This window comes from Aedes aegypti, chromosome 1, assembly GCF_002204515.2.
Source record: "Aedes aegypti strain LVP_AGWG chromosome 1, AaegL5.0 Primary Assembly, whole genome shotgun sequence".
Classification (NCBI taxonomy): Eukaryota; Metazoa; Arthropoda; class Insecta; order Diptera; family Culicidae; genus Aedes; species Aedes aegypti.
The window spans coordinates 83,384,972-83,614,517 of NC_035107.1; the positions used below are offsets into that span (position 1 = coordinate 83,384,972).

Here is a 229,546-nt window from a genome sequence, read left to right on the forward strand (position 1 = left end):
CAAGAACTCTTCAAGGTAGTAATCCTGGAATTCCCTAAGGGATTTCTCCAGGAATTAGTCAAGGGATACTTCACGAAATTCCTCAAGGAATCAATCCTCAAGGAACTTCTTCAGCAAAATCTCCAACGATTCTCAAAGATTATCAGGATTTCCTCCAGGGATTTTATCAGAAATTTCTTATAAATATTCCATTATCGGCATTACTCAAGAGATTCCTTCCGGAATTTCTCAAATTTCTCCTCCCGGATATTCTTAAGGAATCAATCCCGGAAATCCTCAAGGGATTTCTCCGGATTTTTCAAGGAATTTCTCGTGGAATAACTCCAGGCATTCTTGGGGGTTTCAGGAACCCTCCAGCAATTTATTTTAATAGTTTTACCTGTAATATGGGAATCTACCAGTATATCATCCAGTGACTCCATCAGGAATTCCTCCTGGGATGCAAAACATGAATTCCTTCAGGGATTCCTCTGGAAGGTTCTTTCGTGGATGCCACTAAGATGAACTCCAATTATCCAATAACAAATTTCCTATGCGATTTGACCACAATTTCCTATAAAGATTCCTCTAGTAATTCCTCCAGATACTTCAACAGTATTTCCCTAATTATATCACCTGTAATTTTTCGCGAGAGAAGTTTTTTAAGGCATTTCACAAGGAGTTCTTCTAGCGTTAACACTAGGAATATCACCAGAGTTTCGCTAGAAATACCACCAAAAAATCTACCAGAGTTTTGCCAGAAGTTCAACCATAAAATAATTCAAAGGTGTTACTAGGATTGTGCTTCAGGATTATCATAAATTTCTCCAGGGAGTTAACTGATATCTACTCAGACTTTCAAACAACACATTTCTCTAAATGCCTCAGGATGAATCCCTAAAGTAGACCTTAAAGATTTTTTTTTCATTTCTGAAAAAAAAATCCATGGAGATATATCTTTAGAAATTCTTGTAGGTACCGTAATCCGGGGTATCATTGATCAGCGGGTTAACATTGATCGGAATGACTCATTTCGTAAAAAGTTGGTATCATCATTTATTGATGAAACATTTCCAAAGCATGAATATTGCTTCTCTTTCTTATATTAATGAGCTATTGAAAATTGAGATTTTTGCAAAAATTGCGTTAACTTTATGCGTAAATTTGTCAAGTTTGCGAAACAATAATTTCAATGGTTAAGGATGACACTACCGAAGATTCATGTCTCACATAGGTTCTGCAAGCGATATAAGCAAGGAAAATGCGGTTCTCACTAAAAATGGCATCGCACAAAACGATTCCGCTGTCAAAACTTTTATAAGTATGTTCAATTAGGCAACATTAACGAATTACTGTTAAGAATGTAAAATTCCCTTAGGAAATTGCCTACCTTTAGGCGTATTTTGCAGTTTGAGGTGTTTTCAATTTTAAATTAACTCAAAAAGTAAATGAGATGTAAGCGTTTGGACATCATATTCGGCTTCAGGGGCCATGATTTAAGTAAGTAACGACATTTTCAATATTACCGAACGTTGTTTACATGGATGATCAATGTTACCCCATATCAGCTAAATGAAAAAATCACATAAAACATTTTTTTAAACATGCTTAAATCTTTCAAAAAACAAAATACAGTATGTAGTCACGAGCTATGGGTGGCAGTACTTGTTTTAAAAATATAAAACTCAGAACATTTGCATTTTTGAATTAATTATTTAAGAAATATCCTAAAAACTGATCAATGTTACCCCGGATTACGGTATCACCAAAGAAATCAATAGATTAATTCCTAGAGAGTTTCCTGGAGAGATTCCTTACTATATTTCTGGAAGAACTTTTAAAGCAATCCCTGAAGAAGCTTCTGAAAGATTCTCTAAGGTAATTCCTGGTAGATTCCTTGGAAAAAATCCTTCAAGAAATACTGGATGGAATTGATGGATAAATTCCTATAGGAATTTTTGAAGTAATTCCTGCAGAAATTCCAGAACGAATGCCTCGTAGGGTCCCTTCAGAGAAAGGAAGAATCTTTGGAGGAAACACTGGTGGAGTTTATAAAAGAATTTATTGACGATTCTCTCTAGAGGAATACCGAAGGATAACCTGGGGGATCCTCTCAAAAAATAACAAGTGGAATCTCTAAAGAAATTCCTGCTGATCAAGTTTTGATGAATTTTTTTGCAGTGTTTCTCTTGAAATCTTAGAAGGATTTCTGATGGAATTCTTGGAGGAATTCTTGGAGGAATCCCTGGAGGAACTTGATGAATCCTTGGATAAATTGTGGGTAGTATCTTTATAGAAATGCTTTAAGTTTTGCTGGAGGACTTCTAGAATGAATATTTGGAGAATTTTTTGATGGAATTCTTGAAGAAAGCATTGGATGAACCACTGGAGAAATCCCTTAGGAAGTATTTGTATAGATCCCTGGAGAAATCTGTTGAAAATTGCTAGAATGAATCGCTGAAGAAATTTCTGATGGTTTTTCTGATGTAACTCCTTGAGGAATTTGAGGAGGAGTCCTAGGAGCAAGCCCTTATAAAAGTCCTGGTGAAATCCTTTGGGGAATTTCTGGTGATGATTTTTTTTTTTTGAGAAATCTCTTGAGAAGTATCTGAAATAATTCGTGATGCGATTCCTGGGTAACGCGTGATGTAATCCTTGAAGCAAACTTCTAAAGAAATTTCTGAAGAAATCTTTAAAAAAATGTTATAACAGTCTGGAGGAATTCTAGGAGGCAGCCTTGGACTTAGCCCTGAAGAAATTCCTTGGGATTTTTTGGACAGATCTTTGAAGGAATCAGTGGTTGAAATCCACAATAATTTGTAGAGAAACCTCTAAAGGAATCCTAGGAAAAATTCCACCAGAAGTTATGCCTGAAGAATGTTCCCCGGAGAAATTTCTGGTTGAATCTGTTGATAAATTTCTAAAGAAATTATTGATAAAATTCGTGGTAGAATCCCAGGAAGAGCTTTTGGTAGAATCCTTAGTATAGCTTATGGATTCCTGGAAAAACTTCAAAGCAGAATAACTAGAGGTAACGATTAAAAATTCTGGATAGAATGTTTGAAAAAAAAAATCCCTTGTCCATTCCCATATCAATGACTGCTCAGAATATTTCCCGAAAGAGACCCGTCATGATTTCTGAGTTTTGCCGGAATATTTCGTACGAATTATAACTGGAATTCCTCTTAAAAAAATATTTCTTCCGGTACTTAAATGTTGAAAGTTCATCTCTTCCTTACTGCGATTCTCCTTCACAGCCACAGCATTCGAAAAAATAATAATCGTATATTCACTAGACTCTCGGCAAGTCCAAAAACATGCGAAGGAATATCGTGTTGCTGCAACCAACCTTGACAGTCGGTCAAACGGTTGTATCAACATAAGTCGGTTTGACTAACTTGGGGGCGGAGTCAATGTTGGTCAAACCGTCTGAGCGTCTGTGGGCTGCATAAGGCACGGGATCCTACGAGAATTGAAGAGGGATCCATGAGTATGGAAAGTGGCAGTGAAAATCACTGTTTTTATAACACTAAGAAGAACTATTGCTTAAGGAAGACTTAAAAACTCAAACCTACGAAGAGCAATAAGCTCAGTATGTTCAAAACAAGTAAATCATTGAAAATTTCCCGTATTTCCATCTGAAGATCAATTCATTCAAGTGTGTTATATCATTTTCATAGGACAAGCGCTCAGATCGGTAGCTGAAGCAATTTTCAACGCGCCTAGGCACGATTGATGATGCGAGAATCCCCGCTGTGAACTGAGCTCCACTGATGTACCGTCTATATGGGTAGATGGGTTTGTTTAACCAAAGATGTAATATGAACAGTTTCCCATACAGTAAGTAAGTTCGGTTGTATTAAACTTGGACATTGTATGGTGTTTTTATTATAATCCAATGATTTCTTTACGAAGGCCAATATGCCCTGCTCTCCCCTACAGTCGGAACGTATGATCAATATATCTCGTAGCTAGCACCTACATGTCTACTCCTACGGACGCATGACACTCATTGAATCACCTTGCTGTCGTCTACAGTTGAACACCATGGTTAAACTGGTCCAGCAAAGAAGAATCTATCGATCATGGAAACAGGCTACTCTGCGTCTAACCAGGTGGATGGTCGGTGGTGGCTTGTTTGGGTACCCCTCGTTACCGGCTCTTTATGCAAGTATCAATAACGATCGTAAATTTATGGCTTTTGGCCAGATTAAAGTAATATTCGCGGTAATGATTTCGAAGAACTTCAAAACACACTGCCCATCGTTTTCCACGATTTGTTTTACCTCTTTATTTGTTGATGGCCGCCATTTCTGCATACAGCTGCATACTTCTTGCTTGCTTTTTTGTACAATCAAATTGAGACATATCATTGATTTTTTCTTGTTTTTGTATTTCAGAATAAGTTTAGTACAAATAGTTTTTTTTTAATGCATTTCATGTTGTCGTTACGAATTATTCGAATGTTTTCTTCTACCTTTTCCGGTTTCTTCGCTCGTTCGGTTTGTCTAATACTAGACTAAATCCAGCTGCTACCGCTTCTTTCCGTTCTGTTTCCTGCTTTGGATATATGTGGACTGTGGGTGTGTAGGTGTGCGAAATGTGGTGTAAGTGTTCTCTCCGGTTTCCCAATTCAAAACAGAACAATCGAATACAACTTTGACTGATGATGGTAAGTCGAATAACTAACGCTTTTGTGTAACGTTTTTGGTTCGGTGTATTGTAAGGACGATTGGGTAATGGTTTCAAATACGCAAACAACTTTAAAGCTAAATCTCACACTGTTCGTTTCTAAAATAATGATTTCTGCAATCAACCTTTTCGTATTCGTACTTCTTGCGTAAGTGTGTGTTGTACCATTGATTTGCACGTGTGAGTTACACCGAAAACAACATATCGACTACCCAAAAATTCAACACCGTTTGTTCTACCAAGTAGTTTTAAGTCCCACCTCTCCAAACGTCCGGTTCGGAGTGAATACAAAAATAGAATTTTATTGTTTCCGATCAAAACGAGTAGAAAAACTTATTCCCGTTTTGAATTGTTTCGCTTCCAATGGTCGTTTTTCGTTCCTATCGTTTCTTATCGTTTATCCGTCAGTTCCAGACAATCCTTTTTGTAGATATAGACATCTCACGTTTAAACACTGGTTCCGATTAGTTTTCTTCCATTCATTGGTTGTTTTTCGAGGAACAGGACAATGAATTTTGATTATTCGTTTGCCGTTGCTCGGCTAAGAAGTTTCTTCTTCTTTCTGGCGTTACGTCCCCACTGGGACAGAGCCTGCTTCTCAGCTTAGTGTTCTTATGAGCACTTCCACAGTTATTAACTGAGAGCTTACTATGCCGATGACCATTTTTGCATGTGTATATCGTGTGGCAGGTACGAAGATACTCTATGCCCTGGGAAGTCGAGAAAATTTTCAACACGAAAAGATCCTCGACCGGTGGGATTCGAACCCACGACCCTCAGCTTGGTCATGCTGAATAGCTGCGCGTTTACCGCTACGGCTATTTGGGCCCCATAAGCTAAGAAGTGTGAGATTCAAAACGTCCATCTTGTAGCGCTTGCAACCGAATCATTTTGGGTCGTGTGTGTTTGTGTGAGTGTTGGATGGTGGTTGGCCTTCGGTTGTGTGAGTGAGAGAGTTGTTCTTAAAATTCGGCAGTGTTGTGTGAACGTTCTCCGGTTTCTTTTCGGTTCGAGCAGATTCGGTCCGGTCATTATTCTTTTTTTCTAATTGTTATTTATATAAGATTATTACTGAGCATGGAATTTTGATGCAGATTTTTTTTCTACAAACACACGCACGCCTGACTGTTTGTGGGCCTCTGTGTCGTTTTTCTAAACATTTAATTTTGAGTTGCGTTCGATTTTCTACTTGTTTTGAGCTGATGGAATGGTTTTTCGTCTAGGTTTACCTTCGACAGGTTAAGTTTGGCCGTTCGATTTCAGTTCTAAATGTTAGTTTTAAAAGTGGTATTTTCTGTTTTTTTTTTAATTCACTTATATCAGATTTCCTCAAATACAAAAATTTCACTGATCACTAAGACTAGCATCGAAAAATCAACGAGTTTCCAATAAAGAAAAAGTATCCCAAAAACTAGACACTGGTCCTCGATAAGTAAATGTGTTAGTATGTGTGAGAGTTCTATATAGGTCGAATAAATGTTTTCTCTTCGTGTTAATAAAAAATCGTGAGTCACGTTTGTAGTCGGATGGTATTGACAACTGTCAAAAATTTACTTACAGATTAAATGCTAACTTACACAAATAAAACACAATTGCACTGCGATCTGGATTGAAAACGAAAGGAAGTATTTACAAATGAGCAAACTGAAATGCATGACATGTTACATTGATGTTACATTGTCAACAATTTAATTGATCGTATTTCGTCTGTGTCAATACTTCGTTTTGTAAATATGGTGGGCAAAATTTCCATACGATTCTCACTGACTTAAACAAATGATTTCCGCTACGCCGAACTTTGTCGTTGCTTTAATATCTGGCTTGTGTTCCTGTCCCATTCGTCAAACTTTTCGAGGAAATATCTCCACTTGATTACTCGGTCTTCATCTGACACTGGATTTGCTTTCTTTCGGCATAAATATGTGACATGTTACTAATCTAACAACTACACATAGATTTGAACAAGATCCCGACCAGAGAGCTCTCTGATGAGTGCCCATCCAACTCCGGGATCTGAACTGCTAAGTTTTTTTTTACGGTTTTATTTTCCTTTCGCTTTTATAATAATTCTTACTCTTCTGTAATGAGTGAAAATGTGTGTATGCTGTTTATATTCTGAGTAAAATTTTCAAATTTTATAACTACCAATATACGATTCTTCTAAAGGGATTTACGTGTTTGTGTTTTGTTTAAATTGGTATGTTTACGATTCACTCTATTACAACTTGATGAAAGTATGGCTCAAACTTGTATCTATTTTCTCTTGCGAGCAGCTGAAGGGATCTCACTTCTTTACTAGTTTTCGTTATCGTATAAGAACTCATGGGAAAAACTTACATCCTTTGTTTGGCTTACAGATTATGCGATAAATAAATACTTGACTCATATACAGTTGCAAATAACGCACATATGTTTTCACTAGCTTATCGAACTAAACGAACTCAATAAGTTAATCAAACCCCTTTCAAATTGCTGTGACCAAATAAAACTCTACGAAAAAAACTTTGCTTTTCTGTCACAAAACCTAACCCTATAAAACACAAAACAGCACTCACTCCGGAACACATTTCCATCTCCTACTGTCAACGCTTTCGGGTGCTTTCGCTATCGGGTGATCTCGTTCGCTTACTGCTATGTGTTATGAGAGAGTGTGTGTGTACGTGTGAGAGTGAGCGCCATCGATCTCTCTTTCGGGTTGCTACGATGGAGCTGTGCGTTTTCGCCTTCGCCGTCGCCTACTCCGTTCCTGTAGTAGTAGTGGTAGTAGGCGCTTACTCCAGTCGGGCCTTGTACGTCGTCTTCCAGACTTCGGCTAGCGTGACTGCGCTGTGGAACCGATGGAAGATGCACAGCGGCAGAGTGACGCGCTGGATCAACGACCAAGCGATAAAGCCGTAGAAGTCCAATTGAACCTGTAGACGAGTCAAAACCAACCTCTTATTACCTCATACTCCATCAATCCAAATCTCAACCAACTCACCGGATTGGCGAAGACTTTTTGCGCCTCGAACGTGTAGATGGCGAACATGGAAACGTTGCAAATCAGCAGGAATGTGACAATCTGGCGGCCCGGTTTGACGCGATCGTGCTCCGGCAGGTGGACCCGACGGCGCGACACGTCCGCAATGAACAGCAGCTGGAGGACGACCTGCAGGATGGCAACGATGCCGGTGACCATGACGAGCAGGTTCGGTTCACTGTCCAGGAAATTTAGCGAGCCGGCAATGACGCTGAAGGTGGCGTAGATGAACAGTCCGAAGGCGGAGATACGTAGCAGGATGTCGTTCAGGTTGCTCTGCTCCTCGCAGCGGAACTTCAGATTTTGGACGCTGTGGGTTATTGCAGAAGGTTTGGATGAGTGAAAAAGTTTTCATGAAAATTAAGGAGATCACAATGGAAGTTTGTAGTAGAGAGACAAAAAACGAAGAATCCGAAGGAATTTCTGGAGGAATCTCCGAAGGGAATCCCTGGAGGGATCTCCGAAAAGAATCCCTGGAGGGATTTCCGAAGAGAATCCCTGGAGGGATGTCCGAAGGGAATCCCGGGAGGGATCTCCGAAGGGAATCCCGGGAGGGATCTCCGAAGGGAATCCCGGGAGGGATCTCCGAAGGGAATCCCGGGAGGGATCTCCGAAGGGAATCCCGGGAGGGATCTCCGAAGGGAATCCCGGGAGGGATCTCCGAAGGGAATCCCGGGAGGGATCTCCGAAGGGAATCCCGGGAGGGATCTCCGAAGGGAATCCCGGGAGGGATCTCCGAAGGGAATCCCGGGAGGGATCTCCGAAGGGAATCCCGGGAGGGATCTCCGAAAGGAATCCCGGGAGGGATCTCCGAAGGGAATCCCGGGAGGGATCTCCGAAGGGAATCCCAGGGAGGGATCTCCGAAGGGAATCCCAGGGAGGGATCTCCGAAGGGAATCCCAGGGAGGGATCTCCGAAGGGAATCCCAGGGAGGGATCTCCGAAGGGAATCCCAGGGAGAGATCTCCGAAGGGAATCCCAGGGAGGGATTTCCGAAGGGAATCCCGGGAGGGATCTCCGAAGGGAATCCCGGGAGGGATCTCCGAAGGGAATGCCGGGAGGGATCTCCGAAGGGAATCCCGGGAGGGATCTCCGAAGGGAATCCCGGGAGGGATCTCCGAAGGGAATCCCGGGAGGGATCTCCGAAGGGAATCCCGGGAGGGATCTCCGAAGGGAATCCCGGGAGGGATCTCCGAAGGGAATCCCGGGAGGGATCTCCGAAGGGAATCCCGGGAGGGATCTCCGAAGGGAATCCCGGGAGGGATCTCCGAAGGGAATCCCGGGAGGGATCTCCGAAGGGAATCCCGGGAGGGATCTCCGAAGGGAATCCCGGGAGGGATATCCGAAGGGAATCCCGGGAGGGATCTCCGAAGGGAATCCCGGGAGGGATCTCCGAAGGGAATCCCGGGAGGGATCTCCGAAGGGAATCCCGGGAGGGATCTCCGAAGGGAATCCCGGAAGGGATCTCCGAAGGGAATCCCGGGAGGGATCTCCAAAAGGAATCACTGGAGAGATTCTTCAGGAAATCTCTGGAATGTTTTCTCAGGAAATCTCTGGAGGGATTCCTCAGGAAATCTCTAAAGAGATCCCTCAGGAAATCTCTAGATTCCACAGAAAATCTCTGGAGTGATTCCTCAAAAAATCTCTGGAGAGATTCCTCAGGAAGTCTCTGGAGAGATGCCTCAGGAAATCTCTGGAGAGATTTCTCAGGGATGCTCTGGAGAGATTGCTCAGAAAATTTCTGGAGAGATTCCTCAGGACATCTCTGGAGAGATTTCTCAGGAAATCTCTGGAGAGATCCCTCAGAAAATATCAGAAGAGATCCATCACGAGATCTCTGAAGAGATCCCTCAATAAATCTTTGGAAGGATTCCTTAGGAAATCACTTGAGAGATTCCTCAGGAAATCTCTTGAGAGATTCCTCAGGAAATTTCTTTAGAAATTCCTCAGAATATCTCTTCAGAGATTCCTCAGGAAATCTCTTGGGAGATTCCTCAATAAATCTCTTGGGAGATTCCTCAGGAAATCTCTTGAGAGATTTCTAAGGAAATCTCTTGAGAGATTCCTCAGGAAATCTCTTGAGAGATTTCTCAAAAAAATCTCTTGAGAGATTCCTCAGGAAATCTCTTAAGAGATTCCTCAGGAAATCTCTTAAGAGATTCCTCAGGAAATCTCTTAAGAGATTCCTCAGGAAATCTCTGGAAAGTTCCCTCACGAATTCTCTGCAGAGATTCCTTAGCAATTCCATAGAGATTCCTCAGAAAATCTCTGGAGAGATTCCTCAGGAAATCTCTGCAGGGATTCCTCAGCAAATCTCAGGAAAGATTCCTCAGGAAATCTCTAGAAAGATTACTCAGGAAATCTTTGGCGAGATTGCTTAGGAATTTTATAGAGATTCGTCAGGAAATCTCTGGTGAGATTCCTCAGCAAATCTTAGGAAAGAGAGATTACTCAGGAAATCTCTGGAGAGATTCCTCATGAAATCTCCTGAGAGGTTCCTCAGGAAATCTCTGGAGAGATTCCTAAGAAAATCTCCTTAGAGATTCCTCAGGAAATCTGTGGTGAGATTCCTCAGGAAATCTCTTGAGAGTTTCCTCACGAATTCTCTGGAGAGTTTCCCTACGAATTCTGTGGCGAGATTCCTCAGGAAATCTCTGGAGAGATTTCTCAGGAAATCTCTGGAGAGATCCCTCAGGAAATCTCTGGAGCGATCCCTCAGGAAATCTCTGGAGAGATTCCTCAGGAAATCTCTGGAGAGATCCCTCAGGAAATCTCTGGAGAGTTCCCTCAGGAAATCTCAGGAGAAAGTCCTCATGAAATCTCTGGAGAGATCCTTTAGGAAATCTCTGGAGAGTTCCCTCAGGAAATCTCTTGATAGATTCTTCAAGAAATCTCTGGAAAGATCCCTCAGGAAATCTCCGGGAAAAGTCTGGAGAGATCCTTCAGGAAATCTCTACGAGAAGTCCTCAGGAAATCTCTGGAGAGATCTCTCAGGAAATTCAATGAGAGATCCCTCAGGAAGTCGCTGGAGGAATTCCTCAGGAATTCTCTGGAGAACTCCCTCAGTAGTTCTCTGGGAAGATCCCTCTGGAAATGTTTTGAGAAATTTCTTAGAAAATCTCTGGATCGATTCTTCAGGAAATCTCAGGAGAGATCCTTCAGGAAATCTCTGGAGATATTCATCAAGAAATCTCTAGAGAGATTCCTCAGGAAATCTCTGGAGAGATTCCTAAGCAAATCTCTGGAGAGATTCCTCAAGAAATCTCTGGAGAGATTCTCCAAGAAATATCTGGAGAGATTCCTCAGGAAATCTCTTGATAGATTCTTCAAGAAATCTCTTGAAAGATTCCTCAGGAAATCTCTGGAAATGTCTGGAGAGATTCCTCAGGAAATCTCTGGAGAGATTCCTCAGGAAATCCCTGGAGAAATTCCTCAGGAAATCTCTGGAGAGATTCTTCAAAATATCTTCGGAGAGATTCCTCAAGAAATCTCTGAAGAGATTCCCCAAAAAATCTCTGCAGAGATTCCTCAGGAAATCTCTGGAGAGATTCCTTAAGAAATCTTTGGAGAGATTCCTCAGGAAATTCCTGGAGAGATTCCCCAAGAAATTTCTGGAGAGATTCTTCAAAAAATCTTCGGAGAGGTTCCTCAGGAAATCTCTGGAGAGATTCCTCAGGAAATCTCTGGAGATGTTCCTCAAGAAATCTTTTTAGAGATTCCTCAGAAAATCCCTGGAGAGATTCCCCAAGAAATCTCTGGAGAGATTCCTCAAGAAATATCTGGAGAGATTCCTCAGGAAATCTCTGGAGAGATTCCTCAGGAAATCTCTGGAGAGATTCCTCAGGAAATCTCTGGAGAGATTCCTTAGGAAATCTCTGGAGAGATCCCTCAAGAAATCTCTGGAGAGATCCCTCAAGAAATCTCTGGAGAGATCCCTCAAGAAATCTCTGGAGAGATCCCTCAGGAAACCTCTGGAGAGATCCCTTAAGAAATCTCTTGAGAGATCTCTCAGGAAATCCCTGGAAAGATTGATCAGAAAATCTCTGGAGAAATCCCTCAAAAAATCTTATTAGAGATCTCTCAGGAAATCCCTTGAGAGATCCCTCATGGAATCTCTGAAGAAACCTCTCAGGGAATCTCTGGAGAGATCTCTCAAGGAATCTCTGGGAAAATCCCTCAGGGAATCTACAGTGAGATCCCTCAGGAAATCTCTTGAGAAATCGTTCAGGAAATGTTAGAGAGAGATGTCTTAGGGAATCAGTGGAAAGATTCCTCAAGGAATATCTGGGGAAACCCCTCAGGGAATTTCTGGAGAGATCCCTAAGGGAATCTCTTCAGAGATCCCTCGGCAAATCTGCGGAGTGAACCTAAGGGGAATCTGTGATGAGATCCTTCAGAAAATATCTGAGAAAGTCTTACATAGAATGCCTGGTTTGGTCTTACTAATGGCTCATCAATCTTTAAAAAGTCAGAAACTTGATGGAAGTCAGCGACTAACTCACTAAAATTATACTCACCGAATGAATCCAATGATGATAGCGAAAACAGCGAGAACCATCAGAATGCAGTGCGAAGCATCGCCCAAGTAGATCGCCAGCAGCGAAAGCTGCGGATGTCTAACCAGCACGAAGAACAAAATCAGACAGATCAACGATCCAACCAGCAGCAGCAGTCCAAAGAACAGCCCCTTCGATGCCCCAACGCAATCCACACGTCCGGTGCGAGCCTGTTGAGCCATCACCACGGCACGGCGCGACAACATAACCTCCAAGCGGTGCTCCAGATCTTCTTCGTTGGTGAACCTGTTGAATCAGAGAAAACGGTCAGATCGTCCAGTTACCTTAGATAACAGCCCTCCACTCACTTCGGATAGCGTCCAATGTGCTTCCACATGACGTAGATCACGGCAGCACCGATCAGCGAGTACTCGATGATGAATGGATACAGGTACGGAGCGGAGTCCTGCACGATGGTTCCCATGATATTGACGCGGCCGCAGCTCACTGCCGTACCGTTGGCCGATACGGCCGTCGATGCGGCTACGAAAGGTTCCGGGAACAAGCTCTCCAGCGATTCGTAGGCCCGCTCCAGGCTGTTGTTCCGCTGGAGATAGTCAACGTGATCGATGAAGCGATCGAGGAAAGCCGGGCCCTCGGTGGAGGTCGTTGTCGATTGGGTGGTGGTGAAGGATTCGAAATCGGCCGTTTCCGCTGTTGATGAACTGGTTGAACTTTCCGTGGCCACAATGTCGCGAAGTCGTTCGTACAAATTGGCTGCGGTTGTTGATATGGTGGATGTGATTGGTTCCGCAGTGGTTGTAGTTGTGGTAGATGTGCTGGTGGAGGTTGTCGACGAGGAAGAAGAGGTCATTGCACGAGCGGTGGTGACTGCATCCACCAGAGTCTTGGCAGTGTTCTGTACCATTTTGGAGAGAACACTGGTTTCTTGGGACAGGTCCTCGTGAGCGTTGAGGTTCACGCTGATGGGTTCCCATTCAGTGTCTTCCCGTGGTCCCAGTTCTGTTCCCATGACCATTCCGGCGTTCTTGAGGGTGTGCTGGCGGATATTCTCCAGGATTGCGTTGTCTTCCGGCTCAGGACCACGGCGTTGGTGGTAGGCAGTAATCTCTTTCAGCGATTCCAGCACCAAGGTACGAATCCAGACGCACACGTTCGTGGCTACAATGTGCATCAAGCCAAAGCGGGCCAACACTTTGAAACGGTGGATGTTGAGCTGTTTAGAAAAACATGTTTTAAACAAGCTGACTCAGGTGAGTTTCTAGCGGTTAGAGCTTACCCGAGCATTCATGAAGATGAAGTACATCTGCATGAAGGTGAAGATCATCTGCAGTAAGGGATTCACTCCACGAAGAATCTGATGACACGGGGAAGTGAAAGGAATCTCAAAGAACGATCCAAACTCCAGTCCAGTGTAGATCATGGTGCCCAATCCGAATGCTGTAGGAATCATAGAATCATTGGTAACACATGTATATTCAAAGCTGATTAGAAATACATACCAATAGCTCCAACACGAAGGAAGAAACTTCCGTGGGCAGGGTCTTGAGTGGTTTTCCGTTTGCATCGTGGTGAGAGGGCAACTTCCGGGTCCGGTGTAGGTTCCTGAATACAGCGAAAATCGATTTTTCATAGAATGAATCAAAAGTAAATTAATTCCATTCATGAAATTAGCCATAGCCACACACACGGCAGATTGAAATTTATAAAACCAAATCGAAATAGACAAAAAACCGTAACCAAACAGAATTAATAATAAGACAAAAATTTGTCAAGCCAATTAGATTCGATCGAATAGGAAGAAGAGAAAGAGCAAAACAGAAATCCGAAACTGGAACAGATCAGTGCATTCAACGCAAATTAAAGTAGAAAAGAACACCAAATCGTTGACTTGGTTTGAGTGTTATTGAATTAATTTCGCGGTTTGTTCTCGAAGGGTGGTGGATTAGTTGATTTTAAACAGATTGGAAACCGGATCTAAAACATTCTGGTCATTGGTTAAAGTTAATTGAACATGGCACATTTGAAGCACAAAACTAACGTTCCATTACAAGCCCACATGGAGAGGGATGGTACTATATATGTGTCATTTGAACCATTTATAGTCACAGTACAACTTTTAACAACATCGTGACAAGGGAGGAAATTGATAGCGAGCTGGAACTTTGCAGACGCACAAATCATTATGACATGAACAGTTATAGCGGTTGATATCAGTTTGGTGAGTAGGTAGGTATAATGGTCCTGACATTCATCGTATTCAATAGTGACCATGGCAATACGAGAAGTGCATAGATAGTTTTGTTCTGCGAGCTTGGCAGAGCAAATCACGATTTATTTTGTCATTTACGTGTTCGACGATAATTTTGATTGAAATAATAATTAATTGTTCCTCTTTAACAAAGCTTGCGACGTATTATGATTCTGTTGAACTAAGTCTATAGGCAGATAATTCAGAAGTTTCTGGATGATTCGGCAACAAGCCGGTTTCCTAGGTTAATCGGTTTTCCGGACGATCTGCATATCGTCAAGAAATCTTTTTGCATCTGTGTAGTAACAGACTGCAACAGAAATATCTCCGGTGAAGAAAAACCACTGGAAATAATATATGAGAAATTTTTACAAAAAAATTCTGAAAAACAGGGATTTTTTTAAGAATTCTTGGAGGAATTTCTGTTGAAAATCTATAACAATTTCTTGAAAAATACTAGGAAGAATCCTAAAAGGTTGTCTGAAAAAAACCTCACATAAATATCGGCAAGGACTTGAAAGAATCTGGGGTGAATTTTGGAGGACTCCGTAGAGAATTTTATAAATTTTCTGTTTTGGGAGTTCTTGGAGTAATATCTGTGAGAATTCCTGCAGAACTTCTGTGGAAATACTTGAACAAATGTACCGTTTTGTCTCAAATTCCAAACAGACTCATATTCCAAACACTCGGTTTTTGTATGGCGGTTCGGTTGAAATGTTTCGCTGAAATATGCCATCAAAGTCAAGGGAAATGGTAGTCAATTGCAATTGAATTTTAACGTCTTCCAATCTATATTATACCCCGGGAGTAGTGATGAATCCCAAGTTAGAGGTCAATAAAACTAGCTCAGCTAAATTTATTCGGGAAATTATTCATTTGAATTGATTGACAGAATGAACACAGTGTTCGGCATTTGAATCAAATTGTTGTTCCGTACTTTTACGTAAAAACAATACCTACTGATCAAGTTTAAATAAACGTTTTTATCAGCTCACCTAACAGCTAATCGTTGAGCTTTACGTAGAAACTAAAATTTACACAATTATCAGCTAATTTATGCCCATCATAAGCATTTGAAGTCACAGTTGGCCTTAAGTGTTCGGAATATGAGTCAAAACGGCATGTATGTATCATAAGATAAATAAAACCGATGCTATATTCAGTAATGGCTCTCAATGATTCTCTTAGTGAAGTTGTACACAAATTTATGCGAAAAATCGCTGGAGATGTTCTTGATGGGTCTTTAGAAAAACAAAATCTTGGAGAAGTCGCTGGAAACATGTAGAAACACTTTAGGGAATCTATAAAAGAAATTCTTCATCGTAACCTGATACCGTTTTGTCTCAAATTCCGAACACTGCGTTTTTGTATGGCGGTTTGGTTGAAATGTTTCGCTGAAATATGTCATCAAATAATCAGGACATGGCGTCAATTGCAATTCAATTTTAACGTCTACCAATCTATTTTATACCTTGGGAGTAGTGCCGGTTCTCTAGTTCGAGACCAGTAGAAGTAGCTCAAATGAAATCATTTGCGAAATTATTCATTTGAAAATGATTTATTTGTGCTGTTCGGAATTTCAATCAAAGTGTTAGGAATATGAGACAGAATGAACACAGTGTTCGGCATTTGAAACAAAATGTTGTTCCACACTCAAACGTAAAAACAATACTGAACAAGTCTAAACAAACAATTTTATCAGTAAATCCAAAAGCTAACAGTTAGACTTTGTGCAGAAATTTCAAATATTCACAAATATTAACTATTTTATGCCTATTAGATGCATTTGAAGTCACGGTTGGCCTTAAGTGTTCGAAATATGAGTTAAAACGGTAAATTTGGCGTTTCGTTTGAAAAGAAATCCAGAAAAAAGTTTGTTATAAATTTGAAATGCAAACTTCAGATAAATTCCTGGAGTCCTGGTTCAAAACCATTGGTGCTTAAAAAATAAAAATCAGGGGGGGGTTGTGTACAAGACACGACCGCATGACGTAAACTACGCCAAGTGATTTTCTGCATTTGAATTTTAGTCAATTGTCATAGTTGCAGCCTTTCTTTAGTTCAAACTCTAACATAATATCGTAACGGTCTCAACATTATAGGTTTTCAATTGACACCCAGTATATTGCCGTAAGACGTAGTTAACGTCAAAAAAAGCTAGATAAATTGTTAATTGTGAAGGGAAATGACAGTAGAATGTGCCTTTTTTTTTTGTTTTTTTACAAGGGGGAAATCTGCAAACAGATCCCCTGAGAAGATAACTCAGGGAATGCGGGGATGACGCACCAACGACGACCCGCTAAAACCAGCCTATGCACTGTGCATGAGCAATTCATTTAGAATTGCTCAAGTGGTGAACAGTGCATCGACATGACCCTTGGACTCAGACCCTCATCTCCCCGGAACCACCTTACGGTATTTCTTCGGGAAGGGACCAGTGCATATAGCACAACACGTGTAGCAGAAGTAGCCTAGGCAAACTGCTTCTCCTAGCCGACTTAAACAATGTTACAAGGGACCAGCCTCGGCAGGGCTAATCCTCTGCAGCCAACTCTTGGTCGGCGCGCCATAGACGCTGCAATTCTAACATAATGTGAGTGACAGCCGTAGTTACTGCATTCCAGCACTCGGCATCCGCACACATTCTCTCTATAATATTGTCGGGGGACGTGTCCTCTCCGCATGTAGTGAGCATGCGACCTCTCACAATAATGAAACGGGGGCAATCGAACACGACATGCTCCGCTGTTTCCTCTACACCAGCACAATTGGGGCACGCAGGAGATTCTGAGTGCCCGAACCTATGCAGGTACTGTCTATAGCAACCATGTCCTGACAGAAACTGCGTCAGGTGGAAGTTCACTTCCCCATGGCTTCTACCATACCAATCTGACACATTTGGTATTAGTCGATGGGTCCATCTACCCTTAGTGGAGTTATCCCATTCCTGCTGCCAGCTTCTGAGCGTTTCCTCTTTACACGTGTCGCGGACTCCTCTGGTACCCCTTTGGTTGAAACATTGAACATCTTCCTTGATGATGAGCCCGATGGGCGTCATCCCGGCTATGATGCACACGGCCTCTTTAGATACCGTCCGGTATGCACTTGCTACTCTTAAGCACATTATCTTGTACGTGCTTTCCAACCGCTTTAGGTTTCTGCTCGTTCTAAGCGCTTTTGACCAGATTGGTCCTCCATACCTTAGTATGGATAGCGCCACGCTTGCCAGCAGCTTGCGTTTGCTGGCAATTACAGCAGAGCTGTTAGACATCATCCTCGAAAGCGCCGCTATAGCCGTAGATGCCCTTTTACAGGCATATTCAACGTGGCTAGCGAAGCTCAGCTTGTCATCGATCATTACCCCAAGATGCCTAAGGGATCGCTTGGACTCTATGGTGCAGTAGAATGTGCCTGTTAAACAGTATTTGACGAAATGGTTCATTCGCTGGAATTGCAGGGATAGATCTACCTGCCTTCTCCTGTTAACGTCAAAAGAAGAATGAGCGAAGAAGCAGAAATTGGTCCGCTTTTATAGTGTGCTTCCCAACCCACGTGTTTGAACGTGTTTGGTTGCGTAAGAAAGGGGTCGACATTTTCACAATTTTCGACAGTCTATCGTCAAAAATCAAAAGTTTTCTTAATTTGAGTAAAATGTTGTTTACATTTCCGACCGATTGGTGGAAAAATATTGAAAATCAACCGATAAATGGCTGAATTATTAGTATTCAAAATCTTACATAATTTCGTGACGGTCACAACATTTTAGATTTTCAATTGACATACTGCCGTAAGACGTAGTAAACGTCAAAAAAAAGCTAGATAAATTGTTAACTGTGAAGGGAAATGACAGTAGAATGTGCCTGTTAAACAGTATTTGACGAAATGGTTCATTCGCTGGAATTGCAGGGATAGATCTACCAGCCTTCTCCTAGAGCCACGTTTTTTCGCCATTACCAAGATTGAGAAACAGTGTCCTAGAGACAGGCTTCCGAATTCTCACTCACTCTCACGATAATGGATTTATCCCTCACAGCAATTTTCAGCGATAAGCTGCCTTGCGATTTTATCCGTCCACAAAACAAAGCGAAAATAGAAAATTGCACATTTCCGCAGCTGTGAGAAGTTTGTTTTCTCTTTCTCCGATCCATGGAGAACTTTTCCTGTATCCATCGCCACAAGCAGCAATTGCTTTTATGCACCAATTTAACCACTCTTTTCGTCAAGGTGGCGTGGTAGCATGATTAGCGTGCACGCATCGCGGTTGTTTTTAGCAATGTTCTAGGTTCGAGTCCCGTCGCCGGCAGTAGTTTTTGTTTATCCACATTGTGATTATTCTCGGGAGCAGTTGGTGAGCGAAAATATGATGGAGTGAAAAATAAATTATCCCCAGAGTGGAGTGATTTTCGGAGATCCACCATCGTAGCTCCAGGGAAAATTAGTGTGAGCGATAAAAGATGTTCACGTGAGGAAGCGAAAGAAGCATTCTCCTTACGTGTGAAAAATCGTAGATTTCGCATCATTGATACGAAAATTCAAAACCCTGTTATCTGGTGATGATGAAGCTGCGCCTAAAACTCAACGTCGTTAACAGCGTACGGTTCCGACGACTGCCTTGGTATGATCTAGAGCGGCTTAAGCAACCGGATGTCACAATTGCATACGCGTGCTGCGAATTCGAGGCTGCATTAACGGAAGAGTGTGAGCTGGATGAAGTCTTTCTTGAGGACTGCTGGAGTAAGGTGAAAGTAGCCATCAATTATGCAGCTGAGAGCAATGTCGGGAACGTGAGACGGAATTTATGGAACAATTGGTTCAACGAGGAATGTAGGCAGATTCTGGAGGAGAAGAACGCAGCGCGGGCGGTCATGCTGCAGCAAGGGACCCGGCAGAACGTTATAGACGGAAACAGCAACAGCAGACCGTCTCTTTCGGGAGAAAAAACGCCGCCTGGAGGAGACGGAGTGCGAGGAGATGGAACAACTGTGCTGGTCTCAAGAAACACGTAAGTTCTATCAGAAGCTCAACGTACCCACAACGGCTTCGTGCCGCGAGCCGAGATGTGCAGGGATAAGGATGGGAGCATTTTGACGGACGAGCGTGAGGTGATCGAAAGATGGAAGCATCTGATTGGTGCTGAGAGCACAGGCAATGAAGGTCGAGACAACGGAGGAAATGCCTTCGTCAGCACTGCAGATGACGGAAACCAACCAGCCCCCATTTTGAGGGAGGTTAAGGATGCCTTTCACCAGCTCAAGATCAATAAAGCTGCTCGCAAGGATGGTATCGGAGCTGAACTCATAAAGATGGGTCTGGAGAGGCTGGCCATTTGTCTGCACCGACTGATAGGCATAATCTGTGAAACAAAACAGCTACTGGAGGAGTGGAAGGAAGGGGTAATATGTTCCATCTACAAGAAAGGCGACAAGCTAGATTGTGAACTTTCGATCACCATTCTAAATGCGGCCTACAAAGGATTATTCCAGATCATCTTCTGTCGTCTGTCACCTGTAGTAAACGAGGTGGCATACGATAGAATCGACCGTGTAGAGCTATGGAAAATTGTGGACGAGAACAGCTTTCTCGTGGAGCTCACGAGGCTGATAAGAGCGACGAAGGAAGGTGTGCAAAATTGTGTGAAGGTTTCAGGTGAACTCTTCAGTTCGTTTGGATCCCGTCGGGAACTACGACAAGGTGATGGACTTTCGTGCCTGTTGTTCAATATTGCGCTAGAAGGGTTGAACAGCCGGGGTATGGTTTTTGCGAGATCCAGTCAATTAATTTGCTTCACGGATGATATGGACATTGTCGACCAAACAATTGAAAAGGTGGCAGACCTGTAACATCCACCTGAAACGCGAGGCAGCAAAAGTTGGACTGGTGGTGAATGCAGCCAAAACAAATTACATGCTAGCTGGTGGAACCGAGCGCGACAGGGCTCCCCTAACAGTGTTACGATAGACGGGGATACGTTCAAGGTGGTCGACGACTTCGTCTACCTTGAATCCTTGGGCAGCGTCCATTTATTACGTAACGCTAAAATTGAAAATTTTCGATCCTCTCCCCTCCGTAACGCTTTTTGTATGAAAATTTTTAAATTTGTGTATGAGTCGTAACGCTTGAGCCTACTCCCCCCTCCCCATAGAGCGTTACGTAATTTGTGAATGCCGCTTTGCTTATGGCTGATTATAACGTAAGCCGTGATATACAGATGCGCATCATCAGTGGAAATCGGGCCTACTGTGGCCTCCACAAGAAGCTGCGGTCAAAAAAGATTCACACCCACACCAATGCACAGTGAGAAAATCGGGCTCCAAAACGCGACTAAATGCAATATTTCAGCTGGGTAACGGTTCCAGGAAATGATTTCGGCCATTCTAGATCGGAAAAAGTCTGCTGAATCGATTGGTGGCGGTCCCATTGACCGGAGACTTCGCCCTGGCCACCTAGAGCCCTGGAACTATCATGAGTTCCTTACAGCAAGTAGAATTAATGGAACTGAAAGAAACTGCCATAATTACGTTTTGCTGCGAAGCTGCACACGAAAATATTCTTACATGGGGGATTTAGTTAAATGAATGATTGACCGTTATGGCCATTTTATGGTTCCGGAGCAAACCCGGAACATCCGTAAAATTGGCAATATTAAAAAAATATATTCTGATAGTTCCTTTGTCTCTTGTTTGTTAGAAATAAGTATTCTTACAATTCGTATTTAATAATCTGAATGTTTGCCCATAACGGCCATTTAAGGTTCCGGAATTAACCCGAAACATCCGAAAAAATGGAAATACTGAAAAAAAAAATTCTGATAGTTCCTTGTCTCTTGTTTGTTAAAGAGAAGTACTCTCACAATTCGTATTTAGTAATCTGAATGTTTGACTATTACGGCCATTTTATGGTTTCGGAACTAACCCGGAACATCTGTAAAATTTTCCATATTGAAAAAAAAAAGATTATTCATATGTTCCTTGTTGATTGAAATTAAGTATTCTAACATATTGGATTTAGTTATATGAATGTTTGATCACTTTGACCATCTTATGGTTCCGTAATTAACCCGGAACATTGAAAATTGAAAAAAAAAAATCTGAGAGTTCAGGAAGAATGCTAAGAGAAATCTTTGGAAGAACTTCTGGAAGTATTCTTGGAATAATTCCTGAAGAAACTTCAGGAGAATCTCTGAAGGAACTCCTAGAAAAACAACTGGAGAAATCCATAAAGTAAAATCTCTGGAGGAACTTGAAGAAATCCTTTGAGGGATTCAAGGAAGAATTCCTGGAAAAACTCCTAAGGGATCTCTAGCGGAACTCCTTTAAGAATCTGCAGGAATTTCTTAAGGGACTCCTGGAGTAAATCCCGAAGTGAATCCTGAAGGAAAATAACTCTGAAGGAGTTCCCGAAGGAACTCCTGGAGGAATATTTGGAATTAAATTCAAAAGAATACTTGGAGGAACTCCTGGAGGAATTTCCGAAGAACCTCCTGGAGGAATTCCTGAACGAACTCCAGAAGGAATTCCTAGAGAAATTCTTGAAAGCATTTCTGGAGGTATTACTGAAGGAATTTCTGGACAAAATCATGGAGATACTTCTGGAGGAAACTCCAGAAGGAACTCTAGAAAAAAACCTGAAGGTACTTCTGAGGGAATTTCTTGAGGAACTGAATGAATTCCTGAAAGAACTCTTGGAATAATTCCTGAAGTATATATATATATTTTTTTGATTTGAACTCCTGGAGGAATTCCTAAAGGAACTCTTAGACGTATTACCGGAGGAACACCTGGAGGAATTCCTGAAAGAACTCTTGGAATAATTCCTGAAGGAGCTCCTGAAACCCTGTAGAAATCTCGTGGAAAAATTTCTGATTGTACTCTTAAAGAAATTCTTCTGCAGAAATACCTGAAGAAACTCCAGTAGAAATTCCTGAAGCTACTACGGGAGGAATTCCTGAAAATAACCCTGAAGGAATTACCGAAGGAACTCCAGCAGGAATATTTGGAGTAAAATTTGAAGGAATATCTGGAGGAACTCCTGGAGGAATTTCCGAACAACCTCCAGACGGAATTCCTGAAAGAACTCCGGGAAAAAATCCTGAAGAATTCCTGGAGGAATCCCTAGGAAACTTCCGGAGGAATTCCCGAAGGGTTTCCTACAGGAAGTCTTGGAGGAATTCCTGAAGGAACTCCATGATGGAATACGTGCAGGATGTCCTGAAGTAAATCATCGAAGATTTCCTGAAAGATTTCCTGGAGTAAATCCTGAAGGAACTGCTGGAAAAATTCTTGAAGGAAATCATGGATGAATTCCTGGAGTAACTCCTGGACTAATCTCAGAAGAAACTCTTTAAGGAATTCTTGGATGAATTCCCGAAGGAACTTCTGGAAGTATATTTGGAGGAATTCCTGGATGAATACCTGGAGGAACTTCTGGACTAACATCAGAAGAAACTCTTTTAGGAATTTTTGGAGGAACTCCTGAAGGTATAACTGAAGGAACTCCGTGATGAATTCCTGGTGATACTCCTGGAAAGGTTCCTGAAGGTACTCTTGGAGTAAATACCTGGAGAAATTCCTGAAGATTCTCTTTGAGTAATTCTTGAACGAACTCTTGGTAAAATTCCTGAAGGAACTCCTGGGGCAATTCTGGAAGCGAACCCTGGAAGAAATGTTTATAGATCTCCAAAAGTAATTTATGAAGAAATTGTTAGAGGGATTCCTGAAGATATACCAGGAGTATTTTCCCGAAAGAACTCCTCAAAAGACTCCTGGAGGAATTTTTGTAGAATTTCCTGGAGGAATTCCTGCAAGCACTTCCTGCAGAATTCCTGGAGAAATCCCTGAAGAATTCCTTGAGATATCCCTAAGATACTCCTGCAGCAATTCTTAAAGGGTTTCCTAGAGAAACTCTTGGAGTAATTCCTGAAGGAACTCCTGAAAGAATTTCTGGGGGAATTCCGGAAGAAAATCCTGGAGTAACTCTTGAAGGAATTCCTTAAATAAATCCTTGAAGATTTTCTGAAAGATTTCCTGGAGTAATTCCTGAAGGAACTCCTGGAAGAATTATCGAAGAGGAATTCTTGAAGATACTCCTGGAAGATTTTCTTGAAGGAACTATTGGAGGAATTCTTTAAAAAAAATCTGTCAGAATTCCTGATTTATATGAATTATCAATTTTTTTTTTCAATGTGGAAAATATTTTTTTTTAGGAACATGATTCCTAAAAATGATCCAAAATGTTTTGTCTCTTGTTTGTTAGAAGGAAGTACTCTTACAGGAATTCCTCCAGAAAATTCTACAGAAATTCCTCCAGGAGTCTTTTGAGTAATTCTTTCGGGCAAAATACTCCAGGTATATCTTCAGGAATTCCTCTAACAATTTCTTCATAAATTACTTTTGGAGAGCTATTAACATTTCCTCCAGGGTTCGCTTCAAGAATTGCCCCAGGAGTTCTTTCAGGAATTTTACCAAGAGTTCGTTCAAGAATTACTCCAAGAGAATCTTCAGGAATTTCTCCAGGTGTTCCTTCTGTAATACCTCACGAGTTCCTTCAGAAGTTTCTACAGGAATTCCTTAAAAGTTCCTTCAGGAATTACTCCAAGAGTACCTTCAGGAACCTTTCCAGGAATATCTCCAGTAATTCATCACGGAGTTCCTTCAGTTATACCTTCAGGAGTTCCTCCAAGAATTCCTTAAAGAGTTTCTTCTGAGATAAGTCCAGGAGTTCCTCCATGATTTCCTTCAAGAATTTTTCCAGGAGTTCCTTCAGGATTTACTCCAGGAAATCTTCGATGATTTACTTCAGGACATCCTACACGTATTCCATCAGGGAGTTCCTTCAGGAATTCATCCAAGACTTCCTGTAGGAAACCCTTCGGGAATTCCTCCGGAAGTCTCCTAGGGATTCCTCCAGGAATTCTTCAGGATTTTTTCCCGGAGTTCTTTCAGGAATTCCGTCTGGAGGTTGTTCGGAAATTCCTCCAGGAGTTCCTCCAGATATTCCTTCAAATTTTACTCCAAATATTCCTGCAGGAGTTCCTTCGGGAATTCCTTCAGGGTTATTTTCAGGAATTCCTCCCGTAGTAGCTTCAGGAATTTCTACTGGAGTTTCTTCAGGTATTTCTCAGGAATTTTTGCAGGGGTTCTTTCAGGATTTTTTCCAGGAGCTGCTCTAGGAATTGTTCTAGAAGTTCCTTCAGGAATTCCTACAAGAGTTCCACTAGGAAACCCTTATGGGATTCCTCCAGGAGTTTCTTCAGGAATTACTTCAGGAGCTCCTTCAGGACAATCCTTCAGGAATTTCTTTAAGAGTGCATTCAGAAATTCCTCCACGAGATTTCTACAGGGTTTAAGGAGTTCCTTCAGGAATTATTCCAAGAGTTCTTTCAGGAATTCATTCAGTTCCTCAAGAAATTCCCTCAGAAGTTCCTTCAGGTTTTTTTTTCTAGAGTTCCTTCTGGAGTTTCCTCCAGGAGTATCTCCATGATTTTGTCCAGGAATTCCCTCAGTAATACCTCCAGAAATTCTTTCAAGAATTTCTCTAGGAGTTCCTTCAGGAATTCCTCCTGGAGTTCATTCAGGAATTCCTCCAGGAGGTTCTTCGGAAATTCCTCCAGGAGTTCCTTCAAGTATTCTTTTGAATATTATTCCAAATATTCCCCCAGGAGTTCCTTCGGGAACTCCTTCAGAGTTATTTTCCTTCAGGATTTACTTCGGGAATTACTCCAGGAGTCCCTTAAGAAATTCCTCCAGGAGCTTCTCCAGCGATTCCTCCAAGCGTTTCACGAGAGATTCTTAAAGGAGTTCCGCTAGAGATCCCTTAGGAGTTCTTCCAGGAATTCTTCCTTGAATCCAATATGTTAGAATACTTAATTTTAATCAATAAGGAACATATGAATAATCTTTTTTTTTAATATGGAAAATTTTACAGATGTTCCGGGTTAGTTCCGGAACCATAAAATGGTCGTAATGGTCAAACATTCAGATTACTAAATACGAATTGTAAGAGAACTTCTTTTAAACAAACAAGAGACAAGGAACTATCAGAATTTTTTTTTTCAGTACTTCCATTTTTTCGGATGTTTCGGGTTAGTTCCTGAACCATAAAATGGCCGTTATAGGGTGCATTCAGATTATTAAAAACGAATTGTAAGAATACTTATTTCTAACAAACAAGAGACAAAGGAACTATCAGAATATATTTTTTTAATATTGCCCATTTTACGGATGTTCCGGGTTTGCTCCGGAACCATAAAATGGCCATAACGGTCAATCATTCATTTCACTAAATCCCCCATGTAAGAATATTTTCGTGTGCAGCTTCGCAGCAAAACGTAATCATGACAGTTAATTTCAATTCCATTAATTCTACTTGCTGTAAGGAACTCAGGATGATTCCAGGGCTCTATGTGGCCAGGGCGAAGTCTCCGGTCAATGGGACCGCCACTAATCGATTCAGCAGCCTTTTTCCGATCTAGAATGGCCAAAATCATTTCCTGGAACCGTTACCCAGCTGAGATATTGCATTTAGTCGCGTTTTGGAGCCCGATTTTCTCACTGTGCAATGATACATTTTTTAAAAACGCACATAAGGCAGGTAGTCCTCTACGGGCATGAAACGTGGACGATGTTCGAGGAGGACATGCAAGCACTTGGAGTCTACAAACGTCGGGTGCTTAGGACGATCTTCGGCGGTGTGCAGGAGAACGGTGTGTGGCGGCGAAGGATGAACCACAAGCTCGCCCAACTCTACGGCGAACCCAGTATCCAGAAGGTGGCCAAAGCTGGAAGGATACGATGGACAGGGCATGTTGCAAGAATGTCGGACAGCAACCCTGCAAAGATGGTGTTCGCTTCGGATCTGGTTGGTACAAGAAGCCGAGGAGCGCAGCGAGCTAGGTGGGCGGATCAAGTGCATATCGATTTGGCGAGCGTGGGGCAGAACCGAGGATGGAGAGATGCGGCCACGAACCGAGTATTGTGGCGTGATATTGTTGATTCAGTGTTATCTGTTTAGATGTTAACTAAATAAATAAATAGTCTATAAATATTTCGAATCACATTTTCTAAGAATTATTGGAAATTTATAAATTGTTTTCATGAAAAAAGCAAGAGAAGATATATTTCGAGAATTACTGGAAGAATGTATTCGTGACCTGTTTGAGAACTACGGAAGATTTCTTAGACGCTAAGGATTTTTTTTCTCTTATATATTACTCAAGAGCATAAACCTGAATAACCTCTGCCATGGGAATTTGATCTTGATTATGTTACTGTATAAGTCTAACTAGATTTCATGGAGAAAGTTAAGATAATTGAAACCTTTCGTTGATATTTTGAAGTTCAGTGAAACCTCCATGAGTCGATGTTCCGTAACTCGATTTAAACTCATGGAACCATACTTAAAACAACATTTCATAGTAACTATCATGATCTCCTCAAACAGCTTCCCAAAGCATTTCCGAAGTAACCAAATAGTACTTGTACCCTACTCGCGTTTGCAAAGGCACTAAACTGGAAAAATAGTTGGCACACGTTTCTGATCTTCTTATTTTAAGCTTTCTGCTAGTGCACTGTTGTTGGATACTTTCTTCACGAGATTTGTGCCTTTGAAGATTAAGTGCAATCTTAGAAGTTGAATCCAAACTGTTTCACCTTAACCAATTTTCAAAGCGAAACAGTATATAATTTAAAATTTCTCAAACGGTATAACATCTCGGAATCCAAAGATGGCCGACTTGGGCCCCAAAATGAGAAGTTCACTGTAGGTAGATGATTCGCGAAATTAGTGCCTTTGAAGATTTAGTACAATCTTAGAAGCTGGATTCAAAACTGTTTCACCTTATGGCAAGGTTAAGTACCGAAGGGTTGAAGGAATTTTTACAAGAATTGCTCCAAAAAATCTTTTTCGGATTCTCCAGGGGTCGAAATTTTCGGATCATAGGGGAGAAAGTTCTTTTTTAGCGATCTACAGAATTCTGTGTAAATTTTCGGGTTTTCAAAGTAGACCAACATCGTATAAAAGGTCGAAAACTAGTGCTGGGTCGAATATAAGTGTTTTTCCTCTAGAAGCTCTCGGAGGAAATGCTCTGATGAGCTTGTGGAAAAATCTTTGACGGAATTTCAAGAAAGTACCTGGAGGCATTGCTGAGGACTCAAAAGAGGAATTCGGAGTACTTACCAATTTCAGTTCAAACCTTAAGATCAATACCAAAAGAAGAATTTGTAGGAATTCCTGAGGAAATGTGTGAAGCTATCCCTAAATCAATTCATGGGAAAATTGTGAGGTAACAATAAGTTTCAGCTGGCTATGTTGCTGAGGTAGCTGGTTTTGTCAAATCGCCTGAATAATGTTTGGTTGGTTTGCGATCGACTCGCTTAACTCCTTATTGCCATATTGTAAATTCACGATAATGTACCGGAGTATCAATCCTAAGCTCTAAACACACTGCACCTTACAGTAGGAAGACAATAGGCAGGAAATGACTGATGAGATTATGAGAAACACTGAGATCGAAACATGGAACATTTGAAAAGAATTCTCCTACACCGATGACCATGGACATAAGCCAATCCCTAAATTAGTTGTTAGTTGAAACGCACACACCAAATATGTTAAACACTGTCACCACAAACACGATGTTAGGTTAGGATTCCAGACCATAAGTCAGAACACACGCATGGCATCAGCTCGCAATCACCGAACAAACTCTGAACACTGGAGTGGTTTGTACCTGGTGCGGTCGACCGGCAGTCCGTTGCTGCTGCTGGCCACTTCTACTAGGACTAGCGCTACTACTACCAGCCAATCGCCGCTGAGATTCCCGCACCAGATCCCGTTTCTTCTTCGGGTACACTTCCTTTTCGGACACGGGCACGATTCATGTGTTAACGACAGTCAGTTTGGTTTTGAGATACAATTTGGCGTTATGCGATTGTGTTTGGATGCGTTGTGTAATGTTGTTGTGGGTATGTCATTCGAAAAGTCGGAATTTTGAAAAAGAATAAGACATAATTTAGCCAAACCGATAAGAAGAGGAACCTATATATATCAGAAGGTGCATTAGAAACGACCGAACTAAGAACATTAACGGTTTTCAGTTTGCGAAAATTTTCCGAACAAATCACCTGATAGGGACTGGGTTTCCCCGTTTGCGATCCCTTGCCGGACTTTTCCTCCTTTCCTCCTTTGCCGCCGCTGTCCTTGCCGGAATCCTTTCCGGCATCTTTGGCCCCATCCTTGCCGGAAGCTTCCTTCCCGCCGGCTTCCGGGTCGCCCTTCTTTGGCTTTTTCTCCTTCTTTGGTTTCTTTTCTTTCGGTGGTTTTGGTTTCGAGTTGCAGCAAGAACTCTCTGTTGATTTAAAAATTAGAATAGTTTAAATGTTCGATTGCCTATTAATCCGTAAATACTCAGGACGATCTTGTTTTGCTAAAATTGTTGGTGTAAAAATACTATACATACACTTGTTAACATAAACTATCCCTTTGATTTTAGAGAAAAATTTACCTAACAATAGTAGAAAGCCACCAAGTTATAGCATTTTTACCAAGATAAGATCGTCCTGGTAATTTACGGAGTAAGCAACAATAGTCGGATATGGCTCACCTTGCAGCAGGAAACAGAACACATACAACAGGAACAGGATACTCGCCCCGTACAGGTAGGTGAAGAATCCTTCGTAGTAGATGACGGGTAGTCGGTGGGTCGTGACGTCGCTGATTACGTACGCGACGCAGACCACTATCAGTAGCATGGCGTAGACTAGACTAGTTACGATGAAGAGGGACGTCCTGGGGGAGAGAGAGGGAAGAAGGTGGGAAATTAGTAATGATTCTAATTAGATGTACAGAATAAACTGGATAAAACTTGCAATGCAATAGGTTCAGAGATTAGTCAGATGATAGAAATTGGCGCGCTTGAACGATGTGCGATGAGAGGATTAGCCCGCCTTCAAGTGAAAGCGCCTGAATGTAGGCTCTACAAGTGAATGACTTGCATGCTATTTGAGTGCTATGTTGTTGATCGAGCGATGTTTTCGATTGGTGTCGCGTAGGTGTCGGCCGTAATATTATATGTACTAGTGGTGTTTTTATGCTGGTTCTGATGAATTTTCTGCATAGGTATTGAACTTTAATTTAGGCCATATAGGGTGCAGAGCTACTTGGGCACTTCCATGATTCAATTTGACATGAGCGGTTTTTCTTGACCAAATTGATCTGGCTCCTTAGAAAGTCTATGGGCTTCATCTAATTTTCGTATTCTAATATGAGTCATTTGAAGATATTCAGCAACCTGAGTAACCGACAAGAATATATTAAGCTATGGGCAGAAAAAAATATAAGCAAGTATGAAGATAGAAGATCTGACAGTACTAGGGTGCACAGTGACCAAGTACTTCCATGATTCACTTTGGCATGAGGGTTTTTTCACGGCGAATGGTCTAAAATTTGCAATAAGATTCGTTTCAATAAGATGCATATTGTGACCACATTTCGCTTTTAAAAAAAAAAAAAAACCACTGCCGAAGTACATCAAAAGTGCCAAGAACAGAGTCCGACTGCCTATATGGAGTGTTTTCCACGTAGAATTTGCCCTACAAAATGAGTAATTGCTTCAAAAGTAAACAAAAATCTTTCAAAGTTTCTCTTAATCAGAAAGTCGAAGAAACCACCAGCACTATCAGAAAATGTGTTTTATTTTTCTTCCCAACTAAACAATTTCAATCAAATATTCTGTGCATTTGCTAAAGAATTAAATTCAAAAGATAATTTGAGAAGTTTTTTTGTGTCATGCTAAACTATTGTCAACTAAAATTTTATCCGAAGAAACACTGTGTTTGATGAACGATAATATGATTGAATTGACGTAAACACCTGGTCACTGTCATAGCAACCTGCTTTATGGGACTCTGTACAAAAATCATGCTATCTCTTTTAATTCTCCATGAAATTAGTAAACAACAAGGGTAGTAACCGTCAAAATCTCATTCAAAATTAAAACAACACAGAGCCCCATACGCTAAATGGACCGATGCACAAGTTCACTAATTTGACGTTAGAAGGGTGCCGAATTCAGTGGTTTCCATGAAATTCGCATGAAAACCAGCCGGCAGCTTTTTAACATACGTTTTTCATTACATCGAGTTTTTTACATTCAATTTGCATTACAAGTTATTATTTCAATACAAAATTATTAGGTTGGTGGGAGGTGATATTGCATAACAATTGAGACGTGGATGATGTCCATCTAATTCAATATGACATTACAATTTTTTTTTTTACTAATGGACACATTCGAGCTTACGCTAGACAAGCCATATGTTTATTCGGATAAGTTGGTGTAAGCGCTCGTGTCAATCCGTTTTCCTCTTATAGGTCAAATATGTTTGAACGAATGTGTCCTGTTCGCATGTCCAACGAATGAATTATTAGTAAAAACTGAATATCAATGAAATAATGCATTTTGATTACATTGGCACTTAAGTCAACTATGAGAACATGGGCAGTACAGTTGGTTTAACTTAGGTCAGAGCTACCGGGACTACATCCAATGGCAAATTTCATTCTGAAAATAATCTTATTTGTAAACTTGTTTTTCATAGCTGCTCCAATAAAACCTCTCAAGAAATTATTTTTGAAATGTTTTCCAGGCAGTAGAATTTCTAGAGGAATCATCGGAAAAAATCTTGAATAAAACCTCAAAGACATTACTATCGGTATTCATGGAGGGTTTTAAGAAACAATACAAGTCATTTTTCATGGTAAAATTTCAGTAAAATAACGCTTAAGAAATGTCATAAAAAATTGTATCTTAAATGATCTCAGACGTATATTTACAAATTTCAAGCAAACCGACCATTTTTGGCAATTGCAATAGCTTAATATGGTTTGTTTTGCTGAAATTTAACATCAAACATAATGTTACAAACAAACGATCGAATTCACATATTTTGTACAATGAGCGAATTATAGTCCAAAACGGCTAAGTTTTTTTTTTTTTTTTTTTGATAGTGTGATCAAACAAATTATTAATTTGGACTGAATCTAAAGGTGGGGACTTGTTAATAGAATTTTTAGCCTGTGGTCTGCATTTAATGTGACTCTATAGTTCACTATCCAGGGTTTTATCCAAAAAATCTTCCAGAGATTCTTTCTTAGCTATCAGCAAGATCGTTTCCAAAGATTCCATTCATTGTTGTCGGCCGTCATTACTCTTACGGTTTCTTCAACCTACTAGAACACTTGAAGATGCTCTGGCATGAGCTCTATAAAAAAAATTCAGCGTTTTCCCAAGTTTTGTTTAAGAAAGTACTTATGAATTAACCTTAAAGTTTCTCAACAGTTTATTTCATAAGTCACTTCAAGAGTTCATTCAGAAACTTCACAAAAGCTCACCAATAAGTTTTCCAGAAATGCCAGCATTCATACAGTAACTCTTTCCACAAAACATTCCGGATTTTACTTTACGTTAGTTTTTTTTATTATGTTGTCGGTTATGATATTTGTTGATCAATCGGAAGAAAACTGTATTTCAATTTATAAAGATGATCAATTCATATTAGAGTCTTCAATTCCTTCAGTGATTCTATCATAAATGCTTCTAGATATTCTGAAGTAGATTTCGTCAGTATTTCTTGAAGAAATTTCTTTATGCATTATTTCTCCGATCACTCCAGAAATACCTTCAGAAATTGCTCATAGGATGCCTACAAGAAATTATATGCAGAAGTCCTTTCCAAGAATGTTATTGGAATTTTCTAAGGAAGATATTTTTACAAGGATACCGGCATTGTGTTATCCACGGATTTCTTCATATTTTTTACCAATAATTTCGATGATATCTTAATTAAATCCTCCATGCTTTCCAACACTGCAAGTGTTCCTTCCGAGATACTTGAAGAACGAGATTTTCCAGATATTTCTTCTCAAATAATTATAATATACGTATCTGGACATATGATTAAAGAAACATTTCAATATTTTTGGATACTTGGAAGAATGTACAAATCCTAGACAATAGAGTATATATATCTATCAAATATTCATGAAAAAAAACTATGAACTTTTATTTTGTGAAATTGGACTAGCGCGAAATACTATTGAAATGAATCTAGTATAATCTTCTACAAAATCATTGAAAGAAACTTCTTTTCATCTAGCGGTTCAGTGACTTTCTTCCAAAATCCCCCAGGGATTTATCCAGGAATTTTATTAGCATTTTCACAAGAACCGTTACAGCATACTCTATGAATCACTAAAGACACCTCTATACATTCCTTTGAAGATTCACTATAAAAAAATTGACATTGATACTGAAATTTTACAATTTTCTGTCAGGACTTACGCCCGTTTTTTTTTAAAAGCAGACCCTAATTTTTCACTAACTTTTTCAAGAATTACTCCAAAATTCTTCCAGGACGTCTCAAGTATTGCAGATATGTTATCGTTATTTGGAGTTTTTTTTTTTCATTTTGCTGCAAGAGTTTTTTAAGTGTCTCAAAAAAAAAAACGGATGGAAAATTTTATCAAAACTAATACAGTCACCCCACAGTTATGGATAGCACAGAGATATAGATCAAAGTACATGCGGCCCTTTCTTCGGTTTTGTGCGGCCCGCGAGACTTCGTTGAATATAAATGAGTTGCGGCCCGCTTGTTATGATCTCATTAAAAAACGGATTATATTTCTTAAGTCCTTACAATCACATACTAATAAATTGTACATTATGCATTACATCGTTCTGAACAGGAACGGAATGTTATCTTGTTTATTTTATATTTCATGAACGGCTCTGACTTTTGTCTGACAATCCTGACTGTTATCAAACCTTGAATTTTTCATAAATCTAAAAAAAAGCTTTGCCAATTAGCTAGAATGTTCTAAACCTTTTAAGAGCTTTGAGAGCGTAACTTTTATGCAAAGAAAGTTGGTAAAGCTTCCTACGGCTGGATAAACTTCCTTCCAGAAGCTGGAAAACATTTCTAACAGAAGCTGAAAAAGCTTTCTTCCAGAAGCTGGAGAAACTTCCTTTCAGTAGCTGGGGAAGCTTTTATCCAGAAGCTGGAAAATCTTTCTTCCAGAAGCTGGAAAATCTTCCTTTCAGAAGCTAGAAAAGCTTCCTTTCAGAAGCTGGAAAAACTTTTTTTACAGAAGCTGAAAAATCTTTCTTCAATAGGCTGGAAAGCTTCCTTCCAGAACCTGGAAAAACTTCCCTCCAGAAGCTGGAAAAACTTTCTCCCAGAATCTGGAAAAGCTTCCATCCAGAAACTTCCTTCCAAAAGCTGGAAAAACTTCCTTCCAGGTGCTGGAAAAACTTTCTCCCGGAATCTTGAAATGCTTCCTTCCAGAAGCTGGAAAAGTTGTCTTCCAGAAGCTGGGAAAGCTTCCTTCCCATTTCTAAGATTTCTAAGATGAACGAATACCTCACAAAACTTGTGTGGATTGAACCGGCTTAAAAGACAGATATGAGGGATATTTTAACATTGAAGAGGAATCGTCATTCTTTCTGTTAAAATCATATATTTGATCTCTGAAATGAGAACCGGATTTTTTTATTACAAACCTAGAAACATTCTAATTATAAAAAAGTTATTGCGCAGTTTCTACCTTACTGGACCCCGTACTTCATAAGTGCGGAAACGTCAAACGTATTGTTTTCGACGTTGGCGGACAAGGAAAGGCAGTGAATCGGTTTCGCGCTAATAAGTATTGTTTACGTTTTAACAAAACCATACGCTTTCAACAGGGTTGCTAGTCTGTTTGTTTCACTTGTTTGTAAATCATTTGTGAAAGTATTTCTGCCACTTATAATAAGCTTGATCGACTATAATCAATTGTTGCAATTATGCAGTCAACTAATACCTAATCTGCATTTGGATAGAAAAGCTCCGTAATTAGTCGCGTAAATTTACACGACTTTGGTTATGGATCCATTTGCATGGAAAAGTATTTGGAGCCACTGCTTGGTGACCTTCGAAGTGCGATACACAACATTCCCAATAATCCATCTATCAAAGCAAATCACAATATATGCAGGTGGAAAATCATAAAAGACTCGTTGTTTGAGTTATTAATGAAGGTTTTTATTTTATTATATTTCAAATCCGTCAAAATAGAGTCTTCATAGTCTTGCGGCCCGCTCCATGTTCAGAAAGTACCAAAGTGGCCCGCATAGACAGTATGGCTGACGACCACTGCGTTAGATAGAATTTGAATTCAAACGGCTGTTTTGGTGTTATGAAATAGTGGTGGGCGTTTTGCCCCACGAGCTGATTAATGTTTAGGTCCTTCAATAAGCTTTTTAAGGACAAATTCAACATATTTTTTGCATGTTAGACAAACTATGACAGTGCTCATGTTGGCTCTCGGCGATAGTTTCCGAAATTTAGTTATTTATCGACCTTAAATATGACCTTGAAGATCGCACAAAATTGCAACGAAAATAGCGAAAAACGTTTTTATACGTTTTTTGCGATTTACTTGAGAAAAACACGTAAAAATATATTAAGAGAAGCATTTTTATTCATTTTCTATAACATAGGGTGAAAAAAAAGTATTCTATACCACACCGTTCGTCCAAATCGAGCGAGAGTGGCGCGTTTTGCCCTCTATGGGCATATTGCCCCCAGTTCCCCTATGCTTTCAAAAACACACCATTCGTTTACTTCACAGATAAATTGCTTTCATAGTGTTCTGATCCATAATAGGGTAACTGGGGGTAAAACGCGCCCTCTAAGGAAGGAAGCTTTTTTAGCTATGAAGAACATTATTATAAGCCTTTTTTTATTCACTATCTCATAGACAAACATGTTTTCTATCAAATAGTAGAAACAGCTATCCATTTTCTTTTTTCTGGAGTTAATAAGTCAATTTTTATAAAATGCTTGCTTATCTGCATTTTTATTTTTTGCGGGGTAAAACGAGCCACCTGATCTCGGCGTTAGTCGTTCGCGCGCACGCATGCGCAATCATGCTTGCATTAAGTTGCATACATAAGGGCGTTTGATTAGATGTTATTGTTCGAATATAGTATACATGCTGTTTCGAAAAATGTGCATTTGTAAGGTTCAAATTGGCACGTAACTACAGCTTGACATTACGTTTGCTGGAATTTGAATTCAAACGGCTGTTTTGGTGTTATGAAATAGGAGTGGCCGTTTTGCCCCACGAGTTGATTAAAGTTTAAGTCCTTCAATACGCTTTTTAAGGATAAATTCAACACTTTTTTCGCATGGAATACAAACTATGGGAGTTCACAAGTCGATTCTCGGTGATAGTTTCAAAAGTTTTGTTGTTTATCAGCCTGAAAAATGGCCTAGAAGATAACACAAAATTACAACAAAAACAGCGAAAAACGTTTTTTCGAGTTTTTCACGATTTTTGCCAGGAAAACACTTGAAAATATATATAGAGAAGCATTCTAATACATTTTCCATTATCTCTGATGAAAAACATCGTCCCAAAGCACGTCGTTCGTTCAAAACAAGGGTGGCGCGTACACCCAGTACCCCTATGAGTCGATTTGATTCATAATAAGGACCCTCCTGTTCCACTGATCCACATCTGTGGGATGGACAACGTTTGAATTTTCTATCAAAATCGACGCTTTTTCGTGAATAATTGCGATTTTTCACGTGTATTCTGGAAAACAACCATATTCGGGGATGGGATGGACAACGTTTGAATTTTCTATCAAAATCGACGCTTTTTCGTGAATAATTGCGATTTTTCACGTGTATTCTGGAAAACAACCATATTCGGCATTACCAGGCGGGTAATTTTGTTTTGTACAAGGTCACCCACGGTGCCCCAACAGACCGTTATTATGTAAAAAAATTGTCCATCAAATCTGAGTAAGGGCTCGATTCCTGAGGTCATTCTGCATCTCTGGACCAATTTTTAAAAAAATTCCTAGGCGGAATCTCGAGAAATCCGGGTTTGATGTTTTTGACTTAAAATTTCAATATAATTTATATACAAATTACACTATAGCGCCGGGAAATCCTAAAAAAACGCTCAAAAAGACGACCAAACTGTTCTCAACTAGTATATAATTGTTATAGATGTTATATTTATAAATACTTTTTACTGACTTAACTAACCAGAGTGGTTTGAGTATGTTTTTTTACGGCTTAAACCAGTAAGCTTAGTTCAATGGAATGAAATCTAAAAAAACTAAAATCAATTTACTGTTGATGCTCTGTTCGAAAGAAGTAAAGCTTTCAATGGTTAATATTATTTATTTACAGCTTGTTTTACGACTTTCACACTATGTGACCAGCCCACTGAAGTCTGCCGTATATATTTTTCTTAATATTATTTGCTTCTTTGTTCGTCTTGTACTACTTTTGATGTACCGGGTAACCCCGTTGGTTTTTTCACATTTAATCTGAACACTTTTTAATTTGTACCCCGCTAATTTGCACATCGTTCAGATTAAAAATGGTTCAAACGTCATTTAGCTCATGGAACGGAGTAAAGTAAAATGGAACGCTGTGGAACGGAACACAGAATCAAAACAAAACAGGGAAAGAGGTAACCAGAAACACGTTTCTAGGGTGATTAGAAGTTCAAATTTAAAATGAACCCCGATGGTTTGCATGAGGTATCGTTCAAATTAGCGGGGGTGCACGGTATACGTCTAGTTTTCCGCTGAGTATTGTCCTTGAACTTTACGTTAAAATTAACGTATTCTGTACTCTCGTCCACAACATGATTTTGACTACTCGGGGAACATCATTGTCACATGTCGGAAGTATTCTAAGATTTACAACGTCTACAACAATTTCAATGCCTAGTTCTATCCGAGTTTCAACATCACTTGAACTCCCACTCTCTAGCTCTGCTATCATGTACTTTTATTATTATTATTATTATTATTATTTTCGAAAAACTTTTCAGTTCACTTTCTACAATAAAGCATCGTTATATCGTAAGAAAGAAGCATTGCATTGGTGTTTATTATGGCGAAATTATTTACGAAAGAGAGAACGGATGAAGTTAGATAAGCTTTTATTAAGCAACAGTATAGAAATTTAGTTTGCCATTGCAAGTAACGGGTTCCAAAGCTAATTACCCGAGCAAAGGTGAATAGCAAAATTATAACAAATCTTGTTACCTGGTTATCATCATTTGATAACAAATTTTGTTATCACCTTGGCTGAATTAACAGCCAACATAACAAAAATGAGAACTCAAATTTGTTTGTCGAATAACAAAGTAATAGTAAATTATGTTATCATTGAGTTCAAGTTGATAACTAAATTTAATTCATCATATAATTTTGAATTTTATGGTCATAAATCAGGAAAAAATTTTGAGAGATGAGTGTTTTGGATGAAACTTACGCTCCAAATAATTTAACAGAATTTTGTTTGACGAAAAATCAACTTTGTTTAATAACACACGCTTTATGAAAATGTTATAGAAAATATGTATGATAACATATTTTGTTATCAACCTGTTATCAAAAAAGTCTGTCACGGATTTTATGATAACAAATTTTGTTATCATTCGATTATCATTGATAACACAATATCAAAATGATAACAGCGATAATGAAAGTTGTTATCAATTTCATATCATCCAGTTATCCGCCTTTGCTCGGGTACGTAATCCGTAAAAGTTGATAATCGTAGCCAGAACAAGTGTTTTTACTGCAAGACATAATTGTCCCACGTTCAAGGCTCTTCCCACGTCCAAGGCTCTTCGACAATTTCAACTACATCCCCATCAAGCATTTTCTCAGGCACAACACAACTGATCCTGCTTCTTTCTCTTCATGCAACCATGTACGTTTGGGTAGATTAAATGGCATCACGAGGTTATCTTAGTTGTCTGTCTTCAAGATAGTGAAAGCCCGCTCAACTGCACTGCGTTCGATTCCAATAAAGTCATCGCCTACAAAGCCAGCAAATGTATATACAACAGAATGTAATGGTGACTAGTAAATTTCGAAATGCAATTTTTATAATTTATGTAATATCACAAACGAACTTTACACCTCGTATGCTATCTATACACTTGATTGTATATATCAGCTTAATCAGCTTTCCCAGTTATTGTTAAAATATTTGCTGCCACAGATAGATTTGCGTCACTGAGTCGAACGCGACCTTGAAATCAATAAACAGATGACAAATAAAAACAAAGCACATGGTAGCAAGTAACGTAAGACAAGAACTAGGACTCCCAGTGAGGTTGAAACTTTGGAGTACTTATTGGGGATTTGTGTGAAGTTGTTGAAAACTATGTTAATCTGTGTTAAAAAGTGTTCCATTTTGACATGTGGGAATGATGCTCTACGTGTAGTCAAAACCCTGTTGTGGTTAAGAATATAGAATACGTTAATTGTAACGTAAAAAACTGAGGACAATACTCGGTGGAAAACTAGACGTATACATCTAGAGTAGTACCATACGTATAAAGAAGCTAATATCATTAAGCAAAATAAATATGGCAGACTTCAGTGGGTTGGTCACATAGTGTGAAAGTCGTAAAACAAGCTGTAAATAAATAATATTAACCATTGAAAGCTTAACTTCTTTCGAACAGAGCATCAACAATAAATTGAAATTTAGTTTTTTTTAGATTTCATTCCATTGAACTAAGCTTACTGGTTTAAGCCATATAAAAACATACTCAAACCACTCTGGTTATTTAAGTCAGTGAAAAATATTTATAAATATAACATCTATAACAATTATATACTAGTTTAGAACAGTTGAGTCGTCTTTTTGAGCGATTTTTTTAGGTTTTCCCGGCGCTATAGTGTAATTTGTATTATGTAGATGTAAATATAGATTAGTTGAAAATAGATCTGTATCGATAAAGAAGCTACAGATAAACTATGATTCCGGCACAGTGGTGGCCACGAACACAGAGTGCCTTTCAAATAAGCATAAGGAAAAAAAAAGGTTTTTTGGCATTAAAGCTTTAAACATTTTAAACAACAAAATCTACTTGCATATGAAGACTATTTTTTGATACAGCTGCAATAATAACTCATTAGATCAAAGCTTTCAATACTTTGTATATAAAATCCACACTTGAAGACCAGGATCTATATTGTAACACGAGAATCCACACTGGAATCCAAGAATCCACATTGGCTTCCTAGAATACAAACTGAAATTCTAGGATCCACACTGAAATCCCAGTATCCACATTAAAATGCCTGGATTTACACTAAACTCTTAGGACCCACATCGAAATACCAGAACCCACATTGTAACCCATGATCCACACTGCATCCTATGAATAACACTAGAATCCACACTGAAATACAGGTATCCCAGGATCCACACTGGAGTCCCAGATAAACAATCGATTCCCAGGATCTACACTGAAATCCAAGCATCCATACTAGAATCCCAGGGTCTAAACTGGAGTTGCAGAATCTACGCTACAATCTTAAAATCCGCACTGGAATCCCAGAATCCACATTGGCTTCCTAGGATCCATACTGAAATTCTAGGATCCACACTAAAACATTAGAATCCACTTTGGTATTCAGGTTTCAAACTGGAATCCCAACATTCACTATACTAGTTTTACACTGGAGCACGTGGATTTACATTGGAATCCCTGAATCCATACTGAAATTCCATGATCTACACGAAAATCTAAGAATCCAGACTATAAACCAAATATTCCTGCCAAAATCCACTTGAATACTGCGATTCACATTACTATCCCAGGATCCACGTCGAATTTCTGCGATTCACGCTAGAATCCTTGAATCTATACAGAATTCTCAGGATCTGCACTGCTAATGCAGCCCCCAAAATGAAATTCCAGAATCTGCTCTTGAATTATAGAATCCACAATTAAGTCCCAAGATACACACTGTTATCAAAGGATCGACACTGAAATGCCAGAATCAAGAATCCACACTGGAATCCCAATATCTACACTGGAATTCAAGGATCAACACTGAAATATCAAGATCAACACTGTCACCCTGCGATCCACATCACAGTCCCAGGATCCACCCTGAAGTTCTTCGATCTACACAATAATCCCAGGATTCAAATTGGGATAAAGGGATCCACACTGAAATATCAGAGTCAACACTGAAGCTCTGGGATTCACACTGATAGCTCAAGATTCAAAATGAAATCTTGCGATCCACAATACAATTCCGGGATCTTCACTGAAATTCTACGATCCCAGGATCCACACTAAAATACCAGGATGTACACTAGAGTCCCATGATACACACTGAAGTTCCAGGATACACCGTGGAAATCTAGGAAATTGAAATCCCAAATTATAATATGCTTAAAACGAAAAAGGTCGAAAGTCTCTCTTGGGTCTGCTTGGAGCAGGTCTGGACTTCGATTAAACTCGGTGATCGAAGCTTGTTTCTCTGCGCATTGTACATTGTTCCTGATCGTATACGTGATCGCGAACTCATCGAAACGCATTGTTAGTCGCTCTACTCCGTATTGGAATCCACCAAAGCAAAGGACGAAGTTATCGTGTTAGGTGACTTCAATATGCCGGGGATCTCGTGGGAAAAATCAAGCAATGGTTTCGTCTATCCAGATATCGGTCATTCCTTCATTCATTCCAACGCTTCCTTCCTTTTGGACAACTATAGTTCTGCCACACTCTCTCAAATCAATCACGTCACTACTCAGAATAATCGCCTCCTAGATCTTTGTTTCGTGAGCACACAGGACAAAGGAGCCGTGTGCGAGGCTCCTGTTCCGTTGGTGAAACTTACCCTCCATCATCCACCATTATTACTAGCCATCGGCTCTAAGCTGCCTCACGATTATGTCATTTCACCTAATGTCGTCTATTACGATTTTCGTAAAGCCGATCATCGCGGTATTTCTCAATTGCTCTCGGTTTTTGATTGGAGCATAATCTTGGATTCAGATGATATAGAAGAGGCAGCACAAACTTTCTCCAACGTTCTTTCATACGTATTAGACAGACATGTTCCCAAAAAGGTTCAACATCATTCTTTCCGTCCGCCGTGGCAAACCAGCGAACTCCGCCGATTGAAATCAAAAAAGAGAGCTGCACTCAAGAAATTCACCACACACCGCACGCCACTACGCGAGGATCAACAACGAGTACAAACAAGCCGCGAAAGATTGCTTTCTTCGATATCAGCGAGGTATTCAAACGAAGCTCAAGTACCGCCCCAAACAATTTTGGAAGCATGTTGACGAACAGCGACGTAAAGCTGGACTGCCTACAGGACGGCTGTGTGGAAACGTGGCCTCCTCACCACAGGACATATGCAATCTATTCGCCAGTGTTTTCAATGATGAAATATTGAGCGACAAACATATCACACTCGCCGCTATTAATGTTCCACAATTCGGCCAAACCCTGAGTAGCGTAGACATTAACGAAGATATGATCATCAGAGCCTCCTCGAAACTGAAAACGTCTTATAATCCGGGACCCGATGATGTTCCGTAGTCATTTCTCAAAACGCACATACGTGACTTAATTTCACCACTGCTTCATGTTTTCGTCTTTCGTTGTCCCTTGGATTATTTCCATCTACATGGAAGCTCGCACATATGTTCCCTGTCCACAAGAGCGGTATTACCTCGCTCTGCGCTGTTGCAAAACTGTTCGAACTCGTTATGATGGAACCGTTACTTTCTCACTGTAAACCTTACATTAGCGTCGATCAGCATGGATTCGTGACAGGTCGCTTAACAGCTACCAATCTACTCTGTTTAACTTCATACATAACCGAGATTATGTCAAAACGCTTTCAAACCGATGTAATTTATACAGACTTGACTGCAGCCTTCGACAAGCTGAATCATAACGTTGCTGTCGCTAAACTTGATCGGCTTGGGATACACGTCTGTTTTCTCCAATGGCTTCAGTCGTATCTCACTGGTCGACACCTAGCCGTCCACATAGGTGACTGTTATTCTTCTTCGTTTGCTGCTACATCGGGAATCCCACAAGGTAGTCACTTGGGACCATTGATCTTCCTGATCTACTTCAATGATGTGAACCTGGTAATTGAAGGATCACGATTATCGTACGCGGATGACCTCAAACTGTACCTCCGTATTCGTTCCATCGACGACTGTTACTTTCTCCAACAACAGCTGCATGCTTTTGCGGATTGGTGTAATCTGAATCGGATGGAAGTGAACCCGTCAAAGTGCTCCGCACATTTTCAGGAGAAGAAACCAAGTCAAGGATTTAGGAGTGATACTGGATGCACAGCTATCGTTCAAACAACATGTGGACTACGACGTTGGTAAAGCCTCCAGAGTACTTGGATTCATCTTCAGAACAGCTAAGGAGTTTACGGACATTTACTGTCTGAAATCTTTGTACTGTTCTCTATCTCGCTCCATCCTGGAATACTGTTCGATTGTTTGGACTCCCCATTACAACAACGACGTCTTAAGGATCGAGTCTGTTCAACGACGGTTCTTGAGATATGCGCTGCGACGATAACCTTGGTCGGATCCTTTTCGCCTGCCTAGCTACCAAAGTCGTTGCCAATTGATCGATCTGGAGTTACTATCGGTTCGTCGAGATACGGCAAGAGCGTTACTGTTATCGGACGTACTTCAGGGGCGTATTGATTATTTTGAACAACATGAATGTCCTACCTCGTGCTCTCAAGAACAGGTCTATGCTGCGACTGCTGCTTCAGCGGATAAACTACAGCACTCACGGTGCTATCAATGGCATGCAGCGAGTATTCAACAGAGTTGCCACTTTGTTTGACTTCAATTTGTCCCGTTATGCGCTCCGCACGAGATTTAGCTCGTTTTTTTTTTCAAGTGCTTCCTAATTTGGCCTTTCTTGTATGTTATTGTTTGTGAAAGCTATTAGTGTTGAAATGTTCATTTGTTGAATGCTTTAAAACGTGTACTATTAGATTTTGAGTATTATCATTAGGGCTACACTTAGCCCGTTGACTAATAAATGACTAAAAAACCTAAAAAATCTGCGATCCACGTTACATTCCTTTCGATCCTCAACAAAATCGTACGAACTATACTACAATTCCATCATCTATACTGGGATTGGAATATTTCTCACTGAAATACCAGGCTCCATACTTAAATGCTACAATCCACACCATAATCCAAGGATCCACACTGAAAAATTGGGATCCACACTGGAATCTTAAGATCCATACTGGAATCCCAGAATTCATTCATGGGATTCCACAGAGTTCATTCGGAAGTCTCAGAATTCATGATGGTATCCCGGAATCCACACTAGAATCCATTCCCGGAATCCACACTACTTACAATTATTGAACAACTCAAAAAATTGAAATAGGGAGACTTACGGCTTCGGCACCTTGCGACTATTATCGGCAACCAAATTTCAAACGCCAAATACACAGTTTTTTACTATCAAAACCCACCAACGAAAACATTCAGATGATTTTTCGTTCTGTCAGCTACCCGCTAACGAGATTTCCGAGACGATACAAACAATTTCGACAAAATGCGGCTGATTTGGAGCTGCCGAAGTGATTCGTTTGCAGCTCTTATGGGAAAGCTGCCGAATAGAATGAGGCTGCCGAAAATAGTCACACTGACAAGAGATGTTCGCAGCGTTGTAAAAACGTTTCCAAAAAGCTTTTAACAAGTCTGTCGGTGTGAATCGATAAAAGATTGATCACCGCATAAATGTAAACAAACAAACACGTAATTTGTCTGCTGACCTTCTGTGAGTGAAGGACTTCGTATATGAGCGGTTCCACGTCGTTTCGCAAACCCGATTATTTTTGTATTTTTTGAATCGCCTGAAAATTTTCATACAGTTTCTTTATGACCAAAAATGCCATTATGCACTTTCAGACCGCCATTTTGAACCTCGCCTTATTTTTGAGAAGGGCGTATCGGAAAATGCATGGCAAATCTTTAAAAAACTGTAACTCGAAAACGGTTTGTCCGATCGATTTGAAATCTTCTACAAAGTTGTAGGTATTGCTTAGGACTATATGGAGAAAAATATGCACGGTAAAAAAAGTTACAGATTATTTTTTATTTCAAAAACAAAATTTTAAAATCGATTTTCTCCAGAAACGCAATTTTGATTTTTTTTTTATTTTTGGATATGTTTTAGGGGACAACTTATGTGATTTATTGCACAATGTTTCAAAATGGAAGAATTATGGACAAAAAAGTTATGATTTTTTTTTTAAATTACAGATTTTGAAAAAATGTCGAAATAGAGGAAAACAATAATTTTTTATGTGATTACTTGAAAGTACAGAAAAATTGCAATCGAAAAGTACTTAAGTAATTTTTTTCTAGGTTGCATCAATTTAGGGATATACTCATATTTATATAAAATTTTCAAATAAAAATAGAAAAATAGGCCCTTTTCAAGCATATTTCGTGTTTCTCCATTCCAGAAAAAAATTATTTTGATTGAGCGAATCGTAGCTAAATCGCTTATCATTTGATCAAAACTTTTATGCTTAAGTATTGAAAAAAGAGTGCACGGTAAAATATATTAACGATATTTTCAAATGAAAATTTGAAGCTAATAGTGCTTTAAAATCGCAACATTGATGTTTTTAATTTTTGGATATATTTTGCGGTTTTTGTAGGTATTGTTTAAGACTATTTGGAAAAAATATGCACGGTAAAAAATAATGACAGATTTTTTTAATAAAAAAAATAAAATCGATTTTCAATGAAAATGCATCTGTGATTTTCATTATTTTTGGACATGTTTTAGGGGACAACTTATGTGATTTATTGCACAATGTTTCATAATGGAAGAATTATGGACAAAAAAGTTACAATTTTATAAAATATTACTACGGAAAACAACACATTTATTCTTTAAGATGAAGTTCAAAGCCATCATTGGAATGCTCAGCAAGCTACTTTGCATCCGTTTGTAATATATTATCGTCAAGATGGCAAAGTCAATCATTTAAGTTTTGTTGTAATTTCAGAAGATTTGCGCCACGATTCTGTATCTGTCAACTTATTCATATCTAAAATGATAGATTTTTTGCGATTGGATCACAAATTAACTGCCAACAAGATATATTTTATGTCTGACGGAGCTGCATCACGGTATAAAAATAGGAAGAACTTTTCAACTCTTCGGCAATTTAAAATCAAATATGATATAGAAGATGAATGGCATTTTTTTTGCAACATCACATGGAAAAGAGCCATGCGATGCCATAGGAGGGACACTAAAAGATATGGCTACCAGAGCCAGTCTTGACAAAGAACGTGAACATCCGATAAAAAATAATAAGGAACTATATGATTGGGCTCAAAATCGGAAAGAAGAGCAGCTTACACAAATCTTCTTTTGTTATTCAACTACTGAGGAATCTGATATCATTGCACAAGAACTTAACCAACTATTTCCAAGTGCGAAAACAGTTCAAGGCACTCAGAAATATCACTCGTTTATCCCTATCTCTGAAACACAAATTGAAGTTAGACAATTTTCGAGCTGTGATGATAACAAGAAAGTAGTTGATATAATTAAGAAATAAAATTGCAGTATATATATATATACAGATAACTCTCCCTTACTCGATATTCCGTATCTCGTTATCGAATTAAAGAACCATAGTAAAAGTTGGATTTCATGGCTAACTCGATGGTCCCTTGGAACGCAGTTGCACTGCTTTTGTGTTCTTTAACTCGATAACTCCCTAACTCGATGGTCCCTTCAATATCGAGTAAGGGAGAGATGACTGAATAAAAAAAAAACAAAAAAACAAACTCCTTCTCCATGGTTGTACGAATAGAATCACATTTTTAATGCCACGTTTAGATTTACCGTGTATACCTCGGAAGTGATGCATCTCAGCTAAATTTTACTTGAGTATTTTTCGATAGAAATTTTTCATATTTAAAAATATATAGTTATTTTTCTGTACTCAAAAAAACGCACCAAAAATATCGTTTAACATAAATTTGTTTTATTTTATTTTTTAAATAATTTATTTTTTATCCAAAAATTTTCCGTTTTGAGGCATTGTGCAAGAAATTACAAACAATATGCTGCAAAACATATCCAAAAATTAAAAACATCAATTTTGCGGTTTTTAAGAACAATGAACTTCAAATTTTCATTTGAAAATTTCGTTTATATTTTTTACCGTGCATACTTTTTTAAATACTTTAGTATATAGGTTTTGATCAAACAATAAACAATTCAGCTACGATTCACTCAATCAAAATAAAATATTTCTGGAATGGAGAAACACGAAATAAGTTTGAAAAGGGCCTATTTTTCTTTTTTTATTTGAAAATTTTATATAAATATGAGTATATCTCGAAATTGATGCAACCTAGAAATGAATTACTTAAGTACTTTTCGATTGAAATTTTTCTGTACTTTCAAATAATCACATAAAAAAATATTGTTTTCCTCTATTTCGATTTTTTTTCAAAATCTGTAATTTTTAAAAATATCATAACTTTTTTGTCCATAATTCTTCCATTTTGAAACATTGTGCAATAAATCACATAAGTTGTCCCCTAAAACATATCCAAAAATAAAAAAAATCGAAACTGCGTTTCTTGAGAAAATTGATTTTAAAATTTTGTTTTTGAAATAAAAAATAATCTGCAACTTTTTTTTACCGTGCATATTTTTCTCCATATAGTCCTAAGCAATACCTACAACTTTTTAGAAGATCTCAAATTGATCGGACAAACCGTTTTCGAGTTACAGTTTTTTAAAGATTTGCTATGCATTTTCCGATACGCCCTTCTCAAAAATAAGGCGAGGTTCAAAATGGCGGTCTGAGGGTGTAAAATGGCATTTTTGGTCATAAAGAATCTGTATGCAAATTTTCAGGCGATTCAAAAAATACAAAAATTAAATTTAAAAAAAAATCGTCGTGTTCGGTGGAACTGCTTATATACAGACGTATCCAGAGATCTTTCAAAGGTTTATGAATAAGGTTTATACCTAGGCAGACTCTATCAAGTTAAGAGTCTTATTGCTTTCTACGCTTATCAAAAAACTCCGTTAAGCTTAGGTATTCAGATCAACATACGTAAACAGTAATCTCTTGACGATAAATTAGCAATGTTTGGGCTCATACAATTATGATAAACCAAGTTTAACATTTTCTGGTAATCATTGAATAACTTAGGGTAAAGGGCTTCAGGTCTTGAAGCGGAACTGGTAACGTTTCTAAAATTAATGAATAAGCTCACACCTCTACAAGCTCTATAATATATGGCCAACGGTTGTTTACGGTTATGCAAAAACTTTTTTGAGTGAAGACCTTCGTCTATACAGACGTAACCAGAGATCTTTCGGAGGTTTGTGTATAAGGTTCATACTCAAGCAGACTCAAACAAACATGTAACATCAAGTTTGGAGTCTAACGTCTTTGTAGGGTTTTACAACTTCAGATCTACAAGCGTAGCTTATTACGCTTCTACGAAAGATTCCTGGTTAGAAAGAAGTTCTTGTACAATCGTTGAACTCAAAAATTGACGGAACAGTGAGCCTAGTTGTATAGAAATGTTGTTCATAAACCTTCGAGAAATTACTAGCTACGCTTGTATATCTGAAGACCTGAAGGCAAAGGAGTTTTAGGATAATCCTGAATAGTCGCTGTGCTCAAAACTTGATACACCTATCTATATGTACCTGTGTGGATATTGTCCTAAATTGCAAGGTTTTGAAAGGTCACACGTTGCGCTTGTAGATCAGATGATCTGTTCTCAAGAAGTTGTTGGATACTTTTAAACAGTCGTTGAACTTAAATCTTCGTAAAGATTATTCATTTTTCAAGTTGTCATCCACGTTCTTAATCGTCCGAAAAATCACTAGTTACACTTGTATATGTATATAGTTCTTTACTTAAAGAAGTTCTAAAAGAACCTTCAAAAGGTTGCTGTACACAATTCTTGACGTGACATATTTTTATTAGTATATATGAGTATAGATGTTGTTCACAAACCTTCGAAAGATCACTAGTTACACTTGAAGATATGAAGTCCTAAGATTAAAGAAGATTTTGGATACCTTGAATAGTCGTTGAACTCAAAACACGGTACAGACCAACTAAATGAGAAAGTATGGATCCTAATTGGTAAGATTCTGAAAGGTTATTTGTTACGCTTGTAGATCTGATGACCAATACTCCAAGCAGTTCTTGGGTAATCTTACATAGTCTTTGATCTCAAATTCTTGTAGCGTGTAATTATATAAACCCGTATAGGTATCAACCTTATTCAAAATCTGCCGAAACGTCACTGGTTACGCTTTTAGATCTGAAGACCTGTACTCAAACAATTTCTTGTGTAACGTTGAATGGTAATTGAACTCAAAACTTGAGTTTTCATGAGCCTATGTATAAATGCTGTCCATAAATCTTCTAAATATCACTAGTTACACTTGTAGATCTAGTGCCCTGGTTCCCATGGAATTTTTGGCAGACCACCAAGGCAAAATAGCATATAGCTTACATAACTTAAGCTTTGCCAAACAAGTCTTGTTTTTTTGGTCTTTATTATATGTATTTAAGAAATATCATACAAAATGAATTTAAACAAACAAAAGTTCAGTTTACGTTATGATCAAATTTACGTCAAAATCTTTTACGTGCTTCGAGGTACGTTAAGAGATTTAGGTGTACCATGAAAAAACAGATTTTTCTGGAAATATTTTATGAACTGTAAAAGAGTTTTTTTTTCCTAATAATCGACTATTGCCAAGGCCATATAAAATCACCTAGAGGGGTTTTGTCGACGAAAGGAACGCTAAAGTTAATCATGAGTGTCAAAGTTGAATTATAAGTTAACTGTTATTTGTGCAACAAAAAATGCTAAAGTAGTTGCAAAACAATGCTCTGTCGTGTCATTAAACAAAAAAAAAATATTAAAATAATTATGATCCTATTGGCGAAGAAAGCTTTAAGTTTTAATAAATTTCGAAGTTGCTGTAGGAAGTCTTTAGCGTATAGGAGCAGGCCCTGTTTCATTTAGAATTGAATTCCACAAAGAAGAATACTGAGAAACAAACAAACCATTAGCAATGAGCCCACAAGTGTTAATTCAATTCCACATCGTTCTTTACAGACCCACTCAAAATCCTATTCTCAGCTCCACGCTCGTATTCCATCATGCGTTTAAATGACTGGTTGTAGGTCAAGTCCCAGCTCAGTGCTGTATTCCTCCTAATGATCCCGTTCCAATCCTTAAACCCTTTAGCGTATTTTTTCTCGGCCTCTATTTGCAACGTTGCATCACGACCACTAGCATCTGGTTCTCGTTTTTGGGGCCACGCGAACTGCACTGACCCAATTTAGTCCCGAAAGCCGAAGCCCTCCGAGGGACACGTGAAGAAGGGAGTACCCCTAAGATCCACTTTGGGAGCAGTCCCCTTTGCATTGGAGCCTCGCAGTCTGGAGACGAAAAAACAATTTCCATCGGAATGGCCGGGCACTCTTCGGTGAGCGACTCTATTTGGCAACGAGAGAATGAGTGCGGGAGGAGCGTCTCTCGAGGGAGTTTTATGAGAAGACGATAGATGAGTGTGAGGTCCTTGAGTGGATTCATTGTCTCTCAAAGCTTGAAAATTGTTTTGTAATTCGATTTAGCCAATCCATTATTCGAATTCTGATACATGAAAATGATGAATTGCTGAGAAATAGTAACTATACTAACTTTTGCAACGGCTTAGGCATCACATTTTTGAGTTCCATCTCCTTATTGGCGGCGTTATCCTTTCCGGCAGTATCACTATGGCTTCCTGGACCAGGTGGCCCTGTGCCTCCGAGGGTTCTTCCCACCGGAAGCGTAGCCATATTATCACTGCTTTCCACGTCCACGGTGGCCACCTTCATCTCACCGGTAACCATTTTGGCCAGCGAGCTTCGGGCCGGTTTGTCACCTGTTTAAACCTGTGCACTATATCCTGTTTTAGATTTTCACTTGGTTCACTCTCTTCAAAAGGCTTAGCCTTTTTTCTTCACCAGGACGACATCTTGGTCGAACCAAATTCACTGCTGGAGAAAAAATTTTCACATCAGACACAAATCACTTCAAATTCAATCCCCTTTGGTTGATTAACATGATTAAGATATCCAATCCTTTTCGCCCTAATTAAGTATCCAATTGAGACGCAAGTTTTCGACCATAAAGGGATCAATCACCACAAACTGGTCCGCCAAATCAGGATCTCATTTCACATAAAGCGGGCAAACACACCGAACCAGACGAACCAGGCTTCGACTCAAACCCCAAAACAAATTCCCTAAAAGGAAGCGAAATTCGTCCGCTCGTTGATGTCGCCCGTATCAGCGAGATTGAGATCCCCGAGTGGCGTCACTCGCGCTGCCACTTCTCTCCTTCTTCGGATTTGGATGCTGCGCGTCCGGATGCTGTGAGTGAACGGGTCCTTGCCTCAACCGTTCGGGATTCTTTTTCACATATTTTTTTCCGCTCACTGCTGCCTTGTTTCGTTTGATCGGACAAATTTTTCTTCCCTGGGGTGGGGTCAAAAGATCAACGATTTTCTTCGAATTCAGCAAACAAAGGCCTGTTAATTGATGCTTTTGTACGAATTATTTATAATCACTTCAATGGAAAATCACTCAGAGTAATTGATCTCATCCTGAGATCTTTGTTCCACAAAAACGCCTAAATGGCTGCTTCTGTATGCCTAAAACTCCCTTCAAACTAAAACCATCTTAAATCAGCTCAAAATGTCCCCGAAAAATTCCTTTGTTCAAATCGCACTCTTCACTTTTCATCCACCATCAGCCCCAAATCCAATCAAGGGCAGAAGAGATAGATACATTACACACAATCCTCGCAATGCGATACGGCGATGTTCCTGAAAACGGGTGTGAATCGCGATTCGCCCGAATGTAGACTGAAAATAGCCTCGCAGTGGTGGCCTCCTCAGATAGATCTGCGTGCGAGCGATGTTGTTTGAGATGAATCTCTCCGCTCGCTCTCTCTCCGCATCTCTGCTTTGGGTGGCGCTTCCGTTCCGCTGCTCACTGCCATCGCGTCGGTGAGTTGTCCTCCCCTCGGAACGTGATTCGATTCGAAAGATGTTTGCTTCGCGTAGTTTTGCATTAGTTGTGCGGAGGCATACGGTAGGTAATGCCTTCGGAGTATTCTTTATACATAGCTGCAAGCCATCGAGCAGGAGTTTGATTTGCACCACTTCTGGTGTGCTTTTTTGTCTTTCGTCAAGAAGGGTGCGCTATTAGGGTGGGGCTTATTTCCAAAAATCTTCCGTAGTCAGGATTTACAAAGTGGAAAATGATCATCGGTCCCAAAATAACATCCTGTGAAAAAATGAGAATTTTCGGTGAAGGTTTAGAGGTGGCGCAAAGGGCGCAAGTGCAATTTTACCATTTTAGTGAACTCTGAAAAAATTTGGTATGCTTGTCAGCTTGTTTTGATGATTTTAGGACCCTTAAGGGCAAAAAATCACCTCAAAATTGCGATATCTCTACTCCTTTAGATGATATTTGACGAAATATATTTATGCATGCGATTTTTGGCCCTTGTATAGGTTACGCTGACTGATTACTATGAACCCGAATAAGCATATGATTAGCTGGGGAGAATTCCCATGCTAGTAAAATGGAGCAAAGAGCAAAGAAGAATGAGAGAAAGAACAAAGAACACATAAGAATGTAAGGTGAGGTGGGTTAAACAGTTGGGAGGGTGAAACTAGTGATGTGTTGAGTGTAACTGAGGAATCTTGTAAAATTTCGATTTTACGCAATGGAGAAAAGTTCCAGTAGAAAACGATGATTATATTGACTTCTATTTAATATCACCTACTTCAAACATATTTCGAGCAATGTTTCTTCAAGTAGGGGAAGAGCACCAATTTTTGACCCATCTCTAGTTTTCGACCCATGCATACGATTTTAGATTACTCTTAATAGAAAAATTGCAGTGACGGCTAAAATGTCCTCACCTCCATGCGAAGTTTCATCATTATTCTCTTGGTAGGTATAGATAAATGCATGTCCACTTCATTGCTTTAGTTCAATAATCATTCGGTTTTTTTTCCTGGATGTTGATAGCAATTTATCGAAATGGACCGTTGCAGAATATACATCCTGGAAATTCAGCCTCACACAGTAGTAATTACATTCATAACAAATTTATATAAGCATTTATATATACATAGGACATCCTGTGAAAATTCCTTCATGTAGCTCTGTCGCAATTCCTAAAAAAATATGTTTCAGAACTGTGAAGCTTTAATTTTGTTTTAATTAGAGAGGTTTTCAACCTGAAGTGCTTTATCTCTTGCACCCTATAGAAGCTATGGAAATTCTAAGAGGAAGTGTTACTGCTAGAAAGCAGAAATCGTTTATAAATTTAACTAATAAGGATATATCGTGCGGGATCAAAATCCGACCACCTATGAAATGAATATAAACCCTTCCACTTCATACAAAACTCCTTCTATTTGTATGAAGTGAACGGATTTTGAGCCTGTGTGGGTTTAGGCCCCTCTGTACTTTTTTCAGATTATAAAAGCAATTGCTAGAGTTATATCAAACGGACATTCTAAAATACAAATTTAGTGTTAAACTTGCATATAATCACATCTCATACATACAACCGAGATATTTTCACGGTTCCGTAGTTCATTCTAATATAATATCATCAGTTACACCTTCCCTTGTTTAACTCACCCCACCTTACATTCTTCTGTGTCCTTTGTTCTTTCTCTCGTTCTTCTTTGCTCTTTGTTCCATTCTACTTGCATAGGAATCCTCCCCAGCTAATCATATGCTTATTCGGGTTCATAGTAATCAGTCAGCGTAACCTATACAAGGGCCAAAAATCGCATGTATAAAATATATTTCGTCAAATATCATCTAAAGGAGTGGAGATATCGCAATTTTGAGGTGATTTTTTGCCCTTAAGGGTCCTAAGATCACCAAAACAAGCTGAAAAGCATACCAATTTTTTTTTAGAGTTCACTAAAATGGGAAAATTGCACTTACGCCCTTTGCGCCACCTCTAAACCTTCACCAAAAAATCTCACTTTTTCACAGGATGTTATTTTGGGACCGGTGATCATTTTCCACTTTGTAAATCCTGACTACGGAAGATTTTTGGAAATAAGCTCCACCCTAGTGCGCTATTTGCTGATGTCGATGTCTTGACACCGTCAAATGCGAGGGGTTGCACTTTCGTCCTGTTTTTTCCAGTCCTGCGGTGATATTGTTGTGTCCCTACAGGGAACAATCGGTTCAAACGGATAGCGTTGTTTTGCGACAATGCACCAAGGGAATTGCGATACAACATCTATACGCTTATTCTACATTATCATAATTACGAGCTTCTTGAATATTAAAATACACACTTATAATTACGAAGTCGTACAGTAACTCAAACTCATTTTCCTACGGGGCACTGGTATAAAATTATTAAATGATCTAAATAGTTCGATATTCTTCATAAATAATGGAGGTCATAGGTGTCATCCATTGTTCGGCAATCATAAACTGTATACATTTGCTTAAATCTTTGGAATAATGGAAAAGTATTGAATTTGTGGCTAAAATTTGTTGGGATTTACCGTGGAAGCAGAGTAAAATTAAACAACTTTCAGACCATTTCCTTGCACAGATGAAAATCTCAAACATCATCAACATTAAAACATAAACACAGATGATTCTAACAGATTCTTTCGAAGACATATTCTGTCAAATACCCGTTACGGAGCAAACATCGCTTACACTCTCCTCGATGTTTACAGTTTCAAACATATATACTATTACAAACGGTATACTCCATTGACAACTTTTGCAACAAAAACAATCTTGTCATTTTTATGAATTCAGCACTTATCTGCATCGAATTCCACTCGTGTTCCAGACTCAACAATTCATTTCACAGAAATCAGATTGTGGCGAAGATCTGGTACAAACAAAACATTCACCAGCTCCACAACAACTATATTTCCTTCCTTGTCGAATCCCGTGAAATGTCCTTCTCCAAAACCAACAATATTCGTCTCCTTTCCATCAGCTAAGTAAAGTTTACATTGTTTGTTTTCGAATTGATCGAAAAAAGACCGATCAGGTGACATGTGGTGCGACGCCCCAGAATCGATAATCCATCCATCACTACCATCCAACTCCTTCATAGCAGAAAAACAAACAGACCGATTATCCTCTTTTTGAACAGCAACCTTTGCATTACTGCAATTTGGTGTTCTATCGATTGGGCTACTATAAGTAGAACACGAAAATCAATGTCCGATGCCATTTTTAAATCCAAGATGGTGGACCTGAATTCAAAATGGCGGCCATGTGATGATGAATTAAGGCCTGAAATCATGTACAATGGATACCTTTCTGTCCGGATTGGTTTGAGTAACACTTATTGAATATTCGATTATATTCAAAAATCCAAGATGGCAGACTATAAAAGTCTATAAAAGTCATGGTCTGTTCCAACATGAGTCCGGATTGCCTTAACCGATTTTCACTAAACTTTGCACATGCATTCCTCAGACTGTGGAGATGGTCATAGCAATTTTGGAATTCTAGATGGCGGCTCAAAATTTATATACCGTCAAGCTACCATTCACCGTGCATTTAAAAAAAAAATTGCACTTCAAAAAAATCTATAACTTTTCCAAATAATTTGAAGCATACTAGAATACCACTACGTAGCGTGCAATTATATCATAATTCAGGGAAAAATCTAAAACTAGTGATACACAACAAAAAATTAGAGTAAAGTGGGGCAAAAGTACGACCTTAGTGATATAATCAAAGTTTCCAAGAAAACAATAGCAGTTGAAACAAAACAAATACCATACAGTGAACCTTCAACATATTGGCTATAATTTTGCTGAACAAACTTGTGTCAAAATATTTACCCATTTTTAGTTATAACAGTTTCAAAATTGATTGTCTTATTCGAACTTTTACGAAGTTTGGCCAAAACTAGTATTATCGCCTTAATCGATGAAATATGTAATCCGAATATGTCATTTGGCGTTTTTATTGTTCCAGAAGGGGTTATTCACATATTACGTAACATTTAAAAAAAAAAAATATTAGAAATGCAATCAAATTTGGCTGAAAGCACAAATTTTGTTTGTATTTTAACGAGTTTGATCAAAATATGTATGAAGAATGGTAAATCATATTTTATATCAACTTTGTATGAAAAATATTGTCAAAATATATGAAAATATTGAATAATTCAAATAGCTCTAACTTGCAAATCAGCAAATTTCTGCAAAAAATTTAAACGTTTTTAGTAAGATCTAAGGATACATTTTGATGGGCAATATTCGAAATGACGGCGACATGACGCGACAAGAGTTGTTTTCCATGTTCAAAATCATAAAAATTACTAAAGTGTAATATTGAACAGTATTATAGCTTCAACCAAATATTTTTTTCCATCCTTATGCTCGATGAAAGTGTTGAACCATAAGCTTTCAGATAGTGCGTAACTTTGGGAAAATATTGCGTTCCTTAAATATGAATTTTGTACTTTATTTTATTGATACATTTTTCAATTTTTCGACTTCAGTCAGTTTGACGTCATAAAAGTCAAATAAATTTAAATTTTAGTTCAATTCCAAATACGAATCATAAAAATATAATACATGAGGTATATTTTGAAATGATAAAACCATAGAAATCTCAAAAAAGTGTTTTGGTAGTTTTGGCCGCTCCTTTATATGGAGCCCGACCATTGTGCACCGGTGGGGGGCAAGAGATCGAATCTAGTGTGGGGCAAAAGTTCGCTGGCTAAAACACAAAATATCAACACTTTAATGACAGGCATACTTTACACCAGCCGTAAACTAAAGTTTGACGAAAAATACACACCAAATTTTCTTCAAAAATTGCCAAAAACAGGGTTAATTGTAATATACTCAAAAATAGCAGTTTTTCGCAAAACTAAGTGGATATGTAAAAATTTGGTGACATTTTTCGCACAATCAGGCAAATTTAGCTAAATTTGAAGGTAATATGTGGATTTTAGGCAATTTGCATTTTTTCCGTGAGTTTATACATGGGTCGAACTTTTGCCCCGCTGATTCGAACTTTTGCCCCACTATGGGCCAAAAATTGTTTCCAAGCATTTATGCAAAAACTAATACACCTCAAATCATCCTTATGAAAGGCCTAGAAACGCCCTTACATAATATATTGAAAATGATTTTATCTTCATTTGGTTCCATGCAACGAAAATTTGACCTAAAATTACAATATTTACGTCGAAAAAAGACAAAAAGCCATAACTTTTCTAAATCACAACCAATTTTCATGATATTTGGAGTGAAAGTCTCTTACTTGAATAGAATTCGAACCACCATGACATTTATAAGTTTTGTTTTGAATTGAGCTAGAAATCTTAAAAAGAAACTCTTGCCCCACTCGAACTTTTGTCCCACTTTACTCTACTCAAAAATTATGTTTGCAACTGTCGCGTGAATTTGCATTCTTGCAACCGATCGCGACGGACGCCGTTATACTTTTGAAAAAAGCTCTACCGCGCGCATTGGGCGCGCTAACTCCTCTCTTCTCCAGCTCGACTTTGAAGCGTTGCCAAATCAATCGCAGCAATCGGGTACACTGAAAATTTTCGAGCTGTCAGTATGCAGCGCGAACATCCTCCCCCCGGCAGTAACTCAATCAAGCAGAAGAATTATCCAAGATTGGAAGCGGGGCCAGCTTGTGTATTGGACGCCTTTGTATCCCAGATCGAGTCCGAAGATCGACGACGCGGGTGAATCCATCTGCCCCGGGGAAAACCTTATCGACGACTCCAAACTTCCAAACTTGCGGTGGTAAGTTATCCTCCTTTATCATCACCACCATTCCAGGGTGTATGTTGGCAGTCTTCTTGGTCCACTTACTACGTACCTGAAGCTCCACCAGGTACTCTCGATACCAACGATTCCAAAAATTACCTCGAAGAAGCTGGACATATTGCCACCGGGACAACCTGTTGACTGGTATCTCCTCATACGTTGGTTCCGGTATGGCTGTCAACGGTCGATCCACCATAAAATGCCCCGGAGTTAGCGGTTCTGGATCCAACGCATCTTCCGAGTGAGCATAAAGCGGCCGCGAATTCAGGAGGGCCTCAATTTGACACAGAAGCGTCGAAAACTCCATCGTTGTCAATGAAGCGGTATTGCAGGTTTTCTTCAGTACAGATTTTGTGCTTTTTACACCGGCCTCCCATAACCCACCCATGTGGGGGGAGCCTGGCGGAATCATTTTCCAACGAATCTCTCGTGGTTGGCAGAACTCAAAATTTTTTCTTTCTGTTGCTTGCTCCTTAAACAGGTTGAACACCTCGTGCAACTCCTTTTTGGCGCCCACAAAATTGGTCCCGTTGTCAGAGAACAGCTCTTCCGGGACACCACGACGGGACACGAATCTTTGCAAGGCACCGATGAAAGCGTCCGACGTCAAATTTTCAACCGCCTCAAGGTGGATCCCCTTCGTCACCATGCAGATGAAAATACAAACGTATCCCTTCACTGGCGCTGCCTTCCTACCAGTTTGCTTGATAAGGAAAGGACCGGCGAAATCCAATCCTACCCTTTGGAATGCTGGAGCTCGATCACAGCGACTTGATGGAAGATCCCCCATGAACTGATCAGCTGTCCTGGGATTTACCTTGAAGCAGCGAACACAACTTCGTGTAATCTTGCGCACCGCTGAGCGACCGTGCAGGATCCAAAATTGTCTTCGCAAGGTGGCTAGCAATGCTGCTGGGCCGATGTGCAGATTTTCGCCGTGGACACACCTGATAAGACTATCCACCACCACATTTCGGTTGGGGAGAATCCATTGATGTTTGCTCGTGTACGATAGATTTGAGTGGCGCAGGCGGCCACCCACACGCAGGACGTCGTCATCGAAATATGGATTCAAATTTTTAAGCTTCTTAGGGGACTCACCTGACTTCAACTTGAAGATTTCTTCAGCAAATTCGTGACGCTGCACGACACGTACTATTACCTTCAAAGCTGCTTGCATCTCGGGTATAGTGGGGAAAGTTGATACTTCACGATTCTCCTTCTTCTTCTTGCAGTTCCCGTAGAAGCGCAGCACACAGGCCACTACTCGCTGCAGCTTCCGAAAACTCTCGTACTTCTCGAAGACAGGCGGCATTTCAAGCTCCACCATCGTGCTTGTGACGACGGTAGCCTTGAGCTCAGGTACTTCGTCATCCAGCAACGGTGCCGGATTGTCCATTTGGTAGTTTTCGGCTCGTAAAAACGTAGGACCGTTCCACCAAAGATCACTAACAGTCAATTCTTCAGCGGAACATCCGCGGGACACTATATCGGCCGGATTGTCTGCGGTGTTCACATATCGCCACTCAAAGTTTTTATCGTTAGAGGTAATCTCACACACTCTATTTCTTACAAAAACGTCCAACTGTTCCGGTTTCTTCTTTAGCCACGCAAGCACGATTTGGTTGTCTGACCATAGGACCACTTGCCGGAATGACATCCTTAATGTGGCTATCACTTTTATCACTAGTCGATGGAGCAGTAACGCTGCCAGAAGCTCCTTACGCGGAATTGTTAGCACTGATTTCGGCACTATCTTCGACTTTGCAGTCAAAATCTTTACCACTGGTAGGCTTCCCGGAACGATGGATCTAATATATACGCAGGCTCCATACGCTTCCAGAGAAGCATCTCCGAACCCATGTATTTCGAAAGCGGTAGCTCCAGGTGCCACCACTTGACGAGGAATCTTGATCTTCTTCACATCACTTAAGCACTTTAGGAAGTAGTTCCAACACTTTTTTAATTCTTCAGTTAATTGTTCATCCCAGTCAATTTTCCCACTCCATATATTCTTCATCAGCATCTTCCCGACGACAATCACTGGCGCAGCCAACCCCAGCGGATCGAACATACTTGCCACCAACGACAGCACTTGACGCTTCGTCGGGTTATCGCCGACAGGAGACGGCTTCGCAACGAAGACTAATTCATCGGTAGACGGATTCCACAGAAGACCAAGGGTTTTGATCACGTCGTTCACTCCCATATCTGCTATGCTGACCAACTCATCACGTTGTGCCTCCGGTATGGAAGCCAACAGCTCCGAACAGTTTGAGGCCCATTTGTGCAAATAGAATCCCCCTCCTTCCAAGAGTTGAATCAGTTGTGACTGGGCTTCAAGCGCTTTACCAATATCATCGAATCCAAAAAGTGCATTATCCACATAGAAGCAGGTTTTGACGATTTCTGCTGCCAGTGGAAACTTATGCCCATCTTCATTTGCCAACTGCAATAACGCCCTCGTTGCCAAGAAAGGCGCCGGAGCCGTACCGTATGTCACAGTCTTCAATTCTAATACTCTGAGTGGACTCGACGGATCCAACCGGAAGAATATTCTTTGCAGGCGGCGATGGTTCTTGTCAACTAGTACCTGACGGTACATTTTTGCCACGTCCGTCGTCAGGACATAGCAAGGAATTCTGAAACGAAGGGCAATCTCGTCCAGAGCACACTGATTTAACGATCCGATCATCATCACATCGTTTAATGATAGTCCCTTCACCTTCGCCGATACATCAAATACCACTCGGCATTTTGTGGTAGTATTCGACGGACGCAAGACGGCGTGGTGTGGTAGGTACCACTTAACACCTTCAGGATCTTCACTTTCCTTAACTTCTTCGCAGTGCCCAAGACGCTCGTACTCAGTCAAAAACTCCAAATACTGTTGTTTCAAATCTGGATCTTGAGCGAACCTTTTTTCCAGTGTATAGAACCGCTTGAAGGCCATCGTCCTTGAATCACTCAATTCGGAAAAGTTCTCCTTCAAGGGTAGCTGAACAACATATCGTCCCGTTTCATCACGGCGATGGGTCGCTTGGAAATGCAGCTCGCATTCATCAGCCTCCGTGGGCACATTAACGCTTGAAACATCCTCAACTTCCCAAAACTTTTGTACAGTGCGATTCAACTCCTCCAGTGTGAGTGAATGCGAATGAATCACGGGGCCATACATTGCGTCGCCGCAAACACCACCTACGACTCAGCCCAGTTGGGTCTCGCGCAGACACGGAAGGTCATCATCTAATTGCACCTCTCCTGGCATCAGTAGCTTCAAGAATAACTGGTTGCCCAATAACAAATCCACCTTTCCAGATTGGTAGAACTTCGGGTCGGCAAGATGGACACCAGCTGGAATATCCCATTCCCGTACACTAACCGTTGAAGAAGGCAAATCCGACGTGACTTTATCAGCCACCAAGCACTTCACGTTGGCTCTGAATCCTGAATATCTTGACCGGATGTGAACCATACTGCTGCTTGATGCGTGGCTCTTGGTGTCATTAACTCCAGCCACGACGACGTTAGACGGGCTCGTGTTCAATCCAAGGGAGTCAACCATTTGCTTAGAGATAAGATTGACTTGCGAGGCACTGTCTAATAAAACTCGACAGGGGTGTGTTTTTTGGTTTTTGTCGATAATATCCACCACCGCTGTGAGCAGAAACACTTGGTGAGATGGCACCCTTTCATTGCAGCAGCTAGTGGACGTCGCTTCTTCTGTCGGAGTTGCTGGTGGTTCTTCATTCTTCAGCGTTTGGAGGGCAGTCGACTTCGATTGCGGATCTTCAACGACACTTGGCTTCGGTTTTTCCTCTGCGTGCAGCAAACTATGGTGACGGCGCTTGCATCGGCCACAAGTCTTTTCAGACGGGCAACTGCTACCACGATGTCCGCGCTTTAAACAATTGAAGCACGCATTGCACTCCTTGACCTTGACCAATCGCTGCTGAACGGAAAGCGCCTTGAACTCAGGACACGCGAAGTTGAGGTGACCCTTTCCACAAAAATCACATTTTGGATCCGAAGCTGTCGTGACTGCTGCAAAGGACTTCTGGCTAAACTTGGTGGCAGCAGCGGAAGGTTTTGCTTGACTTGATGCAGACTTCGTCCCAGGACCATCACACCTCTCCATAGTGAAGCACTCCTCCTTCAAGAACTCCAGCATTTCATTGTACGTGGGCAGCTCACCGTGCTTAACTGTATGTTCCCATCGTCGACGAACCTCCTTATCCAATGCCCCTGCCAGGACATGCACCAAAATCAGCTCCGAAACTCCTAGGAACTCCTGTTCCAAGAACTTCAAACTTTCGACGTGCTTCGAGCATTCATCCAACAAATTCCTCAACTCGTCGTAGGTTCCCTTGGACATCTTTTTGAGATGCAACAAACCATGGATGTGCTTATCGATGGAATGGCGTTTGTTCTCATACCTTTCCTCAAGAATTTCCCAAGCATGAATGTAGTTTCCCTCACTTATGGTCTTGGCATCGATTATACCAGATGCGCTCCCCGTTAGGGCTTTATCAAGATGGTATAGCTTTACAGCTGGGGGATCGGGAGTATTATCCACAAGGTCCTTGAACATTACTTTAAATTTAGGCCAGCTTTCATAGCGGCCGTCAAAAGTGGAGATTGGGATCTTGAGAGGCTGATGAACAAGAATGGGGGCTTGAGCTTGGGTATTGGCAAAAGTAGCTCTTGACGTGGCAGTGTTCAATGAAACTTTAGCCAACTGCTCTTCGAGGTTCACGGATATTACATCCTGGAGATCATCAAACTGCACATAGTGCGAATCATGGTCCTCTCTGTTATCTTCAGGGACCAACGCGAGGATTCGCTCATGGACCTCGGTGTACTCCCTTTGCACTGCCTCCACTTTCTTAACATAGTGGCGAACCTGTGCCTCACTTAACTGGGGCGCTTCTTCTTCATCAGGGAATAAGAAGTTGAATAATCTTGTGAGCTTACCTTTTGCCAAACCACGACGATGAACGAGAACGCTAAGCTGCTCTGCCTAGGCCATCGTTTCCTCCAAGTTGGTTTGCTTCTTATTTTTCTTCACGCTAGGAGTTTGCTGGTTAGCTGCTGTAGTTTGCAAAACTTTCTTCTTCGGCATGGCCAGAGAATCACCGGAACATTTCGAGCCTTATGCCCGAACCAAGCACGGAAAACAGCCAAGTCTATAATCACGGTGCTTGGGGCGGAAAGGTGTTCTCCTGGTCCAAATTCACTTCACAACCACCTCACTTTTTCGCTTTTCAAGATGGCGTCTTTTACGCTCATCCAACTCTTGTTTGCAATGGCGACTTGTTCGCTCCTGCACACTTGCCAAGATGGCGTCCTTTTTTCACTTTTTAGTTTTCGGTGGCCGATCACCAATTTTCGCATTCGGCCGGATCACATTTTCACATTCGGCCGGACCACATTTTTTCCACTTTATCGGCCGTTTGTATTCAGGGTTCAATTCTTCCGAAATTCCACTCCACTTAACATCCATCAAACATCCGGTTCGGTAGGACCATTTCATGTACGATTAGCGGACTGTAATGCAATACCACGACGGAAACTTCACGGGAATTTCGGAGGAATTCCGTAGCACCAAAAATTGGGGTGGGTAATGTCTATTACATTACCGCGGGGTTGACGTAGAACTACGATGATTAATAATTTGATTTGTCAAGTGTATGAATTTGTAAGTGTACTAGTTTTGTGTTGTTATTGATCGGATGAAGTTTTCAGAAGTATACTCTTTTTGGACTCATTTTGGTAGTCCTGAAAAGAACCATTTGTCGTTCTGTGGTTCCGAGAACCACTGTTTGGTGTTCCAGGAATAATGCCAGATGATTGAATTTGTTTTTTGGTCGTTGCTTTCTTGTGTTGCTTGGTTGGGTGATCGGTTTCTGGCTCCAGCTGTAGTTCGCCAAACTCCTCCAGTAGATTAGATGTTTGATAGCTCGGGTGCTTCGATCGTTAGAATCGATAGGATCGGTCCAGTGCTTTGGTCTGTAGCAATATCCATTGCATGAGCATTTAGGCTCTGTACATTGATACTCATCAATATGCAGGTTTGGCCGCTATGATCCAGTATTTCACGCAGTTCGTCTCAAAGCGTCACTAATCGATGATTGCCTAAGCGCTGCAGCTCATTCCTCAAGTCAACCCTCTTGGGAGAATTGCTGCCTTTGGCGTGATGGAACTTAAAAAGTAAGAGGTTGTTTCCGAGATACGACCGCCAAAGTGACGTTGGATAACATTAGCATCTTCTATTTCCTGGCTTGAGACCCTCACGAACTTATGAAAGATTTCTGAGGGAACAGCACCAATTTTCGACCCAACACCTTTCGACCGATTTTCGATACGGTTTTGGCCTACTTTGTATGAAAATCCGAAAATTGGCACAGAATTCTTGTAGGAGGAAAATAAGTGCTCTTCTAATCAATTTTCACACTATTTGTTGCATGCCATTGTTGACCTATTATGAACATTTTGTGTTATTATTTGGTTGGTTCGATAAACTCTTCAACCGGTAGATGGAAGAAGAAGCACGAGCGATAATTTTTGCTCAACAAACAAATATTCCGCTTGAAGGTCCACGCATGATCCACTAAGATTGATTGCTTAAGTGGGTTCCGAAGCCTTTCGATACTCGTCGTATCCGTGGCGAACGTGCTGAAATTGCATTGAAGCACAATTTCAAACAACTGCCCTTTTCAGGGCCACAATTGATTAAATAATTTATTTAGTTATCAATTATAGTTTCGGATGATTAGTTTTCAACGGAGATAAATGGCAAACAAAGTTTAACATAGGTTCCCGTCGTTGGGGTCGGGCGGCGGTAGCATTTTAGCAGTCTTTTCTGTGTGCGTATTTCCATTCGATCGACAATGTCTTACCAAATCGAAACGTCAACAAAGCTGTTTTAGCTCTGTGTTCGACGAGTTGATACTGATCGCTCTAGTATCATTTAGGTAGCGACGGCGACAACGGCATTATGCGATCATCTCTAAATGCGAAACAAACCGGGAGGGATTCTTCATTCAAGTGCCGTTCGCAATTTATCCGACTCATGCACACACTGTCGAGGATCGCCTCGCGCCCGCACAATGGGAAATTTATTTCCCATTTATGGTTGCGTGCAAATGACTGACCAAAATCTGAATCAATCACATCCAATCATCAAAATGTCGCTCTTCACGGTGGAAAATTCTCACAACTCTTTCAAAATGAAATTGTCGTCCTGAAAAGGACGGTTGGTGGTAGTCTTCTTCTTTCTGGCGTAACGTCCCAACTGGGACAAAGCCTGCTTCTCAGATTAGTGTTCTTATGAGCACTTCCACAGTTATTAACTGAGAGCTTTCTATGCCGATTGACCATTTTTGCATGTGTATATCGTGTGGCAGGTACGAAGATACTCTATGCCCTGGGAATCGAGAAAATTTACCTCACGAAAAGATCCTCGACTAGCGGGATTCGAACCCACGACCCTCAGCATGGTCATGCTGAATAGCTGCGCGTTTACCGCTACGGCCATCTGGGCCCCTGGTTGGTGGTAGTCACCGTCGGTCAAACTGGGTTTTCATTCCATTGTTAGACAGAAACACACCAAAAGATCACCGAAAACGATTAAATTAAAATGCGGTCGGTAATTTTGTGCTTTCTTGTCCGTCCTTGTATTCGATGGTTTGCTCACTCCTCCGACGGTAATTATCAAGGTTTCTGGACGCATCCTCCACGAATTCGATGGGCTAGTTGGATGCCAAGGGCCATGATGAGCGATTACACGGAACCCGCAGCTTTTAGCTTGGGAATAAACAGCAGCAGCAGCGACGAACGTGTAAATTTTATTCCGATATGAGTCCTTCTCCGGTTGCTGGTCAACGATTGACTGATGCGCGCGTGAAGTCGAGTTTAGTTGGCTTCGACTGAACACGAGATAATAATGAGAAGTAAGAAGAAGACCGAAAGGGGCGTTTCCTTTTGAATGACGAAAGTGGCTAAGATATCGCGCAATGATGTCTGTGTCAGGAATACACAAGAAAAATGTGCTTTTCTATGAAACATGCTTCGATATTTCCCAATTTTTCAAAAGTTTAGTCATGATAATCAATAGTTTTCATTGTTGGAGTAGATTCGAAAGATTTCCAATCGATTGGTGATCTGTCCCAGTGAGGACGTTAATGCCAAGAAGAAGAAGAATAAGAAGATGTGAATAAGTTCTCAGTTTATTCGACAAACCAGCTAAATATTTCATGGGTGCACAACAGCAACAGGGTAGCGGATCACAGGGATTAAGTTGAAATCTGGAAACGTAGCTCAATCTTGAAATCATGAGCGATTTCACAAACCAGATTCTGGATTAACGGCTCAGCAGGCTTCTAGCTGCGAGGTACTTCTCGCTAAGCAAGTTCGGAGGAGCTCTTACCAGCTCGAAAGCGGAAATGAAATGAAACTGAATCCAACGAAGGCAGCATGTTTTATAACCTTAGAATAGCAAATGATGCTCCTCCCTTTTGTGCTCTTCGCTTTCTGATCGACCAATCTGCGAAATGGGTATGTGCTAATAATGTGTTGGGCTTGGAATTACTTAAAAATTGTGGAGAATACTAATACGTGAGAAACTGGTCGAACATGAATTGTTGGAATGATTGGCATTCCCGGCATTTGCCGGCTGCTTGGGTACGTCAGGAGTTAATCATCAATATTAACCTCCTTTTCCCGAGCAGCCTAGATAGCCGCGTAGTGTCGGTAGCGGTTGTTTCAATTGGTTAAGAATTAACACTACGGATTACCTGTTCCGGTGGTAAAAGTCCACCTAACAGGTGACCCCTAATTCATGGTGTGATGCCGTTGGGTAGTGGACGCTTGCTGTATGAGGTACCAGTTTAATTAATATTATTTTGGTGTCATCCTTCAATTGCCCTTCAGGCAATGAGTTCTAAAAAATGTATTACCACCGTGTTAACGGGTGAAGAAAATTGAAGTGTCTCTGACCCGTCTAAATAGAAATATAGTGAAAGCAATATTTCTAGTTTGTGAAGCGCAACTTCGTCATTTAGTGCAATAGCTAATTTCTACCTCACACGTAGAAAGTGCGGCACCTTACTTGTATATGAGAACATCTCATCTTCCATATAGTGTTCTCACTTATAAGGGTAGTTAGCTTGACCTGAGTTATCTTCAATGTGCTAGTGTAACTCATTTCTTTCGGGCTCTGTTATAGCCGTGTGTAAAAACTACAGCCCGATAGCGCAATATAGTTCTGTACGCAGCTGGCTGTGATGGGACAACTGAAGTACAAAACTATGCGCTCAACAATGTATCTCCTATTGACACTACCTACCTACAGGGTAGCGTGCATCTGAGGGGGTATATGGTATATCAATATAACCGTGCGAACGAAAGTATTGTTGATTGATTAGCCTCTTTTTGAGAGTGGAAGAGTGGAATTATTTGTATGATCACTTGTTTGAATGGGGTATCTTTCGGGTGCATGACATTATGTGCGTCGGTAAAATATCCCTGAATTACAAATTGTTCACTATTTGGTATTTCCACTAAAATAACATAAAGCTGTATATGTTCATGGGTAACGTATGACAGTAAATGTTCGTCGTTTGGTTGGAATACAGCGTTATGATTTATTGCATGTATTACAAACTAATTTTTTCTCTACATGAGAGTATAAGAGTGCATTATAATTTTTGAGCTTCTTGTACTACGTGGGGTATTTAAAGGTGTATGGCAAAATGTGCGCCTTGACTTTATCCCTGTAGTGCAATTCGTTTATGATTTTGTATAGACTCTTTTCTATAGCTTTTGGCGTTCAATTTTTCGCCAACAGTTTGTTTGTTGGTTCAACAACAATTATAATTAGACGATCAGAAGTAGGCATTTTTTTTCTGACTCTGGACGTTTGATTATTTTGACTTTGCGATTATATTAGTTTTGGTATAATAGCTGAGCTTTTAGCTAAATCCTTTAGTAGTTCCGTGCAGCATTCAGTGAGTTCTTCTAAAGCTTTTACTGGACGTGCTAAAGGAGAAATACTGCATGTTGGAAAAGAACTACAATGTGTGAAGCCCCTGGCCATGAATAGTGGTGATCTTAGTTTAGCCGCCAAAGGCAAAAACTATGCGAAAACCCAGAGAGATAAATACCGCAAAGCTGCTTTGACCGGTATAATCTCTCTTTGGGAAAACTAGCAGTTCAAGAACTTCATTGCGTTTGCAAATAAGGCTTAAAAGGCATATTTTATGAATGCGATGAATGATGAACTGATGAAGGATTTAAACGTCCTGCAATATCATACGGCATCTTCTGCTGTGGTAGATTATGTAACGTCATCATAGAGTGTGAGAATTTGTTTAGAAATCATTTTCAGTATCCCTCCGGGGGTGCAGAAGTGAAATTTGATGCTCATCAATTCTTACAAGCATCCTTCCAGGGTGTTTGTATGAATCTTATCATCCCTTACAAGTTTCCTTTTCTTTCTCCTTGTTTTCCTAGTCCTTTTCCCATCGGGTAAGTGATGAATGGCTATGACGTGCGAGGCACAAATCTCCCATTTGTAGGGGAACGTGCCGCCTGAGCCCAAATTCTGATACCTGAATACGTGAGAAACTGGTCGAACATGAATTGTTGGAATGATTGGCATTCCCTAAATATTCAATACGAGCTATTGATAATCAATAGTTTTCTTTATTATGAAGGTAAATTTCTGATCCATGGGTGCCAAAATTATTACAATTGTTCAATGAGAATGTCTTTTCAAAAGCATTCTTAATATGTCGCAATTTTGTTACATGGGATAATTTTCCTAATTAAAGTGTTCCCATAAAATATGGAACAAAAAAGGCGCTGTTCGAAAAGCCACTCTATTTTACAATCGTTGTGAAATGTTGAGCACTCACCCCGACGGCACTGCAGCAGCGTCCGCGAGTACAATCTTAAATGGTTGAGTCATAAATTATTCATGACAAATGAAATTTTGTATGAAGCCGTGAAATTGATTTAGGAATGTTATAAGTTATAAATAAAGTCGCAAATATTTCTCTTTTAACTCTTTTCCACAAATTTGAAAAGAACCGATGGCTTTGTTAGCTTCGATGTTGTTACGGATAAATAACACTTCTCATAACTCAGGGGGCTTCTGGTATTTGCTTCTACGGGATTGCTTCTTGACCACCAATGATGATTTCATCACGAGTCGAAATTTTGAAGCGCGGGTCAACAGCTCCTCGGCCGATGAAATTATCGGCGGCGATGACGATGGCTGGGTGAACGCAAACAAGCGGTGAAGCACAAAGCGAGAATGACTCGCCCGACCGTGTTCACAGTTCGACCGCAAATTCACCTGTGGACTGCTTCCTCTTCTACTTCTAGGCGGCGGCAGCGGTGATGGCTTTGGCTTCGGACGGCATCTTCTCTCGCTCGCTCGACAGTTTGATTTGAGCGAAGCAAGACAAACGGGGGCGTCCTTCGCTATCGATGTCTGTGCCTGAGAAGCACGCCCGGTCAGAGCAAGCCGATCTGTCGCCTGCTGAGATGCGAGCCAATCGGAGAGTGAAAAGCAAATGACGTCAAATTTTCTCTAACCACCCCTATTTATAGATTTGCTTGAAATCAACGTTCTATTTTAAAACAGTTTTTGGAAACACTATTTGGACAGGTATGTGGGATTCAGTAAGTAAACGACATGAAGCTTTGTATTTGTATTTGTATTTGTATTTGGACTATAGGCTGTAAGCCCGTTACCCTTACTTAAAATTAACAAACAAATTTCTTAGTAGTCTTTTAAAAATATCCTTAATCTACTACGAATTTCATCACTAGTCATATTAATAGAAATTACATCCTGTAGTCTGTTGAAGTCATTCATAAATCTAGCTGTAGGCTCATGCCGGGTGTAGTTTCTCGACCTCAATGGGGGATCAAACACCCTTCTGCGGCGAAGTGAAACTGGACTGGTGTTAAAACAAAGCCGATCGTACAAAAGTGTACTCCTTATGCGTCCACTCAAAATATTGCAGAAAAATACAATGTCTGCGATCTGATGTCTGTTGCTTATGCTGTCGATATCTACAAGGCGGCAAAGTTCATCGTAATCAGGCATTTGCTCTCTAGTCCATCCTAGGTTTCTCAGCGCAAATTTCACGAACTTCCTCTGGATTGCCTCAAGTCTTTGCACATGTATATCATATTGGGGACGCCATACAACGCTCGCAAAATCAAGCTTAGTCCTAACTAGGTTGGTGTAGATTGTTAAAATAGCATGAGGATCATCGAAATCTCGGCCAAAACGTCGGGTCAGCGCGAATAGTTGAAGTGATTCCTTAACAACTGTGTTGATGTGGTCGTTAAACGTTAAGCACTGATCCATCGTCACACCTAGATCTCGAACAGTTTCTACGCGCCGCAAGATCGTGTGTCCCAAGCTGTAGTCAAATATAATTGGTTGAACTCTTCTTGCGTATGTTATTACAGAACATTTGCTTGGATTAATACTCAGCCTATTCACGTCGACGAATCTTTCAAAGTTGCGTAGGTCATGTTGAAGCAGAAGACAATCATCGATGATCTTCACTGGCAGGAATATTTTTACATCATCAGCATAGATCAGCACAATTGCCTTTGTCATGAGCGAGGGTAGATCATTCATAACCATAACGAAAAGCAGTGGACCAAGATGGCTACCTTGTGGAACTCCCGAATGCACACTAAACGATTCAGACGTGTTATTGAACACTCTAACGAACTGTATTCTGCCTCGTAAGTATGTCCTTATCCATTCGAACAGCATGCCGCTGATCCCGAAGTTGGTCACAGCGCGCATAATACTGTCTATTCCCACGACGTCAAAAGCCTTGCTCATATCTGTATATACACAGTCAACTTGGTATCCCTTGGAGACAAAGTCGGTGACTATGGAACTGAACTCACACAGGTTCGTCACAACTGACTTACCTTTGAGAAAGCCATGCTGTGCAGCAGAAACACGTTCACTGACACGTTCGTAGATATGGCAGTACACTAATCGTTCGAACAATTTTGGTGTCGCGGACTGAATTGCTATTCCTCGGTAGTTCTCAGTGTCTGAACGTGAGCCCTTTTTAAGCTTTGATGTCTTATCTTTCGATTGAGGTGCTAATCAAGAAATTTCGTTAGGCCAGCGAAAAGTTATGAACGTTTGAAATATTTCATGCCAGCGTAACGCTCTTGGTTTTGAAATTCCAATTTCACTCCTGTATAGAGAAGAAAGACGTACTTCTACGTCAAAAAAAGCAAGCACTTCCCGTTTTGTACAACGTATATTTGCTCCTTTCTCTCACGGAATTAAAACATTAAAAAATGAAATGAAGAATTTGCATTCTTGCAACCGATCGCGACGGACGCCGTTATACTTTTGAAAAAAGCTCTACCGAGCGCATTGGGCGCGCTAACTCCTCTCTTCTCCAGCTCGACTTTGAAGCGTTGCCAAATCAATCGCAGCAATCGGGTACACTGAAAATTTTCGAGCTGTCAGTATGCAGCGCGAACACCGTGCGTATAGTTTTCGTCATGATTTTATTTCGTATTTTGAAGAAACGTTGTTGATTTTAAGTGTATTCAAATCTTCATTTACAATAGAAACGTAAAAAGTTTAAAAATCGGCAAAATATTTATTTTTTCACTAAAATCGTTATAGGAGGTTTGACTGTATTGTCCAAATCATTCCATATTCACTCAAAAACTAAATATGAAGAAGTTAAACCATGACATAACAATAAATCTAACATTATCGAATAATTTCATGCCTTGTACACTAATGCACGGTAATAGGAACCATATATACTGAAATGGGTCCATTTACCGTGCATTTGGGTTTCCATTGAGACACAATAAAAATTCTAATTTGCATAAAATCTCATTGCTCATACGATGAAATAAATCTTACTTTTAGTATCCACAGTGAAAACTTGTTGAAATTTTGAAAAATTTCATAATCTAACGTTAAAACGAAAAATGTGAATTTTTGGTGTTTCTACTAAGAGTATTGGAAAATCTCATTATCAAACAGAATTCACATGATTTTATTGCATAAACTAGGTTTTTCAAAATGCTTTGTAACAAAAACAACTTCATTTCATCAGTTTTATCTTATTTTGCTGACAAAAGAATAATTTGTGAAAATTGTATGAACATTCTGTAAGAATTTGTATATGTGCACGGTGAATGGAGGCCGCACGGTGACTGGTGACATAACGGTGTGTCCATAGTGTAGCGGCAATGTCCTTCCGGATACTTTGCAATATGGGTGCCGTAATCCAGGGTAACTTTGATCACCGGGGTTACATTGATCGGTATGACCCTTCTCGTGATAAGTTCGAATCATCATTTATTTATGGAACATTTTCAAAGCATGAATAGTGCTTGTTTTTCTTAAATTCATGAGCTAATAAAATTTAAGATTTCTGAGAAAATTTTGGTTAGTTCTTGCGTAAATTTGTCAACTTTTTGAATCAGTGATTTTTATCATTATGAATGACACTACCGAAGATTCATGTCTTACAGTTCATTCAATTAAGCAACATCAACGAACTACTATTAAGAATGCAGAATTTCCTTAGGACGTTGCCTACATTTAGGCGTTTTCCGCGATTCAAAGTGTTTTTATTTTTTAAATAACTCGAAACGTAAATGACTTGTAAGAGTTTGGTCTTCATATTCGGCATCAGAAGCCATGATTTAAGTAAGTAACGACATTTTCAAAATTACCGAACGTTGTTTACATGGGTGATCAATGTTACCCCATATCAGCAAAATGAAAAAAATCACTTAAAACAATTATTTAAATATACTCAAATCTTTGGGAAACCAAAATGCAGTATATAGTCAAGAGCGGTGGGTGCCAGTACTTGTTTTAAAAATATAAAACTTGCGACATTTAAGAATTTTAAGAGATATCCCAAAAAATGATCAATGTTACCCCGGATTACGGTATCTATCGGTTGGGCTTGATAAGTAAAACAGGAAAATCGATATCCTACGCCTTTTTTTCCAAACCAAGATGGTTAAGTCGGTCTCGAGATAATGAAATAAGGAATGAAACCATACAAAATGAATATTTTTTGGTCAGGCTTGAAGTGTACATCACAGAAATTAACTGTAATTCATAATGATGGCAGTGAGAATTAAGTCCTGAAGATTAACATCTTTTCATGGGCATTGGTGAATAATTCCGAAAATTATTATTTGGTGCCATTTTGAAACCGAAGTTGGTAAGATGGCCGCAAGAGACAATGGATTAAACACGAAAACCTGTCGTCAAATTGTGAATTATGACCAAAAATCGAGCAAAATTTGAATGTTTCTGCAAAATTGTAACTTTTGATTACCCAACTAACATTCACTCATTTAACAAACGCCATTATGGCAGTTTTATCCAGCATCATGTTTTATAACATTTCAATAATTTCCATGGCCAACCTTTGTTATAGCATTGTTCACACAAATTTGGAGAAACTTTAAAGCATGTCGTTGAATATCAACTTTATTTTTCAGCTTTAAAAACGTTTTACAAGCATTTAGTTCAGCTTTTATACGGCTGGTCTAAAAATAATTAAAGACTAATAAAAACAAAAAAAAAATTCTAGGCACTTTATAAATGTAGTGTGCACTATTATTATGATAGTAAATCAATCTTATTTAAAAATCGCCTGTATACTGGATTCGAACTCGAGACCTTCCAATCGTCAGCGGTATGCCTTGCCATCTGCGCCATCCTAGAATTGATGATCATACCGTCCAGTGCAAAATATGAACTTCTCATAGCTGAATATTGACCATGTTCGAGCTTCTATTCGACAACGTCTAATCAACACATGGTATGCTAATCTACAACTGAACAAGCATATTATGCAGCTGCTGTTTAGTGCTGATCCAAGCTGAGTTCAGTCGACTATTTTTAGCGCACAGTGAGAAAATTTATATCGGTGTTGGTCAAAATAATGTTTATTTACACAAAGTAAAAACAGTCGGAAATGATTAATGTAATTTCATAATAAGTTTTAGTTTGTTCAAAACTGATTAATTAATTTAAATAATTTTATAAATTATAGTTTGATTATTTTTTTATTTGTATTTTTCATAAACCTATTACATATGCATTGAGTAAAAGTTCTCTGTATGAATATATTTGAATCATTTGAAGGGTTAGACCTCAGAACCCACTTGAATAGAAAAATATTCGAATATTTTGATGCGATTTTTATTTTCGGAAATGGCCAAGTAAATCATTTTTCTTAGAGCGCAGTATTTATTCAGTTGTGAAGAAATGTCATTTCTAATGTAGCTGGCTATAGAAATTTATTTAATCAATTCTGTCAAAGAAATTTCCATTTTTCTTGTACGAAACATCCCGAGCAGGCGAAAAAAGCTTAGCAATAGAAAATATAATATGGATAGCTAAAAGTGATATTAACTTGATAGATATATGATATAAAATATCTGGAAATGATATCTAAAATAAACTGCTAGAACAAAATTGGCATGTTATATTTAGATTCTGCAAGATTTTACCAATAGCTGCGAGCTATTCATTAGGTCTGCGTACATCAAATTTTTCATAGGTTTAGAAGTTCCAGGAACAAAATTTTGATATTTTCTTCAGATATTTTATCTCTTATGTCATTCAAGTCAATATCACGCTTTGTTTGTCTGTACTTTGCTCCTACTCGGAGTACTTAGCTTAAATGTTTATTATTGTTTTTCACAATAATTCTGCATTTCTGGAAACTGACCATGTTTATTTTCTGAACAGCTATTTCAAAAGTTTTAAGAAAGCATAATTTATGAGCTTTGAAATGCATTCGGAACTCAACACGAATTTCGGATATTTTGTCCATTTTATGAAATTTAGCTATAGTGTGATCGCTTTTACAAGGCTTATTTATTGCTGAACAATGTGTTTGTTAATCGTCATTTTGGCCTCTATTGGATCAACTGTTCTTATAATATACTGAAGCTGAATTAGGATTTTATAAGATACTTATTCAGCTTTTATTCATGCTTATGTTAAACATGTGGGAATAGCTGAAGTGCGACGCAAGTAAAACGTTAGTTCGTCTTCTGAATATCCTTTTATACATATACATTTGTTTAGTGAAATATTGGCTTTTTAATTGGGGGAAACATGTCTTGTTCAGCTCATTTGTAGATCAATCTTGACTAGTCGAATGAGAATCTTTGGAAACGTTTAAAAAGTGGCGATTCAACTTTTGTTCATTCTAATGCATAACGTTGAACATTGATCTTAGTTTGTGTTAAAAAAGCATCTTCTCAGCTCTTTATAGAGCAAATTTTTTATTCAGCTGCCATTACCATTATTGAACAATAATTAAACATGCATGCTTGTTTGTGGCTCTGAATTGTTAGTTGGGTATAGTTTGTAGGCAATTTGCCATAAATGTGTTTTTAATTTAAAAATATTCGTACAAAAAGTGTAACGAGAGGGTGGGTGGGTATTCAAAATGGCTATTTAAAGTAAAGAGTATTAATGTAACACTTCATGCCAAAGCTATTTTCGTTGGAATCAAGTGCATTTGAGGATTTATACGCAAATATTAAAAAATTATAAGATTTTAGCATTTTTGAAACGCTCACAAACAATCTATTCTACGATCACTAATTGATGGAATCATAATGAGTTCGTCGCTTATCCTTGACAGCCTTGTTGTAGTAGAACATGAATTTGGTCTCAAATCCTGTGATTCCAAAGTATAAGTTGTCGATATCCACTCGTAGCTACTCTACTTTCATTCCAACTTGATATGAAAACAGCGCCCCGTACGAAAATGAAATTGAGTCACTGTACATGACACTGAAGACGGCCTTACAGTTGAGGTCTAAATACGCGTATCTGTCAAAGGATACAAACTCTAGTGGAATTAAATGGTATAGTACTAAATTCGATTTTTCATCTACATATAGGTATTCCACTAAACAGCTCGAAGATTTATTATCATCTTGGTATTGTTTATTGAATCCCATATTGGATTATGTAAAATCGTATTTCCCACAGTGCACCACACTGCAATTAATCCCGGTTCCGCATCACAGCCAGCAGAGCATATCCCGAAATGCGTGACTAAAACGCCCCCTCTCCTGGCCGTCTACTGCGTGTTCAATGCACCCAATCGAGACGTAACCTCACGCAGAAAGGGGGCTGGCCCGTCAAAACGAAATCACCGCAAAAAAAAAATACAGACGCGTGACTCTTGTGTGACGGCCTAATGCAGTGATTCCCAACCTTTTTGAAGTTGCGATCCCTTTTCTGAAAGGGGGCCGATAGTTGCAGTGGCTGCTACTCCAGTATCGCCAGATAATTTGCACATACACAAGGAAACAACCAGATGACTGCTTAGGACTAACAGACTCCATCAATGTATAAGTGCTGGTGATCTTCTATTTTTAGTCAACAAGGCGACTGCCACGTCAAAATGCTGGTCAATGAGGGGAATATGGAGGAATTCATATTGCATTTAGAACTAGCCCGCAGTACACCGGATAACCGCTGCATCTACGCCAGTTCATGCGGGAAGGTATAGGGGTAAGGTAATTTTAAGGCAGAGAGGCTTGCTTTTTTGGTTAGCAGGCTGCCTATGTATCAGACGTAAGGAAAGCACTATGGGCGATCAGGTGGCAAAAAATCGAAATCTGATAGGTTTTTCTTGTACATCATTCCATAGTAAACACTTCTATTAAGATATTCCTGGAATATAAGGGCAGGATCTTGTATAGTTTAATTGATACAGTATGGCAAAGCTAGAGTTTTTAAGAAAAATAAAAAGATAAGTGAAAACACAAGGTACACATTGAATACAATTTACTGCATAATCGTAATATTTCATACAGATCTTTATACACTGTCCGAAAGCTTATTCAAGAAGCTATCTTAGAAAAATAAAATGAAATAAAAATTCGTACCTTAGGTCGGAAAAATGCGGGAGTGCACTGAAAAAAATATATTTGATTTTTTATTTAAACTTTACACATCTCATACTTTTTTGTCCCAAGTTGTCCCAGGCTAAAATTTATTTCCAAGAATACTTTGAGATGTAAGGATAGTAAAGAATTTAGCTGCACAAATTTGTACTTTTTTGATTTAGGGCTTTTTGAAGTTTTGCAATATTTTAAACCATTTTCTATTAAAAACAGCTAAAAAATAATTCAGAGGATGACTGAATATAGCTAAATCATTTTTTTTTTTTTTTTTTTTTTTTTTTTTTTTTTTTTTTTTTTTTTTTTTTTTTTTTTTTTTTAATTTCTTTATTAGTATCATTCCAAACATTACATTCATTTCTTATATCTAGGTGTTCTGTGTTATTTGACAACACTATCATCCTAATTTGGTAAAACAAATTTAAGATTTAATTAACATTTTGGTAACAACATATTACATTTCATTTGCCGTAGCAGTTCAGTTTTTTTTTTACAGGTGATTTGATTTCACCTGCTTATAAGAGAAAAAAAAAATGTTTTTAATATACTTAACCTAACGTAACCTAAACATATAACGCATTAATCGTGGCTATAGAAGATTGTAACGATTTTTGCCTGAAATTATTAATGATTGTATTTGACATTTGTTCCAATGTTTCAACATTGGATATTCTATGTAACTCATTGGTACTATACCAGGGAGGAAGCCTCAGAATCATTTTCAAAATTTTATTTTGAATTCTCTGCAGAGCTTTCTTCCTGGTATTACAACAGCTAGTCCATATTGGTACAGCATACAACATGGCTGGCCTGAAAATTTGTTTGAATATCAACAGCTTGTTCTTAAGACAAAGTTTTGATTTTCTATTAATAAGGGGATAGAGACATTTTACATATTTATTACATTTGGCTTGAATGCCCTCAATGTGATTTTTGAAAGTTAAATTCTTATCTAGCATGAGCCCTAGATACTTAACTTCATCTGACCAGTTTATTGGAACCCCTCTCATCGTGACAACATGTCTACTTGAAGGTTTCAAATAAAGAGCTTTTGGTTTATGTGGGAATATTATTAGTTGAGTTTTGGAAGCATTAGGGGAAATCTTCCATTTTTGCAAGTATGAAGAAAAAATATCCAAACTTTTTTGCAATCGACTACAGATGACACGCAGGCTTCGTCCTTTGGCGGAGAGCCCTGTGTCATCCGCAAACAAAGATTTTTGACATCCCTGAGGTAGTTCAGGTAAGTCAGATGTGAAAATATTGTATAATATTGGTCCCAAAATGCTGCCTTGAGGAACACCAGCTCTTACAGGAAGTCTTTCAGATCTGGAGTTCTGATAATTAACCTGAAGTGTACGATTTGACAGATAACTTTGAATTATTCTAACAATGTATGTTGGAAAATTAAAGTTTTTCAATTTTACAATCAAACCTTCATGCCAAACACTGTCGAATGCTTTTTCTATGTCTAGAAGAGCAAGACCAGTAGAATAGCCTTCAGATTTGTTGGAACGGATCAAATTTGTTACACGTAAAAGTTGATGAGTGGTCGAATGTCCATGGCGGAATCCGAACTGTTCATTGGCAAAAATTGAATTTTCGTTGATGTGGGCCATCATTCTGTTCAAAATAACCTTTTCAAAAAGTTTACTGATGGAGGAAAGCAAACTGATTGGACGATAGCTAGAAGCTTCTGCAGGATTTTTGTCTGGTTTTAAAATTGGAACAACCTTAGCATTTTTCCATTTGTCAGGAAAATATGCTAATTGAAAACATTTGTTAAATATATCAACTAAATAAGCTACTTTCTGGAAGTTTCTTGATGAGGATGTAGAAAATTCCATCATCGCCAGGAGCTTTCATGTTTTTGAATTTTTTAATAATAGTTCTCACTTCTTCCAAATCAGTCTCCCAGGCATTTTCGAAAACGTTCTCTTGATTGAGAATATTTTCGAACTCCTGAGTAACTTGATTTTCAATTGGACTAGTAAGTCCTAAATTAAAATTGTGCGCACTTTCAAACTGCATAGCAAGTTTTTGAGCTTTTTCGCAATTAGTTAGTAATAATTTGTTTTCCTCTTTCAATGCCGGTATTGGCTTCTGAGGTTTTTTCAAGATTTTCGATAATTTCCAAAAGGGCTTAGAGCCAGGGTCCAATTGAGAAATTTTATTTTCAAAATTATTGTTTCTTAATTGAGCAAAACGTTTCTTGATTTCTTTCTGCAAATCCTGCCATATGATTTTCATAGCAGGATCGCGAGTGCGTTGAAATTGCCTTCTCCTCACATTTTTAAGACGGATCAAGAGTTTAAGATCATCGTCTATAATCACGGATTCAAATTTTACTTCACATTTTGGAATTGCAATGCTCCGGGCTTCAACAATGGAATTTGTTAAAGTTTCAAGAGCATTGTCAATATCAAGTTTAGTTTCCAAAGAAATGTTAACATCAAGATTGGAGTCAACATACGTTTTATATATATTCCAGTCGGCTCGTAAATAATTGAAAGTGGAGCTGATAGGATTGAGAATCGCTTCTTGGGATATTTGAAATGTAACAGGGACATGATCAGAATCAAAATCAGCATGAGTAATCAGTTGGCTACAAAGATGACTAGAGTCGGTTAAGACCAAATCAATCGTAGATGGATTTCTAGAAGAGGAAAAACATGTGGGGCTATCAGGGTATTGAATTGAGAAATATCCTGAAGAGCACTCATCAAATAAAATTCTGCCGTTGGAATTACTTTGAGAATTATTCCATGACCGATGTTTGGCATTAAAGTCACCAATGACAAAAAATTTTGACTTATTGCGAGTCAATTTACGCAAGTCAGTTTGGAGCAAATTAACTTGCTGCCCAGAGCATTGAAAAGGCAAATAGGCAGCTATGAAAGTATATTTACCAAACTGTGTTTCAACAGAAACACCTAAAGTTTCAAAAACTTTAGTTTCAAATGATGAAAACAGTTGATGTTTTATTCGCCTATGAATGATGATTGCAACTCCCCCACATGCCCCATCAAGTCGATCATTACGATAAACAAAAAAGTTAAGATCTCTTTTGAGTTTAGATCCAGGTTTTCAATACGTTTCGGTAATAACTGCTATATGCACGTTATTAACCGTAAGAAAATTAAACAGCTCGTCCTCTTTACCATTCAGAGAACGAGCATTCCAGTTTAAAATATTTAAATTATTATTTGGATCCATTAGAAAAACGTAATCCAATAACAATTTGATTTGTAAATTTTACACCTACTTGGACTGCTTCAGTCATAGTGGTGGCTTTGAACATTGCATCAATCATTAGATTCAATTGTTCAGTTAGAAAATTAAAATCAGAGGCAGACATGTCATGTGATTTCCCATTGGAATTTTCGGTAGACGAAGAAGCGGAGTTACCTGTGGAGGTAGGGTTTTTTCCATTTGATTTGAAACAAGTAGAATGGGTACCCATGGATCGAACAGGGGAGGAGTTCGAATTTCCTGCTACGATATCGGCAAAGGATTTACCGTGGGTGGATACATTCGAAATAGAAAGATTCGAACGGCTACCCGACGGATTAAAATTAGTTTGTGACTGAGCATGATTATGATCTTCCTGATGGGTATGATTCATGATCAAGCGATCGTTAACTGAAAAATGAGCATTGTTCGATACTCTACCAGGCAAATTCCGGAAACGACCGTTATCGTAACGGATATTATCTTTCATCTGCCTGGCACGAGCCTCAATGACCTTTTTGCGTGAAGGACAATTCCAAAAATTGGACTTATGGTTAGCCCCGCAATTACAACATATGAATTTGGTGGTATCTTCCTTCACTGGACAGACGTCTTTGGCGTGAGAATAACCTCCGCAAATCATGCATTTAGCATCCATGCGACAATTTTTTGTACCATGACCCCACTTTTGGCACCGACGGCACTGAGTGGGGTTCTGGTAATTTCCTCCAGGTTTCTGGAAATGTTCCCATGTCACACGGACATCAAACAAAAGTTTTGCTTTTTCTAAAGCTTTAATATTATTTAGTTCTTTTTTGTTAAAGTGAACTAAATAAAATTCTTGAGAAAGCCCTTTCCGAACAATGCCAGATTGGGTTCTCTTTTTCATAATGATTACTTGGACTGGGGAAAATCCAAGTAAATCATTTATTCCATTTTTGATCTCTTCAGGTGATTTATAGTCACTTGAGAGACCTTTCAAGACAACTTTGAACAAACGTTCAGTTTTGTCGTCATAAGTAAAAAATTTGTGCTTCTTCTCTTCAAGATGTTTGAGAAGAAGCTCACGATCTTTAAGAGTTTCCGGCAAAACGCGACAGTCTCCTTTCTTTGCGATTTGGAAGGAAACCTTGATTCCCCTAATGGAGTTCAAGATCTCTTGCCTAAATCCCCAAAATTCGGAACAACTGACCACGATAGGCGGCACTCTTTGCTTCCTCACTTGAATCAAAGAGCCTGGGCTAGAGGCTGCTTCGATTTGGTGTTCGGAAAATTTGTCTAGAGCATCGAACTGATTGCTCATTTCGATACAATTATTCATTTCACCCTTGGAAGAAACTTCGCATTCCGGGGAAGCGTCCTTTCTTCCATTCTTGCCACGTGTAGTGACAGTTTTAAAACCCACTTTTTTGGAAGGAAGTAGTGAATTCAGAGATTCACCCTTCCTTTTGTTTGTTGTTGATACCATGTTTAATTAATAAACGAAAGAAGACGTGACCTTCGAAAGGTTTTTTCCCAAGACGGTGTCCAAGAAGGATTACCACCGCTAGCTTTCGCCAACGGGTCCAACGAAAAATCGAAGGCACGGGTCCAAACAAGGATCGTAAAGGGATCAATAGTAGAAAAATAGTACTGAAAAGTACTGTTTTAGTAGCACTGAAAAGTACTGTTTTATTGCTTTAGGTAGTTTTTAAGAAAACTTCCAAGAGCAGAGAGAATTCGTGTACGCACAGCACGAAGGTACGATGCGCACTGATAGCTAAATCATTAATATCATCATTTCTTTGTAAGTTATAATATTCATCATGGTTTGCACAACGTTAATCGCATAAATGGCTTATATACATCATTAGTAACAAAACTTATTATTTCGCTATAGGTCCTATTCAAAAGTTAGTCTCGAAAACTTGTTTTTGAAAATAAAACATCAAATTTGTACCACAAAACTCATGAATACGACATGAGATGAAAAAAATATTTTTGGCCGCCAGTCTGTATGGAAACCGGCCGTAGTGGAAAGGCATGCTATAATGAAGGAAGAATGGAAGCGTAAGGAAACCATTTTTTTTATCCGTTTCTGGTTCTAGCAAATGTTATGAACGAATAGAATAGATCAAGATATTAAGAGTGGAAGATAGAAGCTAGTAAAAGATACAACTACAAAGTACGAGGAATGGGGGGGGGGGTCTTGGGATTGAACCCATGACCTTCTGCTTATGAAGCAGAAGCTATAGTCATTAGTCAATCGACCCCGTCAGCTCTGTACTGGCCTCGTTTGTTGATACATAGGAATGTATTCATTTTTTGACGTGATCTTTCGAATTCACAAATACTGTGACGTCTCACATACGTTACAATCGAGAAGTCCCCACAGTCCTTAGCGATCTGCGGACCACCGGTTGGGAAACCCTGGCCCTAAATGAAAGCCGCCGTATTTCATCCACCTTTGTTCACCAACCCCTGCCTGAGACAGGCAGACTAAGGCAAAGACACACAATGCACAGTGCGGAATTGGACTATTCTGTGCAACATCTAGGCAAGAACAATCGAACCATCTCCATCGTTGTTCGAGTGAAGATTCTTTGAAAGGCTTCTGCCGGTTTGGAGGGCCGTTAATGAAGTGTAGTGGCCACTTGAGGAGGCTGCCGTTTCGAACGTGAGCGGATTTTCTGATGACTTTGGCGAAAATTTTTACGCTATTGATTTTTCCCACTTCGCCGTGGTTTCCATTACTGTTTATTGTTGTTGTACAGTGAGGGGTCCTGGCGAGTCTTCCGGGGCTTCTTGTTGCAAAAAAGGTAACCCATTAGCCATTCGCAAGAGCAGAGTTAGTGGGAGCAAGAGAGTGAGCTTCCGAGTAACTCAGTGCGGTGGGTTCCTTTGAGCGACAAATCCGTTTCTCCATTTCAAGGAGAGCTGAAATGGGATTTTCTGGAGTGCGAATTTTTCGCAAATTCCCCATTCGCGATTGCGAAACACACTAACGGACTTTGAACAACAAATCAATGGTGGTTTCGTGTTGAGGAAGGTTTTCTCATCGTGTGTGAGAACGTGTGCAAAATGCGAGCAAACGTTCCATCCCTAGTGGTAGTAACGTGGGTCCAGGCCAATGGCATGAGAGATTGGAAAATCGATTTTCTTGTTGCACCCTCTATCGAATGTTTTGTTTTGAGTTCGGATCAAAGGGTTCACAATCTGATGATAATCGATCCAGTACGCCAATCTCTACTCTTGCGATAAGTCGTACAACCTTCAGTAGTGATCCGACCGTCATTCAAACCATATAATGAAAATGAAATTTCACCGTTTCTTTCTAACAATCTTGCTGACGCTCGCTTTGGGGACATTCTCAGCAGCCCAGCAGGGGTACAACGAACTGTGCAGTCCGTACTGCATGAAACGTTGCTTCGACAACTCGAACGAGTGTTTCGCAAAAATGTGCCCCCAGATTTGCTGTGACCGTGCCCCCAAGTGTTGACAAGCTTCGCAATAAATTTCAGAACACCATCTCATCATGATTTTTTCCTTTGATTCGAAATCGAAAGTCATCCACGTCGATAACGTGTCATCCAACCGAGCAAGATTTATGCACCTATGCTGCTGGGTGACCTTCAACTTGAACGGATGAGACACGTGCCGGAACGATGTCCAGCAGAGCACCATTCGATGACACCCCTGACATGTGCTGATTTCATTACGGGCTTTTGTGTTGTTGATATGCATCGGAAGGGACCAGAACGAAATGTTGAATGTGGGAATGAATGCAGCCCTTTCTGGTGACTGGCTTTCTGATGCATACAATTTCTGTATTCGAGTAGGGGATGCACTTTTGACCCTTCGCTGTTTCTGGTGAAAATTAAATGAAGTTGTCGGTACTGTACCTTTGAAGGAAAACATGTGGATTTAAAGAAAATTAAATTGATAAAAAATCAAAGTCGCCTATTTTCCCGGAAAACTCAATTGGATTTTTTTTGTTTTCCCATGACACTACTTACTTTGAAAAATCATAAACGATATAGTTTCGCATCGTATTGACTCGATGACACTTTTATCAAAATTAAATTTTTATGCTCCTTCAAGACAACTGCGAAGTCGTAGTATTTTTTATACAAACCATCACCGCACAAATTATGCCAAATTTGAGCCTTTAAATCAAATAATGTCTGTTTACAATAAACATTGCGAAACCATTGACTTTACTATAACGAAATCGGAACTAAAACAAAAATTTATGTCATATCAAGAACGAAGCATCATAGAAACAAAGTTTTTTTTTTATGAAAATGAAAGCAAATGTTCTCAGGAATAAAAAAAAAGTTAACTGGAAAAAGTTTTACTTAAAAATTTCCACCGTTGAGGAAATTCGTAAAGAAAAGCCGGAAAAACTATGCTCCAACTCGTGGAAAATTTTCAAAAAAATGTTTTTGAGAAGGTAATTTCATAAGCTTTAATCGCTGAAATTTTTGAAATGGTATTTTTTTTCGTTTTTGAGTTATGGCTAATTTTGTATAAAAATGTGCAAATGTGCCATTTTGAGCCTTTTATTTGAAAAATCATAGCTCAAGAAAGAAGCATCGTAGAAACAAAGTTTTTTTTTAATGAAAATGAAAGCAATTTTTCTAATGAATAGAAAAAAATGTTAACTGGAAAAAGTTTTCCTCAAACATTTCCACCGTTGAGAAAATTCGTGAAGAAAAGCCGGGAAAACTATGTTCCTACTCGTGTAAGATTTTCAAATAAATATTTTTGAGAACAGAATGTTATAAATTTATATTACTGAAATTTTTAAGATGTACTACTTTTCAATTCCTGCGTTTGGTCATAGTTTTGTGAAAAATGCCCAGATTTCTCATACAAGCCTTTTCGTTCGAAAATCATAACTGAAGATAAAAGCGTCACAGAAACATTTTTTTGTCAAATCGGAATCAAATTTTCCCAAAACTTTGAGATATTTTGAAATGGAATAAGTTTCCCAGGACATTTTTCACCGTTAAGGAAAATAAATAATGATAACCCGATTAGCTATTTCAGCTTACAAACAAAGTATATTTGAAAAGAGCGATCAATAAGATCCAATCCTAAACATTTTTTAAATACGCTCATTTTTCGTTCCTAAAACATGATTAAATATTGCCAAGATGAGCTGTTTACAAATTTATACATTTATAAGTTTAGGAAGCTTATTTTCAAATTTATAAGTTTATAAACAAAACTACTTAAGAACGAAACAGCATAGAAACGAAGATTTCTTCAATCATAATGTAGTCATTTTTCCAGCTACCTGTTAGGTTACTACAAATTTGACAGTTAAATCAATGGGTAGAGAATATGGCAATTAGGTATTTACCAATTCTGGTTTTAAGCGTTGAAATGACTTGAGAATCATAAGTTTACCAAAAAACTAACAAAGAGCAGTGAGAAAGTGCAAGTGTTGTCAGCTGTATATTACTCGTTATTACCGAAGCTGTTGAAATGGACAAAGTTCAATACTACGAAAACTATTCGCTATGCTGTAACCCCTTCGGACTGAACGGCCACAAATCAGTAAGAACAAATTTACGCTCGATTAGCCACGGTCTCATGACCAAGTTTCATTCGAATGGAGTTCGATGGATTACGGAAAAGATTAAAATCCGCATGAAGTGCATGATTATGATTAACCAGAAATGTAAGTTATATACTGAATAATTGAATAAATAAAATTAAAAAAAATATAATAATAATCTTATTTGTTCCATAGAAATGAAAGAATCCTTTTTCAGTGTAATGAAAAATTGAGGCAGAAACAGTTTTTCTTAGCGGTGTAATTTTTAATGAAAAATATCATTCATTCCGACTCATACTTCATTAAAACCAATCCCATATCTTTTTTCAGATGTTTTAGAAAATTTGCAATTGCTTTGATAAAAAATCTTTCTTTTTCCGATGCTTCGATTGAAATTTTTTCAAAGAAAAGGCTTATATGGTCATTTTCCACAAAATTGGCCATAACTCAAAAACGAAAAAAAGTAAATTCAGCGATTGAAGCTTATGAAATTACCTTCTCAAAAATATATTTTTGAAAGTTTTCCATTAATTGGAACATAGTTTTTCCGGCTTTTCTTTACGAATTTTCTCAACGGTGGAAAGTTTTGTAGAAAACTGGTTCCAGTTAATATTTTTTTTCATTTCTGAGAAAATTTGCTTTCATTTCCATAAAAAAAACTTTGTTTCTATGATGCTTCTTTCTTGAGTTATGATTTTTCAAAGAAAAGGCTCAAATGGCACATTTGCAAATTTTTTACAAAATTGGCCATAACTCAAAAACGAAATAAAAAAAAATCATTTCAAAAATTTCAGCGATTAAAGCTTACGAAATTATCTTTTCGAAAATATTTTTTTGAAAATTTTCCACGAGTTGGAGCATAGTTTTTCCGGCTTTTGTTTACGAATTTTCTGAACGGAGGAAAATTTTGTGGAAAACTGTTTCCAGATAATGTTTATTTTTATTTCTGAGAAAATTTGCTTTCATTTTCATAAAAAAACTATTTTTCTACGATGCTTCGTTCTTTAGTAATGATTTTTCAAAGTAAGTAGGGTGCGGCTTATATTTCAAGAGTTCTCAAAACCAAAAATTCGTGTGCTCTACTGGATTCAAATCACATCAGAGAACTCAAAATCTGAGCCAAAAATATTAACATTTAGAGGTGGCGCAAGCGTCTTAAAGGTGAATTTTCAGGTTATAAAAAATGACCTTTAATGAAGTACATATAACTTTGGTATTAATTAACCGATTTTCAAACTTTTAGCATCAATACCTTCAAAATTAAATTTTTGAAAACTTTGTTGAACACTAAATTTGTCTAAAATCAAAAAAAGTTTTAGGTAAAACTAACTTACTTCAAAATTTTCCTCATTTTACTAAAAATATCAACTTTGTTTGACCTTAACTTCATGATTACTCAACCGATTCCAAATCTTTTCACATGCTTTTGAAGCTAATTCAATCATTTTCAAACCTCTCATACATCATATTTCACTAAAAAATGTCTTGACCAAGTTATTCAGCAGAAATTGCACAAAAACATTAGTTTTTAACGAGAAATGCTAGTTTTTCAATTTTTTGCCAGTTAAATATTATCTCTAAAGCTGAAACTGGTTTTTCACATTTGTTAAACTTTAAGGAAGGACTTTGCAACAATTTTTAAATAATTTTGAAACAAAAATATGATTGCATATGTTGAAAAATATGTGCACCATTCAACTCGCAATTAAGGCAAGATGCTTTATAAATTTAAGTTTAATAGAATAAATGCAATTTCCGACAAAAAAAAAATTAAATAATCCAAAGAAATTTGATTTTTTCATTAAAAAATTACGTTTTTAGGTAGTTCTTGTTGAATAACTAAGTCAAAACCATTTTTTTTTTAAATATGTTGTATGAACAGTTTGAAAACAACTAAATTTGCTTCAAAAACATGTTAGAAGATTCAGAATCGTTTGAGTATTTATGAAGTTATGGTCAAACAAAAATTATTTTTTAGTAAAATGAGGAAAAATTTGGATAAAAGTATTTTTAACTTAGTCAAGTTTTGATTTTAGACACATTTGGTGTTCAACAAAGTATCCATAAATTTAATTTGGAAGATAATGGTGCTAAAAGATTCAAATCGGTAGAAAATTACAAAGTTATGTATACTTCACTGAAGGTCATTTATTATAACTTGAAAATTTACCTTCAAGACGCTTGCGCCACCTCTAAATGTTAATATTTTTGGCTCAAATTTTGGGGTTTCTCTTTTAATGTGATTTGAAATCAGTTGAGCACACGAATTTTTGGTTTTGAGAACTTTTGAAAAATAAGCCGCACCCTAGTAAGTAGTGTCAGAGGAAAACAAAAAAAAAATCCAAGTTTTCCGGGAAAATAAGCGACCCTGAATTTTTCTCAATTTTAAGGGCTTCAACATCCCGAACAACTTCTCTGAGGACACCATATCTCTGAAACCAACTTGTCTGGTGCAAAACATTTTCGATCACGAATTTAGGCCCTTGGAAGCACTGTGCATGTGTCACATTTTAAAGTTTATAAAAATATGTATAGTTGCTTCCAACGGGCATACATGGTAAGTGAATGACAATATAAAAAAAATCTAGGTTATGTCATTACAGATTTCTGGTGAAATTCTTCAACGAAGTCTATAGAATACTTCGGACAAACTGTTGGCGTATATTTTAGTTGTATCTTCCCACGTACCTGTCCCACAAGATTTTTCTTGAATTTTGGCAAGATCCTTTTTTTGAAGTACATCTTACCAGATGATATCCTTCAGGAGGACATATCCTCCTTTTTGATCATATGTTTTCCCGTAATCCGCTGGGCTCAAAATGTCCTCCATTTCCAGAGTAATCGAATATTAAATTTGATATCTACACATTCCTCAGAATTTTCTGGATGAAAATGGAGGAGTTTTTGCAACCCCAAAGTTAAGTTTAGCAAATTACCATTAAGTGTTTTGTTCACCAGGTTTGTTAATTTTTAATTTTTGAATTATTTTATTTCATATGTGCCATTTTCGAACCGATTATGAAACCGCATTATTGGTTTTCTTTCTAAATATTTGATTTGCCCTGCAAAGGATACCTTCGTTATCTTGGTTTGGTCATCTTACTGAGCATGTTCTGTCCACAGTGGCTTTTTACGCACTATTTTTCACCAAAATTAAGACAAATGTATCAACCAAACTCACACCCTTCATTTTATCTTAGAACAATAGAATTTAGAAAATGTTCAAACCATTTACTTTTTTAAGATAAAAAACGCTATAATGCACCATATTGAATGAATGTTCCGCAGATCAAAACACTTTGCATTTTAAGAGCAACAACTTTATTCCTAATATTGAATACGGAAATGCACTAAGGCGTCTAGTCTAAGGTTGCTCTTAACATAAAGCCAACGAAAGTAGAAATTCAGGTTTGTTCGGTTATTATCATATAATCCCTCGGCCGGCAGCATAAATTTTCACCACAAAAATATCGAAAACACGATAAATTTGTTGTTTTTCGCTATATTTGCACCATTTTTTCACAGAATCATGCTAAAAATCCGTGGATATATTTTGAGATCTTTGATACTTAAAATAAATAATTCCAATTTTCAGGGCTCCGCGGGATAGTTTTAGAACTAAAAAAGATTCGCAGCTTCAAGAAGGTTGGGAACCACTGTACTAGATTATAGAAAATGGATAAAAACGCTTCTATTTATATTTTCTTATGTGTTATGTGTTTTTCTCAAGAATAGTGTGACAAAGGGGGGGGGGGGAGTCTCGAAAAGTTTTAATTTATCGTGACATAATTTGTGTATCATCCCAAGCGATTTTTTTTGCATCAGCATGTATACTAATATTGAACAATAACATCTGAACAAACACCTCTAGGTATATATTATATATGTCAACGAAAATATTGAAATGAAGTTACGCACGTTTTTTTTAAATTGACTTACAAGCCCCAGAAAAACTAAAATGGATGGCTGTTTCTACCAGGAATGCCAAGTCAAATTTTTCGAAAATCTGGAAAGTTTAAGGCGAAGTAGGCCGTCATTGAAATTTGTACGCGTCGTTGATGATTGTTGCTAACGCATCTCATGATTTCGAATCAAAGAAAATCAGCTGGTTTTGCACTGATACAGCTGAAAAAGTATCAGCATATTTTCTGCATGTTGGCGCGTACAGTGATACATTTTCAAGTCAATTTGAACTATCAAGACTGAGTTTTATCATTTTGAAATGCAAGCTGAAAAGTCATCATTGCTGCCAAAACGAATGACGGGCTACTTAGCCTTAAACAAATTTCTGTAAAAGTCTGGATTTTCTATGTCGTACATGGAGAACCTTACAAATTAATTACAAAACCTTATAAATTCATTCAAAAATGTATCTGGATCTTCCAGATTTTTGTAAAAAGGGGCCAGAAAAATCTGGTTTCTACTCTTCAATAAAAAACATGTTTGTATATCCGATCAAAATTGTAAGAAGCATAACATTATGTTTTTGATATATAAAATCTCTGTTTTCCTCAACATGGACAAATTATCCCCAGTGATCCAAGAATGGAAAATGTTAAGTTCTGATAACACTCGCATATTTTGTTTACTCTTTCGTTTCAGTTGCATGCACACTTTTAGCTGTCAGTCATAACGTGGAAAATCCTCATAACGCTCTCTTAGCCATCTCTTTCCAGCAAAAAGATGAAATGGATTTTTTTTGTTTGTTGTTTTCATACGGAAACGGTTTCCGAATGTGTCATGCCTTATAGTTTTTTTGTATTCATCAGAAATCTGCAAATCTGTATCTACAGATTCTTGATTACAAAACTACTTAGAAAATCTTCAAAAAACATATACACTACCCACCAAAAGTATGGAATGTTGCAATACCGAGTATTGCAGCACTTCTATATTTAGCATCACTCAAAATCCAGTGGTAACAGTTTTTTTCAACAAAAATAACAAATTGCAAGGTCCCAAAAACGTATTTTCAGAGATGACTACAAAAATATATTGAGCTAGCACCTCAGAATCACAAAATAATATTCATTTTAGGTGATGCGAAACTTTTCAAGGTGCTGCTATATACAGTATGAAGTATGAGTTTGGCGATACGCGATTCCATAATTATGGTGGATAGTGTACATCTGCATATGTGGCAACCCTGGAGAGTGGCGTTGAAGTTTATCTTGATGAGAATATACTTGAAATTGTTGAAGCAATTATCTTAAAAAACTTGTTATATATTTCAAACATTGTATAGCCTTGTACAGATGCTGGGGCCTTCCTTAGCCGGTGGTGAGAGTCCGCGGCTACAAAGCAAAGCCATGCTGAAGGTGTCTGGGTTCGATACCCGGTTGGTCCAGGATCTTTCCGTAATGGAAATTTCCTTGACTTCCCTGGGCATAGAGTATCATCGTACCTGACACACGATATACGAATGCGAAAATGGCAACTCAGGCAAAGAAAGCTCTCAGTTAATAACTGTGGAAGTGCTCATAAGAACACTAAGCTGAGAAGCAGGCTCTGTCCCAGTGAGGACGTAATGCCAAGTAGAAAAAGAAGATTGTACAGATACTGTGTTTCTGAGCATACGCGTGCAAAAGATCGACAAAAATTGTGATCTGTGACAAGCTTGGCTCTGACGTAGAGCTATGCTGAATCCTACAAGTTATGAAATAAGTTCTGTCATAAACTTAAGCCAGAGCAAACTACTTGGTTCACAGTGTAAGTAGCATTGCACGCAATCGACATCGATTGGTTCTGCGAAATCCGTAAATAATCCATTTTCTCGAAAATTCAACATGCTTCAGTTGCGCTGCAAACTGTTTAGCCGAAGCCTTCTATAGTAAGTTGACCCAGATGAAACGAGTAATGCTTCTGTTGGCATTAGGGATGTTCTTTAACATCCCAACTGTGTGGCCTTCACCACTATCTATGGCCTATCCAGTGGAAGATCCAGAAGCCGGCCATCGCTGTGGACTCGCCTGCGAATCACAATGTTGGAACAGTTTGGACGATTGCAGGATCATCGAGGGATGTGACGAGTACTGCTGTGCCGATGTTACACTGTGTTGGTTGGATCCATGATTTCAATTAGGGTTAGGAATTTTTATGTACAGGTATTCCTAAATACAAAATAATAATCAAAAATACATTCCAAAATTACTATTTTCATGGATTGAATCTCAGTCAAGGCCTTGCGTTGGACCGAAATGGTTCTGGATTTTGCTTTCAAGTCTTAAAGTCATTATTCAACGGAAGAAATTTTGAATCAATTTACAAGTTTCATGTCGACAACCCTCTGCCAAATCCCCCTTCTGTGCATCAGTCCAGTGGTGATTCAGCGCTAATTACCAATCGACCGTGACAGTGCTCAGTAGTATTTCAACGGCGAGCGAGTGCATATGTGACTGAAGGTGATGCAGTTATTCAATTACATGACTTGTGAGGCTGAGATATTTATGGGCTCTTGAAGGCGATTACTACGTCGATGATAATGAGAAGTTTGCTGTGTATGAGAATGGAGACACAGCCAGCATAGCTGTGTCGTGCAATCTACATATGTATGATCAACTACCAACTTCGGGAACAAGGGGTACAAAGCTAACCTTCTGCGACGCTTCTTCTCCCGCTTGGCACTGATCGGCTGCCAATAGGGCATCCATAAAGAGCTTGCATTCGTAACAATAAAGATTCAAAGCTTTTGAAACTATTCTTCTACGGATATCTGTGAAACTACAGTAGCTAGACACTCACTTGGCATTCTTTGGCTTCCGTCCCTCGATGATTTTTCGAATGTGCCGCCGCAGGTAGATTCCGTCGTCGTCGGAATCTGTAACGCTGATCCCAACGGCGTCGTCTTCGTCGCAATGGTCATCGTCGTCGTCGTCGGTTCCATTGCAAGGCACTAGCGGTGATTTGTGATGTGTCGGGGTGGTGTGCGAACCGAATCCGTCGGGGTTTAGCTGGAAAAAGGGATTAGATGTGGAAATAATTCAGTGAAATTTTCAATTTTCAATTTTCAATTCTCAATTCTCAATTCTCAATTTTCAATTTTCAATTTTCAATTTTCAATTTTCAATTTTCAATTTTCAATTTTCAATTTTCAATTTTCAATTTTCAATTTTCAATTTTCAATTTTCAATTTTCAATTTTCAATTTTTCAATTTTCAATTTTCAATTTTCAATTTTCAATTTTCAATTTTCAATTTTCAATTTTCAATTTTCAATTTTCAATTTTCAATTTTCAATTTTCAATTTTCAATTTTCAATTTTCAATTTTCAATTTTCAATTTTCAATTTTCAATTTTCAATTTTCAATTCAATTTTCAATTTTCAATTTTCAATTTTCAATTTTCAATTTTCAATTTTCAATTTTCAATTTTCAATTTTCAATTTTCAATTTTCAATTTTCAATTTTCAATTTTTCAATTTTCAATTTTCAATTTTCAATTTTCAATTTTCAATTTTCAATTTCAATTTTCAATTTTCAATTTATAAATGATGATTTTATGATTTTATGATTTTATGATTTTCTCATCACAATTTCAGTATCAGTAACTCACCTTAACCATCGTTCCGATTTGTCGGCTCTCTGGCCTGCTCTCAAGCAGGCAGTCGCTCTCGCGGTCCATGATGTTCGTATTCTCCGGCTTGGCCAACGGTGGCAGATTGGCTATCTGGATTGGTCGGCGCGGTGTTGGTCCCAGTAAACGTTCATGCATCTCATGAAGGTATGGGCAACGTATCATACCGTGCTCAACGAGACTGAATGGGTAGGTCTTCCGAACCTATCAACGATGATTGGCAGTGCTGAAAGGAAAAAAATGTTAGTCTATTAAGATATTGTCTAAGAATGAACATATGAGGATTTCAGAACAGGACAATACTCCGGAAGACGAACCGCCCCAATCGACGTCTGAAATGACAAGGACACAATGCGAGTCAACGGCCGAAAGTTGCACAAACTTCTTTCTTCCTCCATGACCGAAAATAGAACCGGAAAAGCTATTTTGTCGAACAAAAAAGAGAAGAACAAAAATTGCAAGCACAAATGTCAGCAGCCGGAAATTTTTCCCCAAACAAAAAAAAAAACAAACTGAAAAGCAAACTCCAACCAATAAATGGGGGCAATGTAGCATTGGAATAGAGCCGAATCGTTTCTGTATCACGTTTCATTGCTCTTTAATTTATGTTGTTTTTGTATCACCATCGTCTTCGTTTTCATTTGCGAGTTTCCGCTGCCCTACGAGTTCAGAAAGTGGGAAAATGTGTTGAATGCAAGCGTTGTTCTCGCCTTTGGATGCCATTCGACTGCCGATATGGAAGACGGAAGACCGAAAGTAGGTCAATTTAGATCAAGTGTTGGTGTTCTTGGGAATAATTGGAAATGCGTTTTATTGCAGGGCAGAATGCATTATGGCGATGCTTGGGAATTCGATGGAATGATTTACGGAGTTCTTAGTTGCATCAATGTATAGTTATACAAGTAAATCACATTTCAATCCTCATTCGCGTTTCTTGGCTGCATTTTTTTAATTCCCATTCATATAGTACGTACCCATACAACCATTTGAATAATAACTTATGCGAAGAGTCGTTTATTGGTTCAAATTGCATCACACTTGTAATAAATGATGCATAAAATCGTTTGAGAAAGGAATTTCCTAGCTTTGAACGATATTTTCGAAGTTCAATTGTGCACTTTGTATTGTCTCGTATACAAGTACAAAGTAAGTCGAGCCAATGTCAAAAAAGCTGTTAAATTAATTGTGGTTTCATAAATTAAGTCGAATAAGGGTACAGACTAGTTTGCAATAAGGTCTACAGACTGGCAGTACATGCTAATTTTCATCATATACAATGTGCACATATATCGCCTCCACTTTTGTACGTAAAAGACCCTTTAGCGACATCTCACACGGAATCTTTGGACATATAAGCAATGCATAACTCAAAAGTTGATTTCCGTTTTACGTACATTTTGGTTGTCTGGGAAACTAGTGACATATTTTATTTCTTACAGTCGGCTACAAAAAACACCTTATCGAAGGAGTGCATGTATAAACTCCTTGCTTTTTTAGGAGAATGATATATCGTCGTTCGTCCGGTTTCAATTTTGACCGAGGAAATTATAAACAACCATTCCAATTCGGACTTAAAGATCTCAAAACAATCATCTCTGAAGACCGGTTTAGCATTTTATAACTTTTGATCTAGGTATTACAGTCAACTCCCTCATACTCGATATTCCGTACCTCGATATCGAATAAGAGAATCATAGCAAAAATTGGTTTTCATGGCTACCTTGATGGTCGGTTGGACCGCATCTGCACTGAATTTTCTGTTCTTTTACTCGATAACTCCTTAAGTCGATAGTCCCATCAATATCTAGTTATGGAGAGTTGACTTTAATATTTTTTTTGCAATTCAATTTAGAATTAAAGAATTTCCGTGGTACCATATTTTTTATAGTCAACTTCCCCTTACTTGATATTTCGTATCTCGATATAGAGTTATGAAGAGTTGACTTTTTTTATACTCCATCTTGAGATCAAGATATTTTAATTGGCATAGCTAGGATTTTTTCTGGAGGGGGCCTACGGGGGACCTAGCGAATTCTTGATTTGCCGAAGTAATGTCGGCCACAAGAATCACAATTTTCGTATATTTAGTAGTTTGCATACATTTGTATTGATTTTAATTGTTTATTGATACTAAAAATATTCATGCTCTGTCTAATCTAGTAACATGTTTTTTTTAAGAATTCTCCAAAAAAAAAGGAAAATCCCTTTGTAATTGTCCTATGGAATCACAATTCAGGGATTTCTTCATTAATTGCTTCCAAACTTTTCCAGTGCATTCTTCAAGAACTCCTTTCACCAGTTTCCACTGAGTTCTTCCAGAGATTTTCACGGAAAATGATTCTCGGGATTAGTAGTTATTATTCAGCAGATTTTTTCCTGGAGCTTCTTTAGGATTTCTGATTCATCAGAACTTTTTTTTCGAAAAATCTGTGTCAAATTGCTTTAAAGAATCTCTTGCGGAAATCCAAGTTTTAAACATTTCTCCATGAAGGCGCCCTACGTACTTATTACAAATAAAATCTAATTGTTAGTTTGGAAAAATGTTCTTAGCGGTTTCCCAGAAAAGTTCTCACAGATCTATCTGAATTATTTACAAAAAAAAATCTTTTAGTTTTTCTTCAGGTTTGTCTAAGAATCAATTTGATGTGACTCCCACATTCCTTCAAAATTATATCTCGAATATAATATTTTGAAAGTTCACCAAAAATTCCCACCAAAGAAAATTTTCAAAAGTTGAAACATTCTTATAAAGTTTCTAGCTGAAAACGTTCAACTATTCTTTCATAAATTCTTCAGCAAAAATATTTAAAAAATTCCCGAGTAGTTCTTCAGCGAATTATACTATTATTACCCCTGGGATGTCGTCCTACGATTCTTAAAAAAAAAAAAAACAATAGAGGTCCATCCAAGTATTTCCCAGAGATGCTTCATTTTAAACAGAATTAGCGATTCTGCTGGGGATCTTTTAAATTAGTTTTTCAACAGATTTACTAAAAATTTTTGCAATTCATTACTGAACTTCTGAAAAAAAAAATCCATAGAAATTCAATGAAATAAACTCTCAGGTTCTTAAAATTTCTCAATATTTTTTTTCTAAATGTTATAGGAATTTGTCCATAAATAATATCGAGAAATCTATCCATTCTCCATTTTTAGATAAAAAAAAACTACTTCAGAAATGCCTCAATATTTCTTTTAGGAATTTGTTCACAAATTACTCTATGAATCACTCCATACCCATGTCCAATTCATATCAAAATTGAGTTTTTTTTTAGTTTAGAAAATTTACTACTAGATTTTTGTTGAAAATTTAAAAAAAAATCACCGTAGAATTTCTTAAACTTTTTGGTGACATTCCTGACGATGTCCCTCACAGGAAAGGTTAGGTGTTTTTTTGTTGAATTTACTACAAACATTCTTGTTATTTTTTATACGTCTTTGGACAATGATTTACGTTTGATGGCTTATATAAATTAACTGGAAATATTTGCATCTAACAGATTAGAATATACTTGTTTTTAATTATGAATCGTGGTTTACGGCTAACCAGCCGAGTGGAAGTTTAACAACTACCGAAAAGCTAAACGTTACATATAATTTGCAATTGGATTAGATGGACAAATTGATGTGAAGATTTGCGAAAAAGTTACACGTCTTCTCAGTGAGAATCGAACTCACGAATCGAAATTCTTCCTACTTGCAGAAACTCAAAACAAACTTTTGTGGATAGACTGTTTTTAACTATTGTGGTAGAACTGCATGTAAAATCAACATAACTTCGGTATTGTAGAAACGGATTCAGTAGATTTAAATATAAGTATCTGATAATTATGGATGAAGAGACGTAAGATAAAAGACATGTTTATCGTTTAAGAATCAAACGTAAAAGCCGACGAGCTACAGCACGTCTCATTAATTTTTACTCCAGCTTAGTTGTAATATTCTTCTATACATATTGAGAGCTACAATATACAGTATTGTGTGCGAGGGTGGTATACACCACACTGCAGAATTTTAACGTGAAGATATTGGCGGTATTTTTTAAGGAACATTGCCAAAGTTGTCCTTTGGTTAAATTCGTATTGTGAGATTTTACTGAATTTGAATCCTAGAGGAATGTTTTACATTACTTACAAAAAATATTGAAGACTTTCAGAAATCATAAACCTAACGTAAAGGAAACCTGCAGTTCTTCAAATCATCTGTAATATTTTTTATTTTTATTTTTATTTTTCAAGATAAGTGATTGTTTATAATCTTTTGTCTAGGGGTGAATGACTACAGGATAATTGAAACCTCTCTTATGTATTAATAAAATCTCAAGAAGCTACATGAGATTTTTCTTTTGATATTATGCTTGAAATCTAGAAAAATTCCGTTTTACGATTTTGGGATTCCCCAGAATTCTAGCATCTAGAAATTTCTACTTGGAAGTGAACAAGAATTCAATTCAAGAAAATCGATTATTGGCAGGATTGATAAAACTATTTTTAAAGTAATGTTTGAAGGTAGATCCTTACGTATTTCTTTACGAATCTATATAAATAAAAATAGAATGGTGTTTGTATGTCACGAAACAACGGATTTACCTGATTCTTTCATAGTTATGCTTCATAGTGGGCTTCGTAGCCGTGCGGTTAGCGGCGTCAGAAGTTTAGGCGTATTGTGCTACGGAGTGTGGGTTCGATTCCCGCCACAGCCGGAGAAAACTTATCGTCAAACGAAAAATTCTTCACTGGTCCATTGGTCGTTCCGTGTGTCCGTTGTCTAATGTTAGTTATGTTCAGTCTGTGCAGCCTATGGCTGAAGACGGTGTAAATTGTCTCTCTCTCTTGAAGTGGTCCGACGTGCTAGTATGTAAAAAGTCGAAAAACTTCATGGGAAAAACAGGGGTAGGATAAATTAATGAATCCTTTCCCAGTTATTTACAAAATGTTTCACCAAAAATTTTTTTCGAAAGCAAAAGTTTGTCTGGGGTTTTTCCTCTGAAGATTCGAAGGCAAGAGTCATTCCAGAAATACTTTTCGTAGACAATTCCTTTATTATCCGGGGATTTGAAGTAGAATTACAGAAGAAAAACATAGGATTTGTGTGAAATTTGTGACTCAAATTTGTGATGTACAGTAGTGACCCGATTTTGTCTCCCCCGATTTTAGCACCCTTTTTGACCCGATTTTATCAGCCTAAAATTTATATTTATTTTAATTTGACTAAACACATCTATACTGGCAATATAAGATGCATAAAGATTATTATGACCTTGGCCACGTCTGTACAATCATCTTAAGATCGAATTTATGAAATTTGAAATTCTTAATAATTATCCAAGAAACTCATCAATGTAACCTTGGCTTACGGTACATAGAAAATGGAAGTAAAAAAATAATGTTTATATTAACCAAATCATAAAAGTAGGTCCTAAGTTAAAATAACACTTGGAACCAGTCGAAAAGTTTTATCCCGTTTTTAGCTCTTTCCCGGTTTTGTCAACCCTAAATGCAGCATGGGGCTGACAAAATCGGGACATTACTGTATTTTGAAAATATTTCTAAAGGACTTTTGATAAACTTTTTTTTTTGGAAATCTATAATAAAAACAATGACAGAATCACTGAACTTGGTTTTTTGTTGAATGCGGGAACATATTTGTGGATGAAAAGTGGACATAGGAGAAATAATTGTCCTCCATTAGGAATTCAGGTTGCAAGTATGAACAAATCTAACAATATTATTTGATGAATTTGTAGATTTGTATCAAAAGACATAAAGCTACTCTCCTTTGATATTTCTTGAGAAATTTGATCACACTAAAATTTTTGAACGTATAACACTCATGGAGTTACATTTGTGATTAATTTAAAATTTCTGTTTGAATTATAACATATATTGTATATTGTTTTTCTCCAAGATTCACATCCACATCAACACTAAGGCACCTATAGCATTGGGTGTAATAACCACTATTGCGTGGGTTTTCATCCATTTTCCCCGACCGGAGGTCGCCATTTTCGATTTAAAAATTGCATCGGACATCGGTTTTCGTCATCCAATTGTTGTGCCCGTTACGAAATAGTAGTTTACGGAACATGTTGCAGAATGACGATTTTTATAGCACGAGTCGTAAATTTATCCTACGAGGCTTGCCGAATAGAATAATTACGACGAGTGTTGTAAAAATTGAGTTCTGCAACGAGTTACGTACAGTCACCCCACAGTTATGGATCAACTAAAAGTCATTTTTCAGATCAAAATATGACTAAAAAACATGGTGACGCTGTACAAAACAAAACTATCTCCTTGGCACTGCAGGATATAGTTGTTTTTGAGAATACACGTCAAAATACCCGATTATTTACAAAAAAGTGTTGATTTCTATAGAAATTTCAAACGATGTCCACCCACACATGTGGATCAGTGGGAGAGGAGGGTCCTTAGGGTCTGTCTTAATTGCGTTATTAAAATTAGTCCGAACTTAAATTTGACAGTTCAGAAATTAGTTCCCCTCCAATTAATCAACGAACCGTCAAATTTAATTTTCGTCTGGCCCATTTCGCAATCGGACACCAAAACGGACAGCGAACAACTCACTTGCGACGCGCCTCAACTCGCCGCGCTTCGATATCATTGTTCAAAAGTGGCGCTGCATTCTTACGTATTTTATGACAACAGCGCACTTATCACATGTTAGTTGCGACGCTTTGTCCTTTTTTATACTTGATTCATAATATAAACAAACAAGTTATTTGAAGATGAGTTTCTCATTCTTCAATTTACTTAAACTTATTTTCTGCTTTACGAGTTTGTGGCTACTGCTCCACTGATTGATTATAATTAGAATGCGTAATAGACAAATACGTTATGAATGTCTCGTCAGAATAAAAGAAAATCTGCACGTATTCATAATGTAATTAGTGTGAAACCAGAAGAGAGACCGCGAAATGGAGTTCTCTAAGTTTTATGCTTTATTATTAGTGAGGGCGCAAAATTCTTGAGGGGGCAAATATTATTAATACTCTAAAGAAAAAAAATCAACGTTTTACAAATATTTTAAACCTGTTTTTTTTTATTCAAAATTGAAGCAAGGTTCATGAAAATTCATCACTGCATGACATTTGTTGGAATGCTACAATAGTTATTTATGCAACAAGTTGCAAAATTATGATTTTTTCAGCACGAGTCGTACACTTATCCGAAGAGGCTTGCCGAGTTGGATAAATACGACGAGTGCTGAAAAAATCGAGTTTTGCAACGAGTTGCATACAACATTTTTTGCAATTACGAAACATGTCGTTTCAGTTGGAGTATTTCTTGGAGCACAATCAAAATTTAAAAGAGAACCCACATGTCCGATTACCGATGTGGTCGGTCTGATCTTCCAGCTGCACCAAGGAACTCTTGTAAGTTAGTAAATGCAATTTGCCGGATTTTTTTCAGTATACATGCAAGATACCCTGCTTCGGAAGTAGGGCGCATTAGAGCGCATCCGGATGTGAATCGAATGCACCACTACCGAAGTTTGGTATCTAGTATAGATTCCGAGAAACATCCAACGTCGGAGAGGTGCCGTTTCTAGCTTTTTACCGAGCTGTAAAGCTTCCTTGGTGGAATAAGTTGTGCAATCCGGGAGGTCACCCAAACATTTTTTGGGTTGGATGAAACGAATAGTTGCAGGGCTGTTAGCGAGTCACTTTTTACCTTGTAATTAAAAAGTCACTATTTGCGTCAAAATTTACTTTTTCAGGTAAAGGGTAATTTAAGTCACTATGTCAAAGAAAGTATGAGCTGCGCTAGCTCCTCAAACTCAAACAGCAAGAAAATATTCTTAGCGATAATGTTTCACAGATTTTTGTTGTTTTAAAAGACATCAACTTTATTAATATGGGCCTAAAGGTAGGGATTTTTGGCTCTTTCTGGAATGTTTCAGGTGATTTTTTCTCAGAGATTTCTGTCGAAAAATTTGAACTCTTTTGAATAAAAACTTGTGGTTTTTTAATATCTACTTTGATCATTTAAGTCCATTTACGTAAAAACAGGGGGCTAGGAGGGTCTTAGCCCCACTACAAAATATACTCTCATGCTAAGTATGCACTTTGGATTTTTTTAGAGGATCTCGATGCGTGGGAAATATTTTGCAAGAGATGCTCAAGAGAGTGTAGGGAATACCTATAAATGGGTCAATTATAGTTTGATCGCAGTACGCAGTTGAAAAGAAATGTCAATTCAAATGCAGCTCGCTGTAGAAAATTTCTTGACCGTTTCCTCCGCAGAAATTTTTGCTTTTCTTGAGCAGAACAGCTGCATGGGAAATTCCCTTAAGGAACCGCCCAAGAGAACGCTATTTTCTGACGCAGTTTGAAAGAAATTTCAAGTCAAACGGAAATCGCTGTATAAAATTTCTGCAAGGGTTCGACGAGAACTTTCTTGAGCGATTCTTTTCAGTAGCAAATCAGCATTAAAATCACCCAGCTGATCGGTTTTCTTTGCATAACTCTTTCCACAAGATTTGGACTGCTTCGTGGCCTTGGGCAATGTTCTTCATCATGAAATTCACGATATGTAATTTCAAAATTCAGTCTGCGTTCAAATTTATGATAGAAGTCGATAAGCATCGTTTGACGATTTTTCTTTGCAAAAGTGAATTTGCCATATTAGCATTATAAATCCCATACTAAATTATAGTTTAACCGAGCGAAGTGAAATTTCACACAGTTGTTATATGACCTAAATTGGACCTGAAAAGTGGGCTATATCGAGAATCTGTGTTTTGCCCACCCACACTAATAATCCATTCAAAAAAAAAACGTAATTTAAGGGGGAGAGGGTGTATTAAAATTCAAAATATTTCTTACAAGGGAGAGAGTACTTGAAATCTCATGTATGACGCCCTACAGAATTAAAACAAAACAACAGTATTGTCACTCAAATTGATTTTTTTTTTTGCAATTCCGCATTATATGAGCCTACTTTTCATGAATAGTATGGATAGCATAACGGCCTACTTTTCCTTACAAAACAAACAGTGCTGAAAAGTGCTACTTTTCAGCACTCAAAACGGTGCTGAAAAGTAGCACTTTTCAGTACTATTTTGGTGGCAGTAAATTAGTTATCGGTGGCTCTTCATACGCAATTCATCGAATTACTCTGTGGTTCTCAATTACTTTGTCTACAATACTACGATTTTATATCCATTGGGTGATCCGTATCCGTTGGTGAGCCATACCGACACGGAATCGGTTCGTCCAGTGAACGTAGAGGCGGTTGGTGAGCCAGATCAAAACTGACCGGAACTTCGTGTTCCCACACGGTTTGGGTAGGTAGTTTGACGCATGGTAAATAACTGTACCTACAACACAAACGAAAACTGCAAGCGGCGTTTTACCTGGTCCGTTCACGAATTAACAATCAAGATCCATTTGAGTTTGAGTGAAGTGAAAAAAATGTGACATTCATGTTTATGATCATAGATACTACTGCATCACCGCCTACCTGATTGAAAATACCGAGTCGCTGCTACGCATGGCTGTCCATGCGGGTTCTTTTTTAAATTTTGATTGTGCTCCAAGAAATACTCCAACTGAAACGACATGTTTCGTAATTGCAAAAAATGTTGTATGCAACTCGTTGCAAAACTCGATTTTTTCAGCACTCGTCGTATTTATCCAACTCGGCAAGCCTCTTCGGATAAATGTACGACTCGTGCTGAAAAAATCATGATTTTGCAACTTGTTGCATAAATAACTATTGTAGCATTCTAACAAGTGTCGTGCAGTGATGAATTTTCATGAACCTTGCTTCAATTTTGAATAAAAAAAAACTGGTTTAAAATATTTGTAGAACGTTGATTTTTATTCTTTAGAGTATTAATAATATTTGCCCACTCAAGAATTTTGCGCCCTCACTAATAATAAAGCATAAAACGTAGAGAGCTCCATTTCGCGGTCTCTCTTCTGGTTTCACACTAATTATATTATGAATACGTGCAGATTTTCTTTTATTCTGACGAGACATTCATAACGTATTTGTCCATTACGCATTCTAATTATAATCAATCAGTGGAGCAGTAGCCACAAACTCGTAAAGCAGAAAATAAGTTTAAGTAAATTGAAGAATGAGAAACTCATCTTCAAATAACTTGTTTGTTTATATTATGAATCAAGTATGAAAAAGGACAAAGCGTCGCAACTAACATGTGATAAGTGCGCGGTTGTCATAAAATACGTAAGAATGCAGCGCCACTTTTGAACAATGATATCGAAGCACGGCGAGTTGAGGCGCGTCGCAAGCAGGCATTGCATTTTATCTCATCATTCGATCTTTTGAGCAAGATACGGATCAAATAATAAGATACTATCTTAGAGCTCTTTGATCAGTTTTTGAACTAAATATTTAACTCACTTGATTCAAGATGAAACCTTCTCATCTGAGCAATCTGTGCATTAGCTAGCAATGAAAGAAAGATTAATACAGTCTGGTTGTCACGTCCGGGTGCTCTCTGACCCAACAGAGTTGAAAATAATCTGTTAAATGTCAACCAACGGAAGTTAAAGGAAGTAAGTAGAGGATTCGGACCATAAGGAAATTCAATTTATTATTTCTTGTAGGTAGCCCATAATATATTTGTGATTCCACACACGTAACTCTCTAGTACAAGGTTGAAATAATGGAGAGCTTTGGACGAATCTATCAAGCATGAAGAAAATACAAATATGATAGAATGCATTTGTTTTTTTTTCTTGTAAATGAAATGAAAATATTCAAATAAAATGAAATAAAAGATTCCTTCTTTCTCATGAAGCTGTATACGCTTTTCTTGTTGAAGAGGAATTTATTTTGTCGGAATTACACATTACCCTTTTGGCCCAAACGAACCTGAACTTTACCATCAAATAATTGGAGAGAATCTAAGCTTTCATATGGTGGGTATTTCGGAGTTACATTTTTTGTTTGTGTGTAGAAACGATTCAGAATTGTAAAGTACCGGTGCCCACTGGAACTATTTTCAATAAAATAAAATAAACTACGTGTTGTATCTCGAGGAAGTAAAATAGCCGATTATGGTCAACAGGTTTTAAAACCATTCTTTAACATTTTTATTTTCAAACTCAGTGGTTCATCATTGTCTAACTTATTCAACATATCTATAGCAATGGAAACAAAGGAAAATACTCACCATGTAAGATTTACTAACATCAGATATCTCGCCGTGTGAAATGTATGGTACAATAGTAATGACAGTATACCAATAAAATCAAATTTGAATCAAAAATAAACCTTGTCACCAAACAAGTGTCAAGATCATCATCCGATAGAGATATTGAATGATATCAGAGCGCTCTTGGATTGCTGATAATATCTTTTTACCATCCCAAGATGATCTAAGTGATCAGATGATATTGTAATGCCTGGTCGCAAGTGGGTTGTTCGCTGTCCGTTTTGGTGTCCGATTGCGAAATGGGCCAGACGAAAATTAAATTTGACGGTTCGTTGATTAATTGGAGGGGAACTAATTTCTGAACTGTCAAATTTAAGTTCGGACCAATTTTAATAACGCAATTGAGACAGACCCTTATTATGGATCAAATCGACTCATATTATGGATCAAAACACTATAACAGCAATTCATCTGTGATGTAAACGAATGGTGTGCTAGTAAAAGCATACGTTTTGGCGTTTGTTGTGGAAACGTCTTATGTTTGATTCATAACTGTGGTACGGTTTTCAATGCCCCACAGTTATGAATCAACGCTTCTGGGAATACAGTTGATATTTTATTTCCATTATTTTACAATTTCTGAAAAATGGTTGTGTTATGATTCATTACGCATCTCAAAACAGTTGCGTAATGAGAAAGTGTCGCGTAACGATTCACTTCAGCACTGGTTTCAGTTGCGTAATGAATATTCCCGCACTGCATACTTCAGTGCAGGGAAGTAGGCCGTTTCATGACAGATTGGCGTGATGAAAAAATAGCCCATTATGATGAGAAATTGCGAAAATACATATATTGCATGGGTTTTGAATGATTTTCCTAAACCGCAGCTTGCCGTTTTGGATTGCTAAATTTGGAATTTAGTTAATTTTCTATGCCAATAGTCTAATATTTATATTCGGATAAATCTTCTTCTATCTTTTTCTTATCTATTGGCATTTTGAACAAGTATTGTTTTAAAATGCTTCCTAAAAATTAATATTTTACGTCGAACGAACAGTTTGTTTTTTTTTTGGAAAAATATTTGATTTGGCCATACAAAATGTTATATACTACTGTGTTACGTGACAAGTTTCTAATTAAACCATTTTAAATTCCTGTAACATGAGATTGAGCTTAAGTTGGCATTTTGAACCATCTTTCCCTACACAGCATTGTCGAGAACCATTCAAGAGGCGTTGTGTTGTGCTGGCACGATTTTCTAGAGCAGAATTTCGGCAAGTGGAAGATGGATATCCTGTACGACAATCAATCTGCGATCTGTATTGTCAAGAACAGATCGTAGGTATAGTCCTCGAACGAGGCATATCGGTATACGATGTCACTTCGTGTATGATTCACTAGAAAATGGTGTGATCGAACTGAACTACGTTAACCCGTAGGCTACGGGGGGGCTGACATACAAAATTCAAATTCCTCGTATTTGAGTATAATTCAATATTTTTCAATGGAATTTTGAGCATTGCTTCACTATTAGTTGTAGTTTTATGAGTAATGGAAAAGTATACATTCGGAATATTGATGATAAAGTTATTCCAGAACATCTCTGCGTCAGGTAGGGTAAAAAACACATAAACTCCCTTTCAGAACTCATTTATCATATGGAACTAAAGGTTTTCATTCAAAAAGTGTACAGACCAGTTATTTGTAATAAGTTACGATGCACCAGGGAATTTAGAAATGTATAATTAACGTAGTATAATGCTAAGGCCTTCAGAACATTATGAAGTTTTGACCATTATCTACACAGGTTCAAACATTATTTTATGCGATTAATGTCTTGCTTCAAAGAACTCATTAAGTCTTAACAGACGTATCCACAAACTTTGCAAAGATATTGGATATTGAAAGTCATCCAAATCGTCCTGGAGTTCAGGTCCTTATGATCTACAAAATCTACTACAGTCTATACTCACCCAAATTCTTGTGAAACATTCTCATTCCTACCCATAAAGCTTCATATGGCTCGGAAGGTGTACTACTATGAAGATTGTTACTCTTAAGGTCTTCAGAACACACTGAAGTAGTGGGCATAAAATTCGGTGTACAGCTTGACTTATTAATCAAACAAGATGTTTTTGATATATCCATATTTGATCATAATTTTTTTTGTAGGCAAAACAAATTGTTTATGAGCTTATTGATTGTAGTTTGATTTACTCTGATTACAAAATTTACAATGTCTACAATGTAGACTGAAAAGATACAAACTTGAAATAGTATATGAGTTTCTGTCATGCCTACAGCTGGAAATTCCGATAAAGCAATTAATCAACTTCACTAAATCTTATCAAGTCTCTAGCTTACTCATCTACTCTTTCTTTCACTAACCCATTCTTTTACTCACCATCTCACATACAGAACATTTTGCTTTCCATCTCTAAGTATAAAATCGGGTGCACGACGTTAGGCATAAATACGTTAGGCATAAGGACGTTAGGCAAAGTACGATAGGCATAAATACGATAGGCATAATGGACGTTTGGCATAATGGATGTTTGGCCTAATGAACATTAGGCATAATGGACGATTGGCATAATTTCCAAAATTAAAACAATGCAATTGTTTTTGTGAAAAGTGAGCTGACTTTTTTGGTAATTGTGGAGGGCTTCAAAGATCAAAAGTGTGTCCTTTAAAATACGATTGCCCTGCAGTCGTCCCATAGTTGTGAATCTTTTGAGGTCAATTTATAGGACAATACTTGATTAAATGATAAGCATAATAATGCTGTTAATTGCCTTCATTTGCTTCGTGGTAACTTCTGTGACCATAGAGTAAAGCCCTGCTGAAGGTATTTTAGTTCGGTTTCAAGTCGATCCTTGGCCATAAAGTATAAATGTACTCATGTATCGTGCACAAATAAAAATGCAAAATAGCCACATTGACAAAGCAAACATTTGGTTAATAACTGTGGAAGTGTTGGGTTGCGGCGTAATGCCAAGAATACGAACGACGCTGTAACTGCTGCTCATCTTTTGAGTTTGGTTGTACACATTTTATTGGCAAATTTTTTCATCACAGATTATCCCTTCTTTAAATTGAAGGCTGTTCTTTATAGTTATGAACAAAATTATAGGTGTTAGTGCTGCTAATTTTTAAACTGTTTTCACCACATTACATTTATGAGCAGACTCGGAGTGAAAATGTAACGCTTTTATGGACGTCACACTACCAGCATATTAGCATGTTTTAGAATAGCCAATTGGGAGCAAATTTGCTGAAGGACAAACATTTCTATCACTTATGGTCCGCGTTTTTTGATTTTTTAAACAAATACCAGGCCACACTTCCTGCCTCCCTGGAAAGTTTCTCGCAAAAACTTTGTTCCGAGCACTTTCAGAAATTTTGATAGCGCAACTTCTCCGAAAACTACTTTTTCTTATGGTTGCAAAGTTATCAGAGATTTCTTTCGAAAAAAAAAATGTTAATGAACGAATATAGTCCATAACTTGAAAAATAATCGAGATAGCTGGCCCTACAGCCACCAGAGGGTATTATAGAAGATATAAAATAAACAGAAGGGCATATAGTTCCAGTAACAATTAAAAAACTAAGCAAACGGGAAGAGACGAATGACTAGTCAGTCCTGTAAAGTGTTTCGGACGATGAAGTTGTGCTAGAAATGCTCCTGGTGCAATTCAGCTGATCCAGCCATTAGATTGGCTTGAGCCGGTTCTTCCCTCCGGATACTACAGTGGTCTCAGCAAAAAATATGCGCTTATATCCTTAAAATTAACGCAAGAGGAATCCTGGGCAAGCATGGGAAAATTCACTCACTCACCCGAACGCTACCGATAAAATATCTGCGAAGTATTTGCTGCCACCGAATGTTCAATGACTGCCGAACGCCACTAGGGTGAGCGCAAACCCGACAAATCGTAAACGATTGAGATAAACCGAAAATGAAAAGATATACGGAGCGGAGAGAGCACCTATCCTCTCTTAAATTGGAGACACGAAAGAACGCGTTCACCATTCGATCACTGAAAGCTTCCTGCAAAATGTACAGATTTTGCGTTCACTGAAACATTTCGCCTTGTGTATTACCAGTCAGTGAACGCTCTTCAGCTCTCAAATACGAATGCCACTCGTGCGGAATCGGAATGTAAAAAATCATTCGCTACAGCAATCGGATGCCTTCGGCACAAGGAGTCGGTAGTGAATCATTCTGTTGCCGTTTTTGTCTAACTTGTCGCTCGGCGAACAAGAAGAAAGCGCATTGGAAATTGAAACACTCAGCTTGGTCGGAGAAACGGCAATCTCGCTCTTGACCGCTTGTGGATGTGAGCGAGAAAAATGCAATATTCGAGTGAATGTTTCCTATGCTTGATCCTGGGTATAATTCCTAAATAAATTCAAGAGTATTTGTTTAGAATTTTCTGAAGCAGTCATTAGTGAGTTCTGTCTGATCTTTCGACCTTGACGCTTGCTCCTACGGGGGCCAGCGACGAGGGCAGAATCAAACATGTCGCGCGTCGGTCTAGTAAGTGAAAAAGTGGCGTGATCGGTTAGTTCTTTTTGATCCTTTGACCTTGACGCTTGCTGCTGGGCAGTGCGTCAAGAAAGCCAAGTTTTTTTTTTTCCTTTTCGGGTCGCGCGCCTATTTTTTTCTGAGTGCTATTAAATAGCCGAGCAAACGAATGAGGCTTAGAGTGGATTGTGGCTGCACAGTGAAGGATAAAGGATCAATTGGTGAGCTCGTTTCATGCTACTATTTCTAATCTATAAAATATGTATGACTGCACATTTAATCGTTACAATTGTGGGACGCAAATATGAATTTTCAACAAATTATGAATTGTTCGTCACTGTGAGTGTCGACATAAACTCTGATTCATGAATTATTTATGTTTCATTTTTTTTTTCAAAACACCCCTTTTTACCTTTATTTTTGAAATTAAAAAAAAAAAATTGAATGGTTCGACACTACAAGTGTAGACTTGCGAAAAGTTCACTTTATTCAACAAACTTTGGATGGTTCGCCACTGTAAGTGTCGGCATAAGAATAAGAGTGTTCTATGATGTTCCAACCAATCAAGTTTTTTGTTTCTTTTTAAATAAGTAAAATATAATAACACATGCTTTCGTCCTGACAGCTGTAGGAATGTTACATTTTGGTATTTGTTCAACAAACTTTAAATGGTTCGTCACCTCAAGTGTCGGCATAATTTTCCACTACATAGAAATTGTTCATATCAAATGAAAATATTATATTTACAAATAAGCATGTATAAATCTCACAAATCATTATTTATCATGGTCTAATCGCTTATTAAAGTGAATCCTGTGACCCAACGATCCTTCCCATTAACAAACATCCCTCCCAGTAACCTTTGTGGAGATGCAGAGGCAAACACGGTCTCCAAATAGCAAAGGTTACACACTAGCATTCCTTCCCCCAATCCCACCTAACTGCAAGGACGTGGCCGGCGACGTTATTGACCCTGTATAAATAGAGGCACTGAATTATGCACATTGAAGAAGATTATGGCCAATCCCAGCCAAACTTCTAGTTGATTCTTTGTGCATTTTCACTGACTTCGGTCAATCACGGAATAGCAACCATTGATATGTGTAGTCAGTCTAAGCTAAGCTAAGAATTTTCGGAAGCAGTCATTAGTGAAATTTTTGATGAATACTTTTTATAACCCTGGAACTATTCAGGCAGAAATACTTTATGTACTTGAATCAAAAATGCCTGGAAGAGTCTATAAAGTTCTGCCATCAATACTTTTGATGGAAAACGAAAATGGAAATTTTGGAGTTGCTATTGGACGAAACGCTGAATAAATTTATCCAGGACACTTTTAAGAGGATGATTTCTGCTACATACTCCATATTTCAATCGCTTAGCCCTTTCAAACATTTAGCATCCTTTTCCATTAAATTTAATAATTTTATGCGCAAACACACACACACACATCCCCACCCACATACAACACGACAGGAAAGGGTTCATCGCCGAACCTTCTTTTCACCCAAACGGAACCATCCACGCCATTAGAGTGCCACTGCTCATATTTGTGCCTGCTGCGTCTGTCGTGTCCTAGCCAACCTCGCCCAGACTGACTAGAAAGATAGATATTTATGGATCATAGTCCCCACTAATGGCCCACTTCCATCAACCACCCTTCAGTGACCCCACCACCCGGCGCAAATGGCCCCACCGGAACAAAAAATGTGACAAACCCTTCGGCTACAGGATGGCATTTCATTATTGCTTGCCTTTCCGTTCGGATACCACCAGAGCCGATGACGTATGAAAGAGCTGCACAAAGTCTACAACAGAGGGCAAGCCGAGCCCACCTGGAATGGTTCCCTAACAATATCCTTGCTTCGGGGTGTAGATGACGGCATAGACGTAGTCAGGGGGCAGAGGGAGCGTTTCGAATTCCTATCGGCTCGTAAATAATTGATAGCAGAGCTGAAGGGGTTGATAATAGCTTCATGAGATATTTGAAATGTAACAGGGACAAGATCAGAATCAAAATCAACGTGAGTAACCAGTTGGTTACAAACGTGACTATTACATCAAATAAAATTCTGCCGTTGGAAATTACCTGCGACAACATTGGCAAAGGAATTTTCTTGGTTATTTCAATTCAAAATTATAATATTCGAACGGTTACCCGACAGATGAAAATTAGCTTGTGAATGAGCATCATCATACTATACCTGGTGTATATGATTTTCAAGCGAGCGATCGTTAACTGAAAAAATGAGAAATGTTGGAGATTTTGCCTGGGGATTTACGGATACGAAAAACATTGCTGTTCATCTGCCTGGTACGAGCCTCGACGATTCGTTTGCGAGAAGGGCAATCTCAAAAATTAGACCTATGGGTGCCCCGCAATTTGCGTATCCAATCTTTTTGGTATCTTTTTTCACAGGAATTCGTGACGTTATGGAAATCCTGTCTACGCCCATTGATGACAACAACAATAAAGTTGGCGCTAGTAGTGGGAGGCTGAACTAGTGGGGTTCAGGAACGTAACTCGGCTTTGTGTAATGATTACAGGTGGAGGATAATATGGGCTTACTCTAGCGCACGGGTTCCGACTTGTGGAGGGAAATTAGTTGATGATGACTATCAGGATTTTGAACGTCGCTTGTCTGACTTGGGCCGTGGCTTCCCTGGAGCGCCATCACATGCAATAGAGGAAATTAGATGCATTTACGACACCAAGCCGGAAACGCCCCGGCTAGGACAGGACTACTATCCTGCCACGGAAAGAGGTCATTGACGGGAATCGTTTCAGGTGGCGAACCCAGCCGGAAGTTGTTATGGGGCAGTGCAATTACCGGAAGCGTTTTAAATAAATTAAATTGTGGTTAGTGCAACGCACCAGACGGGTAAAGTTACGGGTTCTTTGTTCAGCACTCACCAGAGGTAAACTTTTTGTAAAGTAATTCATCTTTCTTTAATACAGACATGTTACAAAATTAGTTTACATGGGTAATTCATTTAATTTTTATTGTTCAGAGCAGGGGTTGAATTTTGAGAAAATTGAGAGTATCATTTACTTATCACTCTCTGTAACAATCATGATCCGCTGCATATCATGAAAACTTGTTTATCATCTTCTGCCACTGTGACAGCTCTGATTAAATCGGGGGGATGATAGTGCATGATAAAACCCATCTAAACAAGCTCCAAATCCTTAACAGCATTTCAATCAAATGCTCGGGATTATTTATCATCCCAGTAAAATAAAACACTTGTCCCAATGGCAAATAAGCGAGAAAAATGGATTTTATTAACGCTCTTCTCATTGGCTCTCGTTCGTTGCCGTTATTTATCCAGCTTGTTACAACGAAAAATATCCTATTATAGACCGCTACAGATGGGATGCTTTTCGTCGCTTGTATTTGTCGTGCTTCGAAATCAAATGAGAAGGAATTCTGTATTACCTGGAACTCTCGTGTTGTGCATACACAAATTCCTTCCAAAAATTTTGTTAAGTTTATTCAATTCGTCAAACAATTGAACATTACATGTTTTTGATTAATTGTATGTTTTTAATATAAAATTTAAAGTACGATCTTCATAGCAAATCTTCATTGTCCAATCCCACAAGCAGTTTTATTGCACTTTCCCTCCACTAAATCACCACCGTCATCGTCGTCGGCTAAACGTTTACCCGTTTCCTCCAAACCAAAACCATAACACTGCAACAAATTAATTTCAGCACCATTCGGTCCAAAAATGGGCCAACTATCTTCCATGGTTCCATTAAAATCATCAACCAAAAATAGCAGCATTTGGGGAGCACAGTCTAATTATTTATTCATTGGGCAGTTCACGCGCGCATTTCCTGTCACAAAGTTGGCTCATTCATTCGGGGTAGCAAGCAACAGCAGAGACTGTGCTCACGTAAACACTCCATCAAACCCGTCATTCATTTGTGGTGATCGCGCGCTATCCAGTAGATACACTTCCGTGCAAAAGTTTGGGGTCATGCCAGGAAAAACTTACAAAAGTGCTCTGCCCATACTTCTGAGAGCGACATTTTGTAAAAGTTGCACTGAAGTTCTGAAGTTCAACTCTCAACATTGAATCAACCAAAATTTTTTAATTATTGCAGCATTATAACCGAAATCAAATATACCTTCAAAAGAACTTGTAAAATTTTGGAGGAAAAGTCTTCAAAATATTCAAAATCTATAAAGTTTGGGATCATCTTAGACGCATGCAAACCACGTGTTTGTCAATACTTTTGCCATGTTTCAACTGATTTCATGGCCTATTTGAACGTCATAATGAGGCGCACATATTTGTTCTAAGGTTTTACAGAATTTTTACTCTTATTACCTCAACTTTTGCACAATACAACATACTGAGGGGTGACGCCAATCTTTTGTTTTGACTGTTTTATTGATTTCGAGTAGTTTTCCGATTAAAAAAAATAGTAAACAAAATTCATATTTTTTTATAAACATACATGCGACAAGACATTTGCTTATGGCCATTTCAATGATCTATAAAGAGTTTCAATTAGATGTGTAATTCCAGAGATATGACCAAACTTTTGCACGGGAGTGCACATATATAGTGCAGTGTGGGCACTGCGGGACTTGAACGCCCGTGACTAGTCGAACCAAATTGAAAAAACCGAAGCCAAGACCTAATTGTCATGATAATGAACTTGATTTGCCCTCGAGCGTTCGAAATGTTGCTCCGGAGACAACGGGATCAGATTAGCATAAAAATGTCTTCACGGTTAGGTGCGCGTTTAGTACTGCACGGGTAAATGGGCCCTTTGCTTTCTTCCATTGTGTTGTTCTTGTTGTTTCCAGCATTTAAGTTTTGAATGGAATATTTTAACGTTTGGTTAGCCTGGCAGTGTGAAGAAGTGTGAAGATTAATGACTGCAGCTATTGAGCTGTTTACACAAAATTTCACTTGACCAGTCCATTTTGAGAAAAAAAAATGTTTGGAAAAGTTCACAAATTTATTCAATGTTTGAAGTTCATGTCGTTAAATGCGCTCTTAGTCACAGGTAAGTTGTTCTCGATCATGCTTTCCCATAGCGGTCAATTCGTATATCTCGTGGCTGATACGAAGATACTCTATGCCCTTGGAAATCGTAAAACAATCAACCCGAAAAGATCGTGGACCGGTAGGATTCGAACCCATGACCATCAGCTTACTTTACTTTACTTTTGATGGCGCTACGTCCTTCAAGACATGACCCGCGCCACAATGTTACGCCAACTAACTCGGTCCATGACTTTATCGATGGCCTCACACTTCCAAAATTTTTCTCCACTTGATCAAACCACCTAGCTCGTTGCGCTCCTCTTCGTCTATTGTACCGGCCGGATTCGAGATGAACACGATTTTTGCAGGATTGTTGTCCGACATTATCCCAACGTGTCCCGCCCATCTTACTCGTGGTTCATTCTTCTCCTCCTAACGTCGTTCTCACATACTCCGCCAAAGATCGTCCTATGCACACGGCCAGCCCTGTCGTCCTGCTTAGTCGCGCTTAGTCGACGACTAAGAAGCTTTTCTCAGATTTTTTTTTAATTCTCACTAGAAGTCATGAACAAATGTAAGTAATATGACAGAACTTTGCAAGGTCAACAACAATCTAACGCCTCATAAGATATCAATTAAAATTTCATAAAGAACTTTGTGAGATCAGGAGCATTTCACGGCCTTGTAGAAAATCAATCGATATTTACGAGCTGTATCAACGCCCAGGAGTAATTTGATCTTATCCTATTTAGATCAGGTGTATCTTAACGACCTGTAGAGCATCAATTTGAAATTACAGGCTTCACAACGCCTTGGAGTAATTTGACCTTTTTCCACGTAGTTCAGGTACACATAAACGCCCTATATGATGTTAATCGGTAATGTCAAGCTATATCATCGCCCTGGAGTAATTTGACTGCATCTTATGTAGACCAAGTGCGTCCTTACGCCGCCCTGTAAAACATCAATTTAATATATCCAGCTTTACCAACGCCCTGGAGTGATTTGACCCACTTCCATGTAAATAAATCAGCTGCAACTTAACGCCTTGTGGGACATCAGAATAGATTGGCATGATGTATAAACGCCCTAGACTAATTTGACCCTGTATAACGCAGATCAGATGTACTTTAATCGACTAAAAATTCCAAGTTATATCGATGCCATATAGTCATTTTAACTTGCCTCATATAGTTCAATTGCAGTAGAACATCATTTATGAATTTCAAGCCGTATAAATGGCCCGGATTAACTTGACCTCATTCTATGTAAATCCTATGCATCTTAACGCCCTGTATGGCATTAATAATAACTCTAAGCCATATCAACGCCCTGGAGTAATTTGACCAAATTCTGTGACAATCAGGTGCATGTTAACGCCCTATAAGACATTCATTGAAAATTCCAATCCCCTGGGGTAATTTTACGTTTTCCCATGTACATATATCTGTTGCATGTTAACGCCCGGTAGGACATCATTTAAAAATTCAAGCTTTTTACAGTCCTGGAGTAAACGCCTTAGACTAATACGACAGTGTCTTACGTACATCAGGTGCACCTTAATGCCCCGTATCGATTAAAAAATCCAAGCTGTATTGATGCCTTGGAGCAATTCGACCTCATCTCATATAGATCAGCTGCATCTTAACGCCCTGTTTGACATAAATTAAATAATTCAAGTAATATCAACGCCTGGAGTAATTTGACCTTTCTTTAAGTTGATCAGATGCATTTCAACACCCTGTACTATCTAAAATTATAAACTGTATCAGCGCCCTGGGAGTAAATTGATCTTATCCTATATAGATCTGATGCATTTTTATGCCATCTAAGTGCTTTGTATGCCATCAATAGATCAAATTTTATCAACTACCTGAAGTAATTTGACTTTTTTCCATATTGATCTTTGCGAGATATGGAGCGTATTTACGCTTTGCTGAAAATCAATCGAAATTTGCTAGCTGTATCAATGCCCTGCAGTAATTTGAATTTATATTATGTAATTCAGGTTTATCTAAACGCCCTGTATGACATTAACAGCAATTATCAAGATGTATCAATATCCTGGAGTAATTTGAACGTATACTATGTAGATCAAGTGCATCTTGATGCTCTGTATGGCATCAAACGAAATTGTCAAGATGTACCAATGCCCTGAAATAATTTGACCTTTTCTACGTAGAGCAGTTGTATCTTAGCGAAAGGTATCAATTGGTAATTCAATGCTTTTACAACGCCTTGGATTTATTTGGCCTTATCCTATGCCGATCAGGTGAAACTTAACGCCCTGTATGACATCAATCGTAAGTTTCAGCCCTGAAATAATTGATCTTGTCTCATGTGAGTCATCTTTACGCCTCGAAGGACATCAATTGCGCATTATTAGCAATATCAACGCCCTGTAGTAATTTGATCTAACCCTATGTAGATTAGGAACATCTCAACGCCCTGTAGGACATTAATTGAAAATTCCAAGCTTTATCAACACTCTGCAATAATTGAACCTTAGACCACAAGGATGAAGTAGATCTTAACGACTTGTAAAAAATCAATAAATATTTTGAATCTGTATCAACGCCGTTGCAATATAGATCAATTGTAGTTAGCGTATAGTGTATTTCAAATAATAGATTTATTATAAAAGTGAGTTCATTCCGGCTGAAGTATGCCAGTTGAAACCATAACAATCGTTAAGCATAACAGACTAAGAGAAATAACCTAGAACAATTATGGTGGACATTATTTTCGACCATTTTCCTATCAAAGTTTATCTTGAATCGCCAATTTTCGGCAGCCATACTTGGTAGGGAGCCGGATCCTATTCTTGGTTTTTTAGATTCATTTCGGCAGTGGGGTTTTTTTTTAAGCTACGGGGCTCATATTTGGCCACACTATGCGTCGTATTGAAGTGCTGCTTATTGCAAAGTTTTTAGCAATTCGACCGATAAAAAAAACCATGCCAAAGTGAATCATGGAAGTACCCAAGTAGCTCTGCATCATATACTCTGTTTTTAGGACATCAGCACGTCCAATGATTTGTCCTCTGAAGGAAGCAAGCCCAGTCGGAATACATTCCTGATGAAAAGTTTTCCGGACTCAAGCCGGAATCGAACACACACTTCTTGACGCGATGCGGCTAAATGCTTGGTAACACTAACCATATGGCCACGAAGCCCACAATTGTTTCATTATATCAGCCAAAGCTTCATGGCAATATAATAATCGGGTCTCACAGGGCACATTAATATAAACCATTTTTTGACAAGCTTCGTGTTTTGACCTTAACGTTCAACGCTCCGTCATCGTAATCATCATCATCGTCGAAACTTCAAAAGTAGTTTTTCTGAACCAAAATGAAAATTATTCGATGAAAATGTGTTCACTGTGTTTCGCTTGCAAAATAGAATACAGTGAACACATTTTCCGGTAAATTTTCTTGATCTTGGACGAAAAAACTGCTTTTGAAAATTCCGAAACCAATGACGGATCCTGCCCCCTTAAATAGCTTATTGACATTTTTTACTTATGCTCACAGTGCAATCAATAACTTTGGGATATTATAGTATTTCTTATATCCCTAATCTAAATAACTATGACGAAGAATTCCGTATTCCATCGAAAAATAGTGTTTGTTTTTTATTAAAACCACTTTTGAGGATTTACTAGGTAGTTTTCTCATGTATCAGTGATTTCAAAACAAATGTTCACTTTTGCAGGTACAAAAACTTAATGCTTGAAACGTGAGAGGAATTGTGTTTAACAAACGAAATAGTACGCAACTAGGGTTGTCATGCCTATTACGGTTTAAAACAGCCGACGGTGTTTTTATATAAATAAAAAACTGAAGTTCGTAATTACAAAAGTCAATTTAGACAAATTTAGATGTTAAAGCTGAGTATGCTGTTCCGCTCAAGAAAAGTAAAAATTTCTGCTCAAGATATGGTCAAGAAATTTCCTACAGTGAGCTACATTTGAAATGACATTTCTTTTCAACTGCGTACTGCGATCAAATAAAAATGCATTTCTTGAGCATTTCTTACAAGAAGTTTCCCACGTATCGAGATAGGCGATTACTTTTCTGTTGAAGTGCATACTTCGCTTAAACTGTGAAAAATAATGGAATCGTTCTGGTGGGCTTCGATCTCGTAGTTGGTAGTCAGATAACGCCAGTCTGGCATATTGGGAGACGTGGGATCAAAGCCCACCAGAACGATTCCATTATTTTTAAAATTTTACATCTCGTAGACAGAAAACAGTTTTTTTTCGAGTGAAATATATTTTACTCTCTATTATTATTACCTTTTTACCATAAAATACATGTTATTACTTGTTCTAATTTTTTTCACGCATGCATGGCACAGCTGAAACGTCAACGAGTAAACTCGTTCATTGGCCCATTGTGACCTCGGCTACTACGATTAATTGCAAATAATTAGCATTTTCAGTGTGACAAAGGTGTTGTTGAATTTGATGTTTAGTTATATAAAAAATGCAGAAGTTTTTCGAATGCACTGTAACGTACTAAAGGTCAAAAAAATGGTTGAAATCAATGTGCCCGATCATTCTATTGCCTTGTCTTCTTTTAGAGTTAAAATAAATACCTTATTATGTTTTTGTCAAAAGCAGTTTTTCTGTTCAAAACTGAAAATATTTCGATGAAAATTTGTTCACTGTGTTCCGGTTGGAGAATAGAATACAGTGAACACATTTTCCTGTTATTTTTATTGGTTTTGAACAAAAAAACTGCTTTTGAAAATTCCAAAATCAATGACGGATCCTGCCCCCTTAAGAGCTCTATACGGCCAGAATAATACCAGAAACATAAATGGCCATTGCTCGAAAACTTTTTCATCAATTACCTTTTTTTCAATTAGCTTTTGCAATCGATAAATTTTTCACAATTTACTCTCATCAATATAATGTTATAGAAGCGAAATACCGAACATGAGATAAATTTTGTAATTTGAGATATTTAAGTGATTTATGACTAAGCGTCAATCAGAGAAATTAGAAATATCTCCGGAACAAATCGAACAATGCTTAAAATTGACGCATTTTATAAAAATAGAAGAGATTTTTGAGAACTTGTAAAAAATGGTACAAAAATATCGAAAAACAAAGAAGTTATCGTAATTCAAACAACTTTCTGTGGTGGAAAATGATGCTGCTGGTAGAGGATTGATTTAAAGTGAGTTTAGTTTCAAGATGAATCTATACACAAACCCCGAAAACTTGGCTCTGTCCTTGTCCTTGGAGAAACGTTACGTCACAAGAAAAAAGATCGAGCAGACTTTTTATTTTGTTCGTGGGATAATTTTAAATAATTTTATATTTTTTTACAAATAGTTTGTAATATACATATCCAACTGCATGGAAATTAAAATTTATATTTAAAATCACTCTTGGCAGTGTCAAATTTTACACTGAATGCCAAAAGTGAAATAAGCATGTTCTAATCTAGCCCGTTAACACAAAATACAGTGAACTCCCGAGAAGGTGCTTGTCCTGCCCTTACATGGAGAATATTCGATAATTTAGGACCTTCCATATAACATTGACACATGCAAAGAAGTCGTACATGTTATGGGAAATTTACATATCAAACTTAAGTATATTGGCTTTTGTTTGTTTGCAATTTATATTAAAGTACTTGTGATATTTGTGATTTCTACATATTAGAATATTTGTGAAATTTTTATAAGGCGACATAATTAACGCCTTGTAGAAGCACCCTCTGGGCTATTGCAACGCCCCCCCCCCCCCTCAAAAAGGGACGACTAAGAAGCTCAATTTTTACGACGACAGGGCTGCACACGGCGTTCAAAAACTCCTAGCGCTTGCAGGTTCTCTTCGAGCAATGTCCACGTCTCATGCCTCCCAGCTCCTGACTATCAATAGGTGCAGACAAGCTCCAATTCCATCCTTTCCAGCTGCCAATACCATCCTTTGCAGCTCCTTAACTTCACTTATTGTGGGTGTTGGGACGTCTTCCTCATCCGCCGTACTGATGAAGCCATTGATAAAGTTCTCCTATTAAAAAACTTTTTTTAACGCTCATAATTTTAAATCACGCTCCCTCATTTACGCTTTGCTTATTCTTTCGCACTCTTTCTTCTTCTTGCTGGCATTACGTCCCTAATGGGAGAGAGCTGGCTTCTCAGCTTAATGATTGTAATATGTTGGATATAATATAGTAAGCTACCCCAATCGTAGTAGTCTATGATTTAGGATACTCTCTGACATTTGACTGACTAGACATCATTCCCAAATAAACTCTGAAACAGATAAGAAGTCTTTTTACTACAAATATCAGGAGTGGGATATCAAAATGTTTCTGCGTAGCCATTTGAGATCAGAAGATGTAGCACCATAGAATCTCGGAAGTGGTCTTCCTTCTCAAGATGCCATCAATAATCCCGATATGATGAATGCAGGACCAAGTAAAACGAATATAAGAAGAGAACGTACGATTGTCGGTGGATCTGGAGATGGTCAAATCACTAGTCAAAACTGTAATACTGAAACTGGATTGGACCAAGCTAAAAATCGTGTCGTCAAATTGGATGAACTTTCTGCTTTCTTGCCGTTCTTTTCGGGATCACCAAACGAAGATGCAAATTTTTTCATCAGTACCGTAGAACAGACAAGAAAAACATTATTTTCACGAAGAGTTACTCAGAAGTTCTCACCCGAGCAGCACACATGTTATAATTGTGCAATATCAACTGTTATATAACCTGATCTGGTCATATATAAGTTGATAATACTCTAATATAACATGTGTGTTGCTTGGGCAATCTTATTCAAGCAACCTTCAATGTAACAATAAATTCATTTGAAATACGAAGAAAACTTGAATTACGGAAGTTGAGAACGGAGGAGACATTTCTGGAATATTTTGTTGAAAAAAGAAATCTTGCCATGCCGTTGGAAATAGATGAAGTTGAGCTCGTTGACTACGTGATTGAAGGGATTGCTGATCGTCACTTGAAGAATCAAGCCAAAATGAGTGGATTTTCTTCAATTTAAATTTTACTCAAAGCCTTTCAAACGATTCGTCTGCCAAACAACTTATTTTTAAGTGCTCCTGTTTATTTATTTACTTATTTGACACCGTCTTGGATTCCTTTAATATCCCACAAACTGTTTTTATTATCTAATATTCCTAATTCTACGTGCTTCAATTGCCATTTATCTGGACATATAGTTGCGAAATGTATGAGGCCGAGAAACCACCACAGTAGAGCAACGTATAGTGGTGCTGCATCAAAATGGAGTTCTGATGATGGACGGAAGCCTGGATATGACAAACCGTTCAGGATTGCAGTCGTTCAAAATCAAGACATTGTAAATAAGACAGACCACTTAGAGCACGACGGATTGGTAGATATTACGTTGACTGATTTTGATATGTATTGATTTAAAAGCATTGTTTGATACAGGAAGTCCAGTTTGTTTAATACGTCTTGGTATAGCGAAATGTGGAAAAATTGATCCTTATATTAGTAGAAAAAAAAATCAAGGATATTTGAGGAACTGGACTTAAGATTGTGGGTAGATTGGTTACTAATATAAAAATCAAAATTTGTTTTTCAGAATTAATTTTTTGCTTGTTCCTGATTTGGCAATACATCCCTAGGACGTAATAATTGGAAGAGACGTTATTATTGATCCCTGAGTGAAAACAATTATCGATCAGAGCCAAATTCGCGTATTCAAAAAAGAAATTAAAAACAACACAAATGAAGCTGAATTGGAGGTAAAAGATATAGATTTAATTTGTAATTTGAAGACTGATGAGCATGTAGGTGATACAAGTGATGATCATTTGTCAACATTGAATCATTAAGCCTAGAAGACTTTCTCAAAATAATAATATTAAAGTAAATAAGATGATTGAAGAGCTACTCAAATTGGGAATCATTAAAGAAAGTGATTCTCCATTTGCTAGTCATGATAGGATCATTTTTTCTATCAATAAAGCAGAAAATCGGAAAATTTCTATACAATAAAATAAAATAGTTAATCGATTTATTTATTGCTTCAAGAACAACTGTCCTTAAACTTTAGTAAATGTAAACGCCCGCATCAAAATTGAAAAAAAAAAATATTTTTTGTTATTATTCAATTCATTTTTCAATTTTGGCCTTGATTGAGCAAGATTCAGAAAAAAAATCAATTACGACGACAGGATAAGGTCAAATAAATCCAAGGCGTTGTAAAAGCATTGAATTACCAATTGATACCTTTCAGGGCGCTAAGATACACCTGCTCTACGTAGAAAAGGTCAAATTACTTCAGGGCATTGGTACATCTTGACAATTTCGTTTGATGCCATACAGAGCATCAAGATGTACTTGATCCACATAGTATACGTTCAAATTATTCCAGGATATTGATACTTCTTGATAATTGCTATTAATGTCATACAGGGCGTTAAGATATACCTGAATTACATAATATAAATTCAAATTACTGCAGGGCATTGAAACAGCTATCAAATTTCGATTGATTTCCAACAGAGCGTAAATACGCTTCAGATTTCGCAAATATCAATGTGGAAAAAAGTAAAATTACTTCAGGTAGTTGATAAAGTTTGATCGATTGATGGCATACAAAGCGTTAAGATGGCATAAAAATGCATCAGATCGATATTGGATAAGATCAATTTACGCCCATGGCGCTGATACAGTTTATAATTTTAGATAGTACAGGGCGTTGAGATGCATCTGATCAACTTAAAGAAAGGTCAAATTACTCCAGGCGTTGATATTGCTTGAATTATTCAATTTATGTCAAACAGGGCGCTAAGATGCAGCTGATCTATATGAGATGAGGTCAAATTGCTCCAAGGCATCAATACAGCTTGGAATTTTTAATCGATACGGGGCATTAAGGTGCACCTGATGTACGTAAGACACTATCAAATTAGTCTAGGGCGTTTACTCCAGGACTGTAGAAAGCTTGAACTTTTAAATGATGTCCTACCGGGCGTCAACATGCAACAGATATATGTACATGGGAAAACGTAAAATTACCCCAGGGGATTGATACAGCTTGGAATTTTCTATGAATGTCTTATACGGCGTTAACATGCACCTGATTGTCATAAAACTAGGTAAAATTACTCCAGGGCGTAGATATAGCTTAGAGTTATTATTATTGCCATACAGGGCGTTAAGATGCATAGGATTTACATAGAATGAGGTCAAGTTAATCCGGGCCGTTTATAAGGCTTGAAATTCATAAATGATGTCCTACTGCAATTGAACTATATGAGACAAGTTAAAATGAATATATGGTATCGATACAACTTGGTATTTTTAGTCGATTCAGGGCATTAAGGTACATCTGATCTGCGTAATACAAGGTCAAATTAGTCTAGGGCGTTTATATATCATGCCAATCTATTCTGATGTCCCACAAGGCGTTAAGTTGTACCTGATTTATTTACAAGGAAGTAGGTCAAATCACTCCAGGGCGTTGGTAAAGCTGGAAATATTAAATTGATGTTTTACAGGGCGGCGTAAGGACGCACTTGGTCTACATAATATGCAGTCAAATTACTCCAGGGCGATAATATAGCTTGACATTAATATTATACAGGGCGTTTATGTGTACCTGAACTACGTGGAAAAAGGTCAAATTACTCCAGGGCGTTGTGAAGCCTGTAATTTCAAATTGATGCTCTACAGGTCCTTAAGATACACCTGATCTAAATAGGATAAGATCAAACTACTCCTGGGCGTTGATACAGCTCGTAAATATCGATTGATTTTCTACAGGGCGGTGAAATGCTCCTGATCTCACAAAGTTCTTTATGCAAATTTACATTTATAAGGTTTAATCACCGCATGACTTTATTATTATGAAAATTTATTGGCTTTTTTCGGTGAATGCAATACCTATACTCAGAGTGAAAGGGAGTAACGAAAGTAATGAAATGACAAGATGGATAGAATCGCAAGCGAGCGACGAGAGAAATGAATAGAAGTTGAAAATTTGTTTTAACAGAGGGCCATATGTGTGAACAACACAATCGAAACGACAAATCGTTGCCTAACGTCCTGGTCTCGAACGGCTAGATGTTGTAGTGTTGGTCACTACTAACACTAGACAGGCAAAAATTTGTCGCCTCGACCTGTTAACTATATTGTTCGGCGTATGTAACAGTTCTATCGATCGTTGGCATATTTTCGGAGATTGATACGAAATTGACGTTACTTATTGGATTTTTTCGCGTCTAATATCGCATACCCCTAATTTGCCCAAGTGATCATTCGAACTGATGTTAGATTTACTTTGCCAATTATATTCTACATTTATAAGGTTTAATCACCGCATGACTTTATTATTATGAAAATTTATTGGCTTTTTTCGTGTTGTTCACACATATGGCCCTCTGTTAAAACAAATTTTCAACTTCTATTCATTTCTCTCGTCGCTCGCTTGCGATTCTATCCATCTTGTCATTTCATTACTTTCGTTACTCCCTTTCACTCTGAGTATAGGTATTGCATTCACCGAAAAAAGCCAATAAATTTTCATAATAATAAAGTCATGCGGTGATTAAACCTTATAAATGTAGAATATAATTGGCAAAGTAAATCTAACATCAGTTCGAATGATCACTTGGGCAAATTAGGGGTATGCGATATTAGACGCGAAAAAATCCAATAAGTAACGTCAATTTCGTATCAATCTCCGAAAATATGCCAACGATCGATAGAACTGTTACATACGCCGAACAATATAGTTAACAGGTCGAGGCGACAAATTTTTGCCTGTCTAGTGTTAGTAGTGACCAACACTACAACATCTAGCCGTTCGAGACCAGGACGTTAGGCAACGATTTGTCGTTTCGATTGTGTTGTTCACACATATGGCCCTCTGTTAAAACAAATTTTCAACTTCTATTCATTTCTCTCGTCGCTCGCTTGCGATTCTATCCATCTTGTCATTTCATTACTTTCGTTACTCCCTTTCACTCTGAGTATAGGTATTGCATTCACCGAAAAAAGCCAATAAATTTTCATAATAATTATGCAAATTTAATTGATATCTTATGAGGCGTTAGATTGTTGTTGACCTTGCAAAGTTCTGTCATATTACCTACATTTTTTCATGACTTCTAGTGAGAATTAAAAAAAATCTGAGAAAAGCTTCTTAGTCGTCGACTAAGCGCGACTAAGCAGGACGACAGGGCTGCCTAAATTAAAAATAAAATATCGCTCTTGAGGTAATATAAAAAAAAAAGTCAACATTTGCTTTGGATTTCAATTTATTTCGCTATGGTTTTATCTTTTGTAGTTTCACGTTAGATATATTAATGAATCTTGGAATTGCCAAGTATCAATTAAAGAAGGGTTTCAAACTAATTTCATCAAATTAACAAACACAAAAATGGTGCTCTTGGTGCATACTTGATTATGACAGTTTATCACTATCACATGAAAATTATTGGTCCAAAATAAACAAGGGTATGAACTGACTGTATTAACCCCTCTACCGGCAGCTTCATTTTTTACCGCAGGAAAAAAAATTCAAATCGTGATAACTTTTTTGTTTCTTGGTATTTTTGCACCATTTTTTCACAAGTTCTCAAAAAACTCTTCTAGTTTGAGGATCCGTGTCGATATTGATCATTGGTCATCTGGATCCAGAGATATTCCGAAATTCCTTGGGGGACCGACGTCTAATCATAACCCACGTATATATCTTAGGCTACAGATTTTTTAACGTATTCAGATGTTCACTCTTTGGAACAATACATTAATGAGAGTATGTTGTGAAAAACTGAAGCAATTTGGAGCAGCCGTCTTTGAGTAATGAACATTTATGTTGCTGGTACCAAGCAGACCAAATAAAGATCTTGAAAATTTCAAAAAACCTCAAAACGTAATTTTCAGATATCTCTAAGAATTCTTAACCAATTTGTATGATTTTTTCAGAGTAGCTCCTTATTACATGGCATTGTATAGCCCACATTTTACTTTTTTGGTAAGTTGACGTAAAACAAAATGACCGCCTAAGACATTTTGTATGGAAAATGTCGGTCCCCCAAGGAACATTGGAATATCTTTAAAACCAGATCACCAATCATCAATATCGACACGGTTCCTCAAACTAGAAGAGTTTTTTGAGAACTTGTGAAAAAATGATGCAAAAATACCGAGAAACAAAAAAGTTATCGTGATTTGAATTTTTTTCTTGCGGTAAAAAATGAAGCTGCCGGTAGAGGGGTTAAGCACATATAAGTTGAAGATTTTTTTTCAGCTTTAAACTTTAACATACTTCATCAAACTTCGAGAGTGGTCTTGGAACCCTTAATGATCACGTGCTTTTATCGAAGGATCTCTCGGGATAACTTTACCAACAATTTCTTTAATAATACCGAATATTAGGGATCAAGCGCATACAGCCTTGTATGCAAATGCTTTTATTTCGTAATATCCATTTAATTAAGGGATTGTGCTACTGTGCCCTTCATATTGATTCCCCAAATGTCGTTTCATCGAACGTCAGTCCCTTGAATGTCTGTTCTCCGAATATCCCGTTTCACAATTTCCTACATTTCAGAACAGACCAGTCATCTGGTACGCACCCTGTCACTGGGAATTATTCTTGCACCTTCATGAACTGCATCACTTCTCGAAGAAGCAGGTCATTCGGAAAAATGGGATTCGAGGAAAAAGGTTATTCGGGAAACTGTCAATCGCGGAAACGACATTCGAGGAAAAGATAAGATATTAAAAACATATAAAATGGAACGAACTTACCAATATAATAAATAAATTGCTCAGCATACCCAACACGCTAATCACCATTGATCCTGATTGCATCGGTCGTTCCCGCAAGAGCAGATAGTGAAACTGAAGGACCAAATACTACTATTCACTTGATATACGTCAGTTAAGGTGAAGATAAATCGAAGCCAAACCTCAAATTTTCAAGAGCACGGATCTGGACAACCAAACATCCCTTTTAGCTGAAAAGTTAATCGATTGGTCACTCGCTGGTGGTGACCAATCGATTAAGTTTTCAGCTCAAACGGGTTTTCAGTTCTCCAAATTTGTGCTCTTGAAAATTTGAAGTGTGGCTTCGATTCATCTTCACCTTAAGGCTAAAGCAAACAATATTTAATTGTTTTTTGACAGTGCGTTAAGATGCAGCTGATCTACGTGGAACAAAGTATAATCACTTCAAGGCGTTGATACAGATTAAAAAATTGATTGATTTTTACAGGGCGTTATGATTTAATTCATCAATGTGGACTAAGGTGAAATTGAATCTATGACCTCTATGGCCTTGAAATTTTCAATTAATGTTCTACAGGGCGTTGAGATGTACCTGATCTTCAAAGGATAAGGTCAAATTACTCCTGGGTGTTGATATTGCTCAGAATGCATGCACATTTTAACAGGCAATTGATGTTCTACAAAATGTTAATATGATCTACATGAGACAAGATCAATTACTATACAACTTGGAATTTTCGATCCATGCCCTACAGATCGTTAAGTTGAACCTGATCTACATGGAATAAGGTCAAATTACTCCAGGGCTATAATACAGTTTGTATCATACCTGACCTACATAAGATAAGCTTGAATTATTCCAGGGTGTTGAACAGGCTAGAATTTCCAATTGATGTCCTAGAGGACGTTAAGTTGTAACTAATATACGTGAGAAAGGAACAAATTAATCCAGGGCTTTGATATATTTTGAAAATTTCGATGACACCAATCAGAGCGTTAAGATGCACCTGATCTTCAAAGGATAAAGCCAAATTCCTTCAGGTCGTTGATACTGCTAAGAATTTTCTATTGATTTTCAAAGATGCAAAGATTAATATGGAATAAAGTCGAATTACTTCAGACCTTTGATATAGCTAGATCTATTGATGGTATACAAAGCGTTAAGATGTTTCTCAACTACGTGGAATAAGACCAAATTACTCCAGGGCGTTGCTAAAGCTTGGAATTTTTAATTGATGTCCTTCACAGTTAAAAGTAATGAAGATTACACGTCATGTAAACTTCATTTATGCCATGTAAACACGCCGTCATGTAAATTTAATTCTGAAATCATGTAAAAATGTGTTATATGTCATGTAATCACTCAGGATCCTGCTAGATTACATGACATAAAATTGAAGTTTACATGACATATCATGTAAATATCCATGATATTCCACGCTTCAATTATGTGCATTATATGTCTCAGAAATTTACACGTTTCGTTCGAACTGTGTACAGAGCGTTGAGATGTACCTGATCTACATGGAATGAGGTCTAATTACTCCAGGGCGTTGATACGGCTTGGAATTTTTAATGGATATAGGGCAATAAGTTACACCTGATCTACGTAAGACAAGGAAAATAGTTATCGAATAATATGAAGTTGATTTACATGACAAGTCCAAATTACTCCAGAACGTTGATACAGCATATAATTCTCAATTGATGTCCTACAGGGCGTTAATATTTACCTGAGTAAAAGTCAAATTATTCCAAGGCGTCAATACAGATTGAAATTTTCAATCGATACAGGGCATTGAGGTGCACCTGATCTACGTAAGACAAGGTCAAATTAGTGGAGGGCATGACATCATGACATTTGTCTCACAGGTTGTTAAAACGCAGCTTATTTACATGGAAAAGGTCAAATCACTACAGGGCGTTATTAAATCTTGGAATATTAAATTGATGTTCTGTGGTGTGATGGGGCGTAAAGATAGACGTAAAGATGCATTTGATCTACATTAGGGAGGTCAAGTTACTCCTAGGCATTGATAAAGCTTGAATTTTTAATTGATGTCATACAGGGCGGTAGGATGCTATGGATCTATATGGGACAAAGTAAAATTACTCCAGGGCGTTAATACAGCTTGGAGTTTTCAATTTTGATCTACGTGGAATATGGTCAAATTAGGGCCTGGATGAAGCCGTAAAGAAATGGAGAATTTACTCTAGAGCGTTCATACAGCTCGTAAATTTCGATTGATTTTCTACAGGGCGGAAATATGCTCCTGTTCTACATGAAGCTCTATATGAAATAAGGTAAAATTACTCCGGAGCGTTGGTAAGTACAGGTTGGAAATTTCGATTGATTGGACGTTAGATTGTTGTTGATTTCGCACATATGTTTTATGACTTTGGGCGAAAAATTATTAAAAAAAATCTGAGAAAAGCTTCTTAGTCGTCGACTAAGCGCGACTAAGCAGAACGACAGGGCTGGTTATGGCCGTTATTTGAGCTTGAAACATTGCTAAAGAAATTGCAGGAACATACTCTTTTGTATTATTAAATAAAAACACGAACTCATTAAACATTTCAGGACCCAATTGATGCGTAATGATAATAAAATACGAATCATGTTATAGTTCTGAAACAAAATGATAAGTTACAAATCCATCATTCAATCAGGTAGCGTCCATTTATTACGTAAAGCTAAATTTGGTAAATTTTCGACACTGCTCCACCCCCTCCGTAACCATCAAACCGATCGCTTGAAGTATTATTCTGAACCTAGATAAAATTTAATCCGAAACGAAGATCATTGAGCACGATTTCAAACATGTTTATCTCATTCTAGATAGAATCCACCTAATTTACAAATTCTTCTCTATTTTTTTTTTCTTCAAATGCATCTGAGAAGGAAATTTATACCATTTGAAAGATACAGACCAACTTCATTCATTACTACTGTTTACACTTCTGTCGGTTTTTCTTATTAGGCCATAGAAGTAAACGTAACCCAATTATACGTGCATTTTCCCCAAAAACATATCGTAAACTATAAACACGATACTCCAATCCCATTGATGTGGTCGGGAAACACGAGAAGTGAACATGGGAAAACTCTCAGCATGAAAAGGAAAAATCTAGGCTCGTAAACGACAGGGTGATTAACGTCGTTAGTATGTGGGGGGCATGCCTTCCACTTTGATCCGCCTTCGGCAGCGTACACTATACGAGCTATTCTTAGCTTAGCCCGACAGGTGGAATGAGAAGCTTGTAGCACGGAAAACTCTTACTTTTTCGTCTCGATCAGATACTACAACAACATTGTCTAGACCCTCGTTTCGAAACATTAGTCCGCCAAGAAACTACAGCCATTTTGGCACCGTTCCATGTTCTACTTTCTAGTCGACGGAAGTCTAATCCCGGATTGCAATGGCTGGTTCCGAAGTGCAACTTTTCAACCGTCGTCGGGGTGGCTAAGGGCCAACAAACATGAGCTGGATATGAAACTCGATGCCTACCCATTTTTTGTTCCAATAATCCCGTGAGCAGCAGAACTTGTACGTCTTCGAATCAACACTTGTTTCCGAACAGCTCTGGATGCAATGGCTTTAGTTTACAACGGCTCACTCACTCGCACACAATGCATGGGGATATCGATGCTACTGTATAAGTTTACAATCACTGTAATTTAACTGATCGGTCTCTCCCCTCGTTTTCCCCCTTTTCCACAAGCCAGATACAATTAGTCGTTACCCTACACTCGAACGTCGTCACAAAACTGGTAGCTAATGCACGACGATGATATGCATAGATATCACATTCTAGCACGCACTTGACATCGCATCGAGCGCAACCCCCTTATTCAATCACCACCTCCCGAATTGGTCCCCTTTTTCCCGAAAGGCATCTTTCTTCACTTCACAAAGAACCCTAATTTTCCGAACACATCGTCCACCACTCGCTTTCACAATCCGACGTTCCGAATCGAAGTTAGAAAACGGAGAACCAATAAAATCACGCGACGTCTTTGTTGTGCCCTTCGTGCTGGAGTTGCTTCCATCGACACCCGGATCCGACAAAGTTCTAAATGCGACTGTCTGGAAAAGTCCAATAGGCCGAGAGTTCGAGTTTTGAATTCAACTTTGTTGGTATCACCCAACAGCCAGCAACCACAAAATAATGATGAATTAGTCTGGAGTTGAAGCAGCACGCTGTATACCGAGTGTGCTACTGCTTCCGCTTGCCGCTCTGCATACTACTGTTCTGAAGCAGCAGCAACAGCAGCAGTCGTTCGGTGAGTCGGTTAGTTTGGCTTGGTTTTATGCCTACCGAAAGGGGACTGCTGTAAGGGTATGTGATATTTAGAATGATTCCGTCAAAAACAGTGCGCATCGTAACTGCGTGCTGTGCTGACACAAATTCTTTCTGCTCTCGGAAGTATTTAAATATACCTAAGGGAATAAAACAGTTATTTTCAGTGCCACTAAAATATGACTTTTCAGTACTAACTTTTCCCCTATTGATCCCTTTTCGATAGTTGTTTGGACCCGAGCCTTCGATTGTTCGTCGGACCCGTCAGCGCTGGTGATTCTTCTTGGACACCGACTTGGAAAAAAAACCTCTTAAATGGTCACGTCTTCTTTCGTTTATTCACTGAACATGATTGCAATCACGAACAAAAGGAAGGGTGGATCTCTGACTTTACAACTTCCTTAAAAAAAGTGTGAAAAAATGGAAGAAAAGACGTTTCTCCGGAATGCGCGCATTCTTCCACAGATGAAATGGTTGATGTTAAAATCGAATTGAGCAATTAGTTCGATGCTTTTTGATAAATTTTCCGAATACCGAATCAAAGCAGCCTCTAGCCCAGGCTCTTTGATTTAAGTGAGGAAACATTTGATTTTTGATTTAAGGCAGGAGATATTGAAGAGGAATCAAAGTTTCCTTCCAAATCGCAAAGAACTGTCGCGTTTTGCCGAAAACTCAAAAATGTCGCCAACTTCTTCTCAAACATATTGAAGAGAAGAAGCACACGTTTTTTACTTAATACGACAAAACTTAATGTATGTTCAAGTTCATCTTTAAAGTTCTCTCAAGTGATTATGAGTTACCTGAAAAGATTAAGAATTGACTAAATGATTGACTTGGACTTTTTCCCAGTCCAAGTAATGATTATAAAAAATAGAACACAATTTTGCATTCTCCGGAAAAAGCTTTCATTCTTCAATTTTTCATTTTTCAAGCTTCTTATATAGTTTACTCAAACAAAAGTGTCCTAATTAATACTAAGGCTTGAGAAAAAGCAAGAGTCATGTTGCATATCCGTGTGACATGGGATCATTTCCAAAGACCTGGAGGAAATTACCAGAACCCCACTCAATGTCGTCGGTGCCAAAAATGGGGTCATGTTACCAAACATTGTTGCATGAACGCTAAATCCATGTTTTGCAAAGGTGCTTCTTACGCTAAGGACGTTTGTCCGGTGAAAGAAGATACCATAAAGTAAGTATGCGCGAATAGCGGGGGCACATACAGGGGCAGAATCGATAAAAATGCGGAAACAACCTATAGTGTAGTTCTTAGGAATAAAGAGATAGGCGTTTGGTGTCTTCAGCGAAAATAATCCTCTCAATGAGGGCGATATTCTGAGATTAAGTAGTATTTTTTTGACTCAAATGCCATTTCGGTCATATGAAAGTTTAGGTATCGTACTGCATCAATACCCGGACGCCTAAGCAAGGGCAATTCTTTGATCAATAATTTTAATATGTTTTCCATAGATTTAAATAAAACCCCCTTATGCTACCAACTGTATTGAACCATATAATTGAAATAACAATGAATTTGACGGTGAAAATTATGATCTTATCATGAAAGTTTTAAAAATAAAAAGACATGTGTTGTTCTTAAATCCAGACACCCCAAGCAGCACAGTTTGTTTCAATTCAACTTATCCGAGTTGTCAATGGTTGAAAATATGACTTACAATTGCACTGAATAGCAATGCAAAAAGTGCAAAAAGCGGAGTCTGTTTGCATCATATTTAAGTTACACTCCAACCTCTTTTAACGACTTTTTTTTTCACCGACGGTTCTTTTTCCGACCACTTTTTAACGAGCTAAATTCAGATTAACGACCGTTTTTATAAATGATCCATATCTTAAAAAGAATTCAAAATAAAGGATCATGATGTGCAGCAAAATTGTTCAGTAGTTCAAGGGCTAACATATGGTGGTCATTGAATTGCGGAATTCTGCCACTAGGTGGCGCTAGTGAGTATCGAAATTTTGTTTTGCGGATATCTCAGGATCCTGACCACTAAGAAAGATGGCGTCTGCGGCAAAGCTGTTCATTAGCTCAAGCGCTATCATTATAAAGGCTATGAGATTCAAAATGTTCCCACCAGGCGGCGCTAGTGAGCATGAACCTTTTGTTTTGCGGTTATCTCAGGATTCTTACCACTTAGAAAGATGGCGCCTTCAGCAAAGTTGTTCAGTAGCTCAAGGACTATCATTATAGAAGCTATGAGATTTAATATTTTGCTCACTTGCGCCGCCTGGTGGCAAAATCTCGAATCTCTTGGCCAGAATAATGATAACCCTTGACATACTGAGCAACTTTGCCGAAGACGCCATCTTTTTAAGTGGTCAGGATCCTGAGATATCCGCAAAACAAAAGTTGCATGCATACTTGTTCTGCCTGGTGGCGCAATTTCACTTTAGCAGTGTAGCCAGCTTCATGAAAAAATGTATTACAGTTGAAGAGTATTGCTATGTTGCTAAGCATTATATTTTTCTATTCCGCTCAAGTTTTATGGTTTTGATCTTTTCTTCATTCTTCTTAAACAGTGTTACCAGCCACATGAACATTTGTGATTTGGCCGACTGTATGGCACGCAACACTTCCTTCAACTTTGGTGAACATTCGGTATCGTTATCTTTAAATTTTTTAGGTATTTACATATCACACCCTCATAAAATGGGTTCTTTTGATAACAATCGATGCCATCTATCACCAAAATATGAAAACTTGGGGCCCAGATAGCCGTAGCGGTAAACGCACAGCTATTCAGCAAGACCAAGCTGAGGGTCGTGGGTTCGAATCCCACTGGTCGAGGATCTTTTCGGGTTGGAAATTTTCTCGACTTCTCAGGGCATAGAGTATCTTCGTACCTGCCACACGATATACACATGCAAAAACGACCATTTTGGAAAGTTCTCAACCCATGCTTCAACTTTTCTGAATATCTCGAATCAATATTTCCGCATCTAGAAGTTGCATTGTTCAAAAACATACAGTATTGGACAAAACATTTGCAACTTTTTCGATTTTCCATACAAAATGACCAACTTTGGTAAGCTAGATCTCTGTTATTTATGGACCGATTTGAATGAAACTTTCACAGAACATCAGATATAACTTGAATTTTAATATATATTTTTGAATAATTTTTCCAATCACAAGTTCATAAGTAATAACGGTTTGAGTAAAGTGTAATTTTTGACGAAAAATTCAAAACTTTTTATCTCAAAATCTGAAAGCCCTACACAAAAACTGTCTTCAGCAAACTTATTAATCTCGTCAAAATCTACAACTTTGCTGAAGATACCATAAAGCTCCATTCTTCAATATGTTAAGTTATGTCAATTATAAAAAATCGTCAAAAAAATCACTTTAGTCAAACCGTTACTGCTTTTTAACTTGTGATTGGAAAAATCACTCAAAAATATATGTTAAAATTCAAGTTATGTCTGATATTCTGTGAAAATTTCATTCAAATCGGTCCATAAATAACCGAGATATAGTTTACCAAAGTTGGTCATTTTGTATGGAAAATCGAAAAACTTGTAAATGTTTCGTCCAATACTGTAATTATAACCCTGATTTTTTTACGACCGATTCTTTTTACGACCCCCCCCCCCCCCCCCGATAACGGTCGTAGAAAGAGGTTGGGGTGTATATCGAAATTGCTTATTTGTTGCAAAATACTTGAGAACAAAAATATGAACGAGAATCAAACTTTCGACCTCAAGATCACCAATCTTCTCTTTTACTCATTACTCTACCAGTTCTTCAAACATTCGCTTGGCCAATGCACTATAAAAGCGACCACATGGCCCATCAGAGCTTGTTGCTTATAACTTTACTGCACCCTTCGGTATACAAGTTCATTACTGGCGAAATCAGACCGCGCCTGAAATAATCTAAGCTTTTCGCAAAAACTTCCGCGCAACACATGAGAAATACCATATAACCAAACAAACAAACTGTAGCTATACCATGTTTTTGTTGTTAGATGATACGTACGGCGCAACTCAACCATATTGTAACTGGATTGAAACAAACAAACTTCTAGCTGTCATACGTAGTTTAATGAAACTTTCTCGCAACTGGGATGAATCTTCTTGAGTTGTGGGTATGGAAACGAAAATTGAATGCAAGTTGCGGATGCTTTAAATGAAAGTAATTTGAAACATAACATTAAAACCGGCCTTTTGTGAGAAGTTTCAAGAGTTTGTTTGAAATGTTGCTGAAAACATGTAAATAAACATGACTTCATTGCTACTTGCGAAGGACATTTGCAGCAAATTTTGTTGTTTCAAAAATGTTGAACGTCAAACAAGGAGTAACATGCATGTTCATTGGAACTGAAATTAAACTTTATGAGCCTCGATATTGAAATGCAACCGAAACTAGAACTAGGTAAGTTACAGAAGCTTTTATTAATACGCGAGTGAAACCATTTTTGAAAAGCATCTTTTTGGTAGATATTTTGCGTGCTACTTGGTAGAGATGGTCGAGTCTCGGGTTTTCAAACCCGAAACCCGACCCGAACCCGAACCCGACGGGTTCGTTTAGGGTTCGGGTTTGAAAATTTTTATTTTTTCGGGTTCGGGTTCGGGTCGGGCTTGAAGGTTAAAAAATATCGGGTACGGGTCGGGTTCGGGCTTGTAAAAAGTCGGGTTTAGCCGGGTTTGGGTCGGGTTTGGGGATAATTGTTCACAAAGTAACAACCGGAAAGCTTCCCTATGCATCAGAAACAATGAAATTATCATCTTTTCGAACTCGTGTTCTAATCGGGTTTTTCTTAGAAAACTTTCTCGGGTTTCGGGTCGGGAAGGAATAAAATAAGTCGGATACGGGTCGGGTTCGGGTTTGAAAAATGTGAAACCCGACCATCTCTACTACTTGGGACATAAAGCAAGTTTTGTTTTTAAATCCGGACACTATAGAAGCTAAATCCGGAAATTTATGTAATTATATGAAACATTCGTAATCATGATTAAGGCATATCTTTATTGGATAGATTATTAAATTTATAAGACTTTAATACTCACATAAGATGTATACTTCTAGACAGAATGAAAAATATGCTCATAAACGCAAAGTTTACCTCAACTGCAGCCCAGACGTATCCAATCAACTACTCGCTGTTCCAACTGAAGCAATAATTTGAAGCTTTTCTTGCATTAAAGGCATTCTGAATACTTGAAATACTTCTTTTGATAATATTGTCAAGTTTCTTCAGTATTACATTCCAAATATTCGCTTACATAAAACAATAATGAGGTTTTAGTATAATGTCCGGATTTAGAGACACTTGCATGGTTTTCCGGACAGCCTTTGTTTGCGTCTTAAAATGAATATTGACACCATATTTTACTACAGCCGTGGTTTTGATTTGTTAAACTACAGTTCTGTTTACCTTTTTGTTGAAATCGCTTCTCTAATATTAATTTTTTACGCATTTTTGCAAACTAAAACTTGTGCTAGACTCGGTGACACTATCATTAAAATAATTTGCACTGTAAGAAAATGACGTCTAACTGATGCAGCTTTTTGTTTTTAATTTTTATAATTTACAGGCACTGGTTACTAGATTACAAATGCTGATAACATGTTCGGAACTATTGGAGGTAGAAGTTATGAACAAAATTAGAAAGCTGAAAATAATTGCTGAAGACGTCAAATATCCAAGGCCTACTATTTTTTACAGACATTAAAAAAATGTTCCAAAAGAAATATTTGAGTTTTGCTTGTATTTTTTCCATTAAATTAAAATAAATATATCGCATATCACTATGTCATTTATTGACATAAAGCAGATCTGGTGAAAATATCATAATTAACATTAAATTATGTTTGATTTTTCTATGAAACTTTTCAAAAATTACGTATAGGCCATTCTTGCGATCGGGAAATTTCGGGCAGGTGTTTTAGTTTCTTTCTATGAAAGGTCAGAGAATTCATGTCGAATTTTTTCAAAGATGTGATTTTTAATATATTTTTCTTTGCGATGTAGTGCTATACTAAGCTTTTAAGAAAGTTAAAAATTATTGTGCATCACAATGTACCATGCCCACACAGTTACGGATCACCCACAGTGACGGATCACTTTGGCGTTCAACATCGGATAACTCGCTCAAAACATAAACGTTGACGTAAAACATATTTTTCCCATGTTATACTATTTGTCTTCTACCATTTGTAATGTTAAGCACAACATTCAACCGCTAAATAAAGGTGTTTTTGACAAATGTTTAGTTGGTACCACACAGCTATCATTATATGGTCGTTTTCTGTAAGAAGTGCCGTCAGCATTCATAAGCTCCCACAGGTGGTAAAATTGAAATGTTATAGCATGTTTTATGTTCGTTCGCTTCGATTTAGTATGAATTCATCTTTGAAAAACATTTTACTTGAATTTTCATTCAAAATACCGAATATTAGCACTTCTAACTAGTGATCCATAATATGGACCAGGAAATGATTGTTTACCACGGTTATGGATCACTTCCAAAGAATGTAGATTTCTGCTATTTTATGCATTGGATTCGACATTTTTTAGACAACAGCACTAAGGATAAAACTAATAAAACATCAAGGTTTGTAAATTTCATATTTTAGCAGACAAAAATGGGTGGAAAACTTGGTGTGGAGCGGAAACAGTTCATGTCTCAGTTACTACAATGCAGTACCACAATAAAAAGGGCATTTTACCCTTGTTTCCAGCTCTAACACTGCTATTTTTTGCAGTAATGTATGAAACATTGTTAACTTTCGCCATACCATGCAATACAGATGCATTGAGTTGAAAATCTCTTGATTTTGCGCACTGATCCGTAATATGTCACAATTTGATCCATAATATGAAAATTGATCCATAATATGGTTTTCAGGAACCGACACAATTTTTAATTTTTATGCAATTCTATGTAAATATTACACCCAAAACAGTTTACTAACCGAAGTTCCAATTTGAAACGATTCGATTCTTGCTTTTAAATTACAATTTAACATTTTTCATGTCGTTTTATTGAATTTTATAGGTTGGACTCCACACTATTTGATCCATAACTGTGGGGTCATGGTATCAGTTTTTCAATAAAAACAAAAGTGCAACATAATAATGAACATTTTTGTGATTTATTGGTTGCTATATGTACTTAAATGTTTGCTTTTTACATTGTTTGTATATTTGATTTGAGTGCAAAAGCACCAGCCTCATTATGGTCGATTGGAAATTTAGGTAAACGATTTCCTCGGTTAAGTCGATCGTTATTTTAAGCTGAAAACAATTGCTGAATATTTCAAGCTTCCAAAGCCTACTTTTTTAAAAAACTGGCAAACTTGAACAACGAAATTGGTTAAAAACCGTTGTATAAGCTTTGCAGACAGGGATGGTGGTCTAATGGCTACCGCTTCTGCTTCATAAGCAGAAGGTGACGGGTTCAATCCCAGGCCCGTCTCTTTCCTCGTACTTTGTAGTTGTATCTTTTACTTGCTTCTATCTAACACTCTCAATATATCACAGTTGATCTATCACAGTTTAAAGCATTTGCTAAAACCCGAAACGGACAGAAATAAATCGTTTCTCTACGCTTCCATTCTTTTATCATTATAACACGCCTTTCCTTACGCCTGATACATAGGCAGTCTGCTATTCAAACCAGCAAGCCTCTCTGCCACCCCTCCACCCTGCCCGCATCAACTGGCGTAGACGCAGTGGTATATCCGGTGTACTGTGGGAGTCAGTTGAATGCATCATGAACTTCTTCCCCTTCCCCTCATTGGTCAACATTCTGACGTGGCAGACACCATTGTTTCCTAAAATAGAAGATCACCAGCACTTATACACTGAGGGTGTCTGTTATTCCCAAGCAGTCATCTGGTTGGTTCCTTGTGTAAGTGCAGCTGATCTAGCGATACTGGAGTAGCAACCACGGCACAATGGACCGAATCGACAATTCAGCCGGAAAAAAGTGTTTTCTCTGTTCTCGTCGATTTTAGATGTGTGATGTCTTCAGAGAAGTTATTTGTAATAGAGTTTTGCATATTTTAAGATAAAAGTAGAATAGGATGGCCCTTGTTTAAGTTAAAATTTTGACTCAAAGATGCAAAAGATGCAAAACTCTATTATGAATAACTTCTCTGAAGACATCGAACGTCTAAAACCGACGAGAACAGAGAAAACACTTTTTTCCGGCTAAATTTTTGATTCGGTCCATTGTGCACGGGCGACCAATCAAGCTCAAGCTCAAGCTCAAGGAAGATTTTTTTTTAACTATTGAACGTATTCCGCTAGAAACTTTATAAGAATGCTTTTTGTTTAACTTACTTATGTAGGCATTTTCGATTTTTTTATATTATTGTTGAAAGGAATGCGGAAAGCAACATCAAACTAGTTATTAGAGAAATCTAGAGACACTTAAAGAATTTTGTGTGAAAAAAATGCAGATAGATCGCTAAGAACACTTTTCCAAATGAACCCCGTTTACGGAAATCTTGTGGCATACAAGAAAGAATCCATAGAGTAACACCTGGAAGAATCATTTTTTTGTTTTTGTGCAGGTTGTCCTGGATAATTTTTGCAGTGAATGTTTGAAAAAATCCTTGAGTTCTCTCATTTTCTAAAAGATCTGTAGAGAAACTGTAGAAAGTATCACAAAGTCAAAGTTGGAAAAACTGATGGTGACTCCCTGAAACATTTGTGAAGAGAAGCCTAGCTTGGTGATCTTACAGATAATTTTGGTGAGATTCCTAGAATTCCTTGTACTATTTATTGGAGAATACTTCTGCAATTCCATAAAATGGTTATCAACTTATCATTGAACATTTGGATGGTATTTTAAACTTTTTATTTGAATTAATATGTAATAAGTACGTAGAGGACCAACCTGAAAAAATGCTAAAAAAAAAAATTCTAAAGCATTTTCTGGCAGATTCTTCAAAAGATTTTTTGAGGCAACCTCTATTGCTTCGAGAAATTTTTACGTAAAATCCGAAAGCCCGGGGATGGTTTTCCGTGGGAATCCCGGGAGGAAGTCAGTGAACACTGGTGAAGGAGTTCTTGAAGAAAGCACTGAAAGAGTATGGAAATAATGGATGAAGAAATCCCCGAGGGAGTTCTGTGAGGATCTCTTGAAAGTACATGGTTGAATACATGAAAAGGTAGTAGAAGAATCACAAGGGATATTTTTCGTGAGTTCTTTGGAAGAATAATTGAAGGGCTTTTTACTGGATTAGACAAAGAATGAATATTTTTTGTGATGATAATTTAAATTCATATACCTACATCACAGGCGTACAGCGATATGAGACATAGCATTAGTGTAGTTACGGTATACTTCGTAGATTGGATTCTAGCTGTATTCACGTTTTTTTTTATAGTCTCATCTAAACTGCTTTCAGGAACAAGGCTTGAGAGTTAACCTTGATGTAATTTAAATACCAAAGCCATGAATATCGCTATTCCCGGCCACGTCCATCTTTACCGTAACTTGGGATTGCAGAAGGAAATGTTGATGTAGCACTTACTTAACGAGAGGTCTCCAACTCAGTGACACCCTCATAAGTGCTACGAAGTTGGGGGTTGGAAAAGGTAGTAGTAGGATACGCCTGAAAAGCTAGCAATGGACTTAGAGCATTTGATGTTTAATTGTTTTCAATTTAATCTTTTGAATGCCGGCAATGAAAAGAAAGTAGCAATGATTTATTTATAACATGAGCGATATTGATTCTTGTAAAAAAAAAAATTATTTAAAATGATTACGCATTTGACGATAATGACCTACTTTAGCTCGGTAAAAAGCAGAACCGATCCCTGCAAGGTCATCGGAACTATCCGAAAAAAAAAAAAAAAAAACTGTCCAAAACGCATAAACCGAAAAAAAAGACTACGCATGGCCAATTTTGCGACAAGCGACCAATTGATCATTGACTCCGTCTTTTGTCCCCGTAGGAGCAAGCATCAGAACCGAGTAACAAAACACTACCGACGCACTTAGCGATACTTTGCCGTAACCGTACTAAGCGAGACTGAAAACGATTGGTCACGATTCTGTCTCCCGCCCCCCTAGGATTTAGCAACAGACACGTAAAGAGCCGCCCACAATCTCACCCTGTTCGAGCTGCCGATAGCTTCTTTCCCCGTCGTTTTAGATCTCCAAACGCAAATGCACCACCAAAATAACATAGGAAAGAAGGAAATCTCTCACCAAGTTTCTTAAATGCAGCCATTTGCTGTCATTCAATTGCATAGCAAAGTAGGAATCTGTTGCAAATCCCTCGATGCAGGAGCTACAGGAACACACTCCACCACTATTATAGAAATATCCTTGTTTATGCACAATCACACTAACGAGCACTCTGCAACTCTTAACACTACAGGTAACAAACCAACTAGCACATTATAGCTAATGAAAGAAATCCACATGCCCGGCTGGGATTTGAACCCAGGACTCTTGTATGCTAGACGAGCGCTTTACCAACTAAGCTACCGAGCCACTTGGTGACCCAATAACTGAGTTGGTTACAAGTTTAGAATTCAAATACCTACAGACCACGCGGGCCCCTTTCATAACCCATAATTTGTCCATCTTTACCACACGTAATGAGTTAATTAATTTAATAACCATGCGGATTGGATTACCGAACAGCTCGATATTAGTGTCAATTTACATTAAGGTACAGTGGGGGAAGTGTATCAGTGGGGTAAGTGGATCATTTGTCAATATAAAGCATAAATGCTTGAATATGTTGAATGTTTTCGCACCATTGCTTCGTTTTAGGTTATGTTTTTACGCCCACACTGATATTATTGCAAAACTGGTACTACACGTACACTAACACAAGCAAACTTGTTAGCTGCAAAAAGTAATTAATTTCAAAATTGTTTTCCATCAATCAAAAATCCATTGTATCTCTGTCTTAAATCGAATTTTATTATTTTTTTCGACACATGGTGAGCACTTCAGTTCTAATTGAATGAATCACAATGAAAAATATGTTATTTTTATAAATAAATACAAATATATTGGACATGGTACACTTACCCCTACTTTTTAATGGGGTGGGGTAAGTGGATCAAGAATTATTATCATTTATTGGCAGACTGCTTACGAGAATTTTATTAAGCTTTAATATCCGCAGATGTTGTTTTCCTTTATTTTCTTCCATTCCCAGCTTGAATTAGTCAAATTGACCATAGAAAATTTGAATTAATCCACCTAAAAGTTTTTTAACCTTTCTGGCATAAAAGCAAATTAAAAGAATAATAATTTCAAAATGTACACGAAACTTTTCGTGTTTTATCTAAGTTGAGTTGTAAAAAAGCAAAATATACTAATTTTCCAATTGAACGCTTAGTATCGTACCTTATTTGACCATAGAAATTGTTCTAGACAGATGATACACATATGTTCATAAATAAAATAGAGGTATTTCAGTTTGTTATTCCAAAGTAAAGGTAACTAATATTTTTAAACTAAAAGAGTGTTTTTCGAAAATATCGTTAGGAATAATCCAACAATACTTCTGTATAACTTATGCGTATAAATGGATGAGTTTTCTCCAAATTTTTCTAGAGTCAATGTTTTTTTTATTAGATTTAGTATGAACTAATATATAAATACTTTTTATTGTATTTTGATTAAATAAAGGAACTTTTTTTAACTTTAAAGTATTATAATGTAACATTACTTGCACTAATAACAAGAACGAGAGTAATATCATTTTTATTATACATAATCACACCACATTTGTTTCGAGAACAGATTTTTTTAATTGGTGATCCACTTACCCCACCAATGTGGGACAAGTGGATCATTTGGCGCAAATTTTTAAGTCTCTCATACTCAATACATAACAATCATAAAAATAAAAATAAATGACGATTTGAAGTATAATAGTACCTCATTTGTTATCCACAGAAAAAAGTTTGAATTACATTATTCACGTTAGCTGTACATAACAATGAAGTTAATTATTGATTTTTCTGTATCCACTTACCCCACGGTACCTTATAGCTACTTTTAGTCACTTCAAAAATTCAAAATGGGATTGAAAATCTATTTTTTTTTTTATATTTCACCAGCAAAAACTTGACAGACACAAGAAAAAAACAAAACCGCTCGGTATCAACGTTTGCTATGATCCCCTGGAAAGTCCATAGTCAACGTACAGCGATATGAGACATAATCACAAATAAATTAAATCATATCTATGTCATTAACGAAATGAGTGAAAATCGTGATCATTGCGACCGACATTACTTCTATTAAACAAGATTTTGCTAGACCTTCCTCCCCCTAGGCTCCCTCCAGAATAAAAAATCCTAGCTACGCCAATGACGATATCGAAAGGACTATCGAGTTATAACCCTTCATTTTACTATGAGCATAATGAGAATATCTTTTTTGAGTTTATTGTCATTTAGAAGACATATAATCAAATTTTGAAACTTTTTCTGAAAATGTCTAGTTGTTGTTGTCTAGAGTTGAGAATATTCGAAATTCGTCAATTTTGTTTTAAGAACCAAAGATAAAGTACATTTTACGAATCCATTATAAAAAACATAACGAATGTCCATAACTTTAGTGCATTCTACAATTAACTCTACGAATAAATTTCGTTGCAGAAAACATACAAATATTTCGTTAAGTAAATGACCAGTTTCAAAATTTCAATAATTGGTGTACATTGAACTGTATGGTTGTTAACCCGCACAAGAGCAGCATAATTTCTTTTTTCCAGAATTAGCGATCCGGTAGTTTTCGACTACAAGCTGCAAGAAACTCGAAAGTTCGTCCCAGAACACTTCGAAATAATTCGTTATTAAGACTACCTTTTCAACATACTAATTACGGACAGGACAGCGCATCAATAGGCATGGACGTTCGTTTGTGTTTTATTTTAATTTGTGTCGTGAAATTGTTCATCGTAATTTCTGCGTATTATTTTCCAGTTTGAATTACGATTAGTGATAATCTTATGTGTTAAAATGTTTGTTAACAAATTATGTTTAGGTTAAGACATCATTGGGACAACTGTTGTCTGTTGGGGTAATATGATAAATAAATAAATAAAAACCCGTCTTTTCCTTTCCTCAATCATACAGTGTAAGATATTCCATGCATCGTTTCGTTTTGTATCGACATAAACCGTAAAAAAAATCATATCGCATACCCTTAAGCAGCTACCGCTGCTACCTGTTTGTTTTCATTCAGTGCTGCAGAACGCACTGTTGCGCAGAGTCAGAGTGAGGGGACAGCAGCACCAACCGAAGCGTAGGGGGTATGGGGGTGATTGAGCCTCACGCGGATTCCCGCTGCCACACTTTTCCACCAACTACTCAATGGTTGGCTAGTACTGCACGGGATTGATCACGACAGGGCGCTGACAGAACTGTGCGGGACATCGAGACAAACAGTTCTTTTGTGGGAGGGTTTTTTAATTACGCGACGACTAAGAGTAAGTTCGATTTGATTGCGATTGTGGGAACAAAATTGATTGTGGGAAATTAGACGGTGCATTTCAATGGGGATTATGCACTTATGCATCTATGAATGTATATAGGTTTCATCGCACATGTTACTGAGATATTTTTTATAGACTGGAACTAAATTAAACGTAGGTAAACCAGACAAATGGGCGACATAATATCACTACCAAGTTAACCACTAGTGAACGTGTCAGCTGTGCAATAGTACTATAACAGCACGCAGGGCGAGTTCAGGTGCTAATGGTTACTTAGTTCTTGAGTTTTCTCGGCGGAATTATCAGAAACTTTGAATTAAGAAGCACTTTACTACGACGCATATTGGTATCCTTATTGAACCCAATAGATTTAATAAAAGTCGAAGTCAAGAAAAAACTGTTAAAAATAGTATAAGGCTCGCTAAAGAGCCATTTCACGAAAACCATAGCCCCTTTTGCGGAGAACATTCCATTATTGTTCTTTGATCGTGCTGATATTTTCCGGGTTTGTTTTTTTTTTTTTTTGAGGCTTTATACTACTCAATCTTCGAAAAAAGCATTTTTGCTCCACATCGCTTCTCGATTCTAGATCAAATTTTTGGTTTCTTCCCAGGCAAGCTTCCTCAAGGCAGCTTCCATTTATAACGTAACGCTACAATTGGTTTGTTTTTCATTTTTTGAAAGTAAATATGAGAGACTAAAATGCTTTAAATTTGTTTCTATTTTTAAGATTGTTAGTATTAGAGCAATTCTCGCTGAAACCAGGCCGCCATCGGCACGCATCGTTAGAATTCCAATTTTATGTCACTGATCGCTAGTTTTCGATAAAACTTAAGGGTGGTCCTTTCTGTTTTCTCAAATTGGTGGACTCCTCGTACGCCAGCTAGCTGGACAGTTTGCGAAAAAGCCCATTTTTAGAAAAATCTTGGGTATTTCTTCACGGGTTATGTCTCATATTTCGCTTGGAACACATAGCAAACTTAGTGGCATCGTATAGAGAAAAGATATAGCTTTCATTTAAACTTGAAAAAAATTTGGCGGCCATTTTGAATTTGGCCGCCATCTTGAATTTTGTTAGAAAAATCGATTTTTCACCATTAGCGCACCGCTAGTTTTGAATTCTGTGATCACCATCAGAAAGTTGAGGAAAAATTGCGTAAGATAGGCTACAGAAACTAGGTGTGCAATGGTATTTACCCTATGATATGAACGACTTTCTAAATCATGTTCTACTATTTTGACGTATATGGCGAGTGCAATCAATGCAAACATAATTTTGTGTACAACAAAGAAACAAGTTTTCAATCGTTGGTGTATTATTTGAGACAGATGAAGAATAGGAGTATTAATTTGAGTGAAAAAATCTGGCGGCCATGTTGGATTTTGACGTCATCTTGGTTTTAAGTAGTAGAATGAGTTTTCACCTTGTTAGCACTCAACATGTTAAATTTCAATGCTACCGTTACACTTATTCTTCTTCTTATTCTTCTTTTTCCTCACGTTACGTCCCTACTGGAACAGAGCCAGCCCTACAGCTTAACTAGTTTTAAAAACAAATTGTCAAATACGATTTTTAACGCTTATTTGCTACCTGAATGATTCTTCTGCATATCTTCGAGTTGTAAAATAGCATTATTTCTTTCATTTATTTGGTCTAAAACCATTGATACAAATGAACAATCAATTGAACAGCTGAGATAAGATAAGAAAGATAGAATCTGATTGTTTTTTTTAACGGAGGCCTTATAATTCAACATGATGAGCACTGAGATGGTAAAAAATCATGCAACTGCTAAAAACCAAGATGGCGTCGAAAGCCAAGATGGCCGCCAGTTTTTCTAACCTCGAAATTATACACCTGCCTTTTGGCATTACGTCCACATTAGAACAAAACCTGCTTCTCATCATTCAATTTCGCTATTTTTCACATGCATGTTGGGCGGTACTAAAAACGATACTTTATGACTTAGAAAATCAAGGATGTTTTTTGCTTAAAAATTTAAGACTTTCATTTTAAATTAATGCACTTTTGTCAATGTTTTACGTTAGAGCTACAGATATTACCACAAGGCTTACTAATGTCCCGACACGCAATCTATAAACTTAATACAATGAACAACAATGCATAGGGTAAAAAAATGTTTGTTTAATACAATCAATGTTTTTTGACGGTTTTCATTTATTGAATTTATTTATTCATTATTACTGAACTCAAAGATATGTTGAAGAATTATTCTGTTGTCAGAAATCGCATTAAAAAAGAAAATTCCTGTTTAATAACCGGGATTTAAAACTAATAAAGCTGAGTATCAGGCTCGGTTCCAGTAGGGATGTAACGTCAGTAAAATGAAGAATAATAAGAAGAAGAGTATACGTAACCTTTTTTTATTGGTAGCCTCTAAATTCGACATGCTGAGTGCTATCAAGGTGAAAAATAAATTCTACTACTCAAAATCAAGATGGCGTCAAAATCCAAGATGGCTGCCAGATTATTTCACTAAAAATGATATTCTTATTCTTTACTCGACTCGAATATAACACCAAAGGTTGAAAACTTGTTTCTTTGTTGAACAAAAAATGATGTTTGTATTGATTGCACTCGCCAAATACGTCAAAATCGTATAAGATGATTTAGAATATCGTTCATTTGATAGGGTAAATACCATTGCACACCTAGTTTCTGTAGCCTATCTTACGCAATTTTTCCTCAGCTTTCTGATGGTGATCTCAGAATTCAAAACTGGCGGTGCGTTAATGGTGAAATATCGATTTTTCTAACAAAATTCAAAATGGCGGACAAATTCAAAATGGCCGCCAACTTTTTTTCAAGTTCAAATGAAAGCTATATCCTTTCTCTATACTATGTCACTAAGTTTGCTATGTGTTCCAAGCGAAATATGAGACATATCCCGTGAAGAAATACACAAGATTTATCTAAAAATGGGCTTTTTCGCAAACTGTTCAGCTAGCTGGCGTACGAGGGGTCCACCAATTTGAGAAAACAGAAAGGACCACCCTTAAGTTTTATCGAAAACTAGCGATCAGTGACATAAAATTGGAATTCTAACGATGGGTGCCGATGGCGGCCTGGTTTCAGCGAGAATTGCTCATTAGTGTAAACGTGAGACATGGCCGTAGAAAAAGCAATGGTGCAAAAACATCCAAAATATACAAGTATTTTTACTTAATATGGACAAATGATTCTCTTACCCCGCTGGTACACTTCCACCACTGTATCTTAACTCGAAAGTTTAGTTTTGAATGATCATGAACTTTTGGCTGAAAAAAAAGTTATTTTCAAGCTACAATGAAAACTTCCAGCTAATCAGATCATGAGAAGGCGAGATTCCAGCCTCAAAACTTAATCATTTTGTATGAAAAATCTACCAAAGCGTATTTTCTTCTGTCCAGTACTGTATAATACACAACACTTGTTAGAGTTAACTTTGGAATTAACAAATTGCTCCTTCTTAATATTCGATTTCAATTGAATAATAGAATATAAAAACTAAAGCACAAACATAAACATTGTTGCTTTTATTTGTATATTTCAAAAACTGTGCCTCTTTAATTCTTAGCAGACGAAAACATCAATAATTGAACAAGACTGCTCAAATTTCAGCCTACTTTCTTCTTTCCTCAGGGACTAAGCTCTGCAAAGTCTCCTTCCATTCCAACAAGGTACCTACCTACAACAAAATATCTCGCACGAAACGACAGAAAGCAGGACTTCCTGCTCCAGTCACGCAACAGCTTTTCCTATGCTCCCCATCCTCCCCCCACCCAACGGAATAGAATCAAATTTCCTCCCATCATCGAAGGTGCTTCACAATTGTTGCTCGCTTGTTTTGTTTCTATTCTCGGTCTGAGACGGGCTCCCCCAAACCCCCTTGCATGTTGCACCCATAGCTGTTGGACCAACATGCGCACTACTCTGCCAACTCGTCCACCATCCGATCGTTCAACCGCCCATGCTAACTCGGCATGTTTTTATCACTCTAATTTTTCGAGCCTTCTGGGAACCCCCACCAGCCATAGCAAAACTACGACCAGTCGGATGGCAGGTAGTTTATCCATCATCAAATTGATATTACGTGCTCCATCTGTGCAGCAACTTTTCAGTCGTGTTGTATTTTGTTTTGCTTTGAGGCGAACCCCTCTCGGTCTTTTTCGGAAACTGAAAGCGAATCCCGATCAGAGTTACATAACATTAATGCATCAATTCATGTATCAATGGTAGTTAGAAACAAAACTGATTCGTATAATCCACATAAACCAAAAGATCTTTATTCGAAACCTTCATGTAGACAGGTTATCACGATGAGAGGGGTTCCAATATATTGGTCAGATTAAGTTAATTTTTTTTTTTTTTTTAAATCTTTATTAGAGTGTATTTTAACGCACGAGGGCTAGTTCTACACTAGATTAAGTTAAGTAACTAAGGCTCATGGGGATTTTTTTTTTTATTTCCGTACGGGTTTGGGCCGAAAGGTCTCAGATTTTCATGAAACTTTTTCCACAGGCAGGGCACATCAATATATGAATAAACAAAATTGAGAAAAATTCAGGGTCGCCTATTTTCCCGGAAAACTCAGTTGTAAATTTTTTGTTTTCCCCGGACACTACTTACTTTGAAAAATCATAACTCAAGAACGAAGCATCATAGAAACAAAGTTTTTTTTTATGAAAATGAAAAAAAAATTTCTCAGGAATAAAAAAAAAATATTAACTGGAAAAAGTTGTCCACAAAATTTTCCACCGTTGAGAAAATTCGTAAACAAAAGCCGGGAAAACTATGCTCCAACTCGTGGAAGATTTTCAAAAAAATATTTTTGAGAAGATAATTTCATAAGCTTTAATCGCTGAAATTTCTGAAATGTACTTTTTTTCGTTTTTGAGTTATGGCCAATTTTGTAAAAAATGTGCAAATGTGCCATTATGAGCCTTTTCTTGGAATGGGTAGAGATGCTAGTATTACACAGTTCGAACGAAACATGTATATTTCTGAGACATATAATGCACATTATTGGAGCGTGGTATATAATGGATATTTACATGACATGTCATGTAAACTTCATTTATATGTCATGTAATCCAGCAGGATTCTATGTGATTACATGACATATAACACAAATTTACATGATTGCAGACTTAAATTTACATGACGCCATGTTTACATCGCATAAATGAAGTTTACATGACGTGTAATCTTCATTATTTTTAACTGTGTAGAAAGTCAGCAGATATTAATAACGCCAAACAATTTTTCGACTGGGCTGTGTCGCAAAAGGTGAAAGACCAATGAAAAAAAGATTGAGAATTTATCTATGCAATTGAAAATGACTATACAGAGGCTGAAAAATTTCTTCAGGAAAGATTTTCTAACCTTGTTCTAATTCCTGGATCAAAAAATATCATTCATGTAAACCAAAAGACGAACGAATCATTTTTGCTAGTGAATTCTCAGATGCACATGAAAACCATGAAAATACAGCATGCTTTGTTCTTAATAATACAAAGAAACGAAAATCTTCTGGTGTTAGCAACCAGAGACAATCTTCCCGGTTGAAAAAATAGATAGTATTAAGATGAAAATGTAAGTTATATCTATATAAATAAAAATGGAATGGTGTTTGTATGTCACAAAATGGCTTGAGAACGGGTGATTGGACTTACATGATTCTTTCACTGTTGAATTCGTCCAGAGCTCCGACGTGTTTGTGCAAAAAAAAGTTTAGGAAAGTCTTCGGGATAGTGGGGAAACGGGAGAATACTAATCAGTCATTTTCTACACGGGACTTGCATGGCGTTTTTCAACAGCCTACTTGATGACAAGACGATGTTTGTCGGGACCACTAGTACTGAATAATTGAATAAATAAAATTTTAAAAAATTATAACAACCTTATTTGTTCCATATAAAAGAAAGAATCCCTTTTCAGTGTAATGGAAAATTTCGTGGAAAACTTTTTCTAGTTAATATTATTTTATTCCTTAGAAAATTTGATTTTGCTTTTGCATTCTTGAGATATGATTTTTCAAAGTAAGTATTGTCAGAGGAAAACAAAAAATTCCAACTGAGTTTTCCGGGAAAATAAGCGACCCTGATTTTTTCTCAATTTTGTTTATTTATATGTTGAAGAGCCCTGCCTGTGGAAAAAGTTTCATGAAAATCTGAGACCTCTCGGCCCACTTTGTACGTAAATAAAAAAAAATCCCCTCGTGCTAGATATAAATTAAATTGAGGGCATTCAAGCTAAATGTAACAAATTTATAAGAACCCTCATCTACTCAATAACAGAAAACCAAGAAAATATTATACAGTTCATACAAATTCACAGGCCAGCCATGTTGTATGCTGCATCAAAATATACAAGCTTTTGTAGTATTCGAAAGAAAGCTCGACAGAAATGATTCTGAAGCTCCCTCGTCAGTATAATTCTAATGAGTTTCATAGAATGTCCAATGTTAAAACATTTGAACAATTTCCAAATAAAATTATTAATAATTATAGACAAAAATCGTTGCAATCTTCTATTAATGCGTTATAAGTTTGAGTAAATTGAAAGCGTATTAATATCTCTTATAAACAGGGGAAATCAATTCAATTGTAAACAATCTGAACTGCAATGGCAAATGAAATGTAATATGTTGTTAACAAAATGATGATAAAATTTTAATTCAGTTTTACCAAACTAGGATGATAGTGTTGTCTTACACAAAACACCTAGATGTAAGAAATGAATGTAATATTTGGAATGATACCAATAAAGGAAGTACTCAAACATAATCTGGTGACAGCCTTAGCGGTAAACGCGCAGCTATTCAGCAAGACCAAGCTATGGGTTCTAATCCCACTGGTTGAGATTTTTTTCGTAAAGGTAATCTTTTCGACTTCACAGGGCATATAGTATATTCGTACCTACCACACGATAAAATGCAAAAAGAGTCAATTGGCAAATAAACCTCTTAGGTAATAATACTAAGCAGGCTATGTCCCAGTGGGTATGTTTGGTCAGAAAGAAAAAGAAGAATACTTATAACACAATTTGTTATGATCTTATTTCAACCAATGATAGCTTTTTTTGTATCAACTTCTAATGATACAGTGTTCAAAACAATAATGCTATTCAAAAATTATCAAACAAATTTTGTTTTCGATAATTGGCACTTTTGTCTGGTCGGGATATGGAATGAATTGTATAGTTACAGGCGTTTGGTTTCAAATAAAATATTTACAACTCCTGGATTATCACCGGGTGGGATGTGGATTGCAGCCAGACATGATATTTTCCCATTTTTGGAAGGGAATTAAAAATAAAGAAAAAGGAAAATGCTTTCCCAATTGAAACAAGTGCAGTTGACGGTGAAACAATCTTAGCAGTAAAACAATCTATTTATTCCAAACAAGGATGATAGTGTTGCCTAACATTGTACACCTAGATATAACAAATGAATGTGATAGCTGAAATTATCCCAATAGAAAAAATAGAAAGAAATATTCATTTATTGGTATATTTACTGTGAAATATCTAGAAATTTGTAAGTAGATGAAAAAACCAAATTTAGTACTATACCATTTAATTCCACTAGAGTTTGTATCCTTTGACAGATACGTGTATTCTGACCTCAATTGTAAGGCCGTCTTCAGTGTCGTGTACTAGACTCGACTTAGAATATAGAAATTTGTGATTGTCTGATAAAATACCTTTAGAAATTCATGCTTCCGAATATTCTACATGCAGCTTTTAATGATGACCCATATTGGAATCATTTGAGTTTGTTATCAATTCCTTTAACATTTCATTCAAGTAGAGTTTGATTCGTTGAATCTGTTGCATGCTCCTGTGGAGCGAGCAACAAAATCAGGATCGTTTAGGGTTCCCGGTATCGGTATCGCTCATCCGTGTATAAGCTCACGCAATAATTTTATTTTATATTTTTATCGTTTAGAGAAACGAATCCTTTCCTTTATCCAAAACTGGGAGTGTTCTTGTAGAAGTGCAGAGGTCTCCTCGACTTCCATAAAGCAAGCAACACGTCAACATTTCTCTCCCATCCCAATATTGACTTGCGTTCAGACGCAGCCGGCGCCGTTATTGTTTGTTATAATCAGGGTTCTGAATTTTCGTATCAATGATGCGAAATCTACGATTTTTCGCACGTAAGGAGAATGCTCTTTTCGCTTCCTCGCGTGAACACCTTTTATCGCTCACACTAATTTTCCCTGGAGCTACGATGGAGGATAACCGAAAATCACTCCACTCTGTGGATAATTTGTTTTTCACTCCATTATATTTTCGCTCACCAACTGCTCCCGAGAATTATCACTGTGTGGATAAACAAAAACTAGTGCCGGCGACGGGATTCGAACCTAGAACATTGCTAAAAACAACCGCGATGCGTGCACGCTAACCATGCTACCACACCAACTTCACGAAAGGAGTGGTTAATTTGGTGCATAAAAGCAACTGCTACTCGTGGCGATGGATACAGGAAAAGTTCACGATGGATCGGAGAAAGAGAAAACAAACTTCTCACAGTTGCGGAAATGTGCAATTATCTATTTTCACTTTGTTTTGTGGACGGATAAAATTGCAAAGCAGCTGATCGCTGAAAATTGCTGTGAGCGATAAATCCATTATCGTAAGAGTGAGTGAGAATAATATTGAAAGCAGTACTTACACATTGAAGATGCTACTGATCCTGAGTTGCGTTTGTTGGATCCCTGCGTAATATGGTGCGGCATTTTTTTTTCAAAACTTCTCAAAACCAAAACTTGGCTTGCATTCCTGAATTCAAATCACAAAATAGAAACCTAAAATTTTGAGCCAAAAATATTAAGACATAGAGTTGGCGCAAGCTGCTTGAAGGTGGATTTTCATGTTCTGAAATATGATATACAGTGACGTATTCATAACTTAGTCATTTTCTGATAAATTTTGAAGATTTTAATTAAAATAAATTAAGTTTATGAAAAGTTTGTAGAACATCAAATTTGGAGTGCGTCACGAAAGCCCGAGCAGTCGTCAGTTTTTATTTCCCTCTCTGGTTGCGCGCCTATTTTTTCTGAGTGCTTTTATATAGCCGAGCAAACGAGTGAAGCTGAAAGTGGATTATTGCTGCTCAATCAAGGATGAAGGATCAATTGGTGAGCTTGTTTCATGCTACTATTTCTAATCTATAAAATATGTATGACTGCACATTTAATCGTTACAACGGTAGGACGCAAATATCGTTTTTCAACAAACTATTAATGGTTCGTCACTGTAAGTGTCGACATAAACTCTGATTCATGAATTATTCAAGTTTAACTTTTTTTTCAAAACACCCCTTTCTTTATACCTTATTTTTTGTAATTAAAAAAAACTTTGCATTGTTCGACACTTCAAGTGTATACTTGCGAAAGGTTCACTTTATTCAACAAACTTTGGATGGTTCGCCACTGTAAGTGTCGGCATAAGAATAAGAGTGTTCTATGATGTTCCAGCCAATAGAGTTTTTTTTTTCAAATAAGTCAAATATAATAACACATCTCAAGTTTCGGCATAATTTCCCTCAACATAGACATTGTTCATATCAAATGAAAATATTATATTTACATATAAGCATGTTTATATCTCTCAAATAATTATTTATCATGGTCTAATCGCTTATCAAAGTGAATCCTGTGACTCAACTTTCCTTCCCATGAGCAAACATCCCTCCCAGTAACCTTTGTGAAGATGCAGAGGCAAACACGGTCTCCAAATAGCAAAGATTACACACTAACATTCCTTCCCCCAATCCCACCTAACTGCAAGGACGTGGCCGGCGACGTTTTTGACCCTGTATAAATAGAGGCACTGAATTATGCACACTGAAGATGATTATGGCCAATTCCAGCCAAACTTCTAGTTGATTCTTTGTGCAATTTCACTGACTTCGGTCAGCAACCATTGATAAGTGTAGTCAGTCTTAGATAAGCTAAGCTAAGTTTGTAGGACATCAAATTTATCTTGAATCAAAACGAAGCAAGTAGTTTTCTCTAAATTTTCCCTTCATTTACTACAAAAATCATCTGTGTTTGCCCAAAACATCACCAATAGTCATCCGATTTCAGATCTTTTAAATGCTTTTGAAGCTAATTTAGTTGTTTTTACACTGTGTATAAAAAAAAATATTGAAAAATTCTTTTGACTTAGTTATTAAACCAAAACTACTCAAAAAAATATTTTTAAAGAAAAAAAAAACATTTTCTCAATTGTTGATTTTTATCTTCAGAAATTACTGCAGTTTAAAAGCATCTTTTTTATAACTATAAGTTGAATAATTCATTTTTTTTATTATTTTTTAAAAATATTTTTGTTATATAAGTTATGAAAAATTGTTTCTAGAACCTTTTTGAAGGTTTAATCAATGAGAGAAAAAAAGTTTCAGTTCAAATATAACTGCCAAAAATTTTCCGTTGAATGTTTATGTTTTTGAGAACTTTTTGTAAAACAACTAAATCAAAACTAGCGTTTAAATAAATTTTGTTGTACAAGTTTGAAAACTTCTAAAAGAGCTTCAAAAGCATGTAAAATGATTTGAAATCGGTTAAGTAGCCAGGAAGTTTAAACAAATAAAAATAGTTTTTTTTAGTAAAAAGAGAAAAATTTGGAGAAAACTTCTTTTAACAGTCGTCGCGCTGTTGATTTTGTACAACGCTGTTGAAAAAACCTCGCTTTTCGTGCAGCGTGGTGGTTGTGGCGGTGGCCAACCGCGCCATGACTGGAAGGTTAACTAGGACTTGTTTTGATTTTAGGCAAATTTGATATTCTACAATTCACCTTCAAGTCACTTACCCCACCTCTAAATCTGAATATATTTTGCTCAAAATTTGAGGATTTTCTTTTCATGTGATTTGAATTCAGATGAGCACACGAATTTTTGGCTTTGAGAAGTTTCGAAAAATAAGCTGCACCCTTCTGTGTAAGTACAACTGTTTTTGGAATAGAAGTATTACGGGTTGTCAATCATGTTCATGGACATGCAATTTCTCTAACATTTCAATTTCTTACCATCATAGGTTGGAGGATGCCATATTAGGCTTTTCTTTTGAATAATACTGATTATCGTGACTAAGCTAATAATATTTGAATCATAAATTTCAACTACTCCAATCGTAGGCAACTATAGATACTTTTTGGACCAAACAGCCGTATTTTACGAAACGTATTTATAACAAACCTTCCATATGTCGAACGAAAAATCATCAATGTCTTAACTTAATATCTTCGTTAGCATTTTAAAAGCTTCTAATTGAAAATATTACTAAATCCGGTCTCAGCTTCATCAATTTGTAGTATTTTGGCCTTGAATGGTATCGGGAAGCCTCCAGGAATATCCCTAGTTACTTCCAAGATTAATTTCGCAAATTTCACTTGGTATTTCTTATGGTATACCCCTTGAAATTGAGTGAATTTTTTTATTCAATAAATCGAATATTTCCAGGAATACTGCCAAACAGTTCTGTAAACAATTCCATGGAGACATGTGCAGAAATTTATTAAGATACTTCTGCTGAGATTGTTGTGGAAACTTGTAGATTTATTGAACGATATGTTCGATACTTCAACGGATTCTTCTCGGAAGAACGCGAGATGATCAAATGGTGGAAGCAGCACTACGTCGAACATTTGAATGGTACATAACACACAGGCACAGATGGTCATGACAGTGCAGGCAATGACTATGGTAGATGGAATCAACCTGCTCTCAAAGCGAAGGATGTTAAGGATACTATCCACCAGCTCAAGAACTATAATACGGCTGGTAAGCATTGTATAGGAGCTTAATTTATGGAGAGGTTGGTCATTTTGCTGTGCCAGCTGGTAGTCAGAATCTGGGAGAAAGATCTTCTACCGGAAGAGTGAATGCAAGGGGTCATGCGCCTATTTACAAAAAGGTGACCGACTGGAAAATTGAAAACTGCATTGGCATAGGAACAGGAATAGGGCAGAGAGCCACCCCCTCCCCCACAGAACCATCTAGGCCCTCCTAGAATTTTTGATAATGATGAATATTAAATTAAAAAAAAAAAAAAAAAACAAATTACTTTATTGCAACGTCAACAAAAAATATTATGAACTAGTGGTCCCGGCAAACTTCGTCTTGCCATCAAGTAGGCTGTTAAAAAACGCTATTGATCGTCCCATACAAAATTACATTTTCGTTCACGCTCGTTTTCCAACTTTCCCGGTAAATATCCTGGGATTTTTACACAGTACCAAAAAATAATGTGATTTACGTCTTTTGGGATGCACATAAAAGAAGCGAGCCAAATGACGTAAATATGTGTCCAATTCCAAATATGTTTTGTGTCATTCCATCACTTACATCATGTGTCATTCAGTCATAACCAGAATTACGTCCAGAGTAATTTTCATTATTTTTAAGAGTGTATGCACACAAACACGTCGGAACCCTTGACGAACAAAACGGAGAAAGATTCATTCAAATCCGTTGACCCGTTCGTAAGCCATTTCGTGACATACAAACACCATTCCATTTTTATTTATATAGATAAATTTACATGACCTAACGGAAACGTAAATAACAAAACTCTTCAATACACCCGATTCTGTTTTTGCACGGGAGATGCGTACCATGCAAAAAAAGTTTTCAGTTTAAAATTATTTAAAACGCCACGAATCGTTAGTAGTGTTTGCTCTATTGATCGAGTCGCTCTTGTGAGGGCGAGTGATGAACACTTGTTCGGGGTATAATGCGTTTATCGAATTATATTGCGAATCCGATTAGGCGTGATTATATTATGGATCGCATCACCAACCATTGGTGACTCCCAGATGTTTACCTTATCCTACTAACCCAATATCCTTTTCATGACAACTGTGGAGATGCAGAGGTATACTCGATCTCTAGGAACAACGGTTTCTAACTAGCATTCCTTCCCTTCCCCGATGACCGTAAGGACGTGGCCGGCGCCGTTATTGACATTTAAAATTTGAGCTCTCGATTTGTGCAAATTGAAGAATGGTTAGCTAATCCCAAGCCCCATTCATAAATTCCCTGTGCAACTTCGATTGTTCTGATCAATCATGGAGTAACAACTACGAATTGTACGGTCATGTATGCTCATGCTCATGCTCAATCGTACAAAAAACACTTAATCTTTTCTGTGGGTTATATCGCCAAAAATTTCGTCAAAAAGTTGTAGAATCTCAAGGTATTGCAAAATCCTTAATACCTTCTAAGAGCTTGCTAACCTTTTACGACATTCTCGTGGTGCTTTCACAAACATTACATTTTCTTGAAGTTCCCGTTTTTTAAATCTATAATAAATTCTGAACAAGATAAAGTAACTTCAATTCATCATCATCCGCGTGCCAAACGTCAAGAGTTCATTCAACTCAATTCCCCCCCTGCCGGCTTCCAATCGTGCTTGGGAGCCTTGCACCTTCTGCTATGTACTCAAAGCTGAACAATTGCAGTTCGGGATGGATATCGATTTTCTCCTGTTGGGCTGGATACTTACAATTCAATAGCGAGGAAAAAGCCTATCCGACTCGGCTGTTTACTTCCAGTAAGGGTATGCGAAATACCGAATGATTCCGTCAAATACGCTTCGAAACGAAATTCCGCGGAATTCCACGGAACTCATACAGGCGAAATTTGTATTTTACTATTTCGTTTCGTTTCGCCAAATTGTTAAAATATTTCCACGGAAAATTGAAAACAAACGAAATAAAACGGAATTTCGCGAAATTCGAGTTTAGTTTCGAACAAAAAAAGGCAAAGCGCTTGCTTCTACTTCTAGCTACAGTCAAAAATGGGTCCGTATTATGGATCAATTCGACTGATATCATGGATCAGAACACTATAACAGCAAATTATCTGCGATGCAAACGAATGGTGTGCTATTGAAAGCATACGTTTTGGCGTTTCTTTAGGAATCGTCTTATCTTAGATTCATAACTGTGGTATGGGTTCCAATGCCCCACAGATATGAATCAACGCTTCTAGGCATATGCATGACATTTTATTTCCTACGAACGGAACAAATGTGTTTAAGCATGTTAGGGTGTCTGATCCAGTCATAGTGTGTGTACCAATAATAGTGGTAGTGCCGTTTCAAGCGTGTTATAACCAATTTTAATTTTTATGTGTATTTTTCTAACATGGACATTGTCAAAATGATATGAATGTGTGAAAAAAAAATCTTGTTAAATAGTAAGGAAATAGTAGAAAACAATTCAAATCCTTAACTTTTTTGCTCCTTTGCACCAGTTATAGTGGGGCGTTCCTATAATAGTGAGTCTCAATGGGAAATCAATGTAAACCACTATTATAGGAACAGAGGTTAGCAAATACCACTATTACTGGAACGTGTTCCAGTAATGGAGGAAATGCTTTTTTTGATAGAATTAATGATTTTATCATTCTAAGATTATTTTTTACGTGAAATATAATAAAAAAGCTTTCGAATGACGTATTCAGATATAAAAAACGAGTTTCCGTTATTTTTTGGCGATTTTGTATTCCTCAACCCGTTACTATTGCCACTATCACTGGTACAGACGCCCTATTGTTGATTGTGATGCTGTATAGATTTATGGATCGCGTTGGTAAAATGGGTTCTGCGTAATTGCAACTCTATTTGATGAGATATTCTCCGTTTAATCCAACTTTGATCCATATCTGTGTGCTATACATAACTGTGGGGTGACTGTAGTATTGACTGGTCCGCATGATATGATAAACTGCACTGCTGTTGTAAAGTTTCCAAAAACGCCTATTTGCCCTTAACCTTCCGTCAGTCGCTCAAAAAAAAGTTACACCAGCGGTCGCATCGTGTACTGAGTACACGCGGAGCAATTTTGATTGTCAATCTAAAGCTAGGCAAGATAGAGTATTGATGTCTTCGGCAAATTTCTTCAGTTCAACGGTACCAATCGGTCAGTGGACAAATGGAACATTGGAAACATCCTCATCCTTCAGTGGCCATCGGAATGTGTCCCGGGGGAACCGATGAAGTGGACATTTCGCAATGCAACATCTCGAACACAAATATCTCAGGATCTAGATTTTTTAGTAAGATGGTGTCTTCGGCAAAGTTGTTCAGTGGATCAAGGACTAACATGTGATAAGATGCTTGTTTCGGAATTCTGTCACCAGTTGGCGCTAGTGAGCATGTAATTTTTCAAACACGGATATCTCAGGATCCTGATTACCTAGAAAGATGCGGTCTTCGACAAAGTGTTTTAGTAGGTCAAGGACTATCATATTATAGGCCATCTAACTTGAAATTATGCCATCAGTTGGCGCTAGTGAGCATGCAATAATTCAATCACGAATATCTCATGATCCCGATTTTTTTAGAAATATGGTGTTTACGGCAAACTTGTTCGATAGTTCAAGGACTAATATGTGATGATCTATTTAATTCGGAATTATTTCACCAGATGACGCTAGTGAGTATGACATTTTTTTAACACAGATATCTCTGGATCCCGATTATCTAGAAAGTTGACGTCTTCAACAAAAGTGTTGAATAGGTGATATGCCATAATGTTTTGTGAAATTTTCAGTTTTCTATGTGGTTATTAAAAGGTGGCCCAAAGACGATGTAGGTTTATATGCAAATTACTATGGAGAAATTTAAAAAAAATGTTCCAAACACGTTAGTACTAGATTGTAAGTACAAACTTATCACCACATAGTAAAAACTCATTCTTTAAACTATAATAAAGTAATTTGCCGAAGAGATAAATTCATTCCAACGGATAGGAGAAGAGATATTCATGAGTTTGTTTGCTTTTATTTAGACCTTCCATAAGAATGAAGAGAGCAAAACCATGGTTGTTCGTTTCCTCCGGGGAACATCGCGTGTCCGTTTTAGCAAATCCGTTAATATATCGCAAAATTGTTTGTACACAAATGTCAAAAAAAGCTGCGGAGCATAAGTACCTGATGTTCTGGATTTGCTCAGGTGGTGTCTTCAAAATCTCTTTTGCATTACGTTGCTTTGATCTGTAAATCAGGGAGAAGGAAAATGCACACTCATCTTATCCCAATCCAGCATTGCTTTGATTTGTTCCTATCATTTCGAGAAAATACTGCATCAATGATCTAGAAAAATATTAGCTCCTTCCGTTGGGCGAATATGGATAGTAGGCATAGCAACCGTACAATTATCGTTTCATTGCGTGGTTGAAAAATTTGAAAACTGTCAGACTGCAGTTGTCTGTAGGTGAAAATGTTCATTGTTGAAAACTGGTGGAGTATTTTATAATGCGAAATTTTAGTTTATTTGGTTTTATTGAATTTATTTGTTGATCAACGATAAACGACTCAGTCATAAAAGTCCCATTACATTTGGTCGAGGCTTGTCCGATGAGAACCTAAACCCCCAAAAACAATCGAACCCAGTGACAATCTTCATACCCAGCAAGTGCTATTTTCACTCCAAGTGTTTTTTTTACTATGAACTATAAATTTAATCTTATTGCAAAAATTTCCCTCATGTTTTTTTTCGGTTAGCGTTTTAATCTGACTGTCCTAAATCCGACTGTCTTCGCCATTGGCCATTGGTTCTATCAGGAGCAATATGGAGCATATTTTTTTACTGCCACGCCTATACTGATAACATTGGGAATTTCGTGCATCGAGCTTTAAGGGGGCAGAATCCGTCATCAATTTGGGAACTTTTTTTGAACTTTTCTCATTCTACCTTCAACTGAATGCGACTAGACTCCGCAGCTCTTTCTGACGATTGAAAGCATCTATTCCACTACTTATCAGTTTTGTATACGTCGTTCCCGGCAACAGTTCACTTAATTATTACATGCGAAATTTTCAACTAAAACTACCCTCTTATGACATGTATCGAATCTTAAACCAAAACTCCTCCACATCCCAGAAATCTTTACGGGGCTATGTTTGATTCAGATTACGCTACCAAAATGTCATGGGCACGATTTAGTGTAGTCCATTCCAGTATATTGTAAGATTACATGGTGAACTCAACAAGGAGCGTCCTTATGAGCAACTACCCACTTCATTTAAATTATTCTTTCTTGAAGTTCTCCCTGCTAGACACTTTCCTAAAAAATGGCGTCTCTTCCGTCGAAAAAAGTTATTCTTTCGTATGGGATTGTTCTTCGGATATCAGAAAGTTTCTGTAGCATTTATTTATTAAAGCGATCACTTTAAATCATGTGATGCTATATCCAAACGACAAAAAACGTTCTAATCCAGATCAGCTGAAATGATATGCATCAATGATGAAATATTTAAGATCAAATGATCATAGGAGCATTGAAATGCGAGGATTCAAATTCATCATTAGGAAATGAAATTTTTCAAGGCATGCTTTTTAAATCTCTCTTGCGCAATGATGGTTTTGGAAGACTGGTGCAGATCTGGGAGGGAGAAACCAATACAAAATTTCTCTACGTCACAGTGAGCCGAGATTTTGCTGTCACGAATTGTCACTGTGAGCCCGGATCTTAAACAATGGACAAACATGATAAAAGCGCCTAATTAGCCAAAGCATATTTTTGCATTTCATCAAAAGTAGCAAAAATCGAATTAGAATCAATTCATGCACATTGAAAAGTAACGTCACGTGAGCATGGTTTATTCTAATTGAATATAACTTATTGGAATGAGGCTCTTTTTACTGTTTTCAATAATACTGAAAATTAAACGCATAGGAAACTGTGGCCCATTTTCAATGTTTGTCCAGAAAGATCAAAGGTACACGACAAATAGAAACTAGCGATTTTCACCAAGGCTGCCTTGATTGTCGTTGACAAACTGGCGTTATCTTGCAGTTTGGAAACATTTTGCATCAAATTTCGTGTGTAGTATCGGTGCCTCCCTCCCAGGTGCAGATTATTGATGCGCGCATTAGTTCTCTCTCTTGCTTTCTCGCTGTGACGTCACTTTTAACTCTGCATAAGAACAGTGGGAGAATACAAGAGATAACTAATAGTACGCATCAATTATTCGCGCCACATGAGTAAAGGCTCTCCCAAATCAACGCGATTTTTCCCGCGACGGCGACGAAAAATTGCCGCGATTTCGTTGTTGTGTCATGTCATACATTCTACATGTAACAGCGAAATCGCAGCGAGTGTTTGTCGCTGTCGCCGTAAAAAATCGCGTTGATTTGGGTGATCCAAAGCCACACCTCAAATTTTCAAGAGCACAAACCTAAAGAACCAGACGTCCATTCAAGCTGAAAACTCTATCGATTGGTTATTCGTTGGCCAATCGATCAAATGTTCAGCTTGAACCGCTGTCGGGTTCGTTAGATTTGTGCTCTTGAAATTCTGAGGTACGCCTTCGATTTATATTCACCTTAAACAAGGAAGATGCGTATCGTAATTTCGGGTGACATTGATCATTTTTCACTGTTTTCTTGGTATGCTTTCTAAAATGTTATCAATTTAATACAACTAAATGCAGGAAAACAAGTACGACGGTGAACCTCATAGGCTCATGTACGGAAATTTTTTAGCAAATGTGATGTTAGTGCCAAAAATCTGGTCTAAAATTAAAAATCGGGGAATTCCATTTCGGGGTGAAATTGATCACTTGTCAATGTTATTATTGTTAGTTTCGAAATCAACTTTACATACTTAATTTGGGCCTCCTGAATCAGAATATGCTTGCCAAATTCTTAACGAGACAATATTTATGGAAATAATCAATAATTAAATTTCAAGAATACCGTGAAAAGCGCCTAAATGTAGGCAATTTCCAAAGGATTTCCCTATTTTGTTGCAGAAAATTGAATTTTTCAACAAAACGAGCAAATTGGTAAGAGTTTTGATAGTAAAATCTGTTTTGGAGATATATTGTTGGCATCCTCACAAACTCTCAGGTTTACATCATGTTCGAATCCTTGTTTAGAACTAGAAGTTTATAGATCATTATCAATTTCACACCAAACTAGATTTTAGAATTTAACAATATTTTCATATAAATAAACATTCTGTGGCACAAAAAACTTCACTATACCCCATTAGACATTATTTAAGACAAACAACGTTCATTTACTATAGGTTGCAATGAACTTGGTGCACTATTAGTAAGAAATAAAATCGAGTGACACGGTGATCAATTTCACCCTACTGATCAATTATACCCGAATTTACGGTACATTATTTTATATCGAAAAATGAATCTAGGTTTATTCACGCTGTACCACACCACCAACTCCTCTCCCCTCTTATAACGTGACATAATTTCCAAATGACCCCAAATGCGATTTTTTTCGAATTGTTTAATATTGATAATATATCATCACAAGTATTGGAAGCCAAATGCCGCAAGGAAGGTCTTAACCTTTTCAATACCGACATAAAAGTTTCAAAATTCTCTAGTTTCGCCATTTTTCAATCGATTTTGGAGACTTTTTTTTAAGGAAAAATCACAAATCAGTTATAAATTTAATGCATGCATTGCATGTATCATCAAAATTGGTTCCGGATTTAGATTCAAGTTTGGTGTGGTACCTAGGGTATTTCACAATGGAAAAGCGCAACATTTTTTTTTCGATTTTCGCACATCTAAATCTCGGGAAAAAAAATAAACCAAACATTAAATTTAGCTTATTGAAAGACGGATTGTCTGAACGAACATGAGTGTACTTGTCAATCTTATTTGTGGTTCCTCTATGCTATGTAGTCCAGGTTCAAAATCTTTTTTTACGAAATTTTCAAATAATAAAAAAATACTCTCGAGGTTCAAAATTTAGTAAAAATGTGATTTTGTAGTCAGTTTTAAACAAAGAATCGGAAAATGAGATAATATCAACCATCCTTAAGTCTTCCAGAAATCGTCCAGAAATTCCTTCAGAGATTTTGGAATAGGATCATTTCTCCACTGTTTGCTCTACAAAATAATAGATATACCTTTAGTATTTTCTACAAGGTTTACTCTAAAAGTTGGCATTCATCCTGATTTGATCCTCCAGAGTGATCCCTCCAAGAATTAATTCACAGTTTATGCAAGGCTTTTCCAGAAAATTTATTAGGAACTTCTAAATTAACCCCAACAGGCAATCCTGGTTAAGTTGCTGCCGCAACATCTCTTGGAATTTATTACTCTTGCAGTTCTTTTTAATTTATCTTGATTGATTTCTTAGGTATGTGTTGATGGATTCTTTAAAATGTAATTTAATTCAATACTCCAGTAAATACTAAAGCAAATATTCCAGTGATTCCTCTGTTCTATTTATTTTTCTTCTTCTTGTTGGCGTTATGTTCTAACTGGGAGTCTGCTTCTCAGTTTAGTGTTTTAATGATCACTTATCGACTTGTGTCCCCAATCACATTCATTCAAGCCACGAAGCATACAGTACAGCAAAAAAAACATTATTTCATGTTTTATAGTATATATTGGCATAACATCACATCCACATGATTAAAAGAATTGTAAGGCATTTCTAAAAATAAAATTAATTTTGGACTCCACTCAATATTTTTGAGATTGTTTTAAATGTTTGTAACTGCTTTTCGATCCAGTTCTTAGTTGTAACATATTTAAAATCAACCTTACAGTCGATCTATCAGTTTAACATTTAAATTAAACCCACTCATTCCCTTGTGTGAACGTCAGATATGTTGAAATGAAACCTTATAAAGTTATTAAGAAGATTTCAAACCAACATGAGTCTTACCAAAACATGTTAGGATTCCGCTGAGCAACACTAAGGTTTCCATATAGTAGAGGATTTAAAAAGACGTTTTTTAATCCTTTTGTCAAATTTCCAGCTTTTGACAAGAAAAAAAAAAACATAAACGTGTATTCCGCGAAACAAACTCAAAAATTTCGTTTCGTTTCGAAAAATTCCGTAAGATATTTGATTTCGTATCGAGTTACACGAAACATTTTTAAATTTCGTTTCGTTTCGTCATTATCAGCGCAAGATATTTCGCGTATCGTTTCGTTTCGTATCGACATGGAAAAAATCCATATCGCATACCCTTAACTTCCAGATAATCCAGGTTTGAATGCGCCGAGAAAATCTCGGAGGGTGAAACAACAATTCAAAGAATCCCAAATTGGTAGCAGAGATTTGCCCCCGCTTCAGAAGTGTGGAGGCAATTCTATTTTGTCTAGGATGTTTTACAATGGCTTTATTCGTTTGTGTTCGTTCTTTTAGTGGAAGGGAGTCGGGGTTTTGCTTGGTATAGAGGATGAAAAATTGTTATACAAGGCATAGACTTGTTATTATAATTATATGCTTATGTTGTAAGAGGAGCCAAGTAAATGGCGGATCTGCTATAGAAGTTTAACTCAGCACATCTCAACAGGTCATTCACATCTACTCAACTGTTGCCTCTGAAAGTCGCAGTCGTCTGCGGAAGTCACCCTAAGTGACTGTAATTGTATAAATTCATCATCATCACTGCAGTAGTCGTGATAATTCATCCAGTCGGAGCGCTCTAGGAAGGATGCGAAACCCACTGAATCAGGAAATACAAATCTAGGTCAAATCCTGCCCACGCTGCTTTCCATTCCATTGCAGGAATGCGAACCCAACCCAACCAAGGAAGGGAAAACCGGAACGAAGCAAAGTTGCATCAGAGTGAATGACGACGACCACGTTTTCCGAGACGGATGGACAGAATGAAATGATCCAATCTGCTACCTCCGCACAGCATAATACGGTTCAGATTTCCATTCTCAGTGTATGCGACTGCCTGCAGAAAAAAATCTTCTATTATTGTAACGCTAGACGTGATGGAAAGAGGAAAATAAATTCACGACTCACATATAAGGTGAAATCGGCACGAAACGCACATTCGGAAGTAGAGGCTCGAATAAAAATCTAAAAACATTTTAGCTTTTATATGGATTTATCAATGTTTTGTTACGGTCACGTGAATGCTATAATAGCTACAGAAGACACTTAACGTTGCTTAAAGAGCTTGATCTTCATTGGCCGTCAGATCAGCTGCCTTTACACAAGGAATTTCTGTACCTTATATGTTTAGGCAACGGTGCTTAAACGGTGTCAATTATGATAAAAATCATTCTCCCAAAATTTTAAGTGATTTAGAAAAGTTTGGTTGTGCACACGCCATTTGAAGTTTATATGGACATTACTATAGAAAAGGCAAACGTTTTGTGTTCTGTCCTCTAACTGCTTGTCACCATAATCTATGGAAAAGTGAACAAACTCTTCTCATGTGAAATCTTCCCAGCTACATCTCTGCCGAAGACCACATTTTGATGGGGCGTAAGGATAATTTGTTATTATTGATAACAAAGTACAAATCATGCTGAGATGATCATTCCATTACATTCAGAGCAACACTGACTTTTTGCTGTAGAACATACCGTTTTGTCTCAAATTCCGAACAGACTCATATTCCGAACACTCGGTTTTTGTATGGCGACTTAGTTGAAATGTTTCGCTGAAATATTTCATCAAATTACTACGAAATGGCTGTCAATTGCAATTAAATTTTAACGTCTTCAAACTTATTTTATAGCTCTGGAGTAGTGATGATTCTCTAGTTCAAGACCAGTAAGACTAGCTCATATAAATTTATTTGCGAAATTATTCATTTGAACACTATTTATTCGTGCTGTTCGGAATTTGAGTCAAGGTGTTCGGAATATGAGACAGAATGAACACAGTGTTCGGCATTTGAATCAAAATGTTGTTCCATACTTTAACGTAAAAACAGTAGTAAACAAGTTTAAATAAATATTTTTTTCGGTACACCCAACACCTAAGGGTTAGACTTTGTGAAAAAAATTAAATTTTCACAAATATCACCTAATTTATGCATATCAGATGCATTTGAACTCACTGCTGACCTTAAGTGTTCGGAATATGAGTCAAAACGGTAGTAGCCTGGATTACTTTGATAAGTTCTTCCAACCAGAAGCACCACTGTTGCCTGCCGAACAGTTGGTGAAGCATGTAAAATGCAAACCCACTTTATGATGATGAATAACAATTTATCCAGACGTCCAATCAAATTGTGGTCTTCGGCGAAGTTGTAGCTGGTAGGATTTCATATGAGCAAAGTTTGTTCACTTTTTCATAAAATATTATGATGGAGCGATATAGGGCTGAACACAAAATGTTGGCGTTTTCCATAGTAATTTCCATATAAACTTCAAATGGCGTGTGCACAGTCAAATTTTATCCAAATCATTTCAAATTTTTTGAGCATGCTATTTACCATAAGAGAAATCGTTTAAGCATAGGAGAGCCAAAATTTCAAAATTTGCATCAAACTAATGTCTCACTCATAGTCTTCCTTTCCCCGATGGCTGTGAGGACGTGGCCGGAGACGTTATCAACTTTATAATGTTTGGAGCTCTTGAAGGTGTATATTGAACATGAAATTCTACTTCCAAGCTACATCTGATCATCAATCTGGCCATCAACGCTCATGCTCGATTCACGGGGATCACGGTAAATTTCCCGGAGTTCAGAATTTCTTAGATCCCGGAATATGTTAGAATTTTAGTATCTGGATCCACGAGACGAGATCCTATATAGAACACCGAGAAGCAGGCTGGCTCCCACTTGCAATGCAATGCCCGAAAGAAGACACATTTGAATCCAACTTCCCTTCGCCTATAGATTGTCAAGAGGCCCTCCGACGTTGCGTTTTCTCCATTTGGATCGATTCAACATATGCATGCAGGAGAAGAAACAGCGAGGGATGATCCCTACTTGACGGGCTTATAAATCAGACTACGGGCTGTAAATCTTTCGAGTGCGGCCGTTGGTTCCCGGTTTGTTTGTCCGCAATAATGAGCGAGAATTTCTCGGGCCGAATGTTGCGATGAGTGGCCCTCGTCAAGTGGTGCTGAGTAGGAGATTGATTGAACACTCGATGGTAGATACACTTAGAACGAGTCCTCTTTTGGGTTCAGTTTTCGCTCAATTTGTCACTATCCAAGATTCTACTTTCTTATGTCGATTGTGAGATTCTTTAGCTTTTTTATATTATACAATTTTTTCACATCTGATATACCGGAGTTATCTCAGGGATGTCAAAAATCTTTGTTTGCTAATAACACAGGCCTCACCACCAATGAACGAAGCCTGCGTGTCATCTGTAGTCGATTGCAAAAAAGTTTGGATATTTTTTCTTCATACATATAGTACCAATGAGTTACATAGAATATCCAATGTTGAAACATTGGAACAATCTTCTATTGCCACGATTAATGCGTTATATGTTTAGGTAAAGTTAGGTTAAGTACATTCAAAGCGTTTTTTTTTCTCTTATAAGCAGGTGAAATCAACTCACCTATAAAAAATCCGAACTGCTACAGCAAATGAAATGTAATATGTTGTTAACAAAATGTTAATAAAATCTTAAATTTGTTTTACCAAATTAGGATGATAGTGTTGTCTAATAACACAGAACACCTAGATATAAGAAATGAATGTAATGTTTGGAATGATACTAATAGAGAAATAAAAAAAATCTGACGAAGATGGTAAAGTTTACAAACAACGTAGACTAGTTCTTTGTAATTTACAAGAGGCAAATATCGGGAACCCAATCATACTATTGCTTCAAGCCTGAAAATGAATATTATATTATTGTTAAACGATATTCTTTTTCTGAAGAAAATATGTGACAGAAATAAAAGATAAGGTAGCGTGGGGTAAGTGGATACAGAAAAATCAATAGTTAACTTCATTGTTGTGTACAGTTAACGTGAATAATGTAACTCAAACTGTTTTCTGTGGAACACAAATAAGGGACTATTATACTTCAAATCGTCATATATTTCGATTTTTCTGTTTGTTATGTATTGAGTATGGGAGACTTAAAAATTTGCGCCAAATGATCCACTTGCCCCACCATGGTGGGGTAAGTCGATCACCATTAAACAAAAATCTGTTCTCGAAATAAATGCAGTGTGATTATGATTAATAAGAATGATATTTCCCTCGTTCTTGTTATTAGTGCTACCGTCGTTGGGGGTGACAATGGGTCAAAAAGGGATATGTGCGATTTATTTTTTGAATAACTATCGCAATTTAACTCCAATAAACTTCAAATTTGGTGTGTATGTACTTTGATGTGAAATTGTTTATCGGCATATCGGTCCATTTTGCTCGAAGTAAGAGGGAGCATGGAGAAGAAAGCAATGAATACTAGATGGATAGGTACCGTCTTACTTCGAGCAAAATGGACCGATATGCCGATAAACAATTTCACAATAAAATTATCACGGTCGATATCTTTGTATGTACTTTGATGGTACATTAACAACTGTTCAAAAAATTAAAGACAAATATTTATTCACAGCGGCACCAAAGAGAATGAAAAATGACCCAATCTCACCCCATAGAGGGGGCGACATTGGGTCACTGTAATTGAAATAACTTGTTTTTGAGATTTCAAAACCATTCACAACTGAAAAATATTGATAAAAAACGATGCAAACAAGACAAAAAGAGATCTAAGATGTTTCACAAGTGTGATAAACCCACTTAAAAGAAAGATTATACTGAAAATTGAAGAGCTATGAGAAAAATATGTAAACCCAACATTTATCGTCAAGTTTACATAAATTTTCTTGGTGTTTCTCTCAAATTGTCTTCAAAGTCTCATTCCCATTGCTTTAAAGCCCATTCAGTTTCCCCAAAGGTGTACTGAAACAGTGATTATTTTAAACCTTCGCAAATAGTTAAATTTCGGTGCGACATTCCACGATCAATAAATTTCAGGCAGAAGTTGACGTCATAATCCCAGTATTTTAGCGATCCAACTCATTTGTACTTCCGTGAGATGTTTCTATAATATGAAAACACTGAAAAATAATCAAATTTAGAAAAAAAAACACTCTTTTGATAAAAATTTACGATGTTGCTGCGCACGAAACACAGTTGCTGGTTTGAGAAGTTGTCAAAATGCGTTGTATTGTTATTCAATGCACGGAATACTCAAGTAGACTTGTTTGATGTTCCAGAGATGCTGTATTTATAAAGAATAAACACATCTTAATGAAAAAAGAGAACACCCGTAAAATGTCAAAAAAGTTGACTTGGAATTTCATTTACTATCGTTCTTGCTTGATCCAATCTCACCCCCATTTTCAATGTTTTAGACATCGTACCGAAAAAAATATTTTTTTTTTGTGGGAAAATCAAACAGATTCCGGAAAATACCTGTGATGTGTAATGAAAAGACTTTCAACATTCTACTAATACAACGATAGAGGCTAGAGTACATGCGTGATACCTTGTACAGTAGAAATTTAATGTTGTAAATTTTAGCTAGTTTCAACATGCAAGTTTATTGATGTAGTAAACAAAAACTACTATTTCTAAAAATGCATATTGTTATGAATTATGTGTTATGATATGTTCCCTAACATATGAATTATTAATTTTAGTAATATCAGCGTTATTAGCTGAAATATTTCACAAAACATATTTTTCCGTTTTGACCCAATCTCACCCCCTAGACCCATTGTCACCCCCATCGACGGTAGTAATGTTACATTTTAAAACTTAAAAATTAAAAAGTATCTTTATTAATCAAGATGTAATAAAAAGTATGTATGTATTACTTCATACTTATTTGAACAAAAAAAACATTGTAACGAGAAACATTTGGAGAAAATTCATCCATTTATATGCATAAGTTATACAGAAGTATTGTAGGATTATTTCTTACGATATTTTCGAAAAACACTCTTGGTTTAAAATATTAGTTACATTTACTTTTGAACACCAAACTGAAATCCTTCTATTTTATTTATGAATATATGTGTATCATCTGTCTAGAACAATTTATATGGTCAAATAAGGTACGATACTATGCTTTCGATTGGAAAATTAGTATATTTTGCTCTTTTACAACTAAGCTTAGATAAACCACGAAAATTTTCGTGTAAATTTTGAAATTATTATTCTTTTTATATATTTGTTATACCAGAAAGGTTGAAAAAGCTTTTAGGTGGATTAATTCAAATTTTAGATGGTCAATTTGACTAATTCAAGCTGGGAACGGAACAAAATAAAGGAAAACCACATTGTCGGATATTGAAGCTTATTAAAATTCACGTAAGCAGTCTGCCAATAGATGATAATTATTCTTGATCCACTTACCCCACCCCATTAAAAAGTACCATGTCCAATATATTTGTATTTATTTACATAAATTGCATATTTTTCATTGTGAATCATTCAATTAGAACTGAAATGCTTACCATGTGTCGAAAAAAATAATAGAATTCGTTTTTAGACAGAGATACAATGGATTTTTGATTGATGGAAAACAATTTTCAAATTAATTACTTTTTGCAGCTAACAAGTTTGCTTGTGTTAGTGTACGTGTAGTACCAGTTTTGCAATAGTATCAGTGTGGGCGTAAGAATATAACCTAAAAAGAAGCAATGGTGCGAAAACTTTCAACATGTTCAAGTATTTATGCTTTATATTGACAAATGATCCACTTACTCCACTGATACACTTCCCCAACTGTACCTTATCGAATTTCAATTAGAATTGTTTTTATTTACTGATCGTCCCTGCCTATTTTTATAAATACCTACCTTACCTTGATGGCTACAGCGTAGCGTCACGCCATTGCTGGGCGTATTGTAGAGCTCCATCTTCGTCGGTTTTGGGCGAAACTTTTCCAGTTGCCCCGAACGTTTAAGGTCGCCAGGTCCTCTTCCACTGCGTACAGCCAGCGTATTCGTGGTCTTCCCCGAAGCCGCCGACCTCTACCTGGTTCCCTGCTGAATATTATTTTCGCAATTCTTTCTTCCGACATTCGCACTAAGTGACCAGCCCACTGAAGTCTGCCGTTTATTACTGGTTACGTAATCCGTAAATGGCCCTTTTCGCAGCCGCAACACGTCTTTTCACTTCGGGGGAAACGTCGTTGTCACATGTCACAAATGTTTCAAGGTAAATAAATTCTTCAACAACTTCAAACACATCCCCATCAAACACTACCTCAGCACCTACACCACCATGCCTGACTCTATTTCTACCTGCAGCCATGTACTTCGCCCTCTGATATGGTTTTGAAATAGTTAATTTGGTTAGTTGAAAGTTGATGTTTTACAGTGAACTCTCCATATTTTGTTATTGGAGGGTACATCGAGTTAGGGATGTAACGACTTATCATTGTAATTGCGAACCAAGAGACCCTCGAGTTAGCTATGAGAACCAACTTTAACTATGGTTCTTCAACTTAATATCGAGATAAAAAATATCGACTTTGCCAAACTTCGAAAAAACATTGGAAAATCCTGAAAGTTGTTTGTACCTTTCTCACTGCAAGCTTTCGAGGTTTCAATCCGATATTTCATCAAATCTATTTTTAGTTACATGACTCACGTCTTTGGTAATTAATGGCTTTAATGTTGACACTTCATTTTTTCTGGTCAAATTTTCTGAAACAATTTCTTAAAATAGTATGTATTTTAAGTAATGAATAAATAAAATGATCGTAACAAAATATCAAAACAAGTTGTATAAAAATCTTTGCCTATGTAGACTCGGATATCAAATATCGTAAAATAAGCTGTCCAAATCTGAAGTTCTTTTACAAATAAAACATCAAATTATTTATTTTACATTTTCGAGCCATTTTTAAAAAGTTTCTAATAATCACTTCAAAAAGAGTTTAATTATTATCTGTAATTACAAATGGATAACGAAAATCTGAATACGTTTTTTTGGGAACATAACAGTTGCCAATTCATAATTCAAAGTGAAATTCAAACACTGAAAACCAAATTCTCATCAAACCTATTTTGTTTTTGACAATGTTTGTCGAAGTTTTGTTTATCGTGATTATAAATTGAGCATGAAAAGAGGTACAAACAAATATATAGAGGGAAAAAGTTAAATGTGTAATCAATTATTCTTTACATTATTAGAGTATAATCTTCTATTGACTTGGGTGTCTTCTTCTCTGTTAAGTATCGTTACTCTCAGTTTCTCACACTTTCGCCACCTTTCTAGTTTTTTCGCCCCCCAAATTCCATTTTACAAATTTTCGCCCCCCTGGACCTGAAAATCGCCCCCAGGGGGGCGAATTCACCCACTTTGGGAATCACTGGTCTAACGTCACGAACGAGGTTGACACCTTATCTGCGATCCGAACACTTGATTTCGAACCATCCAGCGTAGCACGTATCAGCCTAATTAGTTTCGCCGGAAAACCATATTCAGACATTAACTGTCAAAGTTCATTTATTTTCACTGAGTCGTACGCTGCCTTGAAATCAATAAACAGATGGTGAGTCTGCAAGTTATACTCCCGGAATTTGTCTAGGATCATTTGCAAGCTAAACATCTGGTCCGTTGTCGAACGGCCCTCACGAAAACCAGCTTGATATTCGCCGACGAAGGACTCCTCGAGCGGACGTAGTCTGATAAACAGGATGCGCGACAGAATTTTGTACGCCGAATTCAGCAGGGTAATTCCTCTGTAATTGGCACACTCAAGTCTGTGCCCTTTCTTGTAGATAGGGCGGATGAGGCCATCCAACCAGCCGGTGGGCAATTCTTCGTCCTCCTATACCTTCAGAAGTACTGGGTGGATCGACTGGTAAAGCTGCTCGCTTGACCGGGATCTCGTCCTTCCCAGCAGCCTAACAGTTCTTCAGCTCGCTGATAGCCTTTTTAACCTCTCATATGGTCGGTGGGTCCACAGCTTGATCGTCGTCATCTATGTCCATCCTGTTCCTCGCTACATTTCCATTCTCACCGTTCAACAATTGCTGAAAGTGCTCCTTCCACCTGGCAGCCACCGCCGTTTTATCGGTCAGCAAATTTCCTTCTCGATCATTGCACATGGCGGGCACTGGTACGGTATTGTGCCGCGCACCATTGGCCGTTGCATAGAATCTTCGCATATCTTTCCGGTGCATGCTTTCTTGAGCGTCAGCTACCACACTTTCTTCGTGCTGCCTTTTCTTTCTGCGGTGGATTCGCTTTTCGTCGGCTCTCGCTGCCCTGTACCGCTCTCTGTTCTGTCGGGTACTGGCCACATTCTTCTGGCTTCTGGCGACATTCTTCATGTTTGTCACTCTCTGGCACTTTTCATCGAACCAGTCGTTTCGTCTTCGTCGTTGACCAATGCCGATCACTTCCCGCGCCGTTGGTGTCACAGCTTCTTGGATAGGGTCCCACAGGCTGTCGACGTCTCCAGCAACGTTTATTCTTCCCAACTTCTCGTCTAGTTGCTGACGATACTGCGCAGCTATCCCATCAGTCGACAAGCGTTGTATATTGAAGCGCAGCGTTCTGTTTGTTGCGGAACTCGTGACGCAGGATAACCGCGCTCGAATTTTAGCTACAACTAGATGATGATCCGAGTCGATATTAGGCCTCGGAAGGTCCTGACATCCATGACATCTGAAAAATGTCGCCCATCAACCAGCACGTGGTCTATTTGGGAGCAGGCATCGCCACTCGGGTGTCGCCAGGTGTGTTTGCGGATATTCTTTCGTGCGAAGTAGGTACTGCTGATTGCCATCCCTCTAGCAGCAGCGAAGGTTACTTGCCAAAGGCCATTATCATTGGTAACGGAATGAAGGCTTTCCGTTCCAATGACGGGTCGGAAGAAATCTTCTTTCCCGATCTGCGCATTTGCGTCGCCGATGACTATCTTGACGTCTTGTTTTGGGCACACTCCGTAGGCCTTATCCAGGCCCTCATAGAACTCATCCTTCATGTCATCGGGCTTATCGTTCGTTGGCGCATATATGCTGATCAGACTGTATTTGGATAACTTGCCCTTCATTCTCAACACACAGATTCGGTCGCTTACCAGTTTCCACCGAATAATTCGCTTCATCTGCTTCCCAATCACTATGAAGCCAACTCCACGTTCTGCTCTGTCGCCACCGCTGTAGTAGATGTGGTACTTGAATGAAGTGTTGGCGATGGGGCCTCCTCTCGGAATTCGCGTTCTCCGTTTCTCGGCCAGCGTATTTCCTGGATAGCTGCCACATTCACGCCGACACTCCGCAGTTCACGAGTCAGGAGCCCAACACGCGCGGGTTCATTCAAAATTCTCACGTTCCAAGATCCAACTTTCCAATCGTTTTCCTTTATTCGTTGCCGTAAAATCAATTCGTTTGCTTCCTTTTTGCCTTTCTTGGTTGGTAAAGAGTCTTCGATAGGCCACCAAACCATGGTTGCGCTACCTACATCGTGCTAGAGGGGCTGCCTCCTCGGTGCTGACACGATACAGCATTGTCCGCTTGTTCTTTACATGATGACCACGGTCATAGCCATCACAACCATCCACCTTTATCAGGTCTTTGGACCTGTAGCTCTGGTTCTCAATAGTTTCAAATTCTTTCGGACATGCTCTAGCGGTGTTTAATAAATTTTCATTTATTAAATTTTCCATTTATAAATGAATTTCCTGAAACTCCAGTTGATTGATAAAAACAAATCAGTATTAGCTGTGTTATTATCAAAGTTCACTTGAATTTCAAATACAGTAATGTCCCGATTTTGTCAGCCCCATGCTGCATTCAGGGTTGACAAAATCGGGAAAGAGCTAAAATCGAGATAAAATTTTTCGACTTGTTTCAAGTTTTATTTTGTCTTATGGACTTAGTTTTATGATTTTGTTTATATAAACATTGTTTTTTTACTTCCATTTTCTATGTACCGTCATCCATTGATAAGCTTCTTGGATAGTTATTAAAAATTTCAAATTTCAACAATTCGATCTTTAGATGATTGTATAGACGTGGCCAAGGTCAAATTTAACTTTATGCACTCAACATTGCCAGTATAGACGTTTTTAGTCTAATTCAAATAAATATAAATTTTAGGTTGACAAAATCGGGAAAAAAGATGCTAAAATTGGGGGTAGATAAAATCGGGGGTAGACAAAATCGGGGGCTGACAAAATCGGGTCATCACTGTAATCTATTATTGTGGGACACCTGATTTTTAAATTTAAAAAAATATATCTCAAAAACTAAAGAACATACATCGCTGAAAATTTGAGGGTATACGTAAAATGTTCTGAACTTTCTAGAACAAATGAGAACAGTAAGACACCCTTTAGTCCCAGAACCGAAAAAAACTCCAAAAAACTAATAAATGTTTAAAAATAGTTTTTTAGGAGTTTTATATTTTTTTTCTGAAAAGTTGAAACCTTAAGCTTTCATTCCATTAAAATAATTGAAAATCGATCCAACGGTTTAAAAGTTATGATTTGGGGTTATGATTATGATTATGGGATCTACAGTGCGTGTTGATGAAAAATGACGAAAAACAAACATCGCTGAAAATTTTACACTAAACGTAAAAATTTCTGAACTTTCAAGAAAAATGAGAACAGAAATAGCCCATTTGGTCCCGAGGACTTCAAAACAAGAAAAAATTGACATTTTTGATTTTTTTTATGTAAAAAAAATCAGTTCTGTGATTTTTTTTATTTTTCAGACTCGACTAGTACACGACACTGAAGACGGCCATACTGTTGAGGTCGAAATACGTGTATTTGTCAAAAGATACATACTACATATAGTGGAATTAAATGGTATAGTACTAAATTCGTTTTTTTCATCTACTTTTAGTCCGATTCGGTTTTCGCGTGCTCGGAATGTTTTTTCTTTGCTTCGTTCGCTTGAGTAGTGATTTGCGAAAACCCAAGCTGTCCGATTCATTTTTCGCGCGCTCGGAGTGTTTTTTTTTTCAGTTAGCACTCTATTCGCGCACGATCAGAGTTAGGAATATAATTCCTGCTTATACGTGTTGATGCTGCGATTGTAACTGTTCAGGAGGATGGATTATCAAATGGTGAGCTTGTTTCATGCTTGTAATAACACATTTGTATCATAACATGTATTTTTTATGAATTTGTTGAACAAACTATGAATAGTTCATCACTGTATATAAGCGCTTATTCGTGTTTTATAAAATTTCGAGATTCAAACCTTTGAATAGTTCGATGTTTAAGATGTCTTCGTATTGATAGATAACTTTTTAAACAGAGGTTACATGAATCGCATCACTTACCAAGGTGAATCCTGATCATGTAGTTTTGAAGCCCTCCCACTCCCACAAAACTCCTTCCCGTGGCAACCATGAAGATGCAAAGGTATTCTCGGTCTTTAGTAACAATGGATGTCATACTAACATTCCTTCCCTTCTCCGATGACCGAAAGGACGTGGCAGGCACCGTTATTGGCATTACTAATTTTAGAGTTCTCGAAAATATACAAAATGGTATGCTACTCCCAAGCTACATCTGTTGGTTCCCTGTACAATTTTGATGGTTCTTGTCAATCACGGAGTAGCAATTGTACGGTCCTCAATGCTTAATTCGGTTTCATTAACAATTTCGAAATAAAAATATATATTAAATTGAGGTACACCAGTAATTCAGAAGTGCACAACTAAATACCATTCCATTTCGTTGTTCAAAATCTCCAACCAAAACTACACTTCCTTCGAAGACTCAACCTTGACTCACCACCAAAACCGACAGAGAAAATCTGTTCCGTTTCCCCATCATCACAGTGGCAAAATTTCACAGCTGCTCAACATTCCTTCACAGTTTCCTTCGACACACGGGGTTTGGTTTGCTAGACTAGGCAAGCCAAACCAAACAACAACAACGCATCGACGACGGCGGTAGCAATTAAAACCCGGCTCATAATTTCTCTGTCCCCCGCATCTGGCCACCTCGTTAACCCCCTTGTTAAGCAAAATAACAGATTTCCACGAAAAATGGCTTACGAGTCGCCTCCCACACCCCACCCAGCTCTTGTCTGAAGTTGCTCCACTTTGGTAAAAGACATACGGATAAATGCTGGGCTAAAGAAGGGTCTTACTTTTCCTTTGACTGCGCTTCTCATCCACTTAGCAAGGTGGTATGGTAGTAGGTGGTGGTCCCTCGATGTTGCCTGTTGGTCCTTTGTGTTTCCTTTTCCAGTTAGTCTTCTACTCACAAACACACGCACGCACTTGAACAAAACAGAAGAAATACAATCTTTTTCACGTTTCCGCGTTTTCCACTTTGATCCACAGGTTGTGCGTCGTTTTCGTCTTCGTTCACGGTTGCGTCTTTCGTGGTTCACTTCCAGTCAAATTCTGAATGGATTCGTCCCCTCTTTTTACACCAGAAACATTGGATCCGTTCCCGAGCACAGCTCTCGATTGTTTACCGAAATAGTTGCGGGAAGAAATTTACACCGCCGCCAAAAGTCGCACTTTGTAGCCAGATCATAAAGTGTGCCACGATGTGGCACGCATTAGAACGTGATCTTCCTCGAGGTGCACTTTTCTCTCAATCTCCGACCCGAGGGCAGATCGCTGATCTTGTTTTTCCTTCGCGAGATAAAAATAGACACAAACCGAACGATCCGATCGTGTTTTTCCCACCCGCACTAGCCTGGCTAGCGATGACTAGTTTTCCAGCATCCGACGGTGGATGCCAATTTGTAAGGTGCTACTGCCACCCGACACGATGCCAGTTGGAACCCAACTGTAGTCTTCGGTGGATGACCATGATATCAGCGAAATCGTTTTCCTCCATTTCATCCCTTAGATATCCACCGAGTAGTACATAAGAATGCCCAACAAAACCGCGAGATCACAATGAGCCACTATTTATCACACTATCGCTCCCTGCCTCTATTTCCACGGAATCGACCACTTTACAGTAGGCTGTGAAAATGCATCGGTCGTCACACTGTGTGAAATAATGTAATCACCACCACTCTGACGAGACACTAAACTGCACGACGGGACCACAGGTCTACTTCGATTGTACTTTTCCTATAGCAGCTTCCTCAATGTTTATACTCTGCGCGCGCGTTCCGTCGTATTCTATAGGTAAGGCTGCGGAGTCGTCATCACACTTGCAAGCAACTGAGAAGTCGTCCACTGGCAGACTGAATGGTTGATAGCAATGATTGCTCTGGTGCACCCCAACAGCACCATGTAGCTATGTTTTCCCGAAAAATGCGCGCTTCGAGCATCATCATAATCATCATCATCGTAGTCTTCGTAAACGTACGCGTTGTCAGCAGTAGGAAAAGCCGCAAGGTTTGGGTGATGATACAAGTGGCGTGCTTAGATCCGAGGGAAAGGGTTACTGAAGGAAGATATATCGTTTTGATTCATATTACGAACAGCTGCAAATTCCGGACACTCCACTTTGTATGGGAAACATTTCACACGAAATGTTTCAATTTTTGCCGTTCCAAAGTTCTCACTTCCGAGGCTCGTTTTAATAAGTTTTTTCCATAGAAACGTATGCAAATTTATAATGCCTGACTGCCTTAGACGTCTTTTTAGTGGTTCGACAATTTCTATTGCTAATTTGTCTTTTCTATTAATGATTTCCATGAGCTGTCCGGAATTCGAATCAAAGTTTCCGGAATATGAGGCAAAGGTGAGGAAGCGTCCGGAATAAGAATCATGAAAAGGCCACGCATTTTGATTTATTTAAAATTATTTAACTTGCGGAAGCGTATTCTTTACCTATCATTCGAAAGTTAAGGGTTTCCGACGCTCGATAACGCTGAGGAATCATACAGAATGATTTATGTTGTATGCTCTATGTTGAGTTGTACTTCACTGAGGCCTAAAGTGTCCGTAAAATGAATCAATACGGTATCGTGTTTGCTCCACACCGTTCATTCGATCTCAAATCAAATTTTGAGTGTCTTCCCAAAATTTGAGTTCATTTGGATGAAAACTGAGACTGTACGTACAAGCCTTGTATGAGAATTACAGTATGGCCCGTAAAAAATGCGAAAATGGTCTTATCATGTTTTATGGTAGTTTTTGCATAGAAAATGTGAATGAAACATAAATATTATTCATTACTTGTATTGCTTAATCTATTTAAACTCAGTTTTTCACTTGGGATATGTTTTTTATCTGTTACTTTCACCTTACCAGAGAGGAATTGGAAGCATACCTTCAAGTTTTATCATGCGGACGTCGAGTTCATTATCTGTGTGATGAAAGCTTCTAAAACATCAACGATGGAGTGGGATTCTCTAAAGGCCTTGTCTCTAGCATACGCCCAAATGATAGAATTGGTTCATACCTGGGCAATTGGAGACTTGAACATATTTTCGATAAAACGGCTCATTTTGGAGAGCTTTGATTGAACCTTCAAATAAGTATGATAAGCGGCTCCGTTTTGCTCAAAATCTATGAGCTAGTATTGATATAAGTTGTCTCTTACCGATGGAACAAATTTCATCCTCAAAAACTTGTTATAGGCCTCCGTATTTATTTGTTACTAGTGGTCCCGGCAAACTTCGTCTTGCCATCAAGTAGGCTGTTCAAAAACGCGATAGAAAGCCCCGTGCAAAATGGAAGTTCCGTTCACTCCTGTTTTTTTTCAACTTTCCCGTTAAATATCCTTTGCTTTTTATATACACAAACACGTCGGAACACTTCAGGAACATAACTATGGAAGAATTTTCAAAATCCGTTAGCCCGTTCTCAAGCCATTTCGTGACATACAAACACCAATCCATTTTTATTTATATAGATTCAACCTTTACAAAAAATTAAGGCATATCAAACCTATAAGACGCAAATGCCCTCAAAAGTATGACCCTGGCAAAATATTTTATTGTGATTATGAAAAACAAGTTCTACAAGAAATCCTCCATCCTCTGATGCCAAACAAACTAAATTTTTCAACAATAAAGTGTAATTTTTGAAGGTGGAAAGTTTATCACCAGAGTATACGACAATCAGACGCTGTTTCTAGCTTTGGGCGGACAAAACCTTTGAACTTATTTGCTTTATTCCATTATTTAGGACATTAAGAAAAATATGACATAGCGAAATTGTGTCAGAATATACTACAATAATTAGAAATTACATTCACTTTCAAAAACAATGAAAATAACGCTTGTGGACGTTCAAACAATTTTCGCATTTTTTTATGGACCATACTGTACTATGGGAAAAGCAAGCAAATCGTTCAGTCGGTACCGTCAAACGGGGTAACTTGCAACAGTTTTCAGCTTCAAAGCAATATGGATGAAAAATTTGAGGATTCGGATGAGACAAAAACCATCTGGTACCCTAATCGCCATGTAAAGAATACCACGCTGTATTATTTTATCAGTAAGTATTTGTTTTTCTGGGATCAGGAGAGACAAAAAATATGCATTTTTAATATTACCCCTTATGTGAGGTAACATGCAACACACGGTGCTACCTGGAGTACACTATTAAAAACAAAACTTAACCTATATTGTGTTATTATGATCATTCAATAATTTTCTGCAGTGCAAGCTGAACAATAATCAAAAACAGGCTACTCTACTCTCTGAAAACTAATTATTATTGATTGAATTATTAGTAATAAACCAATTCGATTGAAAACTTCTTTGGCATTGCAAAGGGTGTCCAGACGAGGAAAATTTAAAATATCAGAAGTATTGACAATTATTGGAAAGCCATTAAAACGTTTTAATGCAACTTTTCTACAAATACAATGGTATTTTAGTTTATACATCACATAACTTATTCTTGTATGCAAATTAAAATCAACGCGACGTATCACATATTAAAAGATTTGTATTGAAATGGTCTCTGTTAGTGTTCTGACATATATTTCATGCGGAAAGATCCCAATGGCAGATCTGCAAGTTAATTTTTGTACAGATTTTCAAAATTATTCATTATTTTCATGAAAAAAATAAAACTAAATCTAATAATAATGAGATTCGTATAAATTTTCTAATATTTAGTATCAAACATGTATTGAATTCAATTATCAAAACTTTTATATTGTCAATTTGTACACTACTGTTACTTATAGCAAATGCCTTGAATGACATAATTCTACTGTTTTTGTGGTACGAGGAACGTTTTTCAACATTAATACAATCCAACGTGTAATATGATTTTAATCTCCAGCAACCCGACCGAAAAAGGAACAATACCCAAACCCTCGTCAAAACCTTATGTTATATACATAAATTTATGCTAAGAATTTAAGTAAAGTACATGATATTAAAATTTCAGTCTGTGTGACCTGTAGTCAAAGACGGTGAATAAATATATATATAAGTCTTAATATTTATGGCTCAAACTTTGCGGTTTCTCTTCTAATATGATTTGAATTCATAAGCGCACACGAATTTTTGGTTTTGAGAACTTTTGGAAAAAAGCCGCACCCTAGTGTCTATGCGCAAAAAATCGCTAAAAGGTAACGCGAAATTGAAAATTCTACAGGCTTTTTTTACATTTTTATTACGTTCATATTATTCTCAGTGTATGAGAAAATCAGAATAGGCCCTTTGCAAAGCAATGCACTTATGACTTGACACAAAAACATCATCCTCTGATTGCCTGTAGAACAACAGGAGTGTTGCCAAAATAGTTTACCTATTGAAAGACGTATGTTTTATATATTTCTCAGTATATTGATGTTTATGCGCTACAATCTTCAGATAAGGAAAGTATTGAAAGGCTCAATTATTACCAATGCATGCTTTGTTGCCTAATTTCAATGCATTAATTAGGGAAAGTGTACCAGTTATGACCATAGTGGTTCCCTATTTGGCCATATGTGAAATTTTAATAACAACCAGATTTTAAATCTTTTTGAATGTTTTAACATCAAGATTGATCTTAAATCTTATTATTATAACACACACAAATTTTCAAAATGTGAAGATAGTCAAGTAATCACGTATGGTGAAATAGGGAACCATTATGTCCATAACTGGTACACCTACCCTAGTTGTGTTCGATTTTTTCAATGAGTTTAAATTGTGAATAAAAAATACACCGCGATTGAATATGGTTTTTTGGCAACCTATTGCCGTAATAAAAAGTGATTGCCGAGGAAAGCAAAGTGCATTAATTTTAATTTGTGATTTAAAGCATAAAAATTTAGTATTTTCGAGTGCTTTATAGACAAATCAAAAGTTTAATAGCGCATGAGTGATCGGTGCGTAGCTTTTGTGACAAATTGGTATTAGAGCGGAGAATTGGACCTTTCAATGTGATGAGTTTTTCGTAAGCTGTTCTTGTGTTGTTTTATTCGGCAGCTCACGAATGACGATAATTTCGTAAGCATTTATTTCATTCAATGATAAAGTCCATGTTATATCATATTTTGTGAAAGATGAGGTTTACAGGGAAGATTATAGTTCAAGGAATATATTGAGTACATTGAAGGTAACTCTTGTTCCGTAGATAAATTTTAACAAGGACGATAAGTTAGTGCTGCCAAAAATACCCTCAGGGTGCGAAGCCATCATTTACCCTATCTTTTATCTCACAAAAATAAATTGTAAAAAATAAGTAATTAGGAAGCACATTCATAAATACGCTGTGGGTGAGCCAAGAATAATTATATTAAGATGATTATAGAACGAAGCCACACCTCAAATTTTCAAGATCAAGCACTAGACTTGATAACGCTCCGCGTTGAAAATCTATCCCATTGGTCACACCCAGCAAGCAAGCAATTTAATTGGTTTTCAACGCGAACTGTTGTCAGAATCTCCAGTCTTGTGCTCTTGAAATTTCAAAGTTTGGCTTCGTTTTATATTCTCCTTAACAGAATATAATTAGCTTTCAATAGGTGGTAATAGTAAGTAGTTTTGAATTATGAGCATTGAGTTATGACTTTTAAAACCTTAAAATAAGCCTAAAACACATTTTTAACTTAAAGCATAGTGGAATCCTTATCATATGAGGTGAAAATTTGACCAGACATTGTCCTTAGCATGAAAATTAAGAATACTGTTTGACCGGAATATTTCCAGACGTTTTTTTTTCAAACATGAACAGTATTTACGCCAAGTGCATGACTTTTTCAGAATTTCTGTGGTCAGCAATACGATGCCACAAAACATGTATAAAAATACAAAAAGGTTTCAAGGAGTCTCGAACCCAGGATCTTAGGATCCTAAACCGCACACCTTACCACTGCACCAACAAGTGATACATCGTAGAATTGCGATTATTTGCCAATATTAAAGCATGTTTTCTGTACATAACAATAATAATGTCTCGTTATTCTTTGAAACCCATCATCAGAAGATGGCATGCTTGGGTGGCAACTTTTGATAAGTTACTGCGATTTCATTTGATGCTGTTCTGGATTGATATAGGGAGACTTACGGCTTCGGCACCATTCGACTATTATCGGCAACCGAATCTCAAACGCCAAATATACAGTATTTTTCTATCAAAACACATCAGTGAAAACATTCAGATGATTCTTTGTTCTGCCCGCTTCCCGCTGGCGAGATTTCCGAGACTAAACAAACGATATCGCCGGAGATGTCATCAATTCAAGTGAGCACGCCACAAAATGCGACTGTTTTGGAGCTGCCGAAGAGATTCACCAGCAGTTGTTATGGGAAAGTTGCCGAAGAGATTAAGGATGCCGACAATAGTCACACTGACAATGGGTTGTTCGCAGCGTTCTAAAAACGTTTCCAAAAGCATTTTGACAAGTCTGTCGGTGTAAATCGATAGAGGATTGAGCAACGCATAAATGTAAATAGACAAACACGGAATTTGTCTGCTGATGTCCGAGAAAATTACAAAAGAAGCACGGCATCGGCTTAAGCTGCCGAGAATACGTAAGTTCCCCTACGATCTCTCAGTTTATAAACTTGAACGCGATTCTATGTTGCACTATTTGCGACATGTTTTGTTGTCAACACAGGTTGTCGTTAATGAACCGTTGTGAAGAATTATATACAAGTTGTGTTGACATTCAGTACGTTTAATTTGTGTAAACTGTGCAATTCTGATTTTTCACGTACGAATATGCGTTTTTTTTATTGTTCACTGGGACAAAAAATTGAAAAAAAAATGAAATTGAGCGTGATATAATTTGTGTAGCATCTACTATCACTCATTAGCTGGTGGTTACCAATCGATCACATTTTCTGCATATTGTCAATTTAATGACTTCCATATTTTCTAGTAATGCAACCTTAAACAACTCAATTATAAGCTATTTGATCATCGAACACCCCTTTGGCTGCAAACATAGTATAGAAAATGGAAAATATTCGCATGTATTTTTTGATCAGAATGAGGGTGTGTCAGCGGATGTAGGGGAACTGGGGGTAATTTGGGGGCAAAACGAGTCACCCTCGATTAGTTGTAATCATCACGTAGGGGGAGATCCCCCAGTACCGGACAGCACCCAATACCGGACAAAGTTGAAAAATTGAGAAATCATGGTCCAATCAAGATAGTGTATTAGAAGAAAAGAAAGCTATTATGGAGACTAATGTTTGCGTAGAATAACACATCCTTGAAATATGTATGCCTTTTTAAAAAAGTAGAAAAGTTTGAAAATCTTAACAAATTTGACGTATCGCCTTAATTTTGAGCCTATTTAGTAATTATTTTGAACATGGAAAAAATACTTTGGATCACGCAAGCATGATCGAACCTAATCCTAATTTGATGGTATGAATGTATTTTGTACCATAATTGAACTAAATATGGACAACTTACAATTTTGGCTAAGAACCTCCTGTCCCCCAGTTTCGGACAGCTTGATTTGTTATATGATATCTTTGTAATTATTGCACCAGTGTCTCAAAATACATTCATTTTTCATGAATTCCTTCGATCATGGTATCAAACATGCATTAAAATTAAGAAGAATAAGCATTCAGAACAATATCGTAAAATGTGCTATTTTTCATCATATATGAAAGAGGTTTTTGATGGACATCTTGCAAACGAATAAAAACTCAAATTGTTCTTGTAAATGTTGCAAATGCATTGAATTGGCACTAATATACTATTGATAAAGTAAAAGCATTCAATTATGTTCAAATTTACAGAATTCGAGGCGTTTCCACATCGTGTCCGGTATTGGGTGTCACCTTTCAAGATCGATCAATTTGGTACCAAAATATATCATCAAAATGCAATGTCAAAATTCATATTTATATTTTCAAATTTACTTTTGTACACTATAAAAATGATAATACTTATCATAAATGGGTAACATGAGCAAATAAAACCAATATTTTTGGAATTATGAATATAGTGGCTTAAGTGTCCGGTACTGGGGGATCTCCCCCTATCATTTCCCCACCGAGCAGAAGCAATGCCTTTCGGTGGAGGTAATAAATCAGTAAAAGTAGAAGCAGTTTGTTCGTCATTTCGTCTGCCCCTCCAGGACCACAAAATAACACAACGTAGAACCTGGTAAACCCTGGACGAAACATTGGTGGACGAACGATGTGCATTAGAATGCTTTTTTTAACTCAAGCGGGGCGTTTTGCCCCGAAAAACAATACATATGCAGTTAAGCAAGCATTTGTTTTTTAATTTATTTATAAACCCCAGAAAAACTAAAATAGATAGCTGTTTCTACTGTTTGATAAAAAAACATGTTTGTTTATCCCTCCATAATTAAAAAAGATCATAAAATAATGTTTTTCATATCTAAAATCGCAGTCATCTGCGCTAAACAGCGGGTGGTGTGTGTCTGTCTTTTTTCTTTCGTGGCTCGTTACCTTCCACGAATGATAAATGTCACGCGTGTTGTGTGAATGCATGACCATGCTGAGGGTCGTGGGTTCGAATCCCACTGGTCGAGGATCATTTCGTAAAAGAAATTTTCTCGATTCCCAGGGAATAGAAGTATTTTCGTACCTGCCACACGATATACACATGCAAAAATGGTCAATCGGCATAGAAAGCTCTCAGTTAATAACTGTGGAAGTGCTCATAAGAACACTAATCTGAGAAGCAGGCTTTGCCCAGTTGAGACGTAATGCCAGAAAGAAGAAGAAGTTGTGTGAATGCTTCCCAAGCCTAGCAACTTCAGTTTTTAGGGAAACATTCAGTGATGTTAGGGTTGATTACCCGCACGGAGAAAATGAAATACTCAAAAGTGAGTTCATTCTAGATAATTCGGGGGATTTAAGCGTTAACCTAATTTTGACTCCATGGAGTGGAAGTTTTTTTCATACGAAAAGAAAAACCTACTGCCTAAGTTGTTTTCACTCAACCGGCAGATCAAATTACTCAACTTTCAATACTGTGCCAATTACTCAAATTTGAGGTAACGTACAAAGGTTCAATTTTTGAGTTATTTTGCTCTTCGCTCTCTGACAACAATATAAAGAGCGAATGGAATAGGGAGAGTTCAAAAATACTCATATATAGGTTTTTCATTTTCTCCGTGCAAGTAATCAGTGACTACGATAATACATCATTGATTATTTTAAATCTTCGCCAACGTTTCCTTGTTGGTACCTTCTTCAGAGTTTGATTTATAACAATAAGTTCAACAAGTTTTCTACAACCATAAATACGTCGGATCTTGAAAGAGTAAATTTTGTTTCGCTCGTGTATCGTTTAACTGGACCTATTTTTTCCATACGGTAGAGTTTTAGTTTTGGGGATATTATTTTCACTGTTGGCGATTAATCTACTACAGATAACTGCTTTAAGACTCCCCAAACCAATTTTTATCTTTTTTTTTCAGCAAAAGCGACAAAAAGTCTCCGTAATTTAGTTATTGACGAACTATCTAAACTGATGCGACGAAAACCGCTGAAAAATTGCGTCGCTGTTGCTTAGACATGCTTATCAAATTGTGCATGCTCATCAGCGCAATCACGACGATTGTTTGTCGCTGTCGACTAAAAATCCTTTTGATTTGGGGTAGCCATAAACCATGTTTTCTCCCCGCCATGAGATAGGGCCGAGTGATCTAAAATGCACTCATGAAGGCCCAGTTTACATTTTTTTTCACAGTATTAACTGGATAGGAAATGATTAAAATCACTCCATGGGTAGTGTAATATCATTTAAAGCACTATGGTTTCTCGCTTTTCCACTTTAAGGCGAAGTAGGCCACTTTAAGGCGAAGTGCAAGTATGGGAAGATGGTTCAAAATGCCAACTTAAACTCAATCGTATTTTACAGAGATAAAGCAAAGTTTAAAAAGGTTTTATATTGCCGAATCAAATATTTTTTTCTAGCAAAATAGTTTGTTCAACATAAAATACCGTAATTTTGGGTGAAATTGATCATTTTTCACGGTTTTTATAGTCTGTGTTCTATAATGTTAACAATGCCAAACAACTAAATGCAGGAAAACAAGTACGAAGGTGAGCCTCATCGACTCATGTACCGACATTTTCTAACAAATGTCATTTTAGTGAAAACAAATATCTTTAAAATAAAAATACAGGGAATCTCATTTCGGGGTGAAATTGATCACTTGTCAATGCCATTATTGTTAGTTTTCAAAACAACTCTACATGATAAATTTGAGCTCCCTGAATCCGAATATGCTTGTAAAATTCTTTGCAATGTAATATTTATATAAATAACGAATAGTTAAATTTCATGAATTACGCGGAAAACGCCTAAATGTATGCAATTTCCTAAGGAATTCAATGATATCTAAAAGAAATTCAATTATTTCAACCATTTGAGCTAATTGGAACGAGTTTTGGTGATGAAATTTGGTTTGGGGATATATCTCAAGCATCATCACAAACTTTCAGGTTTATACTATGCTTAAATCCTTGCTTAGAAATAGAAGTTCATAGGTGTTTGTCAATACTGCACCGTGCATGATTTTGAAATTTTACATTATTTTCCTAGTAATTAATATTATTCAACGCAAATAACTTCACAACACACAATTCGACAATAGTTACGACAAACAACGTTCATTTACTGCAGCTTACATTGATATTTGTGCTCCATTACGAATAAATAAAATCGTGTGATACGATGATCAATTTCACCCGATTTTACGGTATTGACTTTCAGGAAGCTTTCAAAAACAAATTTTGTACAAAAATGCCAAAAGAACGGGACAGAACGATGGGGTAGGACGAATCATAATATTGGGGTAAAATGCACTGTTGGGTTGACATCGTGCTGTGGGGATGCTCTGATGTTCAATTTTTTTCGATATTTGAGTTGGTGCGATAGAAAAAAGAAATCGACAGAGTTTCTCGCTGTCACTACCAACGCTTAAAATTTGCTGATTTTTACAGGCCGACTGCGATACAATTTGGATCAATCTACATCATATCAATATCATGCTGTCTACTCCATCACAAGTGCATTGATGGCGATAATCTATGGATATCACTGATAGGTTTAGTTTAGCCTTGAACTAAGCAGTTAAAATGGCATTTTATCGATACGATATTTTTGACAGTGTTGCAGATAAATTGAAACTATTTGTTGGTCACTCAAAAACAGTAATAGCATGAATAATTACCACGTAATCACTCATTCCGCAGTGATTATGATCTAGAGTGCGATGTCGCATCACTGCTGTTGGTTGTCAAATCAAAATGATATTGATAACTCGCAAGTGATAGTGATAGTTTTAGACCATCAGCCATCAACTGATATGATTGATATTAAGCAACTCTGGAAATCGGTTCATCTGAATACTATTCGTAATGTTATATTTGGACATATAAAATTATGTTGTTAAAAATGAGGGATGTTAATTGAATAAATAAATTAATATATTCTGCTTTCCCTTATGCACTTTGACTGGTATATGGTATGCCCCTATGATAAATACTTTTTTACATCAATAATACAAAATTAATTTGCAATATTTTTTATATTCAATTCTCAATGTCAGTATCTTTAGATGAATTGAATATTGAAATGACACCAAGAGTGGGTGGCACTGAATGTGTGCGTGTGTTACACACACTTTTTTTCTCGTCGCATTCGCTCTGATAGTCAGATTGGCTTCGTGCTAGCGGAGTTTGTTTTCGATCGTTTTCGTACTGATCGGGAATCATTCGGCTGTATTTGTGCGACACTGATGCATTTTAAGTAAGATTCCAAAAAACAAAAAATCTATAATATCTAAGGAAACGTATCGACAATACGACCTGTTGAGAATATTGAAACATCCCTATCGTGTTCAAGTTCGCGTCGAGCTGAAGATAGCTGGCTTTTTTGATTTGCTTTTTTTTTTGATTTATTGATTCTGTAGCAGAAAAAAAAACGGCTCAAAACAAGCCAACGTATTAAATTATAACTCATTAGAGCATAATGGTGCAGTATTATACAATACTATCAATTTATGTGATAATTCTCTCGTGCAGTAGAATAGCAAGTGAACTTTGTTCTATAAATAATATTATACTACCTTGGAGTGATTTCAAGTATTTCCTACCCCCTAAGTACTCCAAATATTATTAATTTCATTTAATTATAAATTGGGCCATTTCACCCCATGAGTGTATTTCTCACCAGTTGGCCCTACTGTTTTTGATTCCTTGTTAACAATCAATATTTAATGTCGAATAAACTGTTTTTTTTTCTGGAAAAATATTTAATTTGGCGATAGAAAATATTGTATACTACTGTGATACGTAATAATATTCTAAAAAAAAACTTTATTATATATCTGTAAAATGCGAGTAAAACCAGCCACTACATGCAAACACTAATCATGTGTTTGATATATCAAAATACTGGATAGCATTGAATTATGTACTATATGCAAATGAAGAGGCAATATGACGCTTAAATATTGAATTCCTGTGCTCATCAGACTAAGAAACATAAAAAATGCAGTTATAGGATTTCTAAGCGATAAAAATGCACTCTCTGTAACAGGGCGGATCCACCTTTTTGACTAGAAAAATTTGGCTAGTCAATGGCAAGTTTTGCCTGTCAATTATTTTTTTTTTTTTTTTTTTTTTTGTATAAACGATCGTTAACATATCAGCAAAAACAAAATGAGTTGTTACACACTTTTTTCACGAGCTTGACTTATTGAAACTGACCCAAACTCGCCTTTTTTCAAGCCCGATCCGAACCCGAACCCGAATAAATATTTTTTTTGAACCTGAACCCGACCCGAAAAAATGCTGTATTAAACGACGCAGAAGCAATGGAATAGTTTATCATTATACAATTATTTTTAATATAATACAATTATCGTATAATGTATATTTACTGAAACTTGTTCTTCTGACAAATATCTTTTTGCTTGTTTTTGAGGTGCAAATAATAAAACACGGCTTCGTGGCCGTGCGGTTAGCAGCGTCAGTCGTTTAGGCATATTGTGCCGCGAGGTGTGGGTTCGATTCCCGCTCCAGTCGGTGGAAACTTTTTGTCAAATGAAAAATTCTGCTGGGCTGGGCTGCTGGGTGTTTCGTGTTGTCCGTTGCCTTATGTTAGTGATCGTTCAGTATGTGCAGTCTTTGGCTGAAGACGATGAAATTGTATTTTTTTTAAATAATAAAACACTAAGAACCTTCCAATACTGAAGGACAAGCACCTAAGAAAACTGCATCCCTTTGTACACCAACGTGTCCCTTAAAGTAAAATCGACACAAAGCTCTCGTACGGCCCCATTGCGATGCCTATACGTAAACATTCAACATATAAATTTCCAATGGTTGAGTGTTTTGTGGTGTTGTTTTCGGACACACTCAAATCGATGATGATCCCACAGACAGGGGGAGGAAACGGGCGCATCATCAGTGCGCACAAGTGGGAAAAGCATGCATCTATACCCGCCGCCTAGAGGAGATGATGTGGTACAGGAAAAATCTGACCCGTTACCAATACTGAAGCGGCTGTGTTGATTGTTTTCCTACGAACACCAGCGAAAAGTGTATCTCCTCATCAGTATACAGTCTGGGTTGACTCGCCCGAAGGGGAAGTGGAAATTCGGTGAAAATCCTATGAGATAGGGTGTCCGTACTCGTCAGTTACACTTTCCTTGAATTTTTCCAGCCACCTGGTAACTCTTATCGAGCGGATCAAGCAGGCAGTTTCCCGCTTCATTTCCTAAGAGCGTGAAGCATTAGCTCATGGTGGAATGATACAGGCTTGAGCAGAGGCAGCGTGCTAAAACTGAACCGAACAAAGGATCCCTTCACTATACACATACACGACAACCGAGCAGACAATTGCGAAGTCATGCGTTTCGTTGCATTAAATGGGACCCATGGCACGGGATAGGTATCTACTTACTTTTATATAGGTCCTGCGACCCGAATGTTTTGTATACCTACTGCTTACTGTCGACGTTTATTCTTAGCAACGTGGCATCCAATCTGGAGGAAATGATAACAAGTCCCCAGGAGGGATGGTCTCATTATCGTTCGAGTGATGCCAAGTTGGCATTTAAACAGGATCTGTCTCATACTAGGTAGGAAAAGCCAAAGCATCTTCAGATTTGCTCAGTAAATGCGTATATTATTGGTTGAAATAAACATGACGCTTATAGTATTCACAAATTTGCATTACCTAAACGTAATACTTTTCAAGACACTCACTTTAGGGCTCATGCTAGATAAAAAATTAACTTTCAAAAATTCCATTGACAGCATTAAAGCCAAATGTGTAAAATGTCTTTATTCACTTATTAATAGAAAATCAAAACTTTGTCTTAAGAACAAGCCTTTGGTCTTCAAACAATTTTTCAGGCCAGTCATGTTGTATGCTGTACCAATATGGACTAGCTGTTGTAATACCAGGAAGAAAGCTCTGCAGAGAATTCAGAATAAAATTGAAAAAAAAAATGAATCTTTAGCTCCCTCCCTGGTATAGTACAAATGAGTTACATAGAATATCTAAAGTTGAACCATTGCAACAAATGGCAAATAAAATAATTAATAATTCAAGAAACAAATCGTTGCATTCTTCTATTGCCACGATAAATGCGTTATATATTTAGGTTAAGTAAATTGAAAACGTTTTTTTCTCTCTCATAAGCAGACAAATAAAATGTAATATGTTGTTAACCAAATGTTAATAAAAACTTAATTTTGTTTTACCAAATTAGGATAATAGTGATGTCTAACAAAGAACACCTGGATATTAGAAATGAATGTAATGTTTGGAATAATAATAAAAATAGGACACTCACTTTCCGTTTTCTTGCTAGGTGGCTTGTAGCTGATGAAGGATTACTCCAGGAATCCTTGCAAGAGAAAATAAAAGAAATCTTGCAATTCTTTTCTCGGTAATTTTAGAGCAACTTTTAAAACAATTCCTTAATGAATATTGGCAGGAATTCTCTAGAACAGCTTCGAAGGCGTACCTGTAGGCGCAGTTTAGGAATCACTTGGATAATTTTTTGCAAAATCTTCTGTGGAAAATAACCGACAAAGGGTTCCGGGTCATTTGGCTGAATGCCGTTTGTCCAAAATTGAAAACAATAGTCAGCTACAGTCAGAATGCATTTGTAATGAATTTCAAAGAACAGTTTATTCTTAACAAGGGATAAATCATCATTGATATACAGCCCTTTAGTGTTAGTTCAAGAAACAGTAAATGCTGAAAAATGAACATCCTAAATATAAGCAATTATTCACTTCTCTGCTAGCGGTAGAAGCTGCCAGCAGAGGTTTTCGCATTGCGTTTGTAGTCAGCTTTTGACAGTTACGAAAACGGTTTACGACTTATTCGTCCTTCTGTAGCATCGATTCTGATCATACTTAGTAAATTAATAAATTTCTAGCAATAAAAAAATGACTTTTTCGTTTGGTTTATTGATATACGCAATCAATGGTGCAGAGTTTAGTTCGCAGTACATACGCATATATAGTACGACGGTTCAAATTTCATGGCATTTTATCCTGATTTACAAGGGTATCAAGAGGAAAAAAAAATAGATTTGGAGAGATTTGGTCGGAGTATTCCGGAATCAGTTCCAGTAGGGTGTCATGTGGCCATTCCCACACCATTATATAGTTCCATCATGCGTCAGCTCAAAGTTCATAATATTTTATCCAAATCTAAATAGACACCATGCCAAAAATAAAAAATAAAAATCTTCTTGAACATTTTTGCATGTGTATATCGTGTGACAGATATGAAGATACTCTATGTTCAGGTAAGTTGAGAACATTTCCAATCCAAAAAGATCCTGGACCGTTGGGTTTTGAACCTATGCCCCTCAGCCTGGTCTTGTTATAAAGCTACGCGTTTACCGTTACAATTTTATTGGCCTCCCAAACATAAAACAATTATATCCGAATACCATTTCCGTTACGGCCAAACAAGAAAAATATATGATAATATAAGTGAACGGCATCGTTCAGCAAGCCATAATTCATGTTTTTTTAAATGTAAAAATATATTTGATCGCTCACGAATTATAACTTTTGACAAACATTGAAAATTTTGAACTAATTAAAAAAAAACTCCACTAAATCCTCAAAAAAAAAAAAAAACTCCAGAACGTTCAAGAATTTTTCTCGCATTTTCTCCAGAGACCCTTCTAGAAATTTCTTCAAAAAAAATTTTCATATGTTTCTCCATGATTTTTTCCGGAAATTCCTCCAAGGTAATCTCCATTGTAATTCTTGTTGCTATTTCTCCTGAGATTCCTTCATGAAGAACTTTTGTTCGCTACCTGATTTTCTAGACCGGTTCCGATAGGGCTCCACAAATACCTTCAGCAATTCGTTTAGGATTTTTTCAGGAGTTCTTCAAGGGGTCCTTCAAGGACTATTTCAGGATCCTTCAAGTAAAATCTTTACTGAGATTTCTTAAAGGAGTTTTTCCGGAGATCCCACTAGAAACTCATGTAGTGATTCCACTAGAAATAACTTTGACTTCCTATAGGGATTCCTTCAGAAATTGTCCCAGAGATTCCCTTGATTTTTTTCCAGGGATGCGATATGGGCCTCTTAAAATGCTACCATGATTCCTCCAAAAATTCCTTTAGAAATTTCTATAATGATTTGCTCATGAATTTCCCCAGACTGCGTAGACAAAATCCAATTTTATTAAAATATGCAGTCGATTCTCTACCAGATCCCTGGAACAATTTATATAAGAAACCATGTTGAAATTTTTCTGGAGCGATCTTTCGAGAAATTTTTGAAGAAAAACTGAATAAATCTCTGCAGAAAGCCATCTGCAGAGTTTATGGAGTAACTCCTGTAGGAATCTCCAAAGGATTATTTAGGTTAATTATTCAAGGACTCCTGGAGGCATCTCTGGAGTCCCTGGAAAATCCTTGGAGGAATCCTAGAAGAATCAGTGTAGAGATTTTACTGGTGGAATCCATAGAGAAACCCTTAAAAATGAACCCAGTAGAGATTTTTCTGGAGAAAAGCCTGGAAATATGCTTGGAGAAATCCATAGAGAAATTTCTAATGGAATCCATGAAAAGAATTTCTAAAATGAATTTATGTAGAAATTTTACTGGAGGATTTTTTGTAGAGATTTCTTTATGTAATTCTTGAAGAAATTCTTAGGATATTTTCTGATGAAATTACTTCAGAAATCTCTGGAGGAAATTTAAGAGGAAATCTTCTATAAATACCCGGAGGATTTTTGAAGGCCAAGAATGAATCCCTAGAGAAATTCCTAGGAAATATCTGGAGAACTACCTGGAGAAATCCATGAAGATTTATCATCATAAATCCTATGAGTGTATCATGGAAAAATTTTTCTGGTGGTAACTCTGGGAGAATTCCTATTTAGGAATCCCTTGAGGAAATCGTGAATTGTTGAACACCTGGAGGCAGCTCATGAATACCTGAAGAATCCTTGGAGGTATCCCAGAAATAATCGCTGTAGAGTAATTATCTCTGGAAGAAAACCCAGTAGAGATTTATATTCCTTGCTGGAATCCATGAAGAAATTTCTTGTGGAACCCCAGGAGACATTTCTGGAGTAATCCATGAAGAGATTTTCCAAAAGAAATTTTTGTAGAGATTTTACTAGAGGAATTTTCGTAGAGATCTTCCTAATGTGTCTGGAGAAATTCTTATGATAACTTCTGATGAAATAACTGCAAGAATTCATGGAAGAATCTCTGAAGAAATTTTAAGAGAAACACTTGGAGGAATCCATTGAGGATTTCTGGAGGCCAAGAACGAATCGCTAGAGAAATTTCTGGGGAATCAATAAATATTTAGCTGTAGAAATCCCCGAATAATTATGTGAGAAATCTTTCGAGTAAGTCATGTACAGATTTTCCTGGTGGTAACTCTGGGAGAATTCATATAAGTAACAACAGCGTAACAAAAATGACATTTTTGCGTTTCTCAAGGATCAAATCATGTGTCTCTAATAGATTTGGGGTTGTTGAATCTGATGTAATTCTCAGAAATGTTCCAGCACGTCACAATTTTTAGCTAAAGGTCGTCAAAGTTGTATAAAACACTGGTTTTATTGACGTTTACATGAAATTTAAAATACAATTCATCAAACATTTTTGTAATCTAATCCACCAAGCATGCTAAATATAACTTGAACTTTCATTACAGATATAATTTGATTTAAATTGCACGATTAAATTTTGATTAAACCGGTTTTATCAACATGCTTGCAGTCTCCATACAAAATTCTTCGTTTCTTCTATATGGCAAAATACAACAATTCTCTAAATCATCAAAAAACAACTTTTCCGCATCGAAAGTATTATAAAGTTTGATGATATGTATTGTTACATACATAAACTTTAAACTATGTGGCAAATTAAGCAAATAAATTGCCATACAAGCTGGCAAACTTACATGCAAGTTCGCTGAAAAAGTCTTTTTTTTTGCATTTTAAACAGTCAATTTCTCAAAAACTAGACGTGCTATGATACTTCTGAAAACGGCAATGTATTCAGCAACTCTTAATTAAGTGAATAGCAGTATTTTGGTGCTGGAGACAAAAAAGTGTTCCGCAGTGTAATTCACGAGGCATCCCTTGACGAATTCATGAATTGTTGAACACCTGAAGGAATTTCTGACGAAATTCCTGGAGGAACTCCTAGAAGAATCCCAGCAGTTACCTGTGGAGAAATCTTGAAAGAAATCCCTAATTCTTAGGATGATTTCTGACGAAATTCCTGCAGAAATTCAAGGAAGAATCTTTGTAGGAATTTCAAGACAAACTCTTGGAAGAATCCCCGGAGGATTGTCAGAGGCCAAGAACGTATCCTTGGAGAAACTCCTGGGTAACCCCTGAAGAATAATGTGGAGAAATCCTTGGAGTAAGTCTTGTTGTGCTTTTCCTGGTGGTTCCCGGAAGAATTTCTTGAAATCCCTTGAGGTATTCCTGGTCTAATATCTGGAGCGAACCGTGGAGGATTTCCAGGAGAAATCTCCGGAATAATTCCTGGACGAATCTAGAGAGGACTACTTGGGGATATCTTTTTATGTATCTGTGGAAGACACCTCGGAGGAAATTCTGGAGAAATCACTAATTGAGGAAAATATGGCTGTTTTAAATTTGTTCAAATTTAAAACATAATTATTACAAAATTTGTTTTTGACGCATTCGAACTTCTTGTTGCTACGCGTTTCAAGCGGATGAACAAATCTCTCACCGTTTCAAATTTCTTCCAATAATATCCACGTCATTCGCGAAGCAAACAAATTTTCCGGATCTCGTGAAAATCGTACCGCAACTGTTTAGTCCGGCTCTTCGTATGACACCCTTTAGCATAATGTTGAACAGTCTTTTTGATTTCCACTGTCCGCTGTGCTGACGAAGCCATCACCTTCGCTGTTCTGAACTTCTGTGCTCGTGAGCTTCGACAACGGACCAGAAGTTTACCTTGCAAACGATCCTAGATAAATTCCGGGAGTATATTTTTTTCCTCTTTATTTTAGTGTTTTTTTAACTTAAAGCTAGTTCAACACTCGTCAGGAGAAGTCACCGAAATGATGCCTCAAAAAAGAAGAAGATGACCCTTAGAGGGTGCCCCTTTCGAGCATTTCCGGGAGTATAACTTGCAGACTCACCATCTGTTTATTGATTTCAAGGCGACGTATGACTCAGTGAATAGAAATGAGCTTTGGCAGATAATGTCTGAACATGGTTTTCCGGCGAAATTAATTAGGCTGATATGTGCTACGCTGGACGGTTCGAAATCAAGTGTTCGGATCGCAGACGTGGGTCAACCTCGTTCGTTAGACGGGCTGAATCAGGGAGACGCACTTTCGAATTTACTGTTCAACATTGCACTCGAGGGTGCTATTAGAAGATCTGGCGTGCAGAGAAATGGCACTATTATCACAAGGTCGCACATGCTCCTTGGCTTTGCGGACGATATAGACCTAATTGGAATCGATCGCAGGTCAGTAGCATTTGTGTCTCTGAAGAGGGAACCAGCGAGGATAGGCCTGACCATTAATCCTACCAAAACGAAGTACATGGTTGCAGGTAGAGATAGAGTCAGACTTGATGGTGTAGGTGCTGAGATAGTGTTTGATAGGGATGTACTTGAAGTTGTTGAAGAATTTGTTTACTTTGGAACAATTGTGACATGTGACAACGACGTTTCACGCGAAGTGAAAAGAAAAAAATAAAGAAAAAAGAGGCAGACCGTAAGCTTCGGTGATTTCGAGCATTAAGTGCTGTGGACACTCGGTGGGAAACTCGAAAAAGGTGTATGGCACAGACGCATGAATCACGAGTTGTATCAAGTGTACAAAGATGCAAATATAATCAAGCGTATGAAATACGGCAGACTTCAGTGGGCTGGTCACATAGTGCGAATGTCGGAAGAAACTTTCTTGGAGGTACGACTGTTGATGTTTGAGGTTATGGCTTTCAGTCTTAAATAAAACTCAAAAACGGATTTTTGCTTACATCCGACGTTTCGGACACATGTATTGTGCCTTTATCAAGGATTAGCTGTGTTCCGTTTTATCGTTTGCCCACAGCATAGGCAACATTTGTCCAACAGCATAATATTCAGCACGGTACCAGGTCGGCGCATTCGTGGAAGACGCTTTCTGGACGCCCACGTAACTCCTCCTAACGCTTTGTAATAATATTCTAGATATTTTGTATAAGCAGCCCCCATTCACCTTCTCTAACATTAGGAAATTTTTAAATGGGCCTTGTGGAAGAAGATGAATCACTTTTGAATTAACGGTTATTGGCGCACCCTATCAGGGATCATTGCCAACACTTGTCGTGGTTGCAGTTACCAACTTAAGAAAGCCCATGAATGCATAGAAAAGCATTGAAGCCTCACTATTAAAGCCTAGCAACTGCAACTGGTTGAAAGAAATAACTCATTTGTTTAACGAAACTTAAAGTAAGATATAAAGAAAGTACAAGGTACACACATTTCTTCCTACGCCTACAATAATGGGAATGAGTTTCCCCGGGTGGAAGCGCAACAGGGAGCTAAATGTGCTAGTATTATAGACCACTGCTAAACATGACAGGCGAATCAAGATATGAAAGCGGAGAAATTGGAGCAGCAGGAAGAATCTACCGAAAGGTTGATTGAAGTGATAAAAGCTGCCAAAATATAGAGACTTGGGAGAGGGAAAAGATAACAATAACAATATAGAAGGAATGCGTTAAATTGATCGACGGTTCGAAGTATTGTGTGAGGGAAAAGATTGAGTAAAAGTGTTCAGCACTTACGATTCGTCAACGGGTTCTACCCGCTGTTGTTTCCGGTGTAGAGTTGTGGACTGTTTGGATGGGATCGATTGTACGTTAAACGCGCGATTGTGTAGAAATTATTGTTACGGTAAATTTGGACGAGATAAGTTTGATTTTTCTTCAACACGGGAAGAACTTTAAGATCTAAGTAAAGTAAAGGCCCAAAAATGGGTGTGCGTAACTTGGTTTATCTATGCTCCTAAACTTAGTACGAGAGAACTATCTAGCCTAGCTGAATATACAGTATAAGGTTTGGCACACGTGAGCACCACCAGTGAGGAAAACGCGAGTCAAGGATCTACGGCTAAACAACAATCGACACAAACAGTGCAAGGAACTGAAATCGTAACAACAAAACCGGATGCTGTTCCGTAGCTGGTCTCTGGTAAACTACGGCCCCCAGTCGTCGTAGAGTGCGTGGAGTTCGTTGTGCTGAAGGACACACTCTCTAAGCCTCCAGACGAGGGTCTCTTCTGCTGGAACCCGAAAAACCGAAGGCTCGGCCCTCTGAGGCGAGAGAAACTGCTTTTGCTGATATGCGCCAAGTGGGTGAACTCAGAGTGTGGGTGATACATTCGGTAGCGATAGTGCTAATGACCTAGTTTGAGGAAAAGGAGTTCTAGGTTGATATGTTTTTGCAAGATTGTGTCATTTGAATACCTATGGCAAACTATTAAAAGTGAGCCATACAATGATCAATTCGATATGAAAAATCCAGCACTCAACGATTTCCAGATCACATGATGCACACCTGATCTAAAGCGTTCTCCTTGTTTTCAAACAAGCTCATAAAAAATAAAAATCAATCGCATCGCAGTAAGCAGTTTCCCTCTGTAGGTCACTCGTGAGCTTCGTGAGTTACCATGGAGACGCCTTCCCACCTGACCATGGCTTGCTCGGAGGAAAATGGCGAAAGAATTATGCGACTATGAGAAAATAAAAATTCTCCATAGAGTGATTCCAAATAAGAATGACATTTCAGACGGACTTTTTTCAACGTAAATAAGCTTTGTAAATGTATCAGCAGTATTCCGAAATGGCATTTCCCATAAACATTTATTGCTAAATGTGCAAGACGACGATTTGAAAACGGTCTATCAATAATTCTATAACGGTTCGTATGATTGAAATGGCGTTTTTCAGTAAATAGCAAGAGCTAATATAATAAATTAAAACACATTCGAGTTAAAAAAAAATCAAAGAATAAATAAATCAAATCAAAGGAGCAGCTTTCAATTTTCTTTGAAGCGTTTTCATTTTTTTATTCGTGCATTAGAAGGGCTGCCAAAGAAATATTCAATTTTATTTCGAATGTTTAAATTGAATCTCTCTCGAGTCTGAAGCAAAATAAACGTGAAAGAATGCGAACATATCCTTTCAGTTTCGCAACCGCCAATGGGCACTATTAGAATCGGCAAGGTGCGTCATAACTTGTTTGCACGCTATCATCGAATAGGAATCAAAAATAAACAAGACGCAAATTTTCGCTGTTTACCAACAGGGACAAGAAAAAGTGGGAAAGATGACGCTACTGCTGCAGGATGAATACAAACAAAGAAAAACAAAATACAAACTGATGACGACGTTTTTGGGTGAGGCAAGTGGTATATGGAATGCTAGTAGAGAGGGGTTGAGGAAAGGAGGTTTTATGACGATTTTTCACGCAGTTGCGCAGTGCAGGTTTACGGGGTTGCAAGGATATTTGACGAGGGGTGCGAAAATGGACGCTGGGTGTCGTTTTATAGATTGGCGAGGTTTATAGATTCGATGAAAATATCTGTCCGAGGGTGTGACAATTGCGAGGAAAGTTTGATATCGTTATTTAGATCTGTTCAATTTATAGACCGTAAAACTTTTGAATAAAAATTAACGGAGCGTCGTTCAATGTCAATTGGGTCCTAAAATGTTGAATGAAATCTTGTTTTTATTTAATGACACGAAAGAGCATGTTACTGCAACTATTTTAGCAATTTTACCCGCTCAAATGACGGCTATATCATATTTAAACTTTAATTTAAAAATTGGGACCATAAATGAACCTTGACACTTTTGATCATGTTTAACGTTCGCTCAATCGACAAAAACAGCACAGGGCTTTTAGTTTTAACATTGGGGTCGTTCCTATCTGACATTTCGGAAGGGACAAGGAAAGCAAAATACACCCAAAATTTAAGTTTAAGCCAAGGAGTGTGACAAAATCTAAAAAAATGTTTTTTGGACCCAAACAAAAGAAAAACATTGAAAAATTGAGTAAACATGTGTTTTTGGCCTAAACTTAAGCGTTTGGATCTAAAATTGGTACAGGCCTTTAGGACCCTATTGGTTTACAGAGGACTTTATCGAAAATAAATTAGTAACATATATAACTCTCCTAGGAAAGTTGGGTCGATTTTTTATGTTTTTTATGGTTTGTAGGAATGTGTGTTCCGAAATAGAATACAAGGGCACAATTTTTCCATTATTGGTCATAGCTCATAGTCATAGGCGATCTGTACAATAGCTTGACGTACTCATCCGTTGCGCTTAGTATCGTCAATGATTAGAACTAGGCCGTCAGGTTGAATAGGTTTGACTTCACCGAACCATTTCGTGCGTTTAGTTAGGGTTGCCGAATATTCCCTAGTCCAACGCCTCTTCAAAATAAATCCAGTTGCTCCTGAATTGCTGTCCACGATCCTTTCAGAAGAGATACTTTTTCAGCTGTCGGTACAATTGGCAAACGAACCCAAGAAGCACTTCTCAATCAAAAATGATGTTGGGCCAATGCCTCCTGCTGCATCTAGTCCAGAGGCAAGTATATTAGCGGTTTGCAGTTCACTATGGCTTCTTCCTCCGCCAAAAAGATCATTTTAGATTGGGTGCCACCTTAACGGACCTCACCATTATAGAGAGATTATAGAGAGCTGCTGGCTTCGGGTAGGTTGACTGCTGCTGCACTCGTCGAGATATGTCCTTCGGTGTCTCCGGGTGCCAATTGCTTGGTGAGTGCTTTCTTAGTTGACATCCTTCTCGTCAGTTGGACTCATCTTCTTGGAAGAAGTAGCATCGTTGTTCAGCAGACTCAGTTCAAACGGCGGGTTGCTCCACTGCTTGACCAGTTCAGGGAGACACAGGTTGAGACATCCCTCTTGTTGGTTAACCTGCATTAGCCAGTTGAACAATCCAGTGTGCTCTGCAGATCTCGAATGGGTCGCAAAAGTCACAGGTGGTTTGGCTGGTTTTGTGTGCCATTTCTTCGTTGCCTTTAAGTGATAGAGTCATGGAATCTCATCCGAAGGGTCGCAATTCCTTTCCAGAAACGCAACCGACTTGGAAGTATCGGAATCAAACTCAACATATTCCGAAGTAGGGCACTCCTTTTCGAGAACGAGCTACTGGAATGGTTTATTCACACAAGACGGTCCAGAGAGGTTATCTAAATTGGACTCTGGATTCATCATGCAGCTGGGGATTTTTTTTTTTTTATTATCGTACAAATTGGGCCGAAGGGTCTCAGATTTTCATGAAACTTTTTCCACAGGCAGGGCTCATGGATATATGAATAAAAAAAATTGAGAAAAATTCAGGGTCGCCTATTTTTCCGGAAAACTCAGGTGGAAATTTTTTGTTTTCCCTTGACACTACTTACTTTGAAAAATCATAACTCAAGAACGAAGCATCGTAGAAACAAAGTTTTTGTATGAAAATTTAAGCAAATTTTCTCAAAAATCCAAAAAAAATATGAACTGGAAAAAGTTTTCCACAAAATTTTCCACCGTTGGGAAAATTCGTAAAGAAAAGCCGGAAAAACTCGTGGAAAATTTTCAAAAAAATATTTTCGAGAAAGTAATTTTATAAGCTTTAATCACTGAAATTTTTGGAATGCACTTTTTTTTCGTTTTTGAGTTATGGCCAATTTTGTGAAAAATGTCCAGATGTGCCATATAAGACTTTTCTTTGAAAAATTATAACTCAAGAACGAAACATTGTAGAAACAAAGTTTTTATATGAAAATTTAAGCAAAATTTCTCAGAAATCAAAAAAAAAACTGGAAAAAGTTTTCCACAAAATTTTCCACCGTTGGGGAAATTCATAAAGAAAAGCTGGAAAATCTGTGCCCGAACTCGCGGAAATTTTTTAATAAAATATTTTTAAGAAAGAAACTTTATAAACTTCAATTCTAGTAACTTTTAGGATGTACTTTTCTTTAGTTCCTGATCTATGGTCAATTTTGTAAAAAATGCAAAGATTTGCCATACATGCCTTTTCGTTTAAAAATCATGACTCAACACTCATCATGACTTGTCGAACCGGATTCAAATTATCTCAAAAATATGAAATTTTTGAAATCGAATCAGTTTCCCAGGCATTTTTCACTGTTTATGAAAACAAATAATGAAAATCCGATTAGCTATTCCAGCTTTCAAACAAAGTATATTTGAAAAGAGCGATCAATAAGATCCAATCCTACAATATTTTTCAATACGCTCATTTTTCGTTCCTAAAACATGATCAAACATTGCTAGGATGAGCTTTTTGAACCATATATTTACAAATTTATAAGTTCATTAACAAAATTTCTTAAGAACGAAATGTTTCTATGTAACAAAGTTTTCTTCAATCAGAATGTAGGCAATTCTTTCCTGTTAGGTAACTACAAAATTGACAGTTAAATAAATGGGTAGACAATATGACAAATAGGTATTTACCAATTCAAGTTTAAAGCGTTGAAATGGCTTGAGAATCATAAGTTTACCAAAAACTAACCAAGAGCAGTGAGAAAGTGCAAGTGTTGTCTATCAGCTGTATAGAGTAAGGTGGGGCAAAAGTTCGACCTTAGTGGTATAATCAAAGTTTCCAGGAAAATAATTGCAGATGAAACAAAACAAATACCATACAGCGAACCTTCATCATATTGGCTATAACTTTGCTGAACAAACTTGTGCCAAAATATTTACCCATTTTTAGTTATAACAGTTTCAAAATTGATTGTCTTATTCGAACTTTTGCCCCACCGGTGGGGCAAAAGTTCGAATCTAGTTTGGGGCAAAAGTTCGTTGTCTAAAACACAAAATATCAATACTTTTATGCCAGGCATACTTGCTACCAGCCGTAAACTTATGTTTGCCGAAAAATACACACTAAATTTTCATCAAAAAATGCCCAAAACAGGGTTAATTGTAATACACCCAAAAAACAGCAGTTTTTCGCAAAACTAAGGGAAATGTAAAATTTTTGTGACATTTTTCGCACGTTCAGGCAAATTTCGCTAAATTTGAAGATAATATGTAGATTTCAGGAAATTTGAAAAATTTTCCGTGCGTTTATACATGGGTCGAACTTTTGCCCCGCAGATTCGAACTTTTGCCCCGCTATGGGCCAAAAATTGATTCCAACTATTTATGGAAAAACTAATCCACGTCAAAGCATCCTTATGATAGGCCTAGAAACGCCCTTACATAAAATATTGAAAAATATTTTATCTTCATTTGGTTCCATGCATCGAAAGTTTGACCAAATATTACAATATTTATGTCGAAAAACAACAAATAGCCATAATTTTTCCAAATCTCAATCGATTTTTATAATATTTGGAGTGAAAGTCTCATACTTAAATAGCATTCGAACCACCATGACATTTCTAAGTTTTGTTTTGATTTGAGCTAGAAATCTTAAAAAGAAACTCTTGCCCCACTCGAACTTTTGCCCCACTTTACTCTATTCCTCGTTATTATTTTTTGTAAAGTGAAAAAAGTTTTCCCGAAGCTGTTGAAATGGACAAAGTTCAATATTACGAATACAATTCTTTATGCTGTAACCCCCTTGGACTGGACGGCCACAAATCAGTAAGGACAAATCTACGATCGATCAGCCAAGGCCTCATCAGTAAGCTTCGTTCGAATGGAGTTCGGTGGATTACGGAAAAGATGAAAATTTGCGTGAAGTGCTCTATTACCGGTGACCAGAAGGCTCTCGTAACGGATCTTCCAGAAACAATGGCGTTTGAGGAACAAGTTTCACCACTATCTTTGTTGGCGTCGCCAAAGGAAACTCTTTCCTCGGGTGAGTCAGTTGGTTCTATAAATAATGTTCAAAAAATACAAGAGCTTGCTAAATTCTTGGAAATTTCTTTTCAAGTAAAATCTTCACGTTTGGATGCTTCTAGTAGTAACTATCGCAATGCTTCTATGGAAGAAATGTTCAATCAAATTTTGAGTAAAATAAAGACTTGGTTTCCGCCTAATATTGTCGATGTTACAAAGGATTTTAATTCCGTTTTATTACATTTGTTACAAAAGCCGAACCTGACAAGCAAATTGAACTTCTAAAATTACTTCCTAGGAATTGGTCATATGCCAAAGTTAAAGCTCATTTTGACGTGTCTCAACACGTTATAACTGAATCAAAAAATACAATTTAGGGATTCAACTACTTTCAAAAGTAGGACGACCCTCGCATGGATCAGATGTCCAAGACATAGTTTCAAATTTTTACCTAAGGGATGATATCAGCGGCCATTTCCTGGCTTGAAAGATACCATATCTATTAAGTTACCCAATGGAGTGCGCCAAAATTTTCAAAAACGCCTTTTGCTTGACCCTTTGGATACTTTATATAAACAATATTTGGAAACCTGTAAGAGTGAACAGGAATCTGTCTCATTCACATCGTTCTGGAAACTTAAACCAAAACAATGTGTTTATACAAAGGATTCATCGGCCATGAATGTTTGTGTTTGCATGATACATGAGAATATGAAATTCATGGCTGATGCATTGAAAAAAACTAATTGCTTTGAAGTTCATAATACAGAAAAAAAACTTAACACCTTTTTGACTAGTCAAATGATATGTCCAGATAGTACAGATGATTGTTACTTGAGGTCCTTGAGGTGGATTGTAAATTAAATGCATTAGATTTTGTTGCCAATCGCTTAGATGAAAACAACGTTGAAGAAGTTGAGTATTGTTTTTGGATTAGTTCTCCTCGTTGTGAAATTATCAACAAAGAGGAAAATGTAAATGATTTTATAGAAAACTTGAAAAATTTCACAGAGAAGTTTCTTGTGCATCAACTCAAAGTAGATAAACAAAATAGATTTATAAGAGCTAAAAAGGAATCACTAGTTGAAAACAAAGAAATAATGTGCCAGATGGATTTCGCGGAAAATTATTCGTGCGTGATACAAGATTCCATTCAAAGCCATTACTTTGTACGACCTCAAGTAACAATACATCCATTTGTAATTTATTACAAAGACAAATCTTCGATCAAAGTCTTAAATTTTGTTTTAATTGCTGACATAAAAAAGCATAACACGAAATCAGTTTATGCTTTTCAAACAAAACTAATTTCAAGATTGAAAAATAAATTTCCTGAGCTTGAAAAAATGATTTATCTTTCTGATGGTTGCGGAGAGCAGTACAAAAATAAATCAAATTTCAAAAATGTATGCAACCATGAAAATGATTTTAAAATTAGAGCAGAATGGCACTTTTTCCCAACCTCTTATGGAAAAGGTCCATGTGATGGTATCGGTGGCAATATTAAGCGAATGGCTAGAGATGCTAGTATTAGAAAGTCAGCGGAAATTAATAACGCCAAACAATTTTTTGACTTGGCTGTATCGCAAAAGGTGAAAGACCAATTTAAAAAAGATTGGGAATTCATCTATGCAACTGAAAATGACTATTCAGAGGCTGAAAAATTACTTCAGGAGAGATTTTCTAACCTTGTTCCAATTCCTGGAACAAAAAAATATCATTCATTTATTCCAAAAGACGAGCGAAGCATTTTTGCGAGTGAATTCTCAGATGCATGCTTTGTTCTTAATACTACAAAGAAATGAAAATCTTCTGATGGTAGCAACCAAAGGCAATCTTCCCGGTTGAAAAAATAGATAGTTTTAAGATAAAATGTAAGTTATGTACTGAATAATTGAATAAATAAAATTAAAGAAAAATATAAAAATAATCTTATTTGTTCCATAGAAAAGAAAGAATCCCTTGGAATGGAACAGAAACAGTTTTTTCAGCTTTGCTTAACGGTGTAATGTTTCATGAAAAATATAATCCAATCCGACTTATACTTCATTAAAACCAATCCCATATCGTTTCTTTCGGATCTTTTAGAAAATTTGCAATTGCTTTGATAAAAAAAAAACTTGTTTTTCTGATGCTTCGATTGAAATATGGGTTTTCAAAGAAAAGGCTAATATGGTAATTTTTCACAAAATTTACCATAACTCAGGAACAAAAAAAAAGTACATCCTAAAAGTTACTAGAATTAAAGTTTATAAAGTTTCCTTCTCAAAAATATTTTAATAAAAATTTTCCGCGAGTTCGGGCATAGATTTTCCAGCTTTTCTTTATGAATTTCCCTAACGGTGGAAAATTTTGTGGAAAACTTTTTCCAGTTCATATTTTTTTTTGATTTCTGAGAAAATTTGCTTAAATTTTCATATGAAAACTTTGTTTCTACGATGGTTCGTTCTTGAGTTATGATTTTTCAAAGTAAGTAGTGTCAAGGGAAAACAAAAAATTTCCACCTGAGTTTTCCGGAAAAATAGGCGACCCTGAATTTTTCTCAATTTTTTTTATTCAGATATCCATGAGCCCTGCCTGTGGAAAAAGTTTCATGAAAATCTGAGACCCTTCGGCCCAATCCCGTACGGTAATTAAAAAAAATCCCCAGCTCTCACAGTCTTAGTGGCTGATTGGTGTGACAGCTCTTGTCTGGATTGCGCGGACTGCTCCTTGGTAGCTGGTACCGATCAATGAATCCTCATCTTCACGCCTTCCGAGGTGGATGCTGCAATTACGGACGTACCAAGCAACCTGTTGGATTTGGATACATTCCGCATAACACCGAATATGATTACGGAAGCTGCCAAAAAGTTTAAATGCTCTTTCTCGCCGGGCCCTGACGGAATCCCTACTGCCGTGTTTTGTCGTTGTACAGATGCGTTAACTGAACCACTGTGCAAAATATTCAACCAATCGTTTGACGATGCACGTTTTCCTAGGATTTGGAAGCAGTCGTTCATGGTTCCAGTTCACCAAAAGGGCGATAAACGTAATGCTAAGAATTATCGAGGAATTACTAATCTCTCTGCCGCATCAAAATTGTTTGAAATGATCATCAGTCACGTTATCCTAGAGCAGGCCAAATGCTACATTTCTGCCGATCAACATGGTTTTATGCCGGGGCATTCGGTAACCACGAACTTGCTAGACTTCACCACGACCTGTTTTGAACAGTTGGAGAACGGAGCCCAAATCGACGTTATTTACACTGACCTCAAAGCGCCATTCGACTCCATCAACCACGATATCCTACTGGCAAAGCTCGCCAAGCTTGGTGCGTCGAGTCGGTTATCATCATGGTTTTCCTCCTACCTGAGAGAAAGATCGCTTCGCGTAAAGCTCGATTCAAATACTACTTCGTGCTTCATGAGTTCATCCGGAGTTCCTCAAGGAAGCGACCTGGGTCCGCTGCTTTTCCTTCTATTCTTCAACGATGTTATGGTTCTTCTGGGATCCGGCTGTGGACTTGCCTATGCTGACGATTTGAAATTGTACGCCGGCATACACTCCATCGATGATTGCTCCTGACTACAGTCTATATTGGATATATTTGTTGATTGGTGTCATCGGAACCAACTAACTGTAAGTGTTCCTAAATGTATGGTTCCGCACTACTAGGCCACTCACCCAAGGTTCTGTTCTAAATAGAACGGATGAATTCAGACGGATTTCACGCCAACTCGACACGCGATTGGCAGCACCCCTTCAGAATTCAATGAAACTTTCTGGATGTCAAAAGTATGTGAAACTAAGTTACTTTGCATATTTTGTTTTTTCAAAATCGATCTTGACTAGTATTTGGAAAGGGTCAAAGTTTTTTTACCTTTTTTTATAAACCCGTATAACTCAAAAACGGCAAGACCTACAAAAAAGTGTTGTATGGGGGACTGTCGTGAAATTTCCTGACGTTTCAAAAAAATTTGAAAAAATAAAAACATTTTTTACACTGAAAAAAAAAGATTCAAAACTTTAAAGTCGATTTAAAAAAACGGCCACTTCAGATTTTGATCATCCTGAAAAATTTCTTCAGGAAAGGTTTTCTAACCTTGTTCCAATTCCTGGAACAAAAAATATCATTCATTTATACCAAAAGACGAATGGAGCATTTTTTGCTAGTGAATTCTCAGATGCACATGTAAACCAAGAAAATACAGCATGCTTTGTTCCTAATAATACAAAGAAACGAAAATCTTCTGGTGTTAGCAACCAAAGACAATCTTCCCGGTTGACAAAATAGATAGTATTAAGATGAAAATGTAAGTTATATCTATATAAATAAAAATGGAATGGTGTTTGTATGTCACGAAATGGCATCCAAACGGGTGAACGGATTTGAATGATTATAATTCCGTTTTGTTCGTCAAGTGTTCGGACGTGTTTGTGTATATAAAAATCCCAGGATATTTACCGGGAAAGTCGGAAAAACGAGCGTGAACGGAACTGTCGTATTGTATGGGAGGTTCCATGACATATTTCAACAGCCTACTTGATGGCAAGACGAAGTTTGCCGGGACCACTAGTACTGAATAATTGAATAAATAGAATTAAAAAAAATAATAATAATCTTATTTGTTCCATAGAAAAGAAAGAATCCCTTTTTAGTGTAATGAAAAATTGAGGCAGAAACAGTTTTTTTTCAGTTTTTCTTAGCGGTGTAATTTTCCATGGAAAATATCATCCATTCCGACTTATACTTCATTAAAACCAATCCCATATCTTTTTTTCAGATGCTTTTATTAAAAATCTTTGGTTTTCCGATGCTTCGATTGAAATATGGGTTTTCAAAGAAAAGGCTAATGGCCAAAAAAATTGGCCATAACTCAAAAACGAAAAAAAGTACATTTCAAAAATTTCAGCGATTAAAGCTTATGATATTACCTTCACAAAAATATATTTTTGAAAGTTTTCCACTAATTGGAACACAGTTTTTCCGGCTTTTCTTCACGAATTTTCTCAACGGTGGAAAATTTTGTGGAAAACTGTTTCCAGTTAATTTTTTTTATTTATGAGAAAATTTGCTTTCATTTTCATAAAGCATTCATTCATTGCCTCGAAATCTTCTTTAAAAAAGCTCCAAACTCTTCAGAATAGATGTTTGAAAACGATATTTAGCACACCGTTTTTATTTCCCTCTCTTCAACTTTACTCTGATGTCTCTCACAATATCCTTCCAATTCACAGTCTCTGTAAAATGCAGACTCTAATATTTGTTCATGACACTCTGCACAATAATCATTTTCATCATAATATTCAACTACCTCCAATATCCCATGGCTATCGTACAAGACGTACACATAATTTGCATCAAAATAGAGCACTTACAATGTTTGGTCAAAAAAGAATTCCAATCATTGGTCCTAAGCTGTACAATTAATTACCAGATTACTTGAAACAAATAAGCGATCGCAATAGTTTCAAACAACAGCTAAAGCAATACTTAAAACTAAATCTTCACGACATTCTTGGATAAAAAATAATATTCGTATTTTGAGCAATATGTCAACTACCAGAAACCAATCATAGATTAATTAAATTCTCTTTTTCTTAAATATCTTTCTTTTTTTTGTTTAAAGTTAATTAGTAATTATATCATAAGTGGATCCCTTAAAAGGAACATTTGTTCCACTGGGACATCACGCCATGCAATTCTATTTAAATTAATAAAAATTTAGTTTAACGTTAATTTCAATCTCAGCTCATGATTTGCTTGTTTTTTCATTAGTTTTTTTTTGTTCACGTGCTGCACAGAGTGAGCTGAGGTAGTTGCGTCCTCTACCAGGAAGCTACACGTAAGCTTTTTGGTGTGGGGGAAAGTGGCGGGTAATGAAAAAAAACTTTGTTTCTACGATGCTTCTTTCTGAAGTTATGTTTTTTCAAAGAAAAGGCTCAAAATGGCACGTTTGCAAATTTTTTACAAAATAGGCCATAACTCAAAAACGAAAAAAGAGTACATTTCAAAAATTTCAGCGATTAAAGCTTATGAAATTATATTCTCAAAAATATTTTTTTGAAAATTTTCCACGAGTTGGAGCATAGTTTTTCCGGCTTTTCTTTACGAATTTTCTCAACGGTGGAAAATGTTGTGGAAAACCTTTTCCAGTTAATATTTTTGCCTTATTCCTGAGAAAATTTGCTTCCATTTTTACAAAAAAAAACTTTGTTTCTATGATGCTTCGCTCTTGCGTTATGATTTTTCAAAGTAAGTAGTGTCAGGGGAAAACAAAAAAAATCCAACTGAGTTTTACGGGAAATTAGGCGACCCTGAATTTTTCTCAATTTTTTTTATTCATACATTGATGAGCCCTGCCTGTAGAAAAGGTTTCATGAAAATCTGAGACTTTTCGGCCCAAACCCGTACGGAAATAAAAAAAATCCCCAATTGTCAGAGAAAGCTCTAGAAGAATTTCATGAGAGATCGCTTCCTGATTTCTCGATTATTCCAGAGACTTCCGAACTTTTTCCCCGCTCGAATACGTCGCATCCCTTGTCAAGTGCAATAGTGAAAAATTTACGTCAATCCGTTGATCCGTTTTCAATTCATTTCGTGACATACAAACACCACTCCATTTTTATTTATGTGGATAGAAGATTACCTTTTTCATTAATTTCACAAAGGTCAAAGGTCCTCAAATTTCTTTCCAAGTAAAACAATCAGTTTTGCTATAAGGTTGTATAAATATGCGTTTATTTACCAGTTTTGTTTTTCTTTCCGATAGTATATATTTGCAATAATAGCCTAATAAAAAGAGCATTTTTCATAATCGAAGCTTAAAAATGCATGACTTCAAACGTAGAATAATGTTCAAAACAGGCAAGACCAGGAATTCGATTCGACTGAAATGATTCGAACGTTGACTCCTTAATATTCCGCTTCTTCTTCCCCAAACATTCTTCGTTACTTACAGGTCTACTAGCCCCCCCAACCGAGGGGGCTTTCACATCTACACATGTATTTTTGGCTCCATTTCCATCTATCTTAGCTAACAATATTGTATCGATATGACAACAAATTCTGGAACTCATTCCACGAGAGATAAAAGAGTCTAAACGTCAAAACATCGTTGAGGGGGATAATAAATGGTTTAAGCGCGAAGCGGATGCGGAAAACTTAATGCGTTTTAAGAAGTGAGATGGAACTTTGTGGTTCCTCGCTTTTGGCAGATTAAAATGCGATAAAAACGATTTGATATTTACATTCGTTATGAGATTTTCCTTCCGCTATATGCGTTGCTATAATGTAAAAATTTCTTCGAAAAATGCAATAAACGGTTCAATATATAGTTTTGATTACGTGTCTTCTTCTTCTCTTCTTTTTGATTCGTATAAATGTGTTTTCTGTTAAAATGTGTTTTGATTCGTTCGGGCGGCAGTCGGTTCGACGAAAACGGAACTTTTGTTGATCAGATTATACCGTATGAAGCCGATTGGTAGGTACAATAGCTAATGTTCCCACAGTTTATCAATGTCGTGCAACTCGTTTGATTCTGAAAATTCTATGTCTTTGACTGAATCGGTCCTGTTGTTATTATAACGCATTCATGTTTTCCATTCATCGACTCATACTAGGTGGTATCTATATGGCATAATGTTGAATTACATAGGTACATCACATAACAAATATTGTTTTTCCAAACGCCAGTTCTCCGAATGTAATTTTACCGAATAGCCCATTTCCCCGAAATGTTGAACACACAAGTAAAAATGTCAATGTCTCATAACTCCCGCCAGATACTTTTCATGCGTGAGTTGTCAAACACGCAACTCAGCAGTCAAAAAATCATGGATGAGTTGGCTCATCTGTTTGACTCGTTGCCTCGTGTTTTCACAGTTTTTTTCACACAAATCAATGATTTTTCATGATTTCATTAGTCTGGTAGAATTTCATACTAGATAAAAATTTATCTTTCAAAAATCATGACCAAAATGATAAATTTATAAAATATCTGTATTCACTTATTAACGTAAAACCAAAATTTTGTCTTAAAAACAAGCTTTTGGTCTTCAAACAAAATTTTCAGCCCAGCCACGTTGTATGCTATACTAATATGGACTAGCTGTTGTAAAACCAGGAAAAATGCTCTGAAGAGTGAATGGAAATTCGTAGAACTGCCGTTCGGATAAATGACATTCGGGGAAAAGTAGTACAACCCACATGTGATGACCCAACTCGGAAAAAAACTCCGAATCCTTCATTTAAAGATGATTTGTGTTCAAATCCGCGAACCGCTTGCTTGTTGCAAACGCCTGTCGGTAGCGATCATGGTGGTCTTAAACATGATCGATTTGTTTCCCGATGGTAATTGAATGGCACATGTGGATCACGCTTCCGTCTCACTCAACTCGTCTGGCCCCATCTGGGAGATGACTAGAATTTCCGGAAAAACACCCATTACAAGAATATGTTTCAATTTCGTGTTTCGAAGTTTCCCAATGCCGAGTTTGTTTACAAACCGAAATCGACTGATGGCGTTCCCGCTGATGGTGCGATATGGTTTTTGATGGCTCCCCATCGCCATTGTTGTAAACAGATGTCAGTTTCGTCGTTTTGTTAGCATTGGGAACTGACCTACTACTGCGAGAGGTTTTATAGCTATTGGCGCCATTGTCGTGATCCGATGGGAATTTTGCTAATGTGGATGGCTTCCGGTGCCGATGGTACTTTATGATCACGATCGTTACGGCGGTCATTTGGGTTATGATCGTGCACGTTTGTTCGAGTCAGTGTTTGGCATTGAATTTTGGGATCGCTCGATTTTCGAAACAGCTTCGTGCGTTTTGTTGTATGCTTTTCATTATGCAAACATGTGGCGTGTGCGTGAGTCAGATCGTAATCATTTTTCATTTCTTTGTTGATGAGATGCTTCCGAAAGAGAGTGGTGATTGTTAACTTTACGTTTCCGATTTGGAAGTCAATTTTCGTTCGCGTTTGATTGTTTGTTTTTGAACACATGCGTAATGAGATGATATTGCTGTGTCGTTGGAACTGCTTTCATTGAGTGGTGTTATTATTTTGAAATATTTCCTATTCGGATTCTACTCTGGCTGAATGAGTGAAATATGTTATTATTAAAAATGCTGACCTAGAATCGATACTTGTTGCATTGCTAAACATACTTAGTTTTTGAACTGGCTACTTAAACTTGATGTATGACTCGATGGATTCCTGATTTCTCTATCATTTTGGTCATGATGTAAAAAATGTTTTCTAGTAAATCTTTGAATTTTTTTGGATTTTTGATGAATTTGTGTTAGATTCTAAAAGGCATGTATGAAGCGCATCTCATCACCATGTGAGGAAGAAAAAACGTAAGAAAAATGGATGTAAGGAAGTAGATAGGGATCCATTGGATGGAGAAAAACACTTAAGAAAGGCACCCGTAGTTCACATACTACAATTCTCGCTCAATTTACGATCTCGCCCTAAAAATGTGTAGGAGATCCTTCCTTAGCCGTGTGGATAGAGTCCGCGACCACAAAGCAAAGTTATAGTGAAGGTATCTAGGTTCGATTCCCGGTCGGTCAAGGGTCATTTCGTTATGAAAATTTCCTTAACTTCCCTAGACATAGAGTATCATCGTACCTGCGACACGAAATACGAATTCAAATATGGCAACTTTGGCAAAGAAAGCTCTCAGTTAATAACTGTGGAAGTGCTCAAAATAACACTAAGCTGAGAAGCAGGCTCTGTCCCAGTGAGGACGTAATGGTAGTTGGGCATTATAAATTTTCAAAGATATTTATGGAAAAGCTTACTAATACGAGCCTTGAAATTGAGAACTTTTGAACGGCAAAAATTGAAATATTTCATGTGAAATGTTTCTCATACAAAGTAGAGTGTCTGGAATTTGAAGCTGTTCGTAATATGAATCAAAACGGTACTTGTTTCTTGTTTAAATTATGTTTATTCATGAAAAATTTCAAAAAATATTTGAAATATTCCAAAATATTTGATATATTTCAACAATAAGTCTGCAAAGTTTTGTTTAGTATAAAAAAATTCTCACGAACTGTTGAAGGGTGGTTTCAGATCTTTTGCTACAAATCTCTTGAAAATTAGTCATATAATATCAGATTTGTTCATATTTTCATAGTGTCTACCAGTGTTGATAGACTCGCACTTAAATGTCAATCAATACGCTCTCCCGAGAGAGCAAAATCATTAGAGATCTCTTTCGTAAATCTCACGCTTGAGATTTTGATGCGAAATCAACTCAATCAACTCAAACCGTAAAAAATGATTCAGTCGCAAAACCCGGCCAAAACTCGTGAAACCCGAATATTGTTGTTTACGTTAGAAAGGATTACGATAATTTTACAAGACTAACAAGAAATTATTGCCGTGTGTGAGGTAACTGTGGAAATATGAGACAATGAGTCAAAAAGGGGAGCCAACTCATCCATGATTTTTTGACTGGTGAGTTGCGTGATTGACAACTCACGCATGAAAAATCTCAAGCGTGAGTTGTGAGAAATTGAGTTTTTCACAACACTGGTGTCTACTTTTTATTCACAAATTGCTTCCGGAATATGTTCCCGGAATCAACAATACAAATTTAACTAAGTCTTTCAAAAGTTAAAAGTTTTCCATCACAATTCCTCCAAAATATCATCGATTCTGTCAAATGTTATACTGGAATCTAAATCTGAAAATTCTACTAGATATTTCTCTGTGAATTACTTGGAAAACTTTTTACACAAATATTTTCGCGAAGTTCATCAAAAGTCTTTCAGAAATATTCGCGAGGTAGAATACTAAATGCGATTTTTCATTTACTATTAGAAATATTTCCTAAATATATTACCAATTAAGTCAGAAAATTTTCAATGGTTTATGTTTTCTGGAAATTCTGCTTGAAATCTCTGGATCATACAAGAATTATTTTTTTTTTATCAGAAGGCCGGCTCCAAAGGCACGTTCCCCACCAGTTGGGAGATTTGTGCCATCGCCATATTTGAGCCTATTTCATCATCTACCCGATGGGAGAGGAAAGGGAAGGGAAAGATGGGAGGAAATAGGAGTGGGTCCCTTGAAGAGGGAAGATCGCATAAGCGAAATGAGAGCATGTAGCTCCATACCACAATGGGTTCGAACAGCGCCCTAAAAAGGGCACTGCAAAACGCGTGAGCGTAAAGAGAGCCTATAGCTCATTACCACAGCGGGTTAAGAATAACAGGATGTCCTGAAGATTCAGGCTTCTGTATTCAGTTTCACTTAATAAGTGTTTACCAAGTAATTGGAATCGCATTTGCGCAAAAACTGGACAGTTACATATCAGGTGATACGAAGTTCCATAATCGGAGTCACAACTATCACACACAAATGAGTCAGCACGCTGAATATTTGCCATGTGATAGTTGAGTCGGCAGTGGCCTGTCAACGCTCTGACCAAGAGACTGCAATTCTGCTTTGACAGATTTGTTAAATACTTCGCCACCTTTGGAGATGGCTCAGTAATATACAATTTTGTTTGACGACACGACTCCAAACTATTCCAATATTGCTTGTGCTGAGTTGCCGCCCAAGAGTTTATCTGAAGCTTCACCCAGCACTTCGAAATTGGAATAGCCGGCTCAGGGCCAATGAAGTCATGCGATGCTCCATCGCGAGCTAGCTCATCAGCCAATTCATTTCCAGCGATGGAAGAATGGCCAGGTACCCATACAAGGTTTACAGAGTTGACTGAATTCAGTTCCTCAATTTGAGTTCGACATGCGATAACAAGCTTCGACCTTGAGTTGGCCGAAGCGAGAGCTTTTATAGCAGCCTGACTATCTGAACAGAAGTATATGACTTTACCCATTACGCGCTGTTGAAGTGCTGATTGCACTCCACACATAAGAGCAAATATTTCCGCCTGAAAAACGGTGCAGTTTCTACCAAGTGAGTAAAACTGATTCAGCCTTAGCTCACGAGAATATACTCCTGCACCAGCTCTACCTTCAAGAAGGGAGCCATCAGTGTAACATACTATATTGTTTGATATACTTCTTTCCAAATAGCCAGACGTCCACTCTTCCCGGTAAATGGTGGTAAATGTCCTGTAAGGAAAGTTACAAGCAATTGTGAGATCACTTGGAGCAAGGACAATTTTGTCCCAATTCACCAAAAGTGGAAACAACGAAGTGTGTGTAGATCTACGATTCACTGGATTTTTCTCCAGTAGATCCAGTACCCATAAACGGTAAGAGCAAGAAAGTGCTTCTTGTTTAAGATATATGTGTAGTGGCGCAACGTCGAAAAGGGCCTCGAGCGCTGCTGTGGGAGTTGTAGAGAACGCACCAGACATCGCCATCAAGCACATCCTTTGGAGATGGCCCAATTTTGATTGGATTGTTCTCACTTCGCCCTTTTGCCACCACACAAGACATCCATATGCCAATATTGGTCGAACAACTGTTGTGTAAATCCATTTGATATATTTGGGTTTGAGGCCCCAAGTTTTACCAAAGGTTCGCCGGCATTGACCGAAGGCCATGCAAGCTTTTTTGACTCTGAAATCAATGTGAGGTGTCCATGAAAGTTTGGAATCTAGAATGACTCCGACATACTTTACTTGATCAGTCACATTAATCTCAGTGCCAAAAAGACGTAAAGGTCGAATTCCATCGCGGTTTCGTCTTTCCGTAAAAAGAACAATAGATGTTTTATTCGGGTTAACCGAAAGGCCATATTGGCGACACCAACTCTCGACTACCTGAAGAGCACTTTGCATCAGGTCGAATAGGGTGCTTATGCACATACCAACTATCAGAGCTAGATAGTCGTCGGCAAATCCATAAGTTGGAAAACCGCAATTATTGAGTTGCCTCAATAGCGTATCTGCTACGAGATTCCACAAAAGTGGTGACAAGACTCCCCCTTGGGGGCATCCGCAAACACTCAATTTTCGAATCGCTGATTGACGCAATGTCGAGAAGAGATGTCGGTTTTTGAGCATTTGATGAATCCAATTGGTAATCATTGTAGGTAGCCCATGGTTTCGTGCGGCTTCCAATATGGCATCGAAAGACACGTTATCAAAGGCACCCTCAATATCCAAGAAAACACCCAAGCACGATTGCTTCTGAGCGAATGCTTTCTCGATATCGTATACAACTTTGTGTAAAAGAGTCACAGTGGACTTTCCAGATTGGTAAGCATGTTGATTCACATGAAGAGGCATGTTTGCCAAATAAACATCACGGATGTGATGATCGATAATCCGTTCCAGACATTTCAGAAGAAAAGAGGTCAGACTGATTGGTCTAAAACTCTTCGCTTCCTCATACGACGCACGTCCTCCTTTTGGGATAAACTTTACAGTAATATCACGCCAGGATTTGGGAATGTACCCGGTAGCAAAACTGCTTACAAGTAGCTTTTTCAAAACATGTTTGATAAACTCAAATCCCTTTTGGAGCAGAACAGGATAAATCCCATCCGCTCCTGGAGATTTGAAAGGAGCAAAACTATTAAGTGCCCATTGAATCGATTCAGTAGTTACGATACTGCGAGCCGAGGCCAGAGACTCGTAACTACATGAAAAGACATTTGATTCATCCGTAGATGCTATGTCCACACATCCGGGGAAGTGTGTATTGAATAAACATTCTAAAACTTCTTCATCGGAAGAAGTAAAGTCACCATTAGGTAAGCGAATTTCGTTCACTTGGAAATCCTTAGATTTTGCAAGAATTTTGTTCAACCGACTGACTTCACTCAAACTGGAAACATTTGTACAAAGGTTTTTCCAGCCGGATCGTTCAGCAGAACGAAGAGCCTTCTTGTAAGCCTTGCGAGCTGACTTGAACGACTCTGATCCAGCTGAACGGCGTCTGTTCCAACTCCTTCTACATTGTTTCCTGAGTCTAGTCAGATCGGAATTCCACCATGGGGTCCCTCTTGTAGTCTTTACAGACCGCAGAGGACATGCTTCTTCAAAAGCTTCCATAATGTAGGATGTTGTAGTATCAACGGCATCATCCAGATCACTTGGATTTTCAATGGACGGAGAATATCCATGAAATTTGGTCGCAACCAATTCAATGTAGAGTTCCCAGTTTGTTGACCGGGGATTCCTAAAACGCAAAGTCTGCGCAGTTACATTTGAATGTTCAAAGAAGATGTAGCGATGATCAGATAATGATTCCTCATCTGATACATGCCAATTCGTCAACTCGTGACTGATTCTATTCGAGCAGAGCGTTATGTCTAACACTTCTTCTCTATTAGAAACCATGAAGGTTGGGCGATTGCCTATGTTAAGTAATCCAAGGTCTGTACTACTTAAGTATTCCATCAGACTGGAGCCTCTCAAATTGATATCCGAGCTGCCCCAGATGATGTGATGAGCATTGGCATCACTGCCCACAATCAGCGGAAGGCCTTTTGTTACGCAGTGTACGACAACTCGTTTGAAGTCATCCGTTGGGGATGGTTCATCATGTGGTAAATATACCGAACAATAGACGTATTTCCTGTTGAGGTCACCAACAGAAACATCGATTGTGACAGCACATACATCTCTGGTAGTTAACTCAGAAATGAGTGTAGCAACGATTGCTTTATTAACGAGCACGCATGCGCGGGGCATGGAGCGCGAGTTTGCCATTTCAAGCTTGCTAAAAGTAGCAAAAACTGGGTCCACAAGGTTACCTAGATAGAAGTTCCCTCTACGAAAGTAGGGTTCTTGAACTAGCGCCACTTGGGCTGCACCATTTTGCATGAGTCTGCAAAGATTGATCGTTGCTGTTCTTTTATGCTGAAGATTGATCTGAGCTAACCTAACCGTAGCCACTACCCAAACTAGGCAGGATTAAGCTTTTTGCAATCTCAGCACGAAAAAGACCAGCAACGAAAAAACCAGATCGGTATCTATTTAAAGTCGCCAAAGGCGAAAGAGCACAGAATACACTGTGTAAAACGCATAATGCGAATCCATATAGGTGATAATTTAAATTAAATGTCAACATATTCATAATCCCACCCTTATTAAGCCTCAAGATAGAGACTGAAGAAGGGCAGCCGATTATCTCGGAGAAACACAAGGTCACCTGCACCATTGCTCCGGGTAGCACAGGAAGGACTCAATACTGTGGAGGGCGCCCTGGTACCCCACAGGCTCCGTTTGCGGTTAGGTTTTATTTAGACCCCCCTAACCATTCATTCTTAGGCACGGTACGCATCACACCATAAATTAGGGGTCACCTGTGAGGTGGACTTTTACCACCGGAACAGGCAATCCGTAGTGTTAATTCTTAGCCAGTTGAAACAACCGCTACCGACACTACGCGGCTATCTAGGCTGCTCGGGAAAAGGAGGTTAATATTGATGATTAACTCCTGACGTGCCCAAGCAGCCACTAAACTGGTGAGTTGCGTGATTGACAACTCACGCATGAAAAATCTCAAGCGTGAGTTGTGAGAAATTGAGTTTTTCACAACACTGGTGTCTACTTTTTATTCACAAATTGCTTCCGGAATATGTTCCCGGAATCAACAATACAAATTTAACTAAGTCTTTCAAAAGTTAAAAGTTTTCCATCACAATTCCTCCAAAATATCATCGATTCTGTCAAATGTTATACTGGAATCTAAATCTGAAAATTCTACTAGATTTCTCTGTGAATTACTTGGAAAACTTTTTACACAAATATTTTCGCGAAGTTCATCAAAAGTCTTTCAGAAATATTCGCGAGGTAGAATACTAAATGCGATTTTTCATTTACTATTAGAAATATTTCCTAAATATATTACCAATTAAGTCAGAAAATTTTCAATGGTTTATGTTTTCTGGAAATTCTGCTTGAAATCTCTGGATCATACAAGAATTACCTATAATGTATTTGAAACGCCTCTTATCTTCGAATGTTCAAAGGAAATTTTGTTAAAAAAACGGAAAATTGTTGTTTCTGATATTGAAATAGCGGTAAAGAAATTTGTGAAGAGGCAATCAGCAAACCCACTGGGAAAGGGGGAAGGATTGTTTAACAATATTAATAAGGAAGTTTGTTAGGATCTTCCTTGAAATATTTCTTCAGAAATGACTTTATATAGAATTCTGGGAAATCCAAAGTTAAGAAATATATTTTTAGGATAATTTATATAGAAGGATCTGATGTATCTTCTTGAGAACTTTTTTTTATTCGTTAGAGAGTTTTTGATTATCTTGTAATTCGAAGTGAAATTGAAGTGAATGTGTAAAGAAAAGATTTATAAATAATCACTTACATTTTTCTGTCCTTCTACTGCAACACTTCATTGTTTCTCTATCTTTCGCATGACGCTTACTAAAGAAATGGTAAATTCAAGGATTCAAGTTCCCGATTTCTAAAAGTCGATCAGGAATTTCTCGAAAAGATATCAAAGTAACAATAACTTTTCTTCGAAGATTCAAAGAATGAAAAATCTTACATTACGGAAATGTTCTTAAAAATACCGCCAATTATTTTGTGTAAAACTTCTACAGTTCTAGCACAATCATTGAAAATAGTCCAAAACAAAAATTGTTTGGAATTTATGTAGGTAAGAAAAAATGGTTTACACATCAACCTATTTGCCATAGTATCATGAAACTTCGGAGTTCATGCCAAATAATTTATTAGATGTTAGATGCAAATACTTTCAGTAAAAAGCCCATTTGTTTAACGCCAAACATTGTCCATTATGAAAGACGAAAATTGGTCAGTATTTTTTGTGATAAATTCCAATAAAACCTCTTAAGCTTATTAGTGGGATACGTTGTAAGGAATTTTGTCAAAAAGATTCAGAAATTCGTCGGTGAATTCTTGAATTTACGCCATAAAGAAAAATTTTCGAATTCATTTCAACTGAAACTATCGAACAAACAAAGAACAAAGAAGCTTTAGTCCTCCAATTTTTTTTTTTTGTATCTGCTATTCGCAATATCTGATGTAAATTTGATATGGAGTGATTCGTAGAATTATTTGTTAAGAAATCCCTAAAAAATATATTGAAGTATACCTAAGGTAGTTTATTAACACACAATGAGGAGTGGATAGAGATCCAGGTGTAATATATACAAGAATCCTGGAATTAGCATTAAAAAAATAAATAAATTAAGTAATGTCTGAAACCAAATACAACAGTTGAAGGAATTTCTGGATAATTTTTTCGATAATTTCGAAAAAAATATGCAAAACTGTTGAATAAAATTGTTTTAAAATTTTTTGTTTAAATTTCCAGAAAAGATGGTAGTACTGTTTAATGAAATAAAATCTTAAAATTGTACTTGGATGAATTTCATGTGATTTTTTTTCTGAAAAGTTTTAGGACGATATGATATCCCAGGGGAAACAATAATATTTTCTTTGAAGAAATTCCTGAACAATTTGCTCGTGTTTTTGTGGCAGATTTTCTGAAATCAGTTGAGCATATTCCGCTTGAACCTTTATAGGAATGTTTTTTTTTTGTTTTCTCAAGGAGGTATTTACGAAGAAATTTTAATATTTTATTTTCGAGAGAGTTTTGATTTAGAGAATTTTCTGTAAAAAAATGCTGATGGATGCACGCAGAACTTCACTGAGATATCGCTAATAACATTTTCCTAAATGAAACCTGTTCAATCGTGTGGAATATTAGCAGGAATCCTTCGAATAACAGCCAGAAGGATCATTTAATTTTAATTAACGTTTTACGCGTGGTAAAGATGGATAAATTATGGGTGAAATTATGAAAAAATCCACGTGCTTGGCTGGGATTCGAACCCAGGACTCTTGTATGCTAGACGAGCGCTTTACTAACTAAGCTACCGCGCCACTTGATGACAAAATAACTCAGAGAGTACAATTTTCGAATTCAAATCCCCACGGATCACGCTGACCCTTTCCATAACCCATATTCATCCATCTCAAATATATACTACACACGCGCGTAGAGCAAGTGCGATACATTTTCACCCATAATTTATCCATCTTTACCACGCGTAATGAGTTAATCAAATACTATGCGGATTGGATTACCGAACAGCTCAATTTGTGGAAAATAATAACCTTTCTTGACGACTATTTCGGTCAGATTCCTAGAATTTCTAGCACGTTTTATTGGAAAAATCCTCAGTTATTGAGGAACAACAGAATAATATTCAAAAACGAAAAATTGTAATTTATATGTAACTAGTGGTCCCAGAAAACTTCGTCTTGCCATCAAGTAGGCTGTTGAAAAACGCTTATGATTGTCCTATATAAAATGACAGTTTCGTTCGCGCTCGTTTTTTCTACTTTCCCGGTGAATATCCTGGGATTTTTATACACAAAAACACGTCGGAACCCTTGACGAACAAAACTGAGAAAGAATCATTCAAATCCGTTGACCCATTTGTAAGCCATTTCGTGACATACAAACACCATTCCATTTTTATTTATATAGATAGATAAGCACGTGTAGAATCTTCATGGAGAAATGTTCAAAATAATTTTTAAAGCATTTTTTGGCTTTCGATTGATTAAAGTAATTTTATAAAGATAAATTGAGCAGATAAACAAGCCTAAATAAAATTCAGGAAAAAGTTGTTGAATAATAACTACTAATCTTGGGACTGGTTTTCAGTGAGAACCCCAAAAGAAACTGAAAGGTGAATAAGTTCTTGTAAAAAGAACTGTAATAGTACAGAAATAATTCATGAAGAAGTCGCCGTGAGAATGCTCAGAGGAATCTTTTGAAAGCACATGGTTGGACACCTGAAAAGTTCTTCGAAGTATTCGTGGGATGGGGGACTCATGAGTTGATTGGAAAAATTCTTACATTTGTTTTATTTTTTATATTTTTCGTAGTGAAAACCGAAATTATAAAATTGTATTGATTGGGAAGCGATATGGTATAGAATCACAAACGAAAAATTAAACCAATATAAATCTACGCAAACTAAGGAATTTGTGAATATCATGATAATTGCGACCGACATTACTTCTGTAAAATAAGGATTGATTACGCCCTCCCTTGGTCCTCTCCAAAAACCAAGCTACACCAATGATGGTAAAACGACATCCATAAAGTTGAATTGTTGAAGTCCTGCTCTTTTGCTCCTTCGGCCACAGAAGATCAGAAGATGTATTTTGATGTTGAGATAAGGAATCAATAAGTAAGGCCCAAGTTAAAAATGGTGCAAATGTCAAAACTGAAAAAGCAGTTTTTTCTTTCTAAATAGACAAATTGAAAAAAATAAAAACACATAGCTCTTTTTTTTTTTTTTTTCTATCTTTATTAACGAGATTTTTAGCCCTGGGCTAGTTCATCTCGGGACCAACGGCTTTACTTCCCTTCCGAAGGAAGTCGTCACTAATTTTTTTAGTGACTATCTCGGGGATGGGATTCGATCCCAGGTCCTCGGCGTAAGAGGCGTGTGTTCTAACCACTACACCAGGTCCGTCCCCTTCACCAGGTCCGTTCCCCTTCATAGCTCTTTTATTTGCCAAATAAAAAGGCTGTGTGTTTTTACTTTCATCAATTTATTGTTTTATAAGGAGAAAACTGCTTTTTCAGTTCTGACCTTTGTGCCGTTTTTTCTTGCACCTTAAACCATCACTTTTCCCCGTCATAAAATCTGCGATTTTTGTGGTGAAACGATCTTTGTTTCGCTCCCTATTACCCCTACATGCAAACACTAAGCACGTGGTATACCTGTCAAAACACAGGATTGGATTGAAACATGTCTGATACGCGAATAGTGCTTATTTAATGCATTGATGCATCTTGGAAGCATTAATGAAGCAGTAAGAGGTGAAAGTTCTGTTATTAAACGTGTTTGCATTTGTAGAGCTATTATGATTCCTATGCCCTGCTGATGGGAGGACATGCTGATTTAGGGTTCATTATCAGTGCTTATGGTAACTTGGGATGTAAAATCATATGCAAGAAATGACTTCTGGGATTCAAGAAATTCAACGTTCATGTTTTCTTCCAAGATTCCTACACTGCCCATAACTGCATAACAGTCACATTCGACATTTTTGACAATTTTGAGTTAATACCGGGGAGAGTCATCAAATAACAAATACTTTCGATCCACTTACTAAAATCTGTGAGATTGTTCTAGAAAATTCGAAAAAAATACCAAGTTGTTTTGTCACATTGGCAATTGTAACCGCATAACAGTCACATTGAGATTATACATGAGCCTCACAATGCAGTGGCAACGAAATTTCTATCAGAATTTTTTTCTGACTATTCACCCAATAAGCGATATGAGTTGTACAAAATTTCAGCCTCAAATAAGCACTTTTGAATTCTTGGTGATTTTTTGAAATATCAGTTCCCTCCCATACTGCAATAAAATGCAAACTTGGTATCCCATTTACTCAATGCCTACTTTTGTCGAATGTTACAAATATGCAGTTATGGGCAGTACAGGAATCTTACTAGGGAGTTTTGAGGATTCTAGCCATGGTAGTTATGTATAACTTCCTCTAGCTATACATACCATGAAACTTTGCATTGATTAGATACATTATTGGTAATCCCTTTGAAATAAATACATTCTGAAATGGTTCTTGGCATCCATTCTTAAATTTATATAGACTTTCCGGACTTTCTTCAGACTATAATCAATTCTTCCAACTCTGGGAACTTCAGTGAAAGTACTTTGGAGAATCATCCAAAACATCCCAATGAAATGAATAGTTCTCTTATAATCTTTGCAAGAATTCTTAGCAGAGTTCCATATAGAACTATTATAGTAGTACTTGTAGAATTCCTATGAGGATTAGAGGAGCAATGTCTAATCTCTAGAGGTTTGCTGGATGTAGTTTCAAACAAATGTCTGGATGTATCGATTTAAAAATGCCATAGTAGCTTTATTTTAAGAAAACAATTTCTTCTGCTTGCAATAACGTAAGGAGATTTATGATGGATTTCGATGATGTTTTGAAAAATTTGGTGGTACGTTCCTTAATGTGAGATCTTCGATAGAGTCCAATTTTGTTCTTAAAACCAATGTATTTTTAAGGACAAATTCCACTCAACTCTTTCAAACCTCACTCAGTTTATTCATTCTAGGACGCTCATGAAAATTTGAAGGTATACTTTCTAATAATCTGACGTAGCATTGATCAGATTTCTGAATATTTCTTTAAAAAACATCATAAAAGGCTATTGCTACAAAATTTACTCTCCTAAAATTTCTGGCTCATGCAGGTAAATATGATTGCCAAACTCTTACAAGTCATTTACTTTATTAGTGCATTCAAAATAAAAAAAAACACCTCGAACCATGGAAAACGTATAAAGCTAGGCAATTTCTTAAGGAAATTCTGTACTCTTTACACCAGTAGGCGAGTTCCGGCGCGTATTTTCTTCGAAGAAAAGAAAATTTTCTTGCTGTCTAGTAATAGAAGAAAATTTCTTCTCTTCTGCCCAAACTTTTTTGACCGCGGGTTGTGTATAGCGGGTCGTATTTTTGAATGCATTTGCATGAAATTTGACAAAAAATTAGTTGGGTTTATTCTACGAGAAGCGTGAGGAGAGCATTATCGGTCTTGTATATCGAGGTGACACCTCACGCCACTTATAGAATAAGCCCAAGTAAATGAAACCAATTTTTTTTTAAGAAATCGGAAAACGTAACATCCTGCTGGATTGAAGGAAAGTTCCTTATGAAATTATGCAATAATCCAGCCAAGCTAACATAGTATAATAAGAAGCAATCATGCTTTTGTAATACAAATCCGTCGAATTCGGCTCCGTTATGCCTAATGGCGCTTGAGCCTTTAAAAAATCCGACCAGGGATATTTTGAACAATCAATCCCATTTCGAGATCCTGTAGGAATAATGCCCGAGATTTTATAAAAATCCTACTTGGAATTCTGCCAGAATCTCACCTACCTATTCTTTTAAAGCCTACACAGGTTATTCAGAGAATCATGACACCACTATGGGCGGTTTCCATACAGACTGGCGGCCAAAAATATTTTTTCCATCTTATGTCGTATTTATGAGTTTTGTGATTCAAATTGGATGTTTTATTTTCAAAAACAAGTTTTCGAGACTAACTTTTGAATAGGGCCTATATCGAAATATTAAACTTTGTTACTTATAATGCATATAAGCCATTTATGCGATTAACGTTGTGCAAACCATTATAAATATTAAAACTTACATAGAAATGATGATATGAATGATTTAGCGAAATTCAGTTATTTTCTGAATTAGTTTTTAGCTGTTTTTAATAGAAAATGGTTAAAAATATTGGAAAAATTCAAAAAGCCTTAAATTAAAAAAGTGCAAATTTGTGCAGCTAAATTCTTCACGATCCGTTAGTTTACATCTCAAAGTACCCTTGGAACTGAATTTAGGCCTGGGACAACTTGGGACAAAAAAGTACTCGATGTGTTAACTATAAGCTTATTTGATTTTTTTAACCGCTTTATAAAAAAACATTCTAAAAGCCACTATTTTGAAGCTTTTTTTATTTTTTTTATTGTTTCTAAGAAGCCTTTTTGTAAGCTTTCAAATGGTGTAAAAACATTTTACGTAAGTATTATAGAAAAAAAGTTATATTCATTTGAGTAAACCATAGTTTTTGTTAATAAAAACAAGTTTTTCTCCATAGGCTAAACTTTGGCACCTCATATCTGAGTGTGCAATGCAAATCATTTCCTAATATTTTGGGGATTTCTTAGCAGATATGTTAACAATGAAATGGCAAACAAGAAATGAAATTTGGGGCACATCACTTTTTTGATTATTGGCCACCTGATAAGCCATAGTGGACACGGAATGTGTACAAATTCCGTTAAGTATATGCGAAATTCTTGGTGAAAGTTAAGTTAGAATTCTGTCCAGGATTTCGCATGAATGAAGACTACAATTCCTTAAGAATGACACCCAATATTCATTTTAAAATTAAACCTTGAAATGTTTGAGATTGCTTTCTAAGACTTCAAAAGAAACCTGCTTGTAACTTAATTGAGTAAATTCACCTAAAGTACTATCGTAATTTTATTTAGGGTTATATTGTAACTTTGATCAGGATTATTGAAAATTAAGCATTGAATTCAATGAAAATCCTGACTAGAAGTCTATGGAGTCCTATTGAAGATTGTTTGAGAATTTTGACCATGTTATCTGTGCAAGTCGTATCCACAATTCTTCGAGAATCCTGTCCAAGGTTTAGTGGTAAGTAGTTTATTTTTCAAATTCCTTCAAAAAAAATGTGCATATATCACTCCTACAAGTTGATAAACTTCATTTCTTGAAATTTTATATGATGCAGAAAATAATGTTAGAAAATTTAACCTTTTGTTTTGGCATCATTTATCGAATAATGAAGGAAGTCAATCAATTTGCCATTTTGGACTACCACATAGTGGATGCGAGTAACTGACACTGAAGAAAGCTACAAGTGATAGTCAAAATACGCGTATCTGTGAAAGATAAGCACTTATGGCGGAATTAACTAACAAACATTTTAGTGGAATTAGAGTTAAGCAAACCACTGTTAAGCATATTCCAGTTGAAAAAACTGTTATTCAACCACTCATGTTTCTTGGAAATGGTGCAAAGGACTCAAATCAACTTTTTTGATCTTGTTTATTCAGATTCTGCTCAGAGGGCTCAAATACGTTAAAAAGGATTCTCAAATCAGATTTATGTGTAAAAAGAAAATCATTATGGAGATTCGATTTTTTTTTATTTAAAATAAGGATTTTCAATAATTCATAAATTAAGAGTTTAAGATAGTTAGAAAAAAAAACACTTCAAACAATTATCGAGCTAAAATAGCTAAAGCTTGTAACTAAATTAAAAATTAAACAGTAAGATAATTTAAAATTGGTAGAATAGTCAGTGAGCCATATATGAGAAGAATCTTCAAAAAATTCGTTGGGCAGCCCTGTTTTACACCAATTCGTTATTTTTTCCCAAATCGAACATATGTACAAAAATCATGCTATTCTTTGACATGAGCTAAATTAAATTCAATTTCCTCGAAAACTTAAATTTGTTATGTTCACGTATGAACAAATGAAAGAGAAGCGCCATTCATGCACTGAAAATGTTGATTCAATTTTTTTTTGGGGAGAGTCATTTCGTTCCATGTTATTCTGCTGAATAATGATAGACCGTTTTAAGGTAGCAACGAGGTTCATCTAACAGTTCCGCTTTTCTCTGACGACTATAAGGACGTGGCTGGCGCAGATTATCAACTGAATCACATATCAAATCAATGCCACGTTTAGCAATGCAACATTTATTGGAAACCCCATTCTAAAAAACCTTGCTTGACTACACTACGTCCTACCCGCTAAATACGAACTTCATCGATTAAAACTTCTATCAAAAAAGTGTTCTGTAAAATTACGGTCCATTCGTGGTCGTCGTTTTGTGAGAGTATTAAAAAATCAGAGCTTCAAAAAACCGG

At 37.5% G+C, this 229,546-nt stretch overlaps 1 protein-coding gene and 1 long non-coding RNA gene across 13 annotated transcripts; one reads left to right on the forward strand and one right to left on the reverse strand.

The window, feature by feature from the left end:
* Positions 1-5,851: 5,851 nt before the first annotated feature.
* Positions 5,852-199,276, reverse strand: LOC5568412. Of its 12 annotated transcripts, none has more exons than XM_021841306.1 (13): positions 199,108-199,276; positions 92,566-92,812; positions 91,757-91,965; positions 91,609-91,671; positions 29,057-29,241; positions 28,578-28,801; positions 28,184-28,309; positions 13,709-13,811; positions 13,486-13,646; positions 12,554-13,422; positions 12,207-12,491; positions 7,652-8,000; positions 5,852-7,583 (listed from the first exon to the last, which is right to left on the reverse strand). In XM_021841306.1, exons 2-13 carry the CDS (start codon positions 92,749-92,751, stop codon positions 7,443-7,445), a joined length of 2,901 nt encoding a protein of 966 aa, XP_021696998.1. In that variant the 5' UTR covers positions 92,752-92,812; positions 199,108-199,276; the 3' UTR covers positions 5,852-7,442. The 12 variants fall into 12 exon arrangements, with proteins under 12 accessions (XP_021696998.1, XP_021696990.1, XP_021696984.1 ...); XM_021841298.1 differs by lacking the exon at positions 199,108-199,276 and adding an exon at positions 177,603-178,663; XM_021841292.1 differs by lacking the exon at positions 199,108-199,276 and adding an exon at positions 129,543-130,285.
* Positions 102,983-103,379, forward strand: LOC110675698. The gene is made up of 2 exons (XR_002499723.1): positions 102,983-103,135; positions 103,187-103,379. It is a non-coding gene; the product is annotated as an uncharacterized LOC110675698 (long non-coding RNA).
* Positions 199,277-229,546: the final 30,270 nt, after the last annotated feature.

Coding starts and splice junctions, on each gene's coding strand:
- LOC5568412 (XM_021841306.1), bottom strand. CDS start 92,751: ATGATACGTTGCCCATACCTTCATGAGATGCATGAACGTTTACTGGGA. Junction 91,672..91,756: donor CGGAAGCCAAAGAATGCCAA/GTGAGTGTCTAG, acceptor TACGAATGCAAG/CTCTTTATGGATGCCCTATT. Junction 29,242..91,608: donor GAGAAGAAGCGTCGCAGAAG/GTTAGCTTTGTA, acceptor TCTCTCCCCCAG/GACGTCCCTCTTCATCGTAA.